This window comes from Callospermophilus lateralis, chromosome 12, assembly GCF_048772815.1.
Source record: "Callospermophilus lateralis isolate mCalLat2 chromosome 12, mCalLat2.hap1, whole genome shotgun sequence".
NCBI classification, from domain to species: domain Eukaryota; kingdom Metazoa; phylum Chordata; class Mammalia; order Rodentia; family Sciuridae; genus Callospermophilus; species Callospermophilus lateralis.
In genome coordinates, this window is record NC_135316.1 from 71,740,004 (window position 1) to 71,995,918 (window position 255,915).

Sequence of the window (255,915 nt, forward strand, 5' to 3'; positions counted from 1 at the left end):
CTTAAGTATTTATTATAAAAGCTTTTTAAACAAGAAGAAAAGTTGGAAAAAAATAGTACAATAAGCATCACTATATCCAACACTTGGATTTAACAATTGTTAATATTTGTTCATACATATGTATATGTATGTGTATGATGATACATATACATTACATGCTATGTTAGTCAGCTTTGCATTGCTGTGATCAAAATACTTGATAAGAGCAACTTATCAGGAAGGAAAGTTTATTTTGGCTCATGATTTCAGAGGTTCAGTCCAGTTGTCAATTCCATTGCATGCCCCCAGTGACCCACCTCCTCCAGCCATGCCCACCTGCCTATAGTTACCACCCAGGTAATCCATTCAAATTCTTATGGGCTGATTTCACCTCTGAATATTCTTTCATTAACATAGGAGCTCTTAGGGGCACCTTGTATCCAAACCATAAAACATGCACCATATGTAACTATACATACAGATATCAAATATGTGTACATACTTTTTTAAACATTTTTTTACATTATTGTTTAATCATATTAAATTAAATTGCAGGTATCATTATATTTTGAATTAAATACTTCAACATGCACAGAATTTTAAGAACATTTTCTTATATAACTACAATAACAGGATCATATCTAAGAAAGTTAACAATAGCTCCCTAATATATATATATATATATATATATATATATATATATATATATATATATATATTTCATATTTAAATGTCTTAATTGTCTTATAAATACCATTTATTATTTTTTCCCCTTTAAATAAAAATCTATTCAAGGGTCCCAAGTTACATTTCATTATTATATCTTTAAAAATTTTTTTTTGGTGTTGATGGACCTTTATTTTATTCATTTATTTATATGTGGTGCTGAGAATTGAACCCATTGTCTCACACATGCTAGGCAAGTGCCCTACCACTGAGCCAGAACCTCAGCCCTTCATTCTTATATCTTTTCATCATCTTTTATTGTAGAGCAGTCCCTTTGTTTCTTATGTCTTGGGCTTTTTGGAAATAATATGGTTATTATAACTTTGGAATATTTCAAAAATAACTTTAATCTGTTGAAAAGATCAGATCAGTCCCTTATACTGGATGTGCTTGGCAGTATCCTCATGGTGTACTTTAACTTGCTCTTGTTGTGTCTGTCTCCAAAGGTTTGATTAGGTTCTGAGTTAACATTTGTAGCAGGAGTCCTTCGAGTCCATGTTTCATATTCTGCACGGCAGCCCATACCCTGGTATATGATTCAAGCTGTCCCACAATTTGTTAGGTGGCTAAGGTGCTGACTGCCAAATTTCTGCCAATAAAGATGTGGAGTCTTTCCCTTTAAAATAAGCAAATATTTTAGGGGAGGGGAACAAAACAATTATCAATCATATTTGGAGAGATTAATAGAAATAGCAAAGATAACTAAGAAGAGAGTAAGAAAAACTAAGAAAAAGAATTGGCTCCCTAATAGGATAAATAGCCCACAAATAGCTCTATCACATAGTTTTGGTGAGAGGACACCCACAAAGGGCTGGCACTTAAACAGTCAGGGAGAGCTCCTGGCCTTCACTGATTCTCAGGACCTTTGGTCAGCTTTAGCAAGTCATGTGACCACCCAACCCACCTACACATGATGCTGGCAGGGACACCTCCATCCAGAGCTATGAATATATCATGGACAATGCTTTTGTCAGTTCCCTTTCATAGTTTAGAATCATATAAGAATAAAGTCCTTTTCCACAGACCAACTCAACAGAATTTAGGAAAGCATAGCTGATGTGTGCAATTTAGGATAAAGAAACAAAACAAAAAAAATTCAGACACACAAATAATGGATCTGGAGTAACAGAGTCACCCTACTACCCTGGAAGAAAGTTTTCCCATTGCAGAATGTGTGTCAGTGGCCAGTCTTGAACCTAGGGGGAAAATAATCTCCAGATGGTTCTGTAAGTGAGAGGCAGTTGTCAGTGATCTCAGAAAGGGAAGAACACAGGACAGCAAACCAAGGCAGGGGGCAAGAGTCAGACCCCAGTGGAAGCAGGGCTTGTGGCAGAGGAGAGAGACCTGGGGAGACTGCAATAGGATCATGGCATCCATTCTCTGTTTCTCCTGAGTCTGTACCTCTGCATGTCTCTCTAACCTTTTCCATATGTACAGCTATCAGGAGCAAGAAAATGTGCTACCTCTACTCCTCCTACCCAACTCCTGAGACTTCCTCAGCAAAAAAAAAAAAAAAAAAGATGGTGCTCATGAAAAGACCTTTGTCCTGTGATCATCTTACTGGTATCTGAGGGCAGGTCCAGGAGGAGAAGTGAAAGAAAGCTTACTACCTTGTCTGACAGAGCCACACAAATAACACACGTGAGTTGGCAGTGACACTGTCCCTGGCTATGGCTGTATGGGAACAGCCAAATAGCCAGGCAGCTTCTGTAGGGGTACCTTTGAGGATTCTCCCTGCTGGGTTTCTGCCCCTCATTCAAGAGCTATTCTTCCAGGCAAAAAAGGTGACTCAAGGACTGGGGATATAGCTCAGTTGCTAGAGTACATGTCTCACATGCACAAAGCCCTCAGTTCAAATTACCAGCACTACAAAAAAAAAAAGAGAGAGATGATTCAATTGGATTGATCAATCTATATGGTGAATTATTTTCTGCAAGTCTATCAACAACAACAAAAAGTCCCCTCTCATCAGTTTTTAAGAATGAAGAGAGGCCTGATAACCAGAAGGCTGGTGCAGATAGTCCTGCAGAATTGTGCCATTGTTCTGTTGACTGTACTTCTCTGTGCTCACTTCCCTTTCTCCTTCCTAGAGGCCGCACAGACAGTGGGAAGGGGGCACTTGTCAGTTGGTCAGACTCAAAGCTTATCTGCTCAACAAGCTGTTCTTAAGACAAAAGCAAACTCCATACCTCTTGGATAATTGAGTGCAGATCATCACATTGCCCAGCTAACGGCTCACCTTTCTACCTTAAGTCTTTTCTTGGAAATCTCCAATCCTTTTGAAATTATTTCTTGGTGATGGCAACATCTGATTTCTATCTAACAAGTACAGGCACCCAAATTAGATCTGGTGGTGTTTACTTATATGTTAATCACAACGTTTCTCATTTCCAAACAACTATTTAATATTACATTAAAGATAAAACAATTACATAACATGATTACATGAGCCAACTGCCTTGCCTTTCATCATCCTGTAGTTAAATTTTTGCAGGGTACATTGTTGAGCCCAGACTAAAACCTGATATAAAACACTTTCATTCTGGGTATAGTGCTTTTCATGTTTTTTCCATGAAAAAAAATACATTTTAAGACATACATGTATGACCAGATGATATTGACATTTTTGGGATAAAAGCCAAACTGTGCTTAAAGCATGAAATCTAAATAATAGAAATAGTCACAGTAGTAACAGTAACTAATTGTCCTGGAAGGCTTACTACTCACTAGGTAGCAGGGATAATATGACAAACATTTAAACAAACAGTGTGGCATAGGTACTGACCAGTTAGAATTGTCATTCTTTTCTGGAAGCCTAGCAATTTTAGCTTTACAGAAAAATTGGGTAAAGAGTATGGAGAATTCTCATATACCCCTTCATATCTGCCTTTCAAATTTACCTCTCTGATTAATATCTTACTTTGCTGTAGTATGTTTTTATCATTGATAAACCAATATTGATATATTAACTAATTCCATTGTTTACATTAGAATTCATTCTTTTTATTGTACATTCTATGGATTTTAACAAATGTATAATGACTTATATCTATCACTATAGAATCATAGAGCAGTTTCCCTCCACAAAAATCCACTTGCTCCACTTACTTATCTCACCTCCTCCCTTTTTTTCTTTTTTTTAATTAGCTCCCTTTTTTCTGTCTCCATAGTTTTGTAATTTTCAAAATGTCATATGGTGGGAATCATTTGGTGTGTAGGCTTTTCACATTAGCTTCTTCAGCAATATGGAGCTAAAGTTCTTCCTTATTTCTCTGTGGCTTGATAGTTCATTATGGAGCATGATTGCTAGGTCATACAGTAAAAGGAGGGTTAGTTTTGTAAAAATGCCAACCCTCTTCCAAAGTGAGTGCACCTACCATTTTATAATCCTACAGGGAATGAATTAATTTTTTATTCAGGATGTTATAATTAAAAAAAAACATTTTTACATCTTTAAGCTTTACCTGGATCACTGGAAGGCTTTTTTTTTTTTTTCAAAAAGTTATGCATATTATCTCTTAGGAATGCTGTGGACTTTCCTGTGTAATTATTACTGCCAAATAAAAGCTGCCACTTCCTCAGAACCTACTTGATAAATTGCACTATTCTCTTTTTATTTATCCATTTTCATTTAACATCCTCATAGGTAGATATTGTCATCCTTAGCCTACCGAAAAGAAAATAGACTCAGAACATTGCTCAAAATGACAAAGAGTTTCAAACCCAGGCCGGACTGTTGCTGTTCCCTGGGTTTGTTACCCTCAGCTTTATTACATGTCCTTAACGTGAATTGTTGAGGAAAATTGTGAAAAACTTCCAAGGAGGAGGAGGGACGTGATTACTGAGTGGCTGTCTGGCACATTTCTTGAGTTATCTCCCTCTTTCATTGCCTTGAGCTATTTTACAACTCTGTAATGATAGAAAATTAATAATAATGCAAATGATTCTTGTCCACAGAATTGCAAATTATTTGTGTCTGATGAGAGGCAATTGATTAGTACCCTGTGGACAGACTACATTTATACCTATTTATAAATTCCTTTCAGCATTCCTTATCTGCCTATACATATATGTGTTAATTTGAATTTTCCTTTGAGCTGGTTATAATATCTCACTGGATTCACTGATATTGAAGTAAATTCTTTGACATATGTTTATTTTATATTTGTATGAGAGTCATGACTTTGCCTTTAAAAGTTATCTTTTAACAGAACATATTGTGTGTGTGTAAATATAATCAAAATGGTAGAATTACTTCATTAACATGACCCCTTTTCAATAACTTTTGCACCTGAAACATCAGCGTTATCATGCAGCATGAAAATTTGGATCACTCTGTACCTTCCCTAAATCTACTTGGTTGACCAACTGACTGCCTTTGGAGATCTTCCTTCTCTGAATTCCTTTTTCAGTGCTACCTCTGCACCATTTCTCCTGACACTTTCTTAAAATTGAGATTCTCTGCCTATAGATACTACAGATGTGAGATATTATAAGAGGAATATGCAACATAATCTAACTGAGAAGAGTTTCAAAACTGAATTTTCTTGTAGTATTCCACATTATCTGATTGTATGACAGGTTATTATTTGTTTTGTGGATTACTCAGGATGGTAGTTTCTTTTCCTGCCCACTCAGGCCATTCACAATTTGTCCTACTCTGACTAGGGAGGGGGACCCTTTAAAACAATGTCTTTCTCTGTATAAGAAACATTGTCAAAACGCTTCTAGTAGAGCAAAAAGTTGAAATCGTTGATCAAACTGTAATTTTGAGAGTGATGAAATCTTAGAGACAAAAGAGAGCTCTATACACTAACCACTCCCTGCATTTGACAGATGTGGAAATTGAGTTCTTGAGAAATTAAATGACTTGGCCTCAGTAACACAGTTGACTGGAGACCTTGCTAGACATAAGGCTGCACTTTCCTCATTCCCATTTCAGTTCTGTTCCCATTGCACACAATATTTCAATGACCTTGGCCTTCAAGAACTCTAATTAACAAGTAGTTAAGAAATAACTATAAAATGCTTTATTTTACTGACTTCTCTGATCTTTTTCATGAAATCATGCAATTTTAAAAGATTTTTCTTTTACTTATTTAAGGGAAAACCAAGGGCAAGGTCAAAGGGAGCAAATTTAAATTACAATTTGCAAAAATGCATTTAAGTTAATGCCAGATTTTTGCTGTTTTTGTCAGTAACTGGATTAGTCATATGACTGCCACACATTCCACCTCCCTTCAAGTATGAAAGCCTTCTGGGGTTTTCTCTTAGCTTACTGAAGTTAGGAAGGGATTGGCTAATGGAAGCTGAACACATATTTGTTTGCCTACTTAATTCAACAGTTAATGACTAGGAAAACAGTCAATTATTAAGAGTCCTGCATTTAATATCTCTCATTTGCATTCAAATTATTAGTTTTTAAGTCAAAAGGAAGTTTGAAAGGAGCAGCACATATGAGCCTTGCTCATTTTTGGAAAGTATTAGAATTAGACCATCTCTTAGACTTTCAACTTTCAGATGTGATGAAGTAAAGCAGATATTGCTTTGTTTCTGTTTTGCTTTGTTTTGGCGCTGGGGATAGAACACAGGGATTCATGTGACTCTACCACTGAGTTTCACCCGCAACCCCAAACAGGTATTGCTTAATGCAGCCATCTGGATACAAACAGTTCCATTTGTTGAAAGAGGCACATATAATTTGAAACATGCAGTGGAGAACAGTTTAACCTAATAGTACCAATATAAAAGAAGCACATACCTGAAGGATGTATGCTTCTTTTATATTGGATCATGAGGCTACCATTCATTGTCTGGGGATTTGCAGTTTTAGGTCTGCCCTGCTTCCACTCTTTCCCTCACCCCATTTACGTACTTCAATGCCAACCGCACAAGGTAACCTACATGCTTACCAGTTTCCCATCCAATGAAGTATGAAAACAGAAATTTCTGCTTCTGATCCATTCACCTAAAGCATTTGGGTTTTTGTTGTTTGTTTTTTTAAACACCAGGCTTCATATGTTTATCCTCCTCTGCCATATTCACTGAACATCCCCTTTAGGGGTTGGTGTTGTGTGAAAATCTTAATAATAATTCAATGAATTCAATGAGAAAATCCATACCTCTTGAGATTTTTAGCTTGAAGAAATAATGCGTTGTCTCATTAAATAATATCTGGGCCTACATGTGAAATAACTCTGAGTTCTAGATAATTGAAAGGTGGTGGACAACTTAAATGTTGCTCAAACACATATTTGCCATCCACCATAACCTCAACCCAGAGTGGGAGGAACCTCAGACATTTGTGTCCTAGTTGCAGATTCAGGCAAGAGATACCTTGTATTCCTAGGGAGTGAGCCACACGCTGGGCAGCCATGCTGTTCAGGATGGCAAGTCTGTGCTCAATCATAGGCGGGCACCCACATCCTCTGCTGACATATGGTGTCCTGTCATCAGCCAGATGGCAGGAACCCTGGAAAGGGCATGAGCACACATAAATAATCTAACCTGAGCTGTGGGAGGTGATTAGGAGAAGCTGGGTAAGGATCCAAGTAGGTGTGTGGTCATGGAAGCCTAAATAGGGGTTAAAAATGTGAAAAATTGAGTTTGGGGTCAGCATAGATGCATCTTCATCATCCTTGTCAATGAACTGCCAGCCCCGCTTAGATGCTGGAAGACAGTTCCAACATCATACAATCCCCTCCGTGCCCAAAGCAAGTATCAGAGGTTCAAGAAAAGGAAAACCTACTGTATGTAAAATGCGGGGTACTTGCCTGTGTTTTGAGGTTTTCTTTTGCTTTGTTTTGTTTTGGCCCTGGGGATTGAACCACTGAGCTGTATCCCCACCCTTTTTATTTTGAGACGGGCTCTAAGTTGCGGAGGCTGACATCAGACTTGCAATTCTTCTGCCACAGTCTCCTAAATTGCTGGGATTATAGATACACACCATCACTCTGGCTTGAGGTTTTTCAATAGGAAAGTTTGTTCAGAATCTGAGTTGATTAGATAATGTTTGACCAGCCCTAGAGGTTCAGAGAGTTTCTAACCCTTTGTAATTGTATACCAACCTGTATTTGTAGGAGTTAATGTTGTGGAAGAGAGAATATAGATCTTGTCAAAAAAACCCTCAAAGGCTCTGCACCCTCAAAATATTTTGTAGTCATTGGTCTAGAGGTTAAGAGAACTTAGACCCTGGGATGACAACAAAAAGGATCTTAAAAGGGCGCTGCTTGAAAAAGATGCCAGCTAATCCATGGCTTTGTGTTTTGCCTGGCCTTTGGGGACTTACCTTGCCCAGGGCACATGTCCTGCCTTATCCTTAGACAAGTAGCCCAACATCTCAGGTTCCTTGGAACTGTTCTGACCATAGCCTGTACCTCATGCAGCACAAAGATGAACCACATTGACAGAAGGATAGAAGCAGATCCCCAACAGTGGTAGGTAATGGCATAGTTGACAACTTCCATTCTCTTGAAGAACTGGGAGAACACTGGATACAAACTACAAAGATGAATGCCAGTCTAAGTTCTGTACTGGTCAGCTGCATGGCATTGAGCAATTCACCTTCTTGCATATATTTCAGTTTCCCAATCTGTTCATTGGGGGAAGCTGGACTAGACTTCTAAGGCCTTTTTGACCAAGGAGTTGAAAGGCTCTGTCCAAACTCTGTGATGTGATCCTAACTGCAGGTGGGAATTTGGAGATAGCTGGCCTCTTATTAGAAACCTGTGTATTTTTCTATCTTAAACACCAAGCTATACATTTTAAGGCAGATTTGTTTTTTCAGTCCATAGAATATTAGCAAATAGGAACATCCAAGAATGGAAAAAAAAATCCAACATTTGTGAGTAGCTGGAAGAATTCTGTAACAGTTCCATACTGTTGTGATTTAGAGCATTACTTTAAACTGCCCTGCAACTTCTGGTTTATATTGTTCATAAAACCCCCTTCCCATTTCCAACCTTCTCTTCTGCTCTCAGTAAATGGCATGTGTTTAAATTCCTGACCTTTTAACACACAGTCCCTAAAGTGTCTGAATTGTCACTTTGGCATATTAACATTTTCACTTAGGCCTCCTAACTTTTTTATTCCGGGTTCAGAGGAATCTGAGTCCTTTGTTCACCCTGATTTCCATCTCTCAACTCTTCCTTCTTTCCCCTGGATGTCACACCTAGGGTCATCCACTCCATCTTCATCCTGGCTTTCTCCACCTGGGCTCTCCACTATTCTGACCTTCCTCACAGGATCTTTTTTCTATGGAATCTTCTAGGACATTTCTTATCTTAAAAACTATACCAGTTTTCTTTGTATTTTTAGTAACCTATGAATCTTCTCCCTTTCTCTTTGACCCCAAAGAACTGGAGGAAATAGGTTTTATTTTCTAATTTAACTTTCTTTGCATCTTCTTACCTGTGCAGTCTGGATATTCATAAGCCATCCTAGATCTGCTCTCCTAAGGACAGAGGGTATTCTGTGCATCCCTCTTGCCTTCTTTTCTAAAAGTGCAGTGCAGAGACATTACTTCCCTCCATTGTACCTCACTAACAAACAAGACCTGTGATTAAGAAGCCGCTTAGCATATCTGTTGAATGCCAGCGCCCTGTGATCTTTCCCTTCCAAATATTTCTTGGCCATCCATTCTTATGTGCTTCATCCTGATCCAGGAACTCCTTATCTCACCCCACACCATTGTAACAGCACTCTAACTTGCTTCTTCACTTCCAGTTCATTCCATAAGAGCAGTATTTCACTAAACCTTCATGGAGATTTATCCACATCTCCCCATTGACTATTGCTCTAAGTTCAGCCTCCTTAACTGGTATTTTTAAAGTATAATTAAAAAAAAAAGTTTTACAAAAGTTACAGATCCACAAGATGAAGCATTTAAACCAAACAAAACGGTGATAAAAGAAAGGTCCCCTCCTGTCCTCCAAGTTTTCTTTCCCATAAGTAACCACTATTAGTCTCTTGTCCATCCTTGCAGAGACATCCTGTGTTGTACTAGTGCATCATGGTTAGACTACAGCTCACCACTATGACTAGAGCCATGTCTTGAATCCCAGACAGCTGGGCTATGGTCCTGTTTATCTATTGGACATTTCTGCCAGAGATGGACACTACCATATATATTTCCAGGCACTGGCTTGAAATAGTTTTAGTCTACAGGACCTTAGAATATCTTTGCTCTTACTAGACTGTCTGGGGCTTCTAGTGACTATGACCAGACCTGCAGATAGCACTCACTGTTGCGGTAAAGAATTCCTGTACTCTCCCCTTTCATTGGGATGAATTTCCTTCCTGGTCTGTTCCTTAAGGCCAATCCCACTAATCCTGACTTTGCTCTCTCTGCATCAACCAGAAATTGAGCTGAGTCCTAACTATCCTGTTTCTGAACTGTGGTGGGTTGCCCTGGTTTGCAGGAGACAAGGACGAAATGGCCATGTCCCTATCACTTCATGGTCCAGCCTTATTTCCTAAGTTCAGGTGTGACCCTTTTTAAATATGCACCTGAAAGATCTGAGAAATAACTGGAGGTTCTCAACATCTAATGTATAATAGGAACAGTAATGACATCATCTGGATATAGGATGCTTAGTGATATCGTAGCTGGAATGCATTTCCTATTAAATTCAGGAGGAATAGTCACACTGGGGACTGTTCTGAATCTGACTAGGCACAAATGACAACCTTGAATTGAAAAATATCCCTGGATTGACATCCATAGTCTTAAAAGCTGCCTTTGGGGAATATAAAAAGTAATGCTTTAGTTCTATGCAAGTAGGAAAACTTTTTCATTCTTTTAACACCTACCTAATGGACAATAGGCCTGAGAAGTATCTGCTGAGGAGATGCTATTTAGTGACATCTGGCATCATGTTAAGTATTGATTGGGTGGTAAATTTTGATCTGTTGAATTGTGATATATTACAGATAACATTAATGAGTGAGATTATCCCAGTCTAGGGTTTCCAAAGTGTGGTCTGTGGATAACAGTTTTTCAAACAGATTTTTTTGGGGCTAAATATATGTGACAAAACTACATGTGAATATGTATATTCACAATGTACATTTGTAGCACACCAAAGTCTCTGAGAGGTCCTATAGTAAAATAATGCCTACCAGCAGCCTAGAGAACTAAGCTTCAGAGGGACACACACACTGGGTAATGGTACTTCAGTGTATCCATGAAAGTTCAACGATATATTTATAAATAGATAATTTGTTTCTCAAATAATTCATGTATTCATTACATTACAAGCCAATAACATAATATGCCTCTATATAAATCAATAACATGGTACATGTGTGCAATGTAGGTGAATCAATTATGGTAAAGCTATTGTTAAATATTATTCTAACATTTACATTAATATCTTTTAAAAAGCCAATTACATAAAAACAATTTCTTTGTAAGTTTAAGTCCTGTTAGCTGGTACATTTCATTTGTTTTCTGGGGACTTCCTCTGGCTACCTCTTAATAAACCACTGTGCATGGTGGCGCATGCCTGTAATCCAAATGTCATGGGAGGTTGAGGCAGGAGGATCATGAATTCAAAGCCAGCCTCAGCAACTTAGTGAGGCCCTAAGCAACTCAGCGAGAGCCTGTCTCTAAATAAGATATTTTTTAAAAGATATTTTTTAAAATTACTGAGGAAGTAGAGGACTGGCTATTGCTCACTGACATTTTTTTCCCTTACAATTTACTTGGGGAGATCTCAATCTCATTAAGCCAAAGATATTATTTTTGTGGCAATCAGCTTTTTATCCTGAATGGTCCAGGTTCTATTTTCCACACAGTTTCTTTCAAGATGCTACTATGCCTCACAAGTTCTAGCTCAGAATGTTGTCTCTGCCATACAATTGATAATAATATCTCATATATAATTTTTAAAAGTATTGATTTGAAAATACTAATAGGTCCCCCAAATTGGCATTTCATCATGGGTCCAAGAATATTCATGAAAAAAAATAAAAGTCTAAGACATAGATAATTCTGACGTTATGCACTCTATTCCTCTGTTGACATTCAGAGAGTGGTTCCAGAAGAAAGCTTATGTGGGAATTTTTTTCATTTATATACATACATGTATGTATGTACATTTTAGTTGTCAGTAGATCTTTATTTTTATTTATTTATTTACATGTGTTGCTGAGAATCAAACCCAGTGCCTCACACATGCTCGACAAGTGCTCTACCACTGAGATACAACCCCAGCCTGGGAATTTTTTTTATTAATGACCCAGATTCTACAGTTTATTTGGTAGCAGCTGACCTAGAAGGGAGGCCTGGTCCAGGAGCTCCTGTTTTGCTTCAGTTTGGGAGAGAATAAGGAGATGGGGGCAGGATGCTTCTTTGCTCCATGAGAAGGAATAGCAAGCCCCTTTGAAGGGACTGAGGTTTTTGATTGGGCATATTGGGACAGAGAAGGTAAAAAGCTAGAGCTGGTACAATGTAGAAGACTTAAAAGTATCAGACTTACAATAATTTCTAGATCAAGAAGCCCTATAAAACAAAAGGGCATGAAGGTGAAGGAGGTGAAGGCCCAAACCAACCAACTCCCACGGAGATAAGTGGCATTACATTAAATCACAGTGGGTGTGAGCACAGCTTGAGAAAATGCTTGAAGGCAGCTGCCTGTACATATGAGGAACTCCCTTTTTAAGAAAACCAACAGTCCAGGCAAGTACTTTCCAGGCTTTTCGATTTCACAGGTAAATAACATGAAAACAATTGTTAACTGACTCTAGTCACCTACTTCTATTTTTTTCAAAAAGGATACTAACAGTACAAATTATTATTGCCATTGTTTCTTTTTTTTCCTACCCGCCCCCCCCCCACACAAAAAAGGAAAAGTACCGTCTCACAATTATATGCAATTCTTGAAATCAGATAATTCACTTTTATTAAAAAAAAAAAAAAAAAACTCAGGACATGCTTCAAATTTTTCTCATCTTGTTAGAGTCACTTTGCCACCAACTATCACAGATCAATGATTTGGAATATTGGAAAACTCTGAAACATGTCCAAGATAGTAAAACTTATTATATTTAGAGAAATTCTTTTTTTGTGGTATTAGTTGCATTATAGCATACAAATATCTAAGACATTACTTACTGAATCATGTAGGCAGCACATAAAATGAAAAGGCCTTTGAAAGTTATGAATATAACATGCCCTGATTGTTTACACATAAATATTGACAGATAAATATTGACAGATGTGGTACAAAGAGAATACTTTAGTAATGAGATGATGAGGAAGTAACCAGAAAAGGGCATTGTTGATCAGGAAAGAGTCTTGCACCTTTTTAGGAAAGAGAAAATGGAAGCAAAGGAGTTAGAGAACATCAAGATAAATAAATGTAAACAAGCCCTGATTCTGTGACCTTTGAGTTCAAATACCTGTTTTTATTTAATTCTGGTCTCCATGTATTTCTCTCCAATCTTCAGTGGAGAGTTTGAGGGGTGACCCTATCCGCGGCCAATAATAGCTGGACCTTGTGTCAGTGTCTCTTGTCCAGTTAGTTTGGTTGGAGCAGGTAGTGGAATCCATGAAGAACAAACATGATGGACCAGGCCCACCCTTCAGTCTATGCTGAATTCTCTCAAAGAGAATTCAAAAGAGAATTCTTGCTGATTTCCAGAGATGCATGTGGGGAACAATCACCCCAAACCTGTCTCCCATTCTTAATTCTTAATAATTTTGGTTTTTATGAAATTGCCCAGAACTCCACATTTCAAGCAAGACTTAGAAGGTCCCCTCCTCCCACCTGGGGATTGATCTCAGGGTCATTCTGTACCTAGGCTACATCTCTCAAACTTTTATTTTATTATTTTTTTTAAAGAAATTTTGCAATAGAGGCTCCCTAAGTTGACCAAGCTGGCCTCGAACTTGTGCTTCTCTTGCCTCAGCCGGGCCTTCCTCCCCAGTCGCTGGGATTACAGATGAATGCCACCATGTTCCCCAGAGTTGGGTCTTAAACGTGAAAGTCTTGTTGATATGGTATCTTTTCTGGGAGTTAGAATAATTTTTTAAAGGCTTCATTTTTTAAAATCTATCGATTAAATCAATCATTTTCTTCTAACAGTCAACATTTTGAACAGAAAATATCCCTATTTTCCCCCTTTCTCAATACTTTCGATTGTTACTTTGTTAAATGTTTGGAAGATACTCAAGACAAAAACATGAAAAGAGCCTGTAGCCATCATCCAAATTGCTGGTTAAAAATAAGCGGGGAAGGAGGAAGAGTTTGGGGGTCTACCAGTAGGTGGCGCTTGTCTCTTCTGAGAAGATGATTTTACTCAGCCAAGAATCCCGTGAGAATTAAGAACGACTATGTGTGCGTGCAGTCAATGGAAGTGACACAGATCAAACCATACTTCAAGGCTGAGTCCTCTAAGTCACACGTTCCAGCCTGGTGCCTAGGCCATCACACTTCTGCATTCCTACTCCCTGCTCTGAATGTGGATTTTTATTTTCATACTTCATTCACAGCCTCATTTCATCAAGCCACATCACCTTCTAGGGACGATCCAACCTTGAATATAGAGAAAAAAAAAAAAAAATGAAGGCCCTAGAGGAGTTGGAGCTGAAGCTCCAGGAAATGACTAAGATTATTAGTTTTGCAGCTGGTCTGCCCTTAGGTGACATATGTTCTGTCCTCCCCTATGGCCTGCAAGCCTTGGCCTGGCCCGTGGCAGAACGTGAATTCACGTGCTTGAATGTAGATTTATCAGTTCTTCTGTGCCGCAGGGCAAAGGAGAAGCAGCTCTATAGGACCCTTTGGCGGTACCCAGGCTCAGTCTCAGTCTGTGACAGACTTACAGAGTCACTAGCTTTCTAACTTTTCCTGGTACCGCCCAATTTGAGGCTCAATAGGCCATAGCCAGGTCCTCTCCCTCAATTGACAATGAATTCTGTCCATCATTAAACGACCCCTTTTCAGAAGTCCTTTCTGTGTTTGTAGCTTACTACTGTCTCTCAGCAACCATTATGCCCCAATCGTATTTGTCTATATGCGCTGGGATCTGGACCCAGGGGTGTATAGTAAAGAGGGGGCAACCCTAGAGTCTGAGTCCAGCTCCGCCTCGGATTGCAGGGATGACCTCAGATGAATTTCTTCACTTCCTCTGTAGACTGAGGGAAGCAATTTTTTTTCCCCCTTCCCGGTACCAGGGATTTGCACCCAGAGACGCTTTACCACTGAACCACCGCTCCGGCCCTTTTTATTTTGAGACTGGGTCTCGCTAAATTGGTCAGGTTGGCCTCGAACTTGAGATCCTGCGGGTTAGATCTCCTGAGTCTCTGGAGTGGCTGGGATTAAAGGCGTGAGCCACCGCTCCCAGCAGGGAAGCAATTTTTCCACTTATGGGGTTCCTGGATTTAATGAGAATTTTTGTAGACGACCTCCTAGACTAGCGCCTGGCTCATTATAAACCCAAATGCCGGGGCATCTGTGGGCTCATCCCATAGGAAATACTGCCTTTGGGGGAATTCTGGATCAAACAGCCAGAATAACTCTCTTCCCCATGATCTCACTGTATTTCAAATATCATCCATTACCTCGCCGCTGTTTTCTCAGCCCCACTGAAGCCTCTGGTGCCCCTGAACCTCTCGGGCGGCAAAAGAAAGCCCAGAGAGGCTCGGCGCCTAACTGTAAGTCACCCCGGAACAGGCGTCCAGCTCCAATTTCGGGGCGGGTGGCGGGGCTCCGCGTGGGGGTAGGCTCGGGCAGGACAGACGGCGTGGGGGAAGGAGGAGGAGAGAGCAGGCGGCGGAGGAGGGGAAAGCCGGCAAGAGGAGGGAGCAGGCGGAGGAGACACATGCGCGCTGCCGCCGCCGCCGCCGCAGTCCTTAGCTTCCCGGGGACAGGAAACCTTCAAGACCCAGCTGCCACTGCCGCCTCCCGGTCCGCGCCCTATTCTGCGCGCTTGGTCTCAGCCTCCTCCCGCACTCCCAGCGTCTTTCGGGGGAGTACAGCAGGGACTCAGCCCCAGCTGCCGTCTTCCCGCCGCGGAAAGCTGTGACCCCCCCGCAGGAGCGGCGGGGAGGGGTGGGGGGCCCGGGAGAAGATGGCGACGCCGGGAAACGAACCCCAACCTTTCGTCCCTGCCCTCTCCGTTGCTACCCTGCATCCACATCATCATTCCCACCACCACCACCAGCACCACGGAGGAACCGGAGTCAGCGGCGGGACCGGCGGCGGCGGCGGCGGCGGCGGCGGCAGCGGGGGTTTCAACCTGCCCTTGAACCGGGGTCTGGAGCGCGCGCTGGAGGAGGCGGCCAACTCCGGGGGCTTGAACCTTAGCGCCAGGAAATTGAAGGAATTTCCCAGGACCGCGGTCCCCGGGCATGACCTCTCGGACACCGTGCAGGCAGGTGAGAGAAGGCCGAGGGGCAGGCAGTGGGTGTGGGGGGCCGGCTGTCGCGTCTTCCCGACGCGGTGGCCAATGTGAGATCTGATCGCGCTAGGGGTCCGTTCTGCGCGGGTTCTCTGGAGCAGGCGCGTGGGCGCAGGTTCTGCAGAGTGTATGGTGGCCTGTCTCACCCCACAGTACGTTGCCAGGAGGGCCGGATTGTGCTTGGCTGCTGAGCCCGAGTGCGCGGGTCCCGGGCTCTCCACCCAGTGTCTGTCGCGCCGTGGGAAGTGGCCGTGGGACTGGGACTTGCGGGTGCGCACTGAGCGCCGAGTGGAAGTGGAAGGATTTGAGCGACTGAGCAGGCTTCCTGGGCCGTGAGCATGGCCAGGAACCCCAGCGAGGGCAGACGCGTTTGCGCCTCCAACCCGGTGAAACCCTCTTTGCATCGAGGCGTCGCCCATCCTGGTGGGGAAAGCCAGACAAAGGTGGCACGCCCTCGTCCGACCCGAGGGCTTCCACGCGCCGCGGCGAGACCCCCTCGGCGACATCCCTGAGCGATCGGGCAACTCGGTGCCGCCTGCGAGGGGGTGCCGAGCCTTCCTCTTCCTGCGCCTGTGCGAGGAAGTAGCCACCGCGATCGCGGTGAATCCTAGTCGGCTGTCGTTTCGGAAGCAATCCATTCCCTCCTTCCTTGCTTTTCGCCCTCCGCCCACACATTAGGGTTCCCATCACCGGGACTACCTGGTTTTCAGTAACGCGACCTTTTGCGGGGGCTCTGGATGGTTAGCATGATATGGTAAAAGAAAAGTAATTAAAGCGAGCCGGTTCTCTGATGTGAACCCGGCAAGTTGTAACTCGCGCCAATAAGCAGCCAGCTTTTTCAAGTTATGTCATGTGTTGACATAGTTCTGAGCCGTCTGCTTTCTTTTTGGTTGTTGGAGTGGTAGGAGCGGGACCCATAAACAGGAAGCAGGGTGGTGGAATGGGATTGGGGCCTTGGGATCTGTACAGAACTGACTTGGTTTCTGACCATCCGGTTCCGCTCTCTGGGGGACGGTTTGTATCCTGGCAAGTGTCCAGCATTTTCAGGGCAGTGGGTGCCCCATTTTGGAGCTACTGCCCAGACCTCTTGGCTGAGTGTCAGGCCCCCTGGATCCTGTATGACTTGACCCTTAGGTCAAGATCTTCCAGTTTTCTCTTATAGAGGAAGAAGGGGGTGGGGCAACGGAGCCGGCAGTGGCTTTTGGATGCTAGGTTTCCAGTGCTCTTTTTCTCCTTTAATTCAATAAACATTTATCGGGATCCTTAACTAGTATTTAGATGGAGTTCTGAGTTCACTGGAAGCTAGAAATGCTCTCCAGGGTCATTAAACTTGGTTATTTGGATTTAGGGACAGTCTGGAATGGGCAAGACAGGGAATTTCCAGAGTTGAGCTGTTAGCAGCTGGGGGCTGTCTTTTGATAGGACCTTTTAGTTTCATCTTCTCAAGTAGAAGTTGTCCAAGAATTGCCTGAATCATTAACTTCAAAAAAATCTATTAATTTCTACCTCCCTTCTACCATAGAGTGTACCATGAATTATAGAATAGTTGTGTAGGACTGCAGAAAACAGAGACCAGCAGGACCAATAATACTATGTGTTTGTCCAGTTCTGCAGGAAGGCTCAGGGTCCTTCCTCTTCTTCAGTAATGCTGATGCTCATTACCAAATTAGGTGAACCTGATGTGTTTGTTGTGTTGGCATTTCTTTGAGAAAACCAGTGCTTTAAATGGGAACCACATCTTTCACTTATGACCTTGCTATGTGAGGTTGGTGCTTAAAAATGTTCCTTCCTGTTCTCTGCTTGCTTGTGGCCAGCTTAGGCTGTGGGTTTTGCAGGTTTTTAATTTTGAATCTTACTTGCACATATTTAGTTTTTAGAAAATTTGAACTAGTTAAAATTCAGAATCTTTAATTCCTCATCCCAAAATACAATATTATTTGAGATAGAGGGGCAAAGAGATGTCACCTGAGTTTGTAGGCACTTAATAAAGAGAAAAAAGTAGTCAGTGATTTTCCATGACATTTGAATACCCAAAAGGTATTAAAGATTTGCTTCTACAAAACATCTTTGACTCAGGTAAAAAGCTGCGTGTAAACTACATGTATTCTTCTCTTTATTCTAAATAAATATTTAGGTGAGCACTGTTCCTTATTTAGATGAGCAAAAAGCAAAATAAAGTAAGGGGTTAAAGGGATTTTCATCGTGCATGATGTTGACCTTTCCTACAAATGAAGAGTTCTAGTGGAGTTGAAAGTTTGAATAGTAATATATGCAACAAAGATAGTTGTTTCTCCTGGGCTTATAGAATATCTCTTAAATCAAAATATCACATGAAAATTCTTAAAGACATTTTCATGAATTTTGCCAGAGAGAGAGTGACAGCAAGCTTTTTCTCCTGGTTAAGTTGTCCTGTGAAAAGTAACTCTTCTGGCAGCCACCTATGCAAAACTGCACTCTTGGGCAATGTAGCATATCTGAGCAGAGTTGAAAACCAAGGTGTAAACACAGAAACATAGAGGCTGGAACTGCTCAGTAGAAGTGTAAGCTCTGTCACTCAAGTGCATATACTTTATTCATAGGAAAAAACTCTCACGCTCTCACTTTGGACTCATTAGTTTACTTCTGTTTCAAAATAAGTTTTGTTATGAGATGCTAGTCTTGTAGCAGATGAGAAGGGGAAAGATGCAGTGCTACAGATGGCACTGACCCAGATGGACAAAACCTAAGAGCCACAATTAGCACTTACTGTGTGCACTTTTATGTGCTGAGAACTTTATCTACGTTATCACAGTCCTCACTTGGCATAGTCTTATTTTCCTTTACAGGTGGGGAGACTGGGATGGAGAGAAGTCAGGTCACAGGCTCAAGACTATATCCCTACTTAGAGGCCAACTAGTGATTTGAATCCTGACAGCCTCATGACCCTGAGTTTGTTTTTGACAATCTCTGGTTAAGCAGAGGGAAAGATTGGAGAGGGTCAGAATGTGGGAGGTGTTCTGGAGATTCATTTAATCACCATCTCTTCTGTAAATAGTTATTGAGCTCTACAAGTGGATACAGGGGATTCAGTAGTGTCCAAAAGAGAAACCTTGTTCTTCTTCCTGTGAAGCTTTTACTCTAGTTGGAGGGAGGGATGAAGAGATAAATTAAGAAATTCATTTTGCAGGATGAGTAGGAAGAGTTAAGGCTAGAAGTAAAACTTGCTTCATAGACACATAGGCTGTTTATATTGACTTGCAGTAGCCTGTAACAGGGGCATGATGATGACTGCGATGGATAGAAACTAAAGTATAAAATTGGGCCTGATAAAAAGTATAAGATGTGCCCTGCACGGTGGTGCACGTCTGTAATTCCAGCAACTTGGGAGTCTGAGGCAGGAGGATCGAGAGTTCAAAACCAGCCTCAGCAAAAGTGAGGTGCGGGACTGGGGATGTGGCTCAAGTGGTAGTGCACTCCCCTAGCATGTGTGATGCACTGGGTTCGATTCTCAGCCCCACATAAAAATAAAGATGTTGTGTACACCTAAAACTAAAAAATATTTATTTAAAAAAAGTGAGTGGTCTCTAAATAACAAAATTAGGCTGGAGATGTGGCTCAGTGGTTGAGTGCCCCTGAGTTCAATCCCTAGTATCAAAAAAGAAAAGAAAAAGTACAAGATGCCCATCAGTAAAGCGTTTTTTTTTTTTTTTCCTATGCTGATTTATTAAGTAGTGTCATTTTGGATGGATAAATTCCAAAGGGTGTTTGTATGACTGAAGTAAAGTGGACTGAAAGAGGAATAAGAATAGTAATCTGAAACTGATTGCCTGAAGTTCTAAAGCAGAGGAACAAACTTAAGCTTGGAGTGTGGGACATTCATTGAAAGCTGGTCTTGTTAAGGATGAGGGGTATCATCAGTATTTTCCCCCCAGTACTGGAAACTGAATGCAGGGGTGCTCCCACTGAGCCACATCCCAGCCCTATTTATTTATTTGTTTGTCTGTTTGTTTTTAAGACAGGGTTTCCCAGCCTAGGCCTTGAACTTGCAATTTTCATGCCACAGCCTCTGGACTCGCTATATTACACGCATGTACCCTCACACTGGCTATTGTCAGTATTTGTGAGTTGACTGTGAGCAAGCAGGAAATACTATAAGGGAAATGAAGAGTTTGTCCAAGGAGAAATATAAAAATGTGGCATAGAAATACTTGAGTGAATGTTTTCTTTTATGAGTATGTGGTGCCAGGGACCAAATCCAGAGCCTCATGCATGCTATGCAAGTGCTCTACCACTGAGCTCTCCCCCCAGCCCTGAATGTGTATTTTTTTTTATGTTCAGGTATGGATTTCTGTAGATGCAAAGGATAAGACAGTAGTAATATATGAGACGCAATAGTTCCAGGAAGCTGCAGGAGCTGCCAGGAAGGAGCTCAAGGTGATAAATCTCCAAATAGCATTTGTTAAGCATTGTGTACAGAACGCAGGGGAAAGGTTCTTTGTGTGAAATTGATTAGGAAAGACTTCCATAGGAGAGGTAGGATTTGGATGGATGGGATTTGGTTAGAAATTCCCACGGACATTCTGTTATTGGAAAAATGGTTCCAAGATGTGGAGTGAATGCCTGTCATTAAGATTCTAAGATTCTGAATACGAGAGGTCATTTAAGTCTGCCCTCAGGTCATATCCTCTCAACCCACTGGCACTGTGTAATGGGGTAACAGTGCAGGGCTCCTATGACCCTTGGAGGAATCTGGAAATGGCTGAGGCCTGGGATTTGTCAGCCTGTGGGACTGACAACTTAGTGCCTGAGCTGGCTCTCTCAGATGACTGATTCAAAGACTTTTCCCTGAGATTTGTGGGTGACTTATCTGCTGAAGGCGGACGTCCTCCACCCTGCTCTCATCCTCTAGCCACCAGGTCCTTGGATATTAGTACTTTTCTGTCATTGGAAGTCATGTAGGACTTGATAAAGAAATCTATTTTAACAACATGCTCTGTTCCATAATTTTGGTCATAAAGATTTTTCACTATTAAACATACTGAAACTTTTGAAATCACATGTATTTTCATTGTTCTTTTAAAGGTACATTTTTTGAATTATTTTTGTTCTGTTGAATTCAATGTTCTGGTTATCGTAATTATCTAATTAAATATATTAGTTATTAGTAATTATCAATTTTTGTGGCAGACACTAATTTTAAAAATGTATTTATTCGTTACCTATATTTTATTTATTTTTTATTACAAGTATTTTAAATATCCATCTATTCATAAACAATTAGTTATTTCCTTTCCCCTTCTGATTATAATTTTTTTCTTTTGTTGATTAACTTCTCTCTTGTTAAGATATAGAGGACTTATATTTTAAAAGCTTTTAGAATCACTAAGATTCTGTATGGAGAGTGGTTTTGAATCATGTCCAGATGTGCTTCCATGTGTTTGTGGAATGGCAAAAACAGTCTATGCCAATATAACAGGTTATTCTCATTGTTTGTGTTGCAGGCTACTTTATTGAAAAGGCAAGAGCTTACTTATCATGCTTCTAGAATAGTATACATATATATAATACATATAATTATAAGCCTGGAAACTTCTGGGGATTTTTTTTTTTTTTTTTTTTTGGTGTCAGTTTGTAGAAGATTTTGCCCTTCATCATTGAAATGATTCTGTTGGATAGCTTTGTCAGTCAACAAATATCTCATTTGATTTTTGGTAGGGGCATAAATTTGGCCCAAATTTGGCGTACCCTTCCATTTAACAGTTTTTATTTCAATTGCTCACAATTTTTCTTGAGTTGCTGAAGCAAATTGAAATTTTCTGTGCTGTGGCTTAGTAAGTGTTTGGTGTCAACATTTAAGGGTAGATGTCTTTGGAAACTCATGTCAATGTTGGTCAATTCAAAAATCTGTTTCCTTTGCTCTTGCTGTCTTGGTGGGTGCATAGTCTTTTTCTGACTGGTCATTCAACTTCTTCATTGCTTGTTTGAACAGAAGGTGTTCCCTCTTAGTGTGTACTTTTCTGTCCCCCACCTTTGTTTTTATAAATGTAAAGACTTTTTTAAAAAAAATGTGGAGCTGGGGTTGTGGCTCAGTGGTAGAGCGCTTGCCTAGCAAGTGTGAGGCAATGGGTTTTATCCTCAGCACCACATAAAAGTGAATAAATAAAGTAATAGGGTACATCTACAACTAAAAATAATTTAAAAAATAAATTAAGCCAGGCACTGTTTACTTACTCTTTGTATCTCCCCTTAGTCACCCCCGTCCCTACTCCTGTGCTGGCCCTGTGCTGCGTTGTCTGTGCTTTCCGAGACTTGAGTAAATTAAATGCAGAAATGCTGTCAGTTCTGCCTAAGGTGGCTGTGAGTTCATTAAGCCATGACACTTCAACTTTGGTCAAAGCCTCATGAAAGCTGTTACCTGTTTGTGAGGCTCCTTTCCAGATTTTGTTCAGCTTTTTTAAGGATTGAACTTCAGCCTCAGAGAGATATCAGGCAAAGCTGGCTTGGGATGAGTCCACCAATTTGTGAACTCTTCCAGTAATTGTTTCAGTTGCCAGGATTAAGGAGATTTAGTCAATAATTGAAAATAAAAATTGTTCAATGGTAAGATGCACCAAATTTTGGCGTAATGTACACCCACTGAAAAGTAAGATGTCAATTGACTAACAAACTATTCAATAAAAGGAATTTAAGGATGAGAGTCAAACCTAGGCTGTTCTTTTATGAACTGGCACAAACCAAAAATTCCCAGAGGTCTCCTGGCCTTTAATTGTATGGTATTATTCTAGAAGTATGATTAGTAGCTCTTGCTTTTCCATAAATTAGCCTGTAACATAAGCAATGGGAAGAGCATGTTATGTTGGTGGAGATTGTTTTTGCCTTGATTATTTTGCAGTGATTATCTAGTTATAAAATTATAATCTGTCATAAAAGTTTTCTGGATGTAAGATACCAGACCCAACCATAGCTGATGCTTTTATTTATGCATAACTCATAGGAAGCCTGGCTTCTGTTGTTGTTATTGTCTTTTGCTGCAAGATTTTTTTATATCAGAATTTTGCTATGACAGGTTTTTTTTTTTTGTGTGTGTGTGTATGTGTGTGTGTGTGTGTGTGTGTGTGTGATATGAATTGTTTCACAAAGCAAAAACCAACCAACCAACCAACCAACCAACCAAAACCAACAAAATAAACCAACAAAAAAGGAAAGAGGGGAAAAAAGTCAGAATTCCAAATATGACTTAATTTGGGAAAAAGTAGGCCTACCAAGATAGAGTCAAGCATCAGTACGGCTGCGTTTTTGTTTTTGTATTGTACTGGTGATTGAACCCAGGAGTACTTCACCACTGAGCTTACATCCCCAGCTTTATTTATTTATTTTTAAATTCTGACATAGGGTCTTGTGAAGTTGTTGAGGCTGGCCTTGAACTTGTGATCTTCCTGCCTCCACCTTCCAAATTGCTGGGATTATGGGCATGAGCCACTATGCCCAGCATGCATGTGTTATTCTTCATCTGAATTTAAGAGTTCGGTGATATTGCTTCCATATTCTGTAGTAAGAAATACTACATTTGGGAACCATCTGTTCCCATAAAGTAATTCAAAAATAAAGTGATTTTGTTTACATGAACAGAAAGTTGACCAACTGTGAGAATTTGGCTTCTTTTGCTTATTCCAGCAATGCAAGAGAAGGAAGAGGCCTTTTTAGTTAGATTTTTGTGTATGTTCGTAGTTTTCCCCAACTATGTCCTCCAACGCTGGCCATAAAGGAGGATATACTTGGGAGGAAAAAACAAAATCAGAGAGTAACAATGTTTGATTTTCATAATAGTACTTTTTTTTTTCTTAATAAGAGATTATTGTTCCTGAGTTCATACAATTTGATGCAGAGACAGCTTTAACTTGCCCTACCTGAAATTCTTACAGGATATTTTTAAGTCATGGAGGGTATGTAATCTGATTGTAGGGTCTTCCTGATGTTTGTTTTTCTTCCTCCTGCTGTTTCCCTCTGTCCATCTGCTGGTGGGGACCTGAGGAGGGTGTGAGAGGAAACAGGGCCGGAGCTCCCCCCAGCTTAGTGATTCCTAAATTTCCTCCTCACTGTTCTTGACAAATGTGCAGAGAAAGCCTCCCATCTTAGTTTTTCTAATCCTCTGGCTTCCCACCTGGCCTTGCTTTTGACGGCTGACCCCTGTAGTGCCTATACACAGTTTTGCCACACAGTGTGTTCCTCTAATATTCTTCCCTATTTTTGATGTTTATGCCATGTAGGGTGAGGAACAGCATCAGGATGTCCCACCTGGTCCAGTTAGCTTAGCTCTGATTTAACTCCCTTTGTCTCCGTAGGCAACAGTGGTAATTCAAAGATAGTACCATCAACAGACTTTCTGACTTGCCCTCCTCTAGACTGCCTTAATTTTGCGTTTCTAGCTCATTCACCTCCTGTCCTCACTTCTCACTGACCTGTGAGATTCTGCTTACCTCCTACTCACTTCAGCCTCTCCAGGCCTCTCCACAGCCTCCCTGCCAGCCTCTCCTTTGACATCTCAGCATTGAATCATGCCTAGCCTTAAGGCATCTTTGTATTATTTTCTTGGTGGCCTCCTTCTTTTGGTTCAGTAGTCTTTCCTTATTCATGGTTTTATGTATTCATGGTTACAGTTACCTGCAGTCATCCGAAGTCCCAGAATATTAAATGGAAAATTCCAGAAATAAGCCATTCATAAGTTTCATATTGTGTGCTGTTCTCGGTAGTGTGATGAGCTCTAGTGCCTTTCTGCTCCATCCCACTGGGACTGAATCATCTCTTTGTGCAGAGTATTCATGATCTATATGCTACCTACCCATTAGTCACTTAGTGGCCATCTTGGTTATCAAATGGCCTAATGCAGTCTGCCAACACTTGGTTCAAGTAACCCCTATGTAGTAGCTCAGTGCCTCATCGCAATGCCTGTCGTTCATTTCACTTCATCTCATCATCTCATCGTATAGACATTGTATCATCTCACTTCATCACAAGAAGAGTGACTACTGTACCCAGATATTTTTAGAGAGACTAGAGAGACAACCACATTCACATAACTTTTATTACAGTACGTTGTCATAATTTTCCTATTTTATGTTAGTTATCGTTAATTTCTTTTTTTTTAGTTTAGATGGACACATTCCTTTTTATTTGTTTGTTTATTTATTTATTTATTTTTACATGGTGCTGAGGATCAAACCCAGTGCCTCATATATGCAAGGCAAGTGCTGTAGCACAGAGCTACAACCCCAGCCCTATTGTTACTTTCTTATTGTGCTTAATCCATAAATTAAACTTTTTTCAAAGGTATGTATGCAAAGGAAAAAAGCATAGTATATATAGGGTTCAGTTCCATCCATGTTTTCAGGCATCCACAGGGGTGTTGGGACACAACTCCCTCAGAAAAGGAAAAAAAAAAACAGTGTATTTTCCCCAGTTTTAAGTTTTCCTCCTTCAAAGAGATTTGACTTCTCTTCCTGATTTGTGTGTCTTCCATGTCTATCACAGGAAGCGCTAGACGGGCCTTGGTGCTTCTGTCTCCTCTTTCTGCCCTTCGTCTCTGCACTTTTCTAACATGATCTCAGATGGAGAGATCCCCTCTCCCGTCTTTGTGCACATTTAGCTGTGCTTTCATTCCCCTGGTGCTGACCTTATTTCTCAGCTGGTGCCTTTTTACTTCTCGGCATTGCCCACTGTGTTAGTCTGCTAGGGCCACCTTGATCGCACACCACAGAAGTTTACTTTCTCACAGTTCTGGAGACTGGAAGTCCAAGATGAAAGCGCTGGCCAGTTTGACTTCTCTCTTGACTCGCACAGGACCATCTTCCCCACGTGTCTGTATGTGGCCTGTCCTCTGTGTACATACATCCTTGGTATCTCACGGTGAGTCCAGCTTTCCTCTGGGGTTCATCCAGATGACCTAATAGAACCTCGTTAAAGGCTCTGTCTCCAGCTGCGGTTGCACTGGAGGTTAGGGCTTCCAGGTGAATTTTGGGTGGACACAATTCAGCCCATACTACCTGCTTGCTCACCCCGAGGTAGCTGGTAGCTGCTGCTCTCTCTCCTGCCTGGGTAAACTGACCTTGGACCTGTACCAGGCTGACCTTTATGCTGCCCTTCCAGCATTAAGCCCACCTCATTCACCATCTTCTCTGGTTTGAATGCGACTTGAACATGTCCCCCAAAGGCTCACACAAATAATTTGGTCCCCAGTGATACTGAGAGGTGGTGGAACCTTCAAGAGGTTAATCAGAACAGAGTAATGTTCTTCTTGTGAGACCCCCTGCGTTAGTTCTGTAGACACTGAGATTTTACAAAATGAGGTCTCCCCATGCACTTGGCTGCTTCTGCGTGCAACTGTTTCCATTTCTGCTTAATCACCATGTTGTGACATAGCCAAGAGGGTTCTCACTAGAGGCTGACCCAGTGGGGCTGCCTGATCTTGGACTTCCAGCCTCCAAACTTCCAATCTTCTAACTGGAAGATTAACAAATTTTTTTTTTTCTTTTTAAAGTACTCAGGTATTTTGTTATAGCAGCAGAAAATGGGACTAACACACCATCCCTTCCTCAGGACCTAGATAGCATTTTCTCTAACACCTGGGCCTGTGGTTAGAGTCTCAATAAATGCTATTGAGCACTTGAATGTGCTATACAGTGAGGGAAGAGCCACATGAACATTAAAAAAAAAAAGTGGGTAACTCCAGTTTACTTGGGCCCTCCTCTCATTTCTCATGGATTTGGAATCTTCCCTTTGGTTGCTGACAAGTCTCTAGAGTCATTTTTCCCTCAGTGATGGTGAGATTGCTTCTCATGAACATTGAGAAGTTGTTTGGTAAGCACTGTGACTTGTGGAAGTCAAGAGAGTTGTCAGGAATTATGAAGGAAACGGGCAGGGATTCTGTCATATTGCATAGCAAATAAAGAAATTAGTACATCAAGAAAAGCTGCTTGACATTTTTTGAGCATCAATCATATGTCAGGATCTAACGGCTAATTAAAAAGTAAGAGTTGTAGTTTGAACGACTTCACAGAATTTGGTGAGGATTAAAGAAATAATACACTTGAAAGTAGTTTTCACCTGTGAGTATTTCCGTGAACGTTGTCATTTTCAGATCAAGCCTTTCCACCCTTAGCCAAAGGGGCCTTCTTGCCTCTCTTTTTTCATTAGTATAACTTAGTGTTTAAAAGTTGGGTCTTTTGAACCTCAAAGATTTGGGTCCAAGTCTGGGCTTTGTCACTTATAAGTGTGTCACTTTGGCCAGATAAAACTTGTCAGCTTCAAATTAGAGGTAATAATTGTATGTCTTAGTAGAGATTTTGGGGGGCGCAGAGATTATATATAACAACAGATGATATGATCTTATCAAGTGCTTTCTTGGTGGCACTGGGTCTTGCTTCAAGCGCTTTACATGTAAATACATGTTACATCATTTATTTATTTTTTTATGCCTTTGTTTTTCTATTTATTTTTATGTGGTGCTGAGGATCTAACTCAGGGCCTTGCACATGCTAGACGAGCACTCTACTGCTGAGCCCCAGCCCCAGCCCCTGTTAAGTCATTTATTGCTTGTTAAGTATTCCATAGTAGGTGGCCCTGCCATAACTTCTAGCCCTACTGGGGTTTGAAAAGGGAGTTTAGAAACCTAGAAACCACCCATTCATATCTCTCCCTCATTTAGTTGCTGTGCACACACTGAAGCTCAGAGAGCTTATATAGTTGACTAAGGCCCATAGTAGGATGGGGGGTAGGTGCCAGCGTCAAGGCAGAGTTCATGGGCTCATATTAAAGGGTTGTGTCTATGGAATCGGAGTCTCCCCTGGGATGGAGGGAAGATCCCCCCTTTCTCCTGTACGCTTCTTAGGTCAAACCCACCCAGGCCAGCCATGCAGCAGGCTGCAAAGAACAGAAAATGCTGTGGAACCTTTAATAACATATGGCCCAAAGCTGGGGAGAATTAGACATGAGCCTAACAGAGGTTACAGATTGAACACGTTAGTTCAGGCTTTTACTGCCTGTGGTTGGGGGACACGCATAGGCTCCTTGTAAACTGGATTCCAAGCATTAACAGCCATGTTGGGCAGCCCCTGACTCACAAACCAGAGGACAGGGAAGGTTTTTCAGGGTGACCTTGTGTTTTAAAAGTGGGAAGACATTTTCCTGTGGAGACATTGTAGTAGCAGGGATTGGGTTCTCTTATCCACCCAGGAAGGCTATTTAACCCTGCAGACATGAGCCTTTGGGTTAGTGGTTACTTTCTTATTGTTTCTTTGGAAAAATGCTGCCTCAGTTCTGAGGTGATACCCTGAATCTGGAGAAGTGGGCTCCTGTCCCTGGAGGGTGATTCTCTCCCTTCTGGTTGTTTCTACCAAGAGCCAGAGTTGCCTGACCCCTGTCTGAGGCTGTTTGGTCAGTGGGTCCAGCAACTGGGTATCCCTCCACGTTGGTGTTGGGAGCCAGGTTTGGCATAAGCCAGGAATCCGCAGAAGTCAGCTCTGGAGTCAAGAGAGACCACTATGCAGGATGGCGCAGGGCCGAGACCACCCACCTGAGGGGGACAGCCAGGATTTAGACACTTCCTGAATTAATTTTTCATTTCTCGTATTATCTCCCAATTGTTAATTTTACAATTGGAGGGAAGTTATTGCATCTCTCTGAAGCTCAGGTTTATAATTTGTTAAAAGCAAAAATGCTCTTTACCCCTTGGGTAAATCAACTTATGTTGATATACAAAGTAAGATGCAGTACCCTGAGCAGGCCTGGTCCCCAGTGAGTGACCTACTAAAGCCTCCTTTTGTTGTTGATGTCCACAGGGCTAGGTGGTATGGTTTTCTTCAATCAAATAAAAAGTAGGCAGTTGTTAGCATGTCATTAGCATGGTGGCTAAGAGCATAGATAGTGGTTGGGGCTTTGTCTTGGCTCTTCCAGATCATGGCTTCATGATCCCTTCACTGGACCTTGGTTTCCCCCTCATAAATGGGGGTAGTAATCATAGGATTATTGGGTGAAGGAAATGAAAGGATTATGTGTCAACTGCTCAGGTCATTGCCTGGCACTGATTTTTCCACTCTTCTGAGACTGCATATTTTTAGAAAAGATATTCAATCTTATAAGGCACAGGAAGGTTAACTTCCTAGAAATATTATGACATTAATCAAATAATCTCAATATTCAAAAAGCTTGAAGGGGGTGTGCTCAGTTTGTGTGTGGGCCTCGTTTCTATTCTTTTGGGAGGATTGTAGGGAAGGCAGAAGACACTGGATGGGGAAGAGATTCCCTTGCGTTATGCGTTTCGCCTCTGATCTGGTTGAGCCAGGATCTTCTCCTGAGCTTTTGCTCTTTTCCCCTCAGTTTAACAGTGTTCTTTGGTCTGGTTTGATTTTCACCAGGACAGAGAAATCCCGAGGGGAACAAATCTAATAGAGAAGGATGAGCTCCAGATTCTCACAGTGGAGGATGGGGAGCCGCATTCCTGGGCCACTTTAGGTATTTAGGTGCAAGGTGCTGGTGACTTTCATTTTGTCCTCAGGCTTGGAGGGCTGGGACGGAGGGCTGAGTGGGCTCTCAAGAGGAGCACTTGGGGTGCATCTCTGCACCTTCTGGAAGAGTCCTGCAATTAACCAAATGCTCCTCCAGATTGGAAGTAAAGACACTGATCATTTTTTTCATGCTCTCGGCAAAAACCAGTTTGGGGATCTTTATGTTCCTGGAGACCTCTCTGAGGATGTGCATCCAATGTTTCAGTAAGAAGTGAGGACATGCCTTTGAGAAGGTGGAGATTCAGGAGTAAAAACAAAGATCCAAATCTGTCTCTTTCTCATTGTGTTACTGGTAACTGACCTTTATTTTGAGATTTAATCAGAAGTTATTTCATTAAAAACCTTACGATCCTGATCCTTCAGCATCATCCTGAAGATGCTATAAGGAAAAGGAAAGGGCCATCATTTGTTGAGCAGCATCACCGCTAGGTTTAGGGTCTCTCAGAGTGATTTCTCTCCAATGAGAAATTAACAGCTGTTGGGTAAAACACCAGTAAGTTTTCTTTCTTGAACATTCTTTTTGTAATACAAATGATTATTTTCTAAAAGCAGTTTTATGTATTAAGAATCATTGATTTTTTTTGAATTTTTTATTTGTTCGACTTAGTTGTACATGACAGCAGAATGCATTTCAGTTCATCGTACACAAATGGAGTGCAACATTGATTTTATTTCTAAAAATGAATTTTTTTCAATACACTAATTAATATTATTTTAAAATCTTATAAATGAATAGCAGGGCAGCAGAAGATTATGCAGAAATGATGGCTAAAAGCCAAAATTTTTTTGCTAGTATGCAATTTGAATCTAATTTAAAGGAATCTGCTTGTGCAATTGAAGGTAACTAGATCTGTCTTTGTGCATTTCCCTCAGAGGTGTGGATAATATCTCTGCATGCAATTTAAGGCAGTTATGTGTGGTTTTTGGTTTTCTGTTTTTTTGTTTTTTCTTTAGACAGCCTGGATAAATCCAAATGGTTTTAATTGTATCCATCATTCCAGTAGTTTTACACTTTGTTCTGATATTTACAGTTAATACGTTCTTTTGTCTGTGCAGTACTTTAAAGGGTACTATGCGGTAACTTTATGTGTGTGCATTTCCTAAATCTGATCTATTTTATAAAACCAAGTGGGCAGCTGTGAAGACCTGCTTTTGTACTCCCCCCACAATCACCCAGGCTCCTTCCTTGGAATCGGTATGTTAATGAAGGCTGGTGTCTCAATATGACATTTGCGCAGTGGGAGTGTGGAGGTAAGATGCCCTAATAGAGGCCTTGATGTTGGCCTCCAAGGCTGAGTGACAGAGACAGTGGAACCCAGCTAAGAGCTTTCATAGGCAGGCAGCCTCAGTCCGTCTAGGAGTGCTCTCATGGTTTCAGTGTGTGTTTTCTCTGGTGTCCCTGAGTGTCAGACCCCTTCTTTCCTTGAGCAGCCTGTGTACAGCGTCTGAACACCACAAGGTAGATGGGATTGGACGAGCTCTATCACCCTTGGATAAATGACGCCTGCTTTCCGTCATCACTTTGCTAAATCCATGCAACACTCTTTATGTGTTCTGAGAGAACATGAGGTGATTTTGGACATCGCTAGAGGTGCTCTTAGAGGATGCTCATAGTAGGTTGATCCTCAGTCCAGGTTGTCATAAGCAGTCTGGGTTTGTACTCTTGTCGTGGCCTAATTAATATTAGCACCCCCTTTTAACACATCCCAGTTGGATACATTGTTTGGTCTTCCCACATATACAGGGCATGGCAGATGGTAGATACCTTTTTTTTTTTTTTCTTTAATTGATACTGGGGATTGAACCAGGGGTGCTCTACTACTGAGCTATATCCCTAGCTCTTTTTATTTTTATTTTTTTATTTTAAGGCAGGGTGTCACTATGTTGCCCGAACTGGTCTCCAATTCATGATCCTCCTGCCTCAGCCACCTGAGTCACTGGGTTTACAGGCATGCGTCATACATCTATGTATGCACTATCCAGCTTAAAAAGTAGAGCATTTCCAATACTTTTTAAAGCTGTGTACCTGCTGCTAGATACCATCTTTTGAAAATAAATAGAAATGGAGACAGGTGAAGTAGCTTGCCTGTGTCCCTCAGCCAGTCTTATCAGATCAAGTTCACGATTAGACTAGCATAGGCTGGTCACCTTTTGTCAGTTGCCCAGAATTGTGTCATTTGAAAGAATTACTGGACTTGGCTGATTTCTCTTTTAATTTTCATGCCAAGAAACCCTCTCCTTAAGGTCTTTGGCAGTTGTTGTGAACTTTAGCTGGCTAAATATAGCAATACTTTTAAAATTATAAAATATCAAATACATAGAAAGGAGTCTACACAGTATGTCGACATGATTTAAATAATGACAATAATGTAGACATGGTGACAGAAAACAGATGGGACTAGAGGTGGGGAGTCAGTCACTTGAAAAAGGGTGTGGGGATGATGGCAGTGTTCCTTGCCATGATGGGTACACAGGTGCATACATTTACCAGAATGCCATGCTTGAAATGGGTGCATTTTATTGTATGGAAATCATAACTGGATCAAATACACTAAAATACATCTATGTATGCACTATCCAGCTTAAAAAGTAGAACATTTCCAATACTTTTTTAAGCTGTGTGCCTGCTGCTGATTCCCAGTGGACAAGCTAGGGTTTTTTTTCTGTTTTCTTTTCTTTTCTTTTTTTTTTAAATTAGCGCTTGATAATTATATGAAATAGCAGAACTCATTGTTTGATATTTGTTTCTGCAAACAATGTAACAGTATAATTTGGTCAGTTTCATTTCATTGCACCTCCCTTCCTCCTCCCCTCCTTTTTCTCCTTTCTGTTTTCATGAGACACCCATCTCTCACCTTTTATTTCCCTTTCTTTTCTCTAGCTTCCACATAGGTGAGAAAACATAGGACCCTTGATTTTCTGAGTTTGGCTTGTTTTGCTTCACATAATGCTTTCAAGTTCCATTCATTTTTCTACAAATGGCATAATTTCATTCTTCATGTCGGAATAAAACTCCATTGTGTATATAGTCCACATTATCTTTACCCATTCCTCCGTTGACAGATACCTAGGCTGGTTTCATAATCTGGCTCTTGTGAATTGCCCCTGCTGTAATGTGGTCATGCCTGCATCACAATAGTATGCTGATTTTAATTATTTTGGATAAATATCGAGGAATTGCCTAGCTGGATCATGTGGTTCCATTCCTAGTCTTTTGAGGAACTTCCATACTGATTTCCATGGTGGCTGTTCTAATTTACAGTCCCACCAATAGTGTAAAAATGTTCGTTTTTCTCCATATCCTCTCCAGCATTTATTATTTGTATTCTTGATAGCTGCTATTCTAAGTGGAGTGAGATGAAATTGCAGCGTAGTATCTGATTAGCGTTTCCCTGATTGCGAAAAATGTCAAACATTTTTTCATATTTTTTTTTGGCCATTTGAATTTCTTCTTTTGAGAAGTGTCTGTTTAGTTCATTTGCTCATTTATTGACTGAGCCATTTGGGTTTTTGGAGGTAATATTTTTGAGTTTTTTATATGTTCTGGATATTAACCCTCTGTCGGAAGAGTAGCTGGGTTATCTAGGTTATCCTAGGTTATCTCGTCACACTCTTATTTCCTTTGCTGTATAGAAACTTTTTAATTTGATGCCATGTTATTTGTTAATTCTTGGTTTTATTTTCTGAGCTTTAGGAGTTCTTTAAGGAAATCATTACCTGTGCCTAAGTGATGGAGAGCTGATTCTACATTTTTCTTGTAGCATTTGCCAAGTTTCTGGTTCAGTTCCTAGGTCCTTGATCCATTTTGAGTTGACTTTTGTGCAGGATGAGAGAGATCTAGTTTTATTCTTTCTATTTATGGATAACCAATTTTTCTCAGCACCATTTAAAAAAAATTCTCATTTCTCCTGTGTGTGGCAAGCTGTTTTTAAAATACACGATAATTGGAGCCTTACAACTGAATCAGTACCCACTTTTAGAAGACTGATATTTCTATTTTAGTGGACAGGCGCTTTGATCTCATTTTCTTTTATTTGAAGTAGGTTATTAAGGCTTTTAACTCACAAAATATTTCAATTCTGTTTATAATAAGTGGCATTTTATTTTATTGTTAGAAAACACTGATGCTGAGCCAAGTTTCCCAGGAACACTGGAATGATGTTAGCCAACCAAGTCCAAGGCATTCATTTAGTACCTACTGAATGCCAGACACTGCAGATATGATCTCACGTTCTCCTCCCCAGCCTTAAATTTCCTCACTGCCGTGTATGGACTGAAGTTCACAGGTGCTAAGTAGCTTGCTCAGGATCCCCATGGAGGAGTGGAGTAGCCAGGGTTTGAAATATGAACCTCCTTTTCCACCAGGTGCCTGTCAAAGTGAACTGCCCTTTGCTGGGGACAGTGGAACGCTCTGGCTAGCTTCCCAGGTTGTGTCCTGTAGCCCTGGGATCATGTGGCCTGTCACTTCCCACCTTCCCCAGTCACAACTGTGATCCTGCACCCTTCCTGCCCAGGCCCCTCCCCTGGCTCTCTCCTGCCTGCCCACCCAGGCTCAGCTGGTGCCTCTGACACCACCCTGCTTCTCCTACTGGGGTTTCCTTTTGCCTTCCTCAAGGGCCTTTTCTTTAGTGTCCCCATTGTTCCAGGTTAAGTGGCTCCATTTTACGTTAAGATGCCTTTCCCCTGCATTTACCAGGTAGCACAGAACAGAAAAGGAAACAGTCACAACCCTCCCCTCCTCTGGTCCCTGTCCGTCATTCTCAGATTGGCAGCTCCTGTTCTTACTGCAGTTCCCCTAGCCCCAGCCTCTCTCCCACCCTTCACCTCCATCTTGTGGTCTGTAACAGGAAGTTACAGTGACTGAGTGGACCCTTGATGGTTCTCACATTTCATGTCTTTCTTCTCCAATTAGTCGTAGTAGTAATAATAATAATAATAATATAATATAATGATAACTTTATTTGTTGAGTCAGATATTGTACTCTGTACTTTATGTGGCTTATATCATTTAAATCCTAAAATTATCTTGGGAGGCAAATACACATTTTTCTCCCCATTTTAAAGATTGGAAAATTGAGGTTCAGAGATAAATGCCCAAGGTCACATAGCTATTAAGTGGTGGGACAGATTCCAACCTTGTTTGACTACTCTATGATGGAGCCTAGGGGAAGGGAGACTGACTTTTTGCTGAGCCTTCCCCCCAGCTGTGCGGTGTGTGGAGGGTTTAGCATATTGTTGCTGGGGATCATTGCCTTAACATTCATTTATATATAAATGGTCTCCAAAAACCTATAACTCTGTGTAAATAATTAAGTCTAGGTTACAGAGTGGATAAGTGGAGAGATCCAAATTAAATCAGAGCTTCTGTCCCAAGGGATGCCTTCCTGCATCCAGGGTAAGTCTTTGCAGGGAGCAGCATAGGGCTGGATATTAGTGAAACTTTTCAATAAGTTACAGATTGGTTGCCAAACAAACAAAAACAAAACAAAGACTTTTTCAAAAAATCTGTTCTAATTATACATGACAGTGGAACGCATTTTGACACATTGTATACAAATGGAGCATAACTTCTCATTCCTCCCTCTGGCTGTACATGGTGCTGAGTCACACCCCTAGTGTAATCATATATGTGTATAGAGTAATACTGTCTGTCTCATTCCACCTTCCTTCCCACCCCCACTGAAGTCCCCTGCACAATCCAAAGTTCCTTCACCCCCTCAGCACCACCCCCCCCCACACACACACTATGGATCAGCTTCCACGTATCAGAGAAAACATTCGGCCTTAAAACAAAGACATTTTTAATTCTGTTAGAAGCATGCACCTGGAAGGCATATTTCAGCAGGGAAGTGTAGAGCCCATAGAGAGAATTACAGTTTTAGAAGAGACAGGGTGGAAACAGATAGGCTACCATAGGTAGTTGACGTACATGGCAGCCGCAGAATTTCTTGTTTGTCTTTGGAGAGAGGAGTGTCTAAAATTAAAAAAAGAAGAGAGAAGGTGATGCTGTATTCCCGTTCAGATTGTCCAGTGGCTGCGTTGTTAGCCTAAAACAGTCGGCCAGCTTCATTGATCCTCCCTCTACCTGCCCTTCTCAGAAGCTCACGGTAACAGCTGGTTGTGCTGGGTCTTTCCGCAGGTGGATTTGTGCACCACTGCCATTCACCCTAAAGCACATCCTTCAGGGTAATTTAACATTTTTTAAAAACCTACACCTACAAAAAGTAAAAATAAAATAGGAACTCCTTTATGTTCTAAAAATGTTAGAATTTTGGTGATCAAAACACATATACTCTGCCTGTCCATCTTGTGAGCCACGCTTCTGGGCTGTCAATCCAGGTTACAGGCACTGTGAAAGGACAGGCCTGCATGAGGAGTCTCTCCTGGGCCTTGGAGTATGTCCTCCACTTTCATTTTCGTCAGCAGGGTGTTTGTCTTGAGGGTGCTGTTTGCCAGGGGAACCGTTGTTGGTGGTATTTACAGCGGTGGGCGTTAGCACAGAGCCAGAGACTCAGGTGACGGTGGGCCCCAGCCCTGTCTTCCATGCAGTGCCTTTGTGCTCTCAGGACCTGGGCAAGAGTTGGCCATGAGCTCTGGATTTCTCAAAGTGGGCTAAGCCTGTCATTTCCAAAGGCCGTGAGGCTTTCTAGAATGTGCTGGATGTGGAAGCCTTCCCAGGGTGGATGCCCACATGCTCAAGTCACTGTGTCTTTATGGGATGGCTCCCATGCCTTCTTGCTGTGACCGTCCATGAGGATTAAAATATCATAGCTGTTTGGAATATGGGCTTGGAGTCTAACAGAGGAAGGTCAGAATCTGGCTCTGTCACTTCGATGACCCTCTCAGGTGATTTGGCACAATTCATAAATGTCTCTGAGCCTCTCATTTCTTATCTGTAAAGTGAAAGTAATAAACATTTTATGGAGTTGAGAAAGTATCGAACTTTAAGTATACAACGTGTGTGTGTGTGTGTGTGTGTGTGTGTGTGTGTGTGTATGTGTGTGTACATGCGATTGCTAGTGGCTGTTTATTGAACTGCGATGCCCACACAGGGAGAGCTATTTTTAGAGAGGAGGGGTCTCCTCACTGTTCCCAACCCCCACCTATGCTGGGGACCTGCATCTGTCTGTGCCACTAGTCTGGGAACATATTTCTCGGCTGGTACAGCTGTCTCCATGTTCCCTGGATCTGCCAGCATGGGGCGAGGCCACTCCATATGGGCTTCTTCCTCCTGTATCCCCGTCCCAGGCTGTGCCGGAGGACTCCCTATCCTGGTGTCTACCCAGCCTGGAGCTTGCTGCTCTTTGAAGGAGGACTTTGTTTTTGTCGCGGGCTGCCTGGGAAATAGGTGCTGGCCCTCTGAAGCTGTTGTCCTCTCATCAGATACATTTATCTTACATGAACCATCCTGGGACTTACTGCAACATATCTTTAAACTCTGTGACTTTAATTTTGATGACAAAAAAATCAAATTTTGACTTTAATTGTTGTCAGTACCCTGTCATACTGCGCTGTGTTTTGGCTCTTGGTAAAATATAGAATAGGTGAAAGAGAGAATGAAGAGAGAGAAATTGGAGGGTAGGTTGATCTAAAAGCAAATTCCGCATTTGTACTATGAATACTTCAGAGTGATAATTCTTAACAGAGAGGAGCAGGTATAGTTTGGAAAAATATTTATAACCATTATTTTCATTATATTGGCTAAAGATAAATGCTCAACAAAAATTTCCCAACTTGTGGAGTCATGTAGAAGGTAGAGTGGGGAGTGAGCCATTGCACAGGCTTCAAAAGACTTTTTAAACAAGTTCAGAATCCACACCCCACATTTTATAAACCACAGCTGTGTTATTTCATTCATTTATACTATTCATTCATTTATCCAACAGATATTTATTATCCAGCATATGTAAACTGCTCATGAGCTCCTCCTTCCCCTATTTTTGGCTGTGATAAGGGTAGCTGCATGCACAATGGCTTGGAATGCCTTGCTGGGTCAGGGTTCCTGCAGGTGACTTTGGGTAAGTTGCATAACTTCTCTGTAATCTGGATGCCTTATTCGTAAAGTAGAAATGATAGTGGCCCCTATCTCAGAGGGCTCTGGGGGGTTTCAGGGAATGCAGAGCCATGTCTGGCGCAAGAGAGACACTCCATAAATGTGAGCTGTTGTTATTTGTTTGCTTCTTCATGATTCTTCTCTCCTTCCATCATTGAATACTGAGGGACACCTTGGTTCTCCTTTTCTCTTGTATCTAGAGTGCCCAATTCTTAGGACAGTGTCTGGCTTATGGTAGGAGTTTTGTATATATTTGGGCTTAATAAATGCATGAAGAAATGAATGGATGAATGAATGCCAAATTCAATGGTGGATGTTCTGTAGACACCATTGACCAAAACCTGGGGTCTGCCATAATGGAGCAGCCAGGTAGTCATGTGGAAGAGAGAACTAGAGGAATACCAACAGAAGGTGACAAGTGACATGCCAGGAAAGAAATGGGTGACACGGTTCTGGATTGCAGGATGAGAGAGAAGTAGCATTTTCAGACTATGGTAGATCAACTGATAAACAGGTCAGATTTTCCCTTCAGACATTTGAAGACTTAAAATGATTATTTGTGTTCTCTCCCTAACTTTTTAAAGCATTTCCATCTGAATTTATTCTCTCTTCGAACATATGAACTATTATGTTCATGTTCTGAGTCTCTTAAAAAAGAAGGTAAACAGACTAATGATTTAAAAGGCCTTTAAAACTGTACCCTAAAACTAATTAGGAAACACTCATTTAATTTTGGTTGCCTGGGATTAATTTGTATTTTGGGAGTTTTTGGTGTGTTTATTTGTTTTGGTATATGCTTGTTTATTGGTTTTTCCTAATCTTTTCCTTGTCTGTCCAAATACATTCTATTTTTTTTTGGCAGAAGATTATATATAATACAAATTTTGCATTGTCTTAGTCTTGGGATGAGGTTTAAATGAAATATTTACCAGTATATTCTGGACTATTTGAATAGCAATATCCATTCTTTTGTCCAATGGATAGTGAGATAAATGAAAAAAAAATCAAACCAAAATACGCCGATGGAAAAGAACCACCTCTTTTAATAGGTAGAACTCCTTATTAGAGTTTATTCTTCTTTCCATTCCTGTTGTACCTGGTTCTATTCTACTAAAGAGCTTCTGGAAGAATAACGTGCTACTGGTTCCTGCCACCAGCATCAATGCGAATGGTGGTGATTTCTGCAGATCAGTAACTGTTTTTCAGGAGTAAAGATTATGCATCTCAGCTATGCACCTCAAATGTCAATGAAGACAGCCTATTGTATGCTTAGACTCCCAGCACCCCAAGATGTATGTATGGTTATCTAAATAAGAACTCTGGCTCTGGCTGTAGACCCTGGCTTGGGAGGCTTTCCTTAGCTTGTGTTATGTTCACAAATGATTCTCTCTTCAAGTTGAAGGACATATTGCACTACAGCCTAAATCTGCAAAATTAAAAGCTGCAGGAGTGAGTGGGTGTATGTGTGATTGCGGCGACATTTGGGGAAGTCTCATTCTGAGTTGTAAAAATCCTCAGACAGGGGTTTTCCAGGTCTTGCATAGAGCTTGTGGTTCTCAGCTTCTTGTGTGGATTAGGTCTCAGCAACACTTTAAACCTGGGCACAATAACTTGAAAACAGTTGGAGATCTTTGCGTGCTCATGGGATGGGATTTAAATGGAACAGAATGGTACAGAAACCATAGCCCAGTTTATATTTAGGGATGTCATGTTTTCATGTTCCTGCTCCCTCTGCCCTCTCCTCCTCTTCCTTTTCCTCTCTCAGTGGTTCCTGAAAGGCATGTAAGAAGTTCTTTTTGGCTGAAATAAGAGAGTGAGTCAGGCTCCTGAGCCTTGAGCTCCCACTTCTCCTAGGGTGGTGGAGAAGATCTGTTGAGAAGTCTAGAGGGCGGTGATGTGAATGAACATGATGAACAGCACCGAGGAGGACTTCCCTGCTTTCTTTCTTTCTTTATCCCAAAGTGACTAATATTTGACGTTGGAATGCATTTTTATTTTTGGCAGTGCATTTACCTCCCTGTGTTCTGCCTGCACAAACGGTGGTGGAATTAGTCGGCATTCCTGAAGCACATGCTCTTCTGACCAAAGAAAGTGGCAGCCTTGAGCCATGCTGGCGGCCAGGGGAAAGCCAGCTGGATTAAACATTTGCCATGGAACTTGTGTCCCTGCAACTTGTAGGGCGTCACCCTAAGCCAGAGAATTAAGAAACTCAGAGGCATATTTAGCTAGGTTCTCAGGCATGGTAGTAGCATTATTCAAGACCAGTGTTCCCTTTACACAGACCCTAGATGAGACTGACTTAGAATTTTTTTCTTCTGTAGAATTGTAGTTGTTGGTGTAAGCCTGGTTAGACTTCCCAAATGAAAGAAATTTAAACGCCTTTCCGTCTGATAAGTGGGAATCCTGACTAAAGTTGTTAGTTATTGCTGAACTCAATAGAAATAATTGCATTCTTTATTCATGCTGATTATCTGAACATGTTTTGAGATCAAGGTGGGTTTTCACAGTACGGCCCCATTGCTTTTGTTTATTAGAGCTCAGAGTTTTAAATGATGTTAACTATGGTGTACTTTGAAAAGCTGGGGAATCATAGTTCCTATTTCTAGACAATTCTCTACCTTGCCTAGTCAGGATTAGCAGCTTCCTTCTGTGGTCCCACAGACTTTTGTGTTTTTCCTTTATCATAGTCACCTTCTTATATTGCACTTCTCTATGTATTATCCCAAGCATCTCAACCCAGTGCTAGAAATTGTCACAAATTCTAGTGACTCTATTAGTCAGCTTTCTGTCACTATGATAAAATACATGACATAAATAGCTTACAAGGAGAAAAGGTTTATTTTGGCTCATGATTTCAGAGATTTCAATCCATGGTCTGTTGGCTCTATTGCTTTTGGGCCTGTGGCAAGGCAGCACATAATGGTGAGAGCACATGGTGAAGGAAACTGCTCACCTCTAAGCAGCCATGAAGAAAGGAGAGAGAGAAAGAGGCTGAGGCTCTAATATCCTCTTCAAGGACTTGTCCCCAAAGACCTAACTTCCTCCTGTTAGGCTCCACCTCTTAAAGGTTCTACCACCTCCCAGTGATAACCAAGTCTTTATCACAGTGGTCTTTGGGGGACTTTTAAACTCCAAACTATAGCAGTAGCTTAAACAACTCAATTTCTGTGGGTCAGGAGACTGGGCACAGCTTAGCTGGGTTCTCTCTGTGTTGCCTTAGGTTATTCTCATCTGGAGTTTCAAGTCCTCATCCAAGCTTCCAAGGTTATTGGACTAACTCATTTCTATATGGTTGGCTCATCTCAAATTTCCTTTGTCATATAAAGTGACATAATCATCAGAGTGTTGTCTCATCATTTTCACAGGTCCCTGTCCCATCCCCCTCACCCCGTCCCCTTCCCCGTCCCTGTCCCTCCCCACCAAGGGTGGAGGATTACATAGCATGTGTCCACCAGGGTTACAGATGTGGGGTATGAATACAGATATGAAATGAATGAATTCTGATAGGTGGCAACACCAACCAGCTTTTGAGTAGAACAGGTGAGAGAAGGTATTGAGTTCCTTATTGCAGAACACAGTTGCAAGCAGTTTATCACTAATGAGCTGCTTCCTGGTATTTCTAAGACATAAGCATAAGAGTTAAGATAGTAGAAAAGGAAGGAAGGAAATGAGAAGGAGGGGAAGGAAATCATGTCTCAGGCAGACTTCAGATGGTGGTTCCTAGAGGAGTTCCCCCAATCCCTGCTGCTCAGAGACCCAGGATTGCCTCTGCTCTGTAGCACAGCCACTGTGGCTGCAGAGGGGTGTAGGAGCCAAGGAAAGGGCATCTCCTTCAGCTTTGCTTTTAGTTTTCAGAGATCCAGTCTTTGCCCTAGACTGAAGGAAAAACCTAGTGTGAGTCTTTATTTGATCCCTTTAACATGCACATGTGGCCCCTTCGTATACAAGGGCAGGGAGCTGCAATTAGGTGTGGAAAGGAAGCCTTCATTTCAAATCTTCTGGCTGTGATTAGCTTTAAAAACCATCTTGAACTGGGACGTCTGTGTTTAATTTGGAGGAACAGAAAGGATGTGTGTGTTTTGGTGTCCACATGGTGAAAGTCTCCATGACTTGATACCCACCAGCCCAGCCTGGGAGCTTCCCTTGCAGATAGTGGCCTGCGTCCCCAGCAGGCCCAGGGCCTGGGTGCCACCTTGTGTAAACATTGCTGCTTTTAGTGCATTGCCCAGGCAGAAGGATGACACATTAATAGCAGCTGGAGGATCTCATTAAAATTCGGGGGAAAGTATGAAGGCTGGAGCCTGGTAATATACAGACAGAAAAGCCTTTGTCTCCTCTGATGAGCAGTTGGATACATTGAGAGTGCCTTTCTGGATGGTGAGGACCACGTTTCAGTCACAAGTGCCTATGTGATTCTCCTTTAGAATAGCCTGTGCTTGTTTTTCAATTCCCTCGATCCTTCCAAAAATAATACGCTGGTCCTTTGAACTCCCTTGAGAACTGAAGCAGCTTGGTGGCCCTGGGCGGTCTCCATGAGCTGGTGCAAAATGACAGTTGCTGGCCTGGATTTGGAGACACTGGAATTGTGCAGTCAGATGCTAACATCATGGGAGATGAGCACATAGGGTGTGTATCCTGGTACCAGAAAGGACCAGGCAGTGCTTTACGAGAGCTCTCTAGAGAGGAAGCGAGGCATTCTCTCTCTCTCTGTCTCTTTTTTCTTAATTGATTTTTTTTAAATCAATGACAGTGGAATGCATTACAATTCTTGTTACACATAGAGCACAATTTTTTATATCTCTGGTTGTATATAAAGTATGTTCACACCAATTCGTGTCTTCATGCATGTACTGTGTCCATCACATTCCACCATCATTGCTAACCCCCTGCCCCCTCCCTCCCCCTCCCACCCCTCTTCCCTATCTAGAGTTCTTCTATTCTTCCCATGCTCCCCCTCCCCACCCCACCTTATATATATAATTTTTTGGGGATTGGCTAACTTCACTTAGCATTATCTTCTCCAACTCCATCCATTTACCTGAAAATGCCATGATTTTATTCGCTTTTGTTGCTGAGTAATATTCCATTGTGTATATATGCCACATCTTTTTTATCCATTCATCTACTGAAGGGCATCTATGTTGGTTCCACAGTTTAGCTATTGTGAATTGTGCTGCTATAAACATTATTGTGGCTGTGTCTCTGTAGTATGCTGTTTTTAAGTCTGTACATCAGTGACAAATCCTCTGAAAGGGAAATAAGAAAAATTACCCCATTTACAGTAACCTCAAAAAAAAAAATGAAATGAGAATCAACTTAATGAATTAGGTGAAAGATCTATACAGTGAAAACTACAGAACCCTAAAGAGAGAAATCAAAGAAGACTTTAGAAGATGGAAAGATCTACCTTGCTCTTGGATAGGCAGAATTAATATTATCAAAATGACTGTACTACCAAAAGCACTATACAGATTTAATGCAATTCTGATCAAAATCCCAATGACATTCCTCATAGAAACAGAAAAAGCAATCATGAAATTCATCTGAAAAAATAAGAGACCCAGAATAGCTAAAGCAATCCTTAGCAGGAAGAGTGAAGCAAGTGGCATCACTATACCAAACCTAAACTTTACTACAGAGCAATATAACAAAAACTGCATGGTATTGGCACCAAAACAGACTTTTAAACCTATGGTACAGAATAGAAGATACAGAGACTAACCCACAAAATTACAATTATCTAATATTAGACAAAGGTGCCAAAAACATGTATTGGAGAAAAGAACCTCTTCAACAAATGGTGCTGGAAAAACTGGAAATCCATATGCAAAAAAATGAAATCAAACCCCTATCTCTCACCATGCACAAAACTCAACTCAAAATGGATCAAGGACCTAGGAATTAAATCAGAGGCTCTGTGTCTAATAGGCCCTAATCTTCATCATGAGGCATTCTTTTATTTAATTAATATTCTTAACTAGTCTAGCCGGACTGCAGCATCCGTTTTGCAGAGAAAACCTAAGGCTGCTAAAAGTTCCTTTCCTTATGGGGAACTTTGGTGTGTAGGTGGTGGGGTGAAGGAGAGATGCTTATATTGTCAACAATTTGTATGTAGTCCTGGGAATAAACGGAAAGATATACCAAGGTCTGCTTCCTTTGAAATCCTGGTTCAGTTGACTTGGCCAAGCAGGAGGCTCAATAACCTCAGATTGCCACCCAGTAGGGACTCACAGAACTCAGTAACTTGAGCTGTTAGCAGTCACCTTTGTTTATTTTTTTCAACTCATCATAAAAGTATTAATCACTATAAAAAATGCACCATCTTACAATACCATGGCATGAAATGTCAATCAATGTTGGATGGATCGATATACTCTGATTTTTTTTTTTTTTTGTGGAACTTGTTTTCACATATGCCCACTCAGTAGTTAGTGAGGAAAGAAAGATTGTTTTTTTCTATGTGAATCCTTCTTTGGTTGAGTTGAAGGGTTATCAGCTCTTTTTCTGGGGTTTATAACTATGGATGTGATAAGGAAGATATAAAAGAGATAACAACAGATCAGTAATCAGATAATGATCTGATTTCCTAAATCACCTTTTTGCTTGTCTCCACCTTTTCTCAGTACATTTCAGAGTTCATCTTTCTGAGAACTCAGTGGAAGGCAGCAGGTGACCTTATTGCTGATGTGCCGGTGCAATGTGAACATCCACATAACTGTCAGTTAAAACAAATCATGTTTCAGGAACACCTGTCAAATTATTCATCATCTGGCAGTTTAAAATACTAAAGCCTAAAGGGCTTGGTGGTAAGAACCTCAGCTCTGTAAAGTTAACTTTGTGGAACTTCAGAGGCGCGAGAAGGCTTGTGGTCAGTTTCTGGAAAAGACAGGTTTCAAAAGTGCTTTATGAAGAAGTGAAATCTCTCCCTCAAGTAGGTTGTGCGAGGGAGTATTTTGGCAGGAACATTTGTTTTTGAGTTTCTAGCTTAAGGCCTTTTTTGTAGCATTTATTCTTCTCCCAAGCCCTCTCACACCGTCTCCAGTTTTTAAAAAATGAAGTTCCAAAAAAAAAAAAATGAAGTTCCACTTCATTCATTCTTGTTTGATAATGAACTAGTCCAGAAAAAGCTTTGTAGTACTATTTTCATGGAGGAGTTTGAAACTAGTTGTATCATTTGATACTAGTTGTATCAAATTGTACCTGGGCTGCCTCTCTGTAAAGTTCTAAATAGCGAAAAGAGCTCAGTTATTTCATTTCTTACACAAGTCTTCATCCTTACCTCCTTAACAGAATCTTGGGCTGCTTGCTGGAAAGAGAATGTGAAATCATCCTGAGGGTAGTTTGCATGGGCACCCTCCCCGAACAGCAGCAAAACTTCAAAAGAACACAAAGGATCCCATGTCTTCCTGCAGTCCCAGCCTTTATGACAGTGCACGGTGCTTTCTGCTTCAAGGGCCCTGGCATTGTAAATGGGAACACTTCACTTTGATCTAGGACAGATCTGGAAGATTAGTAAGCCACCTGTTAACTCACATTATGCATCGGGGCTTGTATGAGGAACTCTTTTGTGAAACGAAAAGGAAAGTCGTCTTTTTGCCATCCTTAATCCTATTTTCATTAGCATGGGCCTAGTGGAGAAACCTGCTGTCACCCAGGAGACATTGCCAGTGCCCTTAAATGCCCTGCGGTGATAACAGCAGGGTGGAGCAGAGAGAAGCGGTAGACATTCCAGAGTTTTCAGTACCTGGTCAGTTCTAATAAAGCTTTAGGAAGGTGGGTAGCCAGCCACAGGACTGGCTGACTGTGGGTCCCCAACATTATTATTGTTTTATTGTAGGAGTATTTTAATGAAATTTCCAGTATTGAAGTGTGTAGCTAGAACTCATCCTTTTGTGAATGGATGCATTACGGCTTCAGGGATGGCTTCAGGGATCTAGCATTGCCTTGATGAATGAAATAAATTAAAACCCTGCATCACTGCTGTATCAAAAGGTGGGTTTGGGTTCATGCGTCATCTCCATTGTGACTCTGGGAAGTTTGCAGGTGTGGGTTTTGTTGCCTCCCTGGGTGTCCATTTCTTTCACTTCTGGCCTGGCTGAGCCCTCCAGAGCTGGCACGCTTTGCCTCCCACCTCCCACCTCAGGCCCCAGGACTCTGGGTGCAAATAGACCTGTGAGTGGACTCTGCTTTAAGTGCTCTTAGGAAAAGGCTTAAAGGGAGGCCAGGTGGGGAGGCTGAGACAGAAGGAAATACAAAACAACCCAATGAAAAGAGAACTGGGAATGGGGTTGAAAGAAACGTGGCACAGAGCATTTGGAGATGGAATTGAAAGAGAGAGGTCCAGTTAGAATATCTAGCGTCCATGGACATGCAGCATGTTCTGGGCGTGGTTCCAAGCATGTTAGCTGTATTCTTTCATCTGAGTCCACAAGAGTTCAATAAGGCAAGGTGCCCTGATGACCCTCCCCATAGCAAATATGAGGATTGGGAAACCCAAGAGGGCAAGTAAATTTTCCATTGGGAAGTGGTCTATTCAGGATTGAACTCAAGCAGCCTGACTCCAGTTAATGTCCTTAACTGTGTAACCCACTAGGAAAAGGTGGGACAAAAATCACAACCAAAGGTGGCTAGGGCCTTCAGATCATCCCACCTGTCTCCATTGATGTTCTGCCTTATCAGGCCACTTACTTCTGTTTTTGTTCTCTCCATTCTATAATTAATTGTCTTTCCTTTTTAAAATCCAAAATCATTTTTATTCCTTATTTTGAGAAAATAAAGGACTTAGCTTAAAACTGCATTTCAAGGGACTTTGACAGTTTTTTAAAAATCGGAATGCATTGTCATCTCAAGACACAAACGGACCCTTGTTACCTGGCTTTCCCACCAGGACTGTTGCTCTTTCTTTGGTTGTTGTTTGTTTCTTCTTTCCAGAGACTGAGAACAATGAGGCTCTCCATGGTTGTTTTTGAGGTCCTTGGGAGATGAGCGTGTTGCTGTTTGGTGGAATTAGAGGGCCACTGTTACTAAGCACTTCACAGAGGATGTTGGGCTTAGGAATAAAGGTTCCTATCCCAACTCCTATGACATCCTGCACCACAAAGACTTGCTCTCTCAGGAAGGAAACAGCTGACAGTTCTGTACAGCCCCATGGAGGGTGGATTCAGGAGCATAATGTGTTTCTCAAAAATGTATTCCCAAGAAATCCACTTTGGTCAATGCCAGAGACCATCTAGTTTCCATACTCTGTGTTCTCCAGGAATATTCTGTGACAGTCTCCATGGAGACTCTAGGGAGGCAAAAAAAAAAAAAAAAAAAAAAAAACAACCCCCACACCTGCAAATTTATACTTGTATAAATTTTGTTGACATATTTGCAGAATGAAAACTTGGGACTTAACGGATTAATGTCATAGAATCAAAAAACGGAAAACCTTTTTATCTTTTGCAAGTTCGTCAATTCTGACATGAAATATTTGATTTTGACGGCTACCAGGATAAGTCAGTTCTAGTTTCCCTTTTTCTAAAGTTTTGGTGATATTTACTGTACCCTTATGGCCACTCTTGATCAGGCATGTAGACTAAAGTCTGCTTGTCTCAGAGTGCTGACAAAATTGCCAGTGACAACAGTGACCACATCGAAGTTCGTTGCACCAGGATGTTTTTTCTTGGACCATCTAAGTCAGTGATGTATCCTGTGCTAGAGTTCCCAGTTGGATATCTGGCACTGTAGTTTTGTCCCCCCTCTGGGGACATTCTTCTGTTCTTTTGCATGGAAAGTCCCTAACTCAAAGCCACTCTGCTAACACAGGACTCCAAAGATGGCTTCAGATTCCTTGCTGCCTTTGCTGTTGTCATTACTCACCTGTGGACAGGTTATGTGGTCTGTAGATTCCAGGAGAGCGATAGTAACTAAACCAGCTAGGTTTCTCTTCCACTAATAGAATAAATGTCTACAGTGTGGTTGGATCTGACTGGATGGCACACTATAAATTTTGGAACTTAATCACTTATTTGATTGTTTGTGAAAGTTTCAGCTGAGGGATTTTGCTTTCTTTTGTCGCTGAACATTTTAAAGTCCTTCAGGTCAGAAAACTTATTTTTCATGTAATGTGTTTTCCCTTCCTAAAGAAGAATATTTTCGAGCTATGCTTGAGAGGTGGTGTGGGCAGCAGGTAGGGACAGGGACATGGAGCTCAGAAGTCTCCTTCTTATACAGATCCTGGCTTGGCCACTTGCTAGCTGTGTGATCTTGGGCAAGTCTCAGTGTTTCTGGGCCCTATTTCCCTTTTCAGTAAAATGGGGATGACACAGGGACATGGGAGATTTCTGAAGAATAAGCCATTCAAAGCACTGTGTTTGTTGACAGTACATATTCAGTAAATGCTAACTGATATCATATTATTTGTTGCTATGTGTTACTTTTTTTTGGTGGGGGGGCTACCAGGGATTGAACTCAGGGGCACTGGACCACTGAGCCACATCCCCAGCCCTATTTTTTTTTTTTTTAATGTGGTGCTGGGGATCGAACCCAGGGCCTTGTGCATGCAAAGTAAGCACTTTACCAACTGAGCTGTATACCCCCAGCCCTTCAGCCTTGTTTTGTATTCTTTTGCTGAGGCTGGCTTTGAACTCAGAATCCTTCTACCTCAGCCTCTTGAGCTTCTGGAATTTATAGGCATGCACAACCATGCCCAATGCTTTATTAGATTTTTAAGAATAACTAGGACAGTGACACACAGGGAGAGGTACAAATGATTTTTTTTTTGAATGAAATAATGGAAGTAGGGAAACAAAATTTTATGCAAAGAATGGTGGAAAAATAGGCTATCTAGTTTATTGGAAAAGAAATATGTATGTTTTCCAGTATCTCAGGAGATACACATGCCTTTTATTAGAAAATTAATTTAACTCTCAGGAAAAAAAAACATAAAGTGGGGACATTCCATTTGCTCATAAGAACTTATCTTTTTATTATTTTTATCCAAAGTATATATAATTGAAATTCTAGGCGATGGGATTTGTACTCAAAAACACAGGATAATTAAGACATTTCAATTTACCCTTGGGGTAAATTTCTGTGATGTCCTGGCTTTCTTCCAGGGAGCCTAAGTACTTTGCACACATAGCCCCAATCCTTCTCATGGCTTTCTTTGCGAATCCCAGTTTTTTTTCATGTGTAATTACAAGGTGTGGTGCATGGGCCAGTGATACTGGCGTTGCCTGGGAGCTTATGAGAAATGCAGAATCTCAAGCCCCGCCTCAGACCTCATGAATCAAAGTCTGCATTTTATCAAGATGCCCGGTGACTTGTGTGCACATTAAAGTTTGAAGGACATTGCTGAAGACACCAGAGTTATCTGTTTCTCCTAGTGTTGTCAACCCAGTAGATCTGCAGTCCGAGTCTGACTGGTATAGCTTGTGTTGCTGATGTAAAGATTTAGCCTCTGACTTCATTCCCACCATGATGCAGGGCTCCCTCAGCCACCATCTGAGTGTGATGGTCCCTGTACTCCAAGTTTCTCATTGGGCTTTTTAACTGAACTTCCCTGTGCTTTTTTGTATCTCTTTGATTTTTTTTTTAAAGTGTTCTGAACATAATAGTTTTTTTATTTCTTAATTTTAACATGCCATGGCAGTCTGTGATAATTTTATAGTTAAAATCCACATGGAATCCATTAGAGTGTTTTATAAAGCACCACTAGTTACGAAAAAGTGTATCTTCCCGAGATGAAGCTGTATGTAAAATATGGATGGAATTTGTATGTTAATTGGGAACTGATGGAGAAGTGTATTTTGGTCAGCTATAAAAGTTCCTTCTTCCAACTGCTTGCATAAAACCAACCAATGAAAGATAAGAGAATTCTCAATTTGCTTCATTACCGAAAAGTAAAGGGAAATTTACGGGGTAAGAGTGACTTTGAGAAGTCATTCTTTAAGGGAGCGACATTTTTCATAGGTAACTGGAAACCTTTCCACTTTCAAAATGAACAAATGTCTTTCTGTCATGATTAGAAAGGTTTGGGGAATGAGTAGGTAGGATTTAGAATTTCTGACATATATTTCAAAACATTTTGAATCTGCTCCTTAAGGAAGATGTTTTGAAAACACTTGACACTTGTGTTTCTGTTGCTCATAAGAATGTCTTCAAGGGCTGTGGCTGTGGCTCAGTGGTAGTGGGCTTGCCTAGCATGCGTGAGACACTGGGTTCGATTCTCAGCACCATATACAAATAAATAAAATAAAGGTCCATCAATAACTAAAAAATATTTTAAAAAAAGAATGCCTTCAGGGCTGGGATTGTAGCTTAGTGGTTCAGCACTCTCCTGGCATGTGGGAAGCACTGGTTTGATCCTCAGCACCACATAAAAATAAATAAATAAAATAAAGGTATTGTGTCCATCTACAATTAAAAAAAAATTTAAAAATTTTTAAAAAAGAATGTCTTCAGCCATTCTAGAACTTGCAACAATATTGTAGAAATTAAGCATGATCTGAGATTAGAGGCCCTGAATGTGTTTTACCTACCTATGTATTGTCATTTTTACCGTTCTCTCTCTTTTCGGTTGTAACTGGATTTGCTCAGAATAAGAATGTGGCGTAGTGTCATTTTTCCTCCTGAGGAAACTTGGTATAATAAATGTAATTGCAGGGCTAAGAAATCCTTTCCAGCTAAAGGAACAAACCACAAAGACTGTGGTTTAAGTCTTCATATTTTTTTTTTCCCTTTTTAAATCTAAACCATACATTTAGATTTGGTGGTGCCCTGCAGGTATCCATTTTTAGAGTTTTCTCTGTTTTATAATGTCTCTGTTCTCAATCATGGAGGAGGCCAGTACTGGAGGGAGAACCTGCACTTTAAAACTTCTTTTAACACACTAACATGTGGATAATAGGAAATAAATGATGAGAGAGAGAGAGAGAGAGAGAGAATGAAGATGAATATGAATGAATGATGAACGACCGAGAAGGAAGAAGATGGGTGGTCCTGGCCACAGCGATGGCACATTTGCTAAATTCAACACTGTCCTTGCTCCCAGGAAGATTGTTCCCAGGAAGATCTCATGGAAGGGCCACGTACTGGATCAAAGATTGCCTGTCACATGTAGTTGGTGACCAGGAACATCCAGAGAAAGGCTGAGGAGAACCTTATTTGTTTTCTCATTCTGTTGACTTCTGTTGAGTTCCCTCCGTGTGGTAAGAACTCATACTGAACTTCAACAGGAAGTGTTTGGGGTTCATGATGGGGTCCTGGGATAATGATGCCATATCTTGTTGGCATATATCTGTTTCTGGATCTTGGCGTCGTTCCCAGCATTGGATCTCAAAGCAGAAAGGATTGTTATTTGGATGGATGTGGTTCATTTCACCCAGGATATGGTCTTAGCTGTGGCCATAGAGAACATGAATCCCACGGGGCCTCCATTTCTTTTTTGAGGACCAGGAGTTGACCATTAAAGAGCAGTGGCTTCTCGACCAGATCCTTGAGGTATTGTGTGGTCTGTTAAGGTTCAAACAGCATATGACAGATATTAGAAAAGGCTTATTAATAAGTCTAGACTTCTCTCTGCCAGTCCAAGTTGCTGATTTGTAAGTGGCCTAATGACAGCCTTCAAAGCACATTGCTTGCTCAAGGTGAAGCCTCATCTCTTCATTACCATGATTCTGGAAAAGAGCAGAGGGAGGGCCTTTGGTACTGTTTTCATTCTTGACTCTGAATATGTGGTGGAAAAGCAAAGTCCTTAAGAAAACCCCAAAAAACAAAAAACCCACTATCGTCTAATTTGTCATATGCTTCTGTAAGGACTCACAGTAATACTGATTAAGTGAAAAAATGTTGAGACATGGGAATTGGTTTTTGGCACTGATGAATTAAGGCACATTAGGCCGCCCTTCAGGACACTGCTGATAACCTTAACAGTATGCAAGAGACTGTTGAGAAGAAAATTATTAAGGGTGTTGGAATGTACTGTGCATGCCTGAGAGGAAGTGTTTGACCCAAGACAAATTAATTGTCGTGAATTGTTGAATGAGTCTCTTACTAACTCCTTCCTTTGATAGTTAGCATTCATTAGAAAATCAGACAAATTTATGAATAGCTTATTGTTCTTATTGCTGTTTTATAATAAACTTTTGAGGATGCACTTCTTTAAATGCCTTTGGTTTTACTGGTAAGAATTTGAATCAAATCAACTTTAAAATCTTACAGGTGATATAGACTCGATGTTATCACCTTAGAAAGGGTTTAATAAAGGGTTTGAGGAGCTATGAAAAACAGTGAAATATATATGTCACTTGCGTTATTATACATGTTATATGAGAACTAATTTCTGCTTCCTCCTCTCAATTGCTGACATTATTCTCAGGGTTTCCATTTCATCTTGGTACCACAGACCCGTTAATGGATGGCAGGGCTGTGACCACTACCAATATGGGGATATTTAAATATAGTTTAATGTGAGAAAGTGAGTGGAATATGCACACTCTAGGCTGTGTTTCTCCCTGATGGTGGTTAACTCCAGCCATGGTAGAACTGTACATGCCGAGTTATTTGATCTTTCCCGACTGACTTATCTTGGAGCCATGGATGTTTACAACATGCTGTGCACTAAAGCGTAAAAACCAGGACCGTGCAGTTTTGCTACCATCTGAAGTCGTAAAATATATTTTATTTACATAGTAATTCTGGGATGGCTTGTAATATAAAACCCCTATAAATCTGAGATACTGAAAGTGGTAGTAATTTTCAGAGATAAATAAGTTACCTATTAGCCTGATTAGTTGTCTCTGCTAGTTCCATGATAAATAATACATGACTTTCCTTGTTCACTCTTTTTAAAAAGTTTCCTTATAAATTTTTTTGTTTTAAGAATGTAAAGTTGTGCTTACATTCTTTTGACATTAATTTAAAGTCTTAGCAGTATTTTCCTTTCTCTCCACTCAAAGTTTTTTTTTTTTGGGGGGGTGGGGGGGTGGGTACCGGGGATTGAACTCAGGGACACTTGACCACTGAGCCACATCCTCAGCCCTCTTTTGTCTTTTATTTAGAGACAGGGTCTCACTGAGTTGCTTAGCACCTTGCAGAGTTGCTGAGGCTGACTTTGAACTTGCGATCCTCCTGCCTCAGCTTCCCGTGCTGCTGGGATTACAGGGATTTGTCATTGAGGCTGACTTCCTGGCTTTTCTTATAAAAAATTTCAAATGTTGATGAATTGAAAGCACAGCATATGGGCAGATCTGCTCACTAGACTCAGTAACTGTTAATATTGTACAGCATTTTCTTTGTCTGCGTATGTGTGTGTATTATTTGAGGTGAATTGGGATAAGCAGACATTATGATGCTTACTCCCAGATACTTGAACACTTATTAAAATAAGGGCAGTCTCTTACTTAACTGCAAGGACATTTCAAATTACAAAAATTAACAATAATTTCTTCATGACTCCTGGTATTCAGTCCGTATTCAGATTTCCTCCAGTTGTCTCCAAAATGTCATTGATGATTAACTGTTTCCCTGAACTGAGGTTCTATATTGCAATGCACATTATGTCCCTAAAAATTTTACATATTCAAGAGTCTGGAATACTTCTGTCCCATTTCTTATGTGATCTTGAGTTGTTCTCAAAAATATTTTATTAGTTATTGATGGACCTGTATTTATTTAGTTGTTTATGTGGGGTGCTGAGAATCAAACCCAGTGCCTCACACATGTAGGCAAATGCTCTACCACTGAGTCACAACCCCAGCACGACCTTGACTTTTCAAAGAGACCAGACCACTTGACTTGGAGAAAGGCCCACTTTGAGAATACTTCCTCTTCTTTTTTTTTTTTAATGATAGGGAATTTGTTAAAATGCGTTCTTTTTAGATATACATGACAGTAAAGTGTATTTTGACATATTATACACACATCCTAATTCTAATTAGGATCCCATTCTTGTGGTTGTACGTGATATGGAATTTCACTGGTCATTTATTCACATAAGAACCTAGGAAAGTTATGTCTGATTCATTCTACAGTCTTTCTTATTCCATTTCTGCCTTCTCTTCATTCTCCTTTGTCTAATCCAATGAACTTCGATTCCCTGCCCCCTGCGCTTATTGTGTGTAGCATCCACTTATCAGAGAGTATATTCAGCATTTGGTTGTTTGGGATTGGCTTATTTCACTTAGCTTGATACTCTCCAGTTTCCCCCACTTACCAGCAAATGCCATAATTTCATTCTTTTTTATGTTTGAGTAATATTCCATTGTGCATACATTTTTTAACTCATTCATCACATTTTAAAAAAATCATTCATCTATTGAAGGGCATCTAGGTTGGTGTAGATTGAGCTGCTATAAACATTGATGTGGCTGTGTCACTATAGTATGTTGATTTTAAGTCCTCTGGATATACGCTGAAGACTGTGATAACTGGGTCAAATGGTGGTTTCATTCCAAATTTTCTGAGGAATCTCCATACTGCTTTCTATAGTGATTGCACCAATTTACAGTTCCACCAACAATGTTTCCCCAACATTGAGGGTACTTTGTGGTGTGTGTGTGTGTGTGTGTGTGTGTGTGTGTGTGTTTTGCTGGGAATTGAACCCAGGTCCTTGTGCATGCAAGGCAAGCACTCTACCAACTGAGTATATAAATCTCCAGCCCTTGACTTTTGATTGATTGTTTCCCATTCAGTTTTCTCTCAACCCTGTATTTCTTATAAAGAAGTTAGAGCCAGAAATTAGACGAGGAGTTCAGAGCCTATTATTTCTTTTAATCTTTTTTTTTTGTGTGTGTGGGGAGATGAAATGGAGGAATTAAGAAAAACCTCAACATTGTTTTTGCAAGAATGATTTTTGTTAAAACTCAGGCCTCTGTAGTATTGAGAAAAGTGGAAAGGATGTTCACTTTATTGGAAGATGATACTTGTATGCTTCTGATTAGGGCCTCTTCCTTATTTTAAAAGGCCTAACCTGGAAGTAGACCAGGTTACATCCTCTCTCCCACCCCTTCCTGTCTCTTCTTTGGCCTTCCATGATCATGAGTATGTTCCACCAGCAGGGCATTTCCATATGCTGTAGCAACTTTATTGTGTACGTTTCTGTGTTGCCCATCAGCTTGTGAGCTACCATATCAAGGATGATGTTACTTTGTCCATAATTTTTTGAAGCTCAACAGAATTCAGTGTCATCCCAGGCTCCTTTATTTACATCTAACACTTTGTTCTTAAATTGGGTGGTGGAATGAATTTTCTGGGTGCACCATTGAATTGCCTCTGCTTGATAGGCAGTCTGTCTTCTCAAACGCTGGATGGATTTGCTTTCTGTCTTGTCCCTAGGTTTACCTACTTTCCCACAGCTCTAGGCCCCAGGTGAAGTGAGAAGACAGGCCTGACATTAGCAGATGCCCTTTTATTTTCTCTTCCAGCTCTCCTTTTGGAAGTTGAGGTGTGTCTTCTCTGAACTTAATTTCCTCTTGCCTTGGGCATGTTTTTATTTGTCTTTTTGTTTCTTTCTGGTACATGCTCTGCCAGCTGTACACCCCTGCGAACACGTGGTCTCTGTTTCACTTTCACAGAGCTCATTATTATAGTCAGACAAAGTCCCTTCCTTCATCGACATTCTGGTTCGCTCTATGGCCTTAAAACGTTGAGCGAGTATCCTTTTCGGTTGCCCTGCAACTTAGCCTAAACTTTGCTATAAATGGCGAAGTTACTGAATTGTCTTGGCTCTATGCCAAACGCTGGGAATAATTTTAGAGTCGAAAAACACAGCTTTCATATGAAAATATTTATTCTAGGGGCCTTTGATAGGCATGTCTGTGCCTTAGTCATTTTCGTAATGAATTAGTTCCTCTCTTCAGTGGTGAGGGTGAACCTTTGTTAACATCTAATTTGTTGGAATGAAAATAGTTCCAGGAGGACTTCATCACACCGGCCTTAGGGGAAGACATAATGCAATGGACACTTCAGTCAGATTTGAGGGGAAAATATTATTCCAAATGTGCACTTAACGAAATAGGAAAGGCCGCTTTCAGCATGCACTTGAAGATGTCACTTATTCAGCAGGGCTCCGGATGAGCCCCCTGCCTCCTACATGCAGTGAAGACACAAGTCATGATTTTGGAGAGCTTCTCAGTCTGACGGACCTCCTTAGAGTTCTTAAACCTGGAAGCAGCCCCAGAGTGTCACCAGATCTTTGGGAAAGTAAGATATCATTCTCCCCCACCCCCCCAGCTCATAGGCAACAATTTTCAGAAGACGACATCTCCTCAAATGTAATGCCTATGACAGTGTCCCCATGAGATATGCCACTGGGTCTTTCCGTGCTTTTTGGTTTCTGGATTTCCCCTCTCCAATGGTGATAAGCAAGGAGAGGGGAGGGAAAAACCTCACATTTATTGAGCGCTTACTCTGTACCACAAACTGTGCTAAGTGCTTTACTGGGATATTGGGTTTTCTTTACTGGTTTCCTATGGAATCACACTCATCTGGATAATTTTTTAATTCCTCCATGTCTTAGTTTCTCATTTGTACAATGAAATTAGGTTGGTAAAGGTTGTTAAGCCCTTAGTATGTATGCTACAAATGGTACTTCGCATCACCCCCAGCATTTACATTTTTGCTGTTGTACCATTCCCAACCACGCACTTGATCAGTCACCCTCTTCCCGATATCTGTTACTTTGATTCAGAAATCCTGTCTTAATTACCAACTGTGTCCTGGCTAAAACCTAAACTCCTTGGTTTGCCATGGGGTCTGGCCCTTTCTGATCTGGCCGAGTCCTACTTTTCTAGACTAATCTCTTCCCTTTGGGCATAGAGAACGTGGACCATGCTTTTGAGCTTATGGCTTCCCTAAAACTCCCTTGCCACCTGTACTCCTCTATTCCTCCCTGTTTCTCCAGTCTCCATCTGTTCAGATCCTCTTGTACCTTTGGGACATGGGTCTCAGCCTGTGCTTTGATGTAGCCTTCCCCGTTTTCCTCCAAACTAGAAGTAATGTCCCCTTTGGATTGCTAACCTTGTATTTATAGCTCTTTTAAAACCCTAAGGAAGTTTAGGCTTCAAGTCATCCAAACATTGAACAGTGTCCAGTATTTCCTTGTGTTCAGTATAAGCTTGCCAGTGTACTGTCGATCATTTTTCAATGAGACCTGAAGCAAGCAAGCAAGCAAAATTATTTTTCCTTAATTTTTTTTTTGTCCTTCAGTCCCTAAGTGGGTTAAAAAATGTGGCTCATGGGGACATGATGCCATTCTTCACACATATCTAGGAATTCTAGTACTTGCTAGTTGACTAGGTCATGCTGGAAAATACAGAATTAGAAACCAAAAAACCTTTGCAGAGAATTGCTGGATTTTAGGACTGAGAGAGCCAAAGTGACATTGGTGAAACATCACTGTGATCTGAATAAATTGTAATCTCAAGTAAGTGAGGTGATGTTTTCAGTTAAGTTTGCACCGTGGATGAATTAGAGTGGCTGCCCAGCACAGCAGCACCTGTCCTGCCACTGGCCTGCAGCACTGTCCGGTGAGTGCTATACTCCATGCATTATGAGGAGGCTCCCAATCTAATCAGCTTCTCCTACCTTGATAAATTTTAAACTCACCCAGATCGGATTGCATATTGTTTGCTGGGGCAGTTGTGACTTTAATTAATCTCCAAATGATGATATAGAAAAAAACTTCAGATGTTTTTCTTTCAAATATTTTAAAATCATATATCATTGTCCACATAAAGCTCATTTTAATTTGAAATAGCAAAATGCAAAGGCATCGTTATGGATTCAGTACTATAAATTTTCAATGATAAAGGAGTTGGGACGGGATGGTCATGTAAGTAATAATAGTAAAAACAATGGCAAACCCTCATAGCATTTACTATGGGACCAGAACAGTTTTTTAAGTGCTCTGCATATTGAGTTGACCCATTTAGTTCTTAAAACAACTCTGTGAAGTAATGACTACTATTATCTCACTGATGAAGCACACAGTTAGGTTAAGTAACTTGCCCAAGATCACACAGCTAGTTTAAAATAGCAGAGTTGGGATTTAAACCCAGGCAGTCTGACTTCAGGAAACAAGTCCAGGTATTGTTTTAATTCAGAAAAAAGTAAGTGGGAAAGTGCATGTTTAATCACTAATTAAAATAACACATACTGTAGTAAAGGTCCAAAGCAATAGTAAATTGTTCTAAATATTTCTTTGCTGATAACATTTTTAAGAAAGTCACTAAAGTGTGGGATCTTTGTTTTCTGATGAGTACCACTGACCCAAAGAAAATTCCAGCAAAGAGATTCTTGAAAAAGGAAAAAAAAAAAAGAATTTTTAGTCTTCCTGGAGGGACAAAGGCTCTCACTTCTAGTTACGACTGACTGCACAGACTACGCTTCCTCCTGGTGCAGAGGATGCTCAGGCCACAAACTAGGTGCTAGTTCCTGGTTTGATGGGGGGGCTAAGTGACCTCCAGCAGCTGTGTTACAGAATTTAATATTCCAGGTTTCTGCAGGAGACTGGGCTAAATCCATCTGTATGACTCCATAAGTGACCACTTTATTTAGCTTCTGTGAATGAGATCACCTGGCTGCAAAACATCAAAAAGAAAATTGCCCCTGCTTTCAAGTGCACAATTACTGCCTTCCAAAGAGAAAACGAACCTGGGAGTGTGAACGCTGTCATAAGATCCAGTAACAACAGCATCCTGTAGAAAACCCTGGTGGACTCTAGGTTATGCTAACACAGACTAGTTTGTCACTCCGAGGAAAGTTCCACAGTAGATTTCATCTAAGCCATGTTCACCAGTGTCACCACACTAACTTCCTCTACCTTTTCAGGCCCCGGGTTTTCTGTGACCTTATTCTGGGTTTTCAGTCTTTAATTACCATGTTCATGGTGATCGTTTCTAGGTTTGCTTTCTGTCCTGGTCACTTCAGGTTTAATTTTAAATGCCCCTTCTTGGGCATTTATAGTTCTGTTTTCCCATCTCCCAGACACCAGCCAGGACTGTGTTGCCCTGTGGCCGACTTGAATGAGTGTAACAATGGGTCAGGCATTTTCTGTCCCTGGGGAACTGAAGGATGCCTAGGCCTGGTGCCAGCCGTCAGAAGCAACAGGAGCTTCCCTGATGGTGTGAGTGACAGACAGAGCCACGTAACACTCCCACTTCCTCATCACCAGTAAGGCCCACCTGCTTTGCAGCGCCCGCCCCACTCAGGGTAGGGAAGCGACTGGGGGACAGTTGTATGTCCTTGTTGACATGTTCCTTTCGGGCTTGTGATGGATATAAAGTAACTGTGTAGCTCTTCCTAGGTTTATTACTGACATCTGTTCCCCCTGAGCACATCCAGCAGGGATCGAGGCCACATCTGCACATTCAACTTCCACCTGCCTTTTTGTTTTTAAGTGTAATTTTAGACTTTGTTTGTTTTTCATTGTGAACTCAGAAGAGAAGATGGTTCTAGCTATGACTCAGTCAGTTCCCATGTCATAATTCCACATTTCTGGAGCGTTTGCACCTGACAGGAACAGGCTCAAGGAAACAAAAGGGCACAGGGAAGGCCGGAGGCACACATGTCAGTTGGCTCAGATACCCAGTGTTGCTGGCGACTGGCACAGAATAAAATCAGCACCATACAATGCAAAGCACGGCCCCCAGTTTTTTCTCTTGACTATTTTGTGTAGGAAAGGGATGTTGAAATTGGGAAAGTAATTAAGAATGGCAAATGTAAGGGCTGGGGTTGATGCTCCGTTGTAGAGCCCTTGCCTGGTATATGTGAGGCACTGGGTTCGATCCTCAGCATCGTATATAAAAATAAATGAATGAAATATAGTTCCATCAACAACTAAACACACACACACACACACACACACACACACACACACACACACACAGACACACATACCCACACATATATAAAAGAATGGCAAGTATATTTTAAGATTAAACATAGTAATTGTCACTTTAGTGAAAGCTGGAAACCTTTTAAAAAAACTTGTAAAAAAAGGCTAAAAAAAAAAAAAAGTAACCAGTTTTAAGACTTGCAAAAAGCAGAAGTTTTCAAGAGCACTGCCTCCTGAAAGAAAGGGGAAGGAGCTGAGGATTGGATGGTTTGGGTGGGGGAGGAAGGTGACATGCAGCAAAATGGTTCCTTCCCAGGGAACACCTCTTGAGCGCTTACAAAAGAGTGTTGGGCTGTCAAGTTCTGAACTTTCATGTGTGCTGCAGACACCCTGGGGTCCCAAGGAACTCCCCAAGCACGAGGTCTCATGGCCCATTCTGTACCTCAAGAAAGTTGTACAACTTGATGCTGATAGTTACTGTCAATCAAAGTGGCCTTACTTCTCCAGGGAGGTAAACAAGCCATGGTTATTTTGCAGGGATCCTGTTTTGAGTCTGTCATCTATTTCAATTTTTATGACGCAGGACACTTGGTGTTGTCATGAATAGCAAATTGGAAAAGATTGGTCTTTTTTTTTATCATGAATTTTATTTTAAGTATATATATATGAAACTGAAATGAAGATCTTGGAACAGAGGTCTCTTTGTTAGGACGTGAAAGAATGTCAGTGACTTCTCCCTGGAAGTTAACATTCAGATGAGATGTTGAAGGCGTGAATAGACAAAGGGAGTGATTTTGAGGAAGCATCTTCTGGAAGCTGTGGGAAATCCCGTCATGGGTAGAGGAACAGTTTGCAACCAGGTCAAAGCCATGCAAATGCTGTGCAGTTGCTACTGGTAGTCAGCATGCTGGGTCCCTAAGCAGTTGACCATTTGCTCAGCAGTGCACTTGCTGAATTTGGGGAGTCGAGGGAACAGTTCACCGCCCCCAAAGACAGTGACTGGTGCACAGTATATGCAGCTCAGGGAACTTCAGTTGTCAGATGATCTTTGGAAAGGGTCGTTGCTGGTGGGTTTGAATAGGTTTCATGTTTATTACTGTACCTTTTGGACTTGGAAGGTTCCAAATCAGCTAGGATGGTCTATCATCATTATTTGAGGATTCTGTGTTTGTGAATTTGCCAATCTTAATCCCCAAATCAGTACCGGAGGTGCTTCTATGTTGGTGGACATGTATGGAGCAACAAGATTGAGTAGTTCAGGGATCACATACCAGGCTGAGGGGGAACAAGGTGATACCCTGTCTTTGTTTTTTCTCATTCTGTGAATCTGTCCTTGCTGTAGTCCATTTAGCATAGTGGGATTTTGCATTTTTTTGCCTTTTCTTGATGATAGCAGGGTTTGAAATGGCCCCAACCATAGGACACATCTACTGTCCAGTGTGCCTAAGGTAAAGATGCTGTGTTGGGAAGCTTTAAGAACGAGATAACCGCTGTTCCCCAAGTCCAGTGCTTATGAACCAACAGCCTCTCCAAAAAGGTAATTTAAATACAGAAACATACATAAGACAAGGTTGTGTTCATCAGTTGTTGCAAATATGACCATGGAGTCATTAGGAGCCTAACCCTGACTTTCTCCTGGGAGCAGCTAATGCAGTGTTGGAGGCAACCATATAGAGTAGAATCTCCTTCCAGAGCAGCGAGGCCTACTGTATGCTGAAACTCCTCTGCTTCAGTCATACCTGGTTCCTCCAGAATCTGTAAGCGTAATCAGGTCAAAAAGTTCTCAAAAGCCATTTTATAACTGGCATATCACCACAAATGTGGATATGTGTTGGTGTGCTCCTCCACGAACCATAAATAAAGTAAAATAATTTGAACTCCTCAGTTTGAGGCATTTACAGAGTAGATCAGTATATAGGGTATTCTTTCCTGCAGAAGTTCCAGAAACACTGCTATTAATTTACATGCAAAAAAATGCTCTCTTTTGAGCAGTCATGAGCCTGTTTCCTTGGCCCTCCTGCAGCGCGGGTGCCCCAGTTCAGTGTACAATCAGTATAAAAATAGGCAACACAGGAACCTGCCTGTTTGGGGAAGGAGACCTTTGATTGCAGATTTACGGAAGTGTTTCTATTCAGTATTCTACAGATTCAAGAAAAAAATCCATTTTCATGATAAGATTTTTTAAATTTTTGTTTTTATTTTATTTTTTGGTACTGGGGATTGAACCCACTCAGGGTGAAATTTCTTTAAAAAAAATCTTATTTTTAAAAAAATTCAAGGTAAAAAGTTGCCTGCCTTTCTTTACTCCCTGTAACTTTTGTTTTTAGAGTTTTACCACTTAAAAAAAAAAAAGAAAAAAAGAATTAAAACAGCCCTGTGTTGTGTTTTAAGGAAATGGTTTTGCGAGGCTCTTTGGTTAGACAATGAATTTGAGTCAGAACTTCCGGGATGGGCTTTGTGCAGGGGAAACGAGGGGCGCTGCAGGGCCTGGGGTTCAGTTTCCACGGCTGAACACTCAGAAGAGTTGCTCTCTGCTTCCAGAACCAGGGGTGACACCCCGAGGGGCATAAAACCTCAGCATTGAACACTGATATATGTATGTCTCTATATAATCGCGGTAAAATACGCACGAGACTTACCGCCTTGACTATTTTAAGAGTGTAGTTCAGTAGTGTTAAGTGTAGTCACATTGTCGTGCATCCAGTCCCAGAACTCTTTTCATCTTGCAAAACTGAAATTCGGTACTCATTAAACAGTGACTCTTCCCGCCTTGATCCCGCACAGCCACCATCTACTTTCTTACAAGTACTGCACTCCAACTAATGCACCACTGGAACTCCACCATCTGCTTTCCATTGCTGTGAATTTGACTTTCTGACCAAAGTGGACCCATGTGGTATTTGTGTCTTTGAGTCTGGCTTATTTAATTTAGCATAGTACCTTAAAGGCTCATCCATCTTGTAGCATAAGTCAGAATCCCCCCCCTCCCCCTGCTGTGTGTGTGTGTGTGTGTGTGTGTGTGTGTGTGTGTGTGTATGTGAGAGATTGGGGATTGAACCCAGGTGTGTTCTACCATGAAGTGACATCCCTAGTCCTTTTTGAGACAGGGTCACACTAGGTTTCCCAGGCTGGCTTCAGACTTGTGATCCTCCTGTCTCAGCCTCCAGAGTAGGGATGACAGATGATTGCCTCCCTTTTAAATGCTAATAATATCCCCTTTTATGTACACACCACATTTTGTTTATTTATTCTTCTGTTGATGGACACTTGAACTGCTTCCCCTTTTGACTATTGTGAGTAATGCTACTGTGAAATGTGGGTTTGCCAATATCTTTCTGAGACCTTGATTTCAGTGTTGTGTTATATGGTATGTATAAGGAGTTGCTGGATCATATGGTAATTCCATTTATAATATTTTAGGAACTGGCATACTGTTTTGCACAGCAACTTCAAGATTTTATAATCCTGGACTGGGGTATATATAATAATTATAATCCTCAGTTGGTAGAGTGCTTGCCTTGCATGCACAAGGCCCTGTGTTCAATCCCCAGCACCAAAATAAATAAATCAATAGAAATAAAATAAAAATTATGATCTCACCAACAGGACACAAGATTTTTTATTGTTGTTGTTAGTTGTCTGATATTCCTAACTAAATAACATTGTTGAATAACTGTTACAATGTCCTAACAAGAAATTTTGATCTGTGGATGATAGTTTCACTTCAGGATTATTTTATATTCTGTTTCTAGCCCCTCAGTCACATAGGTTAAACAAATTAGATAGCACCAGTTTGCTTTACATGACCTTAGAACTGTGGCAGTCACTTAGTAGATGCTCAGTTAGCTTTAGTCAAATGAAGGAGTGACCATGAAGATAGTTAATGTTATTTGTTAGGGAGACACATAATGAAATTGGAGAAGATGTAAGGTAAAAGTTTTAGTCCTGCTTTTTGTTATCTCTGTAGCCACTTAAAAATATTTGTTTTTCATATCCAAAAAGTAAACATTTAGAAGATTAAAAAGATAATTTGGGTAAATATGTTACTGTTTTAAAAGAAAAAAAAAATCCTATTCTTTCCCCACACTAAGACTGTGCTTGTGTGACATTGTTTCTCTGGTGTTTGAGGTCCCCCCGCCCCCCCCCCCCCACTTCATGTCTAATGGCCAGGTTTTGAAACACAGTAACACTTTTGTTTTAGTAATGTCTTTATTTGGGAACACAGCTAGTCTTTTCTTTTAAAACCTGAGGTTATTATTATTTTTGATGTGCATCTTCCAGACACCTGTGTTTGAAATCTGTTAGGTGTTTCGCAGTTTTTTTTTTTTCTTCAGACAGTTGCATTACTTCAAACTGAGAGTAACAGCGTTGAGGTCAAGATTGTGAATCCGGTGATCAGTCCTTGGATCTTGGTCCTTATTGCTCTTTTCTAAAATGCTGCCTACTGAATCAGTTTCATGACCCATAAGTCATGCAGTTGTTGTGCATTTTAACAAATACTGAGTTTTGGCATCACAGAACTTTGTTGTTTATAGGACCGGTTGCATTTAGGGGAGGAGGGATGGGTAGAGTAGCATGCCTCCCTGTGTGGACACCAGTGCTGGGGATATTAGGGACATAAGCTAGGATTGCCTCTGCATATGCAACACTGAGCCCGAGTTTTGTATTATTTTTTCTCTCTCTGCTTCTTTTTGGTACCAGGGCTTGAACCCAGCAGTGCTTGACCACTAAGCCACATCCCCGCCTTTTTTTTTTTGGTATTTATTTAGACACAGGGTTTCACTGAGTTGCTTAGGGCCTGGCTAAGTTGCTGAAGTTGACTTTGAACTCTCAATCCTCCTGCCTCAGTCTCCTGAGCCGCTGGGGTTACAAGTGTGTACCACCATACCCAGCTATTTTCTCTTTTATTATTAAGAGTCTGTCTGACAAACCTAAGAGTTAATAGTTGGTGCATTGTAGTTGGGTCTCCAACCTGAGTGGTTTTATGTCTACATCTTCTATCTTGCAACACTATCCCATAATCAGAGATTATGAGTCCTGATGTGGTTTTATGGTGACTGTCCTGCATGTGAGTCTGAAAGATCAGAATCTGGATAAGCCATTTAACCTCTCTAAGCCTCAGAGGTGTCAAGAAGATTAACTATAACTATGTAGAGCTGACTGTGAGCAATTTTGAGTTCAGATTGAGTAGAAAGCCTGGATTTCTGGGCATGGGAAGGCCTTTGGAGATGATCTAGCTCCATTGTATAACCGAGGGCCTGGGCAACTTAAGTGAGTTCTCTTGGATACTTCCCATCTCTTTATTACATATATTACAGTGTCACGATTACTACGCAGACACCTATGCCATTTAATCTGAGATGGGTGTTCACTCAGAGGAGGAGTGTAACTTTGGGGCTAATCTGCAGGGGATCTGTGTTGCTCCCTTGTGTTCACCGTGTGTACCCTTAGACAAGCTCCTTAACTCCTTTCACACATCATCTTCCCATGACAGCAGGTAGAAATAAGGATGCTGTTTAGCTGAGAGGTTTGGTGAGCATTAAATGAGATGCTACATTGATGTAAATGACTGGCACCTGGAAAATATTCAGCACTTTACTGCTTCTGAATGAAAGGGTGTTGATATCATAAGACAAAAGGAGAGGTTGATGTAGAATTATAGCCTTGATTCTTTTTGCCACCAACCTCTTCTCTGAACCCCAGGCTGACATTGTGCACGATCAGAGAGTTATTAATAGCCCTTGCTCAGCACTTATTCAGTCAAGCAGTCAATCAATTTAAATACATTTGTTTCTTGATAAATAAAGGGCTATACTTTCATAATGGAATATCTGCATTCTGTCACTCTCTCTCTTCATTTTATACCTCTTGCAGTTTCTGTGATCTGGGAAGCAGAAAATTCATTATATGCATGGAACAGATACGGACAGTCTCCAGATAACTTCTTTTTGGCATGGCCTGGTGTTTGGAGCCCGGGTGTGTCTGATCACTAGGGATAACAAAGCCACACTGTGGATCTTAGGTACTGGGAACCCGTCCAGTTTCCTCCTCCTGACCCTGACTCAAGTCTTCCCTGAAATCTTGTATGAGCCCCACTCCCATTCTCTATCAGCAGCCCTCTTAACAACACAACTGAGTTTCCAGAGTTTATGTTTCCATAGCCAGTGTGGCAGAGGTGTTCTAGGTACCCAGAAAGGAATTCAGGGAGGATGCATATGTATCCCTAAGGCAAGTGATTAAGTGGAAAGTAGTGGAGCCAACACTGAAAACCATCAGCAAATCTTAAAATGACATTTACCAACTGGGTGAAGTGGCCCACACCTGTAATTCCAGCTACTTGGGAGGCTGAGGCATAAGGATTGCAAGTTGGAGGCCAGCCTGGGCAACTCAGTGAGACGCTGTCTCAAAATAAAACATTAAAAATAAAAAAAAAAGGGGTCCGGGGATCATAGCTCAGTGGTGGAGCACTCTTGGGTTCAAGCCTCAGTAAAATACACACACAGAGAAATTAAAAAAGAAAAAGAAGCTATTTAGTACAGACAGCTGAGTCAATTGTATTATAAAACTGTAAGCATTTAGTAAAGTTTTGAATGTACTGTTTAAAAATATTTCTTAATGTCCCTTCACCACAGTTCTATACTTTAATATTCAAAGCACTATGGAAAGAGGTTATGTTCTACAGATGCACAGTGCCTTTTTGAGCTTTAATTCATTGGCACACAACTTTTTGTTATTGTTTTAAAATCATTTGTCCTTGTTCTTGTTGAATGTTGAATTTTTCTTTTAATTGGCTCTTTGATCTCTGTCCACCTGCCAGTTGATTTGTGGACCAGAATTTGTCTTTTTGTACTATAGAACACCTTGGAAGAATATTGAAAAATTAGGAGGCTGAGGTTGCCAGATTTAGCAAATAAAAACATAAGACATCCAGTTAAATTGGAATTTCACATAAATAGTGATTTTCTAATAAATATGATCTATGCAATAGTTGGGATGTACTTTTACTACAAAAATGACAGGTGTTCCTTCTCTTATAAGGGGATTGCCTCTGGATAAACCCATCATAAGTCAAAAATATTGTTGAGAATATTTTTAAGTCCAAACTGCATTTGATAAACTTAACCCACCTAACATCATGGCTTAGCCTAGCCTCCCTTAAACACGCTTAGAACACTTGCATTAGCCTGCAGTTGGTCCAGATCATTGAACACAAAGCCTGTTTTGTAATAGAGCATTGAAGGCCTCTTATATCACTTACTGTAATACTGTATTGTAAGTGAAAAGCATCGGGTTTGTATGGTACACTTCCCCCTCATGGTAAAGGGAAAAATTCACATCAAGCCATCTTTAGGTCAGGGGACCATCTGTTCTTTATCTGAAATTCAGATCTAATTGGGCCTCTTGTATTTTATCTGGCAACCCCAACTGGGGTGGGATGGGGTGGCAGGGAGGGCCCTGGGTGTGACCAAAGGAGGGGTGTCAGAGAGTCAGGGGGTTCTTGTGTCAGGGCAGCCCTGTTCCCTGGGTCTCCAGCCCTGTGTCTCCTCCCAGTGACACAAAATAGGGTGCTGGTGATGTCTGGAGGCAAGAGGATAGCTTAATTCTAAAGGAACACAGAGGGCCAGGCTCTCAGAAAAGCTTGCTCAATTATGATATTTTAATTTCCAATTGTTTGCCCTTTCCTCCAATGATACTGCATAAGCATGGCATTGTAGCTGGAGTAGAACTTAGATCTTGCTGGTCTTGTTCTGCTCTCAGCCTCTGACTTCCTCTGAGGCTTCCATGCATCTCTTTTTTCATTATCCAAGCAATGAGGAAAAATGAAAAAAATTTGACAGGATTTTGTGAAGTGCTTTCAACTGGGCAGCTTAGAGCATAAGACCTTTGGTTGTTTCTCTTATCACAGCCCCATTCCCAACATTTTCATCTTTATTCTGAGGAACTAGCCTACTGATGGTTATTAAATTAGCATCTCAGAAACTCTTTGTCCTCATGCTTTGACCAGATAAAAAAGTGCATCACTGAAATATCTTGTTTTTTTCAAGCCACACTCAGTGATTGAGGTCTGGGGAGCAAAAACGGAGATGAATGAGAAAAATGTTGGGCCAAGTGACAGTTGTCCAGCTGAAAGCGCTTTATGAAATCCTGCCAGTTAAGTCATGGTGCTGTTTCCTCGAGAAGTGGACCCAGCTTGGAGAAATGATTCCAGGAGGAGGCATGTGCTTTCTTAGCTTGCAGCAACAACACTGAAAAGTCTATTGAAATCATCCCCACCTTTCCCTTCCAAATCACAACTGTTCTGAGCTCCAGCATGTTTTCTCTAAGGAAAGCTGGATTGACACGAAGTCACACATGTCTGGAATTATCTCCAAGCCCTTTATAAACAGACCAAAACTTGGAAAGGGCGCACCTTAGGTTATTGAGTGTTTTCCTGGGCTGGGCTCCAAGGCTTCCTGACTCTTGAACAATAATGTGTTCTTTCCATGATACTTTATGTATTTATTTTACAGAAGCCTGTGCCTTTTATCCTTTCTTATCCACTTTGAAAACAGACTTGGGTCCTGCAGGATCAGAGGTTCAAAACTTGTGAAGTATTTTCTGTTTAGAGTCTCCACAGTGTATATGTTTTGAGAATGAGGGGACTTCTCATTTCTCCCCCTCCCCTCCCCTTCTCCCCCTCCTTCTTCTCCTTTTTATTTTTATTTTTTTAAAAATAATCATAAACTTGTATTTTGTGGTCATGTGCCTGTAAATATTTTTGTTAGGCATTCTTGACTGGGATTTCTAAACATCCTGATTAGGGGAGGGAGGTTGGGTATTTATTCATGAGATAAATTCCTTAAGGAAAGTTTAGGGTAATTTTGAACTTTGGGTTCTCTCTCTCTCTCTCTCTCTTCCTTTCACTTTCCTTTCAGATATTATACATCTGGCTATAAGGCATAAGGAAGCCTATAATTTGTGATAGTGGCTATGTGACTGGAATTTACATGATAGATTTTATGCTGACAATTCACTTTTATATGAGATGTCAGAGCTGGAAGGAATCTCAGATGTGATCTGGTTCATTATTTTCCCTCAGAGGAAATGGAGACTTCCACCACATGGGTAGTTCATGGTGAAGCTAAGAGTAAGACCTGATTTTTGCCTGATTCCAGAGCAGAGCTCTCATTGAGAAAGGAAGTTCAGTATGATTTAATTTTTCAGACAACTGTAATATCCTTAAGCACTCAAACTAGTTAAACAGTTGTTTTGTTTTTATTTTTGGTGAAAGTTACTCTTGGTTTATGAGTCTGCTTTGGGTGCTGGGGATTGAACCCAGAGCTTTGAGTTTGCTTTACCCTTAAGTGACACTTTGGTCTCTGAAAGTTGTTCTAAAGTCATTAATCTTTTAAAATCTTAATTATGTAGAACATAATTTATCTGTTCCTCAGTCTTATGGATCAGCCCAGCTCCGTGAGCCCTGACAGTTTTTAATGGATATCTTTTGCTGCTAAGTGCTTCTAGAACTCTTGTCCCATGGTTGAATTGAGACTACTGCATGACAAGGCTCATGAATGAATGGATTGATTCTATGGCTTTTTGGGACCTTTCCTCATTGATGGTTGTCACTTTTTGCTATTTTCCAGGCTGATGCTTATAATGAGGTTTTCTCCCTTCTGTCTGATTTGTCCCCACAAGATTTTAACTTATGGAGATGAGTTAGTGGTGCACAGAGAGGCCAGCGCCATTGAGAGATTTTTATTACCTACGTTTCCCAGAGAAGGGGACATGCCATGCCATGCAGGGCCTTGTGGGTAGTCACCAGTTTTGGGTCAAGAGGCAGAAACAGGAGAGGCAAGTCGAGGGAGCCTAAACCCAGTGCTTTTACGGGGGATTTTGTGGGGGAAAGCCAAGAAGGTTGGTTGGCAGCGGGCTCTGAGTTGTTAGGGGCCTCTGGTTGTCTGCTGTGTGGCTCTAGGTGAATGAGGGCAGGGGAAATCTGGGCTGGGTATGTGAGAGTTAGATAAAGAGGTGGCTCAGTGGATGGGCTCTGGATCGCAGTGCAGATGGAAACCACTTTGTCTGTCAGTTTGACCCTGTAATTAATGGACACCAAACATATAAACATGGAAGCCAAGAAAACACAGGACACCTTCCCAGGATCACTGTGCTGCATTTAAATTTGTGATCAACCAAGAAACCACTTACCCAAACCTATTGGAAGGTGTGTATTTTGGGCATGTTTCATAGAGAGTTCCAGAACAGCGTATATGTTATTTTGTAGTGTGTGTGTGTGTGTGTGTGGGGGGGGGGGGGGAACTGGTTAGATTTTTACTTTAGTTTGGGGCTTGTCTGTAGTTATGGACTTTATAAAAGCAAAGACTAAATATTTTTATAATTAGAAACAAGGCTACTTTATTTGGAGAGACATGTGCATGAGTAATGAAGAAATAGATTCTGTTTGAGAACTTTCTTGCCCTGGGACCATGATTCATTCTCTTTCTTCTAGTTGGAAAGGTTCTGTAGAAAAATTCCACCCATGTTTCAACCAAGCACAAGGGCTACTGTGACGTCACTGTCGGGACAGCCATTTCTGACCACCTCCCTCATCTCCAGCTCTGAAGTACCCGTTTCACATTTCCACCATGGCACTTACCACTTGTTAGGGTTTGCTCAGTGTGCATTTTCTTTCTTTTCTCAGTATAGTCCTTTATGATCTCATGGATTCTCTGCAGTGTCTGGTATTGAGCATTGCACACAGGAGAAACCCAGATGTAAATATTTGTCGAGTGGCATCTGTGTTGACTTGCCATAGACATCGTGGCTTACCTGCTGGATTTCAGACTTGTCTTGGCAGTTGAGGCTATCTGCTGAGTGACTCCAGGAATGTAGGAAACTGATAGTTCATGTTAACACCTCTAAGTATTTAAGTGCAGCAAGACATTATGATAGACAGGTTCTTCTGAGTATTTCTACTAACAATTTCAACTAACGGGGAAAATCTACTTTTAGAGATGGAGTCACTGAGGCAGAGAAAGGGAACTTACAATAATAATTCATATAGTCAAAAACAATGAATCAGAAAGACTTCAACCTAACTTTGTAGGAACACTGAAGTTAATTTTTTTAACTTGTCTGAAATGTCAAGGACTTCATGGATAACACTGAAGTATGATCCATGGTAGGTTTGGTAGATGTGCTAGGTTTGATAAAGACATTTCAAAGTCCTCTACGTTATAATTCCTTGAACCTCTGAACATGTTACTTTACATGGCAAAAAGGACTTTGTGGATGTCATTAAGGATCTCGGGATGGAGAGATTAGCTTGGATTTTCCCAGTGACCCAACATAATTACGTGGGTTCTTATAAAAGAAATAGGAGGGTTGGTCTGAGGGGGAGATGTAGCCCTGGATAGCAACAGAGGTGGAGTGATGTGGTGTTACTACCCAGGCAACACCAGCAGCCTCCGGAACCTGGGAAAGGGAAGGAGTAAGCCTGCCAAAGGAATGCCACACGGCTAGCACCTTGAGTTTAGTTTACTCTTTTGAACTTCTGATCTCCAGAGAGAATAAATGTGTGCTGTCAGATAATAAACGTGTGCTGGTTAAGCCACTGAGGTATGTGTTATTTGTTATAGCATCAGTAGGAACTAATACAGTCTGCATCAGAAATCTATAGTTCCCTTCAATTCTGTTGGGCCTGAATGTCAGAAATTTGGACAGAAAGAAGAGGCTTGTGCATAATGCCAGGATACAGGCATTTTGATTTCTCTCTGGTCTTAAGTGCTCACAGGAAAACCCCTTCCCATGTGCTTCTGAGCAACATACTCCACCTCCCAACACGCATCTGTACTTAGGAGGATTTGTGTGCCTTCCTAGGTGCTGCCCTAGACTCTGAAGAGGTGCTCATGTATGTGAAGACACAACCACGACCTTCCAGGAGTTTAGACACTAACATGGTTAGTTTCAGCCATTTTGTGCCAGAAATAATTAACCCCCTGTTCCCGATTCTTCAAAAATTTCTGGTTATACATATACCCTTAAAATTCTATCTGGCATGTTAAGCCCTTTTATTAGTAACATTTAAAACTTAACATAAAACTCAGGTCCTCAGATACCACAGGAAAATGACTGTCATTTATTGTCTCCTAACCAGGTGGAGCAGCAAGTGTGGGGCGGGATGGGGTGAGGAAGAGTGGAGATGTCAGGAGGTGTGGGTCTCAGTCACAGAGAACGTCAGCTTGGGAGGAGGATCTGCCACACTCAGTGGGTCTCTTCATCTCTAATCCAATTCATAATTACTGTTTGGTCATGAAACAGAACCAAGGGCAGGGAATGCTGTGGAAACAGGGCTGCCTGACTATCTATGTGGCCAGTTTACGGATGGCAAGTTACCCTCTGATCAAAGCAACAGGTTGGGAGTTGCTGGTAGATGCACCATGACTCAGCCGTGCCATCCAGGAAGCTAGAGATTTGTGAAGTGGGGTCATAGGTCACAGATGAGTTGTGAGAACTTGGGGTCCAGCGAACATTTATTTCTCTTAGTCATAGAGTCCAGGGACTCCTTGAATTGACTCTAGTCAGAGGACAGAGAGAAATCCAGACACGTTGCATGTCCCTTCAGACGTGGTACAACCCAAGATGGAAGATGGCACTCTCACCATTATGGATGATTTGCTTCGGAGTTACAAAGAGACCGCACACAATGTTTCCAGTGCTGATCACAGTTTCCACTGACTGCGCCTGGTGTCACTTGGCCTGACTTTGACTTCTGTTTCTACTCAGTGTGAGGAAAAGATCATAAGACAAAATGGGATTAATTTCTGGAAAAAAGAAGTAAATGTTTTGTAACATGCTATATAATTCTTTCATAACAAGTATTTGATGAGCGAGGTTTTATTATCCCCTGTTCTTTAGGAAAGAAACCCCAGTTGTCTTCCTGAGCCTCTGGGTGGGAGGGACTCTGAAAGGCTAGTAGGGGAGGGGGACCAGATGGAGCTCGGAAGGCAAGGGTGGACATCTGAACTGATCTGGAGAGCGAGTGGGAAATAATGCAGAGGAGATCTACATCCACCCTGTCCCACACACATCTGGGAATTCCTAGACAAGTGTCGGTGGGGAGACAGCAGGCGAGGCTGTGCTTCCGGAGATGGAGCGAGGGTGTCTAGGAGCTTATTTCCACAGTTTCTCTTGCTCCTGATTCTCAAGGTGGGCAGTCAGACCTTTGCGTGGTCCATGGCCCCACCATCAGATCCAAACAGAAAAGAAGGACGAGGAGGCAATGTGCACTTCTAATGCCTTACCTTAGTTCTGAGAAAGATTTATTGGGAGAGAGTTTGAAATGATAATTCAAAATGATTTTTTTCTTTTGATCATCTGCAGAAGTTAATATAAACCTTATACTTGAATATTCAAGTTATATGTGATTATATATATTTTTTGCCCATTATTTTATGTTCAAAAGTAGATTTCCTAATGTAGTACTGATTTATTCTGCCTCTTTGAGATCATGTTATCCTTTTTTTTTTTTTTTTTTGGTTTTGGGAAAAATATGATCCCTGATTTATTTTTTCCTTTAAAATATTGTAAAATTTTGTTAATTTTATCCATCAAAATCTCCCTCCCAGACATAACAGATGTCTTTCTAGATCTGTGCTCCTCTGGTGTGTTCTGTACCTCTCACTACATTGCAGGACATCTGAATGAAGAGCATTATTAGCGAAAGTGACTGAAAATGGCTTAGGAAAGGTGACATAGGATGCAATTTATCTGGCTCATAACCAATCTATGATGCCATGACATAAAATAGGTAAAGAAATACCTTTTATGTTCCCAGTTTTTTAAAAGTTAATTATATATATATATATATATATATATATATATATATATATATATATATATATTTTATATACAGTTATCAAGACAGGAATATATCAGTGGGTATTTACCAATAGTTCTTTCTCTTCTCTAGCTTTAAATGTGGATAAACAAGAAGTAATGTGACATGCCACCATGTTTGGCACCTTGCCTCTTGTATTTTGGGTTCCCAGTGTAAATTCTTAAGGTGAATTCACAGTTTCCTTGAGACTTCCGTATGGAGCAATGGGCTAGTTTTGAAGCACCCCTCTTGGCATGAGATGACTTTGATGTCTCTGAGAAACATTCCATTTTCACCTTTGTATTTTCTGGGCTAAGTATTACAGAGGATATAAGTGGGCTCATTTTTGTGTTTTCAAAACAAGATCATAAAAAAATTCTAGGCTCCTTATAAATCTCTTCCTAGACAAGCAGATGATCTTGAAAAAGATTGCAATATTATCGTGAAGATTGCAAAGCTATTTCCCTTCTCATCTTCAAGGCTGTGTCTTTTGTTCTTTCTGTATCTGGCCAATTAAGACTAAAGTTTAAAGCAATCATTTCATTTTCACCTTTTGGAGTCACAGAATGGAATGATTAAGTAACTATACATGTTCCTAGTTCCATACATATGTGTGTGGGTACATTGATGAATAATATGATTTGTTGAAAGCCAGGAGGATCCGAGAATTCAAAGTCAACCTCAGCAACCGCGAGGTGCTAAGCAACTCAGTGAGACCTGTCTCTAAGTAAAATACAAAACAGGGCTAGGGATGTGGCTCAGAGGTCCAGTGCCTCTGAGTTCAATTCCCATACACCCCGCCCCCCAAAACAAAAACTGCAGGAACCTGTAATCTGCACATTGTTTCATAGCACCATAATAAACATTACCAAGTTTTTCGTTTCTTTTTTTTTTTTTTTAAAAAAAGCCTTATAAATTTCTAAAATTCTTCTTACCCTCTTTGCTCCTTCCCATCTTCCAGCAACATCTGCCCCACCCCCTTCCTTGATAATAAACTCTCAGCTTTGATCAGCTTCTGCTTTCCATGTGTTTCAGGTAAGTGATTGGAGACCTGAGTGTGGAAGCAGGATTGGCCAGAGCTGTGATTCCTCAACCTGGGTGTGCACTAGAATCACCCTGGAAGTGTTATAATACAGATGTCTGGGCTGTGCTCCCAGAGATTCTGATTTAATTGGTTGGTACCCCACCTGGCTTAATTAAGGTTGAATAAATACAACCTTAGTAGGGTGACTGTAGAATTTATCCCAAAGTCCACTGTGTTCTTAGTGTCCTGAAGTTCTTACCTTCCACTCTGAGGCTTTTGAATTGGCCTGTTCAAACGACTTCTCTTCCAGCATTGCAAATGTTAGAAGGACATATTGCTCCATCCTGTGCTTTTGTATGAGTTTTTAATCTCTTGAGACTGGCTTCATAATTAGGCGTTTTGGGGCTTCTTTCCCTTCCCTTCTTTTTAAGTTGCATGTGTCGAAGGTGTACAACATGATGCGTCAGTACACATCACACTGCAAAGTAATTACCACAATCCATACATTCACATGGCCATGGCCATCTTCTCATGTAGTTTCCCCTCTCCCCAGCATGTCCCTCCCCTCTCTCTTCTCTCCCCTCATTCCTTCCAGAAAGAGTACGTGAAATCCACTCTCTCAGCCAATTTCTAGTATACGATAGATACAATATTATTAACTATGTTCCTCAAGCTGCACCTTAAATCTCTAGATTTACCCGAGATAACTGCATCTTTGCACCTTTTGACCTACACCTCCCTACTTTCCCCACCTCTCCCAGTATAGTTGGCCACCCCTGAATTCTGGGAACCTGTAGTTTGGTTCCAGGGAGACAAATTGTTAAAGACGAGAAGAAAGAAAATAAAAAGAGCTTAAAGATGTTACAAGAATAAAAGTGTAAAACTGAAATCATAAACATCTTGCCAAACAATCTACATAAGGAGAAAATTAAAAGAAATGTTGAATGAAAAAAGATGAAGCAGGGGCTGGGGCTGGGGCTCAGTGGTAGAGTGCTTGCCTGGCATGTGTGAGGCACTGGGTTCAATTCTCAGCACCACATAAAAATAAATAAATTAATTAAGGTTCATCAACAACTGGAAAAAAAAAAAAAGATGAAGCAGCTGACTGGGGTGACACTTGTCTGTAATCTTAGTGGTTCGGGAGGCTTCAAAGCCAGCCTCAGCAACGGCAAGGTGTTAAGCAACACAGATCCTGTCTCTAAATAAAATACAAAATAAGGCTGAGGATATGGCTCAGTGGTTGAGTGCCCCTGAGTTCAATCCCCTGTAACACCCCCCGCAAAAAAAAAAAAAAAAAAAAAGATGAAGCAAACTGTTTTTAGAGGGAATCTCATGCACAATTAAGGAAGCATGTAAAAAGAAACTCAATAAAATCTGATCTCCAGTGGTAGGTACTATTTCACAATCATATTTTGACTTTTATTTTGAATCATATTTTCTGATTGATGTTTTTGTTCCCTCATGTATTATTGTGTAGCTCCTTTTGCCTGGGGCTGTCAAACCCAGGGTATTATGACTTTTGAGATGAATATGATGTAAGAAGAACCTACTGTGTATCACAGTGCAACATCAAAACATTTTGTCCCAGGAAGAGAAGGCAGTGACTCAAAAAATCTGTTGCAGTTGTATTATAATATAAGAAACCATCTCCGAGTTACAACCTGACTTTTGGGCGTCTGTACTCTGACCTCATTCCATGCCCACACCCCGTTATCAATTGTATTGTGACTGTGCTATTGTCTTTAGGGCTCTCCCGGGCTTGGGTTTCTTGCCCATGCCATGGATTCCGTAAATAGTAATGAATCTGTTACTACTACTGATGCCTGAGTTCTTAAATATTTTTTTTTCCATAGCTAAGTGGCATAAGATGCTACCATAGCAATTTTTGCTTTTTGAAAACCCGGCCTTGAGCCTGTTTCTATTCCCTTATCAAAGCCTTCATGGTGGTGATGGCTCTGAGACCTGCTTTTGTGTTATTACTTCCTGAGACCAAAAGGAAGTTTATTATTGAATGATTCAATTTTTTTAATCAACACATAATAATTGTACATATTTCTAGGGTACAGTGTGCTAACTCTGTACTTACATAGGGTGTATAATGATCTGAGTAATTCACATTTCCATTTCTAAAAGGGAATTTAAACATAGCATTTAAGTCATGTTTTTGTTCCCAAGAGTGAATATTTTTCAATTGTATTTTCTCCAGTTATTTCTGACACGCGCAGACATGCCCAACTGTGTGGATGAGCTTCCAAATGAAGTTCCGATTGTTACTAATGGTTTGATGGAAATTTTCCCCAGAAAGCTTTTTGCTTTGCTTACTGGGGAGGTGACACAGTCAGGTGGATGTAGCCTAGGCCCTTGCCCCTTTTATGCTTTTTGGTTTGCCCTCTGCACAAGGCAACTCTTATAGCTATGGTTGGTTAACAATTTGAACAACTCCCTTAACATTTTGCTTCTGGTGTAATTAAACATTGTTTCTTGGAAATGTAAACACGGGGCAAATAGTTATGATGCGGTAATGCATTTGGCAGAGGAAGTGTGTATCGGGAAAAGAAAAATATCCTGAAGTGGGTTTGAGTTCTGCAGATTAGGAAAATGGCTTTATTCAGTGAATTGGAACAAGGTGAGACCCTGCGCCCTGTGTTAGTACTTACTCTTCTCAGATGAGCCTTCCCTGGCACAAGACCAGCTTCTAAAATAAAGCTTGAAAGTAAATGGCAATAAACAGAAACAGAGCCCTGGGAACTGGGTTTTTATGTTATGGCATCACCGAAAATAATTTCTTTGCTGTCAAAATAAGTTAAATCACAACTGTCTTCTGATAACTGACTTTTCTTCTGTCCCTACCCTGACCCTGTGTTGCTTGGTGGCATAGGCCTGGCCTGTAGAAATCCTAGCATGGCAAATACAGATTCCTAGAGGCAGTGAAGGCCAAAATGTGTCCATTATTTAGTTGATTTCTGTTTTTTGTTTTTTTTTGTTTTTCTTTTGTACCAGGAATTGAACCCTGGGGCACTTAATCACTGAGCCACATCCACAGCCCTTTTTAATATTTTGTTTAGAGGCAGGGTCTCACTGAGTTGCTTCAGGCCTTGCTAAGTTGTTGAGGCTGGCTTTGAACTCAGGATCCTCCTACCTCAGCCTGCTGAGTCGCTGGAATTATAGGTGTGTGCCACTGCGCCTGGCTATTTGGTCAGTTTCTAAAAATGAAAGTTAAAATTTAATGTCTTAAGTCACTTTCATAGTCATCCCAGAAAACTTCAAGAAGTATTGTTTTGAGAAACAGGATTAGGGCTGGGAATTAGCTCAGTGGTAGAGCATTTGCCTAGCATGCTGAAGACCCCAGGTTTGATCCTTAGCATTGTACAAAATAAAACAGATATAGTCCCCACCGAGCAGAAGCAAACCATTTTTTTTTTAAATTTGTAAAACATGACCCAGAAGAAATCTCATGCTTCCTATAAAAGTAACTGATCTGAAATACTTTTTCTTCTTACTCATATATTAATTTTTGGTAGTTGTAGATGGACAGCAGACTTTTATTTTATGTGTTTATTTTTATGCGGTGCTGAGGATTGAACCCACTGCCTCATGCGTGCTAAGGCAACCCTCTGCTACTAAGCTACAGCCCTAGCCCTGAAGTACTTTTTCTGCACACGATATCTCAGTGACCAGCGCAGAGTTCAGCCCTCAGGTGTCTGGCTATCTGCAGAGGCATCTTTGCTTGTTCATAATTGGATGCTTTGGAGGGGAATGGGCAGGGAGCAGCCCGTCATTTCTGGCAGAGGAGTGTGTTGAGTTGGACACAGCTTTGGACCAGCGGCTTGGAGAAGCTGGCTGCTGTTCTGACCAGTCACAAACTAGCTGTGTGAGCAATCCACTTCCTTTGTCTCAGCCGGTTTTTGGGTTTTTTTCTCCTCTTTCTTAAAATTGCTTAACCTGAGTGGTCCCTTTCAACACGGTTTTTGGGAGCAGGGAGCCTGACCTTCTGAAGTCGGAGCTGGGTCACCTGAGCCGCACATTCCTGTTTGCTTCCCAGGGAGGCTGAGAGAAGCTGCCCTGTAGCTCAGAGTGAGGGCAGTCATCAACTGTGAGTCCAACCTGGAGTCCCTTGAAGGGTCTCATCATTGTCTTTGCCCTACAGGGGGAATTTGGATGTCCTCTGTCCTTACCTTCTTTAAGAAAGACACAGACCAGGCCTTCTCTCCGTGGCAGTTAGGCTTCTTTACTCAGATTCTCCTAAGATATGAAAGCATACTCCTTAGAGTTTTTTAGGGAAGTTCCAGAAGGACAGTAAAAGTTCTCATCTAGGATAAGCCTGAGATCATTTTTCCCCCCTTATGATAGGATGTCATTTTCTCTAGCTAAAATAAATCCTTAGGTTGAAGCGTTTCAGTTCTATACTCAATATTCAGTCCTTGTGTTACTGCCAGGAACACTTTTTCTAAAGTGTAGACTTGCATACATTTTATTTTTTTTTTTAATATTGGATTAAAATCATGGTTAAGGGAGAGAGTGCATTTAATTTCCTTTTGGTTCAGAACTAATTTCCAATTATGAATGGAGTTAATGTCATCATAGTGGCTGTATTTGGTTGTTAAAAATATTCTGACATGTTTCCAAATTTGACAGGAATGAAAAGGTGCAGAGTGCACACTCCTTTCCAGGTCTCTCCCCGGCCACCCAGTCCATCTCTCCTTGGGGAAACCAGTCTTACGGTTTCCTTGCATATCTTCGTATATACCAACAAAACAACAGTGTACTGTTTTCTTCCTGTTTTTACACTAATGACACACTATTCCATGGTGGACACTTATGCTTAGTTATTTCTTGAAGAAAATGCAGAATAAAATGGAAGCTGTTGCATTTGTCACTAGAAATGGGTATAGAGCTCAAAGGAGAGAGAGTTCTAATTGTCACAAAAGCCTGGGTCAGGTAATTAGCCAGAACAGGAAGCTGTGTAGCCGTGAAGGGACCTGTGATCTGCTACTTATTTCTGGAGCAGTGTTGAGTTTTGTAGTCAAAGTTGATAGGATCTTGCTGTTTGCCTTATGATTTATGGAGAATTTTGCCTTTGGAGTTGGACATTTCTCTGCCTGCATTTAATCTGAATTTAGTAAATTAACATTTATTCCTTTTCCATTTCACCGAGACATGGAGTAAATAATTTACCAAAGATAATGAGTTGCCTTGTATCTTGTGCTGAAATGTTACAGGGGACTGATTGTTAACTTTCTTGGTCTACACAAGAGATGAAATCATGAGTTCCCACTGTTGGTTGCAGGTATTGTAGGCATCATTGGCTCTGAGAACAGGGGTGGGTCTCAGGCACTGGCTGCTCATGTGCCCCTCCTCCCAGGAGACCCTGCTGTCCATGTTTTCCACTTCAACACCCAGCATGATTTGCGGGCCTCCAATAGGGATGTGTCTGAGCACGCTTTTTGGTACTTTACAGCCTTTTTATTCTCTGTCTTTTCTACTTTGACACGATTTCTTCCAATATCATGTAAACATAGTGAATCAGATACTTCCCTGACAGCAAAATGAAATTTGCCTGTCTGTGGGAGGTGGACTGCAGGTACCAGAGTGTATTTTCTGCATCTTACCCGCATTGATGTTTCCCACATTCTCTGGGCTTCTTGAGGGCCAGCGCTGAGCCTTTCCTGTAGAGCTGGGCAAAGGATAGGAATGTTATGCACATCAGTCAAATGAATGGAGATGTAGCCCACTCACCAGAGCTCAGGTCTCAGTGTAGGGTGCTTGAATGTCAGAGAATCAAATTTAGACTTTGGTCTAAAAACCAAAGGTTTTTGAGTGACAGGCTTTCATGTGCATCCTAACAAGTGAATTCTGGTGGCATGAGAAAAGGGAGGATAGGTAAACTTACTTAGAAAGTTTTTGACCATATCTAAGTGAGCCCTGGAGGGGAGAAGTGAGCTTTGCATTGCTTCTTTCTCATTGCTCTAACTAGATTTCATCAGGAAAAAAGTCAATCTTTTTTTAAAATATTTTTTTTAGTTGTAGATGGACACAATACTTTGATTTATTTATTTTATTTTTATGTGGTGGTGAGGATCGAACCCACTGCCTTACACAGGTGAGGCAAGCACTCTGCCACCAAGCCACAATTCCAGCCCCAAAAGTCAATCTTTTTTTTTTTTTAAAGATCTTTTTTGATGTGGACACAATATCTTTATTTATTTTCATGTGGTGCTGAGGATCGAACCCAGTGCCTTGCACATGTGAGCTGCTCAGCTGCTGAGTTACGACCCTAGCCCCCCAAAAGTCAATCTTATGTCAGGCTTTTACTGTATTTGCCATGGAGTTAATGTGACATTATAATTATAAAATTGTATAAAGCCCAATATATTAAGGGAATGTAGAGTTAGTAAAAACCTTATAATCAGTAAAGATATTTTAAGTCAGTGTTTTTTTATACTGTATTATAAAATGGAAAACTCATCAGGTGTATGAGGATGAGTTGCTTTGAGAAGTTTGCTTTTATTTTTTTGATCCTGTAGACTTTTATCTAGTCCCTTCTATGTGCTCTGAGATGCTAGAGGGGTTTAAAAGCTGAATAACACATAGTCTTATTATGTCTATGTTCCAGACATTGGACTCCAAACATAAAACAAACAGTACATTATTCTCCCTTATGCAATAGAAATGTTTATGTAAGGTTGTGTGTAAATCAGTCCTGAGTTAAATGTTAAATTGAGTTAAATGGAATGTGCTTACAGAAGTTGCTATTTAAAGAAGCCCTATGATGAAGCTTTTGTATAATAAAGATCTTTTAAAAACTTAAATCCAAATAAGCATTTCTATGCCCCCCCCCACACACACCCCTAACCCCTGCATTTATCCTGGGTCTTCTGTGTTGGTTGAATTCCAGTTGGCCAACCCCCTGCCTGGTTAATAGAGTATGTGATTAACTTGGTGAGTGACACTGGAGCCCTACAAAGGGCATAAAATGTAATCTACTGCTGTACTGTCTTGGCTATTAAGTAGATTTTAATTCACTTCAGCTTGGGTGGGTGTGATTTGCATCTTTGCTAACCGACAAGCATCTGCAAGAGGTTTGCTGGCAGAAGCTCATTAAAAATCAGTGCAAATCCTGACATTGTCTTTAGCAGCAGGCATCAACTTGCAGAATGCTTGAAAGTGGATTGTATTTCCAGTATTGGTAGAGCTTCCTCACTCTTTTCCTGCCACCTTGAAAGTGTAGTCCTAGAATATGTAGTCTGATGAGTACCACACACATAAACCCAAGAGAAGCTGTCCAAGAACCAAAGAACCTGTAAGATGAATGGGAAATAGGAATTCTAGCTTTTTTTTTTTTTTTTTTTTTTTGCTAGTATACGCACTGCAGTTAATTTAGGCTCAGAAGATCACCTTCTAATTTGAACATGACCACCTGTAGCATTTTCCAGCATTTGGGAATATTGGGATGAAGCTGGCATTTCTATTGAGAACTTTCTACCTTTGCTACTGCTTTTCTAAGAAGTTTGCCTTCAGTAATGTCAGTATAGCAGCTTTGTTGTGTCATACTGCTCCGTGAGCTGAAGCCTTTTGGGAGAACAGCACTTGGAGAGAGACCCACGGTGTAATAGCTGATCCCACTGGCACATGTCCCAGAGTAAGCAGGGCTGGAAGCTTTTAGTGTAGTTAAAAGATGCCGGTCTGTCATTTGCATCCACTGTAATTGGGCAAGTGGTTTCAGACTGAGCTTTACATTATACTTCCACTGTGAGCAGCTGGTGGAAGGCTGCAGATTCCGTGTGAGCTGGGGACCTATCATCTGCTGTGTTTAATGCAATCCTGCCTCATCTTGGGAGCAATTTCTTATTAATGGTGATAATAATGCACAATCTTGGTGAAAGATAATGCTTGTGGTTATTAGAATGTTCACACTGAGTAGGGGCTCTGGCAAAAAGGTGGTAGTGTTGGAAGGCAAGTATTTAATATAAGGATAGTGATGGGGAGAAGGCAAGTATTCTGCAGGATGAGAAAAGCCACAAATGGAATTAGTTTAAGAGTCTTAAATAAAATGTCTATCAAATGTTAGCTTTTCAGTACCAGTAAGGCAAAGCATCCAAGCATCCAATCTTTAGTTTCCTTTATAAACATATGGTCATCCTTGGCAGGTCTTTTTTTCTTCATGTTCAAAGTCAACCTTTTCCTCCAGGGATGTGTTTAGGCTGTCATCTTCCATTAGTGATTGTGCTAAGTTGATCCTTCTTCCTGCCACTGCTACCCCACCCACTTTTCTTGATTAAGAGAATAATTTATGCAACCCAGGCTTTGTTTTTAGCTTGCCATCAACTTTCTTCAAGACTGAATTGATAAAAGATTATAAGGTTTGTGGACACAATAGTGCCCTCCTTTGTAAGAGCTGCCTGCTTTCATTTTGTTGTTGGCTGTTTGACTTGACTGGCCTGGAGTTGGAGAATGGAGATGTTCCATGCATTAAGGAAAGCACTTTGACAGCTGGCCAGGACCCACTTAGTTTTGGAATGATGGTGCTTTGAGAGTTCCTCCATCTCTTGCATTTTCTAACCCATCCCAGCTCTTTAAGATTTGGGCTATTGCAACTGATCATTCTCTATTTTCAGTTAAAGCTCTTACCCTTTTTCTTGGTGAGAGGGACATGAATGCTTTTAAAATGGTGGTTTGAGTTTGCTGAGGATTTTAGGGAATCCACAGAGGTGACAAGTCTTTCAGGGAATCAATGGGTTTTCCGTTGTTAAGAAGGTCCTGGGACAGGTGGAAGCTTGGGCAGGTGTGTCGGGGGGAGTGTCTCCTTGCAAAGATAGAATTCAGCTGTTCCTGTTGGTAATGCAGTTGGTTTTAAAAAGATGAAGGGGGAAAATGACATCATTAATACTATAGTGGCTTAATCTACCAGCTCCAAATATGTTAGTGACTCTTTCAAGGTGCACTTAAAAGTACCCTTGTTACAGTAGCCTTGTAGAGCAGAATTTTGTTAGGCAGATTCATTCTGATCAGTTAATCTTCCTACCAATGGAGTTTTTCCTGTTCCTTTCTCACTTAAAATCCTTCAGTGGCTGGACATGATGGTAGAGACCTATAATCCCAGCAACTTCGAGACTAAGGAGAATCATAAGTTTCAAGGTCAACCTGGACAACTTAGTGAGACCCTGTCTCAACAAAATACATGAAATTTTTTAAAAAGGGCTGAGGATGTAGCTCATTGATAGAGTGCTCCTTGGGTTCAATCCCCAGTACTAAAATAATAAATAAATAAATGAATAAATAATAGAAAATAAACAGAAACCTTCACTAGCCCACAGCCTCTGAGTCATACTCACAGAAACCCTGGACTGTCTGTTCATGCTGTCTTAGCCCTCATTTCTTTTCTAGCACACATTGGAACCATGCCTCCTTACCAACATTTGCAACGGTACCCTTTTATTTTTTTGAATCCCCAGCCCTCTCCTTTGCCTGAATGCTCAGCGACAGCCTGTCGGCATTTTGCAGTTGAGCTGAAGTGTTTCAGTGTTCCCTGACTCTCTCAGCCCCGGTTGGAGGGGTGTTCTAGTCTAACCTCCTCTAATGAGTGTCTCTCTGTGTTCCACACAGCTATTGTCACTCCCAAACAGTAGCCTAGGCCAGTGCTATAGACTGAGTGGCATATAGTCCCTAATTTTACACGTTAAAATCTCTGAGTCCCCATGAATGTGATTATAAGGCACAGGCACCAGAGGAGTCCCTTCTGCCTCACAGGGACATGGGGAGAAGATTAGAGTTGAAGATTAGAGTTGTGAGTTAGAAAGCAGATCCTCAAGGGACTAAATTCTCTGGTACCTTGATCTTGGACTCCCCAGAATCTAGAACTGTGAGAAATAACTTTTGGTTAAGCCACCTCATCTATTTACATTTGTCATGGGGCCTAAACAAAGACAAACAGTAACAATGGTTTATTTTATTAGTGAACCTGGGGCTTGGCTGGGCTCAGCTAGGGAGTTGTGGCTTAGAGTGTCTCCTGCAGGAGCAGTCAGAGGGTGGCTGGAGCTGAGTTCAACCCCAAGCTTTCTTTGCTCACACATCTGAGGCTGGGACCTGGAATCCATAGTTGGGACCCCTGAGAATCTCCTTCAGTGTTTTCTCCACTGGCCTCTCCAGGTAGCAGCCTCTTACATGGTGGAGAAAGGCTCCTGAAGTGAGTGTTCCAGGAGAATTGGGCAGAACCTACCTCGTCTTGGAAGTCACACCATTATTTCACTGCATTATAATCATTGAGGTGGTCACAAAGGCCTGCTCCCATTTGGTGTGGGCAGAACAGAGAGGTCACTTCCTGATAGGAGTAGTGGGAAAGAACGTGGGAAATATGGATCCCTCCTCCCAATTCTTCTGTTTAACTGTGGCAAAATGCTCGCGTAATATAAATTCATCATCTTAATCTTGTGTCCAATTCAGTGGCAGGAAGTAGTGCCACACTGTTGTGCAGTCCTCTTCGATGATACCCATTTCCAGAAATCTTTTCTTCTTACAAATTGAAACTCTGTGCCCATTAAATAATAATAGCTCCCCTTTCTTTCCTCCCCCAGCCCCTGGTCACAGGCATTCTATGAATGTGCCTGATCACTCTCTGTATTCTAGGTGCCTCTTAAAACTGGCCTCCTACAGTATTTGTCTTTCTCTAACTGGTTCAGTTAGCCTATGTCTTCCAAGTTCATTCATGTTGTAGCTTGTGTCAAAATTTCCTGTATAGTGTTCCATTAGTATGTATTTATCACATTTTGTTCATCCATTCTTTCACTGATGAACACTTGGGCTGCTTCCACCTTTTGGCTACTGTGAGTAATGCTACCATGACTTGGGTACAGTGGAAGACATATTTTTAAATGAGCATGCTGCTACAATTATTTTGGTTTCTCAAGTCTCTTTTTTTACTGGATTAGAAAATTGAGAACAGGAAGAGTGACTTTCTGTATGGAAATCCCTGAGGCCCAATATAGGCATATAAAGTATTTATTGAGTGAATAATGGATAGATGGAAAGATGAGTGATAACTATGTAGTAGATGGGAGATTTTGTTTCTGAAGGATAACAAGGGGTTTGGCATGTTGCAAATCGGGTCATCCAATGACATAAGGCAGTCACAATTGAGCTCTGTTATATTTTAAAGTGCTCACTGGATAACACTTGGCACAGAGTGATCCTTTTTTAAAAATATGGGTTGAGTTGAGTTAAATTGCAGCTGAGAAATAGACTGTGAACTTGGAAAGTGATATTTTAATAAGTTTTCAACATTTTATATCTTCCATCATGCTTAACATAGGTTTTATATTCAATAATGTTGTGTGTAATGTGAAGGGAGACCACTTCTGTTGTGTATTGATTAGCTTCTTGTTAATTAAATTTTAAGCATGGAATATAATATTGTCATATGTGCGCACAATGTGTAATACTAGATGTGATTTTTTCATTAGATGAATTTTAGACCTTTTCGTGTGCAAAGATGAGTTATAACACTTCGTTCTAAGGCACAGTTCTGATTTTGTTACACTATTAGGCACTGTGGGTATTGCATGGAGAGCAATAATAAAATTTGTGTTGAGAGTATATATTGCCTTTCTATTTTTAAATTAAGGACCATAGAGGAAGGAGAACATCTGTTAATGTATCAAATAAATAGCCATGTTTACTTTTGTCTTTATTAACCATCCCCCATCTGTGGGTTTATGCAAAAGTGAAAATAAAAAACAAAAAAGAAAAAAAAAAGAAAAGAAAGTGACCATAATATCCGGACATCCTGTTTCCATTAAAAGTGAGATAAACACCAGGCAGTGTTTTCCTTTAATTTCTTGATGAAGGCTTCTCAAATTAATGTTTAAGGAATGGTTGGGTATTTTCAAATGCCTCTTGTGACTTTTATTCAGACAGCATGGTGAATGGAAACAGCTTTGAGTTTGTTAGGGTTAAATTTGCATTTTGGTTCTGCCATTTACTTGTAAAGGTGCTTTTTGGAAAGAGAAGAAATAATACTGATTTCATAGACCAATTAGAAAGATCCAGTTTAACCAGTTGACCAGTTTAAGAGGATATGAGTATGTAAAAATTTGATAGTTGTAATGTGGGCTTGATGAGCTTCTGTGACTGGTGACCAATAGTATTTGTGATCTAGAGGTGATGCAAGCCGTCACTTGTCCTCCTGGGAATTAAGGTCGCACCAAGAGGGGTTTTGCCTCTAACTCTCTTGCTTAGTATTATAGTTGATATGGCTAAAGCTTTTTATTTGGCAGAAATAAAATTGAGGCCCAGAGAAGTTAAATAAATTATGCAAATCCCTGTGCTCATTAGAGGAAGAGTTCATTTAGTGCTCTTTTATATCATTATGTCTGCCTGTCTTTCCCCAGTCTTTCTCTCCTTTTCTCTCTCTTCCTTTCAACCCTGGTCCACCTTACTCTAGCATGTACACACACACACACACACACACACTACTGAGTCAAAGACTTAGAAGGATGCTGTGTCCAAGCTGCTTTTCCACTGGAGCCTGCCAGTACTGTTCCTGGCTAGACATGGTTCTTGGTTGTTGATCACTTACAACAACTGCATATTTTCTAGGGCTAAATATAGGTCCCACTTTCTAGGTTTTCCTTTTTATTCATAAGCTTTGGACCCATTTAATATCCTTGAGTCATCCACATTCTTTTTTCTTTTTCGTAGTTTTCCTGACCTGTATTACCATTACAGTGTCTGTGCTATAACCCCAATGTTCATATACCTGAAACTCAGGGTTCTGCAAAATCATATTTACAATGACATGACTTAATGAGTATTATAGGGTGGGGACAAGCCGTCTAAATTTATGCTGCTTTGCAACCAGAACACTAACAAGACAGTCAAAACCATAGTAGAAACAGTAGCACAGTTCAGGACACTTTAAATCCCTCTATATACAGACACATTTTGGTAAATATGACTTTTATTAAGAAATGTTAGATGATGGGAGTGTAAGAAAGGATATAAAGTTGGTGAGTGTTAGAAGTGAAATGCACAAAGATCTGTGGAAATCATGCAAAGGGTTGTGCAGGGGGCACAGTGCCTAGCAGGCTCAGCCTGTAAGAGGAACAGGCTGGGTGGAACCTGGTGCCATGCAGAGTTCTCTGATCAGCTTCACTGTGAGCTTTGCATCCAGTTGCTGTTACCTCGAGGTACGAAAGCAACATGTACTATTAGAAAAATGAGAAATTATGCCTCATCCACGTATGATATATCAAAGTATACAAATACGTTCTATTGTCATGTATAACTAATTAAAACAAATTGAAAAAATTAAAAAATAAATAAATAACAGCCAAAAAAAAAAAAAGTAATATGTGAGAAGAATCACAGATGAACCTGGGTGACTCCTGCACTATGCCACCATCAGTCCTTTGCCAGTCTAATTCACATCATGGAAACATGTCCTGGAGCTGCATAGATGACATTTAGCCCTGCTCCTGCTGCCAAAGAGCACCAGAGTGCCCATTGGGTTATCCATCTTGTAAGTTTAAAAGATTATTTTGTATGTATTATTCATTCTGAATTTGATGGCAGCCTGCTAAATCTCCCTGAACTCCAGAAAAGAAAGAAAGATATTTCAGAGGGCTTTTCCCAAGAACTTTAATACCAGGTTCCTGGTAAGCTGTGGGAAACATTTACAAAAGCCCAAGGGCAAAGTTGTAGAAAGTCCCAGGGGCAAAATCAGTGATTTTAAGAACAAATGAGGCAACAGGATAGAATCCTTTATGGGAGGCAGGTGAGGAGGGGGAGACACCTTTCCCCAAGGGATAAAACCACCAATGGAAACAGATTGTGGGGTTTGCAGCCCATTTCTGCCCTTTATTTCTTAGTCTCACCTGTTACTTTAATTTTAAACCTTTCTATACTAGTTCAATGAAAAGATACTTTGTGTCACTTGGTGAGACAAGCACAAGTAAAAATAAATAAGAATGAGGCCTTTGGCTGCTGGTGTGGAGCTAACAAAGTGGTGGGTGGGCTGTTGACTGGAGCCTTTTGGTTCTGTCCTCAGGAGCCTCCCCCCATCCTGGGTTCCAACATGAGGGGGTGGCTCAGTGGAGCCCTAGATTTTGCAGAAGGCTCTATGGTACTACTGTCAGGTGGGCTGGGGAATGGCCTGTGCTTCGGTGAGTCCATGTGAACCAGTGGTGAAGACTGAGAAATGGGGAGAAATGACAGCAGATATACAAATTAGGAGCCAGCAATGCAGGCTTGAATGGGTGTCCCACATCACTTCCCTCCAGGAACTCGGTTTTCTGCTTTATCAGGCACACTTGGTCTCAGGGCTATATGGGTAAGAGCCTTCATGTGGTCCACCCTACAGAAATGAGTTAGGAAAAGCAGATATCCCTTTTGTTGATGAAACAGAGCTTTCCCCAAGGGGGTGGTGATCCAGTGAATTTTTAAAGAAAGGGCAGGGTTAGAGAAAGAGAAGGAGAGTGAGCTTTTGGAGGGATTCTGGACAAGGAAACATAGAGAGATATACCTTTGGGCTTTTAAGGATAATAATAACAATATCAGTAGATCTCATTCCTGGGACACAGGGCAACTGACTGCTGTGTGTGTGTGTGTGTGTGTGTGTGTGTGTCTTATTATTCTTGCCATTCGCTCAATGAGCGCTCATTGAAAATTGATGATAATGGCCATATGGAAAGTTGGAGAGCTTATTCAGGATTTGGGTCCCTGGGGCCATAGTCAGTGGTTGAAACAGCAATATTGTTTTTTCCTATCACTGGCTGTTGATTATAAGGTATAAAAATGGAGTTTCTCCTTATGGTCCTAGCTTCCAAAGTTGTTGAAAGGTTATCACTATTTATTATTACCACTCCCTTAGCAAAATTATCCAAGAATGATATTGATTATTTAGATTCAGCGAGGGTGAACTTAAGGCTTTTGTGAAACAGGGATCTGAGTCTGTAGATCACTCTTTCTTGTAGTAGCGTTGACCAGTTGTATAAGAATCTAAGTATAGATTGTATAAGATGCATTTACTTCATCTCTGAAGTTCCACAGTTTGGTAAGAGTGCTACTAAGCAGTCAGTACTCTTTCTCTTTCTTTTTCAATTGTCTGCCAAGCTTTTGTGTGCATTAAGAAATTGGGACTGGGTCAGGCAGGACTGCACAGTTTGTTTGATGGAAATTACACTCAGCATTGAGGTGCTGGTTTTTTTTTTACATATATATATATATATATATATATATATATATATATATATATATATAATTTATTTATTTATTTTAGTTTTTGGTGGACACAACATCTTTATTTTATTTTTATGTGGTGCTGAGGATCGAACCCAGTGCCCCACTCGTGCCAGGCAAGCGCGCTACCACTTGAGCCACATCCCCAGCCCAGCATTGAGGTTTTGAATGTATGGTGAGAGCTGCATTTTGATTTACCTTCCTTCCTCTGTACAATGCAATAAGCTGATATCCAGAACAATGGTGATAAAGCAGTAGTAAATTTAATATATGAAAGATGGTAAAATCCACCAGATGGGCAATCATATATGAAAGCATTTTCACTATCTTCATTCTAAATTCAGGCTTTGGGTAGATCTGGTTTTCTCTAATTTTCTGCAGTCTCCCCCTCCCCATTCCACTCCCCGCCCTCCTGCCTCCTGGTATGAAAATGCTCCCTAGGTCTGGGAATCCATCTGTCTGAAGGCCACAGGGAGACCTCATGATAGCTTTGCCCCTCCTTCTTCTCTCAAAATTCTATTTTAGATGCGTAGGAAAGATTTGAGGCTTTTTGCAAGCTTTCAACTTTGAGGTATTTTGAAAAACTGTAATTTTGTTTGTTCTCTGCTGTATGCATGTGGTTTCTTAAAACACAAGTGTGATTATTTTCTGCGTCCTTTCCATAGCAAACATTTCTCCCTCAACTGCAGGCTCCAAAAGTAGGTTCTCGAGTGCACTTGGTGCATAGTCTCACGCTGGTTGAAACTGACTCTTCACGGTGAGCAAACAAGACACCATGCTTTGGATTTGCTAGGTGGCTTTCTACCTTGGCTTGGGGCTTGGCCCCCACATATTCAACTACCAGACATGCCTGCTGTGTTCCATAATTTCCAGCAAGCCATGAAATACTGAGTTATGATGAAACTTAATTTGATGATAATGAGGTGCGGTATATAATAACATTTTGGGTAGCTTTTACCCATAAATTAGCAATTTGTGGAAGACCATTAGTATGTAGCATGGACTCTAAAGCTAGATTGCTTGGGTCAAATCCCAGATTTTCTGCCTTTTTTAAAAATCCCGAAGTGATTTTATGTTCTCTTTTCTGTTAATCTTTTAATCTATTTGGAATTTATTTTGGTATGAACAATAAAGTTTGGATATAGCTATTTTTTCTTTTTTAAAATGATTTTTTTGATTTTTATAGTGATAAATGATAACATAAAAGTTTTGAATTTATATATGCATACCCATGATGATAGCAGCACCATTCACAATACCTAAACTATGGAACCAGCCTAGGTGTCCATCAGTGGATGAATGGATAAAGGAAATATGCAATGGAGTTTTATTCAGCTATAAAGAAAATTTCCAAAATGAATGAACTAGAGACCATCATGTCAATCAAAATGAATCAAACTCAAAAGGTTAGGGGTCCTATGTTTTCTCTCATATGCGGAAGCTAGAAAGAAAAAAGAAGACAAAGATAGGAGTGGATTCCCTAAAAATCAAAGGGAGATGAGTAAAGGAAAGAAACCAGTTGTAGAAGGTAGGGAGGGAGGGGGGAAGTGTCGGGGAGTGGTATTGGCCAAATTATTTTGTCTTACTGTGGGCACGTATGAATATGTAACAACAAATCTCATCAGTTTGTACAACCATAATGCACCAATAAAAATGTGGAAAAAAATTTTCACTTTAGCGATTTGCATTTAGGTGTACAATTCAGTGGCATTAAGTATATTCACAGCTTTTTAGCCTGTGATTTGGCTGTGTGTTGGAGATCAAATTATTTTACCTTCTTGTGTCTTGATTTCTTTTCTGCAAGTGGGAATAGCATGCCCAGTAATGTTTTTTGTTTATCCTTTACATTTTTGGTACCAGGGATTGAACCCAGGGGTGCTTAACCACTGAGCCATATCCCCAGCTCTGTTTATTTTTGTTTTTGGTAATAATGAAACAAGGTCTCCCTAAGTTGCTGAGGCTGGCCTTCAACTTGGGATACTCCTGCATCAGCCTCATGAGTCACTGGGTCTTAGGCATGCACCACTGTGCACAGCAAGTTTTTATGAGATTACTAATAGAAAACACTTGGTGTACATGGGACACAGAAAGTGCTCAATAGTGGCAGTGGCCTGTATATAGTACCAGTAAGCCCCCGTTTTCTAGTTAGCCTGGTGTCCTATGTGTTCCCCATGCATATGCATATGTGGTGGTGATGATTACCCACTAAATCATGGGGGAAGATCTAGAGAACTTTCATTGCAAAAGTTGGGCAGGTTTTGCCTCATTTTTGCATCCACTTTGACCTAGGACTAATATGCAGCTTGAACTTCAGGGGAAGAAAAAGAGTTTTTAACAGATTTTAATTTCACATTGTTTGCAGAGCAATTAACAATGAAAAGATAAAAACTCTTGGTCTTCAAATTTAAAGCGTAATGCAAAAGACTTGAAGGGGGTAGCGTCCGAATGTTTTCCACCAACAGTACTGCTTTTCAGAGCTTTTGAGAAAACCTCTTGTTTTAGAAAATGTGAGCAATTATTTGTTATTCATGAATTCTAAATGAGTAAATTGAGTGAACAAAATGAGGGGAGAAGAGAGAGGTCTTAAGAGAATAAACATTTTGTTTACATTTAAATCTTTGAGAAATAGTATGTATAAAAGTAATACACCAGTTAAATATATCCACTTAAATTATTTCAATAAATTGTTTCTACTATGGTTTTTGGTAAATAAATAATGTGAAACATTTTCATTTTATAATCAGCATTCTTACTACTTTTTAATTCACCAAGATGCTTCCAAGTGGATTTGTAAAAAAAGAAGGCAGGAATCATGTGAAATAAATGAACTATTTCTAGCCTTAAAATTCATGTTCCCACAATGGAATATACTATATTCAGTCACCATCACAAAAATGCCTTTCTTATCAGCACTGCCCTAGCTAAACGTGAACTTTAAAAATTGGAAAACCAGGCACTTTGCAGACAGTTCATCCTTTGTTTCATATTTTTGGGCTAAGAAAAAGAAAATTGTCCAAGGAAGTATTTCTGGAAGAAGTCTAACTTCTTAGTTGCTTTGGCTAAAGATTTAGCCTGCAGTATTTTTCTTGTTTTGGGAATTGATAGTGACCCTATTTATAACTGAATGAATTCTTATTTCTAATGCTTGGAGCATGTTTGTTTCCTAAAGTGAGTGCTGGTGTAGCAATTAAATTTTGTTAGTGAATTACACACACCTGGTCAGGGTGTCAGTGTAACACCACTGTTGTTATTGAATTGAGTCATAAATGTGGGTCAGAGTGCTATGGTGGAGATAACACTGGTTAGGAGGTGTGAATTCCAGGACTCGCCAAGCCCTCCCACTTAGAGAAGTTGTGATGGGAAGAGAGTGGATTGGACTCATGGCAGCAGCTGCTGGGAGGTTCTTTCTAGCTCATTCTTTACTCATTTTCCACATTTTTCCAGTATGACGTCACATTCTTCATTTAGATATCTTCCAAGCTTACATTTTAGCCAAGCTGTTTTTCATGGGTCTCAGACCCACAATTCAGGGGCCAATGTGCTTGGTGGCCAATGGATGTCTTAACCTCTTTTGATTCAGAAACTAACCTCCTGCCGGGTACAGGGGCACATGCCTGAAATCTAGTGGCTTGGGAGGCTGAAGCAGGAGGATCACAAGTTCAAAGCCAGCCTCAGCCATTTAGTGAGGCCCTAAGCAACTCAATGAGACCCTGTCTCTAAATAGAATGCAAAAAAGGGCTGGGCATGTGGCTCAGTAGTTAAGTGCCCCTGGGTTCAATCACCAGTATCAAAAGAAAAAGAGAAAAAAGAAACTAACCTCCTGATGACTCCTCCCCCATCACTCTCAAAGTTATTTCCTTTCTTTTAGCAAGTGGCATACTTCTGGGCATTCGCCGCACCAGGAACTCCTGGATGCCTTGAGCTCTCTCTCTTTATTTTCACTTTCCATGTTTAATTGATCACTAAACTCTGCCAGGTCCACCTCACAAATGTCTCCTGTCTCCCTGTTCTTTCTTCCTTTCCATATCAACCTCCTTCGCCTCACTCCTGGTGCCTTACTTCCCCTTGGAGTTTTGTGGCTGCTGTCTTTAACAGCAAGCAGTCTCCATGGCTCCGGCTCAACATCAGAACCATGGGCCTCAGCCACATGCTGGTAGCAGTTCCTCAAATAGCTACCCCATCCCTCCATTCTATCCAGGTCAGGCCCGCCAATCTGGAATCAATTGTCCTGTCTGCCCAGATACTTGACCAGAGGCTCAGCCTACCAGTCCCTGCCTTTTGAAGCCTTTCCTAATCTTTACAGTAGAGATCTCACCATGCTGATAAATGTAGTTCTAATCATTGCATATTCTTTTGTTTACTTGTCTGCCTCCCCAGTCCGACTCTCAGTTACTTGAGTCTCACTCGTTTGTGTATATGCTGTCTAGTGTGGTATATGCCTCACAGAAGATATCAATAAGTGATAAGCAAGTGGAGAGGATGTGCTGGTGGCTTTTCCAGGGGTGAGAAAGCTTGAGAGGGTGCCACCTAGTTGCTGTGAGCCTCCCTCCAGTACCTATGACGTCTTGCTGAATAGACTTAACAGGTGATGACTTTTCTTTGACCTCTTTAGTTTTCTTTCATCTTACAAAACTGGAAACTCTTTTACTCATTCAACACAAAGTTCCCTGGGCGCCCTCCTCCCAGCCCCTGGCAAGCAGCACCCCGCCCTCTTCTCTAGGAGTTGGACTATTCCTTCCATTCTCTCTTGAACCCACTTCACTCAGGCTTTTGCTCCTACTTTCCCTTTCACTGTTCTTCTCAAGGTCACCTGTGACTTTCACTTGGCAGAATGCAGGCATCTCTTCTCTGATTCTGGTTTATTGGCCCAGCAGGGAGCACTGGGCACAGTGGATCCACTCCTTCCTCATAGACCACTCCTGCTTGTCTCCTTCAGTTTCCCTCCTCTGTGTGTTGGAGTGTCCCAGGACTCCATGCTTGGCCCTAGGTCTAGGTCTTCACTCAATCCCTTGGTGATCTTTGGAGTTGATGTCTTTACATGCCATTTGTATTCAGACAGCTCCCAACATTTGTTCCCCGAGCTCTGGCCCTGCCCGCCTCCCCATCTGATGGGTATCTCTATGTAAGTGGCTCCAAAATGACCCTCGACCTGCCTCACGTATCTGTCCACAGGCTTCCAATCTGAGGATGGAAAATCCATTCCTCTCATTCCTGAGGCCAAAGCCGAGAGTCAGTTGTCTGCTCTTTTTCTCTCAAACTGCATCCAGTCGGCAAATTCAGTTAGCTCCATCTTCAAAAGAGGCAGCCTGAGTCTGATCACTTCTTGTCACTTCTGCTGTACGCCCATCTTCCCTTAGCTGGATGATGGCAGCAGCCTCCCTCTGGTCTCCTTTCCCCTGTCCTTGCTCTAGTGAGAGACTTGGAAAGGAGTCAAGCCCTGCTCAAAAGCCTCTAATGGCCACGAAAGGCCAAATTTTCAGTACGATTAGCTCTCCTAGCATTTAGTAGGTGTACAATAAATATTTGTCAAGTGACCCTATTAAAGAAGACACCTTTACAGTATAGGAAACCATCATGGATTGCTCATTTCCTTCTTTTAAAACCAAAGACTTAAATTGAAATTTTAAGTTCTCATTTCATCCAAATAATAACAAAACTGAATTTAAAATTCCCACAAATAATGTCTGTTTTCCAAGGACATATAAATAAAATTATGATTTTCAACAGTAAAAGACATGTAAATCTAGGCTGTGATGAACCTTTTTATACTTATAAAATGTCATTAACAATAAAAATTATACTTTGATTATATACAAGAAAATTGCTGTGGATTTTCAAATAAACATATAAGATTTGTTTTCTAATGGGATATTAAGCTTAACTATGTAACTTTCAATGTACTTAAAAATATCACTGGTAATATCTTTGAGGTTTTTTTTTTGGTAAAATTTATGGTCATAATTCTTTCTTTGACTTCTTTAAGGAACATATTGAAACTGGCATGAATCATTGGCCTTATTTGAGATTAAACTTACTAATGTAATTAACACCCTATGGTATAAATTCTAAATTATGCATGAATTCTACTTCAAAATGATGTTGTCACTTTCACTCTACTTTAGTTTAACAGGACCCATTCCTGAAGTTTGGTAATTTGAGCAACAGGCTATCTGGCTAGTGGATCTATAATTTAGTTCTCATGGAAGGAAAGATTCATTTCTTTCTTTTGGAATCCTCTAAAAATGTACTAACACATTTCTGTGTTAAATTACAGTCTCTTAGAGGGGCTGTTGTTCTACCTTTGATGATCATTTCGTACTGAAGATTATTTATAGTACATTTTAATAAAATATAAAGTTTGATTTGCCTCTAAAAGGCAAATCAATAATATATGTGAATATTTTTTTTATAAACCATAAAAGCTTTATGTCCCCTCTACCTTTGAGGGGGTAGTATTAACTTTCCTCTTGTTTTTATTTGCTTTATAATAATTAATATAATAATATAATAATAATAATTTTTATTATTTTCTTTTGGAACAAGTCTCCCTATGTTACCTAGCCTGGCTTTGAACTCTTGGTCTCAATGGATCCCCCAGCCTCAGCCTCCCCAGTAGCTGTACTTGGTTTATTTGCTATTTTAAAAGTTTATAGTAAAAGAAAATCAGAGTTATGTAATAAATTGAAGCTTAAGAGACTGTGTCACAGTATAGTTGATTTCAGAAGTCCCAACCAAGGTAAAGGTCCTGGGTAAACTTTATGGTTTGGTCATTTTCTTATAAAGGGCTTTTTTTTTCCCTCTCCAGTAAATTTACATGTCTTTTATTGTTGAGAATGTTGACATTTTATATAATCATCTACTCACAGTGGTGCCTGGTTTCATCCTTGATAGTAAGGCTCAGTCCTGAGTCCACAGAGCAGGCTTCTCTGCCTTTCCCTCTATGACAAAATCCACTTGGACAATGTTTAAGTTTGCATGTATAGGAGGTCAGTGTTCCTTAGTGTCCTTGGGACTCACATTCTTTGCATTCCCCAAATGACTCACCTCTAAGCATTTGTGGGATCCCTTAATCACTAGGAATGGATCTTTTTCCAGTTACTCTATGGCAGAGACTGTCTAGGAACTGCTAGTGAAATGCTATTATCAGCTGCTCAGCTTAATAAAGCAGCAAAGTATTTGTTAGACGTCAAATATTTCATCATGTGATATGGGGAAGGGACTCAAAATGGAAAGTTCCAGAGACTTGTTCTCTCCCTTGCACCCTAGAGGACTCTAAATCGCTAGCCTTTCCCATATGCTGAGCAGCTGCCCTTAGTTTGCTTTGCTGGGGTACCCTGTCCCCAACCAAGCTCTAAACTGCCAGCCTTGGGGCATCTCTGCACCTTGGGAACCCATTGCAGTAACCTGTGCCCCCGCTTCTCTCTTCCTGTCTTCCTTTCTGCCTTGTGAGATTGTTAGAACTGAAGCCACAACTTTGGTATGTGAGAAGCAGATATATCAAGCACGTGTGGTTGGCTCTTTGGTGAGTGAGTGAATGGATATGTTGATCAAGGATGGAGCTAGATAAAAATGTGGAGTGCTAATTTAGTGGAAAGGGAAACCTTCACATATTTTTCATTCATTGTACAGTAGCATGACTCATTTGTTTTTGCATATGGGATATACTTTGTGTGCTTAAATTTTAAGCTCCTCTCCAGCTAAAACCTTATTTCTTGATGTCTAGTGGAAACTAATAATAGCTAACAGATTGCTAGGCTGTTCCCAGAAGGCTTCTCTCCACCGCTCTGAGGGCTTTTATGTATCATCTCATCTAATCCTTTCAATAACTCAGTACTATTATTACCCTCATACTACAGGTGAAAAACCCAAGGCATTGAGAAGTTAAATCATTATTTCCTGATCTATCTGGTTATGTGGTGGGACCAGGATTTGAACTCAAGCCGTCTAACCCCCAAACTTATTTTCCGGTCATATTTGTCTTTGAATCCACTCAACAAATTTTAAGCTCTTTGTATCCGTGAGCTAAATACCAAGATCCTAACTCTCATGGAACTTATATTTAAGTAAGGGAAGAGATAAAATTAACAATTACAATACATGAGTAAATCAGTTTCTAAGAACCAAGAAAAAAAAGAAACCATAGAAGAGAGTAGGGTGGCTAAAACAGATATGTTGAAATTTTAAGTAGGTGATCAGGAGAAAACCTCCTGGCCCACATTGAGGAACTGCTTCTGAGATCTCTGTTGTTTGACACGATTTCCTTGTTGATCCCTTAGAGATGCTGTCTAAAAACTGGACTCACTCAAAACTTTTAGAAATCTTATGTCTAATTTCTGCCAGTTTAACCCTGTCCCTGTCAGGTGGTTTTTGTGTGTGGAGCTGGGGATGAGTCAGCCCTGGGCTCTGTCCCATTGCCTGGGGCCACCCTCCCTTACTCCACTTCCTTTCTGAATGGGTGCCCCTGTGATTGGGTGCTGAACCATGGGCCTAGATCCCGTGACTGTGGAGAGAGGAATGGGAAGCTAGGGGAACGGAGTGACACTGGGGACTTTGAAAAGCAGAGGAAGTTCAGGACAGATAGAAAGATAGAGCTGGGGTTTTCCTGGAGGCCCTTCCTTGCCTGCCTAGGTGAAGAGGAATGTAAATTGTCCACAGAGGACAGGTGATGCCAGCCTATCCCACCACCCAGGGGCTGTCTCCAGAGACCCTGACTCCTGGATGAACCAGGCGAGAGCCAGGCAGGCAGCATCCCTCCTCAGTAATCGTGAACAGCAGGTCTCATGCACACGGGGTGAGCCAGAGCTTCAGATTTATATGTGAGGGACACATACCTCACCCAGTTATTGAGGTCGTGGTTAGCTCTAATACAGTAGTTCCCCCCATCTGCTGTTTGCAATTGTCCATGGTTAGCCATGGTACAAAAATATTAATTATATTGAGTCATTCAAGAGAGAGAGAGAGAGAGAGAGATCACATTTACATAATTTTATTAATCTTATTACAATTGTTCTATTTTATCATTTGTTATGGTTGTTATTTTCTTACTGTGCCTAATTTATGAATTAAACTTTGTCACGTAGAGGAAAAAACATAGTGTGCATAGGACTGTCCGTGGTTTCAGGCATCCACTAGGGACCTTGGAGGTATCTCTCTCTGATAAGGGGGTTTACTGAATTCTTTTTTTTTTTTTTTTAAGGGTTTACTGAATTCTGAAATTAATTTTCCATAACATGTTTATGGTCTCCTTTGGTGTTGCTGGAACTGGGTATGATACTGACTTCCAAGACTGGGCCTTTTCATCTGACCAACGGGCAAAGTTCCCAGCTGTCCCAGTCCATCAGTTCTTGTGCATTGTGGCTGTGGTGGCTGGAAACTCAGGATGTTGCTCCAGGAGCGTGGGGGGTCTTGTCCCTTCCTCACGCAGCACCACTTTCCTTTTTTAAACAAAAACAGCACCATGCCCCCGCCCCTCGGGCTGACTGCACTGGATTCCACCGACTGTTTTTCTGCCCTACCCTGCTTATTTTTATTCATTTGGCTACTTTATTTTAGGGATTTGCAAAGCTTATTTTGGCAGGGGTGACACTTATTGTTTTATTTCTGGCTGTACAGCTTTCATGTGAATGCTTCAATTAAGAAGCGGACGCGGGAGGGCATGGTTTTGGGGTTCCGGTTGGTTTGCTGCCTGGGGGTGTTTGCACAGAGCTGCAGTGGACCTGGCTCCCCACAGCAGCACTAGACCCCAGGGTGGGCTTCCAGCAAGAAAGAACAGTTCCCACCTTGGGCTGGGTGGAGGACAGAGACCAGCCACACATGCTTGTCTTTCTGGAGAAAATATCAGAGACCTGGGCTGAGGTCACTTACTTTTAGGACACAGTTATGGAATGTTTTTAATGCCTGCTAACCAGCCACCTGAAGTGGGTCAGTTAACTTTTATTCCTTTTACAAATTATAAGCACATGAACAACTGATCTTCCCTGTACTACAGTCCTACAGAGCCCCGTCATTAAAAGTTCAAGGAGGACTTTTGTGTCATACTGACGCAGTTTAGTTCTGTTACTTGCTGGCTCCCCACATCCTTAGACAAGTTCTCTGCCCCTTGGTGTCTGCACATAGTTTGGAATTGTAGTAACGCCTGCTTCCCCAGGTTCAGGTGAGGATCCAATGAGGAAGTAATAAAATGAATTTTCTATGCTCAGGGCCAGTTCAAAATACACAAAACTCCATTCCAGGCTAGACTGTTGTTGTTCCAGTTGTCTCAGAAATTATCTGAGAAGGAAGTTGGAGTAAGAACTGACTCTAGCAATGATTTGGGTCTGGTTTCCTTTCTCAAATTAGGATAGCTGCTGAGGTATTTTCCTGGTGTCCCAAGCATACCCCTCCTGTGCACCCGCTGTCCCTAGGAGAGTGCCACCTGCTCAGGCCTGGTTTAGGTGGGGAAAGCTGACACAGGCCAGGTCCTCTCCTCCCCTGAGATTGCTGTAGAAGAGGGGGAATCAGCTGCCCTATTGGGACTCTTGAGGTTGGAATCTCATCCCAAAGTTTCTGTCTGTAAGTCCCAGGTTTCAGGATTCTAAAAACCTCTCCAAGTGATTCCAGTGTGCTGATGAGGTTGAGAAACACTAGTCATGTATTTTATTTAGGGAAACAGCTCCTAAGCTGTTTCGTTGATAGTTCTACATCTTTATAATCGAGTTAGAGCAATACACACCAAAAATAAACGCATTCTTTACCCATATTTGTCTCCAACTTTTAGAAGCTTGCCCTGCTTTGGGGTCACTCATATCCTGTTGGGTTTTATCACAACCCTTGACCCCCACCGCACCCCAGTTTTTGCTGTCATTCGAGACAAGTATATCACTTGCCTTCTTAACATTTGCCTGTTACCTATGAGCTCTGAATGCCTTCTGTCTTTTCCTAGCAGGAAAACCTTCATTGCTTACACCTCCAATGTGTCTGTAATCCTTAGAGGAGAGCAACGCCCCGCTGGGGATCTCTTGCTTTTGAAAGGGATCTGCCTTTCAAAGGCCAAGTTATGTCCTATGGGCAGTACTAACTGACCACCAGCTCAGGTCTTTAATTATAGCTAAGTCCTAAATTGATTAATTCTTTTCTTCTTCCCCACCTCCTTCCATTTCTCCCTCCCTGGTCTTTCCCTCCTTTCCCTTTTCCCTTTTTTTCCCTTCTTCCATTAGACTCTATTTTATTTCCTTGTTTTCAGGTAACTGGAAACATTTTGAACATATTTCAGTGTAATCCCACCACCACCATTTGCCATAGGATTATCCCTTCCATATTATCAGAGTCAAAGCATCTTGATCCAGACTGACTTTGCCTTCTTTTCTGGGCCTCTTCCCTACTGTGGGTGAGTTTGTTCCCAGAGATACAGGATGATTTCCACATTAGCCTAAGTAAAGCATAGGAAAACAAACATACCCATTCTTTTTGCACTCTGTCTTCCAGTAACAAGGTTAACTGAGAATTAAATGATACCCAGACACAAGTAGAAAACACAAGCCATGTTTGAAAATCCATTCAGTGAAACAGTGTTTCCGTAACATTGGTCTGGTTAGCAGCTCAAGCCAGGGTTTCCACTTAGCAAGCTTTGTGTGGTCACTTCCAGAATTAAGCCCATCAGTGACATATTACTTGTAGTACTTTCCTTTTTGTACATGAAGTTTATAACTTTCTTACTCTCTGAGCTTATATGCAGACCATGTTTTTATTTTGATTGTTTTGAACAAATCAAAATGCAGTGAAGATTTTGGTATTTGTTTGTTTGTTTGTTTGTTTTTGGTGGTGCCAAGGATTGAACCCAGGGCCTCATGCACTTTAGGAAAATGCTCTACCACTGAGCCATATCCCCAGTCCCCTGCAGTGAAGATTTAATTGCTGTATCTTTCTAATAATATAGTGACAGGATTCATCATGGTCTTGTTAGCATTATTCCATGGAAAAAGGGTGGTTTTGGGTAAGGAAATCAAACTTCAGTTACCCATGTGGCTTTGGACAAGTAACCCAAAGTGAGCCTCAGTTTCTTCATCTATAGGTGGCGGTAATGGGCCCATGCAGTGGTTTAAATGAAGTGCCCCCTCTGGAACTTGGGTATCTGGCGTGCTGGTGAACCTTGCCAGATACTTCATCTCCCTTCCAGCCAATGTTTGGCTCTTTATTTGGACTTTTTAAAAAGCAAATTTAGAGACATCCTGCCTTCTAGTTCATTCTGGGTTTGTCTCATCTTACTTTTCAAAGTTCAAATTCCTTGAAAACAGCCCTGTGTGATGGCTTTACGTTTCTGTAGAAACCATACACTTAGGAAATGTTGATGAACACATAAAGAATTGAACATTTAGTTAATTAACCTCAACAAAGACAACAAGGAAAGCTTTCCTCTCTTAACTTCAGCAATACTGACCTAGCCAACTATTTCTATATAGGCATTGAAAGACTGTGTATAGAGTGTGTAATACAGTTTCTTTCCCTCTAATGTAGAAACTATGACACAACCCCAGGTTGATAGGTGGATAGAGATCTGCTCATTTGGTGGGTGACAAAGGCCTAGGCATGGCAGATGCCCACTACCATCACCTTATAACTTTATTTCTTTGTAATTCATAGCCTGACTCCTTTCAAAAAAGGGTTCCTGAAAAAGTACATACAAAATAGCACAACTAAAAACATAAATTTAAGAGAGTGGATATAGTTAAAATGAGGAGGAAATTAAGGTTTTACCAAGTGTACCACCTCTTCCCAATTTTAGGGAGGAAGACCAGTCCCATCTCTAGAGAGGCTCTGCCTGGCCCTCAGCACAGCCCCTGCTGCTGGGATGCAAGTCAAGCTGCCAGGAAGTAATTCTGGGAAGGAGAAAATGCTGAACTTTCCCCTGAAATCTGGAGACTATGGAAGAGAAGATAAGAAGGGAGGGAGAGCAAATAAAATCTGTATTCTAAATAGTCATAGCAGTACCAGATTATATGCCGCAGTAGTTTCTGTATGTGCTCCAGTGGAATTTTCTTCAAGTTGAACCTGAAGGAAACAGAACATACATTTTGTGTGTGTGTTGGGGGGGGGGCGAGGAGGCAGTTTTCCAGCTTTGTAGCACATGACAATCTCTGGGTCTAGGAAAGGATTTTAAGAGATTTCTGGAACTTTTTTCTGGTGTGGTCCTAAACATGCATGAAGGAAAGTTTGCTCCATTTTTCCTTTAATTTAATGAGAGTCACTATATAGTTTGCTCTGTCTCCTTAACCCTTTTAAAATGAAATACAATTTTTGTGTGTGTGTGTGTAGATAAAGAGTAGGGATGCTGTGGATAAAGAAATTGTGGAATTTTATTCAGCCATCAAGAAGAAGGGAATTGTGTCATTTGCAGGAAAATGAAATGGAACTTGAGAACATTATGTTAAGCAAAATAAACCAGACTCAGAAGGGTCTGTATGTTTTCTCTCATATGTGGAAGCTAGAGAGGAAGAAGAAAAAGAAAGGTGGGTTGGGGAGATTCATGAAAATCCAAGGCAGATCAGTAGAGGAAAGGGACTAGGGGAGGGAAAAGGGAAATACTGGGGAATGATACTCGCAAATTATAGTCTTATGTCGTGAGTTTGAGAATAGGTAACAACAAAGCTCACCGTTATGTACAGTTATAATGAACCAATAAAAAATATGGAAAAAAAATAAGAATGCTGATAGGAAGAGCTGTTGTTTAAAAAAGATTATGTGTGTGTGCATATATATATGTATATGTATATATATATATACATATATGCAGATTATATGTTTTAATAATGTATATATTACATATCATATATTTAATCTGATAAGCAGTGCATTCAGGATTCTGAAGGTACAAAGGAATCCACAGTGAGAAGTCATCCTTCTCCTCAGTCCTGTCCTCCCAGCTAGAGATTTTCTCTCTAGAAACAACCATTTTTACCAGTCTCTTGTATAACTGTGAAGTGACAATTTATAGCTAAATAATTGTAGAAATATCCATAAAAACCCATAGAGAGCTGCTTCGTTCATTTTAGTGCCTGTGTAGTATTAGTATTGCATTATAGAGTTTGATGCTTAAGGTTACATTCCATCATGTGAAATGAAATTCTTGATCGTATGTACTGGTTGATTTAACCTCAGTGTTATTTGTGCTATTTATCAATGGTATATTAATATTTAACCAGCCCTCCACTGATATTTAAAGTGCTTTCTATTTTATACTATTTCAAACTGCTAAAAAGAATGTGTTATTTGCATATATATATTTGTAGATAAAAAAAGATTTCTAGGTTGAAGTGCATGCACATTTGTAATTTCTTATTCTGTGTACTTAAGGTATACAGCCAGTATTTTGATAAATGTGTACATAGTGAAATGGGAACTAGAGTCAAGTAAATTAAGATATGTGTCATCTTGCATAGATATGTGTGGTAAGACTACGTAAAATCTACTCAGCAGATTTCTAGTTTGCAGTGTATTATCAATTGTTGTCTCAGGTGGCACGGTCCACCTCTAGATGTATTCATCCTATATACCTGCAACTTTATACCTTTGATTTAACCTCTGTTTCTCCTTGACCCCTTCCATTTGTAATTTTGATTGACATTGTTAAACTGTCTTCATTTCCATATCCCTCTTTCACCCTGTCCTCTGCCCTGTTTTAAGTGCAGTGCACTTCAAATATCTCACATTTTTAATTCAAGTTTTTAATTTAGGTTTAAAAAGTTTTAAACAGTGTCTGTATCAATTTTAAAAATATTTTTTTAAGTCCCCTAGAGGTGAAAAATACTATCCCATGCAGCTGTAATTTCTATTCCTCTATTTCAGTTAAGGTCTGTGATATTTTTTCCCTAAGCTTAGGAGGCATTTGTGTTTCCTCTTCTATAAGCCTGGTGGTTTTTAAATTTAATTTTGTTTTAATTTTGTGTTCAGTTTCATTCTTTTTAGGGCAGTGCTGGGATGGAACCCAGGGCCTCAATCATGTAGACAAATGCTCTTATCACTGAGCTACACCCCAGTCTTATTCTTACTGACGGTTGTAGCTCTTTACATTTATAAAAGATCAACTTGTTAGGTTTATAAATTGAAGGTTTTCTCACTTGCCACCCCCCGCCCCCATTTTTTGATTATCATCTGTGTTTATGGTAAAGTTTGTTGTAAAACTGTGTGTCAAATATTTCAGTCTGGCTTCATGCTATTCATAGGAAGGCTTTCCCCATCTTAAGATCATTGACAGATTTCCCATATGTTGTTACAGCTTCACTTTTCACAATGTGAAGCATTTGATTCATCTAGGATTAATAGAGATTAAAGTTGTGTGAGGTTTACAGTAATCTTTCTTTTTTGTTTTTGCTTGTTTCAGATGGCTGTCTGGTTTTCTCATATTATTTACTGAACTCACATCTTATCCCTTCATTGCATACTTGATTTCCAGACATATGTATCTTTGACCCATCTCCTGTCTTTGTAATTTGTACCATTGAGATTTCCACAGTGCCTTATCCTGTGTATTTAATGTTCGGGAGAGATGATTCCCTTCAGTGTTCTTCTTTTTAGAGAGACATCTCACTATTTTTGCACGATTTTACCATGTGGGTTTAGGATCAACTTTTCTAATAACTGCAAATTAGAAAATAATCTATGCTTTTAAAATTAGGAGTGCATTAAATTATATAGACATAATTTAAAGATAACTTGACACATTTTTTTCCTTTGTTTTATTTTTTAAAGACATTTAGGACTTTGTACATAGAATTTAACAACATAACAATTTACTTTAAAAAAAATTGACTGCATATCCATACAACTATAGGACATTAAGCTACAGAACTTGACACATTTTTGATGCTGAGTCTTTTTTTAGTTGTATTTAAAAACATGGAGTATCTTTTTAGTTGGCTTGACTTTTGAGTTGCATATTAAAGTTTCATTCATATAACCTTTGCCCATTTCTTATGATTTTCTAAGTATTTTATCCTCTAGCTATTATCTTTTTTTTAAAAAAAAATTTTAATATTTTTTTTAGTTGGAGGTGGACATAATACCTTTATTTTATTTATTTATATGTGGTACTGAGGATCAAACTCAGGGCCTCACCTATCCTAAGCAAGCATTCTACCACCGAGCCACAACCTCTGCCCCTTTAGCTATTATCTTCTGTTCTAGTTGCTGTATGTAAAGACTATTGTTTCAGCACATTAATTTTCTCATGTGTATCTTTATAAAATTCTTATATCATTTATAATAGGTTTTTCTCTTGGTACTCTTGCATTTTTCCAAGAAAACAGTCATATTATCTGCAAATAATAATAATTCTGTATTCTCCATTCCAATTTTGGTTTTTCTTTCTTTTTCTTCATCTCATATCTTTGACTAGTGCCATTCAAACGATAACACAAACTAGTAGTAAGAGTAGTAATGAAGTCTTATCTTGACTTTACAGTAACATTGCTAGTCTTTTACGATTTAAAGTAATTTAAAGTATTCTCTCTGTCATTTATGTATGTGTGTGAGTGTGTGTAAAAGAAATAGCCAACTGTTCTCCTTTTTTTAAGCAATTGAATGTAAATGTTCTAAAACTGATACATGGTGATAAATGCACCACTCAATAAAATTACCAGAAATTACTGAATTTTAAAAGCTGCGAATGATTAAATTTTTGATATATAAAATATATTTTAATAAGAAAGAAAGAATGAACATAGTACTTTATCAAATGCCTTATATGTATCCATGGAGACAATCATATGCTATTTCATTTTTGTTCCATTTATATGGTGAATTGTTTTAATATGATTCTTATATTCCAAGAGTAAAGTCCACTTTTTCATAGTATGTTGATATTTTTATGTGTTGTTCAAATCTGTTTGCTAATTAAAAAAATATTCAGTAGTTAATGGATCTTTATTTATTTGTAGGCAGTGCTGAGAATCGAACCCAGTACCTCACACATGCTAGGCAAGTGCTCTACCACTGAGCCACAACCCTAGCCCAATTTGCTAATTTTTTAAATCCAGGATTTATATCAGTATTTAAAGGAGAGATTGGTATGCAGTTTCTGTTTTGTGCACCTTCTTTGTTGGATGATAGTATCAATATGATACCTCATCTTTTAAATATAAATTTGGAAACTTTCATTCTTTTTTATATGGTTTGGAATAGATTAAATATTACCAGAATCATTTCTTCAAAGTTTTTTACATTTCCCCCTGTGAATCCATTTAGTCCTGTTTCTGTTTATTTGTGCATTTGTTTATGGAAGGATGATCGGAAAAGGGAGATCTTTGACTTGTTTTATCTGTGGTATTAACCTGTTTAAGTTTTTTTTTTTAATTTAAAAATTTTTAAGTTTATTTTTTAGTTGTAGTTGGACACACTGTCTTTATTTTATTTATTTATTTTTATATGTAGTGCTAAGGCTAGAACCCAAATAATGATAATTATTTGGCCTCACATGTGCTAGGTGAGCGCTCTACCGCTAAGTCACAATCCCAGCCCCTGTTTAAGTTTTTGATGTGTCTCCCCCCATTAGTCAGGATGTAGTTGCTTAAGTATATGATCCCTGTTACTTACTGAACATCTTTCATTAATATTGTTGAGACCCTCCTAATACAGGACAGGAAAAGGTGCTCTTTAATTGTTGAGTTACTGTTTTCAAAAGTAGTGGTTCTTTCCCTGGGGTACTTGACATCTACCATGTCCAGATGTGGATTCGGGACTCTTCCATTGTTCTGTTGTTGGGGTGGTGATGCTATAAACCACACTGTTTGTTCACCTTGTTCTGCAGATCATCCTTATACACTTGGCTAGTGGACTCCTATTTTCCTGGTGGTCATGCCGCAGACATAGTGTTGACTCTTAAAAAAAAAAAATATATATATATTTTAGTTGTAGTTAGGCACAATACTTTTATTTGTTTATTTTTATGTGGTGCTGAGAATTGAACCTAAGGCCTCACACGTGCTAGGCAAGCGCTCTACCACAACCTTAGTCACAGTGTTGATTCTTGATAGACACATGATTGGTTTATCTCAGCCTTGGACAGGATAGGTACTCAGTAATTCCAGTGAATAAATATTTAGTGTCTGATATGTGTTCATTTTCAGATTATCTTTCAGATTATCTTAGAGACATGTTCCTTGCATACAGAGGAGTTGATATACTGAATTAACAATTATAGTTCAGCTACTTGGGGGACCAGAAAAGAGAATTGCTGAAGTGTGAGCAACACAGCAAGATCCCATCTTAAAAAAAAAATATGGTAAAGATATGTATTCAGAAGTATTAAAGGGTACAGTTATGTATCCTCGACTAGGGTAGAAGGAATTTGAGACAGATTTTAGATAGAGTTAAAAAGTTCCCCCATCTTTATGTGCTTGGTTTTGCAAATTAATTGAGAAAGCTAAAATGTTTTAGCAGTACTTTTGCTTTTCCATACACTGTGTGTTTGAATTTGGCTAGAAAATACACATTACAGTACCACACAGATGTGAAACATGATGATGTTGATCTAAATTTACATTATAATGTTAAGAGAAATAGTATTATTCGTTGATAAGAGTATATTGAAGAGTATATATATATATGTTGAAGATTAATTGACCAAATATTCTGTCCTTTTCTCACAGATTTATCTAAAAACAGACTGGTTGAAGTTCCAATGGAATTGTGCCATTTTGTATCACTGGAAATTCTTAATCTGTATCACAATTGTATCAGAGTCATTCCTGAGGCCATCATTAATCTGCAGATGCTGACCTACTTAAACTTGAGGTAGGTTAATTAAATTCAGTGACAAAATACAACAGAATCATGCTTTCATTTCTTTTGTGTTTTTTCTCTTTGTAACCCGTATCACTCTTTGAAGTAAATCACACAAAGATCATTAAAGAAATATCTTCTGTAATAAATTGGTAGGGACTTTAATTTTGTTCCTGATGCTAGACTTCCCTGACAAATGTCAATATGACACCTTTTCTTTTCTTTGTTTTTTAAGAATCGTGTAACATAATTTATACTATTTGTCTGATTGATGCTTTTCAGGTTGGTAGGTATATTGTCTTCATACATTCGTGTAGATTTTGGAGAATGAAGGGTAAAGGAAGTGAAAAATAATTTGAGAGTTGAGACAAATCAGGGGCAAGAAAAAAAAAAAGGCTTTGTTGGTCTTTGGGGACTCTTGTTACCTTTGTCCTTTGCTGCTTAGTAATGATTGAGCCTGTTGACTGGAAAAAAGTTGAGGAGGAGTACTGAGCAACTGTAGCCAGATAGAAGGTTTGATGTCTGTAGACATCAATTAGGTCAGTGTTTGCTGAGAGTGGTTTGGTAGTCCGTGTTGACTTACTGATTATGCAGAACACAGTAAATCATGTTAATGCCTTTGAAGTTAGGAAAATCAGTTATTTTAAGGCTTTGGTTTTAAAACTTTGCAGTTGGATTCTCTGATCAGATTCTGGCTCCTTGTCTCCTAAATTCTTGCTTTACATATGGGATTTCAGGAGAGGGAGGAGAGGATTTTTTTTTTTTTTTTAAATCTCTCTCTCGCTTATAAAAATAAGGATAAGTTTTCAGGTTCCAGCCTGAGCGTAGCCTTTCTCATGTCAATTGTATCATCTTGGTGTTTAAAGGATAGCATCTATTAGCCTTGCTTGTGCTGTGTAACAAATCTGCCTACTTTAAAGTTCAAAATTCCCAGTAAACCAGGTATAGTAGTCATTTTATAATAGATAATAATGCCAATGGTTTTTCATTTGGTTTGGTTTGCTTTTTATTTTAGTTACTGAATCATGGATTTTTCTCCTGCTTTCTTTGCAGTCAAAAAATGGGTTTCTATTGCATTTCCCATAAAAGTGCATGTTTTTTTGCAGAGTTGAAAAAAGTTCTAGACATGTTTATGAATTGTCCTAATTTTGGTAAATAAGAAGTAAGTTATTGGAGATGAAGTTTATTGGATGTAATTTATAATTTGGAGTCTTATCTAATCTTTGCTTCTGTAGATTTCTAATTTATCTGATCATTATGAGTTTTCTTGCAATTTCTGCCTCAGCAGGATGTTAGTTATCTTGGAATTGCCTGGTGAAGCCAGCATAGTGGTGTCTGTAGATTTTGGTTCAGTGTCTCCCCAAGATATTTGGTCCTCTAATCCCAACCCACAGAGGGGAACCATTTCAAAAGCACATTGCAGTTGGTCTGTTTACATGCCCTCTTAAGCTGCATTTTTACTCCTAGAAGCCCTGCATGTAATAGACTTAACCTTGCATTGTATATTAAGTCCATATGCACTGAGAAGTCTTGGTGGATAGATGACATTTTTTTTCTAGAGTGACACAAACTATAAAATTTAAAAACACAAGATAATCTAAACTTAATGTGTTTTTAAGACATGATAAATGTTTGTTTTTTTACTGATAATTTTCATATTGCACCTAGTTGAGAGTAGAAGATTATTGCTGTCTTCAGATCGATAGAAAGACTATATTGGAATATGGATCTCAGAATTATTTTTGAAAAGACCAGAGAAGAGCTGCAGAAGCATTGACAGAGGAGTCATTGACGATGCCCAAGAAAACTATGTAGTGCATTAGAAACAGAGTTTTATGATAAATCTGTAGGTAATGGAAAAGAGAAAGAAATAAAGGGACAATTTAGCATCCAACTCTTGAAATTTTATGTCTTTTTTTTAATTTTTATTATTGGTTGTTCAAAACATTACATAGTTCTTGACATATCATGTTTTATACATTTGATTCCAGTGGGTTATGAACTCCCATTTTACCCCGTATACAGATCGCAAAATCACATCGGTTACACATTAATTTCATGTTTACTTCTTTCTTTTCCTATTTGTTTTGATAATTTTTGGTTTTGTTCTGCTTTTCTTTGTTCACATTTCCTACTTCTAATGTGACCGTATATAAGGCCTGTTCTCTTGTGTCGGATCTTATGTTCTTTGAAGGAATTTGATGACTACTTGGAGAAAAAAATAAGAAAAAGTCTCTCTCTTACATCCCAAATAGATTGGTGTAAGGGATATGAAAAAATACATGGGTAGTTTCTGAACTTTTTAAAAGCAGATGCTAATTATTTTTGATATCTCCTATAAAATTTGCTGTCTGTAAAGCTAAAATAGTAATAAGGGCAAGCTTTAAAGGAATCAGGAAGATTGTCATTTTGTATTATTGATTTATATGTGTTTTAATTCCTGTTTGACCACTGCATTTAGTTGAGCCATTTTTTTTTTCTAGGAATTGGACCTTAAAATTGAGTTATTTTTCAGTTTGGGAGTGATTTGAGGTAGAATGCAGTAGAACTCTTGCCTGAAAGATTGATTTGTGACTTCTGAAATAGGAGGCGACTGTCACATCTCTTTACTTGCAAATATGTATTAGTATCTAGGCAAACTGGTGGCATCTGATTAAATTGTTAAGTCTAAGATGTTCGGTAATATCTTCCACATGATAGTATTGTCTGTGAGTTCTTCTGATCCTTATACTGTCACCCTCCCCGCCCCCATCCCAGCTGTCCCCAATCTGGTAACCAGGAGGAGTGCAGAATAACTTGGTACTTGTGTATGATTGTGACATAAGCCTCCTCCATGACATTTAGGGTTGGTCATTGTGATCTCCTGTGCCCTTCATGAATATTAACAGAACGAAATGTATTTCTTCTTGGGCATGGTATAGGGTGTGGTGGACTTGGTTAACTTTTGGTCTTTGGGGAAAGGGTGCCCATCCTTTTGCTTGAAGAGGAAACAGAGACTCAGGATGCTGCAGGCACACGGTGGAGGAGCTACTGAGTTGCCTATAATTCATTTTTGTCCCATAATTGTTATATATGGCAAAGAAAGAAGCTTATATTCATGATCAAAGTATATAATCAAAACCTCACATTGTTGTTAATTTAGTTATATTGGGGAAGTCTGAATAAATTGCAAAAACATTAAAGAAGTAACATAAATTATTTTTGAATCCACACTTGTGAGGAAGATTATATCAAAGAAAGCACATTCTGAAAGACCTTTAACAAATAGGCCAACTGATCCAATTCTATAAGTAGCTTGAGATATTTTCTATAGAACTGAAGATTTTCCCTCTTAGTTCTATTAATTAGGAAGAAAGATTTTTTTAGATAAAATAGTGCAGAGGCTGCTTTTCCAATTTCCACAGTGTTTCTGTATGTATACTGGGTCTGTTTTTTTGTGGTCCTAAACTCAAACCCAGGACATCTTGCACGCAAAGCACTCTACCACTTGAGCTACCTCTACAACCCCAGTCTGCTGAACTTAAAATTTCTTTTCACCCAAGAAATCACATGTAGAAACTACTAATTTTGAACATTACAAGGTAGGAGTGATGCATAGAAAGATTTTTGAATTTATAGGAAACATTTGAAGTTGATTATACCCTCTGAGATATCTTGTATTCTAGCAAATAGCCATAAATATTTGATGGTGATGGTGATGGTGGTGATGATGATGATAATGAGGAATGGGGATGTCACTGCTTGCTCAATCTTGGCTGACATGCTGTCTCAGAAATGTCATCTGTAAATGTCAAATGGTTGCTTGGTGCCAACAGCTTTATCCATGTCTTAAGCTAGAGATGGGTTTAATTTGCAACTTAAAAACAATCTTCATCATGAAATGCTGTTAAAAACACTTGTTTTCCACATTTTCTCACATAATGGAAATGTTCTATTTGTGGAAAATACTGATTTATTGCTGTTTATGTAGCATGTGTTTAAAGGATGTAGGCTTTTAATCTTTGCTTCTTGGTATTCACAACAAAAAGTTATGTTAGTTTAGTATATGTGCCACTGTGTCTCTTCCTGTTATAAAGTATCTTAATCCAAGAAACACAGCCAAGAGCAATAAAAATGATTAAGCAAGACTAGTTTCTATATAGGAACAAACACTTTGAACCTGAAACCCACAGGAAAGCCTCACAGTTTAAAGTCTATTTTAAGGTGTTGGAAAGGTTTTTGTTGATGAGTCTCATGAAGAAAATATACCTTAGGACAATAACATGACCCAGAGTAGCAAAACTCTTGGCAACCATTGGCATGTTGTGAATCTAAAATAGGGACCTTGGTTTCAAAGTCTCATCTCAGAGAAGTTCCGAGATAGGGGCTGCCAAAAAATGAAAGTTCCTTACAGAACTTTGGTAAGATTTTTGCTTTCTGTGGGGGAAACTGGCCCAGCTAGGTCTCAGAGAAGCTCCTATCTGTCCCTGCCCGTTAGGACTGGGTTTTGAGACATGGCTTGAAAAGAAGGCAGTTTCTTACACAAACTGTTATCACACCATAAAAGGAATGTGTTTTGGCCACTTTCTCTGCAGCTTGGTATCCTTTTTGGCTGCTAAACAATGTGCAGAAAGAGCCAACTTCCTGATGGTCGTCTAACCTGTAGGCCCACATTCTTCTGGGACTCGTTCTGAGAAATAATCTTTAATTCTCAGAATATCACTCACTATTTGAAGGATCCTGCGCACAGCGGTTGCTTTAGAAAACACAGGTTTTATGATTTTGTGTGTTTGTTTTGTTTTTGTGAGCCAAAAATTATTTTTTATTGTCCCCTCTCCCCACGCTGACATTTCTAAAGAAGCTATCCAAGGCAAGAGAGTGTTTCTTCTTTCTAGAAAACAAGAAAATTGATGGTGTCTCCTAAACTGGAAAAGGGGGAGGAGTTTTGTTCAATTCAACACAAACTTATATCCCATATCCTTTTGTGAAGATATAATCTCATTCAAAGGCAAAATGAGAAGACTATGTCTACGTTATGTTTTGGAGCTGGTCTTTGATAGCCAGGTTAATCTTGTGAAATGACAGATGATGGGAAAGACACCAAAACATAGTGAGCCATATTGGAATTTGAAAGTATTAATCTTAAAAATTGGAAATGTTTTTCATAGGATGACAGTGTCCACTCCACACACGTGGCTGGCCACACATGTTTCACGTCTTGTCTTATCTTTTCTAGTGTTTCTCAGTCATTTGCTTCCCAGGTGTACCTATAGCCAGTAGTCTCTAAAAAATTTGAATCGGTTTATAGATCCTTGTGCCTGTTAAATTCGGTCCATTGGCATTGGTAGCTGATGGGCTTTCTTGGGCACAGACAAGTTAATAATTGGATATCTCTTATCAAATTCCATTCCTTTTAGTATAGCCCACACTTGGCAAGACTTCCTAAGAGGATTTTTCCATTATACACACCACCTGATCACAGATGTTGTTTTAGTTCAATGTTGGTATTGAGGAAAAGAACAGTGACACAAAAGGGATATTATGTCTTTGATAGCTAGAGCGCTGTCAGAATTTGTTGGTGTTGTTTTCTGATCTTAATAGAAATGTTAAGGTCTTTGTGCTGCAGAACAGCTCTCTGGAAGTGAGGTAAATACTTAATTTTAAATCATAGTATAGGTTTTCCTGTTTATAGTAATTTTCAAAGTTTATTCTGCAAGCCCCAGATGAACAAGCCCCAAATGACATTTATTTTTCTAATAGAAACAGATAAAAATCCTAGGAAGCATTGCCATTTCATCAATAATCAACTTATTATATTTCCTCTAAGATTTATTGCAGTTTACCAAGGCTTATAACAAGTGCTGTACATGAGAAGAGAAATATAAAAAGAGCATACTTATGATGATTATTCTAAAAGATGTGTTTTTTTGGGAATAATCATCATCATCACCAACATCACTGCCACATCTTAATAGCTAAACTGGGTTGAGCTATTACAACATTATTTCTGAGCCCTTCAACGGTCTTTAGTCTTTAGGAAATAGGAAAGTGACTCACCCCTAGGACACCCTATTTCATAAATAATAGAAACAAGTGAGATGCATTTCTTTGGTGTTATAAAGTTTGCCAAGCCCCTTCACCTCTGTTATCTTATTGGGCACCATCTCTCTTGCCTTCCATGTCCTTAGAACAGTTTTAAAATTATGAAAATCATTGTTAGGTTGTTAAATACTTAAAAAAGGGAAAATTTTCACATTTGGAAGTTGCTACCATTGTCTATAGTTGGTTCCCCTTTTTATTCCTAAAACTATAAATTTGTACATTTTTTTAAATTCATTTTTCAGACATTTTATTCTGTGTGTGTATGTGTGTGTGTGTGTGTATTTAAATCAACTTTTGATTTTATTGACCAAATCTGTTACTTTTTCATTTTCTACTTTATTAATTTTTTATCTTATCTATTTCTTTTCCTTCCTTCTCTTTTCTTATAGACTTATTCTTTTTCTAATTTCTAGAGTTTGGGATATTTAGCTTCTTTTTTTTCCCCCCCCTTTTCTTATGGAAGCATCCAAGACATGGATTTCCCTGTAGAAGAGGGAAACCTAGAGCGTTAATTGACTCAGAGGTTTGATACGCAGTGTTATAGTCAGCTTTCTGTTACTACAACAAAATATCGGAGGCAATTAACTTATAAAGAGAAAAGATTTATTTGGGCTCACAGTTTGGGAGTTTCTAGTCCAAGACCAGCAGCCTCGTGGTTTGGGGCCTCTGCTGAGGGCTCTACATCATGGCAAGAGGAAGTGGTGGATCTAGGCTTACCTCCTAAGCTAGGAAACAGAGAAGCAGGAGAAGGCTCCAAGATCTCAGAAATTCCCATAAGTCCCCACCTATCTCTTAAAATTGTCTACAACACCTTCCAATAGTGCCATCCTGAGGACCAAGCCTTTAAACATGGACAGATCATAGCAGGAAATATCATTTGTTTGTTTCTATCACTTCTAAATCTTTCCCTGTTTTCACTGTTATTTATTTGTCCTATGAGTTTTAATTTTTAGAATAGGTTTCTTTTATCTTTTCAAATTTATTATTTTATTTTTTAATATTTATTCTTAAATTTTAGGTGGACACAATATTTTACATTTATGTGGTGCTGAGGATCGAACCCAGTGCCTCGTGCATGCTAGGCAAGCACTCTACCACTGAGCCACACCCCAGCCCTCAAATTTATTTTTAATTGAATTTCTTTGTTTCAGAGAACATTTTCTGTTTGATGCAGATTCTTCAGATTGGTTACAATTTGCTCTACAGCCTTTGCATAGTTAACCTCATAAATATTCCACATGTACTTGAAAACAAGTATGTGTAGTCTCTTAAGTGTTCTATGCTGGATTCCAGTAAATCCACAAAGTGTAACTTTTTAATTTGGGGGTTTGCATCTCCTCTGCCCTAACCTTTGGTGTCTGCAGACAGAGATAACCCGGAAGGGTGCACTAGCTAGGTATTTAGCAGTCTTTCCTCTCATTTCAAAACCATTCGCAAGTTTTCCTGATATGCTCAATAATTGCAGTTTATATCACCACACATAAGAAAATGCAATTTCACGAACTATTTAAATAGAACAACAGTGAGGAAAAACAGCACCCTGACATTTAGTGGGGTCTGTCAACTCTTCCTTTTAGATCCTGGATCTTAAAGACTGTGGATGGGTGGTGGGGCCGGGGCTGGGGAGAGATCTGTGTGCTTTGAGAGCTTTACATTTTCATTTGGCCAATAATTTGAATGGATGATCGCCAAGGAATTTAAGTAAACTGTTACAAGAGGTGGTCCATCTAGTAGATGAGTCCCAAAAAGAGACAGCCGTGACAGGGGGCCACTATGGGCTCTTTATTGAGACAACCCACGATGATGGTGCCCAAGTCTATAGGCACCAAAGTAAAGAGTTCTTAGGAGCAACCTGGAATCCTTATGTTCAACCTTACTTGATAAGATCCAGAAAGGAAGCCTTTCTTCTTTAATCCTTTGGAGTCACCAGATGTTTAAACTTAACCCAGTAGAAAATATCTGTTGCTACAGAATTTTAAAAATACATCCATGTTCAGGTAGGATGTAGGGAATAACAGCTTGGAGTGGTGCTACCTAATTCTGTTAGGGATGGAGTTTTAGGATTCATATGCATGTCGTATCTTCTTGGACAGAGCAGGCACCCAGGAGGTGTAGGAAATAATGGTATTTCTTTTCATCCTTGGCCACCATGACATCTTCCTTCCTTGGCTTTGGTCACATACTTTCCTAGTCACTTTTCTGCCTCTTTGTTTCTTCTCTCTTCCTGAGTCTGGATGTTCTTTCTCTTCCTGCACCTCAGTTTGGAGTTCTCCAAAGCTTTGGTCCTTAGATCTTTTCTCAGACCTCCTGCCTCATGAGTCTTAAATTTATTCTGTATCCCTTTGACTTATTTGAACTCCAGTCCTCAATTCTCCCATTGCTTAACATTCTGTCTTGTGGACGTCTCAAAATTCCAAAATAGCATGTCTTAAACTCCCATTTCTAAACTTCTACTGTTTTTTTTTTCTCTAGAATCCTAGTTTTATGTCTTAAATTATTTTTGACCACTTTCTTTTATTGCTTTTTGCATAAATCAGTCTTTAATTATTAGTCCAGCATCTCCATTGCCTTCTGCTGGGAACTCTGTGCCGTCTTCCTGCTGTTTTCCTGGCTCCCCCCCCCCACTTTTTATTCCAGAGGAAATGAGAAGAGGCTGTGTTGTATGAATGGGAGACCAAAGATTTTGTTCTGAAGCCTCACAGACCTGGTTTCAGATGCCCAGCACAGAGCAGCTCACTAGCCAGCCAGCACAGAGCAAATCATTTAAATTCTCTGAACAATGTCAGTTTTGTGTCGGAAAAGTATGGAGTATTAATATGTTAATGGATTGTTGTGAATATAAATAAAATAATATTTCTTTAAATGCCAGCACAGTGCCTTATACATAGTAACTATCCAAGAAATGTTTGTTAAATTGTTGAATCAAGTTACACATGCAGATGCCATGTGGGTTAAGAAAAATAATGGTAAAGGATTCTGTATCTGATTAAAGTAAGTGGGTCCTGTGCTGTTGGTCAAGAGGATGTGCTGTTGGTCAAGAGGCTGTGCTCTGGGTGTGTAAAAATATCAAAGTAGTTAAGAACTGAGTGGTTGTTTAGTTACATGATAGGAACTCTTTGAGGAGTCACCTCCTTGGAAGGATAAATAGGAAAAAGAATGCTAGACATGCTATCAAGCAGGTGAATCTACATTGCATCTTTAAAAATTCCCAGAAAAAGATGGACAGGCACTTGGGTTCAAATGGTTATTGATAATATTCAGACATATTAATTTTTATTAGAAATATTTTTAGCTCAGTGTCCCTGGGTAGAAATTGATCTGAGTAGTCTGTGTTCATTTAAATCAGTATCAGTCTCCTCCCTTTTTTGTGGGGGAAAAATATTGCATAAAATATGTGTGTGTGTGTGTGTGTGTGTGTGTGTGTGTGTGTGTGTGTGTTTCTTGACCTCGATAGGTTGTTATGGAAAAAGAAGGTAGGGGTACCTTTCTGGTAATAGGAAACTAGAGTCCATTCTACTTGGAACAGAGCTCCAATAAGTGGGAGTTGTCTGCTGTGCCAAGACATCTTTCCCAGGCACTCAGGGATGGTTTCCTGTATGCCAGCACCATCGTTGAGTACAGTGGTACTTTTCAGGTAATGGGTCTCAGGCCACTACAGTCTTAACACTTAAAACCCCAAACCTACATTGTTGTCTCCGAAGCTGTTTGATCCATGAATATTCTTGCTGGCATTGCATATTGAGTTTCCTTTGAACATCTCCTTGACTTTTAAACATTTCAAATGAAGGCGTCTCAAGTAAGAGTTTTTAGAGTACCACATACCACATACTCCTTGTCCTTTTGGAATTACAGAACTCTTAGAAGAAAGGAAGGAAAATAACTGAGAAGTATAGCCAATTTTCAGCTAACAGTCCTTTGACATATAACATCAGTGGCAACGATTGCTGGCTGTTAGGCATGCTAAAAAAATGAAATGTTTTTAAATAATCACTTATTTTTACTAAAGAGGAGACCGATAGGCTGTTATTGTGGGAAACCAGTTTAGTCGCAGTAGCCAAATATGGTGCGGGTGTGCACAGAAAAAATGCAGTGGAACAGCTGTTGCAGAAATCTGCCCGAGTTCTGAGTTGCTTTAAAGCCTCACTCTTTGTCAATTGCTTTTTCTTAGAGTTCCCATTTCTAGTCCTTTATCTTCTCAAAACAGCTTTTACATGTGTGGAGAGTGAAATTGATTGGGATGACTTTCAAGAACTGATCAAGGTGCTGTGTAAATGATGATACTGTTTTTATAGTTTTGAAACATTTTTAAGTTTTCCAGTGACTGTCACACTCAGTTGCAGTTAGTGTACTTGCTGGTCACAGTTAAATTTGGGCTCCAAGTTTCAATGCAGATGTATATTCTCAATTAAATTTCTGCCTTGTTGCTGAGGGTGTAGAACAGTGGTGAGAGTGCATGCTTAGCATGCATGAAGCCTGGAATTGAAGCCCAAGCACCGAATAATAACAACAACACAGTAATTTAAAAATAAAATTCAGTGTTAAAAATGAATGTAAAATATTACTTTTCAGTTGTGCAATGAAGCAGTCAGACAGTCTCTGTTTGCTCTTCACTTTGTAGCATAAAATTAAAGTGGACCAAAATATCACCAAGCCATGAAAGCAAAGCTGTTGTTGGTGGCAGTTATTGTCTTAGACACACAATGATGGTGGGAATGTGGGGGAGGGCTGGCACCAGGGGAAGTATTCAGTCATTAGGGGAAACAAGGGTGAGACATTTCACAGGATGGGCTTTTCAGAATGGACTAAGCAGGAAAAAGGAAAAGGTTCTCTATGGACATTGTTCACTGGTTTGTGTGTATGGGGACAACAGGTGTCATATGCAAAACAGAAAAAGAAGTTACTTTGCTTGTAATGAAAGGTAAACAGAGTGTGCATAAACTAATATAAAAACAAAAATAGATGAGGGATCCTATAGAAAAGCAAACTTGCCTGGCTCAAATGCATTAACTGCTGTTTACTGTAGGTCAAAATGGCAAGCAGAGACTCAAAGGAAAACAATGACACTATATGTGGTCATTGCTCCCTTTTCTTAGCTGGGTGAGCCAGGTGTCCTGGCTTTGGAACGTGCCCTGCTTTCCCTGTGGCCCTGTTGATCTAGGCCTATGGCATCGTCCTCATAGTTTTGTGAAAGTTAATGCTTCCATGTCATTATGTCTGTTACCATTTGAAGACCAAGTTGTAAACAGAGATGGTGACTCCAGGGTATTCTTGTTTTCTCAGCAAAAGATAGGATCCTGGAATTAGAGAAGATGGAAGGGAAATGCCCAATCATATGATTATGTGTATGTTCTAGTCTTGGTTATCCAGATCGGAAATTGGTGTTTTGCTCGTTTGGACCTGAAATTTGATATCTCAGCCTAGTTCTCCCAGCATGTCTTTGAGCAATCATCTTGATATTTTCAATAAGTGGAACTTGAACCCATATTTTAAAAGTAACTGAAATTTTAGCAATTAGGAAATATCATAAATAAAACAAGTAAATAAAATGAAGCTGAGCACATATATGCTCTTTTGGGTCAGATTTCTACTTCTTTGCCACATTATTGGTTGAGGATGGATGGTTTAATTTTTATCTAGTGTTGGGCTAAGCACTTCTGTATCTATAATTTCACATTAGGTAGGTCTTATTATCTGTTCTCTAGCTGACAAATCAAACAGGTTTAAAGACTTGCTCACAGTCATAGAGACGATTTATGGCAAAAGTGAGATTTGAACCCAGAACTTCTGATTGCACAACTGGTATCTTTTCTCTGACACCAAGCAGCCAGTGGAGCAGGTAAATCTGCTGTAGAAATTTTTTCTATAAAGTATTTTCTAAGTGAGTTTTATATTCCAATAGTAAGAGATGGAACTTAACATACTAAACCACTAAAATAAAGAGGTATGTTCTTGTAGAATTTTAACAAATGTATTGTTTCCTAATAATAAAATCACATAAAACAGCATGTCTCTATTTTTACACATTTTAAGGAAAATAAGCATTTGATAAGCTGATAATCAAAAAAAGTCAGATATTGGGTCTCAAAATATGAATGTTATAAGTGCCACCGATACAGTACATTAAAATAAACTCTCTTAAAATCAAACCATAAGAAGTGACGTGGCTTATAAATCTCTTAATTCGGGAGTGAAGTGGAGGGACAGTGGTACCTGATGCAATGAGAATATACCCTATAAATTTAGGCTACCAAAAATATTTAGATTATGGTGAGCTACCTCATTTCATCTCGAGATGAGGAAATAGACAAATGTAGCTGAGAGTCATTCTACTGAAAAAGGTGGAAGACAGAGCCCTTGCAGTGAACTTGGACCCAGCAAAGCCACCTCCACTGCCCTTTCCTGTCCACCACCAGCCTCTGCCCAGACAGGGCAGAGTCAGTATAAGCCAGAGTTGGCAGGCAGGCTACTCCTCCCTGGTGAGGGCAAAAGATCTCAGGCCACCATGACCAAATATATAATTTCTTCTAAAGGAATAGCCTCTTTCTCTTACAAATTTCATCTTTTGTAATGAATGAGCAACAAAAAAATACATTTTGCTTTTTAGATGTGACTCAAGGTGAGAATGAAAAATAAATATTGGCTGTTACCTTATCAGATACTATATGGCCTTACTTTTAAACGTTCTTTCTGCACAGGGCCTGTTTATAGCAGAAGCCTATGGGAGACAAGTGGGGGTAGGAAAGTAGATGGTGGCCTGAGGCACTTATTTGCTTGAGAAAAATTGCTGCCAGATGAGTGGTTTCAGAAAGCAAAGGCTGCTGATGTGGTCTGGAGTGGGTTCAGGATTAAAGAGGATGCAGTTTCCCCTCTCCTTTATAAGTGTTCACTGGAGATGGACGGGGTTTTGTATGCATGTGTATTTCCTTTATCTATTAGGGAAATAGCAAGAAATACAGGAACACCCTGTGATAAAATAGATGAAGTGGCAGCTGAGGGAACAGATGGATGAAGTGGAAGGAGTATGCCCCAGGTCTATGACATCTTGTATTATGACGAAATTCTTGGCATGGTGGATTTGCTAAGTCCACAGGTAATCAACTCAGTGAATGGGAGGAATGTATGGGGCACAAGTGGGGGAGACGCTATGCCTTCAGCAGTTTTTAATGTAAATAGCACTCATCCCCATGAAAGTGGCTACAGGCTGAATTTTTATTTTATTAAATTAGTGTCCACCCTGGAAGAATTCCAGAGAGAGTAAGCCGGAGTGAGCAGAGCCGTCATTTGTTGCATTGCCTCCACTGCTATGATGAATGACTCTCCCAGTCCTAGATCTGCTAATCAGATTAGATGCCTGCATCGAGCGAATGAGACTGGGAATAGCTGCATGCTGCATTTCAAAGCAAGAAAGCAAAGGAGTATCTCAGTCTGTAATTATTAATCCTGTAGAAATTTCTGAAAATACTAATCTGTATTTCCAATGAGCCTCTCTTTAGGAGGAAATTTAAATATGGCTTCAAAATAATAGAATTGTCTTGCTAACATTGTTATTTGCTAATCATTTTGTGAAATGGTCTATTAACACCTATTTTATAGCAACAAATTATGATTTGAACTTGTTCACTTGCTATCTTTTAATACTGAGCTTTCTTTTCCAGAGCTCCTTTCTACGGGGCCTTATGAAAGCCCTCTCAACTGGGTACCAGAAAGACTGCTCATTCAGCAAAAGAGTCCCACTGGGTCCCCACAGGCTAGAGAGGACAGGAGGAAGAGTATGAGAGGACAGAGAGAGGCAGGCTAGCAGCACTGGCCCCCCTCCGTTGTCTCAGTGACCAGAAGAACTTCATTGGAGCCCAGCAACCAGGGACCTAAAGCTGGTCCTTCCAGTGCTAGGAACCCCCGCCCCCAGGAGGATTCTGAATCTCCTCCTCCCTCTACTGGGCTTTTATAGAGAAAGCGCTTCTTCTGCCCCTTTCCAGAAATAGCTTTTATTTATTTAATTAATTTATTATTTTATGTGTGTATGTATGTATGTATTTAGATCTGGGCAATGGAGTGAAGATACAGCTGTACCATTTCTTGCCCAAACTTATTTACCTGGGTATTTACCTGGAATAGGAGTGGTATCAGGGTGTTGGCAGGAGAAGGCCCACAGTTAGACACACCCTTAGGTTAAGCATACATACAGAGAAGTGCTCACAAAATGTACATCAGTGAGTTTCCACAAACAGATGGACCGATGCAACATCTTACCTTGTTAAGATGCTTCTTTCCTGGTTACAGAAGCTCTTGTAGGAATTTTTTGAAAGACAGCAAAATATACTAAAGGAAATGGAAACCACCTACTGTACTTATACCCCAGAATGAGCACTGGTAATGTTTAGGTGTGTTTCTAATCTGTCTCTCCTTTTTACATGTAAACAAATATGCATCCTAGCAAACACACACACACACACACACACACACACACACACATACACACAACACAATCTTTGAAGCTTTATGCATGTGTGCACAATACACAAAAGTTCTAAATAATTGCAGCCACACGATATACAGATTTTTAGGGGAAATAAATCAGAAAATCTGAGAACTATCTTCTCTTTTGGAAGCTGAAAAAAGGGCTTGGTGTGGGGAAGAGGTTGGAAAAAGTGGCTTACACATATATATGTATTCCTATATTGTACTGATCCAATATCTTTTCATCTCTTAGAACTGCCCATTTATTTATTTATAATTGATGCAAAATAATTGTACATATTTGGCAGATACAGTGTGATAATTCAGTACATGTAAGTAATATATAATGAGCAAATCAAGGTAGTATTTCCCTACCCTTAAATATTTATCATTTTTGTGTTAGAAACCTTCAGACTCTTTGTTCTAGTTATTTTGAAATATAAAATACATTGTTGTGAACTCTAGTCACCTTACTGTGCTGTAGAACACTAGAATATATTCTCCCTATTTAATTGTTTTTTGGTATTGTTATTCAATCTGTTTCTATCCACCACTCTCCATTCTTTTTTTAAAAACTGTATTTTGTTTTCTTCTGTATTTGTAATTTGAGTTATTACCAGAGAATGTATTTGGATTTTTGTATTTGGAAAATATCTTCTCAGATGGTTTCTTTTTCTTTTCTTGTTAAAAAGCATGTTCACAGATAGTATGAAGTGGGCTTTCTGTTTATGTGTGTTTCTGTTGTATTGTCTTTACAGTCGAAATCAGCTGTCTGCCCTGCCTGCCTGCCTGTGTGGTCTGCCTCTCAAAGTCTTAATCGCAAGTAACAACAAGCTGGGATCACTACCAGAAGAGATAGGTCAGCTCAAACAGTTAATGGAGCTGGTATGTTACTGATTTCTAAGATGCTCTTTTTGTTTGTTGACCAATCATGACCTATTAGGGTATTCTAAAAGACTTTTTGCTACAGTTGAGTAAGGAGAAGCTTCTGTTAGTCCATTTCCCATTGTTATAACAAAACAACCAAGATGGGACCCTTTATAAAGAAAGAAACTTTATTTAGCTCACAGTTTTAGAGGCTGAATGGCCAAGATCAGGTGTCCTCGTCCACTCCTCCTCCCGTGAGGGACCTCTCAGCTCATCACAATTCAGCTGGTGGGGGCAAATGCCAGAGAGATAGGTTGCATGGTGAGATGAGAAACCAGAGAGCGGGAGGGCTGCTCTTGCTTTTTATAAGGACTTTCTCATGGGAGCTTACTGGGATCTCAGGAGAACTGTGTTAATCCCTGTGACCTAACCACCTCCCACCAGGCTCCGCCTCTTATATATTCTACCACCTCTTGATACCACCAAACTGGGGACTAAGCTTCAGACACACCACATCCAATCCATAGCAGAGCTAGGTTGCTAAAGTGCAGTTATAAGGATATTAAATGGGGTGACATGACGCCAGCAGCCTGTGGCTTTGCTGTGACACAGTTCCTAAAGTTTATAAGTTTCCTGTAGTTTACGCAGATCCTGAAGTTTGCAGAATTTATACTTCCTGAGGTTGACAGGTTATCACATTGTAGTTAGATAATTTTTCCAGATTATATACAAATTATGAAAAATTATGGCTAACCCAAAGAAATAATCTGCAAATAAGTTAGTAGGCCAGAATATAGGAAGGCATATAATTAAGTCAGAGGACAGAAAGAACAGGGTACCACGAGTCTGTAAAGATTTTTGGTATGTCTGGAGCGGTGCTGCCTCTAGTCCTGGCACTGGAGCTGGAGTGTGGTTTAAGGAACTCTGAGCTTTTCTTAGGCCCCTGTCCTGTGCCCCACTCTGGCAAGGGTACCCTGCACCTTAATTCCTGTGCTGTCTTCTCCCAGATCTTGTGACTTTTCTCCACCAGCACTAACTCTAGGCCCCTCGAGTTCTAGAATGTTAGCTTCACAGTTGATTGTAAAAGGCATATAGTCCAAGCTCTTGATCTCTATTTGTGTGGGGGGGGCGGTGGGGGAGGCTGGGGATTGAACTAGAGTTTTATGCATGTGAGGCATTCACTCTACCAACTGAGCTATATCTCCAGCCACAAGTTCTTGACTTCTTGAAGACACCCAGATCAGAGAGCAGCAATGTATGGAAGGTCGCCCTTGCTAAGTGGTCACCTAAGCTGAAATACCTTCACCAAACATTGTCCAGTGGAAAAGTAAACAGCAAAGGCGATTTGAGATGTACCAGTGACCATATTTTAAAAAAGTAAAAAGAAGCAAGTTAATTTAACAATATTTTATGTGATGCCACATAGCCAAAAGATTATTAAACATCAAACATACTGAGATGTTTTACTTCTTTTTTTCCCACACCAAGTCTTTGAAATCCAACATGCATTTTATATTGACAACACATTGCAGGTTGGACAGCCACATTTCTGGTGTTCAGTAGCCACTAGGCAGGACAAGAGAAGGCCCTGTCAAGCCTATCCAGTTTCTTCTCTGCTGTCTGCAGTGTTTGAGCAAGAGTGCTCTTTGTAAAAAGCATTTATCTGTGAAGTAGCTGAAAAGTTAATAAGTTGACATTATTTAACCACAAGGAAGTGACTGGCCTTGGTTAAGGTCACAGACTAAAAAAAGATTATTTTCCATCCATTCTCATTTATCTTTGATATCTGCTTAAAATAGTGGTGTTACTATAGGTAACCATGTCAGATTATTTTTAGTTATCAATTGGAATAAAAAACTCCCTGCAGAACTTAAAGCAATTCTTGAATTATAGCAGGAAGCTTCTGTTTTATAGTCACAGATTACCAATTTGTTACAGAATCCTCATGGAGGCAGTATGTTTGAGCTTAGTGCAACATGCTGAGGAGGTGGCTCAGCTTATCAGTCTCTTGGCATTGTTTGATAACTGTTTTGGGAAAAAAATGTTTTTTAATTTTACATCAGACTCAGAGTATCTAAAACTGGTTTGTAAACACTTTTCTTCCAAGTGTGGATGAACATTCGAGTTTAATGTCCATTTGAAAAACAAAACCAGAATAGAATACCTTGCCATCTACAGGAAAATAGTTGTCCTTTCTTATTTTGGGAAGGGAGTGAATTTGGAGAACATTATCTTACCTTTTTAGTTATATCACAGTTACCTTATAATCTTAAAACAAAAAGCATTCCCGGTGTAGTCAATCCCCAGCCATTTCATATTGTCAGGGAATACCAAAAAGTGGTCATTTGGGCTGGGGATATAGCTCAGTTGGTAGAATGCTTGCCTTGCATGCACAAGACCCTGGATTCAGTCCCCAGCCCCCCCCCCCAAAAAAAGTCATTCTCTTCCCATGAAGAAGCCACCTATGAGATGTCCTTTTTTTGAACCAAGAACATTGGCCAGGTGGTGTGTCCACATTGCCCGTGGGTGCAAATCTTGTGGAATTTTTAGTTCTCTCGAGCTGGTTCTGTGAGGGTCGTATCTGATGGGAATAATGTACAACTCTCTGGCCTTGACCACTCCAAATGACTTCTTACCTGCTCTCTTACCTGCTCTGTAAGCCAGTCTCTGCATGCATTTTCTGTGAGGGGAGGAGGTAAAATGCTAACATTTACTGAGTACCTCCTTATTTCAGGTAATCTGCTAGAGTATGACTTGTAATAGTTCATAGAATCTTGAAAATAGCCCAGGTAGGCCTGTATCATTTTTACATTTTGTAGACAAATGGCCAGTTTAGGAATGACGTACCCAAAGCTATGTGGCTACATGGTGGAACTGGGGTCAGAAGCAGGTTTGTCTGATTAAAGTCCACACCACAGAGCTGGGGATGTAGCTTCATGGTAGAACATTCACCTAATGTGTGCAAGGCCCTTGGTTCAATCCCCATTACTGCAAAAAATGAGGCCCACACCGCAGTGTAGCCACTGTCACCCTCTCTAGGCTGCAAGCACTTGGTGATTTCTTTCCCTGGAGTCCATAGTAATGGTATTTGTGTTGGAAAATTTTCTTACTGTGGAACCAAATCAGGTAGGGTCTGTAGTCTTATCCTGTATTGAAGTAAATCTCGTTTTAACCGTCCAATCCTTCTGAACATGTTGGAAACCTGGCTCTTACTGAGGAATCTTGCAGAGGGATGAGGTATTTGGTGAGAGGTGCTGTCTCTTGTTAGAGGTAACAGCTGTGAAGATCAACACACTAAGGCAGAGCACAGTAAAATTGAGAGCATTTTTCAGGGCATTTGCCAGAGATCTACGAGTTTCTCTGGTTTTATGTGCATGGAGTCCACTGGGGCTCCACGAGCTCACAGTGGGTGAAAGTCATGTCTTTTAGCTCTGATCCAAAATATCATGGATTTAGAAACCTACTTTGACATCCAAAAGTGATAATTGGTTGGAAGGTGTTTCCTGGCCCTCAACAGACACACTATTTGTTATTCATTTTTCATGAAATGTTTGATAGTGTGGGGAGTTTGAATTCAAAGATTGATTCTAGACACATGATGTATTGAGCAGCTTCTGAGGAAAACGACTTCTTGATTATTTTTAAACATAGCATTCCAAACTGCAGCATGTAAAGGCGATGTAAATGCAGGTGTCCTCCCTAACCATTTGTCCATTCCTGGTCTCTGGAGATGCCTTCTAACATCTGAGGTTCCTGTGGGACAGTAGGAAACCCTAAACTTGCTGAGGCCCCTTTGTGGCTTCCAGTTCTGTCTTTCTTAGGAAGAGCCTCAGTGTGGAGCATGAGTTTGTGGGTACATGGAGGGGTATGAAGTAGAGTTTTATACTGGAGAGAGGCACTGGTGTTGAGATTCTTTATCATACCAGAGGTTGCTTGAAGGTGGTTTGTATTTAAATGTATTTGTATTGAAGTGAACATGTTAACTTTTCTTCTTTCTAAAGTTCTGACCCATGAGCAATGAGGTTTTCTTTCTTCTTCTTCTTCTTCTTTTTTTTTTTTTCCCTGTTGTTAACAAGTCAAGATATCTGTGTTTCGACTAAAGTGTTTTCATTATTTCAGATATCAGAAATGGGTCTTCCTGATGTTGGGAGAAAATTAGTTGTTCAAAGCTTCCCTTTTATTTTATAGGCATAGAGAAGGTAATCCATGCCTGAAGTTGCTCACTGAGCCATACTGAAGGGATTTTCATGGAAGGGCATGGATACATGACAGGAGGCGAGTGGAGTGTTAATAGCTTGCATTTCCTGTCAGAACATTAATGGGATCATGAGAATTTATTACCAAAAATTCTACTTAAGCTAGTAGTATCAGCGCACTAAGCCTTTGAAAACCTGAATGCCAGAGCAAGTCACTAGTAAGAGGCCACCTGCAACTCCACAGTGTCGCCTGGTCTCCTTGGACTCTGCTCTAACCAGGATCATCTTGACGCAGTGTTTATGATGGTTTTCATTAGATGCTACTGCTGTAAAAACACTTCTCGTCTTTTTTGAAATATTGTATTCTCAAATGAGTGAGCATCACTTAGCTAATAATTCCTGAATTAATTCTGTTATTATAAATCCTTCTCATTTTGCCTTCTGAAGGTACATTAGCAATTAGCATTTAGTAACAAAAATGTAAGACTTCCATTATTGTGACAAAGAGAGAACCTTAATTTCCAAAGGTTTTTTTTTAAACATGATGTTTAAACCCATAGAAAATAGGTAGAGTTTAAATCATAGTCAGAATTTTCTATTTTGTTTTTTATGAGAATAACAAAGTTGGACAGACTGGTTCATGAAAAACTTAAGCTTTTTTTAAATTTATAATTAGATTTATTTCTGTATCAAAAAGAATGAAATTGATACATCTAACAGATGTTCACGATTCTTCTTTATCTACTTGTTTATTTGTAATATGGTAACATTAAATATGTGGTGATTTGATTTCACAGAAGCTTGAAATAATTATTCTCTAAAGACATAGCTTAGGGATAATAGAAAATTCAAAATTAATTCATTTGATAATTAAGTAAGCGAGCCTGGAATTTATAACCTCACTAACTGCAGAAGTGTCAGGCATTAGTGTTGTTTACTTTTAAAATTTATTTTCCTAAATATAACTTCATCAGATAATTAAATAAAAATCCACAACTTATTCTAGACTAAATTTGGACCAAAATGTTCTAGAAAATGGGGCCATTCTAGAAATATTTTTTGCATATTTTCAAAACTGTACTATCTTATCCCTAGACACCTAGACTATTATCTCCTCTTTCTTCCTCATTCTCCAGCTAATTAAGACATAATTACCCATGGGGTTTTATTTTTGTGATGAAATTCATAACCTCCTTAAAATTTGACAAGGTTCAATGACTTGTGGGGATTGGAGTTTTGCACTGTTTTCTGCAATATTGATTGTACGATGATGCAAAGTCTTTATCTCCCTTATGGGCTAGATCTGCCAGGGTAATGTCTCCCCATTATTTTGTCAGTGGAGGAAGTAACCAAGAGTACATTGTACTAATAAAATAATCTGGCTTTTACCCTGTGTCCTTCAACATTGAAAAGACAATTGGACTTTGTGTTTCAAGTTGTCTACAGATGTCCTATCATATAGATGAAAATTTTGTTTTTATCATTATGGGAAATGTTTGTTTGTTTGTTTAAGTCTACCAAGTAACTGTTTTTTTTTTCCTGCTGGTGAGTATTTAAATATAGTTGACAGAAGTTAATTTTCTTTGATGAGGCCATTGTGTCAGAAATACATGTTGGAAAAATTAACTTACATTTAGAGAGATGGCTTACCCTGATTTCATGGTCAACTCAGGAATGACCAGCAAAGTGCAAGGGGTGTGTGTGTGTGTGTGTGTGTGTGTGTGTGTGTGTGTGTTTGTGTGTGTTTCATGCTAAAAAATAGAATAAGTGTGAGTTTCATGTCAGGAGATTTCATGCTGTGCATATGCTGACTAAATGTCTAGGTTATCTCCTTGCTTTCCTCGGTCTGAATAGGACCTGAGCACGTATCCTTAGCCTTAAGTGATGGAAGTGTGGAACTGGCTTCCCCTAAGCGGGAGAACAGCTTTGTGTGTGGGCATCACCCAATGGGACTGGGCTACACCCCCCTGAAACCAAATCACTTGCCTCATTTGGGTGGAACTCTCTCAAGTGTCTTCTCCATAATAAATATGGCTTCAGGCTGCACTCAGAGCTCTCTTTTTTGTCTACCTCCCTTGCTTCCTTTGTGGGAGCCGGGACAGAAGAGCCGTCACTGAACTCCAAGAAAAAGGTATTTTCTGTGTCTGTGTGATTACTTAGTGTCAGCCCAACTCACCTGAAGTGACCCTGACTGATTTAGTCGCGTGTCGCGGCATTCCTCTCTGTACTCCTTATTTTTTGAGAGAAAGATTTTCTTAATGATGCCCTTGAAACCTCTGAAAATTGTCAGTTTCACATTCAAAATCAGTGATTTTCGTGATCTGTAAAAGGGTCTTTCTCCTGCTGTCATTCATAAAACTTATCAAAAGAATGAAACTTATTTTAGAATCCAACAACATAAATTCTCTCTACAGATGGAAAATGATTCCCTGTAATTCTTCCCCACAACCCTCACCTCCACCACCAGCAGGATCACCCAAGTGACCTTGGCAGGTAGGGGTCGAGCAGAATGATTTACTGACACGTATTTCCGGGGCTTGCTGTGTTCCACTGGAGTCTTTTAAAAGGGAATGGAATGGTGCCTCTTGCTTGTTTCTTTCTTAGTTCAGGCAAAGAAAGGTGCGACTTTCAATGGAAGGCTTTGGTTGCCGACCTCTGTGACGGATCCTGTGCCACCTCCTCATTCTGTCCTGGCCTCCTGTCCACTCCTCCCTCTTCAGGGGAGTGCTCATGGAGTCGCGTTGTTTTAAACACTGGGAGTGTTTTTCTTAAAATTGTGTGTGACTGTCCTGGACCAGGAGCAGTGCAGCAGCTTGGGGGTGATGCCACTGAACACCTCGTGTTCCTAACCCATCTCATCCCACCGCTGTGCTTCAGCAGCCGAGGACAGAGAACTACAGTGGGTCCACGACACCTGTGCACTCAGGCTTCTTGGCTGGCAGCATGGTTCTCTTTTAGCAGCAACAATATTGTTCATTCTCGTCTATTGAGCATCATGATGATCGTGACAGGTGCCTGAGGACTTGTAGATGAAATAGTCAGAGGGTGGGGACTCACTGACAGTGGATAGCCCTGGTCTAACAGGGATCAGGAGCTGCAGGGGATGAGTTAATCTCAGTGATGAGTTAATTTCATCTGAATGAAAGTGAAATGGATTTTTGATACACGGGCCATGGTGCCTTCAAAGGTGAGTTGGGGAGGGGTGGGTTGTGGGTTCCAAAGTAAAGTGGGATATTTAAAAACATGGTCTTATGGAGAGCATTTATAATGTGACTCTCTCTTTGGATATCTCCAATACCAAGGAGGGCCTTCTTGGAATTTAAGTAAGTATGTTGGAGCATCCTGGGCTCCCAGCCAAAAGGCAGAAGGAGTTACAACATCGTGAAGTGTCAGCATACATGGATTTCGGGGGTTCATCCAGCATTCATTGGTCTCTGCTTTATATCGGGCACTGTGCTAGACACCAGGAGGATGCTGAGGATCTCACAGTGGGGAAGGCAAAGCCAGTGAACACACTGTGTATGGGACCACAGAGGGAAAGGTGGGCCATCTTTCAGGTGTTGGATCAGAGTGAGAGAGGGGAGGGGAACCTCATGGATGGTTTCAAAGAGGAGGTTGAGAGTCGAATTAGGTCTTAAAAGATGAGTAAGTGGGACAAGATGACATTTTTGTGGACAGGGACATCAGGCAGGGAAATAGTGTGAATACATTTGGGACCACTAAACAGTGGCACATGCTGATGACTGCAAATCAGGACCCTATGGCTTGAATGTAGGATTCAAGGGAGGAACTGACAGACCCATTGTAGATGCTGGAACTTTCTTCAGATACCTAAGCTGGTAGACACCATAATGAAATGTGTGCCCTGGCAGCTCTGAGAAGGATGGATCTGAAGGGGAGAGCGATGTATGGAAACCAGTCAGGAGGTCATTGGTTGCCATATATAACCAATGAGAGAGAGCGGTGGTCCAGACTGAAGGAGGAGCAGGGTTGGGGAGAGGAGAAGGTACAGAGTAGGATTAGTGAGGTAATAAGGATATATAAGACTATCAAGTCATGGATCCCATTTTATGGTGTATCAAGATGTGGTTCCAGTCAAGGGTGAATAGGGCATTAGTCTTCAAAATCTTCCTACCCACAGTCTTGCTCATTAGCTATAAGGTTGTCAGCCATTTGTTAAGAACCCTATTTTAAATAAATAAGCACCAGACAGTACATTCATGTTTCACTCAGCTTTTTCCCTGCTGCAACTAAAAGATCTGACCAGGAAAATTATGGAGGAAAATTTAAGGGCTGAGGTTGTGGCTTAGTGGTAGAGCGCTTGCCTAGCCTGTGCACGGCACTGGATTCAGTTCTCACCACCGTGTAAAATAAATGAATAAAACAAAGTTCCATCAACAACTAAAACATTAAAAAAGAAATAAAAAGTTTATTTAAGGGCTTATGGTTTCAGAAGTCTTAGTTCATGGAAGGCTGGCTCCATTTCTCAGGGGAACGTGACAGAACATCATGGAGGAAGAGTGTGGCAGAGGGAAGCAGCTCACATGGTGATCAGGAAGCAGAGACAGAGGTCTCCCGTTACCAGATACAAATATATACCCCAAAGCCAAAGCCACGCTCCTAATGAACCTCCTCCTCTAGCCACAACCCACCTGCTTTCAGTTATCACTCAGTTGATCCCATCAGGGATTAATTCACTGGTTAGGTTAAGGCTATAACCCAATCATTTCTCCTCCAAACCTTCCTGCATTGTCTCACATGTGAGCTTTTGGGGGATAACACATCTAAGCTGAAACAATCCATATTCCTGAACTTGTAAGATAGAAGACGTTGTCTCTTCTATCTAGAAGCACCAAGACACACCAGCTTAATACTGGGCCAGTCTCTCATGGAGGATACTTGCAGGCCTTGGGCCAGCAAGCCTCATTTTTTTGATCTATAAATGTTAGGCTAGTAATACTGTTGCATGGGTTTGTCGTGAGATTTAAATGAAAGTATGTGGAAAGCAAGCGTGGCAGAAGCAGCTACAGATTTAGCATCCTTCCTTTCTCCCCTTTTCCCCACTCCCAAGAGTGTTTAAAACTGAACTTTCTTTTTCTTCCCTGTGCTGAGCCTGACTTGCTAGGGACCTGGAGACACCTGTGTAGTTGTCCAGCTCTTTAAGGTTCCTAAGAAGTATTTACACAAAATGCTTGATTTCCTGGAGAGAGGCGCTGATGCTTTCTCTCCTGGCTTTCCATGCAGGATGTGAGCTGCAATGAGATCACAGCGCTGCCCCCGCAGATAGGCCAGCTCAAGTCTCTACGGGAGCTGAACGTCAGGAGGAATTACCTGAAGGTTTTGCCACCAGGTAAGGATTTTTTTTAAAAAGGGGGTGGAGGGTAAGGTGAAGAAAATGGGAGACATTTATTATTTTTTCGGTTTACTTTTGTGAAGAGGGTGCGTCTTATTTCATGTGTATGCCTATTAATAGTAATCATTTGAATTTCACATGCAGGTGACCGAAAAGGGATGTTAAAGTTGTAACTTCATAAATCAAGGGCCACAGTAACAAACATTCCCTTGTCTATAGTTGTGGAGGGTCGGGGAGGGTTATAAGTCTGCTAAAGCTGCTGTCAAAGAACCCTAGACAGAAATTTAGGGCTGGGGTTGTAACTCAGTGGTAGAGTGCTTGCCTCACACATGTGAGGCACTGGGTTCAATCCTCAGCACCACATAAAAATACATAAATAAAATAAAGATATTATGTCCATCTACAACTAAAAAAAAAAAAAAAAAAAACAGAAATTTATCTTCTAAATTCTGGAGGCCAAAAGTCTGAGATTCTGTGTGTGTCTGTGTTTTGGTCTCTTCTTACAATGACACCAAGGGATAAATCCTAATGACTTCATTGAAGGCCGTGTCTCCAAATACATTTATAGCCTGATATAGGGTTAGGATTTAGGGGCACACAAGCCAACCGTTTGTAATAGCAGCAGCATGAATTGTTTTTGGATACATGTGTGATGTTATGGAAAATGAAGCCAATAGTTTAGGGGACACGCTTAGACCTGAAGGATCCTGCAGAACCTGGCTAGCAAGATTTCTAGCCTTGGGGATCTGGGAGCCCTGGTTGTGAACCCCAGTATTCAGATTCAGTTCTTGGTGAGGGTGCTACCCCTGAGGGTTGAGCCTTGGTCACTGGTAGTTTTGGTGAATTTCACCGTGCAGGTCCCTTAGCCTCAGCATTGAGACTTGGGTCTTCCTGGCCCTGAGCATGAAGAGTCCCTCAGACAGCCCTGCTCTGGAAGTTGTGGGCTTCTTCAGCATGTCCCTCCAGTATGGTACGAGGGTTCATGTAAAAAGAAGATTCATTTAGCTATGTTGTACATTAAGAGCTTGAAAGCAGCCCTGTTGTGGGTAGTGGATATGGATTTCAAATTTGGGTTTGGGCCTGGGTCAGGAAGGAATAGATGAGCAGCAGAACGCTGAATCACACACGCTCACTTTCAAAGATCACCTTGCTTTCCATAGTTTTGGTTTGAGGAATCTAGACATACCCCATAGTCAAACATAAACTTAAAAATATATCTGATTACAAGACCAATGTAATTCTATATCATGTGCAACCAGAAGAATGAGAAGTTACATTCCTTATGCGTGTAATATGTCAGAATACATTCTACTATTATATATAACTTAAAAAATAAAACAAAAAAAATATGAAACCAAAATCAGGTGTTTAGAAGTGGTAAGTATCAGGTTCATTTGACATTAATGCACCAACTTGAGAGCTACCTGATTTTTTTATTGTCCTTTTCCCACATCTTGATCTTTGGCTTGAGCTGCCTCATTCTTCAAGGCAAGAGAACAGAGCTCATGGAGTCCTGGACGACAACTTTGCAAAATGCATGGTGTTTGATGGCTGGAAGATCAGGGGCTCACCAGCCATCTCCCACCTTTCTCCTGCTGATTTACATTTTAAAGAAGTAGAATTAGAAAGTATCCCAGTGTAAGATTTATTACTTTATTACTTGAGATGCATTCATATAAAAATAGTGATTTTTCATCTTGTCAGCATGCAGTCACATTTTTTGAATGTGTGTAAGCTTTTCTTGGCTTATGCAAGTTACAAATGGGAGACTTTTCATTAAGAGCAAATTTATACACATCCGTTTTCACACATGAAAGAAAACTTTCCTTTAAATTGGATCCCCCACGCTTATTTTTTGTGAAAGCATCACAAAAAATCGAACTCTGATTTCCAAAAGAAAAAATGAATGACATCATTTTACAGTTTGCTGTAATAGTCTAGAGTGTTTGGAGAAAAGGTACACCTGCAAAATCTAGTTTTTTGTTTCTCTCACCTCTCCTTTTTTAAAAAATTTTAATTTCAATTTTTATATCTTTTAGTTGGACACAATTCCTTTATTTGTTTTATTTATTTTTTTATGTGGTTCTAAGGATCAATCCAGTGCCTCACATGTGCTAGGCAAGTGCTAGGCAAGTGCTCTCTACCACTGTGCCACAGCCCCAGCCCCAGCCCCCCTCTCACCCTTCTTATTCTCTCACTTGAGAAATATTTCTTTCCCTAAAAAGATCAGTCACAAATTGCTCTACTTTCCATGATTATGTTTTCTCAGTTTTGATAATTTAAAAATAGATTTAAAGCTAAATCTTTAGTTTCCTGGAAAATCCTTGTTTAAAAAAAAAAAAGAAAGAAAGAAAGATTTCCTGAATATCCAGTTTCTTTTTTGCTTCACTCTGGAGAACTCTGTTGACAGAATAGCACTGATAATGCTTTCGGGCTTTAGGAACTGTGCATATTACTTACATGTGTGTCGTCTTTGGGAACCCCTCCTCATATGCTTTCAATTTGAGGAGGGGGGAAAAAGAGAACTCTGTGGCCTAATTATACATATCAATTTTGGGGTGGTTTTATGCAACAACGAGGAGATCATATTTTGTTCTTTCTGGAGCCAGAATGAACAGAGGGCTAAAATATCCATTCATTGCCCCTCTTTGCAGTGGAGAGAGAGAAATGGGACTACTCCTGCTTCTTCTTGTCCTCCCTCTTCTCCTCTTTCATCCTTTTTCTTCCTTATCTTTCTCCATTTCTTTGAACCTTTTTGGACTGTCCTTACAGTCCCTCATTTCATTGCTGGGAAACTTGTCAAGTTCTCATGTTCCAAAGCTGCTACAGAAATTCAGCATTCCAAATAGAAACTAAAGGAAAGAAAATCATCATTATCGAGTCATTCCTTTGTTTATTTCCCTGTAAGTTACATCCTGCTCTTCTCCCATGAATTTAGCCCTTTAGTCTATCCTTCAGGGTTTTCATTTTAAGTGGCAAAGATCTGGAGTCCTGTTACATTCTGCCACTGATTGGATACCCTTAGTTGGGTGAGACTTGGCATTGCAGTAGGGAGGAAGCTCTCTGTTGTAATCCCCCTCATTCTTAGCATTTTTAGGAACTAGGAGAAGAAAGGGCATCTAGACGAGCATGGTGCCATGCACGTGTAATTTCAGCAATTTTGGAGGCTGAAGCAGAAGGATTGCAAGTTCAAAGCCAGCCTCAGTAACTTAGTGAGGTCCTGTGCAACTTAGTGAGACCCTGTCTCAAAATATAAAAATAAAAAGGGCTGAGGACGTGGCTCAGTGTTAAAGCACCCCAGGTTCAATCCCTAGTATAACAGAAACGGGGGTGTGTGCATCTAAACTTTCCTTTCATTTCTGTGCTTCCAAGTCCTCCAGGTTTACCTCTCTCTCCACGTCAGCTGCTCCCCGCCCCTTCATCCAAATGACCTCCATGACTAATGTGGCCTGAGGTGCTCATCCTCCTGTGAGTCCAGATGAGAGCTGTGTTTGAGCAATGAACTAACTGCTAAGGACAATATGCAATAAAAATTCCTTGGCTTCTGGCCCAGGGGTCTCTGTTTTAAAAATACACTTTCTGAGTTTCCTACATAACTCACCTATCATGGACCTGATTCTGGGACCTGAGAGTTGAGTGTGCTCCTGCCTCCTTCTAAAATTTCAGTCCTGCCACTCCTTTGCCTAAGACTAAGTAATTCACTAAGGTATGAAAAAGGAAAGTCCCTTCTACTCCTAGAGCGTGATGAATTCTGGGAAGAAGACACTCCTGACTAGGGAAATCTCTGGTGGTGGAATTTTAAGCTGTGTTGCCAAGTAAAGTGAAAACCCTCAGGCATGGTGGAGGCAGGGGGATATAGTGTGAATTCTTCCTCTCTGTGTGTTAGATCCTTTTCTTTATCTGGCTCTTGCCCTCCTTCACTTTGGAACTGCTGGAATATTTTAAAGCACCTAGAATCCCATAATAAGAGTGCCGGAGTCCCGTTCTGGAGTGAACCTCCCATAGCCTCTGACCGAGTGCTCAGTGATTTGTGGGCATCACCCAGGATTCTGGCGTGGCTCAGCCTTTCTTTGCTCTATGGAATACATTTGACTTGTTTCTAGCAGCTGCCAATGTCGGTTTGAATGCTTGAAATTACTGAGTGTTTACTGTGCCACTGGGTGGGGATTTTAAGCTAAGTATAATGTTCCATCTTGTTAGCAGAGCTACACAGGACTTAAAAAGCAGTGGAATAAAGCCTCATCAAATCCGAATTATAGGGCCCATTGGAAAAATCCTAAATTAGATAACATTTGATAAAATCCATTTAAAAGAAACATAAACATGTTTATTTTAACTAGTTCTGGGATTATGCCAACCCAGATACATTGAATAGATAAGAATATTCTGTAATTAGCATATTATTCATGTGCTAGCAAGTATTACTTGAAAACAGTTTAAAGTTGAAACACAAACATATCCTGTGTGACATGGCTTGCATGATTCTTTTGCTGGAAAAAAAAGGGGAGGGGGATTTTTTAAACAATAGACATTGTAAATATCAAGTGTTTTCAGCTCTTACCAGAACTAACAACAATTACAGAGATCCCAGTGAAAGATTTTTTCCCATTTAATGAAATTCTGGGTATACATACTATGTATTCCTAATACACGACTTATTTTTGATTATGCTAAGTGATGTTTTTTCCCACTAAAAAGAAAATTAAGTTGAGAATGTTTAGCCATTTGATTAGGTTGTTTTCTGAAAAAAATTTTTTTTTTCTATTCTTTTAGAACTAGTAGATCTTCCCTTGGTAAAATTTGACTTTTCCTGCAACAAAGTGCTGGTGATTCCCATCTGCTTTAGAGAGATGAAGCAGTTGCAAGTGTTGCTGCTTGAGAACAATCCCCTGCAGTCCCCGCCAGCTCAGGTGAGCCACTTCCATTATCTGCTGAATAATACTGTATCAGATGTGATCAGAAGCAAGTGCCAAATCTGAAAAGATGAAACCCTAGGTGAATCAGACTATGCTAAGTTGCCTTCTGCGGAATCCAATCTGTTTACCTGCATTTGACTCACTATTTTGACTGTTCCAGCTCCAGAATTATGTATTTGATTTTTGTCACGTATACATACCTTACAAACTTTTTCATGGAGCAGGTGATTTACAAAAGGGGTACTATGCTCCTCATTTGAATCATAGCTGCAAAATGAAGTTTAAACATCTTAAAAACGGATTATTGATTGTTTAGAGATAGGGCTCAAGCTCAGATATAAGCATAAGAACAATAAGAAGTAGAAGTTCTTTCGGATGTAAATGTGTAAATGTTTTCATGTTTAGTCATTTTTCAAATGACTTAAGTTCTTAAACCTTCAATTATTTATAAACTGTTAATTGCTTCCTTATGGGCTTGAAAATAATTCTGCTTTTATCATCTTTTGTTATTGGAATGCTGCTAGTCCAGTTATCTGTTATACTTATTACGCTATACTTAAATACATCTCTGTTAGAATTTTGTAGTTTAATTTTTTAAAAAGTCAGGAATTTCTTGAGCATGGTTTTTTAGTCAAAGTAGAATTTGTAGAAATGATTCCCCAAATCCTTACATGTTTTGGAAAGGTCCAATTTAGTGTGCATCGTTAGATTGTTACATAAACTGAAATTGTGAAAAGTAAAATATGTGGTTATGTATCTGGTACTTGAAATTTGCTTTGTCATTAAAAATTTAATGTTCTTTATTAATTTCTCTGTAGATTTGCACAAAGGGCAAAGTGCACATATTTAAGTATCTGAGCATACAAGCGTGCCAGATTAAGACAACTGACTCCCTTTATCTCCACACCATGGAGAGGCCTCACTTACACCAGCATATTGAAGACAGGTGAGTCCATGCCTTCACTCAGAAAAACATCTAGGAGGCTTCCCATCTGAATTTAAATTGAGGGCTTTATTGCCTATTGTCATTATTGGTGACCACCATCGAATCCCCATGTTGAGCCTATGCTATTTTAAAATCAGAATAATAAATCTATTTCTTTTAAAAAAAAGGGAAAAAAAATTTGCTTAGGCCAAGCCTGTTCAGGTAACCAACAAAAAATTTATTTGCTTCAACCACCCAATTCTACTTTATAATTCAGAGTTCAGAAACTACTGGAATAAGAAAAATTGAAGCTGTTGAGAATGTTTTGGCATCTCTTAATATCTCAGCTTTCATTTCCTAATCAATAATCAGTCCTTCCTGAGTAGTGTATGGGTACACATAAGTAAGATCTATAATGCCCCTAAATGTGGGCATTTTTTACTTATCAGTCAGGTAAGCTCAGACATGCCCTTTTAACAATTACTGATTTTTCAGTGTGCCTTCTGAACTTTGTTAAGAAGAACACAGGCTTTTTAAAAATTGTTTCTCAGAAAAGCAATGTGTAGTTTTTTGCCACTTCCTGTTTCAAATGGAAGTGTTGGGATCCTTTCACATGTCCTTGGGTCATTTATAGCATAAATCAGGCTTTGACCTTCCAAATGACCTTCCAAACAAAATTCCCACAATGAACACACTTGGAGAAATACAAGTCCTTTCAGAGGAGTCTCCATTGCAGAAGTCTTTTCCTCAATTTTTCCTAAACAGGGCAACTTAAAAGACTACCCTAATTGTATTTTCAAGTAATGTTTCAAGTATGTATCCATTATTTTATGTTTGTAAAGATTCTATCAAGTTTATATAATCACCAAATAAAAGTATACAGAATTCTTGAAAACATTTTGTAAGCTAAGAGGTAAAAACAGTTACACAGTTTACTGCTTTTTTATATGCTGGAATAAATAAGAAAATTGGTAACTGTTTCAAAGAATCATGAAGTCTAAGAGTGGGAAAAACTGAACATAAAGAATTTCTCTTGTATTTTTGGGTGGTACAAATCTATGATTTTTGTAGTGTCTTTGTCTTTATAATCTTTAATACTAGGCTGATTTGTTGCCTTATAATAATAATACAAATTTGTATAGGAAAGTAACTATTAGAATATAATTTATATATCTTGGTGTGACTTGTGCTTTTAATTTTTCCTAAATGAATTCAATATTGTTGACATCTATCCCAGCAAGAAGGATTCTGATTCGGGAGTTGGAAGTGATAATGGAGATAAGCGATTATCGGCTACTGAGGTAAAGCTAGTGACCAGACCTTTTTTCTTCTGTGCTATTGGATATATCTGTCCATGTTTGCTAAACTCCTTTCTGGAAAAGGACTTTCAAGCATCTGCATGAGACTATGTGATCATGTTCTGTGAAAGCAATTTGAAATTCTCTAAGGGCTATGCAGATATTAGCCACTCCCACATATTACCTGGAATATTCTTGAATGTTTAATAAATATTTATGAAATGACTAAATGGTATACAAGTATCTATGAAGAACTTTTAAAATATGCTAATTTTTAAGTGAACTTAGGAAAACGTTGTTATATGGATGCATAAATGTGAAGAAGTCAAGTATATGTTGCATTTTAGTAGTTTACTGATAGGGAGTGCATTTATGAGTAGCAGTGTTTGACAACAATAACTGTTTTCCTGAAACAGATTGTGTTCCGTTTAGTTGAATAAAAGTCTGATTAATTTGTAAGCTAAGAGATTTCACAGGCTAAAGTTTCTCTAGTGATTGCAGATCACTGTTCATTAATACATTTATTATCTCATATCCTGTATTACAGCCCCCCTCCCAAGTCTTACGTTAATGTACCATTAAATGGAGCTTCTTCACTGAGAGAATGAGAAGGGATAGATGTGGTCCGGGAAGCTCATCAATACTCTTTCCTTTTTTTTGAGGGAAGTTAGTGAGATTTTATAGTAATTAAGTCCTGAACCATCATGATCCTCTTTGAAGAATTTGTTCCTAATAGGACAGTCACCTCTCTAAGGAGATCACATTTCTGTTGTGTGACTCCAGAGGAGCCTTTCCCCAGTTCTCAGATCTTTGTGGTTTAATAGGTAGCTAAGGTTTTTGGATTTGTTTTCCAAAAAACGCTCTGTAAAGCAGTGTATTAAAAAAAAAAAAAAAAAAGTAAGATTGCTCAACGTTTTTTGAATACAGAACATTTTGAAAGGAAGAAGAGTTAGCAGAAAAAGGAGACCAAGGTTAGTAAAAGAAAATGGCCTACACAAAGCCACATTAATAGTTGACCAGGGTTCCCTGGTGGGGTAGCATACTAAACACATAGCTTTCTAAGTTGCATTTTAATTTATCCCCTTTGGCTTTATTAAAACTCATAAGGCCCCTCAAATGGACCATTGTTATAGAAACTACTCTCCCTATACTTAATTTCTATTAAATTAAAACAGACTCTGCTTTATCCTCTATCTCCCTTCTAAAGCTAATTAAATTCATTAATAAAACATTACTCAAAGATGTTCATTATTCCTCTGTTACTCTTAGCTTAAGTAGGATGCTAATATCATTCTAAGAGGAACCTAAGGATTTATTGTCTTCCCTTTAATTCAATGCATATCTTTGGAATTTTGGTAAATTTTTAAGATAGGGGTGGTGGAGGGAAAAGAGGCTGTAGAAAGGATTATGTTCTGCAGAATAAAATGTATGACTTATCTTTGATGTTTTCTTTTCTCACACTATAGTCTTATTACCTAAGAATGCCTCTAAGAAATTTGTTGGATTGAGAAGTTTTTCATTCTCCTATGGATTGTTCTTTTGTTTCTTTGGCAACTATGTTACCCCCTCCTCCACTAGGATTTCATTGTGGGCCTCAGGAATCACTTCTCATTCCCTTCCTTTAGCTATTATTATTGTCTGATTGTTTTTGCATTTGTCATGAAGAAATTAAAAATCTATTTTTTTAAGAGAAACAAGCAAGAACATGTGGGGTCCTCTAACATTTGTTTGAAGAATGAAGTGTATGCTCACTTCTACCAGTTTCCAAACAATCTGCTCATGTGTCCAAAAGTAAATAGGGACAAACTCTAAAGGTCCTAGCCTCAGGAATTTAGGAGCAGGTCATAATCACCTGAAATGTGTTCTGGGGAGATTTCTGATCCCTGGGACTTAGAAACCTTTTTACTAAAAAGCAACAGAGAAATGGCGACAGGAAAATTAATGAGCCTCCATATTAATTTGTTTTTTTTGTATTGTTGTTGTTGTTGTTTTGTTTTTGTTGGGGGTACTAGGGATTGAACTCAGGAGCACTCAACCACTGATCCACATCCCCTGCCCTAATTTGTATTTTATTTAGAGACAAGGTCTCACTGAGTTGCTTAGCACCTCACTTTTGCTGAGGTTGTCTTTGAACTCACAATCCTCCTGCCTCAGCCTCCTGAACTGCTGGGATTATAGGCTTGTACCACAGCATCCAGCCCATATTTCATTTGTGACAGCTTTTCTGAATAAACCTCATCAACTGCTGTGGGAAAGGGAGGACTAACTCCAATAACTACATTGAAGCTTTGTTCTGAAAATCACCAAACACATGCCCTCTTTTTTTTTTTTTTGTTTTGTTTTGTTCCTTTTTTAGTTACAGTTGGACACAGTACCTTTATTTTATTTATTTATTTTTATGTGGTACTGAGGATTGAACCCAGGGCCTTGCACGTGCTAGGTGAGTGCTCTATATTGACCCACAACCCCAGCCCACATGTTCCTTTTTAATGACTGCCATTGTTTGGCTCTTATATATAGCGCAGCTTCCTCAGCCTGAACCAAGGAGATAAACTGAAGCTTAATGTCACATGTAAAATGTAGGCTGAGTAAATAAGATACTGTCACAGATCTTCACAGCCAGCTTTTTATGGCTAGCCAGGTGAAACTCACATGTAGTTTTGGCAAATTAGCCTTGTGTTCAGGTCTCAGAGTGTAAGTACTATTAAAGTGATTGATTGGACTAAGGCCTAAGTTATATATTATTAGGAATAATTATGAATTACTATAATATTTGGATACTACATAGTCCTTTTTAGTACCCTTAATATGGGTCTTAGTTTAGAAAAAGGTAGGTAGCTGACAAGAGTTCGCTCAGAACATACGTAAGAGAAGTGCATGCGTACCATCAGTGTTAGTGACCCAGCTTCCACAGCAAGACACCATTTTTCCAGCACTCCAGAAATCCCGGCTCATGCACCCACCCTTACCCCAAGAACACCCACTATCCTGAGTTCAAATGCCATGGAGCAGTATTCTGGTTTTCAACTTCCACAGGTAGAATTGTCCTTTGTGTCTGACTTCTCTTATTCAACATAATGTTTGCAAGGATCACAGGATATTGTTTTAATACAGTGTTCTCTTTTTTTTTCCATTGTTAAAACTCACTTGGATGAAACTGTGTGCTGTATCTTTTCAGCCTTCTGATGAAGACACGGTTAGCCTTAATGTGCCAATGTCAAATATCATGGAGGAAGACCAGATCATCAAGGAGGACCCGTGCCATCGCCTTAGCCCCAATAAAGGTCTGAGGGAGAGTGCTTGTTTTCAAGTTTCTAAGGTTATGCTTAAAATAACACATGTACAAATGTGGCAGTGATAATAGTTAATGTTTATTGCACATTTCCCCTGATTCAGGCATTGTGTTCATCTGGAAAGGAGATCTTTAAAATTCAGAGTGCTGAGATGGATATTCTACTCATCTCCATTTTATACAGGAGAGAGCCAAGTGTCAGAGAGTTTGAGTAACTTGCCGGTACCCCTTTCTACAGTAAATAGTAGAATTATTCACATCATGAAGATTTACAAAAGATTCTTTAAATCCATTTTAGGAAAGAAAATTTGGGGATGGTAGATATATTAGTTAGGACAACCCTAGCTACTGTCACACACATAAAATCCCCCAATCTCAGTGATTTAACACAATCCAAATTAAGTCCAAATGGGAGTTAGTGAGTTAGTGATGTACAAGCAACTCCACTCCCAAGCACTGATTCAAGGACTCATTCTTTTGTCCTGTGACTCTCTTTTGTTGATACAGGACTAAGATTCCATGTTCCTCTGTTTTAAACCAGAAGGGAAAGAATATGGAGCTTAGCTGGCAGGGGTTTGTTGCTAGTAATGGGCGTGGGAGGGTGTCTATTACTCACTTACAAGCTAGACTTCAGCTCACAGCCACATCTAACTCCACATGAGGGTAGCTAGTGTAGTTCAGGAACTTTCTTGACTTTGGACAAGACTGTTGACTCTAATTTTCTCCCCTGTAGATGAGGCAATTTGATTAGGTAACTGCTGAACTTCATAGCTCCCAAATTGGTCTTCTTCTTCTTTTGGTACTGGAGATTGAACCTGGGGGTGCTTTAACACTGAACCACATCCTCAGCCCTTCTTATTTTTAATTTTGGTACACGGTCTTGCTAAGTTGTTCAGGGCCTCACTAAATTTCTGAGGCTGGCCTTGAACTTGGGATCTTCTTGCCTCAGCCTCCCAAGTTGCTGGGATTAGAGGTGTGCATCACCATGCCCAGCTCTGTTGTTGTTTAATAATCATAAAATGATCACTAAACATGGAGGCCTTGCAAACCTTCAAAATCCTTGTAACTAATTTCATATCAAGTTACATTATTGTGATGACTGTTACCCAATGTCTTTTAGGGAAAATACTAAAGTTTGATGTTTTCTGATTTGTGGCACAAAGGGTTTCATGATGCAGGAATAATAAAGAACAAGGTTAATATACAGATTGTCTCTGTGATAGTTTAAGCATGCTCACATTGATAATGAGAGAGTTGTTTAAAGCTACTCAAATTTTGATGTTTGCTTCTACTACTTGGATTTAGGTTTTTAAGTTCAGCACTTAAGGTTAGCATTACACGTAATGAGACTAGCATTAAACTTATGATTGGAACCATACATTGTCCAAAAATAGAACTGTTTCCTTGCCTAATAACTACCATTGTATTAATGAAGGCAAAACTGTGACATTATGCAAAACGGGAGGGTATTTTAGGCAGAATTTTCAAATTAAAGGATTAAGAAATCTGCTATTACGGAGCCCCTCTTCCAACCTGTTCTGGGTGAGGGTATCTTGCTGGCTATGTGAGTGCTTGAAGGAGAATCCTTTTTAGTCTTCAGATTGGTCAGAAGAGTTCCTCATACTGTTTCGTTTGCTTCTCCCTCATCCCTTGGAACATGTTCCTCTTGGTTGTGCCCCACCTAAACATGCCTGTACCCCCTGTGGGGCTTTTTTGCAGTCATTTCTGTTTGTTAGGATTGGCGGCTCTTGTCTAGTCCTGTCCCACAGTCTTCCTTGAGATTATCTGCTTCCTAAGGACAGAGTCATATTTGACTGATTCTTGTAAGCCCCCAAGTGTATTGCATAATACCTGCCAGTTAGCAGCTGCTAATTAAATATTTGTTGAACCTGGAATTTGAAACAATTACTCAAAAGAGGACACAGAGGCCCTATTTTATAATTTGTTTTTTCAATTTCTTAAAAGAGTAAGAGGAAATTTTGTTTCTCTCATGATGAACCAAGCCACAAAGAGGTCTTGACTTTGTAAATTCAGTTGGAGACTTTCTTTTAATTTTCTTCCTCTCCCATTTTTTAAAAATTCTTTTCCTCAGATTCTATAGGGAAAAGAAAATCTGGGTCATTCCTATACTTCCATAATAGCTAAGAGAGGAGGTGAAAACAATTAGATGATGTATTTGAGGATCGCTGTGCTTTATGCTTCTGTCACGAAATCATGCTTTCTTCCTTTCTCTGTGTTTCCCTAATAGGGGAATTTCATCAGGAATTTCCACCAGAGCCTTCCCTTTTGGGGGACAACAACTCAGGAAAACAAAGAGACCAGTTTGCTGATGGGGCAGATGTTCTTCATTCGGGATTTATGAACTATATTAAGGTAAGGTTTTGAGGATCAATTAATTTTTCTTACTCGCATTCTTCTATTGGGCACTTCAGAACTTAAGTTCAGGGTTTCCAATCCATCACCTTCAAAGTCCCACTTGCTGTGGCCTGCCTGGAGCCTCCAGCACATCTTTTCAAAGCTCAGTGTGTCTATTTTTTGACATTCAGAACTGCTTTTCGCCAGGTATGTCTCTGAGTTTACCTGCTTATGCATATGGATTTTGTGTTGTTTTGGTTTGTTTTCAGAAATTGCTCAGTTTTTCCACTATTCACTGCATCACAAAAGTTAATCAACTTACCAGAATTGCCATTATCACTCAACTTACCAGAATTGCCATTATCACTCGCTCAGCAAAAGCTGAAACATTTTCATGCTGCTCAGTATGTTCTAGATGAGTACTTAGCTTGACATACAGAGGGAGTATCCCTTATCTAGAGTGCTTGGGACTAGAAGTGTTTCAGATATTGGAGGTTTTCAGATTTGGAAGTATTTGCATAGATTTTACTAGTTGAACATCCCTAATCCCCAAATCTGAAATCCAAAGTTTTATTAACAAAAATTTTCAGATTTGGGAACTTTAAAAGGTTTCAGACTTCAGTCAGGCGTGGTGGCACATACCTGTAATCCCAGTGACTTGGGAGGCTGAGGCAGGAGGACTACAGTTTCAAAGCCAGCTTGAGCAGCGTAGCAGGTGAGACTCCAAGCAACTTAGACCCTGTCTCAAAATAATAAAAAGGGCTGGGGATGTAGCTCAGTGGTAAAGTGCCCCTGGGTTTAATCCCCAGTACCCGCCCCCACCGCCAAAAAAAGGGAAAGATTAAATTCAGACTTCCAAGCATTTTGGATTTCAGATTTTTGGATCAAGGATGCACAACCTGCTATGTCCTTAGTGTCCAGAGAGAAGTGGAGACTTAAAATCTGGAGGTAACTCTTCCTTTGTGGATAGGTCACTCCAAGGACATGTGTTCCTGAACTTTGTAGTTGCCCTGAAGTGTTGAAAGGGCAGTGAAGTCCCCAAGGAGTCAGGAAGCCCTAATTCTGGTAGAAAAAGGGAGGAGAGAAAAACTAGGCCTGTGCTGATTTGCAGTCAGGCTCAGCTACTTGATGAACTGATTAGATGCCCTGGTATGTTCTGCCCATCCTTTTGGTTCGGGTTGAGGATTCCTGTTTTGGTGAAATAGAGTCACTGTGGCTTGTGAGAGGTGCTGATCTCTGAGTTACTATGCTGAAGCCAAGAATGGAATCTCTAGGTGACCCTCCTCAGACTCTGAGGAGCCTGTTAGCAGGGCTGGACTAGCCTAAACCAGCATCTCTGGGTATCACCCTCGAGGACAGTGGGAGGAGAACTGCTTGAGACCTGTGTGCTGAAGCCATCAAGACAAAAATAATGGACCTGCCATATGTGTGTGGAATATGACCATCAACGATGATTACAAAAGCATAGAGAAGGATAAAGCAGGAAAGCTAACTCTTTACTCTGGGTCTCTACTTTGTCATTAACCTGTCGAGACTCATTTCTGCTTTCCATCTCCACTGACCCATGGGCATTGCTTTGGTTGAGCCTCATTGTTTCTTAAGTTAATGGCTGTAAGAGCCCCCTCCCATCTGCACCACCTTGTGTGCAGTGTGCGTGCAACACACACACACACACACACACACACACACACACCCCACGTTCTGCCACCAAACCTTTACTTGAAATACAAATCTCATCACATCACTGACAGGCCAGTGTTTCTCACAAGACTCTTCCTGATTTCACCACTGTCTATCAGCTCTATGGGAGAATTCAATCAGGAAAACATAGAAAATTAGAGGGCTTTTTCCCCTTCATTTCCCCTAAAGATGGAAATTTTGAAAAATATATTTCAAAGATGCTTAAATTTAAAGTTTTTTGTTTGTTTGTTTTTTGTGTTGGAGTTTGAACCCAGGGGTGCTTGGACTGCATCCCAATCCCAGCCCTTTTTATTTATGTATTTTGAGACAAGGTCTTAGTAAATAAGGCTAGACTTGAACTTGAAATCCTCCCATCAGATTACAGTCAGGCCCAATAAATATAAATTTTAAAGGAGATATTGGTTAGTAAAGAAAAACATGCTATTTCAGAAAAATGAAGTTCCCTAGATTCAAAGATTTCAGGAAGCGAATCACCCATGGACAAGTCTGCTCTAGGGACTAGAGCTGGTGGCCAGACATTTTAGCAGTGAGAAGGGATGAGGAAGTCAATTTGGCAAATGTTTCCTGGAAGACCTTTGTTCTGGAAAGTCAAGAGGGGAATGCTAATTATGAAGTAAACCCTAAATTTATAAGGACAAGCAAAAGTCATGTGTTGAAAATCAAGCCATGTCTGGCTTGACTTCCACCACTTTAGCATCTATGAATATGTGCCTGAGGCCACCAAGTGTGCCAGACCACTCAGTACCGGACCAGCAGGAGTTCTGTTTTACATTATCCTGTTTTGTTTACTGAGTTAGCATCTTGTATTTTGTAACTGCACTCGATTTTGATTCTTCATGGTAGTCGATAGTGTGTGACATCACTATGCATATTAAATTTTCCAGTACTGAGCCAGCGCTCTAAGACAAATGCCTGTGAGCCTTTGGTCACATATATGTCATCAATGAATGACCTTATTTTGTGTGTTTCTGTTTCACGACACCACACTTTATACAGTTATTTGTCACTTAGTGATGGAGTTGAGTCTGGAGAAATGCGATATGGAGCAGTTTCATCATTGTAAAAACTGCACAGAGAGTGCTCACAGAAACCAAGGTGGCTCCAGCATTACTAGGTGATATAACCCTGTGGCTCCACTATTATGTAAGTGGTACGTCCTCAACTGAGATGTCATCACGTGGCACATGACAGCCTGTCGCTTGTTCGTCACCGATGAACTCAGGACCCATAGCACTGGAGCGCGTGCTTACCTTGCACCCGTTTGTCCTCTGTGAGGCACATCAAAACCTTTCTTGGGCTCAGAAACACTAGATAGCATTTGGCACAATTTTTAAGCATAAAAATATGAAATTGTGGCATTATATAGACTGTGACAAGCAAACTTGTCTAGATGTGGGAGCTGAAACAAGAATGCAGTGCCCCTGTCCCACCTCAGCAGGAACCTGTGTGTCTTTGGGCTCATCTTTCATCACCCTGCATGTGTCTACAGATGGCTCAGAAGCACCACAAGGAGTACTGGTTTGGGGACTACAAGCAAATAATTTGAGTAGGCAAATTTACAAACAGAATTCACTGTCTAGCCATCCGACTTAGCAAAAGAAGCTCAGTAAAACTGGTTCTGTACTTTGAAAACCATGAGATGTTTTATACTCTCGGCTACTTTTTATCTTGAGACTGAAAACTGGAAGGAAATACTCCTGTCTCCTATAGTTGAAACCAATAGGAAGGACTAGACCATGTTCCCTGGGTCATTCCTGACAGTATATTTTCACCTATGAATTTCTCTGTCATTTGGAGAGCAGCATGGTCATTTATATAGTTAACTTTATTGCACACTGAAAGTAGAGTCAGGGCAGCAGAGGCCTGTGTGTTGTTGATCCAGAGGCCACATTGAGGGGCTGGCCTCCTCCTCAGGGCCAGCGTCATCTTCATGACATAGCTGAAGACTCTGCTGCTCCTGCATTAGTTAAGGATATGCCCCAGCCCTTGCCACTCTGGGGCAGCTTCTGTTCTTGCATGGACCTGGTTAAAGCAGCGTTTTCTCTGTGTCAGAGGCAAAAGTGCAAAGAAGGGAGGCCCCCAGGGTCAGTTAGCTCAGCATTTGCTTCTCCTGGGGTCTGTTCCGGAAACATTGCAGGGGGTGGGCTTCGGTGCAGAGAGGACATTCTTTGAGTGAGATCTGGATAATGTGCACATGAAAATTATTGGGCTATTGGATATCTCTGAGGCATTTTTCTGTCGTTAAGTACTTCTACCTTTTTTTCCCCAAAACACATACACAGGGAGAGGCACACTCCCAGGCTTGCACACACCCCCTTTGTCTCCTCTCACAAACACATGGATGCACATTCATATGTGACTCAGGAACTCAAGGAGGCATCTGTCAACACAAGGAGGTGCTAAAAGAGCAACAAGGAACCAGATTCAGCTTTATTGTTTTTATTCTTGTTTTAATCCTCTTTTGGTGAGCAGGGGGTTACCGGGAATTGAACCCAGGGGCACTTGGCCACTGAGCCACATCCCCAGCCCTATTTTGTTTTTCACTTAGAAACAGGGTCTATCTCGCCTATTGCTGACGCTGGCTTTGAACTCTCGATCCTCCTGCCTCAGTCTTCCCAGCTACTGGGATTGATTACAGGCTAATTATCTCATTTTAAATTAGTACAAAATACATGTAACATAAAATTATCATCTTAGCTGTTTTGTCACCATATAATTCAGGGTGTGTTAAGTACATTCACCATCTCCAGGACTCTCCTCATCTTGGAAAACTGAAATCTGGTGCCTGTTGAATAGCTCCCTCTTCCCTTTTCCCCTGGCCCCTGGAACCACTATTTTACTTTTATTTGGAGGAATTTGACTCTTTAGGTACCTCACATGAATGGGACCATACAGTACTGTCCACCTGTGATGGGCTTATTTCACTTAGCATAGTGTCCACGTGTACAACAAATACGAGAATTTCCTTGTTTTTAAGGCTGAATAACCCTGCACATGTATCCATCATATTTTGTTTATCCATTCATCCATTGATGTACACTTGGCTTGTTTCTACCTTTTGACTATTGTGAATAACGCTGCCATGGATATGGGCTGGGAGCAGGCTTTAACTCTTCACTGAACAACCAGTGGTTCTCAGAAACCCATGTGTTCTGTCTACAGGACAGGGCAGAAGACTGTGAAGAGCTGTTACGGATAGAAGAGGATGCCCACTGGCAGACAGAGGGAATGTGAGTGCCAGAGACCCAGTTATGGGCCACCATCCTTTCAAATACACTGGCAACCCTGTCCTGGTAGAATTTTGACATGCTTTTCTTTGGGTGATATTGATTAAGAAATTCCCAATTTCCCTCTGCCTGATGTTTGTCACAAATATTGCACAATAGTGTGTCTTAGACTGTTTTGTGCCACTATAACAGAATGCCACAGACTGAGTAATTTATGAACAATGGAAGTTTATTTGGTTGACAGTTCTGGAGACTGAGAAATCCAAGATGGAAGGGGCCTGCATCTGGTGAGGAACTTCTGTGGCATCATAACGTGGCAAAAGACATCATGTAGCAAGAGCATGAGCGAGAACCCACTTCTGAGGGTAGAGCCCTCACGACCTGATCCTCATCGAGGCCTCAACGCTGTCGTCTTATAGATTACGTTTTCAACATGTGAACTTGGGTGGACAAGTTCAAACCACAGCACAAAGTTGGACCTCTTTGTTGGCCTTGAAGTTTATCTGATTTGAGGCTCTGGATAGAAATGTAATTCAGAGAATTAGCTAGAATGTCTAGAATGGAGATTGCCATTTGCTTTCCTTTACCTGAAGAAGCCAACAGTTGGACCTCAGGTGAACTACGGGGTCTTCTGGTTTGGGGAGAGCATATACCTCTAAAGTCCTGGTCCCAAATCTGATAACTGTCATAGCTTATGTTCACTAAACACTACATGCCAGGCACTGTCCTAAATACTTAACAGGTTCACAATTCATTTGGTCTTCACAAGTAATCCTATGAAGATAAGAATTTTTTGAAGATTGTCATAATATCTTTATCTATTTTATTTATTTTTATGTGGTGCTGAGGATCAAACCCAGTGCCTCACACATGTGAGGCAAGCACTCTACTTCTGAGCTATAACCCCAGCCCTGAAGATGAGTTCTTTTGTCCCCTGTTTCAAAGATGATAAAACTGGGGCCCAGAGAAACTGATTTTTGTACTTCCAAGGTCACAGAGGGCCACCATTAACCCCGAGCAGTCTAACACTAGATGAATATCCCCTCCAGTTTCTTATTTATAAAATATTTATTTAGCAAAATTTATAAGCGAGGAAGTGAGTGATTTTTTTAAGTCGTAGATGGACACCAGTCTTTGTTTACTTTTATGTGGTGCTAAGGATCAAACCCAGTGCCTCAGGCCTGCAAGGCAAGTGCTCCACCCCTGAGCCACAATCGCAGCCCTCAGATGAGTGATCTTATCAGATGAACCATTTCTGAGGAATTTGAGTTGGGACCATGTGACATAGATTAGAGTTTTGGTTCTCAAGATTTTGTTTTCCATGATCTGGGTTGTGGATCTGAGCCTTCCACTGAACCTTGTGATTATAGAATCTTAGACTCACAGGGAAAATGAGATAAAGCTTTAGAAACTCTGTTCTCAAACTCACATCTGCTGTTCACAATGCTGCTTACAAGTCAGGATCATCTGTAGAGCTTTATAAAATGACCAACCCTATTTGGGGTCAGACCTACTTGAGAGTATCTGGACTGGCCTGTTGTTTTAAGCCACACAGATGATTTTGCTGCACATAAAGCCTGGGTTGAGAACCACTCTCCTATACCATGCAATGTGAAGCCCACACTGTATGAAAGAACAAAATTGAGCCCAGCTGGTTTAACTGGTGTTCAGAGTCTTGAGGTAGTACAGACGGTGCAGAGGAAACCCCATGGAACCCAGGAAAGCACACTGTGAGCCCCACCCATCTTGTCTATTGCCTGATTGTGCAGTGGGGGACCAGGGGCTTCAAGCTGAGCTGAACTGAGCTTTCCCCACCCAGTGGCTCTCTGGCACCCTGCCCTCCAGGGTACTGACATATCTTCATTGTAATATTGAATCTGTCAAAATCATTTCCGTCTGTTAGATTTTTATAAGTTTACTTTTAAGTTTACTCATGTTTTAGTGATCAAGTTTTCATGCTTCGTACTTGGTTTTATGTTACAGAATAAGTTCATCCAAAGATCAGGACGTGGATATAGCAATGATTGAGCAGCTGAGAGAAGCAGTAGATTTGCTGCAGGATCCCAATGGGTATGCTTGTCTTCCTTTAACCCAGGTTTCCTGTATAGATATTGCCTACCAATCTAATGAGTACCTTATTTCAATTTTTAAAATACTTATATACACATTTTGGTACCAGTGTAACCACTGATGAAGTAAAAGTCATTTTAATCACCAGTTTCCCACGATTCAAAAGTGAAAGAGTCAGAATTTTGCAGAGATGGTGATCAATTTTCTATTTTAGCACTTAATGGAATTCATTCACCTCTCATGAAATCCACATGGGATTTTTGGTACAATACTTAGAAAACAGAAATATGGCAAAAGAACGTAAAACTTTTTTTTGTGTGTGTGTAAAGATTTTTTTTTAAGAACATAAAACTTAAGCCACTGATTTACAGAAATACAAGGAAATTTTTTCTAGAATGAAGATTAAATAAATAAACCTTATTATTTTTATTTCTGATAGTGCCAAAATACAAGTAACATATATACAATAATATATATAATATAATCTTTAGAAATCTAAAGATTTGGATTTCTGAATTTGAGTTGGCCTTTGTCGATAGCGAACACTATATGCAGTGGGTATTTTTTGTTTGTTTCTTAGGTAAGGATAATGGAATTCCCATGGACAAAATATTTTTCAGTAAGATAATATCAGGTATCAGATAATAACCACAAGACCACTAGAGAAATAGACCCAAAACTTGTCTGTTGTGAAATGTCCAGGAGTCCTGGGAATTAGGTGAAGATGGTGTGGTCTTATAATATGGTGAACTTGGGAATCACACCCCAGCACTCTTATCTGGGTTCTGGGAATTTATAATAAAGGTGGTTAGTGAATGCAGAGTGCTTTCAAGAATATTCCCAACAATATCATCTGGCATTTGAAAGAATGATGGCAGGTCAGGTTGAGTTTGACTGGAAATCTTTAGCAATTGATTTGAAAAACACTTCCATTCTGCAGACACTCACTGAGTGTTTAGAAGATGATTTATGGTGTGTACCTTGGGGGATATAAAGATGAACAAGACCCAGCTCTTTCCTTCCAGGCATTTCTAGTGTTTTTTTTCGCTTTAGAAGTTTGGATTGATTAATATATAACCCCAAAGCAAAACAGAAGAGCCCACATGGGTGACATAGTAGTGGCATGGGATGCAGGGCTGGAACCATAGTGAGACATGGGTGCCCTGAGGAAGGGGCTCCGAGTTCTGGGACTTAGTCTCCTGCTCTGATGAGGAGTGGGTTGAACCGAGGAGGTCCGACTCTTCCACAGTTCTGAAATGTCTGGAGCCACAAGTTGTGCCAATGTGGATGGGATGGTGGGTGTAGCTGCACTCTGGAAGAGCCTGGAGGAATGTTCCTGGTCACACGTGGTTTGCATCTTTATCGAGTGCTATGTTTAAATCATAAATGTTGAAAAATTTCCTGTGGAGTTCATTTCCTCCCTAAAATAATCCACTACTTTGGTTACTTTAGATTTTGTAATTTATTCTGAAATAACTACTATAAGTCTGATTTTCTAATATTTTTTTTGTAAGCCAGTGTAATCATGTTAAAGTAGGAGTCCTTATTTTGCTTCTGATAAAGAGAGGGGATTCAAGACATGTTTGTTTCTAGATTTTAAAATATTAACAATAAACATGTTTACATACATATTGGGTTTCTCCTTTATCTCACTCACAGATCCAGGGGGTTTTTTTTAGGTCCAGAAACTTAAGTGGAATATGGCTGTCCTGTTTTTCTTTATTTCATTTTCTTCTCTAGGCCTTCTCAGTGTTACTGTGGTAACATTTTCATAGGCATATTTATTATATTATGTTATATTATTATAATTATTATATTATTGAATTATATATGCAAAGATGGCTTTATAATTTTTCTATCGCTTATGGATTTCCTGGCTTCATTGTTCTTTGAAAAAAAGAGCAACTTACCTCTTAAAATTGCGTAATTCAAAAAAACTATACCTGAGACAATTTCAAAAGTAAAAAATGTGTATCAAATTGATTATGATTTCTTTTTCCTTTTTGGGAGTGGGGAGGATGCTGGGGGTCAAACCCAGGCCTCCTGCATGCTAAGCAAGTGCAGTAGGACTGAGCTTCACCACAGTTCTGAATTCTTATTTTATAATTGAGAGGATTAAGTTTATACCACAAAGATCTTCCCACCAGAACCAAATGTTGTTGGCACATATGTTTAATTATAGTACTCTTAGCAACTTCTGTAAATTAATGAAATTCTAGAATAAAACTTTCTACCTATGAAAATTGGGATTTTTATTGGAAATTTCTCTTACATTGTGAATCAGTTGGATTTCAATACCAATAACAGATGGAAAATTATATTTTGACCCCCTGTGGGTTGGGAAATGCCGTACAGTTTTTCATTTTTGTCATAAACCCTTCTTCACTTAATCTTAGATAAACACTGCTTTTCATTATATAAAGTTTTAAACTAAATATGTCCAAGAGAATTTATAACAAGTTTAATAAATATACTGACATTTCTTCCCCCCTACTTTTTAGATTAAGTGCAGATATTACTGAGAGAAGTGTTTTAAATCTATATCCTATGGGATCAGCAGAAGCCTTAGAACTACCAGATTCTGCACTTAAGTATGTTTGCCTTTTTATAACTAAAGATATTTCTCTTTTGACATTGAAGTACTTATGCTTTAAATTCCACCTTATGTCTTCCTTTTTCTTTCCTTGTGCCCACAGTGGTCAAATGCAGCTGGAGACATCCCCAGTGTGTGAGGTAAGACCACAGCACTGAGCAGTGCTCTTTCCAGAATATTCTACCATATTCTGTAAAGATCTGTCCAGGGAAACATTTTTATGAGTGAGACCAATATCCATGTTTGTTCAAGACACATTTTTCAGTGTTTGTATACTTTCCTTCTCTTAATTCTGCTTCTCTGTTATACCTCATCTTCTATTAAAGATGAGAGATGGCTATTTCTCATAGATTCTTTAAATTTTTTTATAAAAAGTTGTACTGAGTCAGGTGTCAACCGCTATGATGCATGGGAAACCTGCTCTTTGTTAGAAACTGGAGCGAGAACCATGCATTGTAGATTTTGGAGCCTAAGAAGAAGACTGGCTAGAAAAGACCTGAAAAGCAAGAGCAATTGAATTTCTGCATGTTAGGAGGATTAGAGATTATTACAAGCTGGATGTGGTGGCACACACCTGTAATCCTACCAACTCAGGAGGTTGAAGCAGGAGGACCACAAATTTGAGGTCAGCCTTGGCAACTTAGACAGACCCTGTCTCAAGATAAAAAATAAAAAGGGGCTGGGAATGTAGCTTAATAATAAAATGCTGCTGAGTTCAATTCCCAGTGCTGAAAGAAAGAAAAAGAAAAAGGAAAACAAAAATCTAAAAGAGAATATTATAAACTGGCGGGGGTGTTTGGGAGCAGGGTGAGGGTAGATTAGGTAGAGTTACAGGGGTTTGAGTGGCTATAGAGAAAGCAGTTTTGACATAAAACTAGAGATGAGCCTAAAAGGTCCCAAAGAAAGATTGTTACCCCAGTTACGGAGAGAGAGGTTTGCATGATGATTTGGGAGTTATGGCCTGTTTAAATCTGTTTTATCCCTCCTTTGTGAATGGGCTTAGGGTGGCTAGTTTAGGTACCAAGATTATATACAAACCAATCTATTCCCCCTGTGGTGTTTACACGTGTATTACCAGTAAAGCTTCATACCCTTTAACTATTAAAAGTTCCTGTGTGCAAAAATATGGAAAAAAGAACTATACAAGAGAGTATGAGAACTATTCCCAGAGTATGGTTTCATTGTTAAATGCAGTGACTTGGAATGATGTGAGCTATAGCCGCGTCCCGAAGACTTGCTAACTCTAGGCTAGCTAATTAACCTCTCTAAACTTAACCTTCATTTTCAGTAAATTGGGATCATAATAATAGCTATTGTAGAGCTTAAATAAGATGATTCAGAACGGCCTCACAATACAGGGCGCCTAAGTGCTGGCTGTTCACCTCCTGCTCTGTTATTGTTATTGGTGTGGTCTCTAGAGGGAGCCGGGTACCACTGCTGCTCTGGGTGGAGGCAGCATTGAACCACTCCAGTAGCAGAGCATTAGGAAGCCTTTCATTAGCAGGCTGTCCTGGATTCATGGCCTCAAGTTTCCATTTGAGATTGATTTGGTTCTCTGCACACTCATGTTTTTTTTTTTATGTTTCTTATTTTGATATGATTTTAACTTTACAAAGGAGTGCATAGATAAATAATAAAATAAAATAATAAATAAATTACAAGGTTCTACAAAATGTTGCAAAAAATTACAATCTTGTACCTAGATTTACTGATTACAGGTTGAACATCCCTAATGTGAAAATCCAAAATCCAGACACTCTAACATCTGAAACTTTTGAGCACCAACATAATGCCACGAGGGGGAAATGCCACCTCTGACCTCATGTAATGAGTTGCAGTCAAAATACAGATACACTAAAAATATTGTATTAAATTACCTCAGGCTAACTGTAGAGAAACATAAATGAGTTTTGTGTTTCGACTGGGGTCCCATCTCAAGATACCTAATTATGTATCTGCAGTTATTCTAAAATCCAAAACACTTCTGGTCTCAATGATTATGGATAAATGATTCTCAACCTATGTTAACATTTTGACACATTTCCTATATTATATATATATTCTATTCCTATATTATATTCTATATTATATTCCTATATATTATTAATTTCCTCTCTTTCTTTCTGCCTACCACCTGCACACACACATTGGTTTGTTTTTTTTTTTTTTGTAAGTTTTATAGATCATTGTCCTTCATTCCTAAACATCTTGGTGTATATCTTCTACGAATATGGATTTTATCTTAGGTAACACATGCCAGTTATCAACTTCATAAATTTACATGGATAACCTATTTTTATCCAATCTGCTATCTACACATGCAATTTTATCAACTGTTCTAAGATGCTTTCAGATCATTTTTTTCCCTATCCAGTATAGGATCTAGTCTAGTAGCAGGTATTGCATTTAGTTTTCAGATATATATATATAATATATATATATATATATTTTTCTGTATGCAATGTTTTTGTAACATATCTTTAATTTTTTATGACCTTCAAAATTTTAAGAACTCAAAATTTCCTCTTTTTAATGGACTGTCCTTCATTTGGTATTTATCTTACATTTCCTCATGATTGGTTTGAGGTTCTGTGTTTTTATTTGGGATGCTGCCCAGGTGATGATGTTTGTCCTTCTCGGAGTATGTTAGGGGCACACAATGTCTATCTGTCCCTCATGGGTAATTTTAATTTGATCATCCAATTGAGGTACAACTCCATTTCTTCACTGTATAATTACTGTTTCATTTTTCTCTTGCAACAAATCACTAGTCTGTGGAGAGAGGTATTTAAAGACCATCTTAGTATCCTGCTACAGACACACTTTTGACACTAGTAAAATAGGTGGCCACTTGTGAGCATGATTTCAGGAGTGTCAGGAAGACCCAAAACTTCTAGTTAGAAGGTAACTCTCCTTCATCTCTGATGGAGAATTGGCTGGTCATTCCAATAATTTTGTCTTTGATTAAAATGTGTATATTGCTGACCAAAAACAGAAGAGGTCTTGCTAGACGCTGGACCATGTTCTTTGTATCTATTATCATTATAGATGCTTCTCAACTTACAGTGGGGTTATACCCAAGAAATGCATGAAGTTGAAATAACTAATGAATACAGTGAAGTTGAAATTATTGCAAGTCAAAAATGCATTTAATATACCTAACCTACTGTAGACATGCTCAGAAAACTTACATTAGCTTGAAATTGGGCAGAATCATCAACACATAGCATATTTTATAATAAACTGTTGAATATCTTAGGTAATATATATTGAATGCTGCCCTGAACCTCAAAAAACAGCCAATTACAGTAGTAATTAAGAATTGCTATTGATATTAAGCATTTGGATGGTTTAGAAAGAAATGTTTTAAATGCCCCATTCCCTTTATTTAAGTCCAAGATAGTTTCAACTTCCTCTTACTGTCTCATCAGCAAAGATGAACTAGATCTTTGCAGTCAGGTTTAGATTTTTGAAGTGGAATTTTACTGCATATATTGATCCTGTCTTTGTTTCCTCCTGTGTCTTTCTCTGTAGCATGGCACAAGCACTTAGCATTTTCACTTGTAGGGGGACCTAGCACAGTATCTAGTAAACAGTGAGTGTTCAGTGAGGGTTTGTGGAAGGGAGGGAAACAGGAAGGGAGAGAGAGGGGAAATAGTAAGAAGTGGCTTTGGAGCCTGGGCACCAAGGTGCATGCCTGTAATCCCAGTGGTTCAGGAGGCTGAGACAGGAAGATGGATTTAAAATCCAGCCTCGGCAAAAGCAAGGCCCTAAGCAACTCAGTGAGACCCTATCTCTAAATAAAATACAAAATAGGGCTGGGATGTGGCTCAGTGGCTGAGTGCCCCTGAGTTTAATCCCCAGTAACCCTCTCCCCTCCAAAAAAGAAGTGGCTTTGGTCTGCAGAACTTCAGCATCCTGCTCATTTGATGTAGAGACCTCTGGATCTTAACTGATGGAGTAGCTGAAACACCCCATCATTTAAGGAAAACTAAATATTGTGTTCCTCTGATGACACATCTTTGTGCTTGTGTACATTGAAACTGATCTGACACTCTTCTGCACGCTTTTAAAGCTTCATGGGTTTTCCTTAAGTTTACCCATGTTTGCCCTCATTACATTATATAGAAAAGCCATGTCCCCTTCAGGAGGGAAATTTGACTTCCAAGTCATGTGTCATTCATTCAAGCAGCTCAGTCACCCCAGCGGGCTTTAATAACCAATTGTTTCTTCCATCAGCTATTAAAGCAGGGGACCCCGAGCTGCAGCCCTACACAAGGCCCATGCCGGGAGCCTGAGGGTCTTTAAGCAAGTCACTGCACTTTTCTCCAGAGTGAATTTTCTGCTCTGGCCAGACAGATTGTGTTAGCATTCTGAACACACAGAAGGAGCCAGGTCCAACCTACCCTGGCAACTATTTGGGCCTGCTCCCTAAAATGTTCTTCAACTTTCAGTCCTAAAGATTTTTTTTTTAAAGAAAGGAACATACCTGTGTCCAGGATTTTAGAGGTACCAGAAAGACACAAAAGTTTTAGGAAAAAAGATAGCTGTACTTAATCTCTATTCAAACTATAATGTTTTGTGGTATTTTAATATGTTTTTCTTCTTTGATTGAATCGGGGAGTTATATTTGGTGTAACATAATTTTATTCCCTGTCTTCCTGGGGCAACTCTCTGTCCTTGACAAACATACCCCCATAAGTTTAAAAAAAGAAGTGGGGATAGCTGGCTCTGGTAGAAAAAGGACATTATGAGAAGAAGGAAAAGAAAAGAAAGTGGTGAATTCTCAAGGGTGGTGACGGTCATGCAGAACTTAACGGTAACCCTCATGTGTGATTTGGTGGTTTTTGCACCACTCTTCCTTCTCATTCAGGGAGAAAGCAGCATCCTGCAGATAGATTGCACTGATTTAACAATATTTGTTGAGTACCCAGCTGGGGTCAGCTTGTTTTGGGGGAGGAGACTGGAATGTGGAAGACAGGAAGTTGCCCTCAGTTTTGAAGAGTTTTAAAAATTGCAAAGGGAGAAGATTTAGATGTTGAAAAAATTCAAAGTAGAACGTGAGATAGTCTGCCATCCTGAGAGTGTTTTTTTATGTTCTTTGAGACTGGGGAAGGGACCAGGAGATTAAGGCCAGGGGAGTGAACTGCACCTTTTGGACTGTTTTGAAATTGCACCTGTAGCCAGGAGACTGTGCTTTGTGTCAGTCGGTAGGGCTGTGTTGAATTCAGTGCCAAGTATGAATTGAATGGAACAGGGAGGCCAAGATTATGGAGTCCTTTGCGTTTGGTGACCTGACTCATTATCTGACCTTGAACATATTTAGAAGATCTACATCAAGTTTGGGTAGCACTGTCCTCCATTCAGGAAGAAATGTAAATCGCCTGTTCATGCATAAATCATACTGAGTAGGATAGGTATTGAGAGGGACAACAGGAACAATTAAAGGAAGGAGTTGCTTATAGAAAGATAAAATGATCAAATTTAAAGTCACTTATTAGCAGTTCAAATAAAGCTTATCAATTGGATAAGTACATTATTGACCTTTTATTCTAAAAATATTTTTCCTTGGATTTATGTAAAAAGTTGGGAATATTTTTAAATAGTACTCTTCAACATGATTAGGGATGGGCATCTTAAATTTAATTTGTTGTCATATATAAAGATGTTTATGTTAGCACCAAATTTTTTCATTAGGGTGTACCAGTGGGGTCTGGATCATCATATAAAGAAGGCAGATCTGGGAAAATAATAAGCTAGAGTGTCCCCTTTGTGGCATCCTGGTCTCTATGTGTCCCTTTCTAGGATTCCATCCTTAGCTACTGTTTATTTCCCTCCATGCTGTCTACCTGTGGACCATCTGGCCATCCTTAGGCATCCCATAAATAATAATGCCCCAACTCCCTTACCCTTCATCTAGCATTCAGCTTTCACCTCCCTGCTATAAGCATGCCATTCTCTAATGGCTACATAGAATAACTTTCTCAAACTGCTCCTGCATTCTCAGTGATGGAAACCACAGCCAATTGTAAACCCCATACACTGCACCAGTGGTTGCCAAGGCAAACTGATATTGAACTTCCTACAAGAGTTTTGCCCAGGTAATTTGGGGTCCAGGCATGCGTAATTATTAAAAGCTCCCAATGTGATTTTCCATATTTTTGAACTATTGCCTTGGACCAACCATTTCTAAAAACCCACAATTAAAATGGGGGTGGTTACCTGGATAGGTGGATAACCAACCTACCAAGGGAAGCCAATGTCCACAGACACTTGGGAATGAGCTCTTTATGCTGGAAAAGCCTTATCTTAAATTATGGATACTTCACATGTATCACAGCTATGGATACAGGTCATAGTAAGTATGACCTCTTTAGCTCTTTAATATACCAGTTAATTCACTGCATGTTTATTGTGTGCTTCTGTGCCAGGAATAGGATGAAAATAAGGCACAGTTCTTGCCTTGTCGGTTTTACAGTCTAATGGAACATACTATGCATTTTTTTCCCTCTTCCTTAAGGTGCAACATGATCTAACATTACAGAGTAATGGGAGCCAGTATTCTCCAAATGAGGTAAGTTTTCTGCAGATCAGTGGAAGCCGAGGTGTTCCATGAAGACTGCATTGGAATACCTGTTTCAGAAATGTGTGATCTGACACTGCAGTTACTGATTTAACTCTGTTTCTGGGAGACACTCATTAGCTCTCACTCATTCTCAATAGCAATGATTGCCTTATTTGGGCCTCTTCATAATTCAAGATTAATCTTTATGAGATACTTTGAAAACCAAATATGGGAACATCTTTGTAGAAAATAATGAAAATCACCCAAATAGGCATCATTTAGAAAGTCTGGTCCTCCCGTGGTGATTCAGCGCGTGGTGCCTTGATCTGCTTCGTGTTATCTGTTTTTCTATCTCATTGTGCCAGGAGAATCTTCCTTAGCTGTGCCCTCCTTGGGGTGTAGGAGTGTACTCACGCATGCACACCCACGACTGTGTTGGAGGAGAAAATGCATTGACAGTTTCACCTGATTATAAAATATATTTATAATGAACAAATAAAAAAAAAACAACAATGGTCATGTAGCAACATTCTATTGATAATGTCACTTAAATCATTTGATTTTTCAGCTAGTACTTGATGTCCCAGTAGCAAACGCAGACAGGAGGTGGTTTTGTAATAATTCTTGATCATAGAAAAGCCATCCATAGTTCTACTTCAGTTTTTTCCCTCATTTTCTTTCCTTCTGACCCCACAGACGAGAGAGGACTCTGCCTCTGGCTCTCCTACCACAAACAGCACAGCTCCATTTGGCCTGAAGCCTCGATCAGGTAAATTAAAACCTCAGTCCCTTCTTAGACTAAATAACTCTGTGGTTTCCCTCTAGCCTTTTAAAGTTTACATGATTATAATGTGAATGTCATCCATTCTGGGGAGTGGGGATTGTGGCATCAGAACCTTGCTTCACTTTGGGAAGGTCAGAGACTGGGGTCATGGTTTTTAATAAATCAGCTATTAAGCTCCTGCTAGGGGCAGTGGTGGCAACATTGAAGCGGGGAAGAAATTTCTGTTGAACTTTTTTTGCCCAAGGAAGATAAAATAAGACCTTTCCCCAGGGGTTCCCTGGTGCTCTGTTGAGTTCCAGAGCAGTCTCTGGTTGAGAAACTGCTTTCTGAGATGCCCTTTGTTGCTTTCTGAGCCTGGGAAGGTTTATATATTTACTCATGTGACAGGCTTGCCTGAGTGATCAGGAGTCAGGGAAAAAAATCTTTTGGAAAGCATTCTGCTCTTTGACCTATTTTATTTTATTTTGTTATTTTTATGTTCACAAAAGCAAATTATAGCAATATGCCAAATAACTATTGATTTTATAAAAGAAGGTTTCTAAACAGAAAAATACATTTTTTTCTGATTTTTTAAAAAAAATTTATTTCAAGCTATGGTGCTGCTATCTTCCTTTTTTCAAGCCCTTCTTTGTTTGTTGATTGATTGATTGATTGATTTTTGATTCTTTTTATATTTAGAATACTCATTACTAATGCTTTTAAGCAAGTGCTAGTAAAGGACTGGAATATTTTTAAGCAAAAGCTGGTAAAGAACTCTTGTGTTCTTGCATTTCCCACTAAAGCCTTTTCCAATAGTAGAGGTTATGCATCTGTCTAGCTTGAAAAAGAACAAACAAAGATGATTCATTAATAAAGGAAATGTTTTTGTTCTTGGAGCAAGTTGATTGATGGGCAACATCTGGCCAGGTGCAATGATTTCCTGGCAATTTAAAAGGGATTTAAGGGAAAAAAAAGCACATTTAGGAAAATGCTCGAATGTGGCAAGAGTCAGTGAGTATTTGATTATTTTTGTTTTTGTTGTGGTGATGATGATGGAACCCAGCCCCTTGTGCATGCTAGGCCATCTTTGTACCACTGAGCTACACCCGACCCTCATGGGTGTTTTGTGAGGAGTCCAATGGCCACCCCCATCACGTGTAGAACTAAGCATAGGTGACTAGATATAGACTGTGCTTCCACTTCCATGTTCTCAGGTGGGTTCTGGGAGGTGTGGGGGTGAGTCTGGGCATACCTCCCCTGTGAAAAGATTATTAGGAGATCTGTCTCCACACACTGAGGACCTCATATTGGATTGTGGACTCAGTTTACACAATTTTAACTTATTTTGTAATCAGGCAAACCAAAACCTGCATAGATGTCCAAAGAGCCATATTCTGTTGATTGAGTCGTCTTGCAATTTAGCTGTAAACTTGTTTCAGTGACTTTTTTCTTATTCCTCCTGCAGAGTCCCACCTAACTTACTGTAGTTACAGGTTACATCATGATTGTATTGTAAAGCATTTCAGATTCTTTGCAGTGGTGAAAAATAAATGAAGTATTTATTTTGAATAGCAGAAAAGAAAGATCATTTCCTCTCCAAGCTTCCAACCTTGGAAAGCTTGACGAACCAGTGTGGAAATTGTTCTAGTTGTTGAAAGCTTTGTGGAGTTTGGTTGCTGTAAATAATTGTTGATTTACCTTCAGGGACATCAGGTGACATATTGGAACTTTATAAAACTGGCAGTATGTATTGAGATTTTAAAATTTTATATAGTAATTTTTAAATGTTACAGTATGCATTTTTCATACTGTATGCAGTAATAATAATCGAAGTAGTAATAATTGGAGATCATATGATTGCAAGAGATAGGAACTGTTTTCGATTGAGTGACTTTTGAAAGCTTTTTATTTTGTAATTCATTATGTGGATTTGTGTGATTTCAGTGGTATAAATAAAAACAAGCTGCTCAAGTGAAGAAGTTGGAATAAGAATAATGACTGTTAAAATAAATTGATTTTTCTTCAAAAGAAACATTTTTTTCTCTTCTGTTTTCCTCTCAAAGGAAGATAGTGCACATACCCCAAAATTTATTCCTAGAACTATGCCCATTAATTTTACTAGCCCTGCTTTATGATTGAATAAAAATTATATGGATACTTCCTAAATATAAATATCCTAAATAAATACATCCTAAATAAGTAAATCCATTACTGTATGGATATTTATTGCAAAAACATCATTGTTGTTATATCATAATATGATGACGTGTTATCATTTCATAAATGACCAACTCAGAAGTTCTCGAAACAATAATTGGCATCTGTTTGTTAGTGTATTGTTAAATAGAGTCTATTGGTATCCAAAATTGGTTTGTTGTTGTTATTTTTTACTGGCCAATATTGAAAACTGTATTGAGAGGTACATCAAGAGGAAGAAATGGGTAGATTCAGCTTTGGGCAAAGTCTTCTAGTAAACTCACAGATGTCTTAGAAGGAAATTCTACATTGCCTTGGGAACAAGTTCCACTCATAGTAAATAGTGATTCTATAATAATTTTATTTCTGATAGATATATTTTTTATATTAAGTTTTGTCCCATTTGGCCAAATTTTTGTGTGTGAATCATGTAATTATTGCTACGATTGTGATTGTTAGTTGTTTAGAGAGCCTTGAAAAAGGTATCTAGTAGGGCATTTGCTTATTAATCTGCTCTTCCTTTCTCCTGAAACAACCCATTAGTACTCTAAGTCTGCGGGCTTGCGGAACTGTTAAATTAGCAATATTAACTGCATGCAAAGTGTATGACCGATGAGTACTAACACTCAGTTTTTATCATTCTTTTTATTCCATGCGCCATCTTTCATTCTCCTCCTATATTGTACATTTGCAAATAAATCCCATGTAAATGAAATCCACTTCATTTCCATACGAAACCTTATGCCATTTGTGAAACGCTGCGGCCCTTTTGGTTTTGCCTGGTCCTTGTGCAACTATACGCGGCCTGGCTCTCGCCCTCCTGCAGACCCAGCCCTCATTCTCCCTCCTATCTCCTTCAACAAACTTACACAGGCACAAACATGGGACAACTCTAGCTACAGTGTTCCTTCTGAAGGAGACAGTGACAATGGTAGGTGGCTTTGTACCTCTTCTTCAATGTTCTCGTGAATAAGTCAGTGAATGTAGTGAACCTCCCTTTATGGGAGCTGGAGAGAGGGTTGCATTCACCTGCATGCTTGATGCAAGGAATCCCAAGCAAGCCAGGGAGCTGAGGTCCAGAAAAGTGCATGCGAATTGTGAATTGTTTTCCAGCAGTTGGTCCAACTGCGGGTTAATTATCTTATGTATCCTGAATTTGGGGAGGATTTTAAAGTACTTTCTTCTCCACCTATTCTGCTTGGGGTTTGGGGTTTGTTTGCAAAGATTTGGGGTTTGCAAATTTGTGTTATCTCTGCTCACTACTGCACCTAATGCTTAGAATTTGACCTTTTATATCTATGCTTACCACATGTGTTTTTAAGGTAATAAAAATGCATCATGGCTAATCCTAGAGCGTTGCACTGGAAACAATGTTAATGTTGAGAAATTTCTAAAAATGAACAGAAATCACTTGCCTTCTTGAGTATTTCATTTGAATTATATTCAAGAATAGGAAGTTGGTCTGGGAATCATGCGTATCGATAGAATACTGAGGCCATCGGGATTAAAGTGACTATCTTAATTTTGTGCCATTAAATCATCTAGGAGAGACAAATAAAATACATATAAGCATTTAGATCTACAGATCACATCGGTCTGAATCTCCATTCTAGTCTAATATTAGTTCAGATCTTATGCGTTTCATTTCAAAATACAAAGTGATAGAAGGAATGTTAAGTGAAATAGCATGATTTCTAGTGAAGCAAGTAAGATGTGAGATCTGATCACTCTGCAAACCCAATGGGGGATATATATTCTGATAGTTCATATTTTTTTAATCTAAGTATGTTATATGTAACACATGGAAAATATGTATTTAAAACACTTACTGTGATTTCTGGTTAAGATTCAAAAATGCTTTTACAACTTCCTTATGTAGAAGGAGAGTGTACACTCTGGCAGTTTAGTTATAAAAGGAATATTAACATTTCATAGATGTCAAAAATTGTTAATTGCAAATGAGCGTGATAAAAAAAATCATGAAATAAAAAGTCCATCCTGATTTAAATTCTGGAAGTTGATGATTACTGAATGGAAACTTTCTAGATAAGCTTTCCTTTACTTAAAAATAATAATAAAAAAAAAAAAAAAACAGAAGGGAGGCATTTTTGTTTTTCAGAAAGCATGGCTATTTATGGGTATGATGTTGTTTCAAAGAAATAAAGTCTAGTAATGTAAGATTGATGTGTGATTTGGTATTTCTTTAGGAATGGTATCTGAAACCAAAAGACTTTATTTTTTAAAGCTGAGAAATAATTAGGAATTTACGTAGCAGTAGAACTTCTGTCCTCACAGATGAAATACCTAAAATCAGAGGCAAGATGAATTGTATGATCCACACTGTTAGGTAGAGGTGCCAGTGTGGCCACACCCAGAGCCCCTAATTCTTTTTCTTTGGCAGTGGGCTACCAGGAACTGAACTCAGGGGCACTCGACCACTGAGCCACATCCCCAGCCCTATTTTGTATTTTATTTAGAGACAGGGTCTCATTGAGTTCCTTAGTGCCTCGCTGAGGCTGCCTTTGAACTTGCCTGCTGCCTCAGCCTTTTAAGCTCCTGGGATCACAGGTGTGAGCTACCGCTCCCAGCTCTGAGCCCCTGATTCTTGAAAGCCTCCTCTCAGGCAAGTCTCCATTCATTCTGTAGATGTTTATTGAAGTACTAAGCCAAGCTGTCTTCTTTTTATTAAAAGTTTTGAGATTTCCGTAGCAAATAGTCATTGAGAAAATCTTTCTCACAACAATCAAAATAACCTTGCCTTCATTATTTGGTATTTTTACTCTGAGTGCAAATTTTAGGGATTTGTGTGTTCCTGTCATACTGTACCACAATAATAATGAAACGATCGTGTTCAGCGTTCATCTGACTCCGTCAATTATGTCAGATGTTTGGGGGTTGCCACCTTTATTTGTAATTGGTCTCTAATATGACGCAGGCAAGAGATGTGAAAGATGCTTTGCAGAATTACTTGTGCAGGTTTCCAGATCTGATCTTTCACATACATCTTCGTTCTCTTTTCGCTCCACTTGGCCTTGTGATTCGAATGTTTCAAATTAAAGAATCTGCACTGTGACACCAATAGATGAGCTACTGCTGCAGGAGGAATAGTTTTTACATTGTTCTTGATGCTTCCTCTTAAGTAGAATATTCTATTCAGCAGCCTTCTCTTGGCATTTCAGAGCTGATTATCACGTCACTTGTGTCCTCATAGTCTCCCTGTAGTAAGCTATCTTAGCCATTGTCAATAAGTGGCATCTTATTGCCAACTCATCCTAACATAATAAAACCTTTAGTTATTAATTTTGGCAAACTTGGAGTTTCTATACCTGTTCACTGCCTTGCTTTATATAAAAATTCCTCCTTTAGTTAAATTCTTGCCAATATTTCACTCCAAATGGATTTCATTTTAAATTTACCATTTTCTCTTCATATATTCTTCGTAGAGAATTTTTTAAAATGAAGATGCCTGGAGTTTGAAGTCCCATAACCCCCAAAATTCTGCCTCCTAAGGGATAATGAAGAAAGTAGGTCTACCCACCTCTGGCTCTAGATGAGCAGCTGTATCTCAATTTGTCCTTAACTGAAAACATACATCTTGCTCTTATGCCCTCTTAGGACTCCATCTTTTTTTCCCCTCCTTTACTTTGTAAAGTTTTAAACTTCTTTTGAAATACTCTTGCTTTTTCATGTGCAACAAATTGATGGGTACTAATTTATACTCATTTAAAATTGATCTTTTAAGTGATCACCTGGGAATGAATGAGCAGACAATTCCCTTGTGGGCCAGTTAACAGACATTCTCCATATTTTTTATGATCATCTTGCACTAAGATATTATTCTCTCCATTCCAGGAATGAGGAAAGAGGATGCAAAGTTTTCCCACAGTTCTCAACTCTGTCTTCATATAAGAATTGCTTTGGCCCCAGACTCAAAGATGCTAATTTACTTGGTGTAGTGTTGAATCTAATCTCTCTTTAAAACAAAACAAAACAAAACAAAACAAAAAACCTATGATTTTTTTAAAACTGGTTTTTCTGTGATATTTGATACAAATAAGTTTGAAATGGCCAAAACCATGAAGAGGACATTTGAGCATTTCAAGGGCAAAGAATATGTCTAATTCACTTTGAGTACAAGAAGGAAATGAATGAATGAGCTGGTTGGATTTCTAACTCATAGGAGCCTAAATCTAAAGCTCATGACATTGTCAAAGTCGATGTATTGCTGCCCTTGAACTTGTTTACCTTAGACATTCCTCTAGTCCAGGTTCTTAACTTCCAAAGAGAAGGTCAGAGCTAAATTTCAAAACCTTATACTTCTGTGAAGAAGAAGTCTCCTCTTGTTAGGTTTAGGTAATAAGGGTTAAAAACATGGACTAATAATCTTTGTACAAAAAGTACATTTCATGTAATAATTAAATGATAAAAGTACAAGCTTTAGAGCAGTGAGCCTTCTTTCTTTGCTTAACTGAAAGACATTCTCACAACAATTAAAGAAATGGTTTCTTATGCACATCCTTAAATATCACTGAGTGCCTACTATATGTTAGGCATGATGCTCATGATGGATAGCTCCAGAAAGCTCTCACAGAACTTTTAGAGTGCATTAGGATTTAGACCTGGAAACTTGAGTTTAGGATATTTTTCAAAAGAGGGAAATTCCGGTGACTGCTTATCAGAACAAGATAATTTCTGGCAAAGATGGTCTTCAAATAGGTTGATCTTGGAATGAGGGGGGTTTTGAACACTTGTTTTATTTATTTGTTTAACAAACATTGCTGCTCAACTCACTATCTTGGGGATCTGGCTGAAGGGTACAAATTGGAAACAAACATATGCTCTTATGTTTTTTACATAATGGAGAGAAATACATTTATTCTGCTATGCAGAAAGTGTTGAATGCCATGAAAGAGATCCAGAGAAAGAATTTTATATGTTCATAAAAGACAGCAATTTAATCTCAACCCAGGGATGAAGATAGTGGAGAGTGAAGGAAAGGTAGAGAAAAACTAGTGAATGGATTTAATACTCTTCATAAGGACACTCATCATTTCCTCCAAGTCCATGATTAGAAATTTATCTCTTCTGCTAAATAAAATTACATATATGAACTGATCTTCTTTTTCATGTTTTAAATATTATCAGTTTGACGTATAATAATTAAACAGTTAAGAAGAACTCATTTTCCCCCCATTGATTGCTTATTTTTTTTCTTATTTATGTTTAAATAGTCAGGGTGGCTATTTGATTTGGTGTAAAAAGCAGGTGCAAATATGGGACTTTTTGCAGGGTGAGTACCAGGGATTGAACCCAGGGGCACTTAACCACTGAGCCACATCCTCAGTCCTTTTTATTTTTTATTTTGAGACAGAGTTTCACTAAGTTGTTGAGGCCTTGCTAAGTTGCTGAGGCTGGCTTAAACTTTCGATCCTCCTGCTTTAGCCTCCTAAGCCACTGATTACAAGTGTGTGCCATCATGCCCAACTTGGGGCTACTTTTTAACATTGTCTTGTAATCTCAAGTTAAATTTAATGATATAGAATTAACCAAAAACAGAATAATTATTACACAGATCAATGCCCTGAAGTCTTGACCCAGACTGGTCACTGGCTGTATTACTTATTTAAGTACTTGAAAGAAGAGTGTGTGTGAGGGCGAGAAGTACCATAAAGAATATAATTAGAGAGGCTGGGGTTGTGGCTCAGCAGTAGAGTGCTCACCTAGCATGTGCAGGGTTCAATCCTCAGCACTACATAAAAATAAATAAATAAACAGATAAATAAATAAATAAATAAAAGGTGTTGTGTCCAACTACAACTAATACACACACACACACACACACACACACACACACACACATATAGAACCATCTTAATGCTTCTAGTAAAATTATTCTGTCAACTTGCAAAAGAAACTGGCAGATTTATTATGAGCCTAAAGAGTTTGCTTTAAAATCTCACATATTCCATGGTAATCGATACACCAACAGTAGTAGTGTAGTCATGATTTCCAATAAGTTTATGCTTATTCAAAGTGTTTGTTTTAAAAACTACAGTTGAAATGTTTTTCTTTTTCATTCCAATTGCTGAAACTTCATAGAGCAAATACCCAAGTGTGCTTGTCTTGCTTTTAAGATGCACAAGAATTTAAAATGAAAAGTAAGGCCAGGAAGTTAAAACCCAGATACTGCATTGTCCTGATCTCACACAGGGGTCCAGTAAGGCAGAGATGTTTGAATTGTGTGCTGCTAAACCAAAGCTCACGGTTCATTTAACTTCCTGATAGTTTCATATTCATAATGAAATCTGCCAGTAAAAACATATTGAAAATATTAAGCATGCTGTATTAGATAAGATTACCCCAGAGAAAAGGCAAAGGAAAACGAAACCTCCAAAGAAAACATTACATTGTTTAAATGGTGTTATGGAGCCCCTTGCTGGCATATGTGAGTATTGCCCAACTCTACCCACAGGGCTTCCTTTTTTTTTTCCTTTCTGCCTCACTAGGGATTGGACCCAAAGCCTTCCTCATTCACACCTTAGGCCTGCATCTAACGTGGAGCTATAGCTTCAGCCTGCATTCCTAGACTTTTTCCTTAAATTTGGTTGACTTCTTCTCAACCAGATGGACATGTGGATTATATCTAGATTTTACATTTTAATATATTTCTCTTTCAGTGGCTATACTTGAGTGGATAGGGTTTTTTTTTCCTGTCACTTGATTTGGTAGATAGGCAAGCTTAATGCATTCTCCACTTTTCTTCATGCTTCTGAATTTCTCAGCCTTTCCCTCCTTCCCCCTTGCTCTGTGAATTTTTCCTTCCTGCCAGCCTGGTTACTCTGTCCTTCTTTTTCTGGTCTTAGCTTTATTTTTTTTAGCAATTAGTCTCACTTCCTGTGGGCTATGGCTTTTGTGGGACTTGGTGTCAGCCCTTCTGTGACATGCCTTTAACTGTCTTTGCCTGTGACTTCCTTGGGTGACTTCCAGCAGAGGTCCAGGCCACAGGCTGACTCCTCCTTGTGGTTCCAAAAGGGGGAAGGCCTCATGCTTGTGAGATCATCCTCTTTTCCTAACTGTGACTCAAGGATTGAAGATGTATCAACTTTCTAACATTCCCTAGAGCATCAGAATACAGATTCAGATATTGTAGAACTGATTTAGGTAAAAAAAAAAAATCCAAAATTAAGATGAAAACGATGAGGTTGGGTGAGCTCAGGATATTTAATTATTGGAGTTGAACTCAGGACCTTTCATTCAATGTATTATATCTGTAAGCCATATTTAATTTTTTAAAAACCTAATACATTGAAATAATATTTAAAATAGCCATGGGAACAGGGCATGGTGGCACATATCTGCAGTCTCAGATGTTTAGGAGGAAGATCTCTGGAGCCCAGGAGTTTGAGGACAACACAGCAAGACCCCACCCATGTCCAAAAAGAAAAAAAAAATAAAGAAGCAAAATTAAAGTAGCCTGTAGAAAATGTTAGTCAGTATAGGATAAAAGTTGCATGCTCTTCTTATTTGGCATTATTTAAATTCTAGTGATTGGATCCGCTGATCAATTGCAGTGTGCCAGTGCAACCTTCTACATATTGATTTCTTCTGTTAATTTCTAACATGGAAATTCTCTGCCCAAAATTTCCTAGAGGACTCTTTTCTACTGTCCTAGTCTGAGAATCTACGGGACAGGACAAGCTGTCAACAGTTTGTTCCCTCTTGTGTACAAGGAAAATTGACAGACTAGAATTAACATCTTTAGGAAGGAAAAAATTAAATATAAGTCTGTTTTAGGCTTTGTATTATTCAAAATTAATTAAAATATTGTTATAATTATTCTTCCACGTGCAGAATATTTTTTACCTTCTTGATTGATCTATAAAAGATGTCATTTTTTTAAAAGTTCATTTAGGGCTTGTGTTTTTGTTACTGTTTTACAGTGCTGGGGATGGAGCCCTGGGCTTTGTGCATGCTAGGCAAGCCCTCCGTCACTGAGCTGTACCCCAGCCCAAGAGACTATATATCTACTTAATTCCTTCCAGAGGAAACATCCTTATTGGTTATTATTCTTGGAGGTTGTAACTTTAAGGATCTAGGCCAATGGTGATCTCTTAAGCTGCCTCTAATCCCATTGGCCTTTCCAAAAGTAGTCTGTGCTCATCTCCAAGGAGCTGGCTTTTTGGATACCGGTCTGCGACATGATAGAAGGCAGAAGTTTTCCACTCCACACTCAAATACGTAATTCTGTGTGTCATCACTTCTTTCTAAACCCAAGCTTTTAAAAATGTTATGTCAAGAAAAACATTAGCCTACATTTATTTTTAGCATGTAAAGCAATTCTAGAGTCTTCTTATTTGAGATAAGTTATTTGAATTTAATGAAAGCATTTTGAGTGTAAATTAAAAGTTAGAATGAAGACAGTGGAAAAATTAGAGAGACAACATCTGTCTGAGAAGTGGCCTGGAATGGTCTCTACAGCCCAAACCCTTCCCTGGATCCAGTTTACATCACCAAATACCATAGCTTCTTAGTTCACTCAACTCTGAGTAATTTAACATATAATCTCCTTTTGATTATTTGAATCAGGCTTTCCCCTGTAAACTTGGAATTTACTTCTGTGCATGGAAAATTAGTTATTTGGGATGAGTAAAGAAATTATTTTATATATATATTATATCGCAACCTGAGCAAGGCAGTGCCTAACAATCTTTTCCCTTTCTGTTATAGTGTTTCTAAGACCTCAGAGAAATTTGGAATCTATAGACCCACAGTTTACAATTCGGAGGAAAATGGAACAGCTGAGAGAAGAGAAAGAGCTGGTGGAGCAACTCCGCGAGGTACCCAAGAAATATTGTATAACTAAATAATAATTTTCAGAACCCAAGCCGCATTTTATATCGAAAAAAAAATCCTAATTTTAAATCTAGCCAGATCACTTACTGACTGTTTGATATTGGGCAAATCACTTAACAATCCTGAGTTTCAATTTTTTTTTTTTTTGTATATTCAATAAGTAGTTGTGATCTCCCCTAGAGGGGTTTCCTGTAAGTAGAAATACTTAATAAATATATATAAATGTAGTATTGTTTTAATTATGGTATACTTTAAAATAACACTCCATTGTTTGTTTGTTTAACGATAATACTCTATGAATTTAAAGATGTTTATAGTTGTCTTCATTTTGTACCCCAAACTGGTCAGAGGCTTTAAATCAATCATGTACTAGGCAAACCATTTGAATTCCTCTGAAAGATGAAGTCTTGCACGGGGTGCCTTTGGGGATTTTAAGCTTGGTGATGGTGGGGACCAGAGCTGTCTGGTGACTTGTTGTAATTTTCCGGTTCCTGATGGGAACTCCATAGATATTTGTGTATCCTCATGGACTTTATGTGTACCTAGGAAGATTGTAGATGGAAGGTGAAATAGCAGTACATGAATCAGTCCCCAAGGGAGAGGAAGTTGGTGTTAGTTATTAAAGGCAGCACTTTATGAGTTGCGGCATAAGTTTATTACATTTGAAGAGAAGTATGACCTAGGAGAGGTTAAGAAGCTTCTTGGAGGATGCGGGTTTTATGTTAAATCTCCTTTCACAAGCAAATGTTTACTGAACACCAGTCTATACCAGGCCATATTCTAGGTCATGTGTATGGAAAGAGCTAAATAAGGCCCTGCTCTAAGGAATCCTGTCATCTTGGGGAAGAGATACTAAATAAGAAGGAAACAAATAAATAGGTAATTTCAGACAGCAGTGAATTCTACAAAGGAGCAATGAATCCTATAAATAAAACCCAAGCCAAGAAAAGTCAACACATTTGTTATTGCAGATAGTATTCCACATATGGGTTAGCAAGCAGTCAAGGGGCAAGAATTTAAAAAAAAAAAAATCACTCTTGGCACCACTTTAAGTCACTGTGTTTGATTTAACAAGCATAAGAGTGTTTGGATGTCACTTGCCCATTGTATTTAGATGTGCTATAAATTTGGAAGGTCAACTTCCTAATATAAGTGAAAATAAGATCAGGAACCTACCATGGGCCTCTCAAAGAGCACTTTCTTATCATTTTATCTTAAACTTGGGTCATATTGATTGTGTGTTTTAATTTAATGATAAGAAATTAGAGACTAAAAGAGGGCCTGAAAATATTAGGTGTCTACACACAGGAGAGTTTGCAAAGAGATTTATACAACTCTGTTATACACACTGTTGCTTTGCAAAATTTTATTTATTGCAAATCACCAAATTAAGCCAACCATTCATAAACAGTTATCCAGTTAAAAGGAGCTTCTGTTGCAAAGCAGAAACTTGTATTCAAGGTCTTAAAATGAATTTCTCTAGTTCTGCTTCCAAGAGGATGGGGTAGACACACCTTTTCCTCTTGCTCCCACTAAGCACATCTGGGTGTGCTCTGAAAGGTTAAGAGAAGATGGGAGACTGGCTGAGGTCCTTGGGACTTGAGAAACAAGTGAGCTCCCGTGGGTTTTCTTTTTGCCTCAGATATCTCAGAGGCAAAGAGCTGAATGAGTTAAAAACTCTAAAAGGCACAGATTTTGGAAGAAAAAGAAAAAGCCCCAACAAAAGCCTACTTCCCCTAGCCAATCAGGAAATGGGCAATCTAGCAGCACAGAAAACCTTTAGACCCTAAATTTGCTGACAGCTAAACCCCGGAGGGAAGAAATCATGGACTCCTGCCCTTCTGGGCTGGTGAGAGAGAAGGCAGTGGGCAACCCGATCCCTGCTGCTAGTAAGGAGCCTCCTTGTTCCCACAGTGCCAGCAGAGACCACCCGGGAGTCTGGGTTTCCACCCTTCCCCACCCCCTGGCCAACTGAGACCAAAGAGAAAACCTGGATTTCCATATTCACCTGGCAGTAACTAGACTAGAAGGTTCCCCCTTCTGCGAGGGCAGCTTTCAAAAAACAACCCGAGGTTTGAATAGGATTCAGATTCACATAACATAGTATGTGAATATATTTCAGGTTTCAACTGAAAACCACTCACCCCACCAAGGAACAGGAAGATACCAAAGTGAACACAGATGACAGCACTGATCTGGCAGAGATGTTGAAATTGGCAAATACATATTTTTAAAAAATATTTTTTAAGCTGGGTGCAGTGGTGCACACCTGTAATCCCAGCAGCTCAGTAGGCTGAGGCAGGAGGGTCATGAGTTCAAAGCCAGACTCAGCAAAAGCAAGGTGCTGACAACTCAATGAGACCCTGTCTCTAAATAAAATTCAAAATAGGACTGGGGATATGGCTCAGTAGTTGAGTGCCCCTGAATTTAATCCCAGTACCCGCCCCCCAAAAAAGTTTGGTTTTTTTGTAGATGGACATAATACCTTCATTTCATTTATCTGTGGTGCTGAGGATTGAACCCAGTGCCTCACACATTCTAGGCAAGTGCTTGTACCCCTGAGCCACAACCCCAGTTCACCTGGCAAATATTTTAAAGTACATATGATAAAAATACTTCTTTAGCAATGATGAATATAATTGCAGGAAAGGAAAAAATTGTGTCTTCAGCAAAGAACTAGAAAATCTTGGTGAAAAAGTAAAAGATATAAAGAACAACTGTTTTTTTTGTTTGTTTGTTTTTTGAAAAACGACAATAATTGATGTCTCAACTGAAACATTGTCTAAGAGCAAGTCAATCCTGAATCCCTCTTCCACCCGCTGCAGATGATCTGAACCACTCCCGGGTTTGATTCTGATTTATCGCTTCATTCTGTGTTTGTGTTTTCATAGCTAAGGCCAAGGAACTTTGAACTCAAGAAGTGATCTCATTGTTCCTGTCATTTCAATCAGAAATTTTGGACCCAACTAAATTCTATTTTTATGCCAAGAGATTGATTATATTGTTTGAAAATATTTAAATAAGGTCAGCATTTTCCAGGTGTTCTTAATCCTTGTCTGCATTAAGAAATTGGGGATTTGGTTCATGAATACTTGTCCCTGTATTTTACCCTCAGTGGCCTCAGTGTCCATAGTAATTGGCTCCCTTCTGATTCCCCCACAGAGCATCGAGATGCGGCTCAAGGTCACACTGCACGAAGACCTGGGCGCGGCCCTCATGGATGGCGTTGTCCTCTGCCACCTGGTCAATCACATTCGCCCACGGTCTGTCGCGAGCATCCATGTCCCCTCACCGGCGGTTGTAAGTACCACTGACTGACATAAGCAGACTCTTTAGACGGTATTTCTGGTTAAGGATGCCAGAGGGATCCCTGGGACCCCACTCACATCCTTTCTGTTGGGCCCCAGACAACTAGAAGCCCAGAACAAAGGAATGGGTCTGAGTGAAGTGGCATTTCACTAGGAAGGGATGACATTGAAAAGTAAACATGTAAATGGCAAGGAAAAACAAACTTTATTTCAGACATCAAGTTTAAAGAAATTACTGCTCATGGTGCTAACTTCAATACTAGAAGAATGTAAAGATTCATTTCTCACACAGCCTTATTCCAACGGCGAGGGTCTTTTTAGAAAGCTCTTGCAGTTAGTGGCTTCCCTTCTAAATGAAATCTCTTCCCCTTGTTCATCATTGGGATTTTAGGGTTGCCCTGAAAAGATGTGCATTCTGTGGGAAATTATTAATGACCTGTTAAGCCAGAGGTCAGTTAGCCAATCATGTATTCCATCTCCTTTCTCCATCTCTCTGTGCCAGAGACTTGCTGGAGAGATCAGGGAAGATGAGGACCATTGGGATTCCATCAGTGCCCCCCAATTTCTCATCTCCCCTATGGGGGAGACAAAACCTGCACATGGGGTCCTTGTCCTCATGTGAGCCAGAGAGAGCTGCAGTCTGTTCTGTGGTTGCTGAGGTGCAAGGGAGGGAACCAGGGATAAGCTTGTCTTTGAAACCCACATAGAGCTTAGACGGACAGAGAAGAAAGAAGAATTTCTCTTCACAGTGCTGCATTAGGGGAGGCAGCAGAGTTTAGAGCTAAGAATGTAAAGTTTGGATGAAAATTCTAGGTCACAGGTAGGACTTTGGCAAGTTGTATATTCTGTCTTGAACTCGGTTTGCTCTTCTCTGTCATGGCATTGTCCTAACGAGAGTGAGATGAGATACGACAGAGGGTACGCACACAAAGGTGAACCATTACTATCACTCATGATTATATAGAGAGCAGATGCTAAGAATCCTTAGCTCCTATTCTCAAGGTACAATGTATTCAGCGTATTGGGAGAAAGCTTATGAGAAGCCCTGTCCCCATCCCTGTGCCCAGGAAAGTCTCATGATGGCATTATTAATCCTACTTTGTTTTCTCTTGGCTGTAGGAAAAGTGAGCCGATGATCCCATTTCAACTGTCAGTTTCTTTTCTATAATATTGAATGCATTTTTCCTTTCAAAAGTGTAACTTTTAGAGAGCCCAGTTTGGCTTTTCTTTCAAATCTGCCTCTAATAGCCTCAGTGGAGGATATAAATTCTACCCTCTGATCCAATAAGAGACATTCTGGTATCTTTTGCAGATGGAGTCCAAACAGCCATAAGTTACCTGAGTCACGCACCATGTTCTCATTTTATTATGTTTCCCCAATTATGCAAAAGACACTGAGTCCTCAGCCTCCAACAGGAACATACAGCTATCCTTTGATAAGGACACTCTGAGTCACGAACCTATACACTTTGTTTATTTTATTCATTCTTCCAAAAAATAATGCAGTACTTTAGAAATCTTTTCAGTTTTTTCTTTTTATGATTTTAAATTTTTTAATTGAGAAAATAATGCCTGATTAGAAAAAATAAAGAAAAACAAAAGAGTGCACTAGGGATATAGCTCAGAAGAAGAACATTTCCCTAGCATGTGCAAAGCCCTGGGTTCAACCCCCAGCACAGCAAAATAAGTAAATAAATAAATATTGAAAAAAGAAAAATAAATCATCCTTTTCCTACTGCTCAAAGATAGTCATGATTAACCTTTTTCTTTACTACTCACATGTTCTGTACATTTATTCTTGATTATGATCTTCTCTCTGATGTATACTCTTTAGGAGTTTATAAAATTTACTATTAAAACCTAAATATTCCCCCACTGTCATTAAAACTCTTCCTAAATATCTGTTTTAAGGCATGTAATAGATTTTAGCCTGTGCTGTTACATTACATTTTTTCTTTTGAGAGATACAATTGGTTTCTGCATGTCCATTCATCCAAACTGCAGTGAGCTTCTTTTTTTTTTTTTAACTGTGCAAAATATTAAACTGCTAAAGTGAGCTTCTTGAAGCTGTTTCTGATAGGCCCGGCCACCAGCCACTGGCCACCTCTGGCCTGGAGTCTGCTTACTCTCTGTGCCTTTGCTCTCTGCTCCAGTCTGGGCAGGCAGTTCTCTGCCTGGAAGGCTGCTGCCTACCTCATCTGCTTGGCCTTCAGCAACCCCAGCTCCCAGTTCTCTGCTGCTTCAGTGTTTACAAAATGCAAACCATTCTTGACTCCTTGTGATCGGGTCTCCTTGTCGTTTGTATTTTTTCCCTTATAGTAACTCCTTCCCCATTAAGAACTGTCCTATTTTATATTACAGTTTCCTTTAGCTTGTTAATGTTTGCAGCTACACTTGAGCTAAGTGACCACATGTTTGCATCTTTTGGTCGCACAGTTGTTCTTTATACCAAGTGTAGCATCTAACTCTTAGGAAACAGTAAGTATGGTTGTGTTACACCATTAGCATGTCCCAAGATGTTCTGGGGCGAGGGCAAAACCACCCGGGAAGCTGCTTGTCACATCTTAGGCAGCCCAGCTGAGGGGCACAACTCCCTTTCTAGCCAATATGAAGGATTTGTTTAGTCTTCCAGAAGTTATTCTATGGGGCAACATGCTTGCTTTCTTCTTGGTAGGTAGAGGAGAATGAGGGATGCCCTTTCATTTTCTTTTATTTAATAAATGCTGCACAGGTTTAGACTTCAATGATGATTGGCTTGAGTCCCTGTAAGATGTAGTTCACTCTCACTATTAACAGGATAAGGGTAGTCTTTGTAAATCATGGCTTCTACATGGGACTGTTGGGATCAGTCATGCTTCTTGCTTCTCTCTTAAGGAAACTAATAGTGGAATATTAAAAGTTAGCAGGAAAGAGTTTAAAATTTTCCATGCAAAAATTAGAACATATGAATCAAGTGAACCTATTATCCATCCCACACTTTCAAGGTCATCTGTAACAGAAGTCAACTCAGTGATGAGATGCTTTGGGTTAAATCCTAAACACCCACTATTTTTGGTGCTGTTTACCTCATTGCATCTTTCTGATTAAATCGGTCACTTTGCTGAGCCAATTACTTAGCTAATGAATTAAACCTTTCCTATAGAAATGTTTGTTGATGCAGAAAGGTGATGTGTAAGATATATATTTAGGTGAAATAAAGCAGGTTACACAGCAATATGTTCCCATAAAAACTGTGTGTAGGAGTGTGTGTGTGGTGTGTGCATGCACATACACATGTATGTATATGTATGCAGAAAACTTTGCATGCATCTTGGTATATATACATCTTATATATCCATATCCTTACTTATATGAGTATACATCTGTATGCATACACATACACAATGTCTCCAAGAATACAGCCCAAACTATTAACACATTTTATCTTTAGAAGATGTTTCTCAGTAATGTTTTTATTTTAATAATATGGTATTTCTGTGTATTTGTACTTATAGCCCAAACTTAGCATGGCCAAATGCAGAAGAAATGTGGAAAACTTTTTGGAAGCATGCCGAAAACTGGGAGTACCAGAGGTAACATCAAACTTTGTTCAAATAACCATGTCTTAGTAAAAATTTTATTTCATGTATGTGCTAGAACCATTTAGTGTAGGTAAAGCTTTGCACATTCTTTTTTAGTCTCAACCTTTCTCAAGGAATAATCTTGGGGTTTGTTATATAAAATTTTAATTTAAATTGCTCTATTTCTTGGGGGACATGAACAGTGATATTAATATGGCTTTATAGAGTATGTTCAATGCTGAGGGAAAAGGGATAATAATTTCTTTAAGGTTTTGAAATAAATGTGAAATTCCAAGCTGGAAAAAAATTAATCAGCTAGATAAATGAGAATCAGTAGATTCTCTAGTCTAAGAACAGAAGTTGATGAGGCTATAAATGAGCAAGTTCCATAGAATTTTGAAGCTGATGGTTTTCTTATTCAGAGCTCTAAAGAAGAGACCTATAGTAGCCCTATAACTGTTGATTTTCATTCCCTGTAGTTGCATTTTGAGTATGTGAATCAAATACTGAACATTGAAAATATGATAATCATTGTTATTATTAAGGATAATAATAACAATGCTTGTGTGTTGCTTTATGGTCTATGAACTGTTTGCATTTACCTTTCCTTCTTTGGTCTGCTGTAGGACCAGTTGGCAGTTCTCTGTAGCCATCACTGTAATAAGTGGAAATGGATAGCAATTTTATTTCCTATGATTTCTTCTGTTTTTTCCTAAGACCCCAGCATAGAGCAACTTAAAAATCTTGTCATGAGATACTGTTTTTGAACATGTGAAAGAATTAAAATTCAGTAGTTCTACTCAGCGGTAGGAGTTATTGGATTTGACCAAAGGGATCCTACCCTTCTCCCCTCTTTTCTTCCCCTTGTTGTGTCTTTTTTTAAATATCCCCTTCTTGTTTTAATTTAGTAGGTTAAGAGATGGTGTGGGGTTGGCAAGAGGCTTCTAATCTTTCTTGAAGAAAAGGAGAGCATTATGAAAGCATAATCCTTAACTGGGAGCTGTATCAATTAAGAGACTTATAAACTCATTTTATAAAAGAATATAACTTTTAACTAATAGATCAGATGTCTTTGTGATCAGTTCTGCTTTCCACTTCCAATAGTGTGAGTCTGTGTCTGTGTTGTACATGTGCATTTTAATATTGCATATACATCCTTGACTTTGACTATTTGTGAAAATTCTTGCATACATTTACGAATAATTTTTTCTTGGCCTGGTAAGATTTCCTGTGTGTGAATCAAAACTCCCATGCCAAGTTCCAGATGACAGATTATTCGTGTCTGGACTAGAAAGCACTGAGGAGTTATGGCCTTAGCCCCCTGGGATGATTTAAAACTCATCAGTGCAGGTTTTTGTTTTTGGCTTGCAGTGATACAAAATGAAATGGGGATGCCCTTACCCATTTCTCTAGAGTAAGCTGGTAATTACAATTTCCTTTTCAAGTAGGAAAAAGGAAATAAAATTACCATAAAAATGCAGAGCAAGATTTATTACAGTTTCTGATTTATGCCCCTAGCATAGTGCTCCTAACACTAATAGGTAACGCATAATTCCCAAGCAGGTTAAGATAGAGGAATGGAATGACCTTTTTTGCTAATGTTCCAATTAACTATGCTTAGTAAGAAGTATCACTTGGAATTTTTAAAAAATTATTCTTAAGGTTTCAGATGTTTTTCAAGTCTACTGTGTGAGTATATATGTGTGTGTGTTGTTTGTTTGTGTGTGTGTGTGTGTGTATACAGATTTATTTCCATCCTGATGGATGATGCAACAGCATTTTACTGGTGCCTTAGAGTTCCTTTAAGGTCATTGATATTAGAAGAAGCCAGTGGCCAATTAAAATTCTTTAGTAAGAATGTTAAAACAAGAAAGAATTATTCTAGTGGAAAACCAGAAATTCCCAAGTGGAAGATAATTGGAAAGTCTTGTTCTATACTCAAAACAGCATGTTTTCATCTCACAGAATGCATAAGGACATGTTTCCATTTAGGGCTATCACAGTAAATTGTGGGGTCCAATGGCTTCCTCCCTCTCAAACACATATGTTCCTTTTACTTCTTAAAGAGTGTCAATGTTTGAATGTACATGTGGCTCCCTACAACTGATGATTTACACTAAAAAGGTAGTGTTATCATAAGAACACTTGCAGAAACATCCCATCTATAATTAGGCATTTTGAAAGATTGGTACAGAAAAATCACAGAGGACCTGCATTATTACTTTTTTGCCTTCAATCAAACTTAATTCCTAGGCAAAAAAAATTATATATATTCATTAATTTTCAGTTTTTAACACAGTTAATTCTCTCTACTCTGCAAACTTTACGTTCTTTATCCATAGCTTATACATACACACATACCCCAGAGATCTTGAGTTCTGCATTTTATAAGCTAACTACCTAGTTGACAGTGATAAGTCATAAAGACTAAGACTTCACAGCTGTACTCTAAGTCTATTTTTAATAGAACCACCATTTAAAACTACAAACTGAAGTTAGGGTGAGTAGCTCATATGGTCTATCAGGTGCACATGAGTGGAAAACAGTAGCTGAGCAGATTTAGTTAAACAATTACATATGAAGTCATTTGTTCCTATCATTATAGTTCATTGTATTTTTTTTTTTTTAGAAGTCCCCATGAGCACAATCCCAGCTCTTCACCCCGGGGTTCATGAAATAGCCACGTATGATGTAGCAGCTTGTGGTTTGTTGAGCATCCAGGAAGTGTATTTATGCAGGATGATCTGGATAGTACCTAAATTCACTGGATAAATAGTAGAGGGCAGTGTTCAAGACTGTCCTTAGGTGGAATTTTAAACCCAGTGTTTACAGTAGAGTGTCTGAACTGATTTTCAGTAAACATGGCTTCTTCCATTGGCTCCATGCAGACTTGTAGGCAGTGTTAGCAGCATCTGTATCTTTTGTGGTACTGAGGCCAGATGGTCAGATCATGCAGCTGTCCTTGACCTCTGCGCTAGCATCAACTTGGTCTGGAGGACAGGCCTTAGTTGGGCTTCTGAATCCTTCAGGAGAAAGTTTTGTATGTGAATCTGAGTCTAGTTAGGCCTTGGGCTCATGGGGCCATTTATGAATCTGCTGAGTTTCTTTTTCCATTTCTGAGTCAGTTTGGTTGTTGCTGGCTTCTGACCTTTGTGTCAGATTCATGGTTTCCAAATGGATCCACACTTAGGGTTGTTTTAGAGCTCTCATTAGTGTTCTCTCTGGGTGAAAGAAATCTCTTTAATTTATGAAGCCTTAAAAGTATTAAAGAATAGATGTTTGGTTCACCAGGGAAATTGATCTACTCAATTTTCAATAAGTATCCTTGATCTCAGAACTCTGTAAGGAGTAAGGTCCTTAGTTGAACAGACTTACCCTTCATCTTTAGATGAGGGGACTTGAAGTAGAAATGTACTCGGTTTCTAACTGCCTGGCCCTTCATCTCCATTGTATCTCCAGAGAGAAAGCACGCAGGGACTCATCTGAGGTGGGTGGCAGACATCTTGATAGTCACTGGCCCCTTCCTGCTTATGTGGGCAGCCCAGGGTCCTTTTAGGTCTATAGGAGGATGTTTTCATCCCATGTCCACAGCACAGGTCATTGGTATCCCTCAGCTTCTGCACCAGCCAAATGGAGTTATAAAACGAAAAGCTTAACATAGTTCAGAGGCTAACAATGATGGTTTCAATGTAAATGGAATTATGGCTGAGTTTTTCTTCTTTTTACTTTTGTTGTGCTTTATAGTGAGATTTTAGATCTGAAAGTAATAGTGGTAGCTTTTCTGTTACACACCTATTGTGAGGGTTAGGTCACTTACATTATGTAACTGGTCACATTTTTTTGTGATTCAAAGACGGTATATAAATTGAAGCCATTATTTTTTTTGTTTATTTGCTTTCATCTCAAGGAGAAATACGCCTCGTATCTCTCCTTCCCTTCCCCTAAATCAGTGACTTTTGTATCATTTAAATCATAACCCACACAGTTTTGGGGGAGGGAGAGTGGGATTCTTATTGTAATATGTATTTCAGTGTTGCATTTATATTGGTTAATTCTGAGGATGAATAACCAGAGATATAGACTGGCAGATTTATTATTACACTAGTGTGTAAATTCATTTTTTAAAAGATCCCATCTCTAGCTTGTAAAATCAGTGCTTCATTTTTAGGTAGTCTGTGCTGCTGTTTACGTGAGCATCCTTTCCCTGGGAGATATGCCTGCTGGTCACCTCTGGCTAATGGTTTGATGGTCTTTCATGTGTGCATGGTTGAGAATAAAGCATTTAAGAAATAGCACCTTTGAAAAGTTTTTTAATTATGTTTTGAGATAAACTAGTTACTAATTAATAATTGGTGTTACCTCTAAGTTCATAAAATTGGCAGTTACTGGAAATCCTCTCTACTTCTCTTCCTCCTGGCCACATTACACATGTGTGTGAATTTGGACTTTTTTGGAATGACTGTCAACATTCCTGTGCCACAATATTTTAGATTAAAAATACTTTTATAAGCATAGAGTTTTAGAAATATATTTAAATTAAATATATTCCAAAGTGTTAAATAAAACTTCTGTTTGCATATGGTTAACTTTTAGAATTTAGACTGTATGACACCCAGAACATCTATGAAAATTAGACCCTTTGACAAATCTGTCTACATTTCTGTTTCTGTCCATAGCATGTGGGGAACCTGAGCCGATCTTAGTCATGTCCTTGTGTTCACTGTAACCAGATCATTTAACCTCTGCTGATTGTGATTATTGCTTACTGGAATTGAAATGTACATCCCCACACTTGCCTCTAGGGGTGCTTGAGAGAATTGACTGTGTTTTTCAAACACTTCAAACATTACAGATATTCTGTAAATATGTACATGGTGAAGTTTTACCTCTTTAAATTTCCTTGGGCTTTAGTTTTTTCCTATTTCACTTTTCAGAAATATCATCCCTAAGACCTGCTCATTGGGGCTAAATTTTGGCAAGCACAACCATCAGAACATTCTAAGTTCCCTTGGAAATGTCAGCCCTGGTTGGCTTCCTGGGCTCCTGGCAGGGGCTAGAGCTGGCTGCTGTTGGCTCTGAGACATGGGTGGAACCTGATGGTTCTCAGGTGGCCACAGCAACCACACTCTACATGGTGCTTGTGCCGGTTCAGATTTTCCCTACCAGATAGGCTTAGACCCTTTTGTTTTTCTTTGGATGTCATGATTTAATTTAAACCACCAAAGGCTTTGGCACTAGGCCCAGCCACTTGAATGAAGCCCAGCCTCTGTGACATCCATGACACTGCTTCCTGGATAAGAGGGGTGTTCTGTGCTTCTTCCTTTGTATGGACTGCACTTCTGAATGGGCACCTGGGAACTGCACAGGTGTTGGACACCAGTTCTTTGATGGTGGCTGTTGAAATGCAGACCAGACGTGCGTGCCCCATAGAGTTCTGGGAAATGGACTGAAGTGCTTGCTGGAGATAGAAGGCTTTGCTGTTAACACAGAAACACCAACTTTTGGGGGGAAAAATATCACATGTCTGCTTTGCTGGGATCTCCCTGGTCAAACACAGCATTGCAATGCAAAATTCTCACTGCAGTAGATAATTTCTCTTTAGAAATTTCCCCATCTGTTAATCCTCGACCAGAATCTGCCCAGCACCAGTGCAGTCTAGCGTATTGTAGCTGTTCTAGTTCTTGAGAAAACTCTTAACGGTAGAAACCTGGTTCCTCCAGATCCTCTGAGGAAATATGCATGATCTGAATAGCTAGAATATGAATTTCTAATCTTAAAAATCCTTTAAGAGTTTATTTGTCTTTGTAAATTAAATAAAACTGAACATTTTTTTCAACCCACCTGATATTATTTCTGTTTATGTGAGGACAAGCTAACTTCAGAGGATGCAAACAAGACAAAACCTTTAACAGACTCAGTTTTCAGCTGCTCTGTGATTTATATCCTCTTAGCAAGGAAGCTAAAATAAAAGGGCAATGTTATTGTGAAGTATGTAAAAAATATATAAATATACTATATATTTTTTCAATGCTTTGCCTAATGTGAAAGTAAAATTGCCTTTAGGAGATATATCACAAATATTTTCAATCCTTGTTTAATTTGCAACAAAACCACAAATTGTTTTTCCTCACTGTTATCAATTAAGTTCTATAGCTTAAAATTCATGTGTAGGAATTCAGCATATCAGAAAATTCTGCTTCCTGATAGCAGTAGGCCACCAGGGGTCAACTCAGAAGACTTGAGTGTCTCATTTTTGCACTGAGTTGGTGCTGGTGCAGTGGGTATCTGCTTCCTAACATAGTTGGTTGACTATTGAATAGGTGAAGTATGGAGGCCTCTCCTCCCACCACACCTGAGTAGTGATGAAGGAATTTAGGTACTGACCCTACCTGGGGTTGTACTGTCATTCTAACTGTGCATCCCAGAAGCTTCCTTTAGATTTTTGTTTAATGTGTTATTTGCAAAAATGTACAATTTAATGCACCTTTCATCACATGTAGGACACATTTTTAACTATTTCTCTAGACTTTATGAGTAGTCCTAAAACAAAATTAAAGGGGTGTGTTAACTTTCAGAGAGAAACAGTCCACATAGACTAGCATAAAAGATGCATTAGGAGAGTCTTGAGGATGAAAGAGAACTGTAAAGTTCATATTATTTACTTTTTAGTAAGGCTAAGTCCTTAATGTCCCAAGCTCTTATTTTTAGGCCATTGGTGAGCACATGTATCCCACTTGAATCTTAAAACTGTTTGAAGCCAGAATGGTGTATAAATGAGATTGTAGGTGAAGGAGTTCTTTGTCCTGTTTTCATAAGGCATGTTGGGTATTCTACTTTCCTTTTTTAATGGATTAAAAATCTTAGATGGTAGAAAAGGTTTGACCTGCTTGAAATAAGGATTTACTCCTGCCATTTGCTAGTAACCAAAAATGTGTGCTTCTTTCCAGCTGTTCTTCTGTGTATTTTTAATTGTATGCACTGTCTCTTTCTGTTCTACTGGCTGCCCTCGGAATAGGCTGACCTCTGCTCTCCGTATGACATCCTGCAGTTGGATTTTCGTCACATTCGAAAGACTGTTGACACTCTGCTGGCACTCGGGGAGAAACCCCCACAACCAACCTCTGCCCTCCGCTCCAGGGACCTTATAGGCTTCTGTCTTGTCCATGTTCTCTTTATAGTGCTGGTCTATATCACTTACTGCTGGAATGCTCTATCCGCCTAACATCTGCATGTGCCTCCAAATGCTCTGCTCTGGCCCCTGATCCATTCCAGGCTCCTTCCTCCATTTGAGCCTTTGTCTTGCAAACTTCCGTCCTTGCCCTGTCTTCAGTAATCTCTGAACATTTGCAAATCAGATTTTTTCCAGAAGCACAAACTCTGTAGAATGCAGTTCCCATTCAGTAATATCTCTCACTTACTGAAACCCAACAGGGACAGCAAAGTGTGTCCATACCTCATGTTCCCCCGTCCACATGATGACAGCGGCGGTGAGCTTCTGCTGTGCTGGGTAGCAGGGAGAGGGCTCCAGGACAGGAACAGATGGGGTTTGCTATATGGAAGTATTGCCATTTAACTCCAGTCCTAATTCAGGATTGGGCAATTGAACTGTAGAGGGGTCACCTTGCAAAAGAGACAGAAAACCAACATTTTGGCCTAATTTGCTCTATAAAAATCTTTAATAATACCACTGTTGACCAAGCTGAAAACTACCATCTATTGGATGACTGCTTTGAGGGCCATCCAGTTGGATTCCTTCCTGTTTCCTGCAAAGGGGGCTGTGAGGGGCCCTGAGGAGGCCTGGTGCTAACTTGCACCCTGAGCAAACCCTCTGCCCAGGCAGCGGTGCTCCAAGGAAGTCTCTTCCTGTGATGGCGCCACCTGGAGGATTCGTTTACACACCAATTTTATTTATTCCTTGTTAGGTCTGCTCTCAAGTTCCAAGAAAAGCATTTTGCAGAGGGATTTCTATTTTTGCACAAAGTCATGGATCATTTTGCTTTTCTGCCACATCACATAATAATTTCAGGTCCAGAATGTGATGGATTTGACTATATTCATTTTCAAATAAAACCATGAGTCATGGAACATTCTTGGTCCTGGGGCTTGGGTTACTATGGCAGGAGACAATAATAAGATTGCTCTTACTTTAGAAGAATGTAGTTTCTCTAATTGCTTGAAATTTCCATTTAACCTCTAATTTCCTGTGGTTAGCAAGCACACTGTTTTATTTTTAAATTAACTTAACGGACCACATATCTGCCATCTCTACTTTTGAAGCAGTATGACAAGTTCATAATTAAAAGACAAAAAAAAACAACAAGTTGACTCAACAAGTTGACTCTTATCTAGGCCAAGATGTTCCTGGATTCTCGGATGTCTTTTTAGAAAATAAGAAGGCCCTGCTCCAAGGCCAAGCTGGTTTCTCTCTGTTTCATTTTACATCCTGTTTGCCAAATGCTATTTCTTGGATTGAAAAGGTGATAGATAAATTTCTCCGATGCAGACTGACCCAGACATGACTACTAAAAAGATGATCTTATTTTTCTGAACATTTTCATGAATCCAGGGAAGTTGAGATTATGAAAAAACCCACAGAGTTAAAAGAATATATTTATAAAGATTCCTTGCTGCTAAATCAGATGAGTTTATTTTAACAGGAAACATTCTTTACATGACAATATCTTGAGTTGCCTGAGATTTCCTCTCCTGCCTTTGTGTTGATTGGTAAAATACAGGGTATGTGAAAGTTATCTAACCTCAGTTGTGTCTCTATAACTCTCAGATGTACTGACTTGCCTTTGGTGCTATCTTGTACTCTTCGATCTGTAACAATAAAGTCCCTTTGTACAATGTCTGATGAGCACCCTGAGCCATAAATTGCTTAATAAACACATTTTGGATGATTATTCCAAGTTTTTATTGGCCAATTGATAAGTTTTTCAAATGCACCCAGAGTAGGTCTCAGTGTTTTCATCTGGCTTCTTTATGGGAGGAAAAGGGGAAAAGAGAAAACTTATAGGGTTGTTACCTGAAAACAAAATTACTATCAATACAAACTAAGTAGAACTATTCTGTGCAAGTAGATTTTGTTTTCAGTGTTGAATTGACATAGTTCTCTCTAGCTATGTTTGTATTTCAGTCCTGACATCCAAAGGATTCTTTGGACATAACCTCCATTTTTCATGTCATTAATTTATCTGTACCTGAACACATTACACTTCTTGGGATTTGTTGGATGATGCTTTTCCATTAAGTAGTATGCTAGCTAACAATTAATTCCGCCCTTTAAGCAAATTTTGAGTGAACTTCCTTTCCCATTACCAAGCCATTGATTTCTATTTGGGATACCTGGGGATGTAGTGGGGATACCTGGCTGACCTCCCTAGTACCTGAGAGGTGGTCAGAGATTCAGCTGTGTGACTTCTTCTCTAAATCTCCATCTTCTCACAAGAAACACTGTTTTCAGTACTCCCTTCTAATACATGATAAAGAGAGGCAGCTATTTATTCACAATTTCTTTTTGAAATGACCATTTGTGTTCTCTGTCTCAAGTTCCCCCTATTCAGTGTCAGGATTTCCAAAATCTGTGACAACTAACAATTTCTAATAGTTCCTTTTATTTTACTTTATTTCAAAAAAATGTTTTTTAATTGTTGATGGATCATTATTTTATTTATTCATTTATATATGGTGCTAAGAATCAAACTTAGTGTCTCACACATGCTAGGCAAGTGCTCTACCACTGAGCCACAACCCCAGCCCAGTTCCTTTTATTTATGGACTACTGGATTCATATGCACTTATTTTCCCACTCAGGAAATGAAGGAACTCTGCTGAGCTCCTAAGACATTTGAGTAGGATTTTATTAGAGAGAATAGATATTTAGAGGCAATGGATCTCCCAAGACTAATTGTTTGTAAAAAAAAAAAAAAATTAAATTCAGTGTGTGGTAGCTTGGATTATTTCTAAAATTCACATCAATCCCCCAATAAGTCATAAGGGTAAAGAATATTTCACCTAAGAGGAAAAATAGGGATGACATATTAAAATTTCTGGAGCCTAAGAGTGGTAAAGTGATTATGGATTATGTAGATTTTATGGATTATATATAAATATTTTGGGGATTTGTTTTTTGTTTGTTTGTTTTGGTTCTGGGATTGAACTCAAAACTTCACACATGCTAAGGACACACTCCACCACTGAGCTACACCCCCAGCCCCTGAAAAAAATATTTTAATATGATTTTATTTCAGTAAATTTGGTTTTTAAAATTAGGCTTCAGCTTTCAAAAGTAATTTTCAATAAACAACTTGATATACAGAATGTGTGCTTTGTTCTTCTCTAAGATCCTCAGGGTCCATTTAGTTTCTTGGCTTTCACAGTGGCTTTGTTCATTCTTGTATCCATTCAATCGTTCCTCAAATATTAAATGAGCACTCTTCGTGCAAGGCCTCATGGGAGACCCTGGGGTTAAAAAAAAAAAAAAAAAAAAAAAGACCCTGACCCATGGCCCTGTTCTCAAAAAACTTACAGTCTATACCAGGGGGTCAGCAAGCATTTTTTCTGGAAAGAAACAGATAACACATGATTTCCAGGGCATATGGTCTCCGTTGGGACCACTTAGGTGGCTTATGTGGAATAAATGCAGCCATAGATGATACAAAAAGAAAAAAGAATAGGTGTAGCTGTGTGCCAGTAAGAGTTTATTGACAAAAGCAGACCCAGACTGTGAGTTAGATTAGCCTTCAGGTCACAGTTTATGGACTCCAGATCTGTGGATCCCCAGAAAATAAAGAGGAATTCAGGTGATAAGGGCCCAGGGCAGATCAGGTACCAGATTCTGTAAAAGACATGCAGAAAAGGACACCTGATAGGGCCTTAGGGACTGTGCAGGCTCCCTGGGACAGTGACACTTACACTAAGACTTAGAAGATGTGTAGGAATGGCCAAGTGAAACAGGGAGAGGAGGGAAGACAGAAAAGGGGTAGGTGGGTGCGGGAACCAGGTGTTCTAGGAAGAGGAGGGGCTAGAGGGTAGCCTGCTCTGAAGGAGAGAATCAAGGAAGGTGTGACGAATTCTCTTGTCTGTAAGAGATTGACATGGTCATTACATTAGAAGAAACTGACCCTCAGTGATGGGATTAGAACTTGAAGCTTTCGTACATAAGATAAGATACAGATAGTTTTAAGGCTCAAATAATTTGGTACCAGAACTTTACATTTAAGAAACATATTGAACCAAAGGAAACAGACTGGAATGATTGACATCATTTTAGCCTAGTGGCTGTCCTGGAAGTTTGTGCAGCTCTGTGGAAGCATATGAACCTTCTGGGAGAGAAGAGTCAGCCGTGACAGCAAATCAGACTGCACCTTCCAGGCATCCTCCCCAGCTTCACTAAGGATAGAAGCCACAGGAGCTGAGTGGCAGAGCTAACTGACACCTTTCCCTAAGTGGAGGGTTCCCTGGTCCCCTTTGATGTAGTTGATGGGACTTGTCATCAAAGAACTTGAGGGCTGAGGGATCTCTTCATAGATCATGACTGAAGACTGAACATCCTGAGTTGATTGAGAATTTATGGGAAACAGCATGATGTTGTGGGAAGAACCTTGGCTCTAAGATCCAGGACTTCCCAGCTGTGTGATGAAAGCAAGGTTACCTTGAACTCTCCTCCATTTCTCACCTGTAAAATAGAGATACTAATGCTTACCTTGCAGGATTTTCATGAAGAAATGACCAATGCAAATCTGTAGATTTGGTGCTAGGCATATGGGAGTACCCAAGAAGTCTTTACAGTTAGCATTTAGTCTTCATTTCTTGCCTACTTTTCCTAACCCTGTTTGCTGTGGCACCAAAGAGGAGTGGATGAGAGATGTGAGTGAACCTAATTGAGTCCAACAGTGGAGAAGTCACACAGAGCATTAGTTCTTCAAACAGAGTCAGAATTGTTATTTTTATTTTTATTTTTTTAAAGAGAGAGAGAATTTTAATATTTATTTTTTAGTTTTTGGTGGACACAACATCCCTGTTTGTATGTGGCGCTGAGGATCGAACCCGGCCACATGCATGCCAGGCGAGCGAGCTACCGCTTGAGCCACATCCTCAGCCCAGAAGTGTTATTTTTATGCAGGATACTATTTTATGACCCTACTCTGTGCCTTTAAACACACACACACACACACACACACGCACACACACAACCAAAGAAGTATCCTAGGCACCTGCTGTCACATTCCCAACAAAACCTCCAGGATCCCATAACACTGCAACTTTGGTTTATGTAAAGTCAGTGCACACGTGCAACTATTTCTGCCTAAGTCCATTATGTACAAGGGTCTTCTGGAGGGGAAGACCACACCTTCCTAGACCTTTGAGGCTCTCTTCTGTGTCATTTTTTATCTCTTCCAATTCTACAGCAGTCTGTCCCTGTTCCAACCTTTGAGTGCACTTGGGGGAATGCAGTGGTGTAGATGCTCTGGCAGGACCGCTCCTGGATACCCTCATCTCCCAGCTCTGGCAGGGCTGCCTGGTTCATCCTTCACCCAGCACCAGGGTTGGAAATTCCATGAGTCTTCAGCCTGTTCCTATGATGTAATAACCAGAAATGCCTTCCTTAATTTTTTTTTTTTTTAAAAAAAAGGAAGATTTCTGTTTTCTTGTGCTAGTCTTTTTAGGTATTAGAGTGATATGAGGTTATCTCTGGGCATCTTTAAGGGGGCTGAATGAAAACAGAAGGCAGGAACGATGCAAGGGGTACCATAGTTCCAGACTTGCTATGGTTCAGTTTACAATTTTTCAACCTTACAGTGGTACAAAAGCAACACACATATAGCTATTCTCTTTTTTCCCTTTCAGTAGAGTTTTCCATAAATTGCATGAGATATTCAACGCTTTCTTATACGATTAGCCTTCCCAGGCTTTTTGACACATGGAAGCTTTAAATTTTTAGGTAATCAATATTTTCATCTTTTTCTTTTTCTCACAGAAGTATTTCTTTATTAGCTTAGAAAATCCTTCCCCATCCATTTGTCAGAGAAAATATTAAATGTTTATCTTTTGGGGGTATTTTTTTTAAAGTTTAAATTTTTTCATTCATTTTGAATTGATTATAGCATTTGGTATGAAGTGAAGACTTATTCCCACCCCACCACCACCCCAGTTCAGGCAATTTCCCCAAGCCCAAGGCAGATGATGGCAGGAAAGGGTAGGCATTGATAGGTCGCTGCAGATGTCCCCTCACCGTGCCACAAGGAGTTGTCATCATTCATCCCAACCTGGCTCATGACTCACAAAGCAGACACAACCACCACCCTTTTTTCTCATGGACATTTGGTCATGAAATTGGCAAGCAGCATAAACTCGCATGTTCCCTAATATACACTGTCATGCTATTTTGATCCTCCGGGAACTTTGTGAAATGATGGTTAAAATTGTGCTTTAAAGAATCGGCTACTCTATGTGGACATGTGGTCATTTCTGTTTTTCTTTTTTGGGTGTGGGATACTGGGCCTCATGCATGCTCAGCCCTCTCCACTAGGCTACACAGCCCCTCTCATTTTGAGATAGGGTATTGCCCAGTTGGCCTGTAACTTGTAATCCTTTTGCCTCAGCCTCCTATAGCTGGGATTACAGGTGTATACCATCACATATGACCATTTTTTTTCTTTCTTTTTTTTTTTTTTTTTTGTGTGTGTGTGTATGCTGGGAATTGAACCTAGGGACTCTTTGCCACTGAGCTACATCCCCAGACCCTTTTCATTTTATTTCAAAACAGTCTTATTAAGTTCCCAAGGCTGACCCTGGGAACTATGATCATCCTGCCTCAGCCTTCTAAGTAGCTGAGATTAGGCGTGCACCATGACACTCATGTACATGTGGCCATTTCTTAAGGCCTGAGGTCCAAGTCTGAGATGCTCTGCACTTACCACAAGTTAGGGAAGCTATAGGGACTGGGGATAAGAGATTTGAGAGACAGCGCAGGACCCACTCAACTGACAGTTGAGACCGTGGAACAAGTTATTAGAGATGTTATGGCATGTCTTTGAAGACCTTTTTGAGTCTAACATGTCTATATCTGTGATGATAATTTATGGAGAATCCAGCATTGAGACAGCAGCTGGAAGGCTTGTTTCCTCAAGAGAGAGTCCTGCAGAAGGATGTGGTCCTCTGCCGAGCATGTGGCTTCATGCCAAGCACCAACTCTACTGGGCCCGATGCAGGTCTCAATTAGACTTGCCTCGACACAGTACTCTTCAGACTTCAGGAAAGGAACTCTTGTCATTTGTGACACATGGTTGAAACTAGGGTACTGTATATTAAATAAACTAGACAGAGAAAGACAAATACGGCATGATCTCACTTACATGATTAATCTGAAAACGCTGATCTCACAGAAGTTGATTGTTGAACAGTGGATACCAGCGGCTGGGGGACAGACAGGCCCAGCATGGAGATGTTGGTAAAAGGTCACAAAATCTCAGGAAGAAGTTTAAGAGATTTATTGTGTAATATAGTGATTACAGTTAATAATATATACATCCCGGAAACCCTGGGCTTCATTGTAGGTCACTTGTGTAGTGCTTGCCTATCCCAGGTTTAATCCTTAGCAGTACAAAAAGTAAAAATAAAAATCGCTAAGAGTAGATTTTTGGTATTCTTACTGAAAAAAGAAATGTGAGAATGGATTTCTATTTGGCTTGATTCATAACATGCTACATGTATACTTGTATTTATGTTGTGCCATAAATATATACAATTTTTATTTGCCAATTAAAAAATAAAGAAAGAAACCAAGTGCAGTGGTGCACGCCTATAATCCCAGCAGCTCGGGAGGCTGAAGCAAGATGAAATCCAGTTCAAAGCCAGCCTCAGCAACTTAATGAGGCACTAAGCAACTCAGTGACACCCTGTCTCTAACATTTTTAAACAGGGTTAGGGATGTAGTTCAGTGGTTTAATACCACAGGGTTCAATTCTCTGAGCCTAATAATAATAATAATAAATGGGGACCATTGTGGAGAACAGACCATCATCAGATGAATAAGAGAGTGTTTACTGGGATCTTTTCCTGCCTGAGGAGACACACCCTGGGAGATTCCCTTGTATGATGTCAGACTGGGACCAAAGGACAAACATGCAAAATTATTTCATCATGTTATAAACTGTTTTGTGGAGCATGACAAGTTCCATACTCAAGAAGCACCTCATGGAGTATTTTCATTGAGGAGTATGTCTGGACATTTCCCAAGAGCAAAAATGCAACTTGAGAAAGTAGTGGGACTTTTGTGTCTTGGTCAGTTTTATGAAAGAGCCTTAAAAGAGGCTACTGAGGACCGTGGTTAAAATTTCTAATGTGTATGTCATCTGAAATCATGAAGAAAGGATGCCAGTCCTCCAACATACATTCCAGAAATCACAGGACATAAAATGAATTAAGTCAGGGTTTCCGGTCAGTATAATGGTGTGTTGTCTTTATAAATGAGGACTTGAGTTCCTTTAAAATGTGTGAGAGGTGAGTGGCAATGTTGCTTTCTAAGAACACAAGCCATTATATTGTTGGTGTGTGCTTTCCAAACAACTCAGTGTAGCTCAGCTATTTAATGTAAAAGTTTCTTAAATGTTTAGATCTGTTGCAGATTTCAAGGGTTTAGGAACTTTTCTGGAACAACTCTCACATGTGACAAATCATGGATGTTCCCTACAAACAAAGAAAAGGCTTTTGCATTGGGTTAGCAGCCAGGGAAGGAGCCCAGACCAAGGTGATCCAACAGGCCTATGACAATTTAGCTTCCATCGGTGATGTCACAGGGTTTTCCAGTTGGAGTCCAGTCAACTACAATTTGTTCTTCTTCCTTTTAGGAGAAACTCTGTCTACCCCACCACATCCTTGAAGAGAAAGGCCTGGTCAAAGTGGGCATCACTGTGCAAGCATTACTCGATGTCACCATCACGAAGGCTCTGTTCACATGAGACCAAGTCTTCTCCTCTGGGTCAGCTTGGACTGTTCTCCCATGGGGATCTTGGACTCTGCTCCTGGCACCTCTTCCACCCTCTCCCCCACTCGCCGCCTGTCAGTTCCCCAACTCTAGTTGCATTGACAAGGTTTAGTCTCAGGGAGGACTTCCTACCTCTCAGAGCTGACCTCCACCATTAAGACTTGACAGGTGTTCCTCTGGAAACCAGTGAGGGAGCTGGTGGAGGACTAAGTAGCACATCATTGCCTTTCTCCACCTCCGTCACCTTCCACGCTCACCGACTGCCATTACCAGAACGCCAAGCACAGCTGTTTTGCAGCAAGACACATCTGTTTTATTAAAACCAAACTCGTTATGGATTTAGTGGGGGGGGGGGAGGGGAGGGGGATACAATCAGGTTTTTCACCACCAAATTTTTCAAGAAGTTTCTTGAGACCATTGCCTTTTAAAAACTATTTTCGACATAACAAAATATTTATATAAGTATTATTTATTAGTGAGTTGTTATTCATCCTTTGGATGCAAATTGTAAATTAGGAAACTATTTTATTACTGCTTTTTTGTGGTTAAACACTTTATTTTAATATTATAAATATTGAGTTATTTTCTATCTTCTTTGGTGTGCAGTAGATCTAGGTCTCAATCATGTTTTCTGGTGTATATGATTCAGAAAAAAATGATTAAGCAAAAAACAGGTGCTTCTGTAACAACAACAACAAAAAAAAAAAACAACTCTTTCCGGGGAGGCATTAGTTACACTTTGGTTTGTGGAACATTGGTCTTATTTATATTTCTGCATTCCATTCAGTTTCCTACATTCCAGCAACCCTACTGTCCCCCAATATAATGAACTGACTGAAATCAAGAGAGCACCCCAAGGTTATTTGTAAATAGCTGTGATGGATTTAAAAAAAAAAAAAGACATATTAAACTTGAAGATAAAATGTGAACAATTATTTTTTTGGATTCATACTTCTTTTGCTATGCACAAAACATTCACATTTTAACACAAAATCATAAGTGTTAGCGTCATGGGTCTTGAAGTATAGTTTCACACTGTGATTTGTGTAATTAAGGAGAGTCTAGCACCAAAGGTAGATAATGAGGAAATGGTCTAGGAGAGTGGAGGTGATTAAAAAAGATGATTGTCTAACCAAAAAGTTTTAAGGGAAGTTTCAATGGAGTGATCAGAAATTACTTAAGGCACATAGGACCTGGATCAGGAAATAAGCACTTCTTAAAATTGCTAGTTTTAAAAGAAATGGATCTGAGGTGTAGATGTGCTCAGTTTCTTATAACATAGTTGGTGTTTTTCACAGTAGTCTGGAAAGTTCTGCAAGATTTGTGGTCTCTGGTGCAAAACCTGAGAAGCCACGTGGGTCGTCAGCGAGCCTGTGGGCAGCTGCACCACAAAGACAGGCGAAGAGGTCAAGTAAGTGGAGTGTGTGAGGCTGTGTGGTCAGGGAGGAAGCAAGTGTGAACAAAACAGGATGAAAGGAACCACTCAAGGAACCATCTGTGTTAGTCTGAGATTCACAGAAGGCTTCACAGGTCACAACCACCTGTCATGCAGTGCCACACATGTGCACTCCTGCTACAGCGACAGTGACCCCAGTCACCAATCTTTCAAAGTTCTGTGAATGCTGACTGCACTTTCAACCTCTGTGGAAAGTCATTGGAAGTTTCTAGAGCAGCAGTAGCCATATTTGTAAACATAAAGGTGAATGCAAAAGAAAAGCCATCAAGAGGACAGTGTGCGTTGAACACACACCAAAATCAACCAACACCAGGGCCGCCCTCCGTGGGGGAGGGCGGAGGTTTCTGAACAAGGAAATTTAGATTGGCAGCTAGCAATTATTACCTATCAAATGTACTGTGCACTTTAACCTAACTTAAAATATATTTTAATATTTTCCTGTACTGCACAAATACCTGTTTTGTCAAATAGTGTAATGATGTAAAGATGAAAGGCATTTTGAACAAAGAGCGTATACAATTTAAGCAACATTCAAAGGTTGATGATGTAAAAAGGAATTTTGACGGCTGCACCTTCACGGGCATTCAGAATGCAGGGTCCTGAAGTATTTTTGTACATGTATATATGGCAACGTGAAGCTCTGTGTAATCATTGTTTTCAGAGATTTTTTTTCAAAATTAAAATATTTCTTTGGATATTAATTTTCAGTATTTTTTGACATTGGCTGTATAATAAGAATGGCTTCAGTGTTTTGTAAAATGGCTTTTTTTTCTTTTAGATCCAGTTCTTGTATAGCTAAGATGCCTACAAGATCCTTGTATACTGTTTATATGTGCAATAAAATGTGCATGACCAGCTCACAGTACTGAAAGTAGACAGTGTAAATAGTGCACATTCCTTCCTTTTATTATTTAACAGCCATTAAAACTTTGAATTTGTGTGAACCATTCTTCTGATTGACTTACCTGTCTGGTGCAAAGGTCGGCTGTTGTCACATACAAAAAAAAAAAAATCATTGACAAAACAGATTGTAGCATTTATATACATTGTGAATTCGTATGTGTGCATATATGTCTATATTTTGTATATATGTATATAAGCTCTGGGGAATCAGAAAATAGTTATATCAGTGCATAAAATATATACATGACTATCAGTGTAATCCCCCAAAATATCAAAAATAAGACTTTGGTAACTATTTATACATAGTTAATCAGAAAATATATAGTTATGACACATCGGAGTCCTGGGTCGTGGCTCCTGAGGCATCTCTAAGCACACCCCGGATCCTTAGCCTATGTAAAAACCACAGGATCAGGTTCTCCCATTTCCACTGCCTCCTGTGGAATTGGACCCCCAGAGTGAAGTGGCCACTTCTCTGCTAGATCTGGGCTAGTTCGTTTTCCCTAAAGGTCCAGTATAACTTTGGTCAAAGAACAGCTGCTGTGAGAATGTCAAGTGGAAGCAGTAGCAGGTGGTTTCCATCTTCTCTTCCCATCCCACATATAACACGCAGGCCCCAGGACCATTAGCCTGAGTGAGGACAACACAGACCAGTTTCAGGGCCTCTTGCTTTAAGATCTGCATCTACTAAGTTGAGAAAAATCTATTCCTGGGTCACGATGTTCTGATTTGAGGTGCTGCTGCTTTGCCAAGCTCCACCATTTTGGTCATCCCTCTGCACCTTACAGAAGTCTGGTGCTTCACGGACACACATGCTTCAGTAGACTGGAGAACTGAGAACTCTGTAAAGGCAAAGGGAGGGATGGTAGCAGGATATGTGCCCTGCAGGGGGCCTGCCTGGGGCAAGTGAGCATCAGGACCATCCAACAGTTGATTTCATTGTATTGGCGACAGCTGGGGAAGGCCCTAGCCAACAGCTGCAACTGGGAGCTGTTCTCGGGCAAGACTGATAGATCTGGCAGTAGTGACTCCTAATCTTCCATCTTCCACAGGCAGTCAGCTAGCAGACATCCATTTCAGGTAAGTCTGGGTCTTGGGGTGATATGAAGGAAAGAAATTATCTTAGAAACTGGCTCTTGTGGTGCATGGGGACCACAAGTGAAGCCGGGCTCCACTCTAAGCCACTCTGTTCATCCATATACCAGTGTTTAGCAGGAGGCTACTGTGAATCAGGTGTTGCAACTGAACTGTGCTCCAGAAGAGCAAGGCTGCCCATCTGCTTTGTTCTCTGCTGATTCTCCAGTGTCTATAATAGTGCTTGCATAAAGTAGGTACTGAAGAAAAGCCAGTTAGAAGAATTAACAAACCATATATGTTGGTTCAAAAACTTAACCATAACCAGGTGAGGAAGAGGTTTAGAATGGATATCCCACACCACATGCTTCTACGGTAAGGCTTTTGTGGTCCTTATAGTGATGCTGCCCACCTGGCTGTACTTTATTGGTTCAGGAGCAGCCACTGTACAATTTACCAAGGAGTCTCTCCACAATGCTGTTGTTTGAATGTTTCCCCAGGGTTCATGTGTTGGAAACTTAACCCCAATGCAAGAGTGTTGCAAGGTGCAACCTTTAAAATGTGATTATGCTGTTACTGCCGGGGGTGGATCCATTACTGTAGGATGGGTTTCTTAAAAAGGATGAGTTTAGCACTCTCTTTCTCTCTAGCACACTCTCTGGCCCGTACTCCCCCCATGGATGATGCTGCATGAAGGCCCTCACCGGATCCTCTCCCTCCATATGGGGTTTCCAGCTTCTGAAACTTGCGAGCCAAATAAATTTCTGTTCATTATAATTTACCCCATCTCAGGTATTCTGTATGTCAGCATGGAATGAACTAAGACACCCAGGATTTTCTTTCATTTCCTGATAATTGAGGATAGAAGACATAAAACCTAGAAAAGACCTAGAGGAGAAAACTGATGGGCAAAGAGAAGCAGGGATAAGACACAGCAAAGAATTCCCTGGTGTTTGCACTCCTGGGTTCAATAAGAAGAGAGCTCTGTATTTCTGAAGTTCAGGTACTCAAACTTCTTTCCCATGAGGACTTTTAAGGGGCTGTGACTTTTTGCTTAAAATCTATTTCAGTTGGGCCTTATCACTTCCAGTGAGGAATGCAAACTAATACGGAGAAGCTGAGTCTCAGAGTGTTCAAGTCATTCAGGGTCACAGAGCAAGGAGATTTGGTCTCAGCTATGTCAGATGTGTGTTCTCGATAGACAGGTCTTCTAGCAGGTCTGGCCTAACTGAAGTCTCTAGGGTTCAAAAAAAACAAAAAGTACTGGACAATAACCTATTTGGAGATACAAAGGAAAGCATATTTTGTGTGATAAAAACCAGATATACCTATTTGGGCTGGTTAAAATGCTAAGACAGATCAAGACTAGAGCAAAAAATAAGAAAAATGGAATTTACTGAAGAAGGCTCTAGTTTCCCTGCCATTTTTTTCTCTCCCAGTTTAATAAGCTATTTGTGTTGTTGTTGTTATTCTTATTTCATTTGGGGATTTTTCTCCCTGTTTATCAAAGTGATACATGTTTATCATGTATAAACTTTGGAAGGTAAAAGTAAATTAGGGAGGATCACCTATAACTTCACCATACAGGGAATGAAAAAGACTATCTAGAAAGCCTGGCATGTGCTTCTTGGAATTTTGGACACGGGGATTTGGCATCTGATACATTCCTAACAAACCCTGAGCTCTTGGGGTGGCAGAGCATAGGGCAGATTCTGACCTATAAGTGACCTGTTTCCTCTATGGTGAGGCATGGGACACGGTTTCTCCAGGTGGGACTCTGAGGAGAGGCGGCTGCCTGAGGTTGCTTTGAAAGTGCTGGAGATCATTTCTTGATGGGTGAGTGGATAGGACTGCAGCAGAAAGACTGAGGGAAGGATCAAGTTGTGACAAATCCTTAGCCTTGACTTTTTGTGATAAGCAAAGTCAGAACAACTGTGTAAAGCTGGGATCTCAGAAGGATGATTTTGAAATTCATACTTAAAATCACAGGAGCATTCTAACATCTGGGATGACAGCCTTTTTGTCCTATGCGGTCAGTTATGGGCTGGGTTACACTATTTAAAGCAAGAGGTATTCTATAGTTGTCAGGCCATATTTGACCATAGATGGTCAATTTATATTGGAGTTAACATCCTGATTAAACCCATCATAAATTATCATCCTGATTAAAACCAGCATAAAGATATTGTAACAGACCTAATCTAGTGACACAGTTTGGATCTGAAGTGGCTCCCAAAGGTCTATTGTAAGCAAGACAGGGACATCTGTATAACTAAGGGAATGAGCTGTGGCTATTCACTCTGGAAAACTATTTTCAAGAGTTCATGGTCAACTGTGCTTCACCTAGTTGAAACACTGGGGGGCAATGTTTTTACAGAAATGATTTCAGAAGGGACCTAAACGTACATTTTATTCTAATAAGCCTACTCAGCCATCAATGACTAAAATGGCAGTCTGCCTTCTACTCACCACCTGAACAACCTGTGCTCAGTATTACAACTCTCCATGCAGAGTTTGAAAACACACACACACACACACACACACACACACATTCTCTCACTCACTCTCTCTCTCTCCAAAACCAGAGTACCAGAATTGATATATTGGATTAAAAAAATTAAGTCTCTTGCCACACCCAGTTCCCACCTCCATGCCTCATTTTTTGAATTTGTTCTAGTAAACCCAATGAGATTAAAATGTTAATTTAATTGACTGATGATGTATGCCCTTATCATCCAAGAAAAGAAGGCTTAGGATTTTATCTTTACATACTGTCATCAGAAAGTAAACTGCTGGTTATCACTAGAGAGAAGGCTGACATCTTCTGGAGTTGGAAATTCAGTGTCTTTGGATTGGAGTCCTGGGTGTAGGCCAGATACAAGGGCATGTATTCCTTTTACGTCTCCAAAGGACATTTTCTGCTGGGGTGGCCGTGGCTACTAAAGGATGAGAAATTTACAAACTGTGTTCAACTGGAGCAAAATATTGTCTTTTCTGTCATCAGCATGGTACAGGCAGAGCCCAGCAGATACTCTGCGTTGGACCTTATAGGATTTTTCCATTTTGCTCAAATATTTGTAGAAAAAAAAAAAAAAGTTGTGGTAGATGAATTTGGGGAGGGGTAGGGTCTCATATTTGACACACACCACAATATATGGATTTTTACTTGTAATTGTGTATATTACCATACCAATGTGTTATGTATATTATAAAGCAAACAAGAACATAAATTTTAACAGAAGGGGATGAAATAAAAATTATCACAGAAGCTCTAATACAGAGCTTTCATGGTCTTTTGCACCCCCCAAGAAAGGCACACCTCAGCTGGAGCCCAGTAGCTCAGCTGAAGCCACACAGCTGAAAGTGCTTTGCCATGGGCATCTTGTCTTGCTATGCTCCACAGCCCCGAGTGACATGGTGTAGGGGTTCTTAATTACTCCATTTTCAGATGAGGAACCAGCCTTAGAATGATAAAATAGAAAGACCCTTAATCAGGTTTTCTTTTGAAAGTCTCACTATTGCAGAGTAAGCTGCAAAAATTCCATCAAAAAATGTGTTACTGGCACAGTGGCACATGCCTGTAATCCCAGCAGCTCTGGAGACTGAGGCAACAGAATTGTGAGTTCAAAGCCAGCCCTAAGCAACTCAATGAGACCCAGTCTCAAAAAAAAAAAAAAAAAAAAAAAGGGCTGAGGATGTGGCTTAGTTGTTAAGTGCCCCTTAGTTCAATCCCTACTACAGGAAAAAAAAAAAAAAGTGTTTTTGAATCAAAACTTAAACTCTCAGAAGTATAAACAAAGTAAGAATTGTGAAGATGTGTAAGCACCGTTTTAATTTTTTTCTGGTTTTCAATGTTCACTAAACAATGTTTAAAATTAATATTTTATAATTCAAAATACACATGAATGAATTGTTTATAAAAATGACATCGTTAGAAGTAAAGCCACTTTGGCACTCATCCTCAATTCTGCTGGACCACCCCTTTTTCCCAGAAGCGACTGCCACTGTTTTCATTCATATCTTTTCCTATGAAATACATTTGCACCCATAGGAAATATACATATTGTTTTGATGGTGTTTAAAAATGTCAACAGTATCAAATTATGTATATTGTCCTGCAACTTACTTTTATTCATGTCTGATTGTTTTCCCTTTGATCTATTACAATAGGGCTGGATTAGCATTTAGGAAATCTGTCTTCTGTCCCATCTGTGTCACATGGCTGAAGCAATGAGCCATTCTCTTAACCTTCTAAGCCTTGCTGTATAGCCAACAATAGTTATTAAATGCCTGATAGAGATCAAGTACCTGCTACATAACACAGATAATAAATGAACATGACAAAGGCAGTTCAAGCCTTCAGAGGCTGAAATTCTGAAAAGATCAAGAGTTTATACCACATTACCTTTAAATCCTCTGTTCCCAAGTTAGCATTCTATGATTCGGATAGGATTATATTCATATTCTGTGACCTGAGGCTAATACAACAAGGATTTCCAAATTACATGGAAAAGGCTGTGAAGTATTAAAGAATGAACACTATATGAACACTGGTAAAATAACTTTTTAATTCGAAAGTGACTTTTATTTATATTTACTCAGGTAATTCAATTGTACAATGAAGTTCTTAGCATTATGAAATCCAATGTTTTGAAATATTTTCCCTCGGCAATTCTCTTTATTATAATTTTTATAATCTTGAAGAGATTCTCTTATCAGAAGATTTTCATGCATTCAGGTATTTTGCATGATGTCTAATGTGATCAGCAATAAAGGTTGCAATGAAGTAGTAGCTATGATCATAACCCTAGAAGGCAAAAATACAGGAGATAACAGTTATCTACCATTTAGAAACATCAATATTAAGGACACTGAATAAATCTCTTTTGTTACTTAATTTGTTTATAAATAGCTAAAATATTATAAGTAAGGTTTAATCAAAATCAAAGTTCTCATACTTGTACTTAAACATTTTCACTGTGTATTAAAAGAGCAGTCGAGATATGAAGGAAAATGAAACATCCTGCATAGCCTAGTTTCTAAATGCCACAATGTATATGCAAAGAGGAAATAAAGCATTAATTCCATGTGCAGAACAGACATGTGATCCTATTGACAAGGATTAAAAGAAGTAACCTTAGAGCTTAGAAACATGAGCAAGACATTTTAGTTCGACAAGAGATGCATACTAATAATACTAAAATACAAAATAAGCACATATAAACAATACAGAAAAAGAACATAAAAATGCCCCAAAGCTCTATGGTTTGGGAAGCCAAAAGCGGCCACACAAAGAACTCTACCTCCTACTATAAAAGCATATCATAACCTTGAAGAGTAATTCATTAAACCCTGACATTCCTTAGCAGTATATCAAATTGAGTAAAAAGTCAGCAAACCTTTTGAAAACTACTGTGAAACAGGAAAAAGAAAAAATAAGTAGTGTGCCAAGCAGGTGAAACAGAGCTCAGTCAACCCATCCATTAAAATTAGGGCATCAAAACCAGCACTGGTGTTGTAGCTCAGTGACAGAGTGTTTTCCTAGCATACATGAGGCACTGGCTTCAATCCTTAGCACCACATAAAAATAAATAAGCAAAATAAAGGTATTGTGTCCATGTACAACTAAAAAAAAATATTAAAAAGTAAAATGGAGAGGCAATCCTTTTCCCTTTGAGAACGAGATAAGTAGCAGCCTTCAAAGGTGGAAGAAAAATATTGATGTAGGAAGAAATTTCTAAGGGTGTTAAACACCAAATAATTTTGGAGATGGCCACCCACACTAAACACAAAAGAAACAAGGTAGAATAAACTGAAAGAGATAAAAGTCTTAGATTTCTTTTAAAGTTTTAAACAAGAAAATCATCTCTGAAGGATTTACTAGTTAAACTTTTCTAAAGCACATAAGAAATAGAAATAGATCTAATAAAAATATCATTGGAGTTTTAGGGAATAAGGCAAATCCCCAAGGTTTTGATGAATCAGTAAATATTTTCCATTTCTTATTTCCAGAGTTATATGGAATGCATATCATGGGAAGTGCAGTTACTAAAGTTTTAATGTAAAATCATCAAAGTAATTTAAAAGCAAACTATCTTCTATTGTGGAAGTGAATCTGACAGGAGGTTGTCAAGATCAAGGCTGAGACTTGGAGTTACTTGGTATGACATTTCTCAGATCAGCTCTAGATGTTAAATTTAAAGCTAAAAAGCAGATTTTTGTTTAAATTTCTATTAGTTATCGATGGATCTTTATTCATTTTTATTTATTTATATGTGGTGTTGAGAATCAAACCCAATGCCTCACACATGCTAGGCAACCAATCTACCACAGAGCCCCAACCCCAGCCCAAGAGCAGATTCTTATATAAAGAAAGAAATTTAAGAATTGTTAAACAAATACATGATTTCTAGGCCACAAAACCTTTGCAATTGAGGACTAAGTAGTATCTGCCATTTTTCACAGATCAAAAACATGGATCTGAGAGAAAATAGGCACAGATGTGGGGAACAGATGCCTCAAAAGATTTGTGTGAGAAAACCCTAATGGACTGAGAATGCCCTATTTTTATCCTTCATTTCATGGAAGCTAAAGGCCTTGCCATTTCCAACATGATGAACAGCCACTGTTGCTTTTATTATTATTCTTTGAGAAGTTCCATGGTACAAGAAAGTGCCAGTTTTGAGCTTGCTGGAATGCACTGCAAGAAAATAGTACTTCATCCTAACTCCAAATCAAATGTCTTTAACTTCCATAATGATATTTAAAGGAAGGTTCACTTTTATGAGAAAACAGAAAATCCTAGTTATGAGGGACCAAGAACGATTTTTTTAAAAAAATGTCAATATAGAGGCAAGCAAACAAATTTCAACTATGGATATACATTTAGAGCTAACTGTGTCATCCTTGATTAGTTTCAAGTCCTGTTTATAACTGTTATTAAGTGGGGTGGCTTTCTTTATTGTCTTCAGTTTTATCACTAATGAGTTGGGTTGGTATGTTAAGCAGCTTGTACAATTGCCTATACTTAGTGACACTTGAAGGGATCTTACTTTCCTCTTCTACCTCACACTTTAAATGGAAAAATCCTTGGTAGTAAAATTCCGACTCCAGGAGTATAAAAATAAACACATTCTTTCATTCTTACTCAACTCTCAGAAAGAAGCAGTGCTTCAGCAGCTATGATGGACATTTACTCTAACAGGCAGTGTTTTGCTATATATTTTCTAGACCCAATTAGAAAAGTTGGGATATGAATCTCCAGGTTGTTAAGTCTCTTCAGAGTACTAACAACCAGCCTGTTGAAAGGTATTCATTTGCTTACTTAACAAACACTGACAGTTCACAGGCTAGATAATTGTGCTAACAGAATACACAAATGAGTGTGAAAGTCCTATATTTCTGGAGCATTCTGCATGTTCTTACTTGTCTATTAAGAGGCAAATCATGTGTACAGTTTACCCAACTTCATTCCTTTACCTCTTTAATGGTGTCAAATGCTCACAACTTACGCTCTCTCAACTATCTAAAAACAAAAACAAAAACTGTTGTTTGAAAGGGCAGAATTAGCGCACGGGGATTTTTTTTCCATATAATTTTCCTTTTTATATTTTGGTATCTGGGAACCTACACTGGGAAAAAAAAAGAAAACATTATGTAGCAGAATTCTGATAGCCAGTATATAAAGATCAAATGTTAAGATCTTAAGAAGCCTCTGCCAAAATAGCCTTTGAATCTTCAAAAAAGTTCTGAGACTTCAGGAGACCAGATAGCTTCTTTTTCTGGTCTCCAAAAGGGAATACTATTTCTGCAAGTTTCATCAGTGTTAGGTCAGTGAATTTTTTTCAATAACTAAAGATAAGAACCATTAGGCCCTTCCCTTTTGAGGCCAAGATCTGATCTTTGAATATTTGCTCTCAGAATTCTGCTGTCTTTTGTTATTTTTAGTTTAGATTACCTGAAATCGAGATATAAAAAGAAAAATTATATGAAAAATTAGTTCCCTGCACTAATTACATTCTCAATTTTTTGAGTTGACAAAGTATATATAAAAATTGTGAGCATTTAACACCATTAATAAGAGGTAAAGGAATGGGCTTGTATAATCATGCACCATTGTTTTATTTTCTTTCTCCTTCTTTACATCATTTATGTATATATACCCCTTGTCATTTTCATATTATTTTTTCACAGCTCCTATTTCAGAAAGAAACACAGTTATACTGTACTTATCATCAAATGATAAAGCAGTTGATGAAACTCTCAGACCTCAGGTAATCTGAGGTCAATGGAAGGTTTTAGAAAATCTGAAAGTAGCCTCTCTGGAGCCACTACTCAAGCATGTCCACTAAGTTGTTGATCCAATTACAACAAATCCAATCTACTTTAGAACATGTAGTTCACTCTTCCTGACCTTGCTGTTAAGGAAACTGAACAAAAAATTGTGCCTGAGTTCAAAACTGATTATGAATTTAATACTTTTTTATTTTTTTTAGAAAAATTTATTTGCTCAGTCTTGACTCCTCATAAGTATAGCCAGCCACTTTTTTTTTTTTTAAATGGTACTGGGGATTGAACCCAGGGGCACTCTACCAATGAGCTATATCCCTAACCCTTTTGACTGTATAGATTGATTGATTGATTGATTGATTGAGACAGGGTCTCACTAAGTTGCAAGGTTGGCCTCTAACCTGCAATCCTCCTGCCTAGGTATGCACCACCATGCCTGGCTCAGACAACCATATTTTCTTCATTGATTGGGATATATGTATTTTAGAAAAAAATAGGTAGATTTACTTTTTCCTCTCCTGTGTGTTAACTTGAGGCTGCTTTTGTAACTCCAGAGATTTTCAGATTTTGTTGGCAGGCAGGAACTTTTGTCTATAGGAACAACAGAATTTCTTGGCATAGGACAAGGCAATCCAACAGAGCTAATACCAAGAGTTAAGGTCATTTGGGAAAAAAACATGGTTCAGTACGTCACTTATAGCTACAGTTAATATAGTTAAATGCACTACTCCACTTATAATCAAATTGGTATTTGGATTTCTCAAGGCTGGTCGTTGATCTAAAATGTTAATTGTGATGGTAAAATGTTCAAATAAATCTAGAAAATATTCTATTACTTAGGATGAAAATTCAAGAGACAACAAGATATATATATATTACATATATATATGTATATATATATATATAAAATTATATAAAATATTGGTTTTGGTAAATTTCTCAAAAAATTATATATATATATATATATATATATATTTCCCCCCGCCCCCACATGTTCAAAATATCCTTGTACAGGATGTTGCTAAGATCTACTACATAAACTATAGAGGCAGCAGGTTATGTACATTTTCTCTGGTGCTAGCTCTTACTCTATTCCTTTGCTCCTAGGATCACACCATGTTGCCTGGGAATGGCTAGACAGATGACAGAGGACAGCATTTGTAGTCATGACCTTGCTTCTAGTCCCCATTCTACCAGATACTAGTTGTTTGACCTTAGATAAATAGACTACCTCTCTGAGATTGTCTCCTCATCTGTAAAACAGATGGACAGGAAAGAAATGATCTCTCATTTGGTGGTGTAACGACTGCAAATGAGTTAAAGCCATGAAAACATTTTGTAAACTATAAGGAACCACATTATACACTGACTACATTTATTTGAACATTTCCCATCAAAATTACAATGGCTGACACATTACTCTTAAACATGAATCAAAAATGTTTTTTAAAAAATCAGCATTGTGTATGATTTTCAGTGTTCATTACTCACCCTGAAATAGATTCTGTTTATATTATGCTCTGAAGATTATGAATACTTTTTTAAAAAAGCAGAATTTCTTTACTTAAAACTATAGTACTTCAGTGAAGGAAAATCTCCAATCCAACTGAAATTCAGGAATTATTTTTAAATCACTGGGAGTAGTACAACAAAGTAGCATAAAGGTCAAATAATGCAAAGCACATATGAGAGGAACAATGCTCAGTTTCTAAGGCTAAGATGTGCATATGAAATGCAGAGTAACGAACAGAAAAGCTTGTCCTTATTCTACTGTATCAGGGTGCATGTGTAAAGAACGATATGTCCACTTATGTTAGCAACTCAGTGTCATTCAAGTATTAAGTCTTGACAGTAGGGAGAAAATTAAATAATTTTCATTGCCTAAAGCTTTCCTATTTCTATCAAATTTGGTCTCAGATATCATGAATTTAATAGGAAAGCTTTCATTTCTAGAGTCTTAATATAGTTGAACTATCTGATTAGAAAATAGTAACTTTATATTCTAAAATAAAGAGATTTACTATGGAATCCTGTTTTTTAGATTTATTATTTAGAATATCTTAAGTTTCCTAGTACTTACCTCCTGTAATCTAAAAACAACAGGGAGTTTCTTTTCTGAAGAGGCAGAAATGAAATGTTCAGGGAGTAGCTGTCCATCTAGCAAAAACTGGTCATCTTTCCCTTGATCAATTAGTATGTCAAGCTGAGAATCTGGATAGGACTTTACAAGATACGTCGCATCATATGCCTGAAAGAGGAAATATTGAAAACTAAATTTAAAAGTGCACAAGAAGATAAGTCTTCTGAATATAGTATGCCAAGATCAAAAGAAAATTTAAAGTGATTTAAGCTCTGAGGCTGCTTACATCAGACATATGATTTAAAATTTAGTAATAAAGTGATATTTCTTGGTTAAGTTAGAAGTAATTTTTATTTTGAAATAAAAATATAAACAAACCATTAGCAAAATAAAAAGTAGCCTCAGAGCATCTTTCATGACTCAATAAAATTAGAAATTTGGGTTTTGTGATGGTTGTTAGGTACAGTCATCTCTCAGTATCTGTGGGGAACTGGTTCTAAGGGTCTCTCAAACACCCAGTATGTGTGGATGCTAAAGTTCCTCACATATTGCTATAGTATTTGTATAGAGCCTACACATATTATCCTGCATTCTTTAAATCATCTTTAGATTACTTATATAATTCTATGTGTAAGTTTATTCCCCACTCTAGAGGGGTTAGGCATATATTATGGTGTGTAAGCTTTTTAAAAAACTTGGAAACTTAAGAACAAATATTAACAGAGTTATCTAGGACCTACCTTCCATTTATTTTCATCTGTTCCCAAATATCCGCTAAAGGCTTTTTTGCCCCAAGGACAATGCACTGGGTTACAAATTGGCGCAAATGCTGACACAGACTTCAGAAATAAAGGAAATTTAAAAATAAGTTTAATTTTGCTAAATCAAATATGAATAGATATTTTCAACTAGCTTAAAAATTAACTTGCAATGAAAATCCCTGTGAACAATTTTTCTTTTGATGTATTACAGGCCTCCATTGTACACCTCTCCATAATACAGTCTTTTGTATACTCTAAGAGCGCTAATAAATATAGGTGCCCAAATAACATAAAACCATGGGTTTATTTAATGAAGGTATAAACAAAAATTTGTGTTCAGTGTTTCTACTACTTTTTCCCCTGAAAACTAGTCCATAGTAATATGAAACAGCTCATCCTTACCTTAGTGAACATATTATTACACCTGAGACATTATTTCTCTTAAACTGTCAAGAAAGCAGTGAGGAGGAATACCTTAAACATGACAAAATTTTTAACTCAATTTTGTATTTTGTACAATGTTGCTTTTTTCTTTTTTTAGAATTTTTTAATATTTATTTTTTAGTTTTTTCAGTGGACACAACATCTTTATTTTTATTTTTATGCAGTGCTGGGGATCGAACCCAGCGCCCTGCACATGCCAGGCGAGTGTGCTACCTTGAGCCACATCCCCAGACCCTACAATGTTGTTTTCCATTGGATAAAGGTACAAAGATGGAATCTCTCAGCTTTAGAATATTTATCAATGTATATATTTAACAATACCTTTATTAAAAACAAGTAGATTTTATACAAGAAATTTAAAGTTGCTTTTCTACCTCAGACACAATAAACTAACTGCATTATATTCACAAAATAGGAAATAAAATCCTGTTTCCACTGTTATACTATGAAATTGCTATGAGAAATATTTTCATTTCTCAGTAGCACATCTAAAGTAAATAATCTTTACTACAAGTGTAAAAAGTTCTGGTTCAATCCCCATCATTGCAAAAAAGAAACAAACAAGGAAAAGACATCTTTACTAAGGGAATTAAATGGGTTAAACAAACCTTGCTATACAGAGTAGCTCTATAATTTTAAAAACAGAAGTAATCTTAAGATGATCATTGCTTTGACATTTCCTGTTCAACTCTTGAAATATGCTCTGCACAGAATGACACTCCATATGTGGTGGTTACTAATCGTGGCTCACTTAAACAAACAAAAATGTAAAGCTATAAAGCTTCAAATAATAGGAAAAGCTGAAAATGATGTTTTTCAATCATGTTCTAATTCAGTTAACATGTAGATGTATTAAAAAGATAAAATTCTTAAATTTCTACAAATCATGACTATTTTCTTTAACCTTAAAAAATTAAGTAAATTTTTCAAAGATTCCTGGCAAAAGTATAAATAAATGACAAAATGTCACAATAACATCAATCAAATATAACAACTTTTAGAGGGAAAAATGTGTTCAAAAACTAGAGTTTGAATAAAAGTAATGGAAAAGATAAGCTACATTTTATAAACTTCTAGTAGGCCAACAAGAAACCACTCTGATGGAATTCCTATGCTTCTAATTCTATAACATGTCATATAATCAAACTTAATACCCTCTGTCAATACCCTGAAATTCCCAACGCTTAGAAAAAAGTTTAGTCCCAATACTACAACATTATCATAATTTTCATATCTGAGAATTCCTAATATCATATTATTTAAAAAAAAATATTTATCCTTAGGCTTTGGTAATCTTACTTTATATTTTCCAGGATTTTTCAAAGCACAAATCAGAGCTCCATGACCTCCCATAGAGTGGCCAAAAATAGACATCCTTTGGGGGTCCACTGGAAAATTGGCATTTATGAGCTGTGGAAGCTAGAAAGAATTTAAATATGACAAAAATTATCAGAGAAAGTAAGTTTAGGCTTTTTCAAAGTTATATAAAATAATTACACAATATCCAAATTACATTCTTAACATGTTTTCAGCTGATAAAGACAAAAGAAAAATAAAAACAAAAAACTCGGGTAGACAGTAGTTGTTAATATCACTCAGAATAACATAGGGCATAGAATTCTTTAAAAGCAACTTTATAGGAAGATTATGCAGAAAGAGCCTTTAAAATGTTCCAAAATTTTCGCCTAGTAATTTCACATTTTAGAATACATTTCAAGGGAAAAATCCTTAGAGTAAAAAATTATGTACAAAGACAATCAATACAGTAACATTTGTTATGGTAAAAAATACATATATAAAAACATAATTTATTATTTTCCAATGAAAAATGTTTTATTTCATTTGGCAGAATATTATTTAATTATTAAAATTAGAATAATACTGGTATTTATTTTCTATAATTAAAATAAAGAAAAGCAAAAAAACTTATAATTATGTGAAAATTAATCAGAAAAAAACTCTGCAATATATTAAAACACAATTATTATTCAGAGTGTAAGACTTATTTGTTATTAAAATTTTAATTATTGTTTGAGTTTTTATGATGTAATAAAATCATAAAATTTTTAAAAAATACATAAACTGTACATAAATATTATGAATAGAAGTAATGCTTTACCACTTATCCTTTCTAACTAAGCCTTGTTTTATCACTATGAAATACATTTGAATGAACCATCTGTCAGGAAATCAAAGGTTATTGCTTATTCTATTTTCTTTGATAAGCTGGATAATATATACATTCTCAATATAACTATTAAAATTTTTAAATTCATATTTAGTATTAATTTAAACTGCAGCAAATATCATTATAACATTAGTAAACTTTGCAATCTTCACTCAGGTACTTCATAAAAATATATGAAATAGATTCACCAATACCATACTCCAGTTTCAAATTCTGAGAACTGGAAGGACTTTGTGTCTAAAATTAAACTCTTTACAATTATCAGTCAATAATTAAACTACTAATCAAATCACCTCCTCTGTTACGTAAGAGTACATTCTGTAGTTAGTCTTCCAAGGATCTTCAGTGGCATTCACATAAAACCCAGCACCAGTGCCAAAGTCCCAGCTCTCATCTTCCCCTTTAATATTGCAGCCACCTGTCAAGAAAAAATCTGGTATTTTTATCCACTCTATGGTAATTTATTTAATAATGTACTTTTAGATAAATATGCAAATCCATTTGCATTAGAGCTGTTCACCAAATATTGTGAGCTCTCTCTTTTGGAGTACTTGGTAAGACTATATTCCTGGACCTCCTGGCCTGATAGGGACCATGTGACTAGTTCTGGCCAATAAGGTGAGAGGGAATGACCTGCCAAACAGAATTCAGCTGCCAAGGTAAGGTTCATTATCTTTCTTTGTTCATGAAGTTCCATCTATGGATTCTGAATATATGCTTCCTATTTTATAGTAAGTGTCCATAAAGAAGTTATCTTTCAGAACTATATAGAGAGCCCCTTCCTAATAACCCACCCCCTCTACTATATTTCTTTAATTCTCTTTACTACTGTGACAAACTTGTGCTCAATTTTCTACCTTTAAGAAAAAGTCTTCTAATGTGCTCTGATATAACTCCCTCCTGCTTCCACTTTTCACTCAGAGCATGGTATTTTAGAGTCATGATGTCACTTGAAAGATTTAAGAGATAATAGCAAAAAATGAAACAAATTATATAATGTACATATCATTTATAACTTAGTCCTTAAATATTTAAATTTTTATAGAAAATCTTTGAGCAAGAATACTTACGAGGGCTGGTGTCTGGAGCAATGACAACAAGGCCATGTTCTGAGGCAGCTTGATGATAACCAGATTTTGATATAAAATTCTGTTCCGTGCAAGTTAAACCTGAAGATCAAAAGCACTGTTACTGTTATCTCGTGTTACACTGTGAATAGTTTAGAAACTTTTAACCTTTTTATAGTACAGGAAAACAAGTTCACTTGTTATTATTTTGCTGTAGATATAAGTTAAGTAAGATTTAAGATCCCTTTCTTACAAAATTTATAATAGTATAAATCTAAGAACCATTATAGGTTAAATGATTCCATCATTATCCTTTAGTCACTTCCTAAATTTTCAAACCTGAAACTCTTTGGACCAGATGTGCTTGGGAATTCAGAAAATTTCAAACATATAATGGCAATATGGGGCATATGTTCAACAGGAAAACAAGCCCAGCAGGGTATACTGTCCAGTAAGTTGAATGAAAACAATTACAAAACTACTACATCAATTGTTACATTACTAAAATTGATAAATTAGCTGAAAGTGTTAATCAGCATAAAAACTTAAGTATTCACAGTTAAAAAAAAAGCTAATACTATGGCCATCATAACACAAAGAACTTAAATATACAGATAGTTCTCAGCAAAAATTGTATAATTTCTCACTGACCTAAAAGGAGAACAACAATGAACATAATATCTTTCTTAAATTCAGCTTTAGCCCCAGTTTTTAGAACAGTTTCTGTCATTTTTCCTAGTTCTGTGCATTTCAGTCATGTGATAGATACCTTAATTCTCTTACCATAGGTTCCTAAGACTATGGATGACATGAGAATGACCAAGAATGAACCAGCAATAAATTCTTGAACTAAGCACCACCTAATAGCCCTTTTCTAGCAGTCAGTGCAAAATATTGCATCTGATTATTAGCAATATCAAAACTTATTGATATGCATGAGCAAATATGAACTATAAAACACTTTTATAGTTGCTAATTAACCCATAATAGAGAGCACAGAGACTTATAGTGTGCCCATATATATTGGTTAAATTAATAATCAACAGTAAAACACAAAGTTACAAATATCATTATGGGCATTCATCAGTCATGGCAGAGCAATAAAGTGGTTTGTCTACCTTATTTATTTATAATTGTATAAATCTAAGAACCATCATAGGCTAAATGATTACATCATTATTCTTTCAAAGTCACTTCCTAAATTTTCAATCCTGAAATTCTTTGGACCAGATGTGCTTGGGAATTCAGAAAATTTCAAATGTATAATGGCAATATGGGGCATATGCTCAACAGGAAAACAAACCCAGTATTGTTCAGTAAGTTGAATGAAAACAAGTAAACACTCTGAAATCCTTTTGTCATCATTTCTCAAGGGCATTGGTCAGACCATCTTACCTTTTTTTAGAAAATCAAGACTTAATTTCCAAGGTCTATCTGTTCTTCAGAATCTCACTAAGAAAACTCTTCTGCCATTTAATGTTCTTGCCAGTATGTTTTCCAGTCAAATGAGTCATAGCATGATGAAGAACTGACCCCACTACTGTCAAAGTTCACCATTTTGCAGACCTCAATGTAAATGTGTTCAAAGGAGAAAGGGTAATAGGGTAGAAAGCAGGGGTTTGGGATTTCAGATGGGATCTGTTTCTAACTGACACTCAGCCTTTTACTAACCAACTTAAAAATTCTGAGTCTGAGTTCCTTCATTGGAAAAATGGAGAATGCCACCTCTTTCTATATCATAAGAAGATTAAATGTGATTAGATGTAATGATTTTTGAATTGGGTCTCGGATAGACCAAATAGCACCCTGCACTTGAGAAATGAAAATCTGTTAGGTGCCAGAGAAAAATTTCATTTTTTTTTTCCAGTTGGAATGCAAATTCTTTGATTAAAGTAGGGAGAGTGAATTGTAGAGGCACAGAAATGAAGATAATTCAACCAGAAGGATTACTCATTAAGAGTACATAGATAGTTACTAATTATAATCTACTCAACCTAGGAGCTCTGGAGGCTGAGGTAGGAAGATTCCAAAGTCAAAGCTAGCCTCAGCAACTTAGTGAGTCCTGAGCAACTTGGCTGGGGATGTTTCTCAGTGGTTAAGTGCCCCTTGGGTTCAATCCCTAGTACAAAAAAATAGAAGGAAAAAAAAAAAAAACCAATAAACCAAAAAACTACTCAATCAACCTCATCTATATGCAGAGATAAATTTTTGTTGGCAACTACTTTACTGAGCAATTCAATTAAATGATTATTAATATACTCACGGCTCTGCAGCCATAACATTTTTATCACCTCAAAAAGAAACCCAATGCCTATTAGCTGCCATTCCCCATTTGTTCCACCTACAGCCTCCAGACCCAGGCTACCACTACTCTACCTTCTGCCCCTATGGATTTGCCTATTCTGGGCATGTCATAAAAGGGGAATTTAACCCTTTTATGTTGTCTTTGGTGGATGGATTGTTTCACTTAGAATGTTTTCAAAGTACATCCACATTGTGGCATATATGAAGGCTACATTAATTTTGTTTCTTAATAGTATTCTATTTTTTAATAATATTCTACTACATTTTATTTATTATTTCATCGGTTAGTAGCCATCTGGTTTGTTCCTAGTTTTTGGCTATTACAAATAATGTGCTATGAATGTTCATATTTCTGTGTGTGTATACGTTTTCAATCCTCTTGGGTTGTATAGCTAATGAAAGAATGTTGTAACAGTCATCTCAATTTGCCAAAGACAGGAATCACCACATGGGGACTATCTTTGAAGACTTCTTTAGATGTTCTGATTTTTAGCTAATCTGTCAACTTTAGCAACTTACTGGTAAGTAAACACTTTGATATCCTTTTGTCATCATTTCTCAAGGGCGCTGGTCAGACAATCTTACCTTTTTTTAGAAAATCAAGACTTAACTACCAAGGTCTATCTGTTCAGAATCTCACTAAGGAAACTGTTCTGCCATTTAATATAAATAGAATAAAAATTCTATATTTTACCCTCAAAAAGTTCAACTAATCTATTTTTATACATTTCAATTTTGGTTAAGAATTAATCTGATCTCAGATTAAGTGTTTAACCAAAAGTTATGACTTTAGTAGCTCTCGTCAGAAACAATGCAAAAAGAACAGAGACTGAATACACATTTGGACTGTGAGTCAGAAAACCTGCTCAAACTTACACTGTTATGTGACTTTGGGCAGTATTCAGCTTCTGTGGGCCTCAGTTTTCTTTCTATGAATTACATGATAAATAAGGTTATATTTAGCTTCATATTACTATGTATTCTAGAACAATTAAATGTCTAATTTTGTTGCTATTGCTTTTTGCCAATATCAAATGCTTTCCTAGAAAAAGTGGTGTTCTTCATTTGGTCATCGAAGTGCTTTGCTGAATGAAAATGAGATATACAACTAAGTCTTTTTTTCTAAAGTAAACATTTATTCTCATTTCAAATTGGTGCTTGGGGCATATCCTTGATATACATACAAATGGAGGATTTATTAAATAAATGTTGTAAGAACCTATTTTAAAGAAACAACAGCTCTCCATGACACAATTTGGGTGCCATACCTCTCTCCTTGTAACTTTTTCTTATAAAGATGAAGTGCTAATATCTTGTGAAAGAGAAATTAGCATAGAGGTTCAAAACTACTAGTGTCAAAGTCTTACTCTCTCACAAATCTATTGTACAGTCTGATTAGGAGTATTATTCAATGATTAAGAAGCATTAGTGTTCTTTGTGACTTTCTAGATTGTTGCAAGAGAAGCTCTATAGAGGCCAGTTAAAATATTATAGAGAACACTGCAGGAAGGTACTTGTCTATGGTCTACAATTAGTGTACCATGGTGCTCTGGTTCTATCTAATAGTGTTCTATTTGGCAAAGTCTCTACAAACTGCAGAAACGCTTGGGCAGGTATAAGTTAAATAAGTAACTTTCTAAACCTTCACCTTTGAGCCCAGGACTGTACATTCTCTACAAAGTAACTTGTCTAATTGAAAAAAGAGTGAAGTAAATCTAATTCCACAGGTCTGAAGTTTTCTTAAGATAAAATTACAAAGCAGGTGATGATAAGCCTCTATTTTATAAGAGGCTCAGAAAGCATACCAGTGAGTCAAAGTTAAAAGGTAAGAAAAGCCAGTTAAAAGGAAATTGCTTTATAAAACTCAAATGTATAATACTCACCAGACAACCAATACAGTGCAGGGCACTTTCCACTTTCTGCCTTCGGTGGTAAGTAGATAGCAAATTTCATTTTGCACTTCAGCTCAACACTATAGTTTTAACAACAATCATCACAACAAAATATTAATGCCCTTTATTAATCAAGTCAGAGACAAAATAATTAAGCACTATGTAAAAAGTAAAATATACAATACAGGTCCAAAAAAAGTGGTTGAATATCTAAACTAAGTACTTCACCTAGGCTTAAGGAATATATTGTCCCTTAAAGAGAGAAGAAAACCTGTTGGGCATAATGATTAACCAATGTAAGGTTCTGCTTGGAATGGCACAGTGTCATTTTGAATAGAATAAATTTAAAAATAAATGTAGACCTCATGTAGCACTTCTATTATTAAAAAGAAAAATTGTTCCTATTTATAAAGGGATGTATGAAATATATCAGCTTTGATAAAAAATTAATTCCAAATATTTTAAATTACATGCTGGTTCATGAGCATTGAAATATTCCACATCCTTAATCTGTTTTTTCATCATAATATTTTATCACAATCACTATTATCACAAGTAAGATAATTTTGATAAAAACCATAGAACATTCCCATATAAACAGGCATTTATGCAACCCTGACCTTGCAGATGGAATTTTAAACTTACTGCTTCAGAATAGCTCTTTTAAAAAACTGTTACACATATACTTTAAATAATAACAACAAATAGTAAATAGTTCTACAAACTCTATATGAAACTAGTTTTTCCCCACCCTACAACCTTTTCATTTGCCACATTCAAGAGATGATCCATTTACCTCTTATAGCTAATTCTTCTAGCATTTACCCTATATCTATAACAGGTCTTCATTTATTCCTTGATTTTTCAGTTTTAGTTATTATTTACTGAATTTCCATTATGGAAGAATTTTATTTAACTTCCCTACCTTTGTTCTCTGTACCTCCCTACATTTCTCCTCGCCACATCCTCTCAATATACAATTTTAGTTGATCAGTATGAAGAAGCTATAAATGCAATTCAGAGATGAACCATGTAGTATGCCAGAACTACCTCCCTCTCCTTTTAATGTTTTTTTTTTTTGTTTTCACTGAGTATGTTATTCTTTTTGTTACTTGACTATGTTGACTTTTTAGGTACAGACTCCCACAAAGACCCCATCGCTGCTAGTGAGAAATTTTCTGTACGCTCCTTTCCATTCTCTGCAAATGTTTGCTTTTATTTTTCTACCCTATTTTAAACATCTTTTCCTGTGGATGATTAGAAGTCATAACAATTTTCTGGCAGCTGTTTTTAAGTCTTCAACTAATGTTAGGGAAATTAAGCTGTCTTCTTTCATGATATACCACATCAGATCCATGACCAATTCCAGAATATTTGTTATCAACTGGCTTAACCAAAAGTGCACAGTCATGTTCCAGGATAGTTGGTGCCTTAAAACCTTTTTGTAAACTTAAAAACTTGTTAAGAGGAATAAAAAGATGTTAAAAAAGAAAAAAAAGAAAGAAAGAAAACACAAAGTAAGTGGCACACTGATAAGAGAATCTCATGATAAGCATTTTTACCACAATACTAACTATAATAACAGTGGTATGATTATCACTAACATAAAAGGAAAAAAACCCAGAATTATCAAGTATACTTCTGAAACTTCTGTTCCTATGATGTCATTACAATGCTGCTCAATTACCAAAAGAACAGAATGTCATACACAGAAATTTATTATTGAGATGGGATAGGGAGAAGGATCAGGCCATAACTACCAGGCACACAAAACTTTAAGGCTGTGCCTCTCTTCAAAGATCCCCCACCTTCAAAGGGAGCAAAGCAGAAGCAAAACTATTAAATGGTTAGTAGGATCCTGGAGCATACAAAGGATTACATTCCAGAACTATTCTTGAAAGATAACTCTATATCACAAAGGATTATACAATAAAGATTACAGGAACTTAAGTTTATAGTTTTTGTTTAACTTAGAAAGGGAAATGATCTGACTTGAAAGTAGAGAAACATCAGAAGGTAATCATAAGCTTATTAATTAATGGTAAAATTCAAAGCCTAACTTTAGACAAAATTCTAACCTATCTTAGAATACCTGAGAAATCATACATATATATTCTCTAAGACTAAGACCACAGAACATCTCTCCTCAGTGTCTGCGCTCAATTCTGTCTTTCTGGGTGTGTACTGACTGCCTCTGCTTCATAAATCAGCCTGTGCCTCTTACTGATGCGTTTTGAAATTCATCTTGCTGCAGATATCAAGGTAGTTGTTGTCCTGAGTTGAGGTCTCCTTCTTCCAAGGACCTCCTTGGACCCCTTTCCCAGTGACATTAATGACACTGAGTTTATTTTATCACTACTTCAACATCAAAAATCCCCTTCACCCATTTCATAAATTTCCTCTCAAATACAATTAATTCTATTTCATTTTCTAAAAATGAAACTTCATCAAAGCAGTACTATGCAATAGGATTTTCTACAATAATGAAAATGTTCCATAACTGTACTGTCCCCAATATGGCAAATTCTAGTCACACATTAGCTAAAAATATTCTCAGAATTTTTAATGGCCCCATAGACGTTTTCATAAAGTTTTAGAAGGCCATCAACACAAATCTGGAAGGTATTCTTTGTTAGGCTCCATGGTCCAACCCCTACAGAATTAAGTTTGGTGAAACTGTCATATAGATAACAAGAGAAACCACTTTCAAAAGTGAAATATATACCAAAATATATAAATATTTGTTTAAAATTAGGCAAAACAAATCAAATTGAGTGAGACATCTAAAGTTGTGTACATCTTCTTAATAGTTACCTGTCATGTTCAAATACTTTCTGCAATCCTCCAAAGCACTTGTTGCTGGAAATCTGTTTCAATGCCATTCTTTTCCTATTAGTGAAGATTAATCTCATTAATTTCTAAAAAAGACTTAGTTCCTGAAAACTTGAAATGAAACTCATTGTTTTCAGATCAATTATCTAAATACACAACTGTTTTCCATCCAGAATTTTTTCACATGCCATTTTTCTGATAAATAACATTTAGAAACTAACTTTCACATTCACACTTATATTTGTTACCTGTACTTGATTCTAGAAAATTTTAATAACTTGTCATACCATTAATAATTTACTGTTGCAGACTGCCCCAGATTTAAAAATAAAAAAAACCTCAAGTTACTAATCGACCAGTTCAGTAGATTAAAAAATATTAACAGTCTACCTGTCAACTCTAACAAAGAAGTGAAGGAATGGGTATTTTTAATTATGGTTGATTTTAAAACAGAAAGAAGATGATGTGCCTATAATTATTTTGATGACAATATAACATTATTGATGACTAACATTATGATAGGTATTTTTCAATATGCTAAACTAGATCAAATTATTCATCCTCTGAGAGCTTTTGAGAAAAAGTGATACATAAATTTTAGATTAATATTTCTCCTTTTAAACCAAACCAACATAGATCTGTTATTAGGGAATAAAAAGAACAGCTTGTTGTACAACATAGGTCTGCTATTTTCTAAATAAGAAGAACAGCTTGTTTTTAGGAAATTTTGAAGTTTAGCACTTAATTTTTCTTTTCTCTCCAACAGAACTTTTTAATTGTCATATAAAAGTAATTTCAAACTTACATGTAAAATGTTACACATTATATTTTAATAGTAAATACATGGAAATAATTGGAAAACCATTTATCTGTTGAGCAAAGAGGAATGAAACTGATTATAATGTGTATCTCTCAAGGGAGGATTACCTTCCCATTCCTAGAAGCATTACATTAAAATATAAAATGATAAGTTCTATATACTAAATAAAAAGTCCAGATACCAGAAACAGATATTACCTCTCTGGTGGTTTTCTTCAGTGAAATGTACTACTATAGGCTGATCAGCTGCAGCTTTAGTATTATTCTTACAAAGATATGTTAATAATAATCTTAAAAAGCAATTCTGGAATGTCTTTGCAAAATTCCAAGTGAGAACAGTTTCAATCCTGTCTTCAAGCAATCCCTTCAGTAAGTCCAAATATTAGTTTTATATTTGAAAAATGTGATTTAAACTCAGGCAGTCTGACATCAGAGCCCCTTCTCTTAGCTGCTTTGCTGTCCTGCCTCTGTAGAGGATCATTAAATACTTAAAAAAAAAAAAGACAACCAAAAATGGACTGGATTCTATAGGATTAGGGTATTACAATTCCGAAGAGAGAAATTAACATCTCTTCCACTAGTTTTTGTTTTCAAACTATAAAAAAAAAATCCTTAAATGACAAATTGTTCCATAAGATGTTATGTTACTACATATTTACTTCAGTTTTTCTTATTCATGATCCTATCTTAAAGAATAAAATTATGCAGGGGGGACACCGTATAATATTTATATTCATAAATCATGAGACCAAAGAATAAAATTTGCTAGATCATTCTACATGGGAATTTTCTTAAAGCTCTAGGAAGTATGTAGGCTTTCTCAAAATATGGTACACTGGACACACTTAAGGGGCACCTAATAAATACTATATTTTTTTGAATTTGTGAATAATATTTTGAAGTTCTTAGATATTATGTGAAACTTCTAAAAATCACCTTGTCCTTTATTTGTATCACATACTTTGTTATTCATTAATTTTAATAAACCACAAGTAGTCTATTTCCTCTGCTCTTTGAATATTCCTTAATTAAAATAATATTCCTTAATCAAAACTAAATACTGTTCATTTGGCCAGAAAAAACATGGTTAAAGTATTTTTTAAAAAATTGGGAGAATTTTTTTTTAAAAAACCCATCTTTTAAAGTCCCCCCCACATAACTTGTTTTATAAACTACCTTCAATTACAAATTAAGAACAATGTTAAGTTTAACAACAACAACAAAAGGACATAAGCTAGGAATTAATGATATATAATATATAATTATAAAACACTAGGTAGTTATATTTTTCAATAGAAATTGTCTATGTGAAAAACAACAGATGTTTTAAACCAAGTTATTATATTTTTTTTCCATTTAACCCATAAACAATGAAAGGTAAGTTTACCTGTCCAATTGCTACTTGCTTTTTAGTCTGCAATGAAGGGCAGATGATCCTGAAAAAAGACCAAATGGATTATAAATTACAAAGGTTCTTATAGCACCATTACAAAGATTATGATGAAGCTGAAAAAGTCTTATTGTCTAGAGCACAAAGAGTTAAAGAGGCAAGAGAAAAGGAAATTGCAGAAAACGGAAAAGAATCCTTAAGAAAATTCACAGAGAAGGGTTTAGTAGCTTTTTCAGACCTCAACAAGTTCCTTAAAAAGTTAGAAAACATAGTTGGGTGCAGTGGCTCATGCCTTTAATCCCAGCCGCTTGGGAGGTTAAGGCAGGGGTACCTCAAGTTCAAAAGCCAGCCTCAGCAACTGGGAGGCCCTAAGCAACTCAGTGAGACCCTGTCTCTAAATAAAATACAAAATAGGGCTGGGGATGTGGCTCAGTGGTCAAGTGTTCTTGAGTTCAATCCCTGGTACCTACCTCCCCACCCCCCAAAAAGTTAGAAAACATGAACTCCAATTCTGAAAGGTTTTCATTAAGAATGCTCATGGTGTATTATCTATTTACAACCAAATTTATAATTTAAAAAAAAAGTAACAAGAAAACCATGAACATATTTCTGAAAAGTGACACCTCCTCAAGAAGAGTCTCAGACAGGTCCTCCTGAAGGTATCTAGAAGAAGGCAGTAAGACAATAGCTCTAAGTGTATTCCTGACCTGAGGACCTTCCAGTGGATAAGATGTGAAGGTGGACCATGATATTAATGATCTTCATCTTGTGTAGACCTGGGCTAATGTGTGTTTGTGCCTTTCTATTTAGTGAAATAGTTTAAAAAGTAAACAAAAAACAAAAATAAAAATTAGAAAACATCATAAAGATAAAAAATATTTTTGTATAGCTGTACAATGTTTGGTTTTTAAAGTAAATTACAAAAGAGTAAACTACAAAGTTTAAAAAGTAAAAAAGTTACGGTAAACTAAGATTAATTTATTACTGAAGAAAAATACTTTTTAGAAAGTCTATGGCAGTATACACAACGTCCTGGAACTTAATGTTCACTCACCACTCACTGACTCACCCAGAGCAACTTCCTTCCAGTCCTGGAATCTCCTTTCATAGCAACTAGCATATACTGGTATACCATTTTTATCTTTTATCCTGTATTTTTACTGTATCTTTCCTATATATGTATGCAAATAGTTTTACTGTACCTTTCCTCTTGATATATAAAGTTATCATTGTTATACAACTACCTACAGTATCTGTACAGTAATATGCTGTTTATAGACAAGGAGCAATAGGCTATATACTATCTAGGTTTGTGTGGGGACATTCTGTGATATCCACACAATAATGAAATCACCTAATGATCCTTTTCTCAGAACATATCCCAGTGTTAAGCAAGGCACCACTGCACCTATTTTGCCACAAGCCCTGGTAACTTGTCAAAATCTTTCTTGGAATGAGAGTACTATGAAGACTTTTTTTTTTCTTTTTAAACAAATAAAAAGAAGTGTTAAGGTATAACTTGGAAATATGAGATGTAGTCATCTACTGAGAGTGAAGAAAAGAGAAGTGAGGACTAAGAGAGTAGAGGAAGATGGATTTATCTAGTTAATTGTGGGTCAAATTTGTAATATGAGCAGGAAAAAGGAGAGAAGAGATGAAGGAGGGAGGCAGACTAAAGGTCTATGAGTTTACTACACAGAAAGGACATGGTGATAAAATTGACTTATGAACTATGCTAAAGTGACCAATATTAAGTAAAATATACATATGGAAATTTACATAGTACCAATTGTGTGTCATTTGTCTGATACATGTTCCATTTAGGTTGTAATATAGATATATATTTAGGTCTATAACAGATTTTGTAGGAGAAATGGGTACTAAGAACCAGTTTTAAAAAAAGAAAAAACAGGTAAACACAGGTAAACACTAAAACAAACAAACAAAAACCACCCTCAAGACCAAACCATTTTACAGTGCACCACCAATTCCCCCAACTGGCACTGTAAAATGTATCCAACTGTTCTAGAAAGTTCATGAATGGTGTTTGGAAAAGAAAGGTTCACTGAACATGGCTTGAACATGTCAAGCCAATCAGTAAAAACTGTTAAAGATCATTGGGGTTGTACACAAGTGGTTGACGGACTGCCTCAAATGTGTGAGGCACTGGGTTTGATTTTCAGCACCACATAAAAAAATAAATAAAATAAAGATATTGTGTCCATCTACAATATTTTAAAAAACTTAAAGACAGTAAATATTCTTTATTCATAACATACCCACTTTCTAAAAGGTCAAACAGTCAAATCTTACTGTTTTCTTTTCTTATTGAAGCTAAATGTCATCCAGAAATTCAGGTTCTCACAAGTCTCAAAAGTTTTCTTTATGTCTACAGGCTGAGCAACAATAATCCCCAAATCTGAAATGCTCCAAAATCTGAAAGTTGGGTGCACAAGACACCACAATTGGAAAACTCTGCACCATGAAACTTTTGCCTTATGAATAGAATTATTTAAAATATTGTATAAAATTACCCCTGGGCTTTGTATATGAGGTATATGAAACAGAAGTGAATTCTGTTTTGGTTCCATCCCCAAGATATCTCATTATGTATCTTCAAATAGTTCAAAACCTGAAATTCAAAACACTTCTGGTTCTAAGCATTTTGGATATGGGATAGTCAACTGTTACTTGTGGTTTTGGTTACCATTCTGACTTCTTGAATTTGTATCTACTTCATTTCCAATATGTCCCACACTATCGATTATTAACAACCTGAACAGTTCTCTGCAAAACAACAGGCTGCAGCGCCCCAACTGCTGGCTGTAACTTGTTTGTTCATATTTGAAATGTTTCAACATTGCCCTTTTAACTGCCACTACCACCAATTCCAATTATATATAAGATATTAAAACTCAGCCTCCTACTTTCCTTCTAGTATGTCCCACCACAATTCTAGCCTAGGATTTTAATCCATTTAACTTAATGATCAATGGTGCCACCTGAACTATTATCACCCAATCCAAAGATGCAAGTCCCCCTGGGCACTTCCTTCGGCGCGCGAGTGACCGCGCCTTCAGGTAGCCTGCCGTGTCCCCAACGTGTGTGGGCTACTCCCTTGGCCCTCTGAGGGCGCCACCATTGCGCCGAGGGAGGCCCGTTTCCTCGGTAGAATAGGGACATTTTTTACTCGGTGCGGTGGCAGCGCACGTAGAGAGAGGGAACTGTTTCTGTAAAAGGGAAAACACTGTCCACTGTAGCGGGCACTAGACAACAGGGAGCTTCTCCGGGATGCAGCACGCCGAGCGCCCCGGGTCACACACTGTTGGGAGCTCGGTGCAGGTAAAGGGATTAGGGAGAGGAGCCGTGCCTGGGACAAAGTCTGGCCTCGCGCCACGGTTTGGCAGCGTTCGGGCGCCGTCGCGTGCGAGCCGCCATCTGCGCCGCAGGCCTCGGCGTCAGCCCGACCAAGCCTGGGTTGCAGCTGCTGCTCTAGACCCAACCTGGCCGAGGACGTTTGCTGTTTTACCCGTACCCAGTCTTACCTACCGCTGCGGCAAGGGTGCCGGTGGGGACGCAAGACGCGGCAGGGAGGGGAGGGCGGGGCCTCAACATGGCCGCCGGGGACTCGGCCCGGCCTGGCCCCGCCCACGCCGGGATCCGCCCCTTTCCGCTAACCCCGCGGCTCCGCCTCCTTGGGCCCACCCTCTCCCTTCCTTCGCTCTTCCCAGCAGGCTTTTCGCCTCCCGGTCTCGGCTCTGGGGCAGAGTCAGTGGAGCGCGTTAGAGGTTGGACCCGGTTACCTTATCCAGCGACTGTCCGCGCACTCAGAGCCTTCCGGGAGAAGTGAGCCAGAGCTGAAGCTTTAGTAAACCTGAGGGCTGTCTCCATTTAAGTCGTGGAAAGGGTTTCTGTGTACCACTGTACAGTTTTTAGAAACCAAAGAATAATTTCAAGACCTCTCTCTCTCCACCCCCAAATTTTCAGTTCACCTACTTGGTAGATGGAATTAAGAGATATTTGGAATCTTCAGTGGCAGACACGTAGTACAAGCTGCATCAGTGCCAAATGATCTCCCTTCGTCCCTCGACAAAAGTTGAACTGTGCAAGAGTTGCTGGTTGATGATTTGCAGCAAATCACCCTTTGTCATTCTGCTACTGTTTAAGCAAACTAAACGTCAGTGTACTTTACCTACTGAGAAAATGAAGCATATTGAGAAATTTTAACATGATTTCGAAAGGACCAAAGTGTTGGTGTGTGTGTTTCACTGTTAGATTAACAGACCCTTTCCTCTTGGCTTCACCGGCAGGCAACCCGTGCATTTGCCTTAGGTCAGAAAGAACCCTTGCTTGGTTTATTTTCACAAGAGTTTTTGGTGTTGTTTGTTTGTTTGTTTGTTTGTTTGTTTTAAACACGGGCCCTACTTTTTTGTTTTGCTCTGGGTCCTGCAAATTATGTAGCTTATCTTGCTATAAGGAGTGGTGGGTGAAATGACATCAACGGAAATTGACATAAACATGGATGAGCTGCCACACAGATTACTGCCAGTATCTGTTGTGCGGCTCAGGTCCATTTTGCCATAATGACCTTTATACTGAACTAACTTGTGGACCCGTAGAACTAACTTGTGGACTCAGACTAGAAATAATGTTTAAGCAAAAATAATGTTTTTATTTTATGAAAGCATTGAAGTGAAAATTACTTTTATGTAACCCTGAAGTCCTTTCCTACAGGGTACTTAGGTTAAGGCAGTTGTGATAATAATCAGAACTGAAATTTCTTCATTAAGCATAACTAAAATTATAATGGACCCTAAAATTCTATTTCCTTAACATATTAGGGATGTATATTATTATTTGAACATGGAAGCAAAGTGAACTTAAATAAGAAAGTAAGTTGACTTTTCTGACAATGAAACTATATTTAAATGGATAAATACTAACTACTAAAGAAACAGTCCAAAAAGTATATGTAAATGTGTGACAGATTTAGGGACTCTTAGTTTGATCTAAAATGAATAAGATAGAATCTTAGGAAGACAATAAAAGAATGAAATGAAAATGAGATAAATTTGTCTACTTAAACATCTGTGGGAAAGGAGATTGTCTAAGTTAGCCAGGGCTGCTGTATCAAAAATACTACAGACTGGTTGGCTTAACAGAAATGAAATCCTCATCATTCTGAAGGGTGGGAAATCCTATATCAAGGAGCCCACTAATTATGTTTCTGGTGAGGGCCCTCTTCCTGATTTTCAGGGGACCCCTTCTTTCTATAACCTGGCTTGGGGAAGGGTGCAAATTTTGAACACTTCCTCTTCTTATAATGACACTATAGTTCCATTAGTGAACACACCACCCTTATGCTGTAATTATTTCTCAAAGATTCACCTCCAAATGCTGTCAGATTAGGAATGTAGGCTTCAATTTATGAATTTTGGGGAACACAAATGCTTATTCAGTCTATAGCAGAGTTAATTTTTAGAAAGTCTAGAAAAGACATTCATTATACATGAAAAATGATATATTGGATGTAAGATAAGCTACTTGAAAATCATTTTTATGGCTTTTCCACAGACTGGATCAGGGTTTATTGTCCTTAGCACTATTGGTATTTGGGGCCAGATAATTCTTTGCTGGGGGTTGGGAGGGCTATCCTTTGCATTATAGAACATATTAGTAACATTCCTGGCTTCTACCTGCCAGAAGCCAGTAGCTTCCCTAACAAACTTCCATTTCCAAAACATTTCTAGAAATTTTCAAATATTTACTTGGTGACATGTGAAATGGAGATCCAGGACTGAAATCTAATAGTCTATTCTAAAATATAGGCTTAGCTTGTAAAATTAATAAATTCAGGGCTTGGTTTAGTAATATGCATTTTTGAGTCATCTCATATCATTTATATAGGAAGTCAGTGGAGTATACTCTAAAAAATTAATAGGTCAAAGATTTTTGCTTTCACTTCTGAAAGGTAGATCAGAATAAATTATAAAGTAAAGTGGGGGATGTAGAGTCCATCTGTCTAATAGAACTTCCTGTAATACTGGAAATGTTCAATATCTATACTCTCCAACAGACCTACTAGCAATCATTAAGAAACTGAAATTTGGTAGTGCTACTGAGAAACTGAGGTTTTTAATTTTATTTAATTTTAAATAATTTAAATAGTCATTAGTGGCTAATGGCTACTGTATTGAATAGCATATATCTAGAACAGTAGCGATCTAAATAATTTATGAAGTGACTTGGGTTTAACTTAAATCATTTTTATTATTTTGATTTACACATGTTCTTTTCTTTTTTAAATAAAAAATAGGTGTCCAGCAAAGAAAGGTCCTGTGACTTTTTTCTGATCATGAGCTTTTGTGCTGGCCCCCACTTCCCTGATGCTAGGGTATATTGCTGTCTTCATCTTTTTACAAAATACTCAAATTAGTTCTACTTTTCTCTTGCCTGTATTTCAGTGCTTTCAATACAATAAAAATTATATTTCCCTACTTTCATAATTTCAATTAGATTCCATTTCAATTTTAAATGAAATTTTATTTGTAGTAATAATATGTTGAAATTTAAATATATTAATAGCAAATGTATATTAGAAAAGTAGAACACTTAGAAAATTTAGAATAGTGCAATAAAGTTTGTCAAATCACCAATAATCATACTGTTTAAAGAGAAACTAATTTTAATTTCTTTAATAGCTCATCAGTTCGTTTAAGTTTTGAAAATCCTTCACTATAGAACATTTTGTGCCTGACAATGAAAGCTTTTTTGCTTTTTTAACTTTGTAACATGATTTTTTTTATTTAAAAATACCTTTTGTTGAATTTTGATAATTTATGTTTTCCAAAAAGGTAATTGATTTTTAATTTTTAGAATGTTAAAAATATATCCGCATCTTAGGCTATCACACTTTTCTTCTTGTTTTGTTAGTGTTGAATGTTTGCATTCTTTCGGTTTTTTTCTCTTGAGTCTTTTTTTCCCCATTTCTGTTGACATATTCAGAGTAGTTCTTGCATTTACAGAAGATTTTAAAAATTTAAATTTAAAATACATTCCTAAAAAAGGAATTATTGGGTGAATTGTTGGGGATATTTTTTACTGCTTTTGACCTCTACCACCAACTTGCTTTCGAGAAAGCTCACAAAACTCATGTGCAGAATTTATCTTTCTCAGTTTCACTAACTCAGGTCATGTATACATATACATATATAATTACTCTATTTGTTCATACAGCAAATATTCCTGCAAGGTATATCTCCTGGAAATACAATTGCTTGCTGTTCTGCAGAGTATGCATATTTAGAATTTTGATAAATCTACTTAAAATTATTCTCACAGGCTTTTCTTTTAACAGCAAATGAAATAAAATATTTCTTCCCTCCTTTTTTGAACACTGATCTATATTTGAACATATTTCCATGACAAAGAATATTTTTCTACTCAGAAAATTTTAATAGATGAATAGTTTTCCATATATTCCATACAATATTTTTATTACTCTTGTATTATTGAGCATTTAGATTGCTACAATTTTATTATTATTCTATGATATTTACCACTGTAAATAAACCTTTGTCCATTTTTTAAGTAATTTTCTGAGGATACGATCCTAGAAGTGGAATTGCTAAGTCAAAATTCATTTTCTTTTTTCAACCTCTTGATAACAAATTGCCAAAATATCAGCTAGAATATTTTTTGCCATATTATATTTCTACCAACACATCTTGTTCTGTTTTTATGTTCCTTTCATCAGGTAATATTCTTCAACAGTGGAGACTTTATATTTTGTAATGTATAATCTGAAGCACTACAAATTCCCACTGGTATCAGGGAAGAGATGAAGTTGTGTGGATTCAGCTTGTGGATTCAGTAGGAACTCATAAATCACATAGAAATATTTTACTCTTAGTTATAATTCTCAGGGAATGGATGGATATTCTGATGAATGCAGTGTCTCTTTGATGTGGACAATATGTTCATGATAATAGAAACCTCTAGACTTAGATTTCATTTCCTGCCATTATATCCCTGCCCCTTCTACGTATACATTTAGAGAGCAATTCTTTGGTATTATTTTCGTATACATACATCTGAAGTAAAAATATGTAGCATTTGAAATAACTCTGAATGATATTTATAAAACAGTGCAATTACTGCTAATAAGGTATTCTACAGGTATTTCTCTTGGCATTAGGATCTAGATAAAAGTTTATTTTTCCAACAATTGAGTAATACCTCCTTATTTCTCTCTCTTTTTTGGGTGATGTTTGATTCTTATTGAGTTTAATCTTTCTTCAGTCATTTTCAGAAGATGGAGAGGAATGGTCAAATGATAAATGAATCTATAAAAATTATGTCCTTAATTTGTAACATTAGTGACTTTGGGGTCTGGACGGAGTATCAGCCCAAGTAATCTGGCTCCAAACTAAATGCTGGGTGAATCTAATTCCTGGTAGCAGATCAAGGCTTGCAAGAGAAGCAACATCTGTCCTGTGAAATGGACCCTAATAGCTATTTTACATTCACTATTGTCAGCCCAGACTAGTTAAGTTGAACTTGAGAAGACATAGCCAATGTCTCCCAATAATTGTTAAATGCTGGACTTTTCCAATCTACCTCCTACTAACCTAAACCATTAAAATCAGAAGTCAGCAGTGTTGTATGAATGCTCTAGAAGCATTATGTTTTGAGTAGGAGACAGTGTTAATGAGCAGATGTAAAAATACTTTTACTGGAATCAATAAGGGAAGGAGAAAGGACTTTTAAAAATATATAAGTAATTGAGTTTGTAGAGATAACATGAGAAAAAGATATGTGTCTAGAACAGAAGTTTATAGACTAGAACATGCTTCAAACTAGAAGAAACTGGGAAAATGCCAAGGTCATCTTGAACTTATTGGAAATAATAAGGAAAACAGTGATAATTTTCTTATTTAGTCTTGGTTGATATGTACATAAAGGACCATTCTTGAATACCTGCCAGAATTTCTGGAATCCCACAGGCGAGGAGAAAAGATTTATTTTGGTTCATATTTTCAAAGGTTTCAGTCCATTGTTGTTGGCTCTGTTGCTTTTGGGCCTGTGGGATCTCAGTGTTCGCTTTCAAGCTCAGACCTAATATCTTCTACTAAGCTCCATCTCCTAAAGATTCCACCAACTCCCAATAGAACCACATGTTGGCAACGAAGCCTTTAATACCTGAGCCTTTGGGGAATGCTTCAGATCCAAACTATAACATAGTCTCTAGTAGATAAAATTAATTTGTAATATTATGAATAGGAATATTTTTCATTGCAATTAACTGAAATCATTTGCATCTCTGCGTTTTCTATAACCAACCTCTACCTTGTTTCAGTTGCAAAATAGCCTGGACAGTAGAAAGACAGGTACAAGTGTGCATCTTTATAATTCAGACCACACCCAGAGCGCCCTCTAGACAAAGCTCACACCCACTGAAGGGACTCCCAGTAATCTCTTTTTTCACAGTAGTGACTAATTCTTCACTGGGAGTTTGTATTTAACCAATGTGCTTTGTTGCTTTGTTTCTACATCTACCACCTGGGCTTGGTATCAGGGAAGAGATGGAATTGTGTGGATTCAGCTTGCCAGGTGAAAGGCCTAGCGTGATAATACCAGAGGCAGGAATTTAAGACTTTGATGGAGTGTTTGGGAAAAAGTACTACAGTTAAACAAAATTTTTTAAAAGTCTACATATATTTAAAGTGTATGATTTTGACCTCCAAACAGTGCCCCACTTCCCATTCCCTAGATCCTCAGGTACTGATCTAAGTGTACAGTCCCCTAATAGTTACCGTGTATGTGAGATGACTGTAGTTCTATGTGTGCAGCTGTGGTCTTGAACAATCTCTCTGTAAGACAGTAGTTCCTTTCAGAGATGTGGGCTTTTTTAGCACCATTCCTTAAGATGGGCACAAAAACTTGGCATATGAGCAATAGTGGGAATACTTGTCTAAATGCACAAAAATGAACAACCCTGCCAATCTATTTGATACTTCATTCTTTTGGTAAAAGATATCAAGTCCTTCCAGAAAGTAAATAGCTCCTGGGAGGCAGGATCATGTATGCATCAATTAGTCCTTAAAATCAGTGCTTCGAACTGTCTGTGGTAGATAAATATGTATTTATAATTTCCAGTATCATGGTCCAATATAATAAAAATGGATTTCTACAAAAAAACAAAATAAAAAACCACAAAGGCAGAAATACAAGTTCTGATTTTTAATGATCAGATATCAATATATATCAATTACATTTTGGTAAATATAATCAGAACAAATACAAAAGGAAAATAATTACTGAAAATTTATTTTACTGGATGTGTTCATGGAGAATGAATAGAAGCACTAGTCACTTTTTAAATAGCACAATCATAAGTTAACTGAAAATTGAATTGAACAGTGATTCCCACATATTAAACACCTACATGCATACCTTGAATGAACACAATACATATCTATATTATAAGCTTTAATGAGACAAATGAATTTGCTTTTTGTTTGTTTCTTTATCTAATCCAGGATAGATTAATAATCCTGTTTCACACAGGGGATAAAGGACTGTGCATATTGTTTTATGTTTTGTTCTACTAACACCAAAGTGGAAAACCCAGTCTCATAGAGGTATTATTGTAAGAATGTAATGGAGACTTTAAAGAGATTTCAGCAAACTTGAGATATTCATCATCGACTAACTTTTTATTGTGACAAAATTTTAAAATTTCATAAAAATTGCAAAAATAACCCCCAAATTTCTGAATGTCCTTTTTGCTTTATTAGAGACACTTAACACTTAAATTCTGAATAATCTGGAACAGTGACAGAAATCAGGAAAAAACATTAACACTATTATCGATTCCACAGCTCATATTTAAATTGTGATAGTTTTCTTTTTGATTATTCAAAGTGTACATTGTGTTTGTGCACGTGTGTACGTACGCTTGTGTGTGTTCTATACCTCCCAGCACAAGAGCATACACTGAATTGTCATATCTCTTTAGTCTCCTTTAATTCAGAGTAGCTCCTCAGATTTTCTTCATCTTTCTTGACTTTAACATCTTTTTTTAACAATAAGGCAAGTTATCCCACCATTTGATTACTACTGTTGTCACATGCAGAGGACTATCTTTTTTATGACAAAAAATACAGTGAAGCTCATTTCCCCATGTGAAGAGTTAAAATTAATAATAAAAAGTAGTAATATAAATAGCTGCCTAGTTTAGGTAGTAATTTTTACCTTTCAAATAAAAATAAGCCTAATTCAAAATAAACAACAAATAACATTGAAGATTTAATTTTTTAAAGTACAACAAAATGTTAGAAGAAGAAATAGACAATTATAAAAATGTCATTTATATTAATTGCTATTGTTTAGGTGGAAAAGGTCTTTCTAAGCATAATTCCAAATTTAGAAATCATAACAAAAATGAATATAGGTATATAATACATATATATTAAATTTGATCTATACTAACAATAGCATTCCTGCAGAGAGGAAAAGCACCATAAGTAAATCAAAAAGGCAAAAATTGAAAAGTGTATTTAACTTGTACTGTAAATTTAAGTTTCATCTCTCTAATAGGTAAAGGACTCTTAGAAATCAAACAGAAGGGGCTGGAGTTATGGCTCAGTGGTATAGCACTCACCTAGCATGGGTGAGGCACTGGGTTTGGTCCTCAATACTACATAAAGATAAATAAAGATATTGTGACCAAACAACCAAAACATATTTAAAAAAAAAGAAATCAATCAGAAAAAGTTCAGCCCCAAGCCACATAAAACAATAGGGAAGCAATGAAGGTGGTCCCAAGAAAATAAATGCATGTGCTTCTTCAAGACTCCACATGCTTATACCACCTGTAATGAGGAAAATACAAGTTAAATGCACCTAGACCCCATTTCTCACCTAATTATTAGACAAAATTTTGAAAGTTGGCGGCAAACTGTTGGCTAGGCCATGAGAAGCAAATTCTTTCATGCACTGTTGTTGAGAATGTAAGATAGAATGAATAGATGCTAGAAACCACTGTGATGTTATAGATGACATTTATCAGAGTACAAATGCATCAATATTTTGGCCCAATACTGATAGAATCTTTTCTTATTGATATTTATCAAAATTACAAATGCATTAATATTTTGAGCCAACACTGATGGACTTTTTCCTATAGATATGACTTTGAATGTATGAAATACTATACAGTCAAAATATTCATTGTAACATTGTTTATAATAGCAAAACATGGAAAACAAACCAAATATCTTCCAATGAAAGCTTATTTAAATAAAAAATGATACATTGAAAAATGGGATTCTATGCAGGTTTACATAAGAATAATGGAGTTCTCTGTGTACAAATGTGCACTGATCCCTAGTTTGGAAAAAAGCAAAGTATAGATCAATGTATGCAGTAGGCTACTCTTTATAAAAGTGATGAATACTGGAAGGATACAGAAAATAAAACAAAGGGGCTGTCTATAAAGTGTGAATGTGAAGGAACAGGAAGTAGTAATATTCCTAATTTTATTTGATTTTTGAAATGTGATGTTTTATTTGAAAGGTTTGCTTATTTATAGTTCTATGACAAAAGGTGGCTTTGTATTGCTGAGATTACATGCCACAGAGCTTTCTATTTGCTTTTCTATTTTAGAGGCAAATGGACATTTTATAATACATATTATCATCTGTCTTTGATTTAATATAGCCATACTCTGTATTCTAGTTTTTACTAAAAAAGTAAACAATTGATTCAGGAAATGAAAGCTACCAAATGAAAGTAGACCCTATCTTTACTATGAGCTATTTAATTTTTATCAATATTTGGGTCTTTTATTATCTTAACTCTTTTTTAAGTGTTTGAGTGAATTTTTTTCTCTAAGGTTAGCAAAAAAAGTATATACATACTGAAAAATGTCTTTTTATGAATAATTGGAAAGTGGACTGTTGAGAGAAGTACTGGTTTGTGTCTAAAGACTGCCTCTCATCTCTGTGCTGCATCTAGCATTGGAAGTCCAGGTTATAGTGGCATCCTGGATAAGAGAAGCCCATGATATAAACAAGGTTTGGCTAATCATGAGTATGAAGGAAAAGATCTGCACAACCAGCTAGAAGCATAAAATGAGGGGAAATATTCACATCATCAGTAAAATACATAAGAATAAGCTGGATCATACATTTCAGAAACCAATCAAGAAAAACTTCAAAATATAAAACATTACTGTGATTATTTTCCGGGAAAGAAAAGTAGATAATTAAAAATTGTAAATCCTTCCAAATGGACTTAAAACTTTTGTGTAAACCTCATCAAAATTCTAAGGGTATTCTTCTGGAAATTGCTAAAAGAATCAAGTTTCGTCTGGAAGAATAAGAATTAAAAATATACTGCAAAAAAATAAAAACATTAAAAAATCAAGATGAATTGATAAGTAGGTGCAAAGATGAACAGATAGGAATAAAGCAAAGATGGTAACATGTAGATTGAGAATCCACATGATGCCTGTAGGGTGGTTAGTGTTCAAATATTTCAGTTGCTTTTGATGTTTGAAAATTCCCACAATAAAATAGGGCAAAAAATCTGCCATAGTTCCTATTTTTACTACATTGATTTTAAATACCTCTGCCTGGCTTTTATAGTGGGATCATATCATGATGTATCTGTCCAATCTTATTTTCCACTGTTCCCTACTAATTCCTCGGCTGTAACCAAGCTAATTTCTTCACTATCCCTCACTCCTGCTATGTTCATTTTCCCTTTTGCTCCTTTCTTCTTGTCCCCTTCCAACCTTGCCAGGCTTCCATCCAGGTCCTGCTGAGCACAACCCTCTGTCTGGCCCATACTGACCCACCACTGCGCTTAGGATTTAACAGAGAATTTATTCTGCCTCAAGGGAGAACTTCTTATATTTTGGCCTCTAATCCAATCTTATGTAATTGTGAACCCATTCTCACACTTCCTGTGTTACTCAGCATCTAGCATAGTGCTCAGTAGAAGACAATGAATGATTTATGGTTGGCTGATGGATTTTTAATAGCCATAGTTATGAGTTCAATCATTGAATGAATCAATGAGGTTTCCTTCCCCTGCAAAAGCTGTGGTGTCTGCCACAGTTATGGTGTCTGGTCCATGGGAGATTTTCCCATGGATAGAAAACAACAACAACAACAACCCCCCCCCCCTTTTTTTCCTTTCACTTTCTGCTCTTTCTCTATTTGAATATTTGTTTTTCTACATATTTTGTCTACTGAATAGACCAGCATTCCAGTTATTATATACCAATAAGCAAGCTATAGATTCACAAAGAACTTTGTCAATTTCAAAGTTGGGAACAGTTCTTCCACCTGTATCTAAAAGGTGTGCTTTCCTGTGGCCACTGTGAAATGAAGGGTAGATTGTGTATTAGTTTCCTCTTGCTGATAAAACAAATTATCACAATTTAGTGACTTTAACAGCACAAATTTATATACTTACAGTTCTGGAGACTGAACATCTAAATATGTCTTTCAGGCTAAATTCAAGGTGTTGAAGGAACTCCTTTTATTCTCTAGTCCTGAATAGATGGATGCCCACTTGGTGTATTCTGGAACATCAGGGAGCCAATTGTGGCTAGACAGAGCCAGAATCAACATGGGAGACTTTAGAGAGATAGGAACTAGGGCAGAGTATCTAGGAATTTCTTGGGTTTTTACTATGTATGATGGAGAGTTATTGGAGGCCTTTGAGCAGGAGACTGTTTTTAAAGGATCCCTCTGGCTGTTGTACTTTGAGTAGACTTTTTGGGTAAGGAAGCCAGGAGACCAGGAAAGGGCTACTGCTGTCATCCAGGTGAGAAATGATGGCTGTTTGGTGTGGGATGATGGGCATATTTTGAAGATGGAGTCAGTAGGATTTATCAATGGAAGAATGACAGAGAGAGAGAGAGAGAGAGAGAGAGAGAGAGAGAGAGAGAGAGAGAAGGATAGAGAGAGAGAGATAGGGAGAAAGAGAAGAGAGGAAAGGAGAGGAGACAGGAGAGAGGGAGAAATTCAGAGAAAAACAAAACAATAGAATTTTCCCTTTAAACTCCTGGAGCATAGAGAATAGAATGACTTACACCAAACTATTGGTAAGAAGTAGAAAAGTCTCTATGTGGCTGTAAAATGGACCTTCCCATTTCACTATAAATTTATATATATATATGAAACTTTTACAAGGACAATGCATTCTTATGTCATCTGTATACCTTTAAAAAATACAGGTAAGCTAAGCAACTTAGTGAGACCCCATCTCTAAATAAAATACAAAATAAGGCTGGGGATGTGGGTCAGTAATTAAGTGTCCCTGAGTTCAATCTCCAGTACCCCTACAAGTAAGACTGAAGACTTGCTAAGGAAACATTTACCTTCATAGGCGATATTAATGTAATCTTATGAGCTTTGTCAGTGATGCAGGTTAATTGAGACAAGTATTTAGCAACTTAGAGTTGGCAAGGACACTGCAGTGTGCTATGGAATCATTTAATAATTATGGGATTATAAAGAAAAATGCAATCAAGAATGGAACAATTAAATTCATTATTAACTCAGGACATGGAAATGCAGATGCAAGTTGAGAGATGAACAACTGGAGATCCTTGAGCATTTTTAGGAGGAGGAAAATTTACTGGTTGAAAAGAAAACAGCGATCAAACTATATAGGGTGCTTGAAGGGAGAGAAGTGGAGTCTACCTTGGTTTATTTGTACAGGTGTAGAAATAAATAATGCTACATTTATGGTTTAGATCTGGAATGTCCCCCAAAGGCTCATGTGTTGAATACTTGGTCCCCAATGCAGCAGTGTTTGGAGATGAGGCTTTGGGGAAGTGATTGGATCATGAGAGTTCTGGACCTCATCAGTGGATTATCCCACTGATGGATTCATGACCTGAAAGGACTACTGGGAGGTGGTGGAAACTGAGGCAGATAGGACCTAGTTGAAGGGAGTGGGCCCTTGGGAGTGTGCCTTTGGAGACTGGAGCTTACCTCCAGTCCGTTTCTTTCTCTCTCTGGGCTTCTCAGCTGACAGGTGAGCTTTGCTCTGCCACATCCTTCAGACATAATGTCCTTCCTTATCACAGGTCCAGAAACAATGGAGCCATCCAACCAGGAACTGAAACCTCTGAATCCATGAGCCAAAATATATCTAGCCTCCTTTATTTTTCTCAGGAATTTTGACCACAGTGTTGAAAAGCTGACTGACATAGCTGTATTATTTGATGAACTCAGGATAGACTTCTTTTGCATTGGTGTGGAGGTATACACAGTTGGACTCATGTGGCTCTACAGATTCCTTTCTCCAGGATGCCAAACTTTTCCTTATATGTAGAGGCTTTTAGGTTGTGATATAGTTTTTGAAACTTTACATATATGTAAAAATAAGGCGAATTCTCATTTGAAATTAAGATTTAATTCAAAGTCCATAAGTCCATAAGTCCATAAGTGTATGCTTACAGAAATGCTTTAGAGTTGTTCAGAACTAAATGCAACAGTTTTATAAAGTGCTGGATAAGCTCTGATGTATCCCACCAATGTCAGGCATTATTATTGTTGTTGTTATTATTATTAATTTATCTAGGTTTGAAGAAGATTGAGGTGTTCCAAGACAAGTAGATTTTCCAGATATGTGTAATGAACCCATGTAAACACTGTTTTAAAAATCAACAATTCAAATTAAAAATTTCCTACTTTTTAGTCTAAACTTCCATTGAATGTTCTTTAATCTTTTGTTCCTTCTTCTTCCTCATTCTGGATTGTGATAGTCTCTGTTGTCCTAAACCCAAGCCAGAGACAAGAATCCTTCCTTTTCTTCCTGTCCAGGTCTGCATCTTGTTGGTTTCCCCTTCTGTTTGATGCTTTGGTGCTTAGGTGGGAGCAATATCTTTGCTCTATTTTTGCAGATCCCAAATTCCTTATTCAAAACAGTAAGGCCCAAAGTATATGTAAATTCAGATTGTTCTGATTTTAGAAAGTAAATCTGAACCCTAAACCCCGTGTTCTATAACACCCTGCACAGGATAGAGCACACCTCCAAGGAACCATATAATTCAATAGTTCAGCCGTGAAATATAGGAATAATTCCACTAATGGGATAACTGAAAATTAGAGTCTCAGATCAGGGTAGGTTTTGTCACAAATTACTTTAAGGCAGGTAAGGTGCTGCTACTAAATCAATTACTATAATTTTTTTTCCAGAGCTTTTTGGCTTTGGGATTGAGGATAAACAATTTTGAAACTAAAGTTAAAAGATTGTGGGCTTGTAGTATAATGGTATCCATAGGGCTTCATACAACAGTTCTAGCCACAATTCATTTGTTATCTCACCAAACAATTTCAGCATCTTGTGCTTCTCCACTGTTACCATTACTTAAATAAAGTCTGTCATCTTCACCTTCAGAATCTTTATCTTCTGCACTTTAATAGTCAGAGTTCTCTAAAGGAACACAACCAACAAGATACACACACACACACACATATGATATATGATCATATATATGTGATTATAAAGAGGGAAGTTATTAGATTGGTTTATACAACCAGAAGCTCGGTAGTCCGTAATGGCCATCTGCAGCCTTCAAACCTGGAGGAACAAATAGCTCCTCAGTTCAAGAAGCTGGAAGCCTCAGAACAAGAGGGAAAAATGATTTGTAGCTCTAGTTTGGGACCAGAGGCCTGAAAACTCCCTGGAGAGTCACTGGGCAGAGTTTGCTTTGGAAGAGTGAAGGAGCAAGAGTACAATGTTCTCAGCCCAGCGCAGAAGCAATCAAGAACCCGTCCAAGAAGAATCAAGCTTGCATCTGCTGCTGCCTCCTTGTTCTTCCAAATTTTGTTCCCTCCAAGCCTCCAACCTATTGGACTCTGCTGCCTACACTTAGGGTGGGTGTCTGCCAAAGTTTGCTGTCCCACATGCCACTCATTCCTAGAATCTCCCTCATTGAGATACCCAGAAGCCTTTAATCTTAAGCATGTCTTAATCCAATCAAATTGATTATCCATAACAAGCAGTATGATCCCAACCGGAGTCTGAGTGATCAAAGGCACAAATCTGATTACATGTAATTTTTTTTTTTTCATTAATGCTGTCAGTCGTCCCCACTGCCAGCAAGAGAGCTTCTTAACATGAGTGTTTGTGGTTTGGAGTTGCCTTCAATCTGGCCCTTCCCCGGACATTCCTACCTATCCTCTGCTATTTCCCTCTCTGTCCTTCACGCTCCGTGTCAGGTTTACAGTTCAACCTCAGTTTAATGTCCTCACTTTCTTAACCTGAGGACCTACTGGTATTGAAATGTTCTTTCCCTCATGTCAGCTTGGTGAATTCATCCTTGTTTACTGTGTAGCTCCAACTTCTCATCCATGGAAGCTTCTCAGTCCTGCCAAAGTAGGGTTTGTCGTGTTATTGATGTGGCACATGAGCCACCCCCCATACCCATGTCTGTGCAGCAGTGGCCCCACAGATTTTATTTACCTGTTTTTATATCCGACAGGCTGTGGGCTTTCTAAGGGTAGGGCTAGGCTTTTGTCATCTCTCTGTAATTCCCAGATACATTTTAAACAAATATCGGTTGAAGGAATGAATAACTGGGGTGTACTCATACGCTTAGGTCAGTGTGTTCTGAAAAGGGGTCCAAGGATTAACTGTTACAGAAGTAACAGGATCTGATGAAACAAGCTTTAGGTTCCTGGACCTGACCCTAGGTACCCCCCAAATAGAATATCTGGGAAGGGCCTCTGGAATCTGCATTTTAAACCATTTTTTCCCCAGGGGGTTTTCTGAGGATTGAGAACCGTGGTGCTAGGGCCCTTGGAGGCAGGTGGGATTTATTGTCCAAAATGAAACTGTGAGACCTCAAGTTATCTTCTTCTTCCATCTACTGAGGTTTGCCCCGACCTCCCCCCTGACAAGAACAGTCACTTACCTCCGCTGGTCTTTATTTCCTCTTTCCACCCTCCTCCCCAGTCTTCTGTTTCCAGTCTAACCAGATGGCAGTGATTGATGGCCCCTCATTCCCTGACAGTTCCCTCCAGGAACGTGGAACTTCAGGTTTTTAAGTTGTAAGTAGCAGTATTTCTCTGTAGACTCCACCTTAGGGCAAGGAGTGTTCTAGGGGATTAAGGGCAGATCTCAAACATTGCTTTGGCTGCTCAGAAGCTCTTTTGACTCTGGTTTTGTTGCTCTGTTCTGGGGGGCTGGGTGCTGGGCAGCTGATGGTCAGCCAATCAGCCAGTGCTGGACAATGACCTCTGTTCCATGGGGGATGGCGCTGCCCAGGACGGCCTAGCCAGGAAGGAATGCACCCGCACACAGGACAGATGGCCTGGGACATCATCAGGTTCAGATCTGGAAAGGAGACATGACTTCACTTCATCCTTCCTCCCTTATTACTATAAATGACATTTGAGAGAAGAGTCATCTATTTTTCTAAATTACAAAAAATCTGGGCCTGATTCCAACTTTGCCTAGAGGTTGATGGAGAATCTGGTTTTGCCCTTACTTTATGAGGGCAAAGGTCATAGTGTCAAGCCTCCTGGTGCTTGTGTCTGTGGCCCTGTGGCCGGAGGCTGGGAGGCTCACCCCTCCAGATCAGGTTCAGGATTGGCAGCACATTGGATTTTCTGTTCTCTGGCAGCTCCACAGAGGTCTTAACTACTCCCAGGTTCCTATATGGAGCAGGGTACAGATCTTCCTCCCAAGAAGTCGTCACTAGTACTCTTTCTAGTCTCAGGGAAGCTTTGGCGTCAGGCTATTACATGTAACTTCACTTTAAAGCTCAGTGCTCATCCTTGATGCTTGGGATATGGCATCACCCAAGGGGCCTGAAAGGTGTATTTCCCAGCTTCCTCGCGGGAAGGAGTCCTTAGACGTTTTAAAATAGGAGGAGGTGGGGAAAGATTTGTCCCCTTTAAGCTCATACCTTCAAAAGAACCCTAAACAACAATCTATTACTTCTTAAAACCTTTATTTTGTTTGTTTATTTATTTTTTTATGTGTGCTGAGGATCAAACCCAGTGCCTCACACAGGTTAGACGAGCACTCTACCGCTGAGCCACAACCCCAGACCCCAATAATCTATTATTTTTTTCTTTATTGCAGGACTTCTCAGAACTTTTATGATACAAATGTATATTGTGAATCGTCCAAAAAATGATGAAAGGTATTGTTTTTCAAATTTTTCTCTGGCTTTATTAGGTATAATTGACAAAAGTGATTTATATTCAAAGTGTACCATGTGGTGATCTAGTTTATTTGTGCAGGTGTAGTGATTATTGCAGTCAAATTACTTAGCACAATGGTGATCATAACGAAGTTACCATTCGTGTGTATAGGTATGGGTGTATGTGGTAAGAACAAATTTCAAATAAAGGGTACAGTATCACCAACTATAGTAACCATGTAGTGCAATAGATCCTCAGACTTAATCATTTCATAACTGGAAGGTTTTACTCTTTGGCCAACATGTCCCCATTAACCCACTCCCCAGTCCCTGGCAACCAACAATATACCTCAGCTTTTATGAGTTTGATTGCTTTCAATTCCACATATAAGTGACATCATGCAGTATTTGTCTTTGGTTTTTTCCCTCCTTGGCAACTCCCCTCGTAGATACACCAAGGGAAAATCAAGAGGGGAATGGATTTGTTTGAGAGGCTTGCCAGACCCCACTTTGCCTCAGGCTGATTAGCTGCACAGGGGTGGGTCCCTTTGCCCTTATCTTCCCATGTCTGTGGAATATAGTCAGGAGGCAACCTATAAAGAGTTACTAAGTGGCCCAGTTATAGCTTTGGTTTTAGCCATTGTACATTATGTCTGTTAGGAGCCAGATGTGGTTCAAGAAGTGCTTTGTGAACAATCAGATTCTTTTTTTATTTGTTGTTGTTAGATATACATTAACGTAGGGTGTATTTGATGTGTTATACATACATAGAGTACAACCCATTCAAATTAGATTTCCATTCTTGTGGTTGTACATGATGGATGCTTGTATATTCATATATGAGCATAGGAAAGCTATGTCTGATTCATTCTACCATCTTTCCCATTCCCATTCTCATTCTCCCTACCTTCCCCCCCATTCTCCCTGTCCAATTCCGTGAATCTCCACTCCCCCACACACTTATTGTGAATTAGCATCCAATATCAGAGAAAACATTTGGCCTTTGTTTTTTTGGGATTGGCTTATTTCACTTAGTATGATATTTCCATTCCATCCATTTACCAACAAATGCTATAATTTCATTCTTCTTTGTGGCTGAATAATATTCCATTGTGTATATATACCACATTTTAAAAATCCATTCAGCCTAGGTTGGTACCATAGCTTGGCTATTGTGAATTGAGCTGCTATAGACATTGAGGAGGCTGTGTCACTGTAGTATGCTGATTTTAAGTCTTTTGGGTATAAGCTGAGGAGTGGGATAGCTGGGTCAAATGGTTGTTCCATTCCAAGTTTTCTAAGGAATCTACAGCTTTCTAGAATGATTGCACCGATTAGCAGTCCCGTCAGCAACGCATGAGTGAACATTTTCCCCAACATCCTCACCAAAATTTATTACTTGTATTCTTGATAATTGTCACTCTGACTGGAGGGAAATGGAATCTCATTGTAGTGTAGTTTTAATTTGCATTTCTCTAATTGCTAGAGATGTTGAATATTTTTCATATATTTTTTGATCTTTTGTATTTCTTCTTCTGTGAAGTGTCTGTTCAGTTCCTTTGCCCATTTATTGATTGGGTAATTTGTTTTTTTGGTGTTAAGTTTTTTGAGTTCTTTTATGTGCTGGATATTAATGCTCTATCTGAGGTGCAGGAGGTAAAGATTTTCTCCCATTCTGTAGGCTCTCTTTTCGCGTTCTTGATTGTTTCCTTTGTTGAGAAGTAGCTTTTTAGTTTGATATCATCTCATTTATTGATTCTTGATTTTACTTCTTCTGCTTTAGGAGTCTTATTGAGGAAGTCTGTTCCTGAGCTGATATGATGGAGATTTACGCCTACTTTTTCTTCTAGTTGGCACCTGGTCTCTGGTCTAATGTCTAGGTTCTTGGTTCACTTTGAGTTGAGTTTTGTGCAGGGTGAGATATAGAGGTTTGATTTCAATCTACTACATATGGAAAAATCAGATTCTCACAACTCCACAAAATACAATTATCGCCATTTAACAGACGAGTCTGACAGAGTCAAAGTAATTTCCTCAGTCAGTAAGTTGTAGATGTAGAATTCAAAGTACTGTCCATGTAGCTTCTAAGCCCATAACCTTTCTAAATCTTTTAGCATTAGATTTCAAACTCAGCCTCTACATAATGTCATTCCTGTGAACTTTGAATCATTGTGATATTCTCTAAAAATAAATCACTTGAGCTCTATTCTGTAATTCTTTTCTTGTAAACCCAAAGAATAGGGAATAACTCAAACGTTTTTTTGTTGCATTGCAGGAGAAACATTTTATTTCCTTAGTTTTATTAAGGTCCAATTCTCTCACTTATTTTTAGGGTTCTGGTCTGTAGAGAATTAAATCTACTCTCTCTGTTCACAGGTATAATTTAAGCATTTTCCCTGGGGGCCGTAGGCACAGGAGTCATTGTAAGCCTTTCCTCTTGTACAAATGCGGTTGTAACATCAGTGGATATTGTCAACCCAATGACATAAATGTTTCTAATTCAGTTACCAAATGATTTTCTCCTTTACTGAGGTTTGGCAGATTTTTCCTCCCAAATTGTCCAATTTTCTTTAGATTGTAATGTGGCTATTTTAATCACAGCTCACTGTGATTGCTTGCTGAGGTCATCGAATCACAATTTTCAGGGCCAGCATCAGAGAAGCGTCATCGAGCCCAATTCATCTCCTAGCCATTGTTTCCCAAGGGTTTCATATTCAAGCTTCTGTATTTATTTAGTGATGACTGTGTTGCAGATTGTCTCATAAAAGGAAATTGGCTGGCTGACTTCTGTTAATATTTCTTAAAGAGTCAACTACTGTGAACATTCTGTTTTGCAGACTAGTTTTTGGACAAGAAATTGGAAATACTTATATTAGAAGGAAAAACAAAATGGGAGGACTGGTAACTTGCTGTTACCAGAACACTAAGTCAGTGGATTCCTCCTTGTCCAAGGAGGTATTGGTTAGCATTTAGATTCAGTGATAGACACTTCTTTTCCCTTATATATTAAAACTCTCCTTCTGTAAGGGGCCTTTTGGGAGAACACTCTATATAGCCCACCACTGGAAAGGGCATGGGCCAGAATCTGGTCTGCAGCCCAAAAGCAGGGCGTAGAACAAAATCTGTCATATGCACAGAACATGGACCAACCTCACCGGATCAGGTCTCTCTTAGAAGTCTGTACAGGGACTACTGGGAAGGTCATGTCATTTGTGGCAATAGTCAATGATAAATCCCACCAGGTAGAGAGAAGTCATGGTAGACCAGGTAAGAAGGTAGAAGAAAATGGATCAGAAGGAGGAAAATGAGTGAAAGAGGCCCAGAGAGGAACAGGGTGAGACAGGTTGATTGAGTTCTTTGTGGAAAATAGAGGAACTTGTACCTGCATCCCTCAGACAACTTTGAATTTGGTATGAAGTGAGTTGTGTCTCTCTGCATTTCTTTAAGGTCTATTTGACATTCATGATTTACTTGTTTCTATTTGTTTCCTGACAATAAACTCCATATTCTCTAAAGGAACTTGGAGATTTCCAGTCTCCATGATTAGCCTGTCTGATACTCATTTAAAATAGTACTTGTTTTTCAGTCATCATTCATCATTTTATTGATGAGTATAGGAAGTAGAAAGAACATATCTGAAATTTATTTTTGAACATAATTCAACTGGCATGAAGGACACAATGTAACACATTTCCTCCTTCATTTAGGAAGAACTTAATGTAAGATACATTCTCTGGGCATGAAGAAGAGCCAAGAGAAGAGACAGCAACAAACATGCCATGATTCTGTCAAATCAAATCAAGAATTATCTTTATAGAGAGAATTAATCATGCTGACAATCAACTAGACTTAGGGATTGAAAATATGTTTATTCAGCAAAGTCTGATTTACCCTGCATAGTAAGTTAGAGACTTCAGGAGGAACCCAGCTCAGTCACTGCCTATGTATGAGCTTGGCAAGTTCCTTAATCTCTAGTTTCCTCACATAGAAAATGGAGATCATATGAAAGTATGCAGTACCAGTATTACAAGGACTACATGAGATCATATATTAAAGTGACTAACACATTTAACATTCAATGAGGGTTCAAATGAATAGTTGGGATAGTAGCAGTAGTATCTATGGTAGTTGTTGTAATTATTATTATTGTTGGATGGTATAACTGAGGGGTTGGTGTACTACGGTGTATAGGCTGAATCTGGGCCACAGCTTATTTTTGTAAAGAGGGTTTTTTTTTTTTTTGGAACCCAGTCATGTTCTCTTATTTGCTCATTCTCCATGACTGCTTTCTCACTTTAATAGCAGAGTCGAATGATTGTTGTAGACTAGATGGCCCCCAAACACTAAAACAAACAATTTGGCTCTTTATAGAAAATATTTTCTGATAGCATAGTGGAACTAGAAAACAGTAAAAGCTTAACAGTCACGTGGATCTGCATTTGTCCCGGTTTGGTTTCCTCATTGGTTTTACTATTGTGAAGGCTCATAGTCATACTGCCAGTTCTTGGTGACGAGTCCTGCTTCCTCACATGTTGAAGTTTGAACATTAGAGAAGCACACCAAGTGAGGCAAGCATATAAAGCAGGGTTTATTTAAAAAGCTGGTAACATAGACTTCTCCCGGGAGGGAGAAGGGGGCCATAGCTGGTGTCCTGGTATCCCCAGAAGCAGGGTGTTCTGCCCTTTTTGTATGTCCTAGGCTTCCTCTGTTCTCCTGCCCTCTTCCCCTTATCTTTCTCCTTCCTACTTACAGGCATTTGACAAAGGTGGGGTGGCCAAAAGGTGGGAAACAGGTGAAGGGGGAAGGGCAGGATGGAGCACCAAGAATACATTAATTAACAACCTTATAGCTTCCTATAGGGAGGGGCAGGTTCTTGATTAGGGTGGAGGAAGGGTTCTGAAGGAATTAACATTTAAATCCTTCAGGGGACAGTCTACAACTTCCCAGGACTCACTCTATATGGGTCTGACGTATCTAGTGGGACTCAATTTACCTATCTATCCCGACTGTATGTCATTAAGGCAAATTTCTTGAAGCAGAATGTTACATAAATGCACCTATAGCTCCATTGTTTTATTTAAAATGCTTAATATAAATTGAAATTATATTTGCATCATGATAGCTTCTTTTTTTGTGTGTGGCACTGGGGATTTATTCAGGCAAGGCAAGCACTCTACCAACTGAGCTACATCCCCAGCCCATCATGATAGTGATTATAATTCTAGGTTCAACAAAATTTATTCTTTTTGAGTGGTCCTAAAGAGTTTCTGGACTTGATCTGATCTATCTGACACTTGTTCTGATACCCTTGGTCGGGTCTATCAGGATCAAAATGAGTGTCTATATTCTACTACAGAGAAGTGCAGGAATGAATCAATCAGTTAAGTTCTCCAATTCTGTTAGAGGACTGGTCAAAGCATGACATTTTCATGCAAATCAATCTACTTGCTCTTTAGTCTTGAAAATATTTAGTTGCCTTAAGTTTGTCATACAATCGCTCACGAAGAACTCACCGTCTCATTCTGGAAATGGAAATATCCTATTCTCAGAGCATCAGAGAGACAAATTATTAATTAGACATGCTGAAAAATCACCTTTGATTTTTTTATCATTGTTTATTTCTTTTTCATTTCCCTTATTTTCTTTTAAATAATTCTTCTTGGTTTGCCAGTCCATGTTGACTTAATTCCCATCTTTTACTATTGCTTTTATGTACCTCACTGTCACCTGAGGCTCAAAATGTCTGACTTTTAACTGTGAGGCCTGAAAAGAGGGATATTAAATAATCTAATTTGCATTTTCCCCCCTTTAAGACAAACTTCTAAATCCTCCATTCTTGTCCTTGTCCAAAGTGCAACTCAGTCAGGGTGTTGGCATGGCCTCAGGGTATCTGGTCATACATAGTCTGTCAGGCACCATCCTTGGATAGGTGTGCTCAGTTATCCACCTGCCAGTTAGGCTCATTTTTGACCAAGCTGGAGGGATGAACAAAATTAAAAACAAATTTGGTAAAGGGAATTGCATACCTTCCCACACGATATCTTATGCAATTTTTAAAAAGAGCAATTCCATCTCCAGAATGCCCACACTCAACTGTGCCTGATGCATGACACGCTCACGGTGGACCTTCACTAGCAGACCTGTGGAGGGAGTGATGAGTTTGCAGCACTGACTGTTCAACCCGATTTAGATGTATTTTGGTTACTTGTCCTTCTTCCCTGTCTCATTCAATCTGCTTCCTGAGATCACCACATAATAATCTACACCAAAGACTTGGCTCTGCTCTTAGGGTCACCCTGACTAAGACAAGATGATCTGAATAATGGCATACGTTACTTTTCAATATCTGGAGTAGATGGAGGAACAGGAAGTACAAGTCGTGCTGTTCTCTAGAACACAGGATAAATACCATTTTAGATCTCATAATCTTAATTATAAATAAAAACTTAAATAACCTTGGCTCACTTTCAACAAAAAAATCTAGCTTTTAAAAAGGTCTCTGAATCACAGAGTTCTAAATCTATATGGTGTTTTCAATGTTAACCCCTCAAGGAATTTTTTATCTCAAATAGAGGGAGCAATTATTCTTCAGGAAGGTGGGGGGATATTTAAAAGAGCAACTCAATATCTTATGGTAGCCATTAAATTGCCAAGGAGAGGCCAACTGTGAGAAAGTTCCATGGTGGAAGTCATTTATGTTGATATCTGACTCTTGGTCGCATATCTTGGAAGCCCTTAGATCATTGATAATTTGACTTATCTGTGAAAGTTCAAGTTATCATTTATTTGAAATCCATCCAGAGAAAGTGAGAGCTGTGAATTTCAGAATAGTTTTTGTATATGAAACTGTGTGTAGGTTCATCAAAGTCTTGATGGACCCTTCAGTATTTATATAAACCTAGACCTGGAATAGACTCCTGCTGAGATCATTGTCTGTAAGTCTTCCGTTATACACTTGAGGAGAGAGAAACTATGACTTGTCCAGGGTCAAAGTACAGTAGCAGCTTGGACCTAGGTTTCTTGTCTCAGAGGCTCCAACTGGGTAGGAAGACTTCTGGTACTGTAATGTCTCATGTAGACATACTGATATCAAATATCAAAAGGGAAGTTAAGATTGGTGTTACACTATTAATGGCCAGGGAAAGGAAACCATTTGCTTTTGCAAGCCACATGCAAAATAATTAGAAATTAACAAAGAAGTTTTGTCTTATTGCACTTACTGGAACAAATATCTATTGATCAGAAAACCTGAGAAAGAGCTTAGTAATATTATTACTGTCTCCAGTTGAGACAAATTTTCTTTTCAATACTGGGGAATTGAACCCAGGGTTTATTTGAATGCTAAACAAGTGCTCTACCACTGTGCTACATCCCCAGCCCATCTGAAATCTCAAAAATTACAAATGTTTCTTTTAGTCATTATTGTTGATTAAGACTCAAAGTTTACGTATAAAACTGTGTAAGTTAGGGAATATCTATCTGAAGGTAATTGTTTTTCTGATGGTCATCTGTCAAATCATAGGAAACATTTCTTGTCCCTAGCTTTCTTTCTCACTTGTCTCTGTGGCACCTAAACTGTTTGCTTCTGGTTTCTGCTTTTAGGATTAAGACCACAGCAGATGGTTGAAGAGATGTCAATGATACATGTGGTTTGTCAGCTTTAATTACTTATTAGTACTCTAGCAGGGAGTAGAGGCCTGAGAAACAAGATATAGGATGGGCAGATGTTGATAGAAGCAATAAAAGAGTTCAATGAAGGGATCTCTGCATCATGGTGAGGACAAAGTAGAAATAAAAAGTTTTCCAAAAAGGTGAAGCATTTATAGGATAGAAGAAGTCACTGAATAATAATATTGTCTATTCCACAATTTTGTCTCAAATTCAGACTGATGGTTAATACTTGATGGAGGCTTTGGTGTTCTTTCCTTTTCAATAGCAGCCCATTTGTAATATTCACATACTCTTTTACAGGTTGTCAAACACTAGCAGCTCCATTTTAGAGATGATGTGATTGAGGTGCAGGGATGTCAAGTGATGGCCTAAACTCAACCAGTGAGTGGGGAAGCTAGGATAGCAACTTGCATAATTTAGTTCGAAAAAGTGCTTTTCCCCTGTACCATAGGAGGTTGGGAAAAAAATTCATATGTTGGAGTCAGATGACACAGGCTTGAGCTTGCTAATTTTATTGTCAATCATGTGACTTTGGACATGTTACTAACTACTTCCAATGTCAGTTTTTCTCATCTGGCAAAAAAAGGGAATAATCCTACCTTGTAGGATTGTTGTGAAGAGTCCGATAAGTAAAGCAAGTGAAGCAATTAGCTCATTGCCTGGTGTATGGTAGGTACTCAACATATGGAGTTATGTCCAACTGGAAAAAATATTTCACATGCTTTTCCTACACTTAAAGGTGAAATAGTTTAATTTTACCTTTTTTGGTCTAATGATACTATATTTCTTTAGTTTCATTTCCATGAGAGAGAGAAAGAATGTATGAATGTGTATGAGTGTGGTAATGTACTTGAGCAAGGCATACCTGTGTGGCCTTGGGGCACACCAGTGGTCCTCCATGTTGTTGGGCTGTGTGGAACCAGACTGTTGATCAAACAGAAGCATTTGTTTTCTGTAGATCATTAGAAACTGGAATATGACCATAAAGCTAATCTAACCAGGTGGGTCCTCGTTCTTTGACATGACTGAGCTCCAGAAACATAGGTTATTTTATTTTGAAAAAAAAAAATCAGGAAGTGACTTGAAATTCCCGGCCAGATGACATGGAAGGTTTGGGGTAATTTCCTTTAGTAGACACTGCTATGGACACACACAAAATTGCATTCCTTTTTGAGTATACTTTATTTACAATTATTCATTCTTGAAATTGTTTAGAATCACCTTAATTAAAACCAGTACATAAAATAATCTTCACTGTATTTGTTACATATGGCACAGAATAATTTAACACTTTATAAATATGTTCCATTGATGCACAAATGAGAGAAGCACCCTTTCCTAAAAGCAGTATGGGAACAGTTCAATTCGTCTACAGTAGCACTTCAAGAAATGACCATGAGATGGCGCTGTGGCCAAGTAGATTACGTATTTATTAAATCAAGTTTTTTTCTAACTACTGCGTTTAATTCCTTTCTTTTGAGTGTAGAAGAATTTATCATTCAACTTAAAGAAAATAAAGGTTTGCTACTCTGTTTTAATAATAATGGCTAGGAGAGAATCCTTTCATCACTGATCCATAAATTGTTAGAGGACTGTTTCATTGGGGTGAAGTATATATAAAAAGCCACAGTAGTCAGGAAGTCCCCAGACTGAACAAAGGACCCAAAGTTACTATTTATTTGAAAACCAATAAACTATGTACATAGACTATTCTTTTCACCACCCTCATAGAATCGTGCTAAAGTCTTTCCTCAAAAGTAGAGCAACTTCCAGTTAATTTAAAGGGCTATGCTTCTATTATGCTTTAGCTTCCTCTGATAGCCAATGGAAGGTCATAGGACTATTAGAACATGATTTTACATTTAAATCGACATGACACAAACATGCACACATGTGTACATACTGAGTTTTTTCATTTATTTTCTTTTCCTCCATATAAATATATAAATATTGAATAAAGTGCATGGGAACATGTCTGTACATATATACAGTTATATATGTGTCTATGTACACTTAAATAGATATTTTTGCAGGAAAAACATACACATTTATACTATATATGCAGTCAGAAGATATCTGTCAGGCAGTATGTTCATTCTGATCAAGATTGAATACATGGGGAAATCTGTAATCTTTACTATATAATGAAATGAGAAGAGTTATAAACTAAGGCAAAATACATTAGAGCACAGACTATATTTTCATCAGTTGGTATCATATGATCATTAAGAAGTAGTCTGGTTCAAATGCAGCCTTGGTACTAGTGGCATATTATAAATGCTATCATTAAAATAGTGAACTATCTTTCAACATATCTGGAAGGACAGCCCTAGTGCATTTCCAAATTATATAACAATATTTTCTACATTAATTTTCAAATCTGTAATTTTTTTCCAAAGACTTAGGGCAAAAGCTACTTAATATTCAATAGAAATGCTTCATCAGTGTAATCATAAATCCAACATCTATTCCAATAATCATGTGCAGTTGAAGTTAAAGCATTACAGTATGAAGCTGGATTAACTATAATTAATCTTTTTTTCTCTCTTTAAATCATTTATACCAAATATTATATTTGTCTGATTTTTACTAGAGACTCTAGTGTCAATAATAGTAAGATAATTGTGATTTTAGAGAGACAGGACAAAAATTCTGCTCAATACTTTGGTAGTCATAAATTAAGTCCAGATTGAGGTGTACCTTTCTATATTAATTACAGCGTTTGATCTCAGCTGATATACACCCCCTTCTTTGTTTGCTTGACATTTATTGGTAACCAATCAGAAAAACTAACTGAGAAAACTACCCTCACAGTTGTAACAAACCTGTTCCTGAACCAGATAAAGAGGAAATAAATTGAACTAATTATCAGAATGAGTTTGATATTTTTTAACAAGGACCATTTCAGTTTAGTCATTTGTCTTAAGGGAAGGATTTTGTTTTAATGATTTTTATGTCCCTAGTATCTAGAAAATTGCCCCCACCCATGAGAATACACTCAATAGATGGTTGTAGAACCAAGCTGAGCAGTTTAAATAAATAGTGTAAATTGATTCATCTGAAAGCATCAATTTACCTGATAAGTGCCAACAGGAAAATCACCAACTTTTCACATTTTTGTCCTAAGACCCTACTACTGTTAACAACCAGAAACCTAAGTTTATTACTCAACCCTGACACCATTACATCAATATTCTGTTTGCTGCCCAAAGGTGCGCATGCATGATGCAGTCATTTCACAGCAAGTTACCAGATACCTGTGCAGTACTGTTTTAAAGAAGCAACTTCTAGAATGTTTTTGGTAATGTGAAATTATCCTTTTGATAGCTTACCTATCAAATACTGATAAAGAAGAACAAATACTAAACAAGACTACACTGGAAATTCAGAGTACAGTACAAGAAGTAGAAGAGAAAGCAGCAATTGGTATTCAGTAACACTTAAGAAATCTTTTCGCTTCTGAGAAGAATGAACTTGGAATGTAGCAAATGCCAGCAATCTTGTGACTACTTCACAATGGCATCTATGAGTAAGCAGGAATGAAAAAATGTTGTCAAGTATTTCATTTAATTATCTTAGCAGTACAGACTTCACAACACTGTCGTTAGTGTC

General features: G+C 38.8%; 2 protein-coding genes and 1 non-coding gene across 6 annotated transcripts; 1 reads left to right on the forward strand and 2 right to left on the reverse strand.

The window, feature by feature from the left end:
• The first annotated feature begins 15,571 nt into the window (after nt 1–15,571).
• Lrch1 (leucine rich repeats and calponin homology domain containing 1) lies at nt 15,572–197,288 on the forward strand. 3 transcript variants are annotated; one of them, XM_076871935.1, is made up of 20 exons: nt 15,572–16,084; nt 108,252–108,396; nt 123,681–123,807; nt 133,230–133,335; nt 138,112–138,248; nt 139,073–139,200; nt 140,417–140,480; nt 143,656–143,761; nt 146,018–146,142; nt 150,988–151,055; nt 153,036–153,122; nt 155,624–155,713; nt 155,819–155,855; nt 162,236–162,289; nt 162,977–163,049; nt 166,066–166,170; nt 173,967–174,076; nt 177,255–177,392; nt 180,895–180,972; nt 196,815–197,288. In XM_076871935.1, exons 1-20 carry the CDS (start codon nt 15,778–15,780, stop codon nt 196,923–196,925), a joined length of 2,196 nt encoding a protein of 731 aa, XP_076728050.1. In that variant the 5' UTR covers nt 15,572–15,777; the 3' UTR covers nt 196,926–197,288. The 3 variants fall into 3 exon arrangements, with proteins under 3 accessions (XP_076728050.1, XP_076728048.1, XP_076728049.1); XM_076871933.1 differs by lacking the exon at nt 166,066–166,170; XM_076871934.1 differs by lacking the exons at nt 173,967–174,076; nt 177,255–177,392; nt 180,895–180,972; nt 196,815–197,288 and having other exon boundaries at nt 166,113–166,170.
• Nucleotides 115,506–115,577, reverse strand: Trnaa-agc (transfer RNA alanine (anticodon AGC)). Its single transcript has one exon. It is a non-coding gene; the product is annotated as a tRNA-Ala (tRNA).
• A 7,655-nt stretch (nt 197,289–204,943) lies between the features above and the next one.
• On the reverse strand, nt 204,944–228,103 carry Esd (esterase D). Of its 2 annotated transcripts, none has more exons than XM_076872131.1 (10): nt 228,000–228,103; nt 224,448–224,496; nt 222,224–222,298; nt 219,401–219,489; nt 215,217–215,315; nt 214,440–214,564; nt 213,258–213,377; nt 211,494–211,592; nt 210,754–210,921; nt 204,944–205,191 (listed from the first exon to the last, which is right to left on the reverse strand). In XM_076872131.1, exons 3-10 carry the CDS (start codon nt 222,289–222,291, stop codon nt 205,111–205,113), a joined length of 849 nt encoding a protein of 282 aa, XP_076728246.1. In that variant the 5' UTR covers nt 222,292–222,298; nt 224,448–224,496; nt 228,000–228,103; the 3' UTR covers nt 204,944–205,110. The 2 variants fall into 2 exon arrangements, with proteins under 2 accessions (XP_076728246.1, XP_076728247.1); XM_076872132.1 differs by having other exon boundaries at nt 227,996–228,103.
• Between the last annotated feature and the right edge of the window lie 27,812 nt (nt 228,104–255,915).

Coding starts and splice junctions, on each gene's coding strand:
- Lrch1 (XM_076871935.1), top strand. CDS start 15,778: ATGGCGACGCCGGGAAACGAACCCCAACCTTTCGTCCCTGCCCTCTCC. Junction 138,249..139,072: donor TGCAGTCCCCGCCAGCTCAG/GTGAGCCACTTC, acceptor ATTTCTCTGTAG/ATTTGCACAAAGGGCAAAGT. Junction 163,050..166,065: donor TGGCCTGAAGCCTCGATCAG/GTAAATTAAAAC, acceptor GCCCTCCTGCAG/ACCCAGCCCTCATTCTCCCT.
- Esd (XM_076872131.1), bottom strand. CDS start 222,291: ATGGCATTGAAACAGATTTCCAGCAACAAGTGCTTTGGAGGATTGCAG. Junction 215,316..219,400: donor TGCACTGTATTGGTTGTCTG/GTGAGTATTATA, acceptor TTTGATCTTCAG/GTTTAACTTGCACGGAACAG. Junction 213,378..214,439: donor ACTCTTACGTAACAGAGGAG/GTGATTTGATTA, acceptor AATTCTTTCTAG/CTTCCACAGCTCATAAATGC.